This window comes from Arvicola amphibius, chromosome 5 (genome assembly GCF_903992535.2).
Source record: "Arvicola amphibius chromosome 5, mArvAmp1.2, whole genome shotgun sequence".
Taxonomy (NCBI): Eukaryota; Metazoa; Chordata; class Mammalia; order Rodentia; family Cricetidae; genus Arvicola; species Arvicola amphibius.
This window is the reverse complement of record NC_052051.1, coordinates 77760067-78048424: the sequence shown is the minus strand read 5'-3', so window position 1 is coordinate 78048424 and position 288358 is coordinate 77760067.

Below are 288358 nucleotides of genomic sequence, written 5' to 3'. Positions count from 1 at the left end.
CCCCAAAAATCACACAGAGGTCTATAAACTGATTTGCCCATTAGCTCAGGCTTCTTATTAACTCTTATAACTTATATTAGCCCATTATTTTAGTATATGTTAGGCACATGGCTGTGTACCTTTTTCAGTGGGCAGGTCACATCTTCTTTCTTTGGTGTCTGGACAGGTGTGCAGAGGAATGGGCTTCCTTCTTCCCAGAATTCTCCAGTTCTCACTGACCCACCTCCACTTCCTGCGTGGTTGTCCTGCCTATATTTCCTGCTTGGCTATTGGCCAATCAGCATTCATTTAACACATAATTGACAGAATATAGAAAATTGTCCAGCACCACTTCTCCTCTTCTTTTTTTTTAAACAAAGGAAAATATCCATAGTCCATTTTTGGGAATGTGGGTGTAGTTTTCCAGGCTACTTCATGCTGATTGGTGGTGCTGACAATCTTATGGTGACCTAAAGAAAATTTAGAATTATGATGAGGTACTGACTGGAGTATCCTGTGAGGCTTGGTCATCTCAGGCTACATTCTTGAATCTGTTCTGGAGGTAGAACTCAGACATCAGGGCCATCTGTTCCTACCAGAGATTTTTCAGGTTATCTTCCTTGATCAAACCTGATTTTTCTTAACTCAGAATGAATCCATAGCCTCTCGCTTTCTGTGGAAACAAAAGCAAATCCTCTTCTACAAAGTAACATACTTTTTGACTTCAATTTTGAAGTCAAGGCATTTTCAAAATACCTATCTTGTATTAATTCAGCAGCATTTATAAGCAAATATCTTTTAGCAGCTGTTTCTCCTTCCTCAGCATTCAAACATTTCAAAGAGAGCATAATTACATACAGTGTCCAGATTCTCTGTGTATATCCCATCTTTATGTGACTTTACTTTAACCTCTATTTCTTTTATTTTTACTTTTACTTTTTGAGACAGGTTCTCTGTATATCTTTGGCTGTCCTGGAACTCCCTCTGTAGATCAGGCTGTCTTTGAACTCACAGAGATCCACCTGCCTCTGCCTCCCAGGCATTGAGATTAAAGGCATGTAGCACCATGCTTTGAGCTCACAGAGGTCGGCTTGCCTCTGTCTTCCAAGTTTGGGGATTAAAGGTGTGTACCACCACACCCAACTACTTTCTTTTTTATTTTAAGGACTTTAACCTTTAGCCTGCATTTATTTTTAACCCACTGTAAATCATTTAGATGTTTTCTTTATCTTTGAATCTCTCTTTACTGTATGTCTCTCTTTTTCTGACCATGTGAGTTTTAATTTGTTAAGCAATATGGAGAGGATTAAAGCTGTGGCTTTGGTGGCTAGATCCAGCCTATTCCTTAGCTTTTTGAGATTACAGGCTCATGGCAAAGGTAACAGCTAGAACCATGTTTATTGCCACAACTCTATGGCATTTTAAGTTTCCTGCCAGCAAGGAAGCTGCAGCAGTGTGCTCACAAACCACAATCAAATTCTCTGTAATCAGATTGCCTGCCTGAAAGAGTCCGAATATGCCCTGGCAGGACAGCCCAGAAAGCTGGCATTTTAGAACAGCACAGCTTTTTTCCTGCTACAGACATGATATTCAGTTCAAGATAAATTTGTTTTACATAAATCATTTCCTTGAGACAATAACATTGAAGAAATTTTCTTTTCTTAGCACACAAGACATGCCTCTTATCCAAAATTTCTCTATTGTTGATTCCTCACAAGAACTTCTCTTTCCAATCTAACTGTATCTAAGTAATAGTTTCTTTGATTAGAGTTTAATTATACAGTCCCTCATTTCCCTAGTAAATTTATTCCTATAATTTTGTGTATTCATTTATATTGTAGGTATTATAATTATTATCAAATTTTATTTCCTTTTCAGTAATTTTGTTTTGGGTATATAAAAGTTTCTACATATTTTTCTATGGTGCTTTTGTATTCTGAGACTCTGGTGAATTTACTAAGTCTAACAGTTTATATGGAATATTTATTATTTTCTACACATAAATTAATTTTTAATGGTACATTCTTTTGCTTCATCTTTATTTCTTTTTCTTGCTTGATATATTTGATTAAGATTTCTAATACTATGTTGGATTAAGTTGTCTAAAAATACATTCTTGTCATTTTTAAAATTTTAGAGGTTAAAAAATATGTATTGATCTCAGACTTCAAAATTTACCATGATTTCAATGATAAAATCTGACATTTGGCCTCCAAAACATGAGGTCTTCAATTAGAACACTCTACTGGGTAGGGGTGTAATAGGAAGATTCATTAATTTTTGTTTGTTTTCCTGGCTTTGTGTTAAACTCTGAAAAAAAAAACTAACTTGGGAATAACAAGATTTATTTGTCTTATACAGGATTTATTTGTCTTATACATCTATATCGCAGCCTATAATTGAGATATATTGGTCAAGAACTCAAGCAAGAACATGAAAACTTGAACTGAAACAGAAACCACAGACGAGTAGTGCTTCCTGCATGTTACTGTGGGTTGCTCAGATTACATTTTTATAAAACTTAGGGACACCTGCCCAGGGATGACACTCTCTATAGTATGATGGGCCCTTTCCCATCAAATTTTAATCAATACAATGACCCACAGACTTGCCTACAGCCCAGTCTCATGAAGGCACTTCAATTTATATACCCTTTTCCCAGATATCTCTGCCTTGTATCATGTTGATAAAAAATTAATCAGCACAAATAATACAAATATGTATAAAAGTAGATGGCTATGAATAGGGGAGGGGCAGAAATATGGGAGGGGAGATCAAGAAAAACTAATTAACATAACTTTATATGTTAATTTTAAAATAAAAAAAATAAAAATATGCTACATGTTAAAAAAAATAGAAGATTCTGTGGTTTAGTTAAATCCTTTTTTCATCTGTCATTTTTTACTTGCTTGATGGATTGCCAGTAGACTTATTTACTCATTTGGAAAATGTGTTATAATTTCTGTGTTCTGATTCTACAAAGCACACAGTTAGAATGAGTATGTATAAAGACAGGAAAAGGTAATTCAAAGCATCAAACCACATTAAGTGTGAGAAATGATTAAAATATAGTCTGAATGTTACCCTTGTAAAAGTCAGCGTAAGAGTACCAAAGTCAAGATTAATCCAAATAAGTTAACTCTTTTAGAATGTCAAGTATAGAATATCTACCAGGTATATAACAAGTGAGCATTATGTCTGAATTTTCATATTCATTTAGAAGACTTAACACGAACTTAATGGTGTTTATCATCTTGGAATATTAGGGTATTTTTCAAGATTATTCACTTGCCTTATTTAACATATAAGCAACTAAAGAGCAGGGAGGCATTAAAAACTCAATTTCAGAATTATTATTTTTATATCTTCTGTGTTTATATCTTAAGTTTAAATTTTTGTTTTGGTCATTCTACTATCAATTCTGCAGTGTCTGTTCCTGAACCAAAAAACTCATTAGAATTTTGATATGAATATTAATGGTTTATATGAGCAAACATAAAAATGGGAATTCAGAGAAGAACCATATTGAAGGGAAAGAAAACCTATAAAGGGAACATAATTATGCCTTCTTCAATATGACAGTTGACCAGCAACACAAGATTCTAGGGCAGAGAAAATTCATTTCCTTTTGTTTTGTTGAATAAAATTTAATTCATAAAATTAATCAGTTAAAACTCTAAAGCATTGGATAGTCTTGCCTTTTACATAACAGATTTTCCACAGTGTTAGTTGCTTGTGTCCAACTTGGTTCTAAAATATTAAATTGAAAGTTATACAAGAAATAATTCCTGAAACTTAAGTGGCATGCCATAGCCTACCAGCATAATGATACCTGCTCTGAAGTTCAGTTTTGTTGCAGCCGGGCATCATCTCTTCCTCCAACATGTCCATAGTATGTAGGCTGCTCTCTTAGTTTTCAGATCAAATTTTTTTCAGTATCATAGTGCTGGCATTTAAATATTTTTTTACTTAGTAATGGCTCCAAGAGAAAGTTCAGTGATTTTGGACCTTTGACAATGCCACAGAGAAACTTTTTTTTCTTTTAAGTGAAATAGGGAAAGTTTTTAAATTCCTGAGAAAGGAAATGGTATCGTGTGCTGAGTATGCTCTCAAGTGTGTGCAAGAATGAATCATCTACATCCTAAATCACAAGGAAAATGTAAATTCATAAGTTTTGTCTGTGCAAGTATTTTAAAAAGTTACAGTCCCAGTGCATGCCATTAAAAAGAAATAAAACACAAAAAGCCATTAACTTAAGAATTTAGTGTCCTTACCACTGAGTAATACTCCATTGTATTCATGCAGTATATTTATTTTATACACTCTTTGATAGAGGGGCATCTTGACTTTGAAGGCAAATGGATGGAACTAGAAAAAAAGCAATCCCGAGTAATGTTTCCAGGCCCAGAAAAATAAACATGGTATGAACTTACTCATAAGTATATATTAGACATTAGCAAAAGGTTAACCAGGTTACAATTCACAACTCTTGAGAAGATAGGTAGCAAAGAGGACCCTAAGAGAGACATGCATGGATGCTCCCGGGGAAGGAGAAATGGATAAGATCCTCTGTGTAAATTGGGAGGGGGAGGAGAAGGAAGAATCAATAGGAGAGGGGAGGAGAACATGAGGGATTTGGATGGATGATATGGGGAGGGAGAGAAAAGAAGAACAAGGAAAGCTATTACTTGATAAAGGGAGTCATTATGGGGTTAGGAAGAAATTTGCTGCAGGAATCTTCCAGGAATACAGACTCCTAGCGTAAGTGCAGAGAGTGCCTGAACTGGTCTTTTCCTGTAATCAGATTGATGACCACCCTAATTGTCATCATATAATCTTTATCTAGTAACTGATGCAAGCAGATGCAGAGATCCACAGCTAAGCACTGGGTTTAGCTCTCTTGAGTCCAGTTGCAGAGAGGGAGGAGGGATTATATGAACAAACAGCTCAAGACCATGATGAGAAACCCACAGAGATAGCTGGCCTGAGCTAATGAAAGCTCACTGATGGTGGACTGATAGCTGAAGAACCTGTATAGGGCTGAACTAGGCCCTCTAAATGTGGGTGACAGTTGTGTGTCTTGGGCAGTCTGTGGGGTCACTGGCTGTGGGACCAGATTTTATTACTGGTACATGAGCTGGCTTTTTGTAGCCCATTGTCTATGAAGGGGTGCCTTGTTTAGTCTAGATACAGGGAGGGGGACTTGGTCCTGCCTCAATTTTATATGGCAGACTTTGTTGACTCCCCAAAAGAAGCCTTACCCTTTCTGAGGAGTGGATGGGCAGGTTGGGTGGGGAAAAATGGGGAGGAGTGGAAGGAGGAAGGAACTGTGTTTGATACGTAAAATGAAAAAGAAAACTTTTAAATAAAAATTAAAAATAAGAATTTAGTATCAATTTAATTCAGGACAGTTAATGGGGATTATGAAAGTGTACCAAGGACATGGAGCACTAACCACAAATTCTTGAACAATATTTTTTTCAAATTCCAGCTACATATATATTAAGGTTGTCATAGATATTTTTCTATTTCCACCAAAATTTTAGATGTTTCTCAACACAGATCATTTTGTATGAAAAATCTCGTGGTGGTAGTTACATTACAAATGCATCAAGGTCGGCGTCAGTGAGCCCCTGCCCATATTGCATTATGTGTCTCACTGATCAGTTGTAACACATTGCAAATAGCACTAGCTGTCTAAGAAACTGGACTGAGAAATGCTAAAGGTTTTGTTCAGATTGATGAATGGCAATTGACGTTCATCTACAAATTTGTCTATATTTCCTGCTTTTCTACTTATGCAAATAGTATTGTCAGTCTGGCAATAGGCAGGACACTGAAGAATTCTTTCTTAGCATATGTGTTTTGCATAGATACTTTATTTCTCTTTCTTAAGAAAGATCTTTATAAAACTGACTTTAAAGTGTGTACATACAAATGGTCTGTAGATACATACAGTTATTTTTGCATCCAAAATATAGATAAAATATTCTGAGGTAGGGCATATTTGAGTTGTATTCTGGGTAAACCACTATGTTGAAAGAGAGAAAGGATAGCTTTCAGAAGGATGGTAGATAATTAATGGTTAAACAATAAAATTTGCTTCAGCGCCATTATTTAATTATCTGAATAATATTATTTAATAATGCAAATTAATTTAGAGTGAATAAGCCTGTTGATCTCTTTCTGTATAATTTCCACATCGGGTTCCTTGACACCTGTAACTTATTAATTTTATAGGCATGTCATATTATTATTCAATTACATTTCTAGGTGTGTTGTGGAGATAAGAGGGGAATATGATAATTAGGTTTAAAATATGACCATTGCTTTGTCATTTTCAAATAGACAGAATGTCTCTTTAATTTACTCAACTAGCAGTTTTGCATAATAGACATGTAAGAATAATGAGCGTTTAAATGCTGAAGTATCAGCCTCAATGTCCAAATAATTTATCAATCTACCTGATGAAATCTGAGCACCAGGTATGCAGCACCAGCAATTCCGCAGCCTTAAAGTTCTTACAACCCATTTCTTTTTCATATATTGCCAGTTTTTCCTCTCACAATATTTTGCTCACTTAATCCCTGATACTTAATCTGCCATTTGATTCTATCTCCATGATAACATTATGGTATTCTACACTAACTACTGAAAGGTAATAATTTTTTTTTAAATAGGGAAATATGCATAAGCTTGCATAGCTTTCAAAAACTGGGAGGACCTTGGTCTTAGCATAGAGCGGGGAACCCTGATGGCTCCTTGGCCTTGAGAGGGAGGGAGGGGAGGTATGGGTGGAGGGGAGGGGAGGGAAGGGGGAGAAGGAGGGGAGAGAAAGGGGAGAAGGAGGGGAGAGAAAGGGGAGAAGGAGGGGAGGGAGGGGGGAGGAGGAGGGAAGGAGATGGAAATTTTTAAATATAAAAAAAAATAAACCATGAGAAAAAAAAAAAAAAACTGCGCATCGAGACCTTGTATTTCTAATCACTTATTCTCCATGCTTCCAAAATATGAAGTTGATTTTTTTCCTAAGTTGATCCATATTTCATAAGCTCTATAAATCATTTGTTTTACACCTTGTTGTTACATTTCCAGATAAAATGTCATGACTATTTCTTATCAAGATGCACCCAAAATTTATTATAGACCCTATCCTCTCTTACAGGGAATGGAATGGGGGAAAATAAATATTCATCTTGTTTGTGTTCCTGGTTATTTAAAGCCATGGATGATGATATCACTACCAAGAAAAGCACAATCAGGGTGCTTAAAAATGTTATTTAAGGCATAATGAGTTATCAAAGTTTTGTCCTTCTTTGATATTATAATCACCACATCAAGTTTAGTGAGCGATGATAGTAGAAAAGTTGTTTTGATTAGAACAAATATGATTCAAGAAATATTCACTGAAGCCACACATAGGAAGGGAGGAATGTTATGTTTGGAAAAGTGTTATTGCCCTCAGGAATCCTTTTGTTTATTGTTGGTTTTCTCATTTTGTGCAGGGCATTTCTCCTGAGTGTGAGATTCTTTGACAGTGCTGAAATGCATGTACTCGCATTTAAATGTAGCTTCTCTATGTTCATTACAGAGTGTTGTGGTGAAATGTAAAAGAAAACCCAACCCACAGGTGGGGATCTATGGATCTATATTTTGCTTTTAGGCGACAATATAAGACTTGAACCTTCACCTTACTTTCCTCATCGCTCCACAAATCGTCTTCTATAGTGGATATAACAAAAAAGTATAAACTTCCCGATTAAAGTATAGAAATGCATTGTCCAAAGGAACAGGAGCTGCAAGATATGAAATGATTAAAATGTGTCATCATTGATACCTTCTGAGGCATATGTTCACCATCTTTTGTGTTGTTCCAATCCATTCCTTCTATGTGTCTGTCCCTGTATCCAAATTTCTGTTTTTAGCAATAATGCTGGTCAGGTTGGACTTTATTTTAAAAAATTCAACTTTTAAAAAAATCCTATTTTACCTTTATCATATCCATAAATATTTTCCAAAGATCACAATCAGAGTGCTGGACATCAGCACTCCAATATGCCATTTATTTTAAAGAGGCAATTCAAGCCATGGAGGTTCTCACAATTTTTTCTAGGATTTGTTCTTCAAAATATGCCTCTATGGCAACTTCATCAAATGCATCCTCCTTCTCAGATGCATTTATGTTCCCTGCCTACATTTCCTGTTCTAATTTGGTCAATAACACTTAATTACCACTGGCAGATGTTTTATTCCACTGACTCTGCTCTGTACTGTCAAGCTTATTCTAGAATAAAACCCTCATGGGAGTAAGACTTTTGTCCTTCTTGTTTCTGTGCTTCATATCTAGTAACTATGATGCTAACTATGTGATAGGTTCTCCACGAATGTTTGCTAAATGGTACCTAAGATTCTGTCAGATATGCCCTTGCCTCTGTGGAAAACATAAAGTAGGGGATAAGTGACCATCTGTTCTGATAGGAGTTTCATATCATTGTACCCTCTTCGCATCTCAGAATCTTTTACATGCTTGTGAAAGTTCAACTGAACACTTTTCAGAAAATGACATCCACTGCCCTATATCATACTTAAGCTCACTGTATTACCCACATACAATTCTCAGTGTGAAATGAACTGCAGTAAGGAGTTCCAAGTGTATAGAGCATTTTAGTCTTTTAAAAATACTACAGAGCCGGGCGGTGGTGGCGCACGCCTTTAATCCCAGCACTCGGGAGGCAGAGGCAGGTGGATCTCTGTGAGTTCGAGGCCAGCCTGGTCTACAAGAGCTAGTTCCAGGACAGGCTCTAAAAAAGCTGCAGAGAAACCCTGTCTCGAAAAACAAAAAAAAAAAAAAAACAAAAAACAAAAAAAAACAAAAATACTACAGGGCCTCTACTACAGGAAAAATACATTAAGGTAGCAACAAAGACAAGAAAAAAATAAAATGTAGGGTTCCAGATTCCAGATGGTGGTGAAATAATACAGGGTATTTCCCTGCTTTACTGTATTCATTTGGAGAACTGGAGAGGCTCTCTGCTTAGTTGTAACTAAGCCTTAAACACCATGTTGGGTTCACTTAGCAATCGAACTCATTAAAATAATTATGTTTCTCTACCCAGAATTTGGCTTCCAGATCACTTTCAGTACTTTAAATGTTCTCTACCATGATTTTAGTGAGAAATGAAAAGCAGGCTTTTTTTCCAGCTCTTCCCTAGCAAATGAACTTCATAAAGGTGCCAGTGACAAAATAAATCAGTTATCGGGTGCTCTGTGCTGAATTTAGCTGCTGTTATTGTTGGCTGATATGCTTCTAGGAAAGAGACATTTCAAAATGGACTAAATCCACACATATCTGCTGTAATAAAACAACATTTAGCCAAAAGAAAATCAACTTTAGAAAGACTATGTAAAGTTGAGAGCTAATTTACCAAGAAGGCTGTGGAAGATCCATTAATTCAAGGCCATCTATCTGTAACAGACTCTAATACTGCCAGGTCTATGTGTTCATTCAAAGTGTTGCCATTTTCTAATGCAATCTTTATGGCATGCTGCTGAAAAGAGATTGAATTTGTAAGTATAATCACTGTAGTTCAGCTATTCACTAACTCCCTGATGTTAGTCATGTCTTTGCCTTCCTAAATCTTCCTTTTCCATATTCGAATATAGCTGATAATATCCTCCCAAGATATACATGTGAAATTTAAATTACACTGAGAGTGCACATAGTCAGTTCCATTTCAGCTATGTTGGTTATAGATGTTATACATCTGCCACCAATTGAGACCCATCATTTGGACTCTTTTTGCAGTTTCAGCACAAATGCATTACAGCTTTTGTTTCTGTAGGTTGGGTGATTTTGAACATACTGTTTAAGTTCTCTGTCAGGTTTCTCATCTACCTAATAAGAGACTAATGACAGCGATGATAACATTTAACAACCTTGAAGGTATAGTAGCTCCATGGATAAGGCACAATATGAAGTTCCTCACCACCATGTGAAACAGAAAGATCACCAGGATCCTTGTTCTTACACCACTCATACTTTTTCTACCTCTGTGAGAGCTCTTAAAATACAGGAACTGTGTAACAAGTGTGTTGCACATTATTATCAGCTAAAATACTACATAGATACTCAAAGCAAAAGGAAAAGAGAAGGGGAGGAAAGAAGAGATGGAGAAAATGCATGGAAAAAACATACAATGTTCTTCTAGCCATCTGCTATCCTCTTTCAAACCTGCTAACAATTTCTGAGAACTGATAATGTGGAGTGTGCCAATCCTCTTAACAATTATAGCTCCTGTTGGTAATGCGCCATTCTTTCTCAGTGTACCTGTACAGATGAATGTAATGCAGGACAAGTTTCACAGTTTTTAAAATGATTGGCAAAATTCCCAGGTTCACAGAACTGTACAGCAAGTGCTTGAATAAACCCTGAAATCTTTTAGTATAATTAGGATAGCCAATAACCTCTACATAGAAATCCTAAACTTGTGTTTACAGGAGCTTAGACTTTGTTAGCAGGCAATAAAAATGGCTTTCATTGGGAGGTGAGAGTGCAGGCAGAACCACGGTTTTCAGGCATATTCATGCTTTCCTTTAATATGTTTCCTTGACTGCTGTCAATGTTATCATGGGAGTTATCCTTCTGGGAGCATCCTAAACAAATAAGCAAAGATATATTCATGTTTTCTTTCAAGAAAAAAAATCTGTGTTCTCCTAACCCATACTGTTGCTAAAGCTTTCAATTTTATTGCTCTTTCTCCTCCTACTGCCTGCTGTTGAATATAGGAAATGAGTCAGCTTCATTAAATTATAATGCAAATTCAATAAAAATTCAATTCTAGTATAAAGAGATAAGCTTAAAAATAGTGGAGGAACTGTTTTATTTTTCTTTTGATTTTTGTTTTTGTCACAAATTTCCAGTCTACTTTAAATCACACGTCACTTGCTTACTCAGTCAAGAATTGTGTTTAAGTGACTGGTAGTTTATCTGAAGATCAAGAGACCAGATATACAGTAAGTACCTCATTAGAAAATGTGAATATCACTACACTACTACAGGAGGAACACCACTAGAGGGATATGGAAATAGAACACAGAGGTTGTCTTTCTCATACAAGCTAGTAGATTCTATGGAGAGAAAAAGCATTTGAATTTGGCACTTGGAGACCAAAAGGAAATTAAAAATGCAAAAGGTGGTAACATTCATTGCAGAGACAAGGAAATGAAATATCTCTCAGTACAATGAGTATCCAGATAGTGAGACACACACACACACACACACACACACACACACACACACACACATATACAAGATCAGTGAATGAGACTAGAATGAATTGATAAAGATTTGATAGGTTTTAGATTTTGACAATATACTAACATTTCAAAAAAAAAGTACGAGATCGGAAGGGAAGAACGGATAAACTGAATTTACCACTGAATTAAAGCACAGTCATGTGTATATAAACCATCACTTTTAGTACTCTGGCTTGGCCATAGTTTAACAGAAAACAAATATCCTACCAACTAAATGATGGACTTACTTTTGCTGTTCTATTATACTGGAATTGCAGCATCAATTGAGCTTACATCACTGTTATGACAGGGAAGAATTTGTTTACTTAGTGAAAAAAATGACAAGTTTACTAATGGTTGCCTAGTTTTCTGAAAGATAATTATGCATATGTTGGCTGGATGTACATGTTTGTGGGGAATTTTTGCTTTTGGTACCCATGGAGCTTTATGATCAGTGAGTACATGCATAGAATTTGTAAGAAAAATGTTTTTGGTCAGTAGTTTTCTAGAATGTGGTATGTAGTATGAACAGATGGGCTATTATCACCAAAATCCCTCAAAATTTCACCATTATTAAGATAAACTTCTGAGTGCTGAACAGTTACTTTTTAAATAATTGGTAGCTAAATTTGACAACTAATAATTGTGTTTCTGTGTGGCATTTTCACATACACATATCATTAAATATTATTTTTGTTAGATTGCCCAATTTTCCATTTCCCATCTCCATTTGTAAGTCTATTTTTACATTCTTTTCTCCAAATCATCTCTCTTTTGGCTTTTGAGTCATGTTTAGTCCACTGCCATCTCTTTCTCTCTTTCTTTTCATATAGACCCATTCTTTACTTCTTATAGCGACTATCTAATTTCATGTCATAAGTATATAAAGCCAAAACTAGATATATTTAAATCTAGATTTTATATATGAGAGAAAATATGTTATATTTGTTATCCAGTGTTGATTTACTTTGTTTAATACAATTATCTCCAGACCTATTCATTTCCAGCAAATATTATAATTTCATTCTTATTTACAGTGAGATAAAATTTCATTAACCCTACAAGTTTAGATTGTGATGGATGTAGACCACTTGTAAATAAAAGAAACAGAGAAGCATCTCTAGAAGTACAGTTGTTTCTTTAATCAGAATAACTGAAGGACTACAGTGTCTCTGTAGAATTGGAAACTGTGTGCAATGTGGTGTAGGGGTCTTAAGGTTTTATAAGACCGAAATGGGGAATTTGTGGGATGGAAGATTCCATCTTTATGTCTGTTCCCCTAGAGTCTTGAAGTGCTAAATATCAATGAGTTTTATATTATCTCCTGGTCAGAAACTTCCAGATTTCTTATCAGGCAAATCAACTTACACATTTAGAGTTTAATTAATTCTGAGGCATTTGGGTTGATAACCATTCAGCATATATCTCATTTTCTTTATCCATTCATCTATCTTTGGGTATCTTTACTCATTTTATATTTTGGTTATTGAGAATGTTTTTTGCAAAAATCATAGACGTGAAATGATATTTCTGGTCTGCTGATTTAGAATCGAGTATATGCCCTCAGACACAGGCACTCATGCCTACATCTACCTGCACAGATGTATGTTCCTACCAACCCATACACATACCCTAACAATCTTGTTCTCTCTTAGTCACGGTTTGAGGTTCATGCATGTTCAGTATCAGGCTTCCTTTTCAGAAAACTATCCCCTATCATCTTCTTTAAGGCTAGCTAAATATTTCAAACTTACAAGTCTCTCAATTCCATGAATGTTTTCGAGGATCTTTCTGTCTGTCTGTCTGTCTGTCTGTCTGTCTCTCTCTCTCTCTCTCTCTCTCTCTCTCTCTCTCTCTCTCTCTCTCTCTCTTTCTCTCTCTCTTCCTTGACTTGACAGCACAAACATTTTAAGTAAGTGGTTTTTGAGGTGAGCACGTTTTGGTGACTGCTGAACTGTTCTACTGAAATCATAGAGAAGAGTCAGATTTAGGTGCTATTTAGCACAGGATATCAGGAACCAGATTCCAAAGACCATATGCTTTGGCCTTTGCAGTGTGATTTCAATGGATTTTTGTTTTAACTTCCAAAATGACTTTTTGTAGTCTTTCAATCTGTTTTGCTTTGGTATAACAGACTACCTCAAATTAAAGAATTTTAATTAAGCAATGCATTTATTGTCTCTTATTTCCAGAAACTGGGAAATTCAGGACCAAAGAACTATCAGCTGGTAATCTCAAGGTGGGATGGGGAAAATAGAATCACAAAAATACAGTCAGATATCCAGGAAGAGACAAAGAGAGTAGAACCTGTTCTGTTATACAGAAACCACACCTTGAAGATAATGTTACATGCAGCAACAATCAACCAATCCAATCACAAAGGCATAGTACCTATGAGTACAATACTACTTATTATCCTCACCTGAAAGTAGTGTTGCTATGAGAATAAAACATCAGCATATGAACACTGAAAGAACCTAGTAGTGCAGACTCTTGGCTTTGACAAAAACTGAGAGCTGTAAGCCATTACCTTGACTATCCTGGAAGATGCTTGCTACTGGAATGAATACTGGATAGTTTGTTTTTTAAAAGGTATAGCATATATGCTAAAAGTTAATACAAATTAAAATATGCAAGAAATGAAGCTACTAATTTAAATATTTATATTTAGATGTATATACATGAAAGTTAGAAAGTGATAGTAAGTTATGACAATAAAAAATGGCATGCCTTTGTATTACACCTTGGGGGACAGTAAAAGATTTAAAAGTTGTGTGGGGTCTGGAATCTAGACAGGGTTTAGATGGATTAAAACTAGTCTTAACTTCACTTGTAAAATTAGACTCTCGGAAGAATTAATAAAAATAATCTTTCTCACTGGCCCAATGGGGAAAGGTTATAAATTAGAGAAAGGCAAGGAGTGAGAAAGGGAGAAGAAATGGAGAAGAGAAAGAGGAATTGACTGATTCTCCTGTGAACATAACACTTTGTTTAGAGAAAGATTTTCAAACCAAGAAATTATATTTAAAAAATGGTCTCACTTATAATTAGGTCTGTTGAATACATAGTAGAAGTTGCAATCTAGCCCTGTAGAAATTAAGCATTTTCAGGTACACTGAACATATAAACATATAAATCAGAGCCAGAAAGAATACCTTCAAACACATGGGGTAGCATAAGAACAGCTTGCAGAATTATTTCTAGTAGAAGATTTGAAGAGGGACTGAAAAATACAATTCCAAAGAGGGTGTGTTGCTTCTAGAGACCAATCAAACTCACAAACAGAATTGTAATAATGACCTCATCTTTGTACTGAAGCAGGCAGCATGGGAAACAAAGAGGTTGCTCATAACCATTCCTTTTCTAAAGAGTACATTGCAATGGTGTCACAGTTTTCGTATGAAAATAAGGGTGCAGAAACTAAAGGATTTATTCACAACTATACAATTTCATTCAAATATAAGAATAGGTTGAATTTAAATATATTACTTGAACAACACTCTTGCCCATGTATAAAGAAATGTAGCAAGAAATAAAGAAGAATGAAAAGTGGAGTTAATGTTTGGTGATTCTTCAGATCTAACAAGAAAAGGAACCACATAAAAATGGGTAAGAGATTTAAATTTGTGACAGCTGGTGCATTGTTCACCATAGAATGGAAATAATGGCAGGGAAAACTGCAGTGCTGGCCTTCCTATCCACAACATCCCTGCGTCTCATCTGCTCAACTGGTTTTATTAAAAAGGTATCATATGCGAAACTTCAACCCTAGGCAGTGGTAGAGCATAGTTTTATTGAAGTGACATTGGCTGCCACAGACAAGCAGTGTGAAGCTTAGGAAAGGGGTTAGGTCAAAAGGTGGGCAACGTTCAGTAAGTCAGTAGAGATTGTGTCACAGTGACCCCAATGCCATGTTGAGAGCTATCCTCTTATCTCAAAGAAATAGCGCTGTGATGAAGACAGAATTCGTACCCAGGCCAGTACGAATTGATGGGAGCACCATCAATTTGTTAAAAGATAACATATATGACCATGTTTCTGAAATTAAGCTGGTTCATCTTTCCTAATCTGATATTACAGAAAGCTTGATACTTCCCCCTTTTATTAAGAAGACCATATTCTAAAAACAAATTGAAAAATACCAACTTACTAGCTAATGTAGGATTTTAAATTACTGGCATTCTATAAATTGATAATTATTGTCTCTCTAAAAGTTTTTCTGTGTATAATGTCTAAAACAGAGGTGAAAGTCTTTTTTTCTCATTTTTTTTTATTAAAGATTTCCATCTCCTCCCTTCCTCCTCCCCCTTCCCTCCCCTCCCTTCCACCCATGCCCCCACTCCACCCCTCTCCAAGACAAAGTGCCATCAGGGTTCCCTTCACTATGTTAAGTCCAAGGTCCTCCCAGCTCCCTCTAAGTCCAGGAAGGTGAGCAACCAAAGGCTCACAGTGAGCCCGTCCATGCTGTAGAGTTCATGTTCATTGCCGTTGTCCTTGGTTTCTCAGTCCTCCTCCACCGTCAGCCACATTCAGAGAGTCCACTTTGGTCCCCTGTTCCATCAGTCCCATTCCAACTGGACTTGGTGGTCTCCCGTTAGATCTGTCCCACCGTCTCAGTGGGTAAACGCACTCCTCACGGTCCTGACTTCCTTGCTCATGATCTCCCTCCTTTTGCTCCTCATCGGGACCTTGGGAGCTCAGTCCGGTGCTCCTATGTGGGGCTCTGTCATTTTCTCCATCCAATGCCAGGTGAAGGTTCTATGGTGATATGCAAGATATTCATGAGTTTCTCCATTAAATCTTGCCATAAGCTTTTTGAATTCTCTTTCTACCTATAAGCACTTTGAAAGGACATTAATATTAGTGAAAATGCTAATCAAAATCTTTCCACTAAAAAGATTATAAGTGTTGGTAACAATAAATGTTATCAGGTTGTATTTGACATGTACATGTACTTGTGTGCATATGTACTTTTGTAAGAGATTGTGGGCTATGCTATGGAATACAAACATTTATGAAATAGAATACTCTGAGGGAAAAATAACAACTCACTATGAAACTCTTTGAACATGTCTCTTGGGAACTCTGAGTGAGGGACTCTTGGGTAGTGAATGAACAAAAAGCAGAGGAAAACTCTAAATACTGGGTGTAATTTTCTTCCAAATGTGGAGGCTTGAAATTGCCAAACTGAATATAGACAGGGTTTTCTTTCCTAACCCAAATTTCAGAACCCTTGGTTGGGGGTGCCAGTGCAGCAGGGCCACTGGTCAGCTTTTATCCCCATTCTGATTTTGCTAGAATTTATGAAATATTTGGTCAGTGTATACAATACCCCTTACAAAGAAGAAAGCTCACAGAGTCTTTTTGAAACAGAATACCAGACTGTTAGGTTTGGAAAATAAGAAGCAAGAGGTGAGGTTGACAGGTTACTCAGGGAGGAAGCAGACAGAGCTGACAGTTTATTTTTAAGTGTTTCAGACTTCAGTGGATCAATTTTCTGAAGGGCTTACCTTCTGATTGTTCTTTTGAAAGTGAGAACTGCCAGGGCTACAAGAGAAAGATGACATCTATTCATTTCAGCACTTAGGAAAAAAAAGCTAAGAAGAAAAAGAAAGACTCAATTCTTTTTCTTTCTATTTATTGTGGTGTTCAAAGCAATGAATAGTGAAGTTGATGCTAAGAGAGTTTTCTATAATCTCTCCTGTGATGTCTCAATGAACCTCAATGAGCACACAAGAGTCAGGCAGGAAAACTTTTCTCTGCTTCAAGTGTTTGTAACACAGGAATGGATGGTGACAGGGCTTGGTGCCTACACTGCTGCCAAGCCAAAGAATTTGAGTTGATCTGCAGGACCCACAGAGTAGACAGAGAGAAACAACTTCTACAATCTATCATGTGAACTTTACGCAATCCTGTTGCACTTGCACGACCACACACATTTGTGCAAACACACACAGAACACACACAAATAAATGTAATAATTTACTTTTAATTCAAAAAGAGAAAAACAAAATAGAATTTGAAGTATACACGCAAAGGACACTGAACTGATTTATTTGATTTAGGCCTAAACTTACTTTAATAATATGCTTTTAGGTTCTTTTTATGTAGAAATATTGTTACTAAATTCTTTGCTTCGTTTCTTGAAGTAGATTTTATACTTGCTATCTCATGTTATAGCTATACAAACCTAAAGGCATTTCTAACCACCAGGATGAATTATTCTGCTTTCAAACTTCTTTGTTCATTCAAATTAAGTATGTAGGTACTGTGGAGATGGCTCAGTGCTTTCTGTAGACACATAATAACCAGAGTTCAGATCGCCAGCACCTATGCGAAAGCCAGGCACACAGATCTTAGAGTCGCACTGGTTGTTCAGTGTAAGCAAACTAGCAAGTTACAGGTGGAGCAACAATCCATGCTTCAAGAAAATAAGGCCGGGGCATGATGAGATGACACAGAGAGTAAAGGTACCTGTTGCCAAGCCTAAACACCTAAGTTTGATCTCTGAAACCTTCTGCTGGAAAGGGAGAAGTACCTACTATGAGGTGCCTTTTGACTCTTCACACACACACACACACACACACACACACACACACACACACACATGCGCGCACACACTATACTTGTAAAAACATTTTTAAAGTAAAAATAAAATGGAGATTGCTTGAGGAAGACACCTGATGTCAACCACTAACAAATACAGTAAAGGCTTACCTTCCCACATATATATACATACAGAAATGCATGTGCATAAGGAAAAAATAAATCATACATATGGAATAGTATATTAATATATAGGCAGGGAAGTTTTTTAAAAAAATGTAAGGAAAGAAAGAGTTTCAATCTTACTGAGTAACAGATACAGAAAAGAGGTTATGCTAGGCCTTGATGAAACAGACTCATGAGGAAGTGTATGTCCCTCAGAATTCCAGCAGACAGAGAATGATGTATCAATACCTGAAACAATAAGAGAAAAAATAAACCGTAAGATAAGACAGCAAGTGAGAGAAATCCTTGGTCTTTGTGGTCTGCAAGTAGACTCTAAGAAGACAGAGTAAACAAATTTTGGCAATGATATGCTGCTGAAAGTTTTCGTCAATTTGTTTAGCATTGGGAGCATCCTGTTCCTCACTCAATATGATCCTGGAAAACAAATAACTAATCTAATTCAGAAAGAAAAACCTTATTCTTCTTGTGGAAGGATGAAATAACTACATTAAGTGGACTCAGTGGTTAAAAGTACTTGCTGCTCTTGAAGAGAACCTGGGTTCAATTCCCAGCTGTAACTCCAGTCCCAGAGTAGCTCATCTGTTCTCAGAGGGCGTAAGACATGCATACATGTATATACACACAGTACGTACAGTCAAACACTGATATACATAAAGTAAAATGAATCACTCACAACTATGTCTATTACTGCTTGAAGGTATTCCCAGAGTCACGAGAGTGGTCATCTTAAATATGACTGCACAGTGGAGAGTATTCAACACATTCTCATCTCCGTCTCTAGTGAATAAAAAGGCTCTGAGGACTGTGCTTAGATTTTCATAACCTTCCCTTGTGAAGCCAATGAGAAGACAAGTGGGAGAACCGGTGTGGTGTTTAAGTGTGTGTGTACATGTACCTGTGTGTGTGTGTGTGTGTGTGTGTGTGTCTGTGTGTGTGCATGCGTGCATGTGTGTGTGTGTGCATGTGCATGTGGATGACAGAGGGCAAGGTGAAGTATTTTACTCTACCACTTTTAGCATTATTTTTAATTATTTCTGTATGTTTTCCCTGCATGTAATGCGTAAGTGCAAGCTTATTGCCCATGGAGGCCGGAAGAGTACTTTAGATCCTTCTGGAACTGGAGTTACATCCTCACAACTGTGCTCCATGTAATAGAACTTAGTCCTTTGGAAGAGCAGCCAGTACTTAAAACAGTTGCACCCTATTCTTTTTGAGACAGAATCTAGCTTCCTGAAATTGAAACCTGCCACTTCAGCTAGAATGCAGCCATCAACTCACAGGGATTCCTCTACCTCTGATATCATCGCCAACTCTGGAGCTGGAGTCATCTGTCACTTTAATGAATATTACTGTGGGTTCTTGGAGTCCTAACTATAGTCCCATGCTTGCACACTCTTCCTGGCATTTTCTCCACCTTCAGAGCTGCTTAAAAATCTCCAGGCGATGAGGACTACTGCTATAATTTAGATTATTTTCAGGGAGTATTGGGTGTTGATTGAGATTACATTTTTTTCAGACAGTAACATAGAATAGGTTTTGCAGTAGTGGAGTTGATGACAGACAGTAGTTCAAAAAGTTCTTATTATCCCATTCACAAACCATTGAAGTGAAGGTGGGGGAACCACCTATCAAACATATGACAGCTTTTCATTGTTGTTTCTGAGAGAGAGAGCTCATCTACATAACATGGAGTTTGGGGGCTTGGCATTAGAAGCTAATGAACCTGATCATGGGTTATTTGAAATAACTTGAGAGATGTTCTTTCATTTCCCCTCTCTCTAATTCTCCTCCCTTTTCTCCCTGACTCTCTTTTGGAAGATGGGGAGACCAAGCCAAGTTAAGAACAAGTAATTAGTTAAAACAAAACCAAAATGCAAATTATTTTCTGCTAGTTTTATGGCCATCTTCTAAAGATATTCAATGGGCCGGGCAGGGGTGGCACATGCCTTTAGTCCCAGCACTAAGGAGGAAGAGGCAGGCAAAACTCTGTGAGTTTGAGACCAATTGGGTCTACAAGATCTAGTTCCAGAACAGTCTTCAAAGCTACAGAGAAACTCTGTCACAAACAAACAAACAAACAAACAAAAAACTAAAATAAAGACATTCAATGAATTCCTTTCTTCACCCCTCAAAGATTACCTTGCCATGATACAGCTGAATCCTATTATTGTTATCAGTTTGAAATAATTTAGTGTAGCAATCGTTCAGAAAGGGATGTTGTCTTATAAACAAGAAGACTAACTATGTAAGATAAAAGTGGTATCATCAGTGTTTTCTTTTGCTCATTGTGAGATGCTTACCCTCCACAGAAATTCTATGGAGTCTACTCTGCACAGCTTTGCTGAAAACAAGCTTTGTAATGGTTCATATAAATAATTTGGCTCAGGGAGTCAAACTACCCTCTGTTTTGGATATCTCTGATGGAATGCATTCCATTTCTCCCTGTTTCTGTCCAGGGATATTTCACTGGGTTATGGATTGCATATCCTATGATTTCCTCACTGTACTTTTTATTGATTCCTTTGGTTTCGTGGAAGACCCTCTTTGTACTGACAAACTTTTGGACACTGTAACCAGTACACTGGATAAATCAACTTAGCAGAGAAAGGTTTTGAGGTCTTGGCTATGGAGGCTTTTGGGATGATCCACTAACCACTTCCTTTGGACCTGTAGTAAAGCACAGTATTATGGGGAGAACATGTCAGCGAGAAAACTGCTAATTCCATGGTAGCCAGGGATAAGTGAGGAAGAGAAGGAGTGGGACAGTCAGGGTTCAAAGATCCCCTTCGTGAGTGTGCTTTCAATGCCCTAACTTGCCCCCTTCTGGAATCAACCTCTCATAAGTACTCTGTTTATTCTGTGAAACAAGAAAGTGATACACTGGGCTTTGGGAGGCTTGATCAGATTCAATGAATAATAGCATTTTCTACGTCTGTTCCCTTCTTTTTGCAAGTTGTTTGTATTAAAATGATTCCTTTGAAAATGAGGTCTCTAGAGAAGATGATTATCAGTCCAAACAGAAAAATTAGTTCTGAAGTAGACTGACACCCACGCACCGAATCTCCTCAACTCCCTGGGGCATATTTTTTTTTCTGTAGTATTTGTCATTTTCCTTGGTTTTCAGAAATCCTTCACACTTACTGATCTAATAATTTCTACAGACACCAAACACAGACAGTGAGAGCATGGGTCACTCTGACATTAGAGAAAACACTTTTAGTCTGAGCATGCTGTCTCTGTTTTATTTTTGCTACTAAGAAGTCTTGTGTGATGATATTTAACTGTAACCAAAGACCATTCCCCGGGTAGCTCAGCAACACCATCTTCCTTAGCTTTCTGAAATTCAAATAGCAACTGACAGTTTCCCCTTAAATCAAAGAGGATATCATACAAGGTAACATTTATTGACAGCCTACTGGGTTCAGGCACAGAGTATCCAACATTGTTGCATTTTATCCCTACAAGACCCCTGAGTTATGTACTTAGAATGGATAATGTGTACATGCCTGACTTCATGCTCTTATCTTCTGTGTATTCACTTAATTCTGTAATAATAATAATTTACCAAGAAAGAGCAAAAACAGTGTGTCAACACTAATATTTTAAAAGAATAAAATTATTATTTTAAATTTATATGTATTTACACATATATATTATTTTAATCCAAGAGATTAATAAAATACAGAAAAACATGACATAGTTAAGTAACATTATCTTGATAGTTAAAGCAATATGGACAAATACAAGCAATATTTATTGAGCATATCATATATACATATATATATATATATATATATATCAGCTGTGGTGACCATCATGCCATCTCATTGCTTTAATCATTCTAGTATATACAACAAATGAGGACATTGAGGCTTACCACATCACTCTTTACTTCATTTGTCTAATAAAGAGTTGATCCATTGTTTCCATTTAATCACATCTCATAACCTGCCTGTTCATATTATCATCACACATTGGTCAAAGATTTGTGGCAAAGTAATGTGTTGTTGGACCGTGAAGAGTACTCCACAAATACATACCCATTTGTTGATTGTGGCAAATTTTGGAAAAGATAGGCTTATCATCTTCATTTTGAGTTAAGATATCTCAGCAGTATCCCTCTGCATACATGGACAAGTGTCCAAACATAACGGTCCAGTACACATTCAAACTCCTATCCCTCCAATCATATGTCTTCCCACAGGGAATTACTGAAAAACTACTTCCAATGCTTAGGTTTGGAGTATCTTGTGGTGTATTCCAGATTATCACACACAATTAATATTGAAAGTTTTTGTTACTGAGACCCTCAATGTGTAGTGTGAGCCTTATACCATTGTGTGAGTTTTTTCTAAAGAGCACTATAAATCCCAGGCAGATCTGCCTCCTGATGATGCAAAGGCTATAGGGCAAGACAGAGGAGGGAAGGAAGGTAACATTGTAGGCTTCCTGGGAGGGTGCTAATGAATTAACACTATAGGCGACTTCTCTTGCAGTCAGAGTTCAGTCTGGAAAGAGAACCATGGAGTTAGGTTGAGTTGGAAGGGAAGACACCAAGGAAGATACTTACTCTTATAGTTATTTTTCTGCTGCTGAAAGATCATTATGAATTCAACTTGATGGAAACTTCTGAAAACTAGCAAATGAATTTACCTAAATCCTCAAGATCAATACATGTAGCATACTCCTGCTGCATTTGCAAGTCAAGCTGGGGGTTTCCTGCCTATTAAATGTTAAAAATAAATTCCAAAAATGTTTTAGTCTTAATAGTCATAGTACAGAAACAAACTACTATTTATTCTCCATTTGAATCATCTGAGAAATTGTCCTAAAGTGACCAGAATGGTTCCACACCTATGTATTTTCTTTTGCGTACCCTTTTTCTCTGCTATGTATTTTAGCTCTTTTAGTGAAGTCAACCAGAACTGAAACTTCCAAGCAAAATGTAGTACCAGTTTTTCCATCTTTAAACACTATTTTAATGGGTCTCAGAAATCTGTTACAGACTTTTGTTCAAATTATTTTCATTCAAAAGTACTGATTTCATACACTAAGCTCTTGAAAGGGTCACATCTATGCTCCTTATGTAGTATCTTTGAGTTGCTTTCTTCCTTAATGTTTACCAATCCTCAGTCTCCAATCTTTCCTTCTCAGCCGCACCAGCAGTTGTCATGAACCTAGCCTTTCTACCCACAGAATGTGCTCTCAAATAACTATTCCTGGTGCATATGTGGCATAAGAACTACTGCTTCAGTGTAAAATTTAAAAACGAAATTGAATTGGAATATTCGTAGAAGTTAATATCCCTTGAATGTAGACAGAATCTTCCACAGTCCCTATTTTTGGTATTTTATAGCTAATCACTTTCTCTCATTTTTACTACACATGTGACTCCTATGAATGTTACACATTTTCTCATTCCATTCCATATAGCATGATAATTAGCACACATTTTAAGGATTTAATATTAAAATCGAAAGACCAGTTACTATTGTTCTGATAAACACTGAGACATCTGGACAACCCTGTGAGCTCTCAAACATTCTGGTTCTTTATCTACAAAACGATAGTGGCAGCAGCCAGCTCATGGACTTGTGGATAACTAAGCACCTTAGATGCACAGAGGAAGTCAGTGTGGTTCAGGCACCTGATAGCTCCACTATAAATACTGTCTATTCCCTGCAGTCAGCACACAAATGCGAATCGCATAGTTTAATCCTTTTGATCAAAGCAAAGCTTAACCCTAGTATTTAGACTCTTTATGAACTAACGACTTTTGTAACTTCTTTTCACCCACTATCTTCCTTTTTCTTACCATATTCTAAAGCCAAACCAATGTGAGTTATACATAAGGAGTTCCTTTGATCAAGACAACTGAGCTGTTAATTGTTCAAGTGTCTTTCCCTATCATTGCTTTATCTCAATACAACCTATCTTCCTGTTCCACAGATAGTTTATATGCCAACTTGAGTTAATTGTTTTCACTGATTGCTACTATTAAAAAATAATTATTATTTTTCAGACAGTAAGAAACAATATTTGATTGAAGTGGAGTTCCCGCACGAGAACTGTATCTCAAATCTAAACAATCGGGAGATTTTTCTGCCTTGTCTTCATTTCACATCTGCTTAATTCCAATTTCTCTTTGATTTTTTAATCTAAAACATAAAAAGACAGACAAGATAGTCTGCCTACAGCTCCCAGGTCTAGAAAACACAGTCCTTTTGCATTTAAGATGGAGTCAGTGCTTTTTCTCAGTCAATATTACTCAATTTGATTATTTCCATTATACTCATCCCAGCTCAGGCAAGGGTAGTGGTAGAGGTGAGGCAGGTGGATCATTCTCTATTTTAAAATCAATGTACAATGAAACAGCATATGCTAATATCTGAGTACAGCTATCAGAGTAGGTGTATATCGTACAATTTTATTGTGAAGCAAAGACTCATCTAAAATTTAAAGTACAGTATATGCAAAATGAAATGAATAAATAAATGTAAGAAATAAAATACAGTCAAGTAAAAGAAGAACAAGAGATACTTACTAACAAAAAAATCATGTTATGTCGAAAACCCAAACAGCTTTCCAGGAATAGATTTACAGAAAGTTTTCTTCTACATGTAATATTCAAGATTATTTTTAAATACTTTAATAGCTCAACTCATGTGTCCACTGTATTCTGCTAGATCACTGTATTGTGAATGGGAAAACTAAATTACAGAAAATGAAACAGCTTGCACAGCATCACACAATTAAAGAAGAGTGGTCTCTGAAACTCAGTGAACTTTCTTCCATTAGCCTGCATTCAGACACTGCACAGATTCCTTGAGTTGCCAGAGTCCAAGGCTTCTAGAATGCAGCAATTTCTTTACTGTTATGTCTCATGATTTTTGTACTAAAGCACTTTCTACTGTTTATGCTTTTTATTATTTGTGATTATGTTTTCCCCAGAGCCAGCTGTGGGGAGTTGGGATTTTCATGCTCTGTAGAAACAAGCTTTACATTTCTACATCAAGACAGAGCATGCTTTGCTTTCCTGGTATACTCTCTCTGGTGGCAACAATGATGATAAGTATTATAGGTAATTCTGTGCTTTCCTGGTATTCTTTCTTTGTTGGTACAATGATGATAAGTATTATTCTCAGCTTGGGGACACACACTGTTCACATTACTTATAAGAACTCATACACTGTTTTTCACTCTTTATTCAATTTGATTTATTATTATTATTATTATTATCATTATTAATTATTGTTTTTTCAAGACAAGGTTTCTTTCTCTGTAGCTTTAGAGCCTATCCTGGAACTATCTCTTGTAGCCCAGGCTGGCCTCGAACCTGGATTTCACTCTTAATGAGAAGCATCCCACAAAAAAGAATTCTTATTTTTAATGAGAGAATCTAGGTTTTGTTTGTAGCACTTAGTGTGTAAGATGGTTATTGTGTGACTCTTCTTGGGGAAACATGAACAAATACCTATTTAGTCCAGATAAGAATCTAAAGATAGACAAGGAAGTGGTCCCATCAAAAGCTATATCATGGAACCACCATAGAGTATTTTTACATAGATAATGATGTAGAGTTGAGTGTAGGCACCAGACTATGAAGGGTAGGCATAGAAAAGCGTTCCACAATCACCTGGAACGGAGTATAACAAAAGTTTATTTATCTAGAAATAAACTCACAGGAAGAGTAGCAATCCATAGTCCTCTGTGAGCACTTGGAACTAGAACCAAATACAGCTACCAATGCTTTTTGTCTGCATTTATAAACCACACCAAAAGTGGGCTGGTATCTGAAAGGTTATTGGCTGAATGAGTTCCCATAACTCCCCTTTTTGTCTAAATAAGAGTCATCTAAGCCTAATGCAAAATTATACACAATAAAAACAAATATTAAGTGTTGCCCATGGAAAGAAAAGGCAAAATATACATAAAAATTAGAATTACAGCAAGAATAAACAACATCAAACAAGAAACATATCCTATATGTTTCAATAGATATCCTATCCTAAGGAGTCTAAGTCTTATACTAAAAATAGCTTGGCTAAGTCATGACTATGACTATGACTATCTAGACTTCAATCCCATTAAAGACATGAGAAGAAAAATAATATTAATTGAGTGAACAGAAAATACAATCAAGCAACTTCCAAAGCTACAAGTAGTGACAGAGACAACTGACTACCTGGGTGATCACCCAAACTCATTTGCAATGTTGAGGTAACCTACTTTGGCTAAGGCCTAGAGTATCTGACAGATCATTTTCAGAGGCAGAAAATTTTGAAAAACAGTCTTACCCTGTCTTGACAAGGTTTGACAATCTTTTTGCTTATATCCTGCTTTTCCAGTCTGGACACTGTGCATTTTGCCAGTGGTTGAAGAGGAGCAGTTCATTGCCGAAGGGCCAGTTTTTCCAAAAAGAAAACAGGCTCCAAGTAGAGTGTTGTCAGTGCCCAGAATTCTCTGTAAAATATATTGGTGCTGCCAGAAGCAATTATGTCTCATATCAACAGAGACCTAAGTTATTTAAATGCCATATTCTATAGTTCTTTGAAATGTTTGAAGGTTACCTATCTTTGCAGAATACAGTCTCTATGCAGCTAAAGAATCTGATTAGTCTAGCTATAAGTATAACAAACATGGATGACTATTAACCTATAATTCTTAATACCTATATAGCTTAAAGACTAAGGCTTCATATTAAAATATTAAGCAATCTTTAAACAAATATGCAGCAAATGAGGCCACTGATCCCAAATGTAAACAATATATAAGTATCTTTATCACAGGTATAAATGTATAGTACAATATGATAAATATATCCTAAAATTTCATCAACATACAAAATATCTTAAACAGAGGTAGAAACAGTAATACATACAATATGACATAAGTACACAAATATTGTAAACAGAAATAGGAGCATATTCAATATAACAAATATAATTTGAATTTGTGTCAATATACAAGATTCTATGCCAAATTAAGTTGTCTATAAATAATAGCTCACAAATGATTATTTAATCTATCTATTATCCCATCCCATCCATTCTACCCCCTTTTTAAAAAAGAGATCCCCGAGCTTACTTCATTTCAAACTTCAACCCTATACCACTCATACTCATAACCAACCCTTAATACATGCCCCTTACCCTGAGAACAAACTTTGTTGGAAGAGGGAACATTGCTTGCTAGAATTACTTCCTGCTGTTATTGGGGTGATGTTATTTCTATGGGATCCTGGGAGAACTAAAATGATGGTTAAGCTTCAAGATTATTGTCTGGTATAATTGCAAATAGCCTCTGAATTGTTGGTAGAGTTTTTCTGAAGTACTTTTAAGTTTTAGCCAGGACACTGTAAGAAGGTGCATCATGTCAGTTAGCCAAGTTGGAATCATCTTGAGCATTTGTAACCCAAAACTGATCTTAAAGTGGTGTTATCAGCATAATGACATCATATTAGCCAGGTGGAATCATTGTTGTAGGGCCCCATCTTCTTCCTGGAAACTTCAAAGATTACTGCGGGAAAATTTATTGTTCATGTGGAAAACTTAAACATTATTTACATAGACATATATTCAATGAATGGTACCTTAAAGACAGAAATAGGTATGGGAATGATTAAAAGTTTTTGAAAGCAGAATTTTAACAATAGTAGTCCCTAAATTTTATCTTCTTTCTGTCCCATATAGAGTGGCTCCTGATATGAGAGAGAAACTCTGAATTTTTCTTTTAACAATATGCTTGGGTTTAGAGAGGTTAGCCACTGTCAAAATCCAAAGCCAGCTTATATATTAATAATTGATGACTATTATATGTATGTTTAAGGAATTGATATCTTGCCCTGCAGAAAATATTGTTGACATAAGTTAAATTTCTCTTTGCTTGATGATTCTTTCTAGATAGCTATCTTTTCTTCTTTAGGCATCTGGATGTCCAAGATCTCTTGACTTTTTGAAGATGAGCAAAGACAGAGCAGAAACCTGCCCCACCCTTATGAGGTTTCCTTGCCACTAGTAGGATTATCACCTCTGTGGGTGAGCTCTCATTTCTCTTCATCAAGAATTTTCTCTTCTTCAAACCAAATCTTTATGAATTTTGAAGGTTTCCATAGCTTTACTCTCCTGTGAAAGCAAGAGTAAAACACCTTTCCAAATGTAACACATCTCTTGGTTTCCATTGTGAGGTCAACACATCCTTAAAATATACCGATTGATTAAATTCAGAAGTTTATTCTATTATCAAATGTCTCTCTGCTGCTGTTGTTCCTTTCTCATTACCATTAAGAAAATTCAAGGTTAATAAAACATTATACAATCTATTTCTGGGGGTACTTTTCATCCCTTCCTGTTTGTTTAACATATACTTCACAGTTTGTTTTTGATCTTTCTATAACTGCTTGACCTATAGGATTGTGTGGCATATCTGTAATATGCTTTATAATATAATAAGCAAAAGACTTTCATTTTCTTAGAAACATATGCTGGACCATTGTCTGTTTTTATTTGTGCAGGTATACCCATGATGGCCATAACGTCCAATAAATATATGATTACTTATTCAACCTTTTCTGAACTCAAAGCAGTTGCACATTTAAAACCTGAATACTGTCAATGGTGTGGTTTATGTATTTTAATTTTCCAAATTCTACTAAGTGGAACATATTTGTCTGGAAGATTTTATTCATTTGACTATCCTTTTGGCTACTTCTTGCAGGTAGTGGTGTTTGGTTATATAAGGAACAAGTAGAGTATCTCCTTATAATATCCTTAGCTTGTTTCCTTGTAATAGAATATTCTTTTTTAATCCTTTGCTATTGATATGATGTTTTTATGAAATTCTGAGGCCTTCTATACATTTTCAATCAATAATCAATCAATTTTCAAAATATCTTGTGCTAGAAGACCTCGCAGACCAGTATAGAATTGGATGTGTGTTATATGTAATGGGAAAAAGCCCATTCCTGATTATATCTTAAACCTGAATAAATAATGAAGTCAATTCTGTATCATCTGGTGTAAATCCAGCTGTTTCAATATGCAAAACAACTTTCTGCATATTGCAAATCAGTAACTATATTGAGAGGTTCTTTAAATTCCCTTAGTACCATGATAATAGCATATAATTCTGACTTTTGGAAAGGATTTTAAAAGCTTTGTTTCATTTTCCTTAAACATTCTGATTTGTATTCTGCCTTTTCTGATTTGTTTGCATCAGTATACAGTGTAGGGCCTCCAGTTATTGGTGTGTCATGTACAATGCAAAGAAAGATCCAAATAGTTCTCTTTACTAGATTAATTCTTTCACTTTTGGAATAGTTGCTATTAATCTCTACAAAAAAAATAACTACAAGCTTTTTGCCAGGGTTTATTGTCTTCCCATAATGTTTTAATTTCCTCATTAGTAGAAGGTACTATAATCTCTGCTGGGTCTGTTCCTACTGATTGATTAAGTCTAAATTTTTCTTGTTATAATTAATACAGAGACCTTTTCCATGTAAGATTTTAATTTTTTACTCGGTTTATGTGGTAAAAAGATACATTCTAAGATAATTTCTTCCCTCTACATTAAAATTCCTGTAGGGGAATAATTAAGATTCAGATCTACATGATCCACATGTGCTTTCTGTAATTTATCTTCAATCAAAGACACTTCTTTCTCAGCTTCAGCTGTTAATTCTGTAGGATTATTTGAGTCTTTGTCACCATCCAAGCTTTTGTTTAAATAAATTACTACATCAGGTATTATCCCAGAAGTAGGCTGTCAATTGGAAGAGTTTCTTACCAAACTTTGAAAGTCATTAAGAGTTCCCAATCAATCTCTCCTAATTTGTGACTTTTGTATTTTAATTTTCTGTAAACGTGTTTTATAACCTAGATAATTGAGAGAATATCTTCTTCATAATTTTTTCAGAAGCAATTTGTAACTCTCAACTAGGCAAAACTTTCTTTACTTCTTCAGACATTTTAAAAAAGTATCTACATTTGAATCAGATAACAAAATGTCATCCATATAATAGTAAACTATAGATTTAGGAAATTGCTTATGTATTATTTACAATAGTTGGTTTATAAAATAATGGCCCAGAGTGAGACTATTGAACATTCCCTATGGGAGGACACTCCATTGAAATCTCTTAATAGGCTAAGAATTTTTATAAGTTTGCACTGTGAAGGCAATTTTTTCTCTGTCTCTTTCTTGTAAAGGTATAGTAAAGAAACAATATTTTAGATCAAAAGAATTCCATAATTTTTAGAGGGTCCATTGATTGAATAACTTTATTAACAGCCCTTATCCCTGTTACTATTCTCCATTTTCTGGATTTCTTTTTAACAGCAACACAGGAGAATTCCAAGGACTGGTTGATTCTTCATTATGCTGAACATCTAGTTGTTCCTGTGCCAACTGTTCTAAAGCCTGCAGTTTCTCTATTGCTAAAGGCCCATATTGGTTCCATAGTTAGCCATTTTAAAAGTAGGGCCATTGGGACCTCTGATTTTGTACAGCCTGAATAACTGGTGACTTTTTTTAATAGTACCTTATACTATCCTTCCCAGAAACATGAGTTGATTTATGTTCCATTTCTGAAACTTCAGAAATGTTAATTTTTGTATTCCATTGCTGCAAGAGATCACAACCCCATAGATTAACTGCTGTATTAGCCAAGTATGGGTTCAGCCTTCCTTTTTGTTCTTCTGGCTCTATGTATTTAAACCTTTTCCTGTTTTGTTTTACTTTAGATAGTGTTCCAATTCCTAGGAATTAAACATCTACCTCCTGAGGGGGCTAAGTCTGATGCCAAGATCTGGAGTAATAATAGTGACATACAAGCCCGTATCCAGTAATCCTTCAATTACAATGTTATTCATTTGTACTTTCAGCTTTGATCTTTGGCCATTTATAGAAGTCTGCCAAAATATAGGTTTCCTATTTTCTATTGGAATTTTTGATTCATCCTTCATGTTTACTCTATCATCCAGAGTGGTATGGCTTTTTACAGCAGGCAATGGATTTTTTTAATTTTCCTGGGGAGATGCATCCTCCACAGTGACTTGGAATGGCTGAATCACATTGGACTTGGGGGCCTGTGGGAGGCCTTCCCAAAAATTTTCTCAATGGCTACATGTTGCATTGTTTGTCTCTTGTTGATCTTGTTGGTCCAATATTGGTTTTTGATGCATCTTTTACATAATTCAGAATCTTGAAACTATCTATTTTTGTCAATACTAGAGGAAACATTATTTCTAGGAATGCTTTGTCTACAATCCCTTCTTAGATGTCCTATTCTACCAAAATTAAAACATTTGGTATTTTGATGTTCCTTCATACCTTTGGAAATTGCTTCTCCTCCCCAAACATCAGTATTATAGTCAAATGCCTCAACATTCATTGTAAGCAGGATTCATTCATCCATTGGTGCTGAACTGACCTTTAAAAGCCCAAGTACCTTTATGCATTCTAAGCTGACATTTTCAAAAGCTAGAGATTCAATAATTACTCCTCTAGTTTCTGGATCTGTTAACCCTATTTATGCAGATTTAGAGTAAAACTTTGTAAAAAAAATCACTAAGGGTTCTCTTAGGATTTTTTGTTTTTACTTTTTTTTTTTTATTTTTGAGGGGAGACAATGTTTTGTCATGTAGTTTTGGTGCCTGTCCTGGAATTAACTTTTGTAGACCAGGCTGGCCTCAAACTCACAGAGGTCCACCTGCCTCTGCCTTCCAAGTGTTGGGATTAAAGGTATGTGTCACCACTGCCCAGAAAAGGGTTTGTTTGGAGCTTATATGGCCCTAGTATATGATTCAATTCTTATTCCCAGTTCTTGAATCCTGTACCAAGCATTCAAGGCTTCTATATGACAGAGGGGCAAGATGTGATCATTGTAAATATTTTGGCTCTGTGGAACAGCATAATGACTTTCATCAAATACTTTGACTCTACCTTGCTTTAGCCTCTTCAATAGCACGTCCACTGTCATTGTGGCCCATATTCTCACACCACTCAGATTAATTGAAGCCAATCATGTGGAGTAACCCTATCGCTTGAAGCCCATATATTTAGCATCTCCCTAACAAATGGTGAATGCATGCCATAAAATATTACTTATTGCTTAATTTCTTCTACATCTTTTATGCCCATAGGTTTCCATTTACATTTTTGTATCCATTTGGGTATTGAATATTTGTTGGCTTTTCGGAAGTAATAACAAGAGAAGTAGCTAAAACTCTTGGTAAATCATCTTTGATCCTGAGAGGTACTGGCAACACTAAATCCTTTGCCTGTACCTCCCTTTATCAGTTCTGACAAGTTTCTCTACTGAGTCAAATCTTTTTTTATCATTGTCCTTTGTAAAGCCTGATCTCTTGACCTGTGACATCAAATCAATTAAATTCTGGTTCTCATTCTGTAATGTGATTCCAAGGTTTTAATTTTTTTTCAACTAACGATATTACTTGGATGGCATGTAGATTGCCTTCCTGGAGATATGTTATTTTTTGAGAGATGTTCTTTCTGCTAGTTTATCATTACTTTTTAACAGATTTTGATTGTCAATTTCAACAGAATGAATCCTTTAAGATAATCTCTCAGTACCCTTTTATAAGATTTTATAGCCTATTTCATGGATTGAATTTTGCCTGTCAAATTAAAATTATCATTTTCAATATTATGAATCCTTTCAACTAAAGACTATATTCTTCCTAAAAGATACTCATTCTTGACTCTGTTATCAAGTCATTTCTTTAAGGATATAATATGAAGAACAAAGCTAATAACTGCCATGATCACAGAAACATATTTCCAAGGTAGCTCATATAGCTCTTGTAGAATTCCACCCATAGTAGAAGAAAAAGTTTGTTAAATACCTGGATGATGGTATTGCCTGCAATTATATTGAGGTGGTTTACAATTTTCAGGTGTATTTTTTATTAATCAAAATAACTTACTTCTGTTATCATTTCTGGGGAATTGTGGTAGGTGTAATAATCCTTACTGACCAGCATGTGTTGCAGTTGCAGCAGTAAGGTAGGTCTTAGATCAGTACCTGAATTACCAGAAACTTAATTACTAACAAATTTAGTTAATTACTGAAGAACAGCACATCTGTATACGGAAAATGTTTGAGCTGGGCAGAATATGAAGAAACCCAGAGCTTGTAGGCAGTCGTGAGCTGTACGCAAGGTTACTGGCCAGAGCTTTTACCGGGCATTCAGGGATCCAAACTGGGAATGCAAGACTGAGCAGCCACTGCTCCCCAGCAGGCCTGGCAGAAGCCAGAGAAGTAATGGAGAAGTTTCAGCAAAAATACGCAGGCGGCAGTAAATCAGCAGCTTAGCAAGCAGGACCAAGCCACACAGGGGCATGGGCACTGGGAAATTATCAAGTCACCTCTGTGTGGTGGTCCAGCCAAATTATGTACAGCTGTAGGCCAGAGAGAGGGTTAGTTCAGCTGCAGAAAGGGTAGTTTAGCTGCGTGGGTTGGGAGAAGGCCACAGATGGGGGTCTGGGAAAGTCCGGGCAATGGTGTGGACTCTGGCCATGTGGGCACCAATTTATAGGCATACAAAAGAATTGCACGATCGTCTGAATGTATAACAAATGTTTATTTATCTAGGGATAAACTCACAGAAAGAGTAGCCATCCACAATCCTCTCTGAGAGCAAATCCAGCAGCAAAGAGACCCTCACTTTCTTTTTTTCTCATCTATATTTATAATGCATGAGACTATGCCCAGTGGGCCAATATATTTTTTAATTTATTAGATTTTTAAAAATTTCCAATCCAAGTTTCTACTTCTTCTCTTCCTCCCACTTCCTTCACACACCTTCTCATCCCACTCCCTTCCAATCCTCAGAAAGAATTGCTTTGTGGAAGGTCCAAAGCCCTCCCTACTATATCTAGGCAGAGCAAGGTATACATCCAAAGAGAATAGGTTCCCCCAAAGTCAGTACATGCAGTAGGGATAAATCCTAGTGCCACTGCCAGTGCCCCCTCATTCTGCCCCAGCCATGCAATTGTCAACCATATTCAGAGGGACTAGTTTAGTCCTATGCTTCTTCCTTCCCAGTCCTCCTGTAGTTGGTGAGCTCTCATTAGCTCAAACAGAATGTTTCAGTGGGTTAACCCACCCTGTTCTTGACCTCTTTGGTCATATTCTCATTCTTCCCACTCTTCAACTGGACTTTGGCAACTCCCTCCAGTGCTCCGATGCCAGTATTCCCTCCGTTTTCTATCAGTTGCTGGATGAAGGTTCTATGGTGATATTTAAGATGTTCATCAGTCTGACTACAGGGCAAACCAAGACCAGGCTCCCTCTTCTCTATTGCTTAGGGTCTTAGCAGGAGTCAGCCTTGTGGATCCCTAGAAGCTTCTTTAGACCCAGGTTTCTGCTAACTCTATAATGGATCCTCGATCAAAATATCTCTCTCCTTGCTCTTATCTCTGTCCTTTCTCCTTCTCAACTATCACATTCCCTCAAGTTATCCTCAACTTCCCCCTTCTTCCCTCCTCTTCTTCTTCCACCCTCCCTTCACCCCCACCCCCATGCTCTTAATTTTGTCAAGCAATCTTCTCTGTTTCCAATTTCTAGGTGGATCTATATATGTTTTTCTGTGAGTTCACCTTATTATTTACCTTATCTAGGATCATGAACTACGTCCTTTGTTTATAGCTAGTATCCACTTATGAGTGAGTACATACCATATTCATTTTTTTTTTTGAGTCTGGGTTACTTCACTCAGGATAGTGTTTTCTAATTACATCAATTTGCATGCAAAATTAAAGATGTCATTTTTTATTGATTTTAATTGAGCTTTACATTTTCCTCTGCTCCCCTCCCTGTCAAGCCTCTTCCAAGGTGCCCATGCTCCTAATTTACTCAGGAGATCTTTTTCTACTTCCCATGTAGATTAGGTATATCTATGTCTATCCTAGGGTCCTCATTGTTGTCTAGGTTCTCTGGGATTGTGATTTGTAGGTTGGTTTTCTTTGCTTTATGTTTAAAAACCACTTATGAGTGAGTACATTGATTTTTACCACTGAGTAGCAATATAATGTGAAAATGTGCCATATTTTCTTTATCCATTCTTTGCTTGATGGGTATCTAGGATGTTTCCATGTTCTGGCAGACCTTGAAAGAACAATAATCAACTTCATATGGAAAAACAAAAACCCAGGATAGCCAAAACAATTCTGTACATAAAGGAACTTCCAGACGCATCACCATCACTGATATCAAGCTCTATTACAGAGCTACAGTAATGAAAACAGCTTAGTATTGGCATAAAAGCAGAGAGGTTGACCAATGAAATGGAATCAAAGACCTGGATATTAATCCACATACCTATGAATACATGGTTTTTGACAAAGAAGCTAAAATTATACAATGGAATACAGAAAGCTTCTTCAACAAATGGGTCTGGCATAACTGGATGTCAATATGTAGAAGAATGAAAATAGACCCATATCTATCGCCATGTACAAACTTAAGTCTAAATGGATTAAAGACCTCAATATAAATCCGACAACACTGAACATGATAGAAGAGAAAGTGGGAAGTAGTTTTCAATGCATGAGCACAGGAAAACAGTAGCACAGACACTGAGAGAAGCAATAAATAAATGGTACCTCCTGAAACTGAGAAGCTTCTGTAAAGCAAAAGACACAGTAAATAAGACAAAAAGGCAGCCTACTGAATGGGAAAAGATTTTCAACAACCTCACAAGAGACAAAGGACTGATCTCCAAAATATATAAAGAACTAAAGAAATTAGACATTAAAATTCTAAATAACCCAATTTTAAAATGGGGCACTAAATTAAACAGAGAATTCTAAACAGAAGTATCTTAAATAGCCAAAAGATACTTAAGGAAATGTTCAGTATCTTTAGCTGTCAGGGAAATGAAAATCAAAACAACTTTGAGATACCATCTTACACATGTCAGAATGGCTAAAATCAAAAACACCAATGATAACCTATGCTGGAAAGGATGTGGAGTAAGGGGAACACTCATTCATTCTTGGTGGGAATGCAAACTTGTGCAATCACTTTGGAAATCAATGTGGCAGTTTCTCAGGAAACTGGGAGTCAACATACCTCAGGATCCCGCAATTCCACTCTTGAGCATATACCCCAAAAATACTCAATCATACTACAAAGGCATTTCTTCAACTATGTTCATAGCAGCATTATTTGTGAGCCAGTATATTAAAGGCTATTAGCTGAATGAGTTCCCACATGCAACGATGTTGACTTCTAGATTAAATAATCTTCAATAACTCTGGCTCTTCACCAACTAACGGCTCCTCATTCCTTTTCTCCTTGGATTCTCCTGTGCTCCATTTTCCTCTCCACTTCTCTGAGTCTATTCTGGGCACCTCCCCCAGGAGGAATGTTTCAGAGTTTGTTTTGCATTGACTGGTATTGATTTGTTTCACTTCACTGTATAGTGAAGTTTGTCACTATCTGTTTAAAGATTTTAAACATTTTCATTTTAAGATTAATATTATGTCAAAATATAATGCATTTTCTTTTTTCCAACAGATAGTTTCTATCACTTGTCTATTGTGTGTTTGATGCAATGAACATGGAGTATATCTCTTCATAATCCTCATTTCATTTCATTATCTTTAGAGATATATCCAAAATTGAATTGCTAGTTAATAGGATAGCAGTACATATAACACACATACATACGCACACAATTTTTGAGAGACTTTTATTCTATTTTCCATGGCTCTTGCATTATTTTGCCTTTCCACCAACAGTGTGAAAAGATTCTGTCTTAGTCATACTCTTAGCAAGCTTTTCTTTTCCTTTTTATTTCTCTCTACCTTTTGTTGTTGTTTAGTAGTAGACATCTATAAAGGTAGGCAGTTTATCACACTGTTGCTTGTGAGCTGCATTTTCGGCATCAGTGATGTTAGTTATTGTGCTGACTAATTTTATGTCAACCTGACACAAGCTACTGTCATCAGAGAAAAGGGAACCTCAATTGAGAATATGTGTCCATAAGACTGGGCTGTAAGCAAACACATGGTACATTTTCTTAATTAGTGATTAATAGAAGAGGTCTTAGCCCATTGTGGATGGTGCCATCAATGGGCTGATGATCCTGGTTTCTATAAGAAAGCAGGCAGAGGCAACCACGAGGAAAAATTACATAAACACCTTCCTGTGGTTTCTTCAATAGCTCCTGCCTTCATATTCCTGCTCTGACTTTCTCCAATGAAGAACCATGATGTGAAAGTGTAAACCAAATAAATGTTGTCCTCCCCAGTTTACTTTTGGTCATGCTGTTTGATTGTATAATAGTCACCTTGTCTAGGACAGCTATCTAGCCTGTTGGAGGTTTAAATAGCTTTTAAAAAGATATATCTGTTCACGTTCTTTGCCTTTTTTGTTTACTACAGGTTTAATGTGCATTTTAATATTTAACTGAAAAATATTATGCATGCTATTGTATAAAATATATATTTTTAAAATATGTATATGTGATATAATGGCTGTATTTAAATAATTAATAGGGATATTACCTCACACTTATTATTTTTATTTAAGGAGACACTTAAAACACAGTTTCTCATGGGAGCTAGAAATGTCTTACTTGTTTAAAGCACCCATGGTTATTGCACAAGAGCCAAGTTCTACTTGAACTCACTCAAGCTCCAGGAAATCTGAGCCACTCTTTTGGACTCTGTTGGTTCCTGCTCAAGTGCACATGCCTAAGCATAGACAGACACAAGCACACAAGCAGACAAGCACAAACACAAATACAGACACACACACACACACACACACACACACACACACACACAATTCAACATGCTAAAATATATGTTTGATCTCCATGATTTCCAAGAGCCCAGGGCATTATCATGCACGAGACTGTCATTTTAATTCTATGCTACTTGTTATTTTTTATTAACTTGTTAGAATCTTTACCGTATTTTGAACACCAATCTCTTTTCAGATATACAGTTTGTAAATATGTTCTCTGATGCAGAGTTTCCTTTACATTTGTTAACTCTATGCTCAGTTGTACGAAAGCTCTTTACTTAAATAAATCCTCCCCTGTCTCTCTTCGTTCTGCTGCATATGAATCTTATGGTTTATGCAAGAAATGAGTCTTCTCTCTACCTTTTTGCATTCTCCACATGAAGTTTCACTTATCTCTATAGACAGATATTTTATGAATTTGTATTTCTAGTCTGAATTTGATATTTATGTTGAAGACATATATTAATCTAGTTATTACTAATAGGTAACAATAATATTCAACATTTAGCTTTTTCAAATAGAAATACATAATTCCTTCCAGGAAACTTGCAATCAAAAAAGTTTGGTGCTACCTGAAACCAGAAATATCACTTCTACCATATGTGAAAATATCTGTGTGTGTGTGTTTATGAAATGATCACCACACTTATGTTCCACTCACCTATTTGTCTATTACTGTTTCAACAATATACACTGCTGTAATAAGCAGTCGCTTACTGAATTCTGTCATTTTCACAAATACTTACTTAAAATCATGGTTATCATTAGTGGAGATTTCAGTTGTTTATTGACTTTATCCATTTGAATAATGTTTCTGTGATTATACTTACACATGTCTATGGATACCCTTTTAGTACTAATTTATAGGATTTATACCTAGTAAACATCCATATTTTCAGCTTATAGATATTTCACACTTATTCCATCATTTTGTATAAGTTCCAGTGCTCCAATCCTTTATAATTTCTTCCTTCTTTCATTGGCTTTGTAAAATGTTGCCTTGAGTTTTAATTAGTACTTAGGAATGGAGTTTAGGGTCTTCTGTCTAATTATAGACCCCCTGTGTGGCTATCTCTTCTTAAACTGTTACCTGTCTGATGTTGATGGTATTCCATGACTAGTAACTTCAAATGAATTGTCAGGAAGGTGTTTGTGTATACACATGTGATTAATGTGTAACAGTTTGAAACCCTTTATTTAAACTATCTATAACAAACAACATTAGTCCATTTGCACTTTTCATCTTTGATCTGCTCTTGGTGTATTTAGATGAACACACGTTTGTTTTAACATTTATCTTTATATTTATTTAGTGTGTATGCTCAGGAGTATGTATGTACCACAACATGCTTGTGGAGGACATAGGGCAAAAGTTCTTCCTGTATTAGGATGTGGTCCTGGAAACTGAACTAATGTCATCAGACTTTATAACAATCATCCTTATCTGCTAAACTCTCTTTCTAAACCAAGTCTATTTTTTTAATATAAGCTGATTTATAAGTTTTTGTTATTGGATTTTTTGTTTATTTGGTTATTTTTTTGTTTTTTTCTCCTTTGGGAAACATTTGGCTATCCAAAATAGAGCAAGATATATGTTCTTCTAAGGTTTGTATTGTTTTCCTTTTAAAAAAAATATATTTAGATACATTAGAAATCGACTTTATGAAAGGTATATATAAGATACAATTAATGTTTCCACAGGAAGGCCAGGTGAAATATAACCATTTTAAGAAGACTTTGCTTTGTTTTTAGTAGTGAGATTTATGGTATGCTTGACTCTGTTTTGGATTCATCTCTTTCATTGGTCTATTGGTTTATACTTCTACTTACAGCAGGAGGTTCTGCTGAAGAAAATCATAAAGAGTGACACTAAACATTTGCTGTGGCAAGAATTTCCTATATCACCTGACTTTGAAGTTGAAATTAAATGAGTAAAGAATTACAACAAAGGCATCAGCAACAATGAGACACGGATAATGAGGAAGTAGAGGAGAAAGCCCTACTTCAGTGCTACTTGCTGGGCTTTTGAGAGTGATAATTAATCACATCTCTTTCCCATCTGGATTCTGAATCAAGCAAGAAACCAAAAGTGTCATCAGTTAGGGATCAAAATATCAACTTTAATGCCATTAAAGCTAAGTGCAGAGCTATTGTTTTGTATGTGATAAAAAATGAATTCTCTTAAAACTTTCCCAAGACTAGACCCATACAAAGATAAAATATTAATATTGGGAACTCTGTTTCATCCAACTTAAGAGTCACTGAATGTAGAAACAGAGCAAGGATTTAAGTCCATAAGGCTTGTAAATTATTCATTCCAAACAAGTAATGGGAGTTTGTTTGTCACAACCTCATCAATCAGATATTCAGTGCTTTTTCCAAGGGGAGAAATAAAACAGGATAGAAAGGAGACCCAGATGTTGTCATGCTAACTCATGGAAGGTTCACATTTGCAATAAAGTGTGTGGTTTTTTCTACAAACCCAATTGTAGCTATACAGCAATTTAGAATATATTCATAATTTTTTGGCAGTTTTTAGCTATCAATGTATTTCACATCTATTTGGAGGAAGGACAGTCAATTATTTTCAGTCATGTGGTCTCTCACAGGTTGTTTTGCTGCAGTGGATGACTCTTCACCCATACAATATACTGGCAACACTCTTTGGAATTTGTAGGTTATAAATGAGCATACAGGAAATTAGAAAGATTATATGGTGACATGGTTTTAATGGGATATAGAGGAAAGAAACAGAATTGGAAATTTGATTGATCAAAACTCATGTATAAAATTCTCAAAGAATTAATAAAAATATTTTTAAAATACTGATAAGATCATTAAATGAGAGAGGAATTTGAAAGTTATGCATCTGATAAGACATTGACATCTATCATATATAAAGAGTTTCTACCATTCAACAGTGAAATATAAATAATAAATCATCCTGATTTAAAAATAAGCAAATGATTTTAATAGATATTTCTACAAGGAAAATATACCACTAAAAACAAGAATGTGAAAGGTATTTTTAACATCACAGGTCATTTATTTAAAAAATTAAAAAAATAAAGTGAGACATCATTTTACTTTATTAATATGATTGTTGCCAAACAGCAAAAACAAGTAGATAATTAAAAAATGTAGATCATGATATAAAGAACATTTCTCACTTGACGTTTAGTTTGTAAAATAATTTAACCCATGTGTAAAACAATATGGTGGATTCTCAAACGTTACATGTACCATTAATATTAAATCCACAAGTCTCACTTTAGGATCACAATCTAAAATAATCAAACATATGTTTTGAAGATGTTCTGCAGTCATGATTTAAAGGAAGTAGAAGTAACATATGTGTGAACATATGAAGAGACAAATTGTAGTAGACAATACCATTTTAAATATTATTCAATATTTAAAATTAAGGAAAATTTAGAAAGTGCTATACCAAGATGAAGGTGAGATGACAAATACCAGCTCTATTAGTATCTTGTAAATTATTCTTATATGAGGATCTTAGAGCAGTCACATTGATAGAGATATGAAGTATGTGTCTTTCTCTGGGGTCTTTCAACATAAAGTTTGGGAAATTTATGTTCAGTGAGTGGACTTCCAAATAGACAAGATGAAAACATACTGCAGATGGGTACATGGTGTAACTGCTTATACAATGTGAGTCTAGGTAATGCTGCTCAACAGTATAGTTCAGAATGATCTTATAAAAATAAGGATTATATTTCCCCAAAATAAATAGTAGACAGGGTTGGCAATTGCCAATCCTTACATGCACTTAAGATTTTGAAATCTAGTTGTTAAGAAAACTGGCATTCTTTATAATTTAACTATGAATGTAAAATAATGTCACTGTCATTTTTCTGATGATACTAAGGTATACTTATTCATTTGCATATACTGACAATATTCGTGTGAGTGTCAAGAATCCGCAAGAATATAAAATATGATTTAAGTTAACTTATGTATATTATTATTACTACAGTAAGCACCTGTAATAGACCTCTATGGAGTACTGTCTTGGTTGCTTTTCCTGTTCCAACAGATATTTATGGAATGGCTCCTTATACATTGGGAACTCTGTTCGGATTGGGCGATAAAGTGCTAAATAAAGTGATTTTAGAGATATTTGCCAAGCCAGGCAGTGGCACATGTCTTTAATACCAGGCCGAGGCAGACAGATCTATGTGAGTTCAAGGCCAGTCTGGTCTACAGAGGGAGTTTCAGGACAGCTGGGGCTTGTTAAACCCTGTCTCAAAAAAACAAAAAAGAATAAACAAATAGAAAAGAGATATCTGCCTTAAGCTTTTTTTTTCCTGAGGAAGACATGCAAGAACAAAGACAGCAGAAATATAAGCTACTGTTTTATACAATTATAACAAAATGATGGTAACAGTTACAGAGATCTAGACCCAGAGAGGGAAATCTACTTCAGATAGGGTGGTCAAGGAAGTAAGTAGGTAAGTTTTAATTCCAAAAGAATAGAAAATGCCTAATGCATAGACATAACCTGTGTGTAAGACTCCAGTTGGAAAGATTTTGGCAAGACCAGAACACTGAAGAGGTCTGTAAGAAAGGCATTATGTATGTAATAGTAGGTGAGAAGGGCAATGACTAAAGCCCTTTCCAAAAGGATTTACCATTCTTTGGCGGGCAGACACAAGTCACGCAGAAGCACTAAATGCATCAGTTAATTCTGCCTTCACTGTGGCAACACACCTGACAGAAGCACCTGGAAGAGGGTGGTATTTATGTGAGCTTATGGTTTGAAGGTATAGCCTATCATACTGGGAAGTTGTGTCTGGAAACACAGGCCGCTGGTTATATTGTGTCTTCAATCAGAAGGCAGAGACATTTATGTCAAACACTCAGCTCATTTGCGTTTTCATCCCATGGAATGGTGCTGCCTACGTCCAGAGTTAGTATTCCTACTGGAGTTAAGCTTTGTTGGAAATATCTTCACAGTCACCCCCCCCCCCCAGTTGTGCTTCCATTGTAATTCTTTTTTTTTTCACACATTGCTTTTATTACAGTAAATGGTGTGAGATGAACTAATGTTTTGTTAATAACTGCCTTGTTTTAAAATCATTTGTTAAATAAAACAGTGTTTGGAAGATTATATATGGTGATTTGATCAGGAAGAGTGATTTTTTTTAATAGGTGATTCTAAATACAATAAGTTTGACAGTGAAGATTTTAATCACCCCCAGCCAAGTGGAAGGGGTCTTTTATAATACTGACCATGTGTGCTAGCAAAGTACCTTGAGTATATGTCAGTCTTGTTTATTCTGTCATACTTTTGATGCCTATGATTACCATTATTTATATCATGATGAAATATATCATCGTGAATAATTATGAAAGGGCTGAAACCATTACGATAGAAAAATGAATATTGAGCAGTTTATCATCTTCATGTCATGCCCCCATAAGACAGCCTAAGAATTTTCTCTTTTTCGGGAACACTTTTGATGAGGAACATACACCTTTTAAAAAATAACTATTCAAAAGAATGATTATTAATTTATCAGAACATTGAAATAGGTACAGAAAAGATTGGAAGAGGAGATTTCTGTTTCGATATTTGCTTTGAAACCACCAAGAGAGGAATTAAGATCACATTGTAAAATAGATTAATAAGATAATACAGAAACACACTTTGTCTTTCTGTGACTACAGAGTTAATTCAACCACAGTAATGTTATAAATCCAGTGTATTACCTCAGACAATATTTTAAGTGCTTGAAGAACATAACATCATTCAACCATCTAAACAAACCCTCAAAATTCAAACTGACAGTTTTAAAAAGATAAATACACCACAGCTCAAGAATTACAGATCTCATAAATGAAAAAATGAATTCAATCCAATTTTTTTCTTTTAATCTGGTAATTTCTTTTTCCAGTAATTTGCAACTTGTGTTGTTGCCAGCATGTATAGTGACTTCTGGGTTTATTATGAGTTTTCTCTTATGCTAGGCAGATATTTTTGCCTGTGTCTAATTAATTATGTTTATGAATAACTCTATGAGTCAAATTAAGAACTGTACTGGCATTCTGACCATTTATTAATAGATATACTCTAAAAATTTAGACAATTTTTAAAGCACTTAATTTTTTGAGATTACAATATAACCACTGCCTAAATATGAACTGAATGACAAAAATGTTTCAAACACTAACGTATATTCAAAGTGTAATGATATCTACAAGCAGCATTCTAAGACACACATACACACACACACACACACACACACACACACACACACACAAGCAAACACACGCTGCCTCACCATCTTCTGTTTCTTGGGCATGTCAAGGGCTTCCTCTCTCCTTTCCCAGCACTCTGTCACACTTACTTCTGTTTTACCACCTCATGCGTTTATCTAGTGCAGCTCTTATTGCTACCAGTGTTAATTCACACTAGATGGCATCCCCCCTCCCACTAGATAGAATCTAACATCACTGTCTCACATATCTTGCTGCCATGTATCCTTAGGTACCAATGCAGATAAACCCTTTATAAAGAACACTCTTTGTATCTTCAGCCTAAATCCTTCCATTCCTCACTGTAAATCGCTTATTTTATTTTCTATAAAAAGGTTACTATGATTTAAAACTGTCACATTACTGTACTTGTTGACTTATTTATTGTCTTATTTTATACTGTATATTTTTAACTCTGAAGCCATACATGTGCTTACCTTGTCTGGATGCATAGCTGAAGGTTCCTCTCACAGTCAGTAAGTGGTGAATGAACAAACAATGAATCTAATGCATATGATGAATGTTAGAATGAGCACGCTTGAATAGTCACTATTTCTAGCACTATAATATTCAAGTTAGCTTTTTGTTTCAACATTTTTAACACTTGACTTTTATTAAAAATATAAAATGAGTCATCATTTCACTATTATATAACAACATTTCTCATCTTATTTATCTTACTACTGAAATTGAACTATATCTGAAGTGCATGTCATATAAATATTTTATCAATTTTTCTTTCTTGTGTTATTATTTTGGCTGATAGAGAGCTAAAACAATTAGTTTTATACATTGACTTTTCCATTAGTCCTAAACTGAACTAAAGTTACATTATTCTCTAGTAGCAAAAATTTATTTTACATTCCACAAATGATTGAAGATTTTAACATTTCCTAGTCATTTGTGTATTTTCTCATTATCAATATAAGTCTTTATATAAACAGTGGGTTTGCTTTGAGTATTTTTATATTAAACAATAAAATACTTCAATTACAATGAATATTATATATATATTTACTTTTCTTTCCTTTTTTATTTTTATTTATTTATTTATTTATTTATTTTTTTTTTGGTTTTTCAAGACAGGGTTTCTCTGTGGCTTTGGAGCCTGTCCTGGAACTAGCTCTTGTAGACCAGGCTGGTCTCGAACTCACAGAGATCCGCCTGCCTCTGCCTCCAAAGAAATATTTTTAAAACAATTTTACATACCATTCCCAGTTCCCCTTCCTTCCTTTCTTCCTGCCCCCACCACCCTCCACTCACCATTCACTCCTCAGAGAGTGAGGTCTCCCATGAGGAGTCAGCAAAGTTTGTCACATCACATGAGGCACAACAAAAGAATATTTTATTTTTAATTTTTAAAATACTTTTAGAATTTCATATAATATATTTTGGCCACATTTACCCTACCTCCTCGATCTACTCCGAAATCCTTATGTTTCAAATGCCATTTCATATTTTTAAAGTTTATATAACTTATTAGCACCATTCATATAGTTCTGGGTGTCATACCATTTATTGGAGAGTGACCATACTTCCCTGAGGGACACCCTTAAAGAAACTTACTCTCCTTTCCTCTAAAAGTCACTAACTGTCCATAGTTTTTGAGACGTAGATTCTCATGAACCCTCTTCACTCCATGCTGCAGTTCTGACTGATTGACCTTGGGAAGGTCTATATTTTAACATGCATATATTATTTATGTATAAAAGAAAAGAAAAGCTCCATAGCATGTGTTACAATCTAGTAAAGTCAATACTAGATGAATATAGAAAAATTACTACTATTATTTTTACTTTATGAATTACAGTTCATTCTACTAATGACACATTTTAAAATAATCACTATGTCATGTATAATTATATTTCACTGATGTAACCCAAAAAGAATGCAGCATGCTTAGAATCCCAGCATTGGGACGCTGAGTTAGGATTGCCAGTTTGAGACTAGTGTAGATTACATAGTAAGCTCCAAGACAAGCTGAGACCCTGTCTCAAAAACAAAAACAAAAAACCGGAAGAACACACCCACCCCCAATAATGTGAATACCTAGGAATTATACGTTAATAAAAGTCAATTCAAGACTTAGCTTCAGTATGACTTTCTAGCCCCATGAATTTCTGTTACCAGTTTCTCTTGCAGATAAAACCTATATATTCATATTGTTAAAACCTCATCATCCATTAATGGTCTTGAGTCATTGTGGTCTCATTTAATTTTTTTATTAAAAATTTCTGCCTCCTCCACGCCTCCCATTTACCCCCTCCCCCCTCCCCTCCTCCTCCTTCTCATGTCCAAAGAGCAGTGAGGGTTCCCTGCCCTGTGGGAAGTCCAAGTTCTTCCCCCCCTCCCTCCAGGTCCAGGAAGGTGAGCATCCAAACAGGCTAGGCCCCCCAAAAAGCCACTATGCGTAGTAGGATCCAAATCCAGTGTCATTGTCCTTGGCTTCTCAGCAGCCCTCATTGTCCGCCATGTTCAGGAAGTCCGGTTTTATCCCATGCTTTTTCAGTCCCAGTCCAGCTGGGCTTGGTAAACTCCGAATAGATCAGCCCACCATCTCAGTGGATGGGAGCACCCCTCTCAGTCCAGACTTCCTTGCTCATGTTCTCCCTCCTTCTGCTCCTCATCAGGACCTTGGGAGCTCAGTCCGGTGCTCCAATGTGGGTCTCTTTCTCTATCTCCATCCATCGCCAGGTGAAGGTTCTATGGTGATATGCAAGATATTCATGAGTATGGCTCTAGGATCTGGCCTTTTCTGGCTCCCTCTCCTCAGCTGCCCACAGCTGGGGGCATCTCCCTGGATACCTGGGAACCCCTCTAGAGGCAAGTCTCTTAACAATCCTAAGATGGCTCCCTTAATTAGGATATATGCTTCCCTGCTCCCATATCCTCCCTTCCTATATCCCAAGCATCATCCCCCTAAGCTCTCCCCATCCTCCCCTTCACACTTTTCTCTCCCCATCTCTCCTTGCCCCATCCCACCCCACCCCCAAGTTCCCAATTTTTGCCCTGCAATCTTGTCTACTTCCAATATCCAGGAGGATAACTGTCAGAGCATACAGTTGCAGTGATGCTGGGAAAACACATTGTCCTCTGATGCCCCAAGCTTTACATAACCATGTGATATGGTCACTTTTTTCTAAATACTACAAATTTGACAGCATCTTTGTTCCTACCTGACAGTCAGATGCAATAATATCATAATATCGATCACTAGATATTTCACAGACACAATAGAATATTGTGTTTTCTCATTGTCAGTTATTCAAACCATTGCCTCTTTTGACTGTACTTTTAGATATGCATGCCAACTGGTGCAGAAGCAACCCATCCTTTCAATGAGATTGAGATGTTCATCTTTTGCACACTCTGAGCAGTCACTGACTTTTGTATAGCAATGTTCCCTACCCTAATTAATGTGTAGCAATTAACTATATTTCTATTCTGTCTTTTTTCATGGAATTTTCCAGCTTTGAGAGGTATATGCTCTCCACAAGTAGTGTAGAGTAGCTGCCTAGAACCTTTCAACAAATCCACTTTTAAGGAACAGGTTGTAGATCAACTCCTGTGAAGTTTTACATGAGAAATAGGTTTCAGCATTTGCAGAATACAATTTGTGCAAGAATCAAATTGGATTGACTTCCCAGAGTTGCTTGAATCTTTATCTGCATATCTTTTCTTTTCCTCTGCATTTATTTTCCTCAGTGAGATTTTTTGATTTGATACAAAGTTATTTGGAAAATGTAAAGAAAAAAAATCCAGTCATATGTATAGTTTTCTTTGAATTTTGTAACTTTTTTTTCAGAATTTGGCCATGCTTTTCTTTACAGCTTAGGATAAACATACATATATATTTGGCCCATCAGTCTGTCTCAGCCATGCAACTGTCAACCACATTCAGAGGGACTCATTTGGACCTATGCTTGTTTCTTCCCTGCATGGCTAAAGTTGATTAGCTCCCATTTGCTCAGGTAGACTGTTTCAGTGGGTGTACCCATCATGGTCTTGACCTCTTTGCTCATATTCTCACTCCTCCCACTCTTCAGCTGAACTTAGGGAGCTCAGTCCAATGCTCCAATAAAGATCTCTGTCTCTATTTCCATCAGTTGCTGGATGAAGGTTCTATGGTGATATTTAAGATATTCATCAGTCTCACTACAGGGCAAGGGCAGTTTGGGCACCCTCTCCTCTGTTGTTTAGCGTCTTAGCTGGGGTCAATCTTTTTGATTCCTGAGAATTTCTCTAGAGCCAGGTTTCTTATTAACCCTTATAATGGTTTTCTCAATCAAGATATCTCTTTCCTTGATCTTATCTCAAAAAACTCAGTAATCCTCTTACATACAAATGATAAGCTGAGAAAGAAATCAAAGAAACATCACATTTCATAATAGCCACAAATAGCATAAACTATCTTGGGGTAACACTAACCAAAGAAGTGAAAGACCTACTTGACAAAAACTTTTAAGTTTTTGGAGAAAGGTATTGAAGAAGTTACCAGAAAACCAAAAGATCTCCCATGTTCTTGGATATGTGTAGTCTTCTAAATACCCCCCCCCCAAACACTAAGACAGAGGTTCATTGTCTAAGGGGGAGGAGGAAGGGAGAGAAGGGGGAAGAGGAGGGGAGGAGATGGAAATTTTTAAATACAAAAAAATAAACCATGAAAAAAAAATACAATTCTGTTCTTAAGTATATTAGCAATCTTAGAGAGTGTGTCCTATAGTTGGAAAGTACTGTACTTGAAAATTATCTAGAAAAAAAGTTCTTTCTGTATTCAATACAATGATGTTGCATAAAATATGTAACCCTTAAAATTGGTAAATATTTTAACTCCTTTTTAACTTGTAAACTAAATTTAATTATATATACTTCACAAGGTAAAATGCAATTATATAAATAAAACATGAGCATTTTCATACTAGGGACAGAAGTCAATATTATTATAAATATTATAATTCAAGTAAACGCTTGTGTACTTCTGGTATTAATTTGGTTTCTCAAATATTTCTAAAAGGAAATCATTCCTCTAACAAGGATTTCTCCACACATAGCCATGAATATAATATCAATTCACTTTTCAACACCATCATTCCTCATTTAGATTAAAAAAATAGTAAGGTTTTTGTCCCATGCACACTGCATAAATAATCTGAATTTTGTTCACAGGAACAGAGCTGCAAAATTTAACATTGTATTTAGTCACAATATGCATCATTTAAATATTACATATGTTAAAATCTTGTTTTCAATTAGTCATGTAGTTAATAAATACATTCTGCATTTGACTAATAATATTTGGGATAGCTAGAATCAATGCATAGCAATAATAGAAATGTTTAAAATCATGTACAAATATGAATTGCTTTATTCTGATAAAACACAGTAGACAAAGCATTTTGTATTTTAACCTATAAAGTTTATTATATACATAATTATGCAATATGTATAGTATACATTACAACTAATTGTTATTAGAATTCTGCTCTTGAGTAGAACAAGCAAGATTATGTCATTAAGTTAAATATGCAAAATAATAGTTAAATCTGCATGTTCCTGAAGATATAAACATGTAAGAGAAACACAACAGTATTGTGTCATTTCAGACCCAAGCTAATAAGATTTCATGGCTCACTCTTTGACAATACAATTACATTTGAAGATTGAATGGAAAGTCATCATTTCCTGACTGTGTATTTAAAATATGCTAATCATTTCCTCAGAGATTTTACCAATTTTACCACTAAACTAAAGTCCTTTGAGGTTTCCTTCTGGCAACTGGGTATAGAACAGATGTGTTTCCATAACTAAGGAAAAATATGCTTAGCATTGCAAAGTGTCTCATCTATTTGCAATGTGGGGGAAAGGTGAAGGAAAGCATGAGATTTATTCTTACATCTTAATTAAATTTCACATGACAGTTTTATTCACCAAAGGACTTAGACTCTGAACCAAAATAAGACAGAGAAATGAAAGATATTAGTTTAGAATATAAAATAGTGAACCACTCTAGAGTCAAGTCTCTGCCAACCCTAGAATGGCTCCCTTAAGTAAGATATATAATTCCTTGTTCCCATATCCACCCTTCCTATATCCCAACCACCCTATTCCCCCAAGCTCTTCCCATCCTCCACTTCACACTTTTCTCTCCCCATCCTCCCCTCCCCCCATCCCACCCCACCCGCATGTTCCCAGGTGTCCAGGAAGACGCCCCCAGCTAGGTCCTTGGGCAGCTGAGGAGAGGGTGCCAGAAATGTACAGATCCTATTGCCATACTCATGAATATCTTGCATATCACCATAGAACCTTCACCTGGCGATGGATGGAGAAAATGACAGAGCCCCACATAGGAGCACCGGACTGAGCTCCCAAGGTCCCGATGAGGAGCAAAAGGAGGGAGATCATGAGCAAGGAAGTCAGGACCTTGAGGAGTGCGTTTACCCATTGAGACGGTGGGACAGATCTAACGGGAGACCACCAAGTCCAGTTGGAATGGGACTGATGGAATGGGGTTTGGAACAGTACCAAACCGTACTCTCTGAATGTGGCTGACGGTGGAGGAGGACTGAGAAACCAAGGACAACGGCAATGAACATGAACTCTACATCATGGATGGGCTCACTGTGAGCCTTGTCAGTTTGGTTGCTCACCTTCCTGGACTTAGGGGGAGCTGGGAGGACCTTGGACTTAACATAGTGAAGGGAACCCTGATAGCTCTTTGTCTTGGAGAGGGGTGGAGTGGGGGTATGGGTGGAAGGGAGGGGAGGGAAGGGGGAGGAGGAGGGAAGGAGATGGAAATCTTTAATAAAAAAATGAGGAAAAAATAGTGAAATATGAAATAAGAGTGAATTTAAACATATTTTCAATGCCATAAAATTTGACAAATATCTACTTCATAGGTGATAAGTATTCCTCAGGCTATTGATGGAGCTATGAATGTTGTCATACTATTTGTATGTCCACGTTAGAGATACACAGTAAAAATTTACATAATTATAGACTTGTAAAGTTTAAAATTAGCTTTATAGTATTTTCTGTCAATGTTTCTGTGTTACAGCAAGTTATGAATGATTCACTTTCTTAATTAAAAGTAATTGGCTTGTCTATATAGTTTCTTTTTGTTTGTAAAGTAAATTTGAGAGAAAAAGATTGGAAGAGAGAGAGGTAGAGAGTGAGAAGATATGAGGGGCAATGGATGAGGAAGACAGGGAGGGAGAAAGAAGACAGGCTTTAGAGCATATAAAGGGAACTGATTGTAGTTACAAGAAGACAGCTAATGATGATATACACTATAGAATAATCCTACACTAGATCAGGATTGAGTATAATAAAGAGTTACTTTTTCAGGGGTAGATTCACAAATCATAGTGCTCTCCATGAACGGGGAACAGAAACTGAATCCAGAAGCCAAGAGAGAAGACAAGCACTGGCTTTATGTCAGCATTTGTAGTATAAGAAGACATGCCTAAGTGGGCTGATACCTTAAAGGCTACAGACTGAAAAAGCTACCAAAGAACCTTTCCATTTTATTTAAATAAAAGAGTTCTAAACCTAATATAAAACTGTATACAAGAAGAAAAATATCAAGTATAAAAATTAGAATTACAACCAATATAAGCAATATCAAACAAGAAACATATGCTCAATGTTTCAATAATTATCCTATCTTAAGGAACCTATATCTTGTATTAGAAATAGCTTGGCTAAGTCATGAGAAGAAAGTAACTACAACTATCTAGTCTTCAACCCCATCAAGGACCTGAAAAGAGAAATAATAATACTTGAGTATATAGGAAGTGCAATCAAGCAACTTGTAAAATGTTCAATAAGTGATATAGACAACTGGCTACTTGCACAATCACCCAAAGTCTCATTTGCAATGTTGAAGCAACCAACTTTGGCTAAGGCCTAGAGTAACTGACAGACCATTTTCAGAGGCAGGCAAATTTTTCAGAAATATTTTACCCTGTCTTGGCAAGGATTGGCAGTCTTTTTTCTTGTATCCTGCTTGTCCCGTCCAGACACCATGCATTTTGTCAGTGGTTCAAGCATGGTCAGTTCCTTACCTAAAGACCACTTTTGCCAAGAAGAAAACAGGCTCCAAGTGGAGTGTCCTCTAAGCTCAAGATTATCTCAGGAATAGATTGGTACTGCCAGGAGTAACTGTGTCTCACGTCAACAGAACCCTAAGATACTTAAATGCAATGTTCTACAGTTCTTTGATGTGGTTGAAGATTACAAATCTATGTAGAATACACTCTCTGTGTATCTAAAGAACCTGATTAGTTCTATAAGTATGACAAACCTGAATTATTATAGACTTATAACACATAATTCCATATATATATATATATATATATATATATATATATATATAAGCTTAAAGACTAAGACTTCATATTATATTAAAGAATCTTTAAACCATTTTGAAGCAAATGAGGACAATTATTTTAAAATGTAAAGAATGTATAAGTGTTTTAATCAGAGGTAGAAATGTATAGTATAATATGATAAATATATCTTAAAATTGTATCAATATACAAAATGTCTTAAGGAGAGGTTGAAACATGCTTGCATACTGTACAACAAAATAGCTTTGCCTAGGCATACAAAAATTATAGGCAGAAATAGGAGCACATTCAATATAATTTAAAGTTTATCAATATATAAGAATCTATACCAATGTAAATTTTCTTTTTTTTATTAAAAATTTCCAACACCTCCCCTCCTCCTTCCCCTTCCCTCCCCTCCTCTCCACCCATACCCCCACTCCCTCCCTCTCCAGGCCAAGGAGCCATCAGGGTTCCCTTCCCTATGTTAAGTCCAAGGTCCTCCCAACTCCCCCCAGGTCCAGGAAGGTGAGCATCCAAACTGACAAGGCCCACACAGAGCCCGTCCACGCCGTAGAGTTCAAGCTCATCGCCATTGTCCTTGGCTTCTCAGTCAGCCTCCACCCTCGGCCACATTCAGAGAGTCCGGTTTGGTTGCATGTTCCATCAATCCCATTCCAACTGGAGTTGGTGATCTCCCGTTAGTTCTGTCCCAAAATCTCCATGGATGAACATACCCCTCACGGTCCTGACTTTCTTTCTTATGATCTCCCTCCTTCTGCTCCTCATCAGGACCTTGGGAGCTCAGTCCGGTGCTCCATTGTGGGGCTCTGTCATTTTCTCCATCCATCACCAGGTGGAGGTTCTATGGTGATATGCAAGAAATTCATCAGTATGGCTATAGGATCTGGCCTTTTCCGGCTCCCTCTCCTCAGCTGCAACAGGAACTAGCTGGGGGCATCTCCCTGGAAACTCGGGAACCCCTCTAGAGTCAAGTCTCTTGACAACCCTCAGGTGTCTCCCTTAATTAAGATATACGCTTCCCTGCTCCCATATCCACATAGCCAGATCCTGGAAACAACCTAGATGCCCTTCAGTGGAAGAATGGATGAAGAAACTCTGGAATATATACATGTTAGAATACTACTCAGCGGTAAAAAACAATGACATCTTGAATTTTGCATGCAAATGGATGGAAATAGAAAACACTATTCTGAGTGAGGTAACCCAGACCCAAAAAGATGAACATAGGATGTACTCACTCATAATCGATTTCTAGCCATAATTAAAGGACATCGGGCCTATAATTCGGGATCCTTGAGAAGATAATAAGAAGGTGAACCCAAAGAAAAACATAGTATTCCTCCTGGATATTGGAAGTAGACAAGATCGCCAGCCAAAAATTGGGAACATGGGGGTGGGGTGGGATGGGGCCAAGGGGAGATGGGGAGAGAAAACCAATGTAAATTTTCTATAAATAATAGCTCAAAAGTATTCATTCTATTATTCACTGTTATTATTAATGCATAATCTCACACTAATCTACCTATTATCCCATTCAAGTTCCTTTTTTTTTAAAAAAGATCTCTTAGTATACATAATTACTACTCCAACTGAAACCCTACAGTAGTTATAATCAACCCCTAATTGATATACCTAACCTTGAGGACAAACTCAGGGAGAGGGGATGTGTTCTTCTAGAATTACTTTCAGCTGTCATGGGGGCAATGTTCTCTTTATGGAATCCTGTAAAAGTGATGGTTAAGTTTGAAGATTACTATCTTGTATAATTGCAAATAGTCTCTGAGTACTCAGTAAGGTTTTTCTAAAGTTCTTATTTGAAGTTCTGGCCAGAATGTTGTAATAAGGTGCACCATTTCAGCTAAGCAATTTTGAGCAGCTGGTATCCCAAACTGGTCTTCAGTAAGGCTATCAGCATCATGAAGTCATATCAACCAGATGGTGTCTTTGTGGTGGGGTCTCATCTTCTTCCTGGAAACTTCAAAATTACTGCAGGAAAACCTATTGTTTGTTGTGCAAAACTTAAACATTATCCATATAGACATATTTATTCAATGAAAAATATGTTATAGACCAAGTAGGTAGGAGGAAATTAAAATTTTTCCTAAGATCTTTTTTCTTTCTGTCCCTTAGTAGAAAATATTCAATGAAGGACAAAATTTATATAAATTTGAGGCTAATAATTTTGGTAATTCTGACAATTACCATTTATTAAGTAATTGTTATATTCTAGTTACTCTCTTAAGTATGTGTTACATGGTTTTGTCAAGTAATCCTCATAAAAATAGCATAACATGACTTGTTTGTGTGAATTTTACAAATAACCACCAAAAGTGATGCTTCAAACATAGCAAATAACTTGCTGAAGGCCATACATCTAATAAATAGCAGTGCTGGGAATTGAGCCAGGATTGATTTAGCTCCAAATTACCTTCCTTAACCAACAGGGTGAATTGCACCAGGCTAAGCCTTTCCATGTATCTTCTCATTGACTTATTGAAACACTTTAGTCATGAGTTCTTAACCTCTGTATTTTATTAAATAAAATTCAGTAAGGTCCATGGATTATGTCAGCTCACCAATAAGTGCAAGGGTCTGAACCTCTATCAACTGTCACTCTCCATCAATGAAGAGTTCAGTTTGGATAAATAAGCTGACAGAGGTGTTCAGGTTTTAAATTTCAGTATTACAGAAATAAAAGTAAAAGTAAGAGTTTGCTGTGAACTTCATTGGATATTACCAAAAGATCCATAGTAGAAATGATGGTTTGAAAGGTCTTGAGAATTTAAAGGAAGGCAAGTGGTCTGCTTGCCTTGTAAGCTCTTTGAAATATTCTTTACATGACAAGATTGTTTTGGGCCATCTCTTCCAAAAGTTGTCTGAGTTCCAGAATCTCTTATATCTAAACAAGAAAAATAAATCACAGCAATAAAATGATTGATTAGAAAAGAAATGTAAGAAATTCTGTGAGAGTCTGTTCATGATTAGTTCAGTACTCCTAAGAGTCTGGAGAGAGAAGTATAGTCTCTCATGAAAGAGGTGATCTCTGTAAACTGCCTCTACTCTATTTCCATCTGCATCCAGAAGAATCTTTGAAAAATCTCAATCAATGTAGTGTAAATCTATTGTTGATAAAATAAAACAAGACCCTGTATATCTAGCATGCTGCCTCAACCTGCCATCCCACTCTGCACTGTTTTCAATAACTGGTAAATGCTGTTGCTTTATCTATGTGTGCATTACCTGCTTGCTCTAGTGTGTATCTCATCCCTAGTCTCATACAGACTATTCCTTTCAGTGTATTCATGTATTACTTACAGATGTATGTGAGTATGATGTGCATGCATGTATTTATATGCATGCATGTATGTACGTCATAGTAAGGTCTTCTCCTGCTTTGAAGAGACACCATGATGATGGCAACTCTTATAAAGAAAAACATTTTATTGAGGTGTTGGCTTAGATTTCAGAGGTTTATTCCATTACCATCATGTCTGTGAGTATGGAGACAGATATGGTGGTGTCTACATCTTCATCAGAAGGCAACAGGAAGTAGACTAAGAATCAAACTCAGGTAGCATAAACCCCACCTCCACTGTGAATCCAATGAGACTAAACCTAGTCCCAAAAGCCACATCTTCTAACAGCGCCAGTTCCCATGAGTTTATGGGAGCCAATTACATTCAAACCATTACATTCTACTCTCTGACCACCATAAGCTTTTGACAACATAACCATATAAAATACATTTATTCTAATTTCAGAAGTTCCTATAGTCTATCATAGTCTTAACAATGTTTAAAAGTCGAAGTGCAAAGTTTCTTCTGTGATACATCCAATTTCTTAATTGTAATCCCCTATAAAAATCCAAACAAAAAGCCACATCACATACTTCTAACATATAATGGCATAGAATATACATTACCATTCCAAAACATAAGGAAGGGAGCATAGTAAGATACTAGATCAAAGTAAGACCAAAAACCAGCTGGGCAAACTCAAAAGTCCTCATCTTCATGTCTTATATCAGAATGCCTTCAGATGTCCAACTCTGTTCAGGTTTGTTGACTGCAATACCCTTCTTTCTTTTGGTGTGGTTCCACTCCTTGATACCTGCTCTCCTTGATAGGTTTTCCACAACTCTGCTCTCTAACCTCTTGGGGTCTTCAATGCAATCCAGGCTTCAACTTCACAGCTTCTCATAATGACCTCTCTAGACCTCCGTTTAGAGACACCCATGACACATGCCTGGCCTTGTTAGTGGCTTTCTTTAATCTGGAGCAAATTTCACAGCTCATTTCTTCTGTCTTTAATTCCAGAACAACGTGGCTGAAGCTGTCAAGTTCTGTTGCTTACTGGGACTGGGATATGGTCCCTTGTTTGATTACCAGCTTTCTGTCCTTCATTTTCTATGCTTGGCTGTCCTGAAATTGGGTCTCTAGACCAGTCTGGCTTCAAACTCAGAGATCCAATATCCTCTGCCTTCCAAGTGTAGGTATCAAAGGTGTGTACCAGTAAACCCGACTCTAAGCTTTTCTTTTCTTAATTATTTTTTTTAAATTTTATTTTACATTCTAACCTCAGCTCTCCACACCATCCCTCTTACAGCCCCCATTCCCACACACCCCTAACTCACCCCATTATCAACTCTTCCCATTGGGTAAGGGCTCCCATGGGAAGCCAACAAAGCCTGATACATTAAGTTAGGACAGGACAAAGACACTCCCCACCACACACACACCTTAAGCCTGAGAATGGCATCCCACTATAGGGAATGAGCTCCAATAAGATAGCTCATGCACCCGGGATAAATCCTGGCCCTACTTCAAGGTGATTCACAGGTAATCCAAGCTACACCACTGTGTCCCACATATGGAGGGCCTAGTTTAGTCCCAGGGAGCTCACACAGCTGTTGGCCTAAGCTTTTCTCTAGTTTTCTTTCCCAAATGTGAAACTTTGTGTGGGACCTTTCCTGAGGTCACCAACCTCTTTACTCCATTTCTTGATGCATTTATCTCCTTGAACATTGAACACAGGATTTAGCTCCATTCCACTTTCTGGTACCCCTTTCCTCATCCTTTACATTTTCATTTTTTTACTGGCTCAGCTTGCCCATTTTAATTATAAATCTTCATTAGAGTTAACACTAACATCGACACAACTGATTCCATATTAGACTGTTTTGAAATTCTGCCAATAGAATTAATCCAAAACTCTTCACTTTAGTCTCAGGCAGACTCTTTCGACAATGGCAACAAACAGTCACATTCTTCACCAAAATATCTCAAGAATGATTTCTAGACAACATACTAACATTCTTCTTTGATAGCTCTTGAGTGAACTCCCCCACAGTTCAAATAACTCTTACCATCACTGTCTTCCATGATGTTACTAGGATTAAGTAGCACTGAAAGCATTTGATTGCTTTCCTAAACAAAAGTACCAAAGTCCAAATTCTTAAGAATAGGAACATGGTCAGACATACCACAGCAATATCCCAGTCCACTGATACCAACTTCTGTCTTAATTAGGGCTTCTATATCTGTAAAGAGACTTCATGACCATGACAACTCTTATATAGCAAAACATTTAATGGAGAGGGCTTGCTCTACTGGTTCACTCAATTTTCATCATGGCAGGGAGCTTAGCAGAATATAGATAAGCACTGTTTTGGCTACATCTTGATTAGAAGGCCGCATGAAGTAGACTGAGGGAAGCTTGAACAAAAGAGATCTCAAAGCCCACCCTCATAATGACACACTTCCAACAATGAGATTTTACCTACTCCAACAATGCCATACTTTCTAATAGTGCCACTCCCTGAGATTATGGTGCTCAATTTTATTCAAACCACTACAATGTATTTATGTGTGTTAATTTACTTTTGGGAGGTGATTCATTCATTTTGAGGCCAATGGTTCATATCAGATGTCTTACTAGCTCATTCCTTTTATTTTCAAAGGCAGAGTTTCTCAATGACTAGATCTCTCCAGTTGTGGTATTCTAATTACATAGCTTGACCTTGGTATCCCTTGTCACAAATTCTTGCATGCTATCATACAAATTTATCTTTTGATATGAGTTATGTGTTTGTGTGCAGGTTAATTTTATGTCAACTTGACATAAGCTAGAGTTATCTGAAAAGAGGGAACCTCAGTTGAGAAAATGCTTCCCTAAGATCTAGTTCTAGGGCATTGTAATAATTAATGATTGATGGTGGAGAATCCAAACTATTGTGGGTGATGTCATTCATGTTTAGTGGTCCTGGCTTCTATAAGAAAGCAAGCTGAGCAAGATATAATGAGCAAACCACTAAACAGCACTCCTCCATGACCTTTTTATCAGTTTCTTCCTTCGAGTTCCTGACCTGTTCTCATTGCTTTTGATAATGAACTTTTATACAAAACTGTGAGTGAAATAAACCCTTTCTTTCCTAATTTGTTTTGATCATGGAGGTTTCATTATTGCAAAAGTATTGATAATGAAGACATTATGGAAACACCGGACCTCAGACTTGCTCAGCAAGCTCTTTATCCATTCACACCAGCCCTTCCTATATATTATTCTTCTCCATCTTTTGACAAACAACTGATTGGAATGCTTTTGCTCTATTTGGAAACTTCACTTAGACAAGAAGTCTCTCTTTTAGGGTTGATAACATTATGCCTGCTGCACTTGAGTCACATATTCTGTGCTGAGGTATGAAAGAAAATTATATCTTTCATGGTGCAACCTAGAATCACTTAACAGTCACGAGTTCATACCAATTTTGGCTCCTTGATTAGAATACTGGCATGCCCTCATGGTCAATCTTCTGAAGCCCATGGTTCATGAGTGCTTTGCCTCATTCTCTGGGTCATCCTTCCCTCTCTATAATATTTATTCCAATTTTGTACATGAATGGTTTTTACAGCACTTGCTGTTCATGGTAATTTTAGCATTCAAAACTTCTTTTTATCTTGTACTACTTCTTTTTGTTTCATACTCAGTAGGAATTAACATTATTTCAATACAAGCTATGTGGACTTTCTGTGAATCACGGTCTACCTTTTTACTGGACATAGTATAGTATATTGTACCTCTGACATATTGTTATTGTAAAATGTCCTTTAATATCTTAGAACTTTTAATATTTAAGAGATATTGCCTAAGAGGCATATCCAAAGATATTAATATAATGCAATAGAACAATTTACACCCTCTGCCATATATTATTTTATTTATATATTTACCATGAAGCCATATTTTAATTTGGGACTGTTTGTCTAGAAAATACTTATGTCTTTTCTTTTTCTCCTAAATTATTTAGATAATAGCTTCATAAACATTATTGAAAAATAGTTTCTATACCTTTAGTTTATCTTCTCTTAAATATTGAAGGGTCTAAATCCTGAAGGGTCATCACAGGCCAGGTGCCTGCATTGCTCTCTATATTTCCCTGTGTCTCTAGAACCTCCAAGTTCCCTGTCAAATTTTACTCTTCTGAGTCTATAATTATTGGGTTTTCCCTCTAATCCCATATGAGAATTTGATTCTGCTACTGAGAGAAACTTCATATTAAGAATAAGAAAAAAGATGGCCGCTATTGCTTTCTTTTCATTATAGTTGACACATTATAACAAACATAGCCCAGTTAGACCTAAAAGCATCCTCATTTGAAATTGTGTGAGTAATTACAGGTAATGCTATTAATATTCACTTTGATATAATATAAAAATCTCCTGTGTAGTAAATGTTGACCTAAATAGTTCTTATCATATACTCCCTATTTGTTGTGCTCATATATACAGGTGCTTATTAGGAGTCTATGAGACACAGGCCACTGGTTTCATGAATACTGTGGTTTTTGAATGAAAATAGTTTCATAGCCTCAGAGGGACGGGAGCAATTGGGAGATGTGGTCTCTACTGGAGGAAGCATAGCTTTGTTGGAGCAGCTGTGTGCCTGGGGTCAGACTTTGGTATCACAAAAGCTGAAGCCAGGCCTCAGTGTCTCTTCCTTATGACTGTGTATCCAGACGTAGATCTCTTAGATTGTTCTCCAGCACCATGTCTGCCTGCATGCCACCAGTCTTCCCATCATGATGATAATGGACTAAAACTCTGAACCTGTAAGCCATCCTCAATTAAATGTTTTCCTTTATAGGAGCTGTCATGGTCCTGGTGTCGCTTCACAATAGAAACCCTAATTAAGAAAAATGTGGTCAGATTATTTTATTTATCTCCCTAATGTTATTTTATTTTTAAGGCATGAACAATAGTTTTTTTTGGATAAACATAAATTGTCTGAAGGTCAGAGATATTTCAGGATTTTTATTTCATTGTTTATTTCTGGATTCTATGCCTGACATTTTCATTCTCTATTATCTAACCTGAGGATTAGTCATATTTAACAGCTACAATTTTTAGAACTCATAGTGATTATTTGTGTAGATGCTTTTATACCTTAAGCTAACAGTTGAACAATACTATTCACCTCAAATACACACTCTGACAGCATTTTCACATTTATTATTTCATACAAATCCTTAGTAACCATGGAAGAGAAACAGTGGAGCTAGTTATTTTTAAAGTATGTCACATTATATAACAATTAGTATTCACAAACATTCTTCCAGTGTCAAATTTAAAGTGGATTTCTTTATTACTCAGGACTGCCTTGCCATCTCAGAGTTAATATTTAGAAGAGAGGGATTTGTTCCCTAAAGCTAATCTTTTTTGAATAATACTTAAAAGGTATTATTTTATTATAACCAGATGAGGCATAAACTGACCATACAGTATGTTTATTTTCAGGCTAAGCCTTCTGGCCAGATTTACGTAATTTCAATTATGTAGCATTTTGTAGTGTTATATTATGAATTCTGTATGCTCTTTAAATAGAAGCATTTTTGTACACCTGTTTTTTTATATTGCATGTAATTACTGTATTTGCAATGCATTTTCCTTGAAAAATACAATTAATTCATGGGCATGCTTAAAAAACCAGTGAACTAATTTTGTTTTTCTTCTTTTAGCTGTGTCTCCAAACTAAGACTTCCGTGACAGTATGGTGTTAGTCTTTTGGCATTTTCTAGTTACATATATGTTGCACTATTTAAAAGGTGCTATACTTAACACTTTGAAAAATATCTTGTTCATTTGTGAGCCTTCAATGTTCCTTATTGCTTGAGAGAATATTCCACAGCAATGGTGTAATACTGTCAACCAGGTGTTTTACTGATGCATTTCGCCACTATATTTCCTGCCAGAAAAAAATCAGCATCCATTGATACCTTGTGTCAATTTAAACAAAAGGAACAAATTTAATCGAAGGACACATACATTAATAACATTGATATTTACTAATGTATTGCTGTAAAAATTATGTCCAACTCATTTGTCCATAGATGATCACTATGTCTATCTCACTTTTATTCTTTTATTGATAATAGAATTTCTTCACATAACATATCCTGATTATAGTTACCCTCCTTCTAGTTCTACCAGTTTCTTCCTACCTTTCTTTCTACCCAGATCTGCTGCCTTTCTGTTCTCATTAGAAAGCAAACTGAATTTCAAGGGATAATAATGTATTATAATTAATATAATATAAAATATAGGATAAAATAAGAATTAACACTCTGGAATTCATAAGAACAAAGTGAAGGAAAATAGCTCAGAAGTAGACACAAGAACTAAAGACCCACTTCTTCTCACACTTAGGAATCCCAGAGAACACACTGCAATGGAAACCACCTGGTATAGACCTGTGCAGGCTCTGTACATAATGCCTCAGTCTCTGGGAGTTCTTATAAGCTTTGATCATGTTGATTTATAGAGCCATCTTTTCTTCAGGTCCTCCACCCAGTCTAGCTTTTACATTCTTTCTGTCTCCTTTTCTGGCAGGTGTCTTGAAACCTGATGAAAGGAATGTGGTTCAACCTTTGCTCTTAGCAACACTAAATGTGGTAATTTTTAAATACTTGCTCATCTTCAGGTTTTAAAATCTCTATGTAATTTGTTCTTAATAGCACACAGTTCTCATCTTTGTATGTACTTAAAACTATGAGCTTTATTTTCAGTAAATTGGATTTCCCCAAATGTTTCCTGATATCCTATTGGAGTTGCAAACTCTTGTTGAGTATCTTAAAAGTTACGCAAAACTCAATTATGTGTTGTGCATGTCTCTGAGTTATTATTATATTTAATGTGCAGGAATCCTCAATCTCTGCCTAATGATTGATTATGGGTCTCTACATCTATTCCCATCAGTTGCTGGGTGAAGCCTCCCTGGTGAGAGTTGGGTTAAGCTTCAACATATATGTTTACATTTGTGCACATAGCAAATTTATGCCTACTTCTTCTGGCATTATTTACTTAACAGTAAATAACTCTTTAAATTTTTAGTTGTTGTAATGGTGCTTCATTATACACTTTACTTTAAAATGTGTTTATTATAAGCTCTATTCTTGTATTTATGACTAGAGGAATGAAATTATGTTGACTTCCTCTCCATCCTCATGACCACACTCATGTTGTTTTTCAAACAAACAGAAATGTTCTGCTTCCAAAATGAAAAAGGCAGCAGGGAAATTAAAATGTTTTAAATTAAATCTTGGGATGACAGAGGAAGAGAGCAACACTGTTTCCTTTGGCCAAATGCCCATTGGCTGCTGAAGTAGATAAATAGTTTAAATTTTCAGCAACTTGCTTTTGCTAATTGTTTATAGTTTTATTCGTTTGTATCTCTTTCACTGATCAGAGGGAATGGGCCTGTAATGAATAAGCTAATTCGGTTTACTGGGATTCTGCGAAGGGAGTGAAAAGACAGATTTTTCATTTGTTACTTTTAAGGTTTGCTGACACACAAAAAAGAAAGCTGCACAGCTGCTATGGTTTCCTAGAGTTGGAATTCTCAGTGAAACCAAGAATCAATAATAATAATGATAATAATAATAATAATAATAATAATAATAATAAAAATAATAGTTATATTAGTCTACAAAAAGATTAGAGCCACAGAGCATAGTGCTCACTATTCTATCTCATGAATGGGAGCTTAATTCACGTGAATTTGCTGAAGTAACTTGTATCACTAAATACAAGCTTTTCTTTTAAAATTATAGCACTAAATTCAAGCAAAACCCAGAAAAACATTAAGTAATGAAATGCTAACTGTACTAAACAGAATATTGCTTCTTTATGTACAGATTAAAGCCCAAAATTATAATGAAAATATGTAGTATTAAACATTTACTAATATGTCAAGAATGTTTTGCAGAGCATAGTGTTCCAATCCTGTAATATCAGCTTTTGGGAAGATGAGCCAGGAAGTTGCAAAGCTTAGAAACAGGCAACATTAAAGAGTTATAAGATCTGTTTCAGTAAACCAATGTTATATTGAAGAAGGAGGAGAAGAAACAGAAGAGGAAAGAAGAGGAAAAAGAAAAGGAAGAGAAAAATAAGTTTGCAGAATATCTCCAACATAATATAAATTCAAAATTGCAAAGCACAAATTTGGCATGCAGTTTGCAGTGCACTTTTCTGTATATGAACCACTGCATGAAGCACCACATGTGCCACACCAAATCGGTACATCACCTTATCCAACTTCCTCACAAAATACCAGGAATATCCCCTGACCCATTCATAGCCCATCAAGCTATTTTCCATTTTGTTAAAATCTTCAAGTCATTTGAGTGGAACTCACAGCATTGAACTAGTGGTTAGGAAGTAGAGGGAGAGGTGAGATAGGAAAGAGAAACACACATCTGCTCCTCTACATGCTACTACACACCTCTGAGCTCAATGCTGCTTGCCATGCAAAAAAGACTAGAGAAGCAGTCTCAGTTACACAAATATAAACATGAGGTTTGGACGAATGTGTTGCAGAAAACAAATGCCATAGGGTTGTTGTAATTTAGGAGGAAACCAATAGATTTCTGAATCTTGCTGAGATTTGTGCAAGAAAAGGTACATTTTTCTGCCTCCAAATAAAAAGTAAAATTGTGAATAATGTCAAACATTCTATGCAGTTTTATAAAAAGGTAGGGAATTTTAAAAGTCTAAAGTGCTAATTTGATGTTATTGATTAAGAACTAAATAGTGAGTTTCTTACACAATGGAACTGAAATAGCCTATATTCTTAGAAACTGCCTTCCTCCTCCACACTTATATTATCTGTTCAGTCTTAAGCTAACCTTATGTTCCTTTTCTGTTTAATAAAATTTTGGGTAGAAGATTATAGGCCTAAATTTGTAATAGTATGATTTACTGTAGTATGAAAAGATACTGAGATTGATGATGGTCAACTCCAAAATGAAATATAGGTAGAGAAAGGAGTAGAAAAAACGTACTTAGGAATTGGTCAACAAGAAAGATGGTAATTAAAATATATTTTAACTGAAAATTTTAGGAAAAGAAATCTTATATTGAGACCTACAATCCTTAGATGAGGTACATCTGAATCCCCTGGATTCAGCCTGTGTCTGAGGGAACTGAGGGAGGATAATGATGACTCTCTCCAGCTATAATTTTCTTTTAAACATCAAACTTAACACCCACTACCCAATTCTTTCATAGCACATTCCTGTTGGTATCATTACTTTTAATTTCTTCAGATATACAGAGGTAATCTGCTATTCAGCTATTCATTTATTCATTCATTAGCCATTTATTGTATATCACTTTAATATTTGTAGGGTTTTGTATTTTTTTGGACAATAAAACAAACAAAAAGTAAGGGACAAAAGTTATTACTTATTCATGGTTTTTCTTGCTGTGAAGATATACCCTGATCTCAGAAGCACTCACAAAGAAAACAGTTAATTGTGGTGGCATGCTTACAGTTTCAAGGTTCAGTCCATTATCATGGTGGCAAGCATGGAGGCAAGCAGGCAGACATGGTGCTGGAACTGAGCATGCTGCATCTTGCAGGCAAGAGGAAGTCAACTGATACACTGGGTGGCATCCTGAGCATAGGAAACCCCAAAGCCCACCTCACAGTGGCACACTTCCTCCAACAAAGCCACACCTCTTAAAAATTCCACTCCATTTAGAGGTCATTTTCCTTCAAACCACCACGTTATGGAGGGGTGACAATTGGGTCGTGGGGATCACTATTGGAATGACCAAAAAATAATATATATTTTTCACATATCTTCAATAGTATGTATATAGACTGGGAATTGGATTAATGATGCCCAATTCTATGGAGAAGGAATTTAAGCACTATGCATGTCTTTCTTCCGTCTGCTAAACATCAGAGTTACAGCATAAAACTGTCAGAAATAAAGATTGATAGTATGCTAGGCAGAGTGTGCCACACTATGTGGTAGTTCAGAAATGCTTGTATGTTGACAAAACTTTCAAATAGATATCATGGGGAAAAGCAAATGTAGCCATTGTGTTCAAGTTGCACTGTTCCAATAACATAAAACCTACGAAAATTGGTTCTCTGTAACCTTCCCTTCAAGTGGACAAAATGAAAAATGTTAGATTGTATCTGAATATGTAAAGTTTTTTTCTTACAACACAGACTGTGTACATTATAATGAAAAGGATATGTAGATGGTTAAGGAACTACATATGAAAATGGCTTTTGGACTGTGGAGTTTCAAAGCAAAGAAGGGCATCATATAGAAAGAAACAGGGAGCAGAGGTAAGGGCATAACTTTTCTAAGCTTTCACCATCTTTTAAACAGGACCTGAGATTCAATCACAAGACCTCCACATAGATGAACACATGAAAATCTAATAAACTTTCAAAAATCACACCCTTTAAGAAGTAGTTAGATTAAATGTCCTCAAAATGACAAGACCATTTCAACCCTGAGATTTTAGGGCACACACTCAACTAGTATAAAAGCCATAGCAGTGGTAAATTAGAGAGCCCAGGGAAGAGTGTAGAAACAGCTCACACAATGGCATTTTAATGTTTTTCTCTTATATATTGCTCCCTCTCCTCCTAGTCCCTTTCCTTACCTTTCCTATCCCCCAGATCCACTGTTCGCAGAGATATCAATAAAACATGGCATATCAAGCTATAATAAGACTAGACACCTCATCTCGTCTTAAGACCGGATGAGGCAACTTAGTAGGAGGAAATAGTCCCAAAAGCAGATAACAGAGTCAGAGAAAACACCTTCTGTCATTGTTAGGTGTTCCACAAGAACACCAAACTATACATAAGGTTTCTTCAGAGGGCATAGGTTAAACCCATGCGGGCTCCCTGATTGTTGGTTCAGTCTCAGTGAGCCCCTATCTTACCTGAATTTCTTGTTGGGTGCTAGACCTCCCCATCCAGCTCCTGCAATCCAACTCCTGTTCTTATAAAGAATTCCCAGAACTCTGCCTAATGGTTGGCTGTGGTCTCTGCATTGCTCTCCTCAGTTTCTGGGTGAAGCCTTTCGGATGATGATCATGCTAGGTTCCAGTCTATGTATATAACAGAATATTACTAGGACTAATTTCACTGACTTTTCTTCAGGTCCCAATTGGTTCTCTCCTATGCCTCTGGGCTCCTCAGACCATGGTTCTTGGCTCTCCAGACAGTGTTTTGATTGGGCTCCCTCTCGTGGCATGGGTCTCAAGTTGGACCGGTTATTGGTTAGCCACTCCCAGAGGTTCTTTATTTCTTTCTATCTTAGAAGTCTAAATCATTCCCAGGAGTAAAAACAGAGGTTCAAATTAAATGAAGGATCAAAGTTTTATATAAGATCGCATTGGGATTTTAAATTTCTAAGAACAGAATAAGCAGTAAAATTCTTTCAGAACTTCACAGCAGCTTGTTCAGATTTCTGAAAATTGGTTATGCAATATTTTAAAGGAGCTCGGTGTCTACAAAAATAAAGGTTGTATATAAATCATTAAAATACAGTTTGTTTATTCTACAAATACTTACTGAACTTTAATATATGATAGGGATTACTCCAGGTACTAGGAATATGGCCACAAAAATCATCTTTTATGTGTTTGTATAGGTTTTTATTTTTATTTAAAAAACTATCTTTTTTCATTATATATTCAAATCCAAGTTCCCCACACCCTCCTCTCCCATTCCATCCATTTACCCCACTCCCACCCCACTGTCCATCCACTCCATAGAGAGGGTAAGGCACATTGCTTTGGGGGGGTGTCCAAGGCCCTCCTTACTATATCTATGCCGAGTCAGGATCCATCGAAAGAGAATAGGTTCCCAAAAAGCCAGTACTAGCACTACGAATAAATCCTGGTGCCACTGTCAGTGGCCCCTCAGTCTTTCCCAGCTATGCAACTGTCAGTCATTCAGAGAGACTAGTTTGGTCCTATGCTTGTTCCTTCCCAATCTGGCAGGTGTTGGTGAGCTCCCATTAGTTTAGGTAGACTGTTTTGATTGGTGTACCCATTATGGTCTTGACTTCTTTGCTCATATTCTCACTCCTCCCACTCTTCAACTGCATGTTGGAAATTAAACCCAGTGCTCTGAAATGGGTCTCTATCTCTGTTTCCATCAGTTGCTGGATGAAGACTCTATGGTGATATTTAAGATATTCATCAATCTAACTACAGGGCAAGGCCAGTTCAGGCATCCTCTCCTCTATTGCGTAGAGTCTTAGATGGGGTCATCCTTGTGGATTCCTGGGAATTTATCTAGAGCCAGATTTCTTGCTAGTCCCATAATGGCACCCTCAATGAAGATATCTCTTTTCTTGCTCTCTTCTCTGTCGTTCCTCCATCTTGTATATCACATTACCCCATGTTCTCGCTCCTTCCGTTCTCTCTGCCTCTTCCCCTTCCAACCTCCCTTCTCTTCCAACCCCTTTGTTCCCAATTTTGTCAGACTATCTTGTCTTTTTTGACTTTCCAGGTGGATCTATATATGTTTTTCTTTCACTGTATTGCTTAGCTTCTCTAGGATCATGAACTATAGGCTGCATATCATTTGTTTATAGCTAGTATCCACTTATGAGTGAGGACATAGCATATTTATCTTTTGGTGTCTGGGTTACCTCACTCAGGATGGTATATTCTAGTTCCAGCCATTTGAATGCAAATTTCAAGATGTCATTCTTTTTATTTACTAATGAGTAGTACTCTAATGTGTAAATGTATCACATTTTCTTTATTCATTCTTTGTTTGAGGAGCATCTAGGCTGTTTCCAGGTTCTGGCTATTACAAATAATGCTGCTATAAACATAGTTGAAAACATTTCTTTGTGGTACGATTGAGCATTACTTGGGTATGTGCCCAACAGTGGTATTACTGGATCCTGAGGTAGGTTCATTTACAATTTTCTGACAAACAGCCATACTGATTTCCAAAGTGGTTATAAAAGTTTGTATTCCCACCAGCATTGGATGAGTGTTCCACATCCTGTTCAGAATAAGCTATCATTGGTGATTTTTTTTTAATCGTCTTTTCCTCCATTTCTTTTAGGGAGTCTTTTCTTTCCTCTTTAAAGGTCTCCATCATTTTCAAAAAGTAATGTTGATAATATTTTTGTTCTGCTTCTTCTGGGTTAGTATGACCACTGGGTTCTGGTGTTACCATGTTGCTTTTTAGGTTGTTGGATGAATTCTTACATTGGCGCCTACCCATGTTTTCCTTCAGATCATGCTGGCCATGTCTTTGTGTCTTGGTCCAATCCTTGCAGTTGCTGTCTGAGTCTTTGGAAATTGTTCTTGGTCTGCTCTGTACTGTCAATGTCTGTGTCTCAAGGAGTCACTGAGGTCTCTTTTAGCCTACTCTCTTGGTCTGCTTTCCTGGTTCACTCTCTTGGTCCAATCTGTGTAGTCACAGCTTGTGCTGTAGAGTTCTTCTTGGTCCTCTCTACAGAAAACTCTCCTGCTAGCTGGCTAGATAAGCTGATGCATGTGGGTGAAAGGCCCAGGGTTCTGCTCCACTATGGAGGGCCTAGAGAATGGTCCTGCCAGGTGGTTGATCACTCCGCTCTTGGTCCTCTTTGTATTGTAGGAAGCTTTCTTTCAGAGTTCTACCGAGGTTGCAGGAGAATAGGTGAGTTTGGGAGTTAGATGGAGCTTGTAGCTTGCATGGTCTGGTGGATGGAGGTGGGTATTAGGGCAACGTACCTGCAGGAAACTCTCCTGCTGGCTGGCTAGAGAAGCCAAGGCAGATGGGGAAGGGGCCTAGGATTTTTCCCCACTTTGTAGGGACTAGAGAGTGGCTTGTCCTGCCAGGCGACTGGTCACTCACCTCTTTGTTATTTCAGTATTGTAAAAAGCTGTGTTCCAGAGTTCCAAAGAAGATGCAGGAGGATAGGTGAGTTTGGGGGTGGGATGTGGCTTGTATCTTGCAGGGTCCAGGGGATGGAGGTAGGTACTGGGGAAGCCTGCCTGCAGTGCAATTGTTTAGTCTTAAGAAAATGTACTTGGAAATTAAGAGGCAATTAGTTCCATCCTTGGGGTCAGAGGAAGGCTTTATGGAGGTAACTGTTTTGTACCTTGACAGAACCAGAAGATACCCAAGTTAGAGAATGTGAGGCCACAGAAGCAGTATGTGCAGGAGGAAAATGTGGGGAGAGGGAACTGAAACTGTGAAGTGGCTATGTGTTGTGTAGCAACATGATGTCAGGATAAAAAGAGATATTAAAGTGATGTTAATTGATATATAAGATGTTAACTGATCTAAATTTATATGTTATGTTGGCAGAGGAACAGGTGATGATTGTTTTAGCTTGTGTGTGTACATTTCCACACCTCTTAAATTCCTCCTGTGTAGTCAAGTTTATGAGTAAGACATATTTTACCTGGTGTTAGGCTGCTGCCTCCTTAATTATAGGGTCACTGCTGTCATACTTTAAAATGTTTCTGAATGTGACAAAGTGATAGGTGGTGTTCTGTGTTTTTAATCATCATACTGTTCAGTTTGTAAGAGAAAACGACTACAGCAACACTAGCACTTAGTAGACTGTTTGTCACTAGGTATTGTCAGGTTTCCATCCATAAGTAGGAATTAATTGCAAATAACTTGATGAAGGAAGTTCTTATTTAAGAAGAAAAATAACTCAAGTAATAATTAAGTAATGAAATATGTCACAGGTAGTATACATACTGTTGTCATAAACCAGAGCTACAGGATTTTAAGATTAGTGTATGCATAGAAACCATCATATATATTTTTATTGAATGTAACATATTGTAAATTTAAGACAAGAGGATATATAATTCATATGCTTTCATATATTGTACATCTTAAAAAATGTTTAGAATTCAAATGGATTATGTATATTGCCCACAGAAACCAAATACGTCACTCACCAGTACTCTGATTCTCAAATCTATAATGTTATTTATTGCCGAACACTGCTCATTATTTGACTACTTCTTTGCTGTCATAAATTTTAGAATAGAACTCTCATCTGGTGAAAAGTGTTTTAGAGTCAGTGAGCAACCAGGGGCTGACAGTGGAACATTCAGTGCCTCTTCTCTAGATCTTGCTCCTTGTGTCTGGTATGTATCTCATTAAGTTGCCTCAGTTTTCTCTCATGAAGTTGAATCTGTTCTTAACCTGGTCCTTTCTTAGAAGTTTCAAGGGATAATTATGTAAATTTTTAGTGTATCTAAGAATTAAATATGTAGATCCAATTTTTTTAGCATCATTAACCATCAGAATTGGAAACTTTATATCCATCATTGTCACTATTATAAGAATAGGTGCTGAGACCATATTTTGTAGATATATTTTTTTAATCAGAAGGAGAGATCATGTGAACATAAATCATTTAAGAAGCAAGGCTATGGTCTCTTGCTTGATTGTGGACTGTGCAGAATCTGTTCATTTCAATAATCACCTAGAGATGTTTTACTCCAGAGGTCACATGTGGGTTTGCTCTTCACATGACATATGCCACACAGAGTTCTTGATGATGCTGATGCATTTTTCAGCTGTCAGTCTGCTGATATTTTTGCATCTTTGTTTTCCTAGTGGACATGTGGAGTTTGTGCATTCCCAGGCTCAAGGTTTGAAAGGGCATTTCAGTGGATGGTAGAAGTAGGACATGCTGTTCACTTAAGTGCTGTCAGTTCTGGTACCAATGTGCAAAGCTTCTGTTAAGATTGACATACCATTTTTTACACTACAGCAAGGAAGTTCAACTGCCAAGACCACTTAAAATAGCACCTTTGGCCATATCTAGTACTTGTTAACTCTTTTGAGGTAGGCAACATTTGCTTAGTCTTCAGTTATAATGACTCTATCATAATAAATACTGTGGAAACCTACTGAAAAACAGAAAATTCTACTGAAACCATATGTAGACAGGAAGAAGAACATAAATTTCATATTATCACAAACTATAAGCATCTTTTTCAGTATATTCTATGTGGTGCTTGGCCTTATCCATAATAGTTGGGGTAATTTAATGTGAATTTTCATGTATATCTCATTTTGATGTTTTTTTTTTTTTTTTTTTGGTTTTTCGAGACAGGGTTTCTCTGTGGCTTTGGAGCCTGTCCTGGAACTAGCTCTTGTAGACCAGGCTGGTCTCGAACTCACAGAGATCCACCTGCCTCTGCCTCCCGAGTGCTGGGAATAAAGGCGTGTGCCACCAACGCCCGGCTTTGATGAAGTTCTTAACAGATACATGTGCATGCACACACATACACACAAGAATAATATTATTTACATCTCATATATATATATATATATATATATATATATATATATATATATGGAATCATCATCACTTTTAATACCATTATCATTTTGGAGCACCTGTTCAGTTGAGATTATTTTGCATTTTTTCTGGATCATATTTCATCACAATATGGCTAAGGCATTATCATGACCATTTTACTAATGAGAAAACAAGAACCAAATAATTTGACTATCTTCTGTTACTATAAATATTTTCATTGTATAATGTTCATTGTTTTAAAATTCGAAGAGTGGAGGAGTCACCCAGGACAGGGTTTAAAGTCAAGGTGTTTTTTTTTTTTTTTCTCATGGTTTATTTTTTTTTTATATTTAAAAATTTTCATCTCCTTCCCTCCTCCTCCCCCCTCCCTCCGCTCCTCCTCCCCCTTCCCTCCCCTCCTTCTCCCCCTTCCCTCCACCCATACCTCCCCTCCCTCCCTCTCAAGGCCAAGGAGCCATCAGGGTTCCCCACTCTATGCTAAGTCCAAGGTCCTCCCAACTCCCCCCAGGTCCAGGAAGGTGATCGACAAGCTGAGAAGGCTCCCACAGAGCCCGTCCATGCAGAAGAATCAGAGCCCAGCGCCATTGTCCTTTGCTTCTCAGTCAGCCCCCCCCCCCCCGCTGTTGGCCACATTCCTATAGCCATACTGATGAATTTCTTGCATATCACCATAGAACCTCCACCTGACGATAGATGAAGAAAATGACAGAGCCCCACATTGGAGCACCGGACTGAGCTCCCAAGGTTCTGATGAGGAGCAGAAGGAGAGAGAACATGAGAAAGAAAGTCAGGACTGTGAGGGAACCTCCAGCTGGCGACAGATGGGGAAGGTGACTGAGCCCCACATTGGAGCACTGGACTGAGCTCCCAAGGTCCTGATGAGGAGTAGAAGGAGCGAGAACATGAGGGAGAAAGTCAGGAACGTGAGGGGTGCGTTCACTCATGGAGACGGTGGGACAGAACTAAAGGGAGATCACCAACTCCAGTTGGAATGGGACTGATGGATCATGCGACCAAACCCGTCTCTCTGAATGTGGTCAAGGTGTTTTTATACAGTTACTTTGTGCCATGAGTCAGAATGACTGACTTCTAGTTTCACAGTGGCTACTTAAATAAGATGTGGGATCCTTCAAGAATGTTAACCTCTTTCTAATACATCAGAAACATAAAGTCTAATGAAATGGAACTAAAAGACCAACCACTTAGCCATATTGTGGTGAAATAGGATTCAGAAAAAAAATGCAAAATAATCTCAACTGAACAGGTGTTCCAAAATGACAGTGGTGTTAAAAGTGATGATGATTCCATAATTTAATTAATTTCTATATTAAACTAAAAGCTGTAAATTTATATTTTTTCAATAAATAAAGTTATGAGCTCAAAAACCCAACTTTTTTCTTTTATCCGTATATGGTAAGTAGGTGTATATGGCAGTTTTGGCAAAGTGATCTTTATTTTGTATGCTGCATTTGGAAGGTGCCCTAGAATTCTTCTAGTTCAATTATATTATGGTATACGTTCATGATGTATTAGAAAAAAAGTTAACATTCTTGAAGTATCCTAGGTCTTATTTAAGTAGCCACTGTGGAACTAGAAGTCAGAAATTCTGACTCATAGCACAAAGTAACAGTGCAAAACACCTTGACTTTAAACCCTGTGCTGGGTAATCAACCACTCTTAAAATTTTAAGACAATAGGTAATTTTTTATCTGTTTTATTACTTTTTTTATTAAAAATTTACATCTCCTCCCCTCCTCCTCCCCCATCCCTCCCCTCCCCTCCACCCATACCCCCACTCCCTCCTTCTCCAGGCCAAGGAGACATCAGGGTTCCCTACTCTATGTTAAGTCCAAGGTACTCCCAACTCCCCCCAGGTCCAGAAAGGTGATCAACCAAGTTGACAAGGCCCACACAGAGCCTGTCCACGCTGTAGAGTCCAAGCCCATCGCCATTGTCCTTGGCTTCTCAGTCAGCCTCACCGTCGGCCACATTCAGAGAGTCCGGTTTGGTCGCATGTTCCATCAGTCCCATTCCAACTGGAGTTGGTGATCTCCCGTTAGTTCTGTCCCACCATCTCCATGGGTGAAGACACCCCTCACGGTCCTGACTTTCTTTCTCATGTTCTCCCTCCTTCTGCTCCTCATCAGGACCTTGGGAGCTCAGTCCGGTGCTCGAATGTGGGGCTCTGTAATTTTCTCCATCCATCGCCAGGTGAAGGTTCTATGGTGATATGCAAGAAATTCATCAGTATGGCTATAGGATCTGGCCTTTTCCGGCTCCCTCTCCTCAGCTGCCCCAGGAACTAGCTGGGGGCATCTCCCTGGGAACCCGGGAAACCCTCTAGAGTCAAGTCTCTTGACAACCCTCAGATGGATCCCTTAATTAAGATATATGCTTCCGCCTGGCGGTGGTAGCACACGCCTTTAATCCCAGCACTCGGGAGACAGAGGCAGGCAGATCTCTGTGAGTTCGAGGCCAGCCTGGTCTAAAAGAGCTAGTTCCAGGACAGGCTCAAAAAAAAAAAAAAAAAAAGGAAAAAAGGAGAAAAAAAAGGAAAAAAGATATATGCTTCCTTGCTCCCATAATATCCACCCTTCCAATATACCAAGCATCCCATTCCCCTGAGCTCTCTCCATTCTCCCCTTCACGCTTTTCTTTCCTCATCTCCCCTTGGCCCAGTCCCATTCCACCCCCAAGTTGCCAAGTTTTGCCCAGCGATCTTGTCTACTTCCAATATCCAGGAGGATTACTATATGTTTTTCTTTGGGTTCACCTTCTTATTATCTTTTCAAGGATCCCGAATTATAGGCTCGATGTCCTTTAATTATGGCTAGAAACCGATTATGAGTGAGTACATCCCATGTTCATCTTTTTGGGTCTGGGTTACCTCACTCAGAATAGTGTTTTCTATTTCTGTCCATTTGCATGCAAAATTCAAGATGTCATTGTTTTTTACCGCTGAGTAGTATTCTAACATGTATATATCCCACAGTTTCTCCATCCATTCTTCCACTGAAGGGCATCTAGGTTGTTTCCAGCATCTGGCTATTACAAATAATGCTGCTATGAACATAGTTGAGCAGATCTTTTGTAGTATGATTGGGCGTCTCTTGGGTAAATTCCCAAGAGTGGTATTGCTGGGTCCTGGGGTAGGTTGATCCCGAATTTCCTGAGAAACCGCCACACTGCTTTCCAAAGTGGTTGCACAAGTGTGCATTCCCACCAGCAATGGATGAGAGTACCCCTTACCCCACAACCTCTCCAGCAAAGGTTATCATTGGTGTTTTTGATTTTAGCCAATCTGTCAGGTGTAAGATGGTATCTCAAAGCTGTTTTGATTTGTATTTCCCTGATAGTTAAGGAGGGTGAGCATGACCTTAAGTGTCTTTTGGCCATTTGAACTTCTTCTGTTGAGAATTCTCTGTTCAGTTCAGCGCCCCATTTTTTAATTGGGTTAATTAGCATTTTAAAGTCTAGTCTCTTGAGTTCCTTATATATTTTAGAGATCAGACCTTTGTCAGTTGCAGGGTTGGTGAAGATCTTTTCCCAGTCAGTAGGCTACCTTTGTGTCTTAGTGACAGTGTCCTTTGCTTTACAGAAGCTGCTCAGCTTCAGGAGGTCCCATTTATTCAATATTGCCCTTAATGTATGTGCTGCTGGGGTTATACGTTGGAAATGGTCTCCTGTGCCCATTTGTTGTAGAGTACTTCCCACTTTCTCCTCTATCAAGATCAGTGTGTTCAGATTAATATTGAGGTCTTTAATCCATTTGGACTTGAGTTTTGTGCATGGTGATAGATATGGATCTATTTTCATTCTTCTACAGGTTGACATCCAGTTATGCCAGCACCATTTGTTGAAGATGCCCTCTTTTTTCCATTGTGTACTTTTGGCTCCTTTATGAAAAATCAGGTGTTCATAGGTTTGTGGGTTAAGATCCAGGTCTTCTATACAATTCCATTGGTCGACTTCTCTGTTTTTATGACAATACCAAGCTGTTTTTAATACTATAGCTCTGCAATAGAGTTTGAAGTCAGGGATGGTAATGCCTCCAGAAGTACCTTTATTGTATAAGATTGTTTGGGCTATCCTGGGTTTCTTGTTTTTCCATATAAAGTTGATTATTGTCCTGTGAAGAATTTTGATGGGACCTTGATGTTGATTGCATTGAATCTATAGATTGCTTTTGGTAGAATTGCCATTTTTACTATGTTGATCTTCCCAGTCCACGAGCAAGGTAGATCCTTCCATTTTCTGTTATCCTCATCAATTTCTTTCTTCAAAGACTTAAAGTTCTTGTCAAATAAATCTTTCACTTCCTTGGTTAGAGTTACTCCAAGATATTTTATGCTATTTGTGGCTATTGTGAAAGGTGATACTTCTCTGATTTCCCTCTCTGCTTCCTTATCCTTTGTGTATAGGAGGGCAACTGATTTTTTGGAGTTGATCTTGTATCTTGCCATGTTACTGAAGGAGTTTATCAGCTGTAGGAGTTCTTTGGTGGAGTTTTTTGGTCGCTTATGTACATTATCATATCATCTGCAAATAACGAAATTTTAACTTCTTCCTTTCCAATTCAAATCCCCTTGATTCCCTTATGTTGTCTTATTGCTATTGCTAGAACTTCAAGCACTATATTGAAGAGATAAGGAGAGATGTATATATGCCAAAGAGATTAAAAATAGTCATCATTTTCTTTCTTTTTGACATCCCATGTTTAGAATCATTTAAACTGTATTTTATTGGGAATCTTAATTCAAGGGATATGCCAATGTCCCTCTTTTGCAATGTAATATGATTTCCACTACAAGGTATTAAATTCCTTTCTGGCAGTAAGTCTAAGAGATTTTGTTGCTCAACATAAATCTTGTGCTAGGTAACAACAGGAAGATGACAAGCAGGAATCCCCTGGCTGGGTGTGGTCCTGTGTTGTGCTGCTGATATTGACCTGTCTGCATTCTCATAGTATCTTGTTTATCCTAGGTCTTCTCCAGCCATGTTTTCACCAGATTGGAGCACCCTCTTATAGAAAGATTTTAACATGTATTTATCACACCACACAGGGAATTTGCTTTGACCCTCACTATTACTCCATTGTATTTTATCAGGTGAATTATGTACAATGCTTGAGATAGTGGCATAATATTATTCTAATTTAAATGTTATTAGTTGGGATATGAATTTAGTCTTGGAGGTTTCTATGATCTGCAGAGAAACTTAAGTATATATTTTTTAATCTTCCCAGATATCCTACTAAGATGGAGTTATTATTTTTGTAATATGTAGATGGTGTACAGGAAGCTTACCAGTTTGGATAATGTCCAAGCAATAGATTCAAATGGAGGGTAGGTTTGAAAATACCCTGCACATGTTACTGCCATTGAAAGGCTATATGCAGAATGTTTCTGGGAAGTGGGTTGTGTAATACCTGCTCAGTAATTCTTCACACCCACCCACTGAGATGGTGGGGTTGATCTAATGGGAGCTCACCAAGGCCAGCTGGACTGGGACTGAAAAAGCATGGGATAAAACCATCCCTGAACATGAACATGGCGGACAATGAGAGCGGGTGAGAAGCCAAGAACAATGGCATGTACTGGCTTTGGGGTGCCTAGCCTGTTTGGATGCTCACCTTTCTAGACCTGGATGGAGCAGGGAGGACCTTGGACTTCCCACAGGGCAGGGAACCCTTGCTGCTCTTTGAACTGGAGAGGGAGAGTAAAGGGAATGGAGGGAGTGGTAGGGAAATGGGAGGCAGGGAGGAGGCATAAATTTTTAATAAAAAAAATAATAAAAATACAAATTAAAAAAATAAAAGCATCACACAGAAAAAAATAAAATAAAATGAAAACAAACAATACACTTTTTCTAGAGGAAGCAGAGATTCCTACTCATGTATTATAAATTTGTCTTCTTTATTGATGTATATAATTTACCAGCTGATTATATTTATGTGGTTCAATCTTAGATTACTACTGTTTGTTCAGTGTATAACAAAGTCTGGTTTATGTCACCAGTAAAATAGTGGAAAAGAAAATTACCTTTGCATAAATGAGATAATTTATACAAAGCCCCCAAGGGGATACAAAGCAAGTATATATCAATATGCATGAATTTCTTTCCTTTGGATTCCAGCGCTCTTCTGTTTGGATTTACAAGTTTCTCAAATATTCGTAAAGCACTTTCTAAAAACACGTTATGAAAATTATTTGCTGCTTTTTGATTTTCAGGAAAATATATGCATTTTGTAGAAAATATGAAAATTATAAGGTAGAAAGACTCAAAAATAACTTGTGATATCAATTTTCTTGTTGTCAGAAAACAGATGTCATAGTCAATTAAAGTGATTTAGTAAGGTTTAGAGCAATTCAGAAGGTTCTTAGAGGCCCTATTTTGGAAAGAAGAAACTTATTTATCCATGGGCCTGGAAGAAGTACAAGAAACAATAGCTAGAATCCAGACAGAGTTTGTTTATGAGAATACTGCCCAGCACAAGTCTTCACCTTCACTAGCAAAAAAAAAAAAAAAAAAAACAACTAAGCTGTAATTTCTCAGCCGGGGTGGTAGGGACTGATATCCTGATCTCATCCAAATACACCTTCTTGAAATTCCTTCTAATAGTTCCATGGACAGTACTCTAAAAGACATCAGAGACTGAAAACTCAGATATAGAAAAACGTTGAATGCCAGCCTTCCAGGACCTAGAGTGAGGTAGACAAAAGTAAAAAGTAGATTTATGGAGGTTAATAGAAGATAGTTTAGTATTTATAATTTATTCTTTCTAACTGGGACTGCAACATTCCAGGTAATTGCACTTGGAAATTCAGCTTTGATTACTGAAGATCAGTCTCAAATTTAGTGTGTTATTATCTTCTAGCACATTAGAAAAATTTTAAATAACTACTTAACATATGTAACTATTACTGTTGTGGAGGATTTAATAAAAATTGCCCCAATCAGCTCATAAGTTTTTTTCTCATTTTTTATTAAAAATTTCCATCTCCTCCCCTTCTCCTCGCCCTTCCCTCCCCTCCCTTCAACCCATACCCCCACTCCCTCCCTCTCCAGGTCAAAGAGCCATCAGGGTTCCCTTCACTATGTTAAGTCCAAGGTCCTCCCAAATCCCCCTAAGTCCAGGAAGGTAAGCAACCAAGCTGACAAGGTCAGGACCGTGAGGGGTGTGTTCACCCAGCTCATAAGTTTTAATGGTGTTTCTGCAGTTGGTAGAATTGTGGGAAGGATTAGGTGTCACCTCGGGTAAAGGAGATGTCACTTGCGGTTGGGCTTTGAGGTTTCAAAAGCACAGATCATTCCTTGCTCTCTCTGTCTCACTCTCTCTCTGTTTCTCTCTGTGTCTCTCTCTCTCTCTCTCTCTCTCTCTCTCTCTCTCTCTCTCTCTCTCTCTTCTTCCCTCCTTCTCTCCTTCGCTCCATTCCCCCCTTTCTCCCTCCCTGCCTCTGTCTCTATCTTTCTTTCTATCTCTCTCTGTGTCTTTCTATCTCTCTCTGTTTCTCTGTCATCTCTCTACCTTCCTCTTTTTCTCTGAGTTGTTCTTGAGGATCAGATGTAAGCTCTAGGCTACTTCGTTAGAACCACTCATTTGCTGCCATGTTCTCTGCCATGACGGTCATGAACACTAATCTTCTGGAACCATGAGCCCCCAAATTAAATGTTTTCTTTTGTAAGTTGCTTTAGTCACAGAAATAGAAAAGATACAAAGATAGAAATTGGGACATGGAGTAAGATACTATAGTAACAGGACTTTCTTTCCTTCCTTCTTTCCTTCCTTCCTTCCTTCCTTCCTTCTTTCTTTCTTCTTTTTCTTTTTTTTTTGGGTTTTTGGTTTTTCGAGACAGGGTTTCTCTGCGGCTTTGGAGCCTGTCCTGGAACTAGCTCTTGTAGACCAGGCTGGTCTCGAACTCACAGAGATCCGCCTGCCTCTGCCTCCCGAGTGATGGGATTAAAGGCGTGCGCCACCACCGCCCGGCTTCTTTTTCTTTTTTTGTTTGGAGAAACTTTGAACTAAACAGTCACTGAAAGATGTAAATGGGGCTTAATCACATCCTAGTTGAAGACAGTTATACTGAGAGTAATGTGGATCTTAAAGCCCAGCTCAGGATGTTTTATTGGGAAAGACGATTAGCAACTGTGTTAGAGACCATTCTTAATGATATTTTGGCAAAGAGTGTCTCCGTTTTCTGCCTTTGGTCTAGAAATCTGCTTGAGTCTAAATTGGAAAACGTTGTTGAGAGAGATTTTAAAACAATCTAGTATTGACCCTGTCCTTTGGTTATTAGTGACCACTCATATGTAGATCCACAATGAAAAAAAAAAACAAACAGGGCATAAAAATATTAAATATATAGTTTGAGGAGAAAATGATCACCAGGAAATTGTCAATTGAATACAGGAACTACAGTTTGTGCTGAAAAGAGATAAGGAGGAATGGAATAAAGTCAGTGGTACCCTTGGGCCAAAACCCCACTCTACTAATTCTATACCTTGTGAAAATAAATATCAGGCCTAAGGAATTATCTGTTACTCAAGAGAAATAGCAAATCAAAGATTATGCAAATGCAATGAAAGGAGGGCCCAGATTCCATCCCAAGTTGATTACTGAGCTTGACAGCATTGGATATGTGGATCTGGTTTTAGAATTATAAAGAATACAAAAGCAAAGATGTTGTGGTTAAGTGAAGGCAATGTGGCAAAGCCTGTGGCAAGTGATCCCAGTCATGGAGTCCTGGAGAGGCCTGGAGAGGTCATTGTATGAAATGGTGAAGGTCAAGTAGGGATTGCATTGGATACCCAAAGGTGTTGGTGTTGCCAATTTCTGTGGGATGTCTGCTACAGGGAACAAACAGAGTCTAGCTCTACTGACTCCCTACCAAGGTTCAGTTGTTTCAGCGTAGCCAAAGGGAAAGGGCTTAAGAAAATTTTGATCTAAGAAGTAACAAACAAGTTAACACGCTGCTGTTCAAATCATGTTCTTTATTATTCTTACATGCTGCAAGGTTTCCAGTTTCTATATTCACACACAAACAAAGGCAATTCACTGGTAATTGCAAGTATCAGAGCTCAAATTTCTCAGGGTCATAAAGCAGATAAGGGCTGCCTGAAGTGACATTGTCAGGTCTTTATGACCCCAGGGAGCTACAAAGATGCCCAGTCAGTACTAAGAGGCAAAAAAGCTTATTTAGAAGGCTTTACATCCTAAGAAGGGAGAAGAAAAGTTCTTGCAGAATACTACATTTCTAAGTTAAAAGCTAGAATCCCCTTCAAGACAGAAATGGAAGCAGATTCAGAGATCCTCAAGTTACCTCTGGCCTGAGCTCCTGAAGTACAGTCTAAAAGAGGGAGGAGCAAAGGGCTAAAGACCATTATGGGAAAACCCACAGAATCAGCTGATCCAAGCTAGTAGGATCTCACTGTTCCTATGGGGAACCCGCATAGGATGAACTAGGCCCCCTGAATGCAGGTGATAATGGTGTGGCTCGGGCAGTATGGGACAAAGATCTAACCCTAATGCATAATGTATATTATGGAAAGATACCTTGCTCAACCTAGGCATGACAGAGAGGGCCTTAGTCCTGCATCAAAATGTGATGGGACAGACTTAGTTAACTTCCCAGGAGAGATCTTATGGGGCAAATGGATGGAGAATAGAATGGGAAGAAGGTGCAGAGAGGAGAAAGAGGAGGGAGGGGGAATTAGGATTGGTATGTAAAAAATAAATAAATAAATCTACATGAATAAAGCAAAGTGAAGGTAGGTGTAGGGAATTAATAGCTTTTTTAGGGTTAGTACAGGGGTCAACTGAGGTAACACATTCCCAAGTTGACTGCTGGTGAATTTGGGACACCCAGTCTCCATTTCAGAAAAGACGATGAATCAAACAAGCTGGGACATGGTACACTCCACCTTTGAAGGTCCTGAATGTGATCTACATGAAGGACTTCTCTATTAACCAAATGTCTTTTAAAAAGAAGATAATTGCATGGAGCTGGCTTCTAAGTTTATCTCAGGGAATGAAGGGGAGAATAGAAAAAGAGAACTAAAGTTTTTGACTCTTTGACTAAATTCCCTCACAAGGGGTTCAACAGAGTGGGGGGAAGTCACCCAATAACCAAAAGAACAAGGCAGGCTTCTAAGTGTCCATAGTTCTTGTGGAACAAATAAATCCAGTTGTAAAGCTTGTTCCAGTATATTTTATATATTAAAATTATATGGTCAAATGAAAACAATCATTCTGATCATCCACAGATATGTGTCCATAAGATTAAGATGCAATCATGTGATTACATATACACATCACATGAGATTGTACACTATGATGTAGGTACTGGGGAGACACCAAGCTGCTTTAGCAAAAGGGAGCAATGGTTTTCAGAGTCGAAGGTCCTGAAGACCTTGTCTGGACAGGATTAGCCTCCGTCAGATAATCATTCACATGGTAGTTTGACAGCCGAACACTAGTTGTCACCTGCTTTAGCTCTCATGGCTCCTGACAGGTTGCCAAGGGCAGATTTGTACAGTGAGTGGGAACCAGCTCAAGAGATAGAAGTGTATGGCTGTCAGCAAAGATGAAAGGAAACTATAACCAAAGCCCGTTGATATCAGAGTTGGTATTACAGGGTTTGTAGTTGGCTCTGATGGATTTCAATCATGCTTTGCTCCAGTATTTCCTCATTTTATTTTATCTCCTTACCTCCCGTTAGAATGGTAATGTATATTCTGTGACATTGTGTGTTGGAAGCAAATAATTTGCTTTTTATTTTACAGAGGGTTACAATTGAAATGTTGCTTTGAGTTTCAGAAGAGACATGATTTGGGGCTTCTAAATTCCTGTCTAACAGTATTTACCTATCTACCCATTAGTTTATCTCAAAATTTATAGTTTGAACACATTTTACAAAAGTATACATATGAACATTTGTACTTTGTCACTCTTTGCATCATTTACACATTAACAAAATCTCAGGGTGGTCACCAAAATCATCAGTATTGTATGAAAAATGAAAACAGAAAGTTTTTCTTTGTGTACTTTAAACAAGAGAATACTCAAATTTGAATTCTCCACTAATTTCACTATGTTCATTGCCTCTCTACAGCCTATGGTTGTTTGCATGTCTGTAATTATCTGCTGTGTGTCTGTCTGAGGTTTTGTACCCATGTCCTGTGCTCACGGAGGGCTTTGCTTGTATTTCCACGATAGCACATAAAATGTGATATAGGATTATTTAACTCTAGACGTCTTTACAAGTGAAGAGGTTACTTTACTGACCCCAACTAACTAAGAATGGTACTTAAAACCAAACAGAGATGTTGCTCCCCTTTACATACATGTAGCATCTAACATTTATTGGATATTTGTCTTGTTTAAGGCTTCTTTCTATTTGTTGTCTGCTTTCAGCAAATGACTACCACAACATGCACACAAACATTTCAGGTCCTGGATGTGAAAAAGGGTATAACTTAAAATTAAAGCTATGCATTTATCCTAAGTTGCAAATCTGATTACATAAGAAATACAAGACATAGCAAAATTGGTTGAATTGTTCACTTAAATGTTAAACTTAAGCTGCTTAAGTACAAGAAATGAAAGCAAATAAAGTTCATTGTCTTCTGTGAACTCAAGGTATATTATTTAACACTTGGTTCTCACCTTGCTGACCATGCCATTATTTACTCTAGACGTTGTAGGGAGAGTGGGCTCTTTGTCCCAGCCACCCTGCTAGTTTATACCTGAAATAATCACACAGAAATTGCATTAATTAAACACTGCTTAGCCCATTAGTTCTAGACTTCTTATTGGCTAACTCTCACGTCTTGCTTCAACCCATTTCTAATAATCTGTATGTCATCACGAGGTCATGGCTTACCAGGAAAGATTCAGCATGTCTGACCTGGCAGCTCCAAGTCGGCTCCCTCTCTGCCCTTCTTCCCAGCATTCAGTTCTGTCTACTCTGCCTACCTAAGTGCTGCCCTATCAAAAGCCCAAGGCAGTTTCTTTATTCAGCCAATGAAAGCAACACATAGAGAGAAAAACCTCCTACACCAGAACATAAGCCAAAATAAACTTTTTTTTCCTCATAAACTGGTATAGTCATGATTCTTTTTCTTTTTTTCCAGGTTGTCATCTTTTTATTTTTTTTATTAAAAATTTCCATCTCCTCCCCTCCTCCTTCCCCTTCCCTCCCCTCCCTTCCACCCATACCCCCACTCCCTCCCTCTCCAGGCAAGACAGCCATCGGGGTTCCCTTCACTATGTTAAGTCCAAGGTTCTCCCAACTCCCCCCAGGTCCAGGAAGGTGAGCAACCAAACTGACAAGGCTCACACAGAGCCCTTCCATGCCGTAGAGTCCAAGCCCATCGCCATTGTCCTTGGTTTCTCAGTCCTCCTCCACTGTCAGTCACATTCAGAGTCCGGTTTGGTCGCATGTTCTATCAGTCCCATTCCAACTGGACTTGGTGATCTCCCGTTAGTTCTGTCCCACCGTCTCAAAGGGTGAACGCACCCCTCATGGTCCTGACTTCTTTGCTCATGATCTCCCTCCTTTTGCTCCTCATCAGGACCTTGGGAGCTCAGTCCGGTGCTCCAATGTGGGACTCTGTCTCTATCTCCATCCATCGCCAGGTGAAGGTTCTATGGTGATATGCAAGATATTCATGAATATGGCAATAGGATCTGGCCATTTCTGGCTCCCTCAGCTGCCCAAGGAACTAGCTGGGGGCATCTTCCTGGACACCTGGGAACCCCTCTACAGTCAAGTATCTGCCAACCCTAGAATGGCTCCCTTAATTAAGATATATGATTCTTTTTCTTAACAACAGGTTAGTAACTAATCCGTCTAATGTTGGGTAGTAATGGAAGAAAGAATGTGTTTCATGCAACCTTTTGTTTGCAGCCATCACTGTTGAATTATATCAGTTTATGAAATAATCAGGCCTGCTAAAAGATAAAACAATTATATTTTTATTTATTATAAGGGGTAAATTCACAAAACAGCAGCGAAGTCCAAGCTCAGCTGTGCTGCAAGGGAACCGCATGGCCACGTGCCATTTTTCTTCAGGTCCCAGAAAACCACATCCTAACTTGGTCCCACCTCTTAAAGATAATTGGTTGACAAATATTCCCCATCATGTCAACTTGACTACACTTGGCTATAGTCTTGCAAACCCTGAGCAGAGGATGTAGGTAAACTCTTCAGGTTCTGAGAATTGTGACCTGTGTTTATAGTGATGCAAATACACACACACACACACACACACACACACACACACACGTGCACACACACACACATATACATACACACACATACACACACACATATACACACACATATATACACACACACACATATATAACACATATAACCATATATAATTGTTTCATATTTTTATATCAGACAGTAATTTTTCCAGATGTAATTTTTTTCTAATCCTCAAGGTGCTTTGAATTCAGAAAAGCAGTGCAGTAACTCAAGAGTGATTTATGTGTCAAAATGAAAATGACATTATTCATGAGCTGTGTCTAGGAAAACAAACATTCTGCTTTTAAGATAGTTTTGCATTTTATAATCAGACCTTTGAAAACCAATCTCTAGAAGTCATTGCATTACAAATAGTATTTCCAGATTAACCCTGAGTAAGATGTTTTAAATAAAGTCATTTATTTAATTTGCATCCTGGCTCCTTTTTCCCTTCCTTTCCCTCCTCCCACTCCCTCCCCTCATACCTCCACTCCCAATATACTCTTCTGCTTCTGTTTAGGAAATGACAGGCCTCCCATTAGTATCAAATAAACATGGCATATCAAGTTGTAGTAAGACTAAGCACCTCCCCATGTATTAAAACTGGGCAAGGTGACAGTTTGAAGAGTAACATCCCAAGAACCAGTAGAAGAGTTAGAGATAACCTCTGTTCCCATTGTTGAGAGTCCCACAGAGGACCAAGCTACACAACTATAACATTTAGGCAGAGTGGTTAGGTTAGCTCAATGGTTGGTTCATAACCCTTATGAGCACAGGTTAGTTGATTCTGTGGATTTTCTTGTGGTGTCATTGATTGCTCTGGCTGACACAATCCTTTCTAGACCTCTTTAGCAGGATTCCCCCAAGCCCACCTAACTTTTTGCTGTGGGTCTGCATCTGTCTTCATCAGTTCCTGGATGAAGCCTCTCTGATGACAATTTGGCTAGGCACCAATCTGGTACCAGGAGAATGCCAGTCCAGGCAACATATTCCCTATTGCTAGGAGTTTTAGCTGAGGCTATCCTTGTAGATTCCTGGGAGATTTCCTGTGCAAAATTTTCCCCTGACCCTGAAATGTACCCCCATTCCCATTGGTTTCTTTCAGTACTTCCATCTCTGCCATCACCACAATTTGATCTCTCATGTTCTCATCCCTACCCTCCCTCAGTCCACTCAATTTTTTTTCTATTTCCTCTTCCCAGGTAGATCCATGCATACCTCCACGAACCATTTTTTTTAACCTACTTTCTCTGGGTCTGTAGATTGTAACATAGTTATCCATTATTTTACAATTAATATCCACATATGAGTGAGTACATACCATATTTGTCTTTCTTTGTCTGGGTTACTTCACTCAGGATTGTTTTTCCTAGTTCCGATTATTTGCCTTCAAATTTCCTGGTGTCCTTGTTTTTAAAAACTGAGTAATACTCCACTGTGTAAGTATACCACATTTTCCTTATCCATTCCTAGTGGAGGGACATTTAGGTTGTGTCCAAGTTCTGGCTATTACAAATAAAGTTACTATGAACATAGTTGAGGCAATGTCCTTGTGTTATGATTGAGTATCCTTTGGGTATATACTCAAGAGTGGTATAGCTGAGTCTTGTGGTAGATTCCTAGTTTTTTTTTTTGAGGAATTGCCACACTGACTTCCAAAGCACTCCCATGAGCAATGGAGGAGTGTTTCTCTTGTTCTAAATCCTCTCCAGCATGAAGCTGTAACTTGTGTTTTTGATCTTAGTCATTCTGACAGGTGTAATAAAGAATCTTAGAATCATTTGATTTGCATTTCAGTGATGGCTAAGAATTTTGAATATCTCCTTAATTGTTTTTCAGCCATTTGAGATTCTTCTGTTAAGAATTCTATCCCATTTTTTATTTTTTAAAAAGAAAACAAACTATCTTTTTTCATTTTTCATACCAATCCCAGTTCCCACTCCCTCCCATCCTTCTGTTATCTCCACCTTCACCCCATCCCACCCCCATCCACTCCTCAGAGAGGGTAATTGCTTTGAGGAAGGGCCAAGGCCCTCTCTACTATATCTAGGCTGTGCAAGGTATCCATTCAAAGATAGTGGGTTCCCCCCCCCCCAAAAAAAAGCCAGTACAAGCAGTAGGGATAAATCCTGGCATCACTGCCAGTGGCCCCACCGTCTGCCCCAGCCATACAAATGCCACCCACATTCAGAAGATCTAGTTTGGTCTTATCCTGATTTTTTCACAGTTTAACTGGATTTGGTGAGCTCCCATTAGCTCTGGTAAACTATTTCAGTGGGTGTCCCCCACTTTGCTCATGGTCTCACTTCTCACACTCTTTGACTGGACTTTGGGAGCTCAGCCCACTGCTCTTCTGCAGATCTCTGCCTCTGTTTCCAACAGTTGCTGGATAAAGGTTCTGTGGTGACATTTAAGACATTCATCAATTTGACTACAGTTCGGACACCCTGTCCTTTATTGCATAGTGTCTTACCTGGGGTCATCCTTGTGGATTCCTGGGAATTTCTCTAGTGTCAGGTTTCTTGCTAGTCTCATAATGGTTCCCTCAAACATAATACCTCTTTCCTTTCTCTCATCCCTGTCTTTCCTCCATCTGGATTATCCCATTCCCCCAAGTTCTCCCCTCCTTTTCCTTTCTCCCCACCTCCCCCCTCCTGCCCTCCCTTCTATCCCCACTCCCACAGCCACCAGCAAATTAAATGGAGAGAACCTCCAAGCCTGTACTGCATTTTTATTTAGATTATTTGGCTTACTGATATCTAGTTTCTTGAGTTATTTCTATATTTTGTAAATAAACCCTCTGTTGAATTTAGGATTTGTTAATATCTATATCTTTTTTCATTCTATAGGCTGCTGTTTTGTCTTATATTTGGTGTTATTGTTATATCTAAACACAATTTCACTCATGCACATTGATGTAAAAAAATCCTCAATAAAATACTGGCAAACCAAATCCAAGAACACATCAAAAAGATCATCTACCATGATGAAGTCAGCATCATCCCAGAGATGCAGGGATGGTTAAACACTGTAAAATCTGTCAATGTAATCCATCATATGAACAAAATGAAAGAAAAACACCACACAATCATCTTGTTTAATAGTGATAATGCCTTTGACAAAATCCAACACCCTTTCAAGATAAAAATCTTCAAGAAATCAGGAACACAAAGGAATTATGTAAATGTAATAAAACGATATACAGCCATTAGATTGCCAACATCATATTAAATGGTGAGAAACTAAGGGAAATCCCACTATGATCAGGAATAAAACAAATTTGTCCATTCTCTTTATACATATTCAATATAGTGCTTGAAGTTCTAGAAAGGACAATAAGATAATTAAAGGAAATAAAGGGGATCCAAACTGAAAAGGAAGTCAAAGTATCATCATTCACAGATGATATTGTAGCATACATAAGTACCTCCCAAAACTCTCCCAAAAAGCTCCAACATGTTTGATCAAGTGGCTAGATACAAGATTAACTCAAAAAAAAAAAAAACAGTAGCTTTCTTATATACAAATGATAAATGAGCTTAGAAAGAATCACAGAAAAAGCACTCTTTACAATAGTCTTAAATAATATAGAATATCTTGCTGTAACTCCAATCAAGCAAATGAAAATCATGTATGACAATAACTTCAAGTCTTTGAAAAACTAAAATGAAGAAGATATCAGAAGATCCAATGATATCCTATGCTCATGGACTGGTAGGACTGACTTAGAAAAATGACCATCTTACCAAAAGCAATCTACAGATTCAATGCAACCCTCATTAAAATCTTAACACAATTCTTTACATACCTTTAAAGAATAATAATCAACTTGATATGGAAAAACAAACAACCCAGGATAGCTAAAACAATCCTGTACAATTAAAAAAACCCTCTGTTGTTACCACTGTAGCATGATTAATAAAAACCCAGAGACAGATATTGGGGTTCCACCTAAACATCAGAAAAGCAAAACAGCCACTAGCTCTTATTTCAGTCTAAAGTGGTTATCCAGCCTCCAGGAATTGCAGAATGAGGCAGCATCTGAGAGCTGTCTCCCCTTATTTTATACTCCTCCCTAGGACTGGGATGAAAAGCATGCACCACTACTGCCAAGTTTCTATGGCAATTAGTGTGACTATTGGGATTAAAGGTGTGTATTACCACTGCCTGGTTTGTAAGACAAATGGAAAACTAAGACATTAATCCACACTCCTATGGATACCAGATTTTCAACAAAGAAGCCAAAATTATATAATAGAAAAAGCAAACTTCTTCAACAAATGACATTTCTCAAACTGGATGCTGGCATGTGGAAGAATACAAATAGATCCGTGTATATTACCCTGCACTAAACTCAAGTCCAGGTCCATCAAAGACCTCAACCTAAATCCAGATATACGGAATCTACAAAAAAAGGAAAACAAGAAATAATCTCAAATTCATTGGCATGGATGACAAGTTCCTGAACAAAGCCCAATAGTGCAGGCACTGCTTCTGAAAATAAATGGTCCCTCATAAAATTGAAAAGATTTTGTAAGGCAAACACAAGGTGGGGGTTTCTCAGAAGATTCATTCTTAGGTTACTCCTTAGGGTATCTGCACTGGGGAAAAGCTGAAATGTTTTTATTGCATGGAATATCTTAAGAGCGCAAGAACAGTAGAGTTGGGGAACATAGGGACAGAAAATGAAGGAGTTTGGCACTTGCCTTTCTTTAAAAATATCCTTTTTAAAAATACATTAAGTCCTCTCAGTGGTGTTTATGCATACATGGGTACAGGACCATCTATGAGAGAGAGAAATAGAGGTGCAAACATATGAAGTAGGAAAAATGGAGGGGTATAGGGGAAAATTTGCAGAGCAAGGATTGGGAATGGATTTCGTTAAGGTACATTAATTATATTCATTATGAAATTCTCAATAAAATTAATAGTTAGACCTATTCACAAATTCAGAAAACAGTGTAACTAGTAAAGGTATTGTTTTTTATTTTATAAATTTCTTTCTTTTAATAATCAGATATGTAAATGAGGATATTAAAAAAAATATTGGGAACATGCATGCATCCCCGGAATTATCAGACTAGAGGTTGTCCCATAGAGACCCAGAATTTTGTTAGGAAAGCCAGACTTCATATTGTGTTACATCAAATGTTTGCTAATATAAGGTGATGCCTTCAGAAGCAGGAGTTTTGAAAAAAGTGAATATTTAATAATGACCCACAGATCAATGTAATTTTGGCCAAGTACTCTTGGAAGGAACAAACAAAAATTAAGTTAAAAAGCACAATAATGTAGATAAGCTTCAATTTTGAAATTAAATAATTGTTGCAAAAATTAAATTTTAATTATATTTATTTATACATTTGATCTATTCAACCTATACTTATTGGAAACATTACAGGACTTTTTTGGTATATTTGTGTTTGTAATAGGTGTGTGTGTATGTGTGTGTGTGTGTGTGTGTGTGTGTGTGTGTGTTTTAATGTTTGTGGGTGTTTATGTAGGTGTGTATGTCTGGGACTGGGGAATTATCAAGCTAACATTTGACAGCATCTGTTAACTCCTCTATACCTTATTCATTGAGGCAGGATCCCTCACGTGAACCTACAACTTATCTGGTTAGATAATCTAGGTAATAAGTTTCCTTCTGAGATCCTGTCTCTACTTTGTAAGTACTGGGAATATAAATGGGATGCTACAGGTTTACATAGTTTTTGAAAACCCAAACTGCAGACTTCACGCTTGCTCAGTGAATAAACACTGTCCGTTAAGCTGTTTCCCCTATAATGTAAGAAAATTTTGACACAAGAGTAAGATAAGAATAAGGAAGAGTAAATACTTTCTGTATAGTTTTAACGCATAAGTTTCAATGTGTATTTTTTTAATCTAATTGTGGCTCTTTGTCAGAGATCCTACACTGTGTATGTGTGCTTTTTAAGCATTCATTAGATATATTCAATTTACACACTTTATATTGAAACAGAAACAAAAAATCTAGTTCCTGCCATTTGGTAGTGGCATATGCCTTTATGCCCAGCACTTGGGAGGCAGAGGCAGGTGAATCTCTATGAGTTAGAGACAAGATTTGAAGCTACGCATAGAAACCTTGTCTCAAAAAAAAAAAAAAAAAAGAAAAAGAAAAAAAGTGTATTCAAGTGTATTCAAGCATCCTTGTTTAAAATGCATGTTCAAGGGTCTAGCAAAAAAGCTCAGCTTACTAAATTTCTCACTGCTAATCATGGCAATCTGAGTTTGAACCCCAAACCTAGGTTGTTGAAGCATAGGAAAGTTTCCTATGAGTTGCTCTCTGCGTTTCACATGCAGTGTAATAGGCACCTGAACACGTGTGCAAGTACACTCACACATAATAAATATATACATGTAAATAAATTGGAAAAGTTACATACTCAAAAGTATTTGAACACTTGGAGCTACAAGTCAGCAAAGAGAAAATGATGGAATCAAGTGGTTGTTACTGAAGGGTGTTAAAAAATACCCTTTGTTGGGATTAAAGGCGTGCGCCACCACCGCCCGGCACTCGGGAGGCAGAGGCAGGCGGATCTCTGTGAGTTCGAGACCAGCCTGGTCTACAAGAGCTAGTTCCAGGACAGGCTCCAAAGCCACAGAGAAACCCTGTCTCGAAAAACAAAAACAAAAAAAAATACCCTTTGTTGTAATTTCTTTTTTCTTTTTTTTAATAATTTTTTTTATTTTACATACCAATCCCAGTTCCCCCTCCATCCATTCTCCTGCTCCCCCTATATTTTCATCACCTAACCCCCATCTACTTCAGAGAGAGAGAGAGAGAGAGAGAGAGAGAGAGAGAGAGAGAGAGAGAGAGAGAGAGAGAGAGAGAGAGAGAGAGAGAGAGCGAGAGAGAGAGCCAGAGCGCTTTGACGGGGAGTCAACAAACTCTGTCACATCACTTGAAGCAGGACCAAGGCCCTCCCTCCTGTATCTAGGCTGAGCAAGGTATCCCCCCATAGGGAATGAGCTCCAAAAACTAGTTTATGCACTAGTGATAAATTCTGTCCCACTGTCAGTGGTACCACAAACTTCCCAAAGTATAAAGCTGTCATCCACATTCAGAGGGCCTAGTTCAGTCCCATGCAGGTTCCCCTGCTTTCAGTCGAGAGTCAGTGAAGTTCTACTAGCTGCAGTCAGCTGTTTCTATGACTATCTCTTGAGATATCTGTTTTAAATTTGACCCTTGTTTTAGGGGTTTAATTTGTATGTTTCAGGTATAGTGTTATGAAATGGAGTAAAGGAGATTAATAAAACCCCATCTTCACAGATTTTTCAAATATGAAATAGCTTAGCATGGAAATTATAAAGTGTAACTCACTATTAAATATTTTAGAATTATTTTGGATCTTATTGTCATCATCTAGAGGACTTGATCACATTCATTTTCTATGCTAATTAAGGAATTATAAGGTTGGAAAAAATCTCTCCTCTTCTACTCAATTTTTGCTTCAAATGACTTGAGATAGAGCAGAAGGAGTGAAATTACTTTTCTCAAGTGTTTAAACATATGGCAATTCTATTTGTTATTTTCTACATTTTGTATTTTTTTCCTACCTCTAGGGTTTTCTTTCAGCTCCTCAGCAGTAGAATGTGTAGGTTTTGAAATCCAAAAAAAAAAAAAAAAAAAAATTCTATTGAAGGACCAATTTTTTAGTTACTCTGACTTTGGATAGCAACTTAAAACCTGAAATGGACTGTCCACATCTCTAATGTGGGTGCTGATAATACTATATACATTTTACAGCATCATGACTCAGAGATAATGAAATATGTGAAAGTGTTAAGCAAAATATAAACAACCAAGGGAATATATATAAGTTTGCAGTCAAAGTCCAATGCAGTTTTTAACATAAACAAATCAAACTGAAACAAAGCATGTAATTTTACTCTCATAAACAATGTTAAAGATAAATTGATATTCCAATATGTTATTCTTGTGATTTTATTGGGTTTGTCACTATGTTTTCTTTCCTAATGAAATCCAATCCCTCTCAATGAAGGAGGAAGATTTTGTAAAGAAGCATTAGTTGATAAACATTCCAAAATTCTCTTTATGGCTATAAAATGCAATTTTTGACAACTTAAAAGAGTTGTGTTCTCTGATTCGTCATATGTATCAGATTCTAGAAAATCCTTTTCTTAACTTGGCACATAATATGTTTCTATCTATGATAGAAAGTATTAAAATCTATTCTTAAGAAAGTATTCAAAATGCCCATATTTCATCATTTTGTAGAACTTGGTAGAATGTGAGGAGAAATTTGCCATGTATTAAGACTACATTGCAGCTAATTGTCTGCTTAATGCTATATGCATGCCAAAGAGTTATACAAATGTCTAGAATTTATAATAATGCTATGGAGACTAGAGCCTAAGGTCATTTCCTCACTTCCAGTGATGGCATATACTATGGTTGAAAACTTTGTCAGCAAACAGCTGGTTGGGAGAATGTGCACTGAGAACTGTATATGAGGAGCAGATATGAGAAGACATGGCTAACAGTTATGGTCGAGATGCCTTAATGATAGTCCTGAAACTAAATCAAAATTTGCAAGTGTAGAAAAGAGTGTGTAAAGGAGAGGAATTTTGATACGGGTGAGTAGGACAGAGGAAAAGGTACAAATGAGAATGAGTGGAATACACTGTATATATGTATGGAATTATTAAAGAAGAATTTAATTAATAGAAGAAAAAGGCATAGTGTCAGGTGTTTCTAAAATGGGCTCCATCATTCTGTGATCCTGGGTTGCTGAACTGTTAGACCATTGGACCATTGTCTTTGCCATCACTGAATAAAGAACTCTTTACATTACCAGTTATCCACATTATTAGAGACTTGAAAGCAATTTTCAGCATGGAGTAACCTAACAGTGTTGACTATTCTAACTTTTGTATGTTCGCACACACGCACTAAAAACCCTCTCTAGTTTGGCTTGAGAGCGTAATGCTTGATTAATCAACATTTGAACTGCTGAGCATGAAGCACCCTAATTCTCTTGGGATGCTTTAAATGTGAAACAAATACAAAGCGAAGATTGCTGTTAGTCTTAATTTTCTTTTACATGTGCAAATAAATATCTTGTGGCTGCTGAAACACATGTGCACACATGTGCACACAAACAATCTTACCCAAAAGACAACAAAAATGCCTTATTATAAACTTATTATATATTTATTATTATAAAATATCAGAAATGAACAGAAATGTGTCTAATAATAACCTGTTGTCTTTCAGGTTGCCAAAAATCAAATTACCACTTGGAAGGAGTCTACTCTAGGTCTGAATCAGTATCCTGTCCAGTAGCTACGGCATTCTTTTATTAGTGGAGCATCTCTTCACTTGTATCTCTATAGTCAAAATGACCATTGATACCCTAATTGCTCTTTCTCTTAAAATACACAGAACTGTAGCAAATCAAGGATAGCCCAGGCTAAAATCTCATTTCAATGTCCTTGGCTTTACTGCATCAGAAACATTCTTTTTTCCCTGAGAAGTTATTAGTCACATACCTGGTGGGGCACAGATGTTATTTGAGGGATATTTCCACATCATGAGTTACAAAGTGTATAGGTTCTCTCCTTTGCACACAAGACTACAAAACACCATGCCTTGTTTGGTTGCAATCTATCAAGAGTCACATATGTCATGTTCTACCAGTATTTGGGGTTGTAAGCTTGACTATTTTGTTAAGGCAAGCTCTGTCACATTGGAAAGGTCTGAATGTTGAATTTCTAGTAATAGGGGATAGTTATTAACAATGGCTTTAGCAGCCATTCCTTTCTGAAACTATGAGTTCATATGGGGACTTGAAATAGTATTGTTGTATAATATTGTTTCCATATATAGGCTGAGTTACTCATGAAAGAGGACTTATACCACACAACCTAAGCATAAAAATGCATTCCTAAAATGAGAAGCAGAGGAGTATGGTGAGAAGACTTTATTGCCTTATTCATACTAATTTTTATCATAAACGCTTGTTGAAACAGCCCACTGGTGGCACATATGTGGGTGTGTTTGTGTTTCTCTCTTTTGTTTTAATTATCACCCCTATTTATTCCATTTCTTGAAAATCAAATGTAGACTTTTGCTTTTCATTTTTATGCTAAGTTATATCAAACTTAGCCAGGAAATACCCTTTCAAGCTGGATTTTGCATCTTATAGAAATATTTCCTACAGTTCTAGGAGTTTGAACTGTTTTTCCAGAAGGCTTACATGTTCCAGCTTTGGCTTTTCATACTTGTTCAAAGGTGGATTTGGGGAAAATATAGGATCATAAAGGCTGTGGTTTGTCAGTACATTATCTTTATAGGGATTCACAAATTCCTGGAATCATTGAAAGATAGAAAAAATTGGGAGGGACATGAGAATAGGAAGTAGGTCATTGGTGGCCTGTTTTTGAACAACATACTTTGACCCTGGTCCCTTCCTTTTGTTCTCCTTGCTGTCTTTCTTTACAAATGCTCCTGCCATCATCGTGCATGGCCTTATGCATAACAGAGGGTGCTGCTGTCCATGGAACGAAACCTCTGAAACCTCAAGTTTAAGTAAAACTTTCCTCCTTCTAAATTATATACAGCAGTCATTGTCATGACTACAAAATGCTGATCGCCACAGCTCCTGAGTAGGATTGAGTCCTTCCTGATTTCAGACACAATTCTTTTCTCCTCCAAATCTTCCCAGGTCCCTTTCTAATTCCTTGTCTACTCAGCTTCATGTTCTTTCTCTTTCTTTAAAACCAAACAAAATACACACATACCCACAGCACCACATCCACAGCACCTCCCCTCCACACACACACACACACACACACACACACACACCAAGCAAACCAGCATGGAGCTAGATGTGTTTGGGGAAAATACTCCTGCGCTTAGCTTAGCGGCTCTTTGGGGTGCGGTTGATACACCCAATGTTACTCCCTTGAAGAAAATTAACTCCCATCCCCTCTCCCAACTGATAGCTATTGCAAATATTGCTGGCTAAGGCTGAGATTTTATGCCCACTTCTCATCGTTCATGCCTGATTTTATCTAGCTTGAGCTTGTGAAGGTCTTGTGAATGTTGTCACAGTCTCTGTATGTACATTAGCCTTGCTATACCTTAAAAATATTCTTTCCCAGACTAGTTTGCCTTTTTCATTTCTTTTGAAAACACCCCAAAAGAATAGACTGAAAAATGACTTGTTTGTTCACTTAATGTATTTTAAGTTTAAGATGCAAAAATATAGAATTGCTATCATGCCCATATTGATGGATATTAGATTTTTTTTTTATAATCCTACAAACCACATACAGAGAGACGGGTTTGGTCGCATGATCCATCAGTCCCATTCCAACTGGAGTTGGTGATCGCCCATTAGTTCTGTCCCACCGTCTCCATGAGAGAACGCACCCCTCTCGTTCCTGACTTTCTCCCTCATGTTCTCGCTCCTTCTACTCCTCATCAGGACCTTGGGAGCTCAGTCCAGTGCTCCAATGTGGGGCTCAGTCACCTTCCCCATCTGTCGCCTGATGGAGGTTCCCTCACGGTCCTGACTTTCTTTCTCATGTTCTCTCTCCTTCTGCTCCTCATCAGGACCTTGGGAGCTCAGTCCGGTGCTCCAATGTGGGGCTCTGTCATTTTCTTCATCTATCGTCAGGTGGAGGTTCTATGGTGATATGCAAGAAATTCATCAGTATGGCTATAGGAACTGGCCTTTTCAGGCTCCCATTCCTCAGCTGCCCAAGGAACTAACTGGGGGCGTCTCCCTGGAAACCTGGGAACCCCTCTAGGGTCAAGTCTCTTGACAACCCTCAGGTAGCTCCTTAAATTAAGATATATGCTTCCCTGCTCCCATATCCACCCTTCCTATATCCCAAGCACCCCATTCCTCCAAGCTCCCCCCGTTCTCCCCTTCACACTTTTCTCTCTCCATCTTCCCTTGGCCCAGTCTTGCCCAACCCTCAAGTTCCCAATTTTGCCTGGCGATCGAGAACATGAGGGAGAAAGTCAGGAAGGAGAGGGGTGCGTTCTCTCATGGAGACGGTGGGACAGAACTAATGGGAGATCACCAACTCCAGTTGGAATGGGACTGATGGATCATGCGACCAAACCCGTCTCTCTGTATGTGGCCAACAGCGGGGGCTGACTGAGAAGCAAAGGACAATGGCTCTGGGCTCTGATTTTTCTGCATGGACGGGCTCTGTGGGAGCCTTCTCAGCTTGGTCGATCACCTTCCTGGACCTGGGGGGAGCTGGGAGGACCTTGGTCTTAGCATAGAGTGGGGAACCCTGATGGCTCCTTGGCCTGGAGAGGGAGGGAGGGGAGGTATGGGTGGAGGGGAGGGGAGGGAAGGGGGAGAAGGAAGGGAGGGAAGGGGGAGGAGGAGGAGAGGGAGGGGGGAGGAGGAGGGAAGGAGATGTAAATTTTTAAATATAAAAAAAATAAACCATGAGAAAAAAAATAAAAAGAAAAAAAAAATCCTACAAACCCACGTTGGACAAAATCCCAGAATGGAGCAGGTAGATTAGAATAAAGTCTCTCTCCTAATTGAGAAGATGTTGGCCATTAATAGCTGAACTAGAGTTTATTTTCCTTAGCAGTATGTCTGATAATATGTCTAGCATATCTTAATAAATGATGATACAACTAAGAGTCTTGTGCCACTACAACTGGACTTCATGTTTGTTTTTGTTTTTTGTCTCTTTAAAATGTACAGAAAGTTAGTAGGATATGAAATTAGGGTGATTCTGGGAGAAGTTAGAGAGGGAGGGAATGAATGGATATGGCCAACATATGTTGTATAAAATTTTCAAAGATATTTGATACACACATTTTATATATATATATATATATATATATATGTATATATATATATACTGTATAGCATATGTTAATTTTGCAATAAATATTTAGGTATGTATGCCATTTATATTTTTGATGATATCCCTTGAAGGTAGAGCCATAAAAGTTGCTCTATGGACTCAAAGAGCATTAAGATATTGGAGGTTTCTGTTTGTTTTCAATGTTGAATTTTACTATATTATATTTTATTTTCTTAAAACATTTTAGTTAGAACATATCAATTATATATAATCACAGGTTTCATGAGCATATTTTCATAAATTTACATAATAGATTTCAATCAGTTTATGGACTACAATGGCTGTTTCTTCCTAACATTCACAATAGATCATGGTCAAACAAAAGTTTTAACAAATTTATAAATGTGGTATATGACTTTTATCTTAATTTGCATATTATTTATGCAATTGAACCACCTTTCTTAGGTCATTTAAAACTAATTACTCTTTCATCAATAATCAATTTTGTTTGTGGAAATTTCAGTTTTTTTAAACAGCTAGTCCTATAAAATGTGTTATTTTAGTTTCTAAGAAATAATGTTGTTTAAATTTGAGATTTATTATTCATCATATTCATTAAACTACCTTTAAAGTAATTTTAGCTAATTGTTTCTCAAATATGTCATTGTCTGGAATGTACTTTCTCTTTGTGATTGACTGGTATGACTTCTTTTTTGCACATCTGCATTAGAGTTATTCATTTCTATTTGCAAGTTTTATTTGAATTGGTTCTCCAAGATACAGGTTATATTTCAGACTGACTGGTGAAACTTTGATAGTAATTTGACTGATCCATCAGGATTCCAAACCTAGTCAGAGCTTACTGTCACTTCGTTTCTTGTACACCAACCCTGTCATTCCACCCAGTCCTAACCCCACTTACCTTCAACCCACCTCACTTTCAACATGATACTGGGTATTTGGAATGCTTAGAAATTCTCTTCTTAGCCGGGCGGTGGTGGCGCACGCCTTTAATCCCAGCACTTGGGAGGCAGGGGCAGGCCGATCTCTGAGTTCGAGGCCAGCCTGGTCTACAAGAGCTAGTTCCAGGACAGGCTCTAGAAACTACAGGGAAACCCTGTCTCGAAAAAAAAAAAACAAACAAAAAAAAAAAAGAAATTGTCTTCTTTATACTACCCATTTCATTCCTCACTCAACACTTTCCTTGTTGAAACTTTTTCCAGCCTAACTGCTGTCTTACAGGAAATAATACCTTTAGATCACCAAGATTTCCCACCAGATAGACACGGCCTCTTTACCTAAACCCAGCCCTAGGTGTACAGCTCTCCTGTGCACATAAAAGACTGGCACCCCTAGCACCTTTCACCCCTGCACACAATTCGTACTTGTCACCACTCTGCACTCATTGAAGGGCCAGTGGAATAATTTGTGCATGAGTGGAGATTCTTTCTTTGAATGTGCACTTGACCTGACACATCAGCATGCCAACTGCACTGACCCTACAATTTTTTGAAAGCTTGATTAACTTCCTATGCCCCCTTGTCTGTGCTAATCTATTAGGAATGAAAGATGAAATGGTCTTTCTTTCTTTTTTTTTGTTTTTTGTTTTTTGTTGTTGTTGTTTGTTTCTTTTTCGAGACAGGGTTTCCCTGTAGTTTCTAGAGCCTGTCCTGGAACTAGCTCTTGTAGACCAGGCTGGCCTCGAACTCAGAGATCCGCCTGTCTCTGCCTCCCGAGTGCTGGGATTAAAGGTGTGTGCCACTACCGTCCGGCTTGAAATGGTCTTTCTCATCCCTTTACAGAATTGTTTATTTAATTTCTCCATAGCATGATTTTTCTAATGTATCTTAATCATTTGCCCTCTATTGTCCTTTTCCAATTGTTAGAAGAAAAAAAAAACTATCCTTTTTAACTTCTACTTAATTTGAAAGGTCAAAGAATTTATTTTAGAGGACCACCTCTACCAGTGATACAAAATTTGCCTAAAAATATTCATGCATTTTTCTAATGTTTTAATTGGATTACTGGCCTATGATCTCTAGCCAATCTGGTTTGAGTGAAAGGTGCTGTTTTTTGTTATAAAGAATTCATGTGAACTTACCTGAATATACTCCTCTGGCAATACAATAAGAGTTTTCAGTAACAGAAGACCATACCTAAGTCAAAACTCATGTTCAAATTGTACACACCTTTAATTTTAGCACCTGGGAGACAAAGACAGGCTGTTTTCTGTGAGTTTGAGGTCATCCAATGTTACACTGCAGGATATTCTCCAAAACAAAACATATAATTATCACCCAACTACCAAGTGAAATCTACTTCTGTAATAAAACATTAGAGAGTGTTCTAATGAGAAACCTTGCATCATTATCCACCCCAGGTGCAAGATAGATGGGCAACAATAAGCATTCTTCCTAATTTATGAGCATTTTCATGAATACTATTTAACTGTCCTTCCACAGCATCCCTACCAGGTAGAGGTAGTAAACCTTATTTCACAAACAGATACAGGCAGAAACACTCGCCAAGTCACATAGTCACCTATTAGCTACCTCTTTTGTGTATTTAATATTCAAGGTCTCATCTTCATTCTTACTTTTGATTCATCTGATATTTAAATCTTTTATAATAAGGAAATCAGAAAACATTCTACAAACAAATAAGTATCATGCCAAAAGTGTCACAGTTCTGCTTTTTATAAATGAAACTGTTGAATGAAGTAATAGTTTATAAAGCCTATAAAAAGTAATCCCTATGTAAAATGGATTATTCATATTCAGCAAAATGATAAGGTGTTTACTTCCTGGGCTCTTTGGTGCATTCATTAAAATTATCCTAGTGGTGGCCGTTTCTAAACTGGGAGTTAGATATTCATGCACCTGATACTCAAGAGTCTATAAAAGTAAAAAGAGTGCAATTTAATATGCAGTATATGCTTTAGCCAGTAAGATAACATTATGTTTGCTTATTCTCTGGAAAGTCATCAAAATATTTGCTCATATTCCTGGTCATTAACCACACAAGATGCAATATTAAATGTCAGATTACTATGGAACTACATACAAATTAGCACTTAGCGGAATGCCTAACAAAGGAGAGAATAGCTAGCTTTTAACATGATAGTGTGCAAAAGTTTTAACTTACGGTAACTAGACAGACTAGTACAGTAAAATCTATCTCCATATCAATACGACTCAGTAACTACCTCCAAATTCATTTGCTGAGGAGCTACTTTGTATAGGACATATTCAAAACACCATCTCATGTATTTCTAAACTATTCCAAAGACATAAAGGGGGAAATGAGACTCCAGAAGCTTTACAAAACAAAGACAGAAAATCTTGCAGACACTCGGTAAGTTACAGTCTCTGGATTTTGACTCAATTATATCTGATATAGAACATCAATCTCTACACAAGAATGATTTGTTTCATATCAACTTGACACAAGCTAGAGTTATCTGAACCGGGGAAACATCAATTGAAAAAAAAAAGTATCTCCATGAGTTCTAGATGTAGGGTATTTTCTTAATTATTGATTGATGGAGGAGGATTCAACCCTTGTGGGAGGTGACATCCCAGGCCTGGTGATCAACAGTTCTATAAGAAAGCAGGATTAGTATACTATAGGTCAGTGTCTAACCCAATCATCATCAGAGAGGGTCCCACTGGTGGGTGATGGGAGATAGTACAGAGGCCCACAGTGGAACATTAGGTGGGGAAAAAGATAAATTGGAAATCTCCTTTTTTCTCACTTGGTAGCTCTCAGGTACAACAGAGAGAAAGAAAAAATCATAGGAGGCAGAGGGGTCAAGGATATCAGGAGAATATGGCCCACAGAATCAACTAAAGGGTTCATAGGGTCTCATAGAGATTGAAGCAACATCACAGAATCTACATGTATTTTAGCTAGGTCTTCTGAATATATGTTAGCTTAGTGTTTCTGTGGAGTCCTGACAATGGAGTGTGTGTGTGGGGTGCGTCTCTGACTCTTTTGCCTACTCTTGGGACCCTTTTCCTTCTACTGGGTTGCCTCATCTAGCCTTGATATGAAGTCTTGTGTCTACACTTATTGTAGCTTGTTTTGTGTTGGATTGATAACCCTGGGAGGTCTGTTCTTTCTGAAGAGAAATAGAAGAATGAATCTTGAGTAGAAGGGAAGAAGAGGTAGGCAAGAACTGGAAGGAGTGGTGAGAGGAGAAGCTGCAATCTTCCAGATGGAACAAAGAAATAAATAAGTTAATTCAAATTAAAAAAGCAGGCTTCACAAGTCATGATGGGCAAACCAGTAAGTAGCACACCTTCCTCATCTCTGCCTTGCTGCTGCCTTGCTGGAACTCCTGTCCTCTTTTATCTGGTGATAAACTGTAATGCATAAGCAAAAGCTGATTAACCTTTTCTTCCGCAAGTTGCTTCAGTCGCGACTACTTACATATTTCAGGACTGAAAAGTTTCATATGGATATTTTATTTCAAACCCTTCATTGATTATTTCTGCTACTTCTGCACTAAATCATCAAAAATATACCAAACTTTGGATTTCCTTTCTTGACAAAGAAAATGGCTATTCACTTCAATTATATGTGCTGAAGGGAAAATAAAAACAATCCTGAGAACAAACTGAATGTGGCCATACCTCCTTCCTCTTGTTCTTACAAACAAACCAATAAAAACAAGGTACTTGAGACTGAAAGTAACTGCTTAATAGAGAAGCAAGTAGCCTGTCTTGGTTCTTCAATGTCATCTCTAATCTCAATAGTACAAATTCTATTCTGAAAACAGGGCTTTATTCCTGTGTAAATTACACACACACACCACACACATACACACACATACACAATCATAGATTATGACATATAACATATTATAATATATATTATATAATTTATGATATTTGCCAATTCTGGGATCAGAACTAATAAAGTCTTGAGTGATAGCAATTTAAATTCTTCCTTCCATAGATAAATCATAGAAAATTAATGGAAAAAGATGGAGAATAATGTGTGAGTGGAATGGGCTGTTCATCTTTGACTTGGACAAATCAGACTGCTAAGAACCTGAACCAAACTGAATTATTACTGGACTTTAACAGAACTGTTTTATTTTAAAGAAAGCATGATTACATACTTTTTGTACTGTATATGCCTTGGTGCCAAGGATTACTAAAGCTCTTATATGCATATTAATTAGGTCATCTCCTACAGAATACATTAGAAAACATTTTAGAGCGTGCCTGTAACAGGAAAGGTATTTAAACAAATTATAGAATTTATGGATTCTTTTGCCCACTTCAAGTAAGTTCTTATAATCTTTATCATTTTACTGATTTGTGGAGTTGGTTGCCTAACATTGGACTATTAAACTAATTCTATAAAAGATTATAGGTCAGAAAGAACAGATTTGAAACAGGTTATTTACTTTTTTTCAAATTTACGTTCTTGAATTTAACCTTCCATTATTGGGCTATAACTTAAGAATCTATATTACTTTGCAAAACGTGATGTTTTACAGAAATTGAGTTGGGAGTGTGCTTGAAAACATTTCCCTACTATTTTACACATCTTCCGTTTTTTTTTTTTTTTTTTTTCTGAATATCCATCCCACTTCAGCTCCAGAAGTATTTAGACATAGAGGGCAAGCAGTTGTCTTAGGACACAGTTTGTTCTGGCATAAAACAGTATGTTCCTTCTTTTAATGTTTAACTTAGTCTTAGTTTGGGAGTTAGTAGTAATGTAACAATCTTTTTCAGCAGATAAAATAGGACCAAGGAGATTGCATAGTTGTTAAATGTCTTGCCTAGCAAGCAAGAGGCTCTGATACCAATATCCTGAGCCCGAGTAAATTCGGTATGTGATTATAATCCCAGTGCTTCAGAGGCAGAACAAATAGATCTGTGGTGATATCTAGCCAGATAGTCTAGGTACTTGAGTAACTCCAGGCCAACACAGACTGTTTCAAAAATAAGTAAATAATTGCTTTACAAATTGTACTGAAAACACACACACACACACACACCTGTGTGTGCACAGAGGTATACATTGGCTATTGTCTGCTTGGATGTTGATTTTGTGATTTAATTTGAAAACAGTTTAATGCCTACTTGCACTTATTTGGTAAAATGGCAGCTAAGACATTGCTGTGAAGGTATCTTTTTATAAATCAACGATAAAGAAATAAAAAGGCATGAGTAAGTATAGATGAAACAAGATTGAACAAACAAATAATCTTACAGGTGCATATTCTATGAAAATATGAGAACTGATAAATACTTTCATCAAATAGCTAGATATAAAATCAAACTACTAGATGTATTAACATTTCTTTTAAAAGCACAATAAATATGTTGAAAAAATATATATGGAAATAATTCCCATTCACAATAACTTCAAATATATTTTGTAATTTACTGAACCCCGTTTGATAGATCTACAAAGCATAAATATAAAAATAATGAGAGAAGAAATATAAAAGATTCTAAGACATTGAAAGTCCTCCTGTAATGACAAATTGGAAGAAATAAATAATAGAAAAATAGTAAAATTACTCAAAACTTTCTATAGACTTGATAACACCCTCATCAAAATTCCAATGACATTCACCACAACAGTAGTAAAAGTACTACTCTAAAGTTCATTTGGAAGCATGGGAGACTGTGAATAAATAAAGCAACCTGAGCAAATAGAACAGCACCACAAACATCACCACATCTGACTTTAAGATATTTCAGAGAGCTGTTATAAAAAAACAGGATTTCATTGTAACAAAACGAATATTGGAACACACACACACACACACACACACACACACATCTACTTAGATCTACCATCACCTCACTTTGTCAAAGATGGAAAAAACACGTGTTAAAATATTATTTTAGAAACAGTAGGCACTTCCTCTTCTATTAAGGCTAAATGAAGCAATCCAGTAGGAATAAAGGTTCCTAAAAGCAGGCAACAGAATCAGAGACATGCCCTGCTCCCATTGTTGGGAGTCGTACAAGAAGACCAAGTTACACAGCTGTAGCATATATCCAGAGGGCATAGGTCAGTTCCATGCAGACTCCATGGTACTCACTTCAGTCTCTGTGAGCCCCTATTTTCCCAGGTTAGTTGGTTCTGTGGGTTTTCTCATGCTGCCCTTGACTCTTATAATCTTCCTCCCCTTGTCACGCAGGATAGGATTTCCCGAGCTGTGCCTGATGTCTGACTAGTTCCATCAGATATTCATGGAATGCCCACCCTTTTTTTGAAAAGAAACAGGAGTGAATGACATAAAAGGAAAGACTGGGAGGAAGGGGGCAAGGGGAATCTTTGGTTGGTATGTAAAAACAAACAAAATAAATGAATAAACAAAAATAGTATTTCAGAAAATGGTATTGAGAAAACTAGATATGCTTATTTCAAAGATGAGAAAAGAGCCTTATTACTCTGTCTGTTAAAAACCCAGCTCTGTGTTGATCAATGACCATATTGTGAGACCTAAAAGTCTGAGACTGTTACAGGGAAATGTAGGAAAAACATTTCAAATTACACGCATTACTTTCTGAAAATGATTCCTGTAGCACAAGAAATACAACCAAGAACTGACAAATGAACTCGTGTGAAATTAAAAAGCTTTTTAACATCGAAGAAAGTGATGATGTGAAGAAACAACCCATGGAATGGGAAAGGTAATCACTAAATTACAACTTGCAAAATGTAGACTATAGAGAGAATTTTTTAAAATAAATAGCAAAAACACACATCCAATTAATAAATATTTAAATAATAGGTCAAACAGTTTTCAAAGGATGAGGCAAACTGCCCAGTAAATACAAGACATGATAAGATCCCACTACCAGGAAATACAAATTCCATTGACATTTCTTCTCACTACAATCAGACTGGTTATTTTAAGAAAAAAAGAATATTAGCAACAAATGTTTTTGAAATAGAAAGGGAGACTTAAATAGTGCTTGGGCCAAGAGAAATTAAGATACTATGGAAATAAGACTCTTCTCCAAAACACTAAAATTAGAACTAGCATATGATTGAAAGTTTTCTATCCCTGGGCATACATATACCTGAAGGATGTTAAATCAACATCTCAAAGTGATATATACACATCTGTGTTACTGTAACAGTATCCTCAGCATCCAGGTTGTCAGTTCAGCCTACATGTCTATTGCAGGGTACATGGACAAATATAATGTGACATACACACAATATAGAGTTTTATTTAACTATAAGGAAGAATGAAACTGTGGCCTTTGTAAGAAAATGGATGCAACTGTAGATTATTATATTAAACAAAATAATTATGATTGAGAAAGATAAATATCACATGATTAGTGTCATTTGTGGATCTTGATATTAAATAGAAACAGAAAATTATATATAGGGTGTTAAAATAGAAGCAAGAGTGGAAGAGTTGGCTTACCAGATAAGAACACTGTTCTAAGAGAGGACTAGAATTTGGTTGCATGCCCCGACATTCAGTGGCTTACAATTGCCTGTTAACTCTGGTTCCAAATGATCTGATGCCCTCTTTTGAACTCCCCACACACTCCCACACATGTTACACACAAACACATACACCTTTTCAAGTAGAAATTAGAAACACAATTATTCGAGGGAATGAGTGAGAACCAGGCGAGGTGGAAAAGTACAAAGGGAGAGTTAGGTATGAATTTGATCAAAGGACATGATGTACTTATTCAAAATATTCCTATATAAACAGAAATATGTTTGATGGATGTATACTAATAAAAATGTAAATTAATGAACAGAATATACAACCTAGTGCTCAGCCTTGAAAATGACCAATTTGATCAAGCTATTTTTCCTCTTCATATATTGTTTCTCATGTATATTTTGATGCACACAGCCTTAACTTATTTAGCCCAATAAAAAACAATTAGCACAATTTTTTATATTTTTATTTTTTTTCATTCTTTTTTTTTAATTTTTTTCTTCTCATTTTTTTTTATTAAAGATTTCCATCTCCTCCCCTTCCCTCCCCTCCCTTCCACCCATACCCCCACTCCATCCCTCTCCAAGACAAAGAGCCATCAGGGTTCCCTTAACTATGTTAAGTCCAAGGTCCTCCCAGCTCCTCCTAAGTCCTGGAAGGTGAGCAACCAAACTGACAAGGTTCACAGTGAGCAAAAGGAGGGAGACCATGAGCAAGGAAGTCAGGACCGTGAGGAGTGTGTTTACCCATTGAGACGGTGGGACAGATCTAACGGGAGACCACCAAGTCCAGTTGGAATGGGACTGATGGAACAGGGGACCAAAGCGGACTCTCTGAATGTGGCTGATGGTGGAGGAGGCCTGAGAAACCAAGGACAACGGCAATGAACATGAACTCTACAGCATGGACAGGCTCACTGTGAACCTTAGCACAATTTTTTAATATACAGGAGCAAATTTTATTCCCTTCCAATTGCACTGTCAAATATACCCAGGCTCCAGACTGAAAAGATAAGCAAACCCTCCCTGTTTATTACACATACAGTTAAATGCCTGTCAACAGCACCTGTTCACAGCCTGGTCATGCACAAGTAGATTCCCTCTAGAAATTTTTAAATATACATGTATTGCCATGCCATTATCCACTTATACTTACTGTGCCCTAACAATCTATTTGATTCTGTGTCAAGGCATGTTATCAAATACTTACTCTCTTTACTCTTGATATTAAATGAGCTCTAATATGACCCTGTTCCCCTCTGTGGAGTGAAACGCAGTTACTATCAGGCTGCTGTGCCTCAGTTGTAGTTGAAAGCCTGTTTCCTTTCTTGCCTCACATCAAAAGTATTTATTAATATGGTGTAAGCCTCTACTTCATAATGACATTTTACTAGTACAGGTGAAATGGTCATGGACAGTTTTCAGACGAAGAACATTCCTTTAGTAATTGGTATTGCAGTTTGGTCTACTTCAGAATAATAATAATGACAATGAAAAGGAAGCAAATTCCAAAGAACACAAAAATTGCTAAAGAATGGAAGGACAGAGTCAAAAAGTGGTAAGACCTTAAAGAAAAAATAAATTTGGGGGGATTGCTTGGGAATTTTCACTTCTTAAGCAAGCACACCACTTCATTCTACTCCACCCCAATCTTTTATCAGTGGTCACAATCAGTAACAAAGAAAACATTTGAAAAGACTCAAGAATTTCTCAATCACTATCCCAATACCATGTAGATATTTTTTTCATCAGTAATGGCTCTGTGACTGCATCTTTTTCTTTGAAGAAAATTGAAGCTTATACAAATCAATTCAAGCATTCATGCCTCATCAAGCAAAAAGACAGTTTATGAAAATAAAAATGATCTTATATTCATTTGGTAATTAAACACAGTACATCCAGACCAGGGCTTCAAAGTATTGTGATTTAAACTAAAATGAACAAAACTTGATTTGGAGAGAAGGGAAGAATTAAAGAATCATATACATGATAGAAATTACTTAGACTCTTTAGAAGAAGTCATGATTACAATATATTTTCTTTGAGTTTGTGCATTAGTTTTATAATCAACTGATAGGCTATCATTGAATATCAGAGACTGTCTTGTCTCAAGCAATGCATTAGGATCATAATCATCTTCTATAATTTAATGTAACCTCTGTTTAAGTCATATTTCTGTGACTTTGTAATATGCAAAGTAAAAGTGATAAGATAAATGTACAAAATTAGTTCAAAATGAGATGAAAAACATGACTTACAGCATTACTGTTTGTAATATAGTAGGCATTCAGTAATTATTAGATGTCTGTGTTTATTTATCAGCAAAATGTTTTGTGAATTCTTTTTCTTGTTAATACTCTACGGCAAAGATTATAGAACTCAGTAGAGTGCCTGGAACACTTCTGTAGAGTGCTACAGATACTTTTTAAATGGATTATGTGGTCAAATAAGTTTAGCGATGGTGGATTAAGCCCATTTCTTCACCATAAGGATATTGAAAGCTTTTAATAGGCTAATTTCCAAAGTGAATTTCCAAAAGAGAACATTGAATATAGTGGTTCTAATGCATTTCCTCAAGTAGCACTCTGTCTAATGTACTGAAGGTCTATGTTGCTTCATATATGTTAGGAAGATTTGCAGCTGCCCTTGAAATGAATGCCAGAGTGTTAAAATGTACTGTGCTTCTGATTTATTTTCAACCCATTTCTGATAATCATGCACAAGTTCAAGCAAGTCATTTTAAAACTCTCCTTAACTATCAGAAGTTATGAAAAGGAAGACTATTTTATTTTGGCGGGCCCAGTTTAAAGTTATGCCCAGTATCTGAAATGCATCTCTTTTGTTGTCATGCTAACTTTAATGAGGCACTTCAAGTTCTTTCTCTCTCTCTCTCTCTCTCTCTCTCTCTCTCTCTCTCTCTCTCTCTCTCTCTCTCTCACACACACACACACACACACACACACACACTCATGCAAACATGCACACTTGCACACAGCCACAAAGAGAGACACATATCTGTACCTCTCAATCATCTTCACACATTCTAAATTGAATATGCACACTACCATCATAATGGAGACAGCTGGGAAGACATTTTGTACACCCTACCTGGAAGCATGAATCTACATAATTAATAATCTAGAGAGCTGGGAAAACTCACAGTCAGATCCAGAACTGGCTCAGAGTATTTTATCCCTTGGATTATAGCTCATTGATTAGCAATGGCGCCAAGAGACAATTAAGACAATAAGAGAATACATCATATTAGTAACTACTATATGAGGCAATTTATTTACCATATGGTTTTGCATAAAAATTATGTGAGCCTTGCTAGAAGTCCTATGCCCTTTCCTTTTATTATTTTTTTTAAATGTCAAAGGAGTTTTCATGTATAACTGAATGGAGTTCTGGAGCTCAGAATATTGTAATAAAAAAGTAGTTAGTACTAGTAATTGTTGTCATTTGATGACTCCTGGACCAGATTATCTCTATGTCTAGGTTTTGTTAAAGCACGAGCCTGTAATTCTTTTGGCTCATATCCTGTTTAACTCTTCTGATTATTACTAAAATATATTCTTCTACCTGAAATGATTTTATTACTATAAAATACTTTTGTGTATACCTTTATTTGTGTTTTCTATTCTCTTGCCTAACTTTTTTAAGAGTCCCAATTCTGTTATGCTTCTTATTTCAAGCTGGCTCACTCTTAGAATTGTAAAATATTTTATAGAATTTAATTTGCTAATAATCTTCAGTTTACACTTTATTAGAGATCTATGTTACTTTCAGCACTAAATAGTATATACTGAATATGATGATGGTTCGTGGCTATCATATTAGCAACCAGGATGGCTGAAGGAGGAGAGTTAGGTACAAGTTAAAGGTCATTCTGGAAACAGTAATTTCTAGGCTAGCCTTGGTCACGCTGTGGGACCTTGCTTCAAATTCATGTGTGAAACAGAGAGTCCCCACACTATGACAGGGAAGTGGACACACTCTCTATCCCTTAACCAAGAAGCTATCTGCAATTGATACCTGCTGGGGAAAAGATTAGTTTTCTCCAATGGTGTCCAACTGGATACATCAGCTGCCTTTCAGGACAGACCTATGCCACAGAGTTCTAGCTGACACTGAACGAACTCAGCATTACTTTTACACACATTTGGCTTGGTCTCATTTTTCTTTGTTTTAAATTTTTTGTCTTCTTCTTAATTTTGCTTTTAGATTTTACTTTCTACTTTTGTGGGGTTTTTAGAATGTGTGTGTGTGTGTGTGTGTGTGTGTGTGTGTGTGTGTGTGTGTGTGTGTATGCTCTTTAGCCTTTGTTCTTTGCTTGTTTTTGCTAGACTTTGTATTTTAAACAGAGAAAATAAGCATAGAATTGAGCGGAAGTGGAAACAGGGATTATGAGAAAGAGTTAGAGAAGGAAAAGGGAAAATGTGATCAGAATATAACACATAAAATTGTGTAATTTCTATTTTTAATTAAAAACTAAAGTAAAGAAGATGCCCCAAAACAATAGAGTCTAAATCATACACTAAAGTAGTCACCTTCTGATAATGTGGACTTTGGGATGTCTACAGAATTTAGAAGCAAGTCAGTATTTTCAGTTTTCCCAAGAAACAAAGACAAATAAAAAGTGCTTCATCTCATGCCTTCAGGTTTTTGCCTTATTTTATATCGATGTTTTTACACAAAAATTTTAATACAATCTCAAGTTATTGCTACAAAAGTTGTACTTCATCCTCCATTGATGTTAAGCATATTTTATCATTATAATTCATGTGATCACTCCCTCGATAAAATGCAATACTAAGTGTAATTAATTCAGGGCCCTTTACTAACACACTACATAAAAAAATCAAACTCCTTATTAAGGTGATATTACGAACATAGACTCTGGTGGGAGGTTGCCCATTTCTACCTACTCACTTCTTTTCTCTCACTTCTTGCTTATTTATTATTTTTTCTTGTATTATTTTCACTTATGACTCTTATTTTATTTTGTAGATCCTTTTCCAGTTGATGGAGTTTTGTTAAATAATCTAAAGGAATATGTACACATAAACAGTCTGAAAAATTCTAAGCAGAGAAATGCAGAAGCATTTTTTAATACTAGAATTAAAAGTTAAAAATTGGAGCAAGTAAGTTTTCTAGCTACTGAGTTAACAGGTTAAAAAGGTTACTTCATTTGTTTACCCAAGAATGTTAAAAAAAATCCCACACCTTTAGTTATATATTGAACCCTTACTACTTGACACATGTTGTACTAATTCATTTTATCATCATAGTAGTTTGTTGAAATAATCACAATTATTATCTCCATTTTATGAATTAACCAAGAAGGCATTTGAGAAGTAGCATTTTCTGTTCAGTCTTGCACAGCCCCTGAACAGAGCTAGAAACTCTGGCAAAAGACTGTGCTAGAATCCATGCTGCTACTGTATGGTAGAGTCATCTTTCAGTCCTGCAGAGATCTGAGCTTGAAACTATGTTTCTTCTAGAACCTTCCACCAAGCTCAGAAACTCAGAGGCTCTGATACTTTTTTACCTTTACAGGGTAAAGCAAACTTCCTGCTGTGTCCTGGATGAGATTCAAGCTCTGCTGGCACACTACATAACACCAAACACCTACACACACACACACACACACACACACATACACACACACACAATCCAGAAGTGATGGTGTGCAGATAATGTTGCTGTGCACTTTGTGCATCAATGAGAAGGCCCCTTAGAGAGATGGCACTATGTCAACATACATTGCTTTGCACAGCAAAATGTTTCCCAAGTTCAGATTCCCAAAGAGATTCAAGAGTCATTTTCTTTTCTTTCTTGACATTTCAACTTTCTTGCTAATATTTCTCCTCCAGCTGGAAGAATGGAGAAAGGCTGCTTTTCTGGCTGACTGGATTATCTGTATAATGAAATCATTAAATGTCTTAAAAACTGAGTTTGAATTTGAATATGTTAGAAAATTCACAGGAGGCCATTTTTGTGTGATTTTAAAATTATTTTCAATTATAGATTGGAGCACATCAGCGTGTGTAATATAATTTAATGAGGCATAATGCTTCCCTTTGTCATGTCGCACTTAAATTGAGATGGGCACCCTTAAGAGGGCTGACAAATTCTTGAGTGCTTAACAATCAGTGATCCAGTAGACACACTATATCCATGCCACAAATGACTACCAATGAATGAAATAGATTTTTTCAAAGTAAACTGTGCAAGCCTTCTAAATTGAATGTAATTGGAATGTATTCATCATATCTTGAAATTAAACCCATCAAGAATAGTAAGTTAGTATTGAAACACAAACTTAGAGAATAGTTATAAGACCGGGATTATTGATTATGTATGCTCATAAGGAGAGGAAAAGGTCACTAAAATATTGAGAAACTGGTTTTATCAGATCTAGAGATAATTTACATTAGAGAACACAATAAATTTATCTTTTATCTATTATCTGTTTGTATACATGTTCATCAAGAAGTAAATACAAACACATAAATAAGCAGATATACACACAAAAACATGCTTATATATACTTTTTTCAATACACATCTTTAAAATTTCATATTACTGATTGACTACATTCAATCCCAAAAAAGAAACTGCTGTAGATTCTACAAACACCTCTCATTCATAATTCTTTTAAGATGCATAAAGGGGAGCATATTGTGATGCAATGTTTGTTCACAGATTGCAGTATTCTCAGAGTGATTCAAAAATCTAGAATTTCTATTATTTTGGTAGATAGCTAAAGTCAGTGCCTACACAACAAAATAATTTACATGGAACATTTATTTCTTACCCATAGTATGGTAAGCTAATAATAATGAGACAAACAAAGTCTGAAAGAACAAGATGGCAGAGGAGATGACAGGAGTCCTAAAAGTTAAGAGTCAACAGAGAAGAAATTTTGAATGGTTACAGAGACAAGAATATATAGATGTAACATAAGTAATATTAGAAGTATAGGTTCCAATGATTAGGAATAACAGTGGCCGTTGAACCATCTGAGTGTTAATCAGTGTATTATTAGCTTGTGTTAACATTTAGTCCACAATTAGACTACTTTATATGTGATAGCAGGTTCATTTTCTACACACAAACATAAGCCATTCATGACTAGTATTGAGTGTTCAATCATTATAAAGACCTCATGCAGTTGTTCAAAGTAAGAATTGGGTATTGTTTTGTGTAGCAGCTTAGCAGTTTCCATTACAAGGTGGCATTTCCCTTCTTGGACCCTAGAAAAGGAAAAAGGAAGAAAAGATGTCTCTGGCCTTTAATACTTCTCCTGGGAATTATATGGACCCCCCTCATTTGTGTTCTTTCATGAAGAACATGGATGGCTACAAGTATTTGCACAAAGGAAAAGCGAAGATCATTTGTATCCAATTCAAGCACATTGGTAATATGGTAATATGTATTATATTGATACCATAAAAATGGTTAGAGATCATGCGATCCAATCTTCATATGAAAGAGGCATCTAGTGGCAGATCCATCAGGAAAAAAGAATTCTGGTAAAGATGCCATGGGAACAGTCTTTTGGTGGATCATTTGTGCCTATGCTAAGGCTATCAAACAGAACACTTTCTGCACAGTACATTCATTGAAGAGGTTCAGCTAACTATATTTGATAATTCTTTGGTAACAGAATATGAATAAACTAATTTTCAAATGACTTTCCAGTTTTGATGATATATAGTTTTTAAACTGCTACCATTTTCTTGTGTTTGGTTGTGCCCATTTCAGGGACCAGCTTTGACAAAAATACCTCTTGCTAGGGTAGGAGCATTGGGATCAGAAAAATAGTAAAGAGGATGAAGACAGGAGTAAAAATAATAAAACTGAAACATAGGATAGTACGAGGAAAGAATTTCAGTAAATACTGAAATCATTCACGTTTAATTTTCTATAAACTTTTATACCACAATACAAAAGCAGAAAGAGGGCAACAAAAGACTTCTTTAACATAATACAAGGACAACTTGAACTTTGATACTTTGAGACATCAAGTCATTAGCATTCTGTTGTTTAAACAGTGAAGCTACCCTAGACCAAGTATCCTGAAGGCAGCCACTCCACAGGTTAAACCTCCATTATAAAAGAAGGAGCAGAAGTATGCTTGCATATCCTTATCATCTGTTAGGATGGAGTGGCTCTACCTGTATGTGCCATCTTAACGTCAAAAGGATCAAGTAACCACATCCTGGGTCAAGATGTGTAGCCCTGATTATTGTCAACAATTCTAAACAAGCCAAAATTTCTCTGACCTTCATACATGGTGGAAATAGACTCTCAGTTTTTGGACTCCACATACCCACTTTCAAATATCACTGTGCTGGACTTAATGATTGTTGAGGTTTCTTTATGCAACCTCTGAGGGAAGTGACACCTTCTCTGGAATGTTTAACCACTCTTCCCAGTTTCTTTAGTTCTGCCTTAATTGGAACTGACTTCAGGGAGAATAAGAAGTTTAGAGGCTAGACAGGACTAAGAAGGAGGGCTCTATCTATGTATCTATGAAGTCATGAAGAAGTCTTTACCTTACCTGAATTCAGTCTTTCAGTGTGGATTCTTTGAGGCCACTTATGACCATGCCCATTACCCCTCACCTGTAGCCTGACTTTCTTCAGAATGATGACATAGAAACTCTTATTAATTATGAATGCTTGACTTAGGTTATGCTTGTTCTCAACAAGCTCTTATAACGTAAATCAAACTACATTCTGCCACATAGTTTGTTACCTCTCTTCAGTACTGTAGGTTCTAGACATTTTCTGTGTTCACTGGAGAATTCCCTGCCCTGAGAATAACAGGTTATTACCCCTGTTAGGAATTTTTCCTAACACTCAAAAATACCAATCATGCCAAATCACAAACCAAATTAAGAAATAGCTAGGTTTAATGAGATTCCTGCACTCTCGGGTGGCCCCTAGGGAGAACTGGGAGGAGGAAGGAAAAGAGACCACCCATTTCTCCTCTAGGAGCTCACTTAAATACCCTGTGGGAGTGGTCCTCAATTCCTCCCCACCCCCACCCCAGGGAGGGGTCAGGACCTGGCATGCTGGGATTTGGAGTCCAGACCATAGCAATTCCCAGGTCAGGGAGTCTGGGACGATGCCAGGGCCTGGGGGCTACACTCCCAACTTAACACCCTCAATTTCCATCTCTGCCCAGAAGTTCTACCTATTCTCTCCTGCCCAGCTATTGGCCATTAGCTATTTATTAAACCAATCAGAAGGTGCCTTGTCAGTGACAGATGCATCTTCAGGGTATACATAAAGATCATCCAATCACACTCACCCATTTCTCTGTTAGTTAAGATGAATACACCATTACATCACCAGGGCAAACTAGGGTAGAGATTTTCCTGGCTGTCATTGTGATAAGCATTGCTTATGTATCCTGATGGAGGGGATGTAAAAGCCAAATTTCATCAATGATAAATTAAACTAAGAAATGACAATGTAAGGATGGAGCGATGGCTCAGAGGTTAAGAGCACTGATTGTTCTTCCAGAGGTCCTGAGTTCAGTTCCCAGCCAACCATCTGTAATGAAATTTGGTGCCCTCTTCTGGACTATAGGCATACATGCAGACAGAACACTGTAAACAAAATAAATAAATAAATCTTTTAAAAAATGACAATGTATCACATGAAAACAGAATATTTAGATAAACATAATGTATATAAGTGCTCTGCCCTTAAGGACTTGATAGATCTTGTATTTGAATATTAGAGATTTATCTCTTTAGTAGAAATATACATCTGAATTAAAGTGTTAAGTTTTCAGCTCTCAATTTTATTACTGATGGAACAGATGATTTTTCTTAAATAATCAATTGTTCTTTAATTGTTTTACAAATTATTTACTTAATATTTACCAACATACAATTGATTTTACTTACTGACACTTGCTTTTATATATTTTATATAATATACCCCATGTAATATGGCTTGCAAAAAAATAAAGGAAATCTAAATATTCTAAATCAAAGACTTTGGAAATTGACTAGACATTGAAAGGCTTGATGTAAATTGTAATTTCAACTTTCAAGAAAGTGTTCACACTTGTATGTCTCACATATAGTACTTTAAGTGATTTTTTAAGATAATGGGATTTCTCGCTTCATTTCTCCATTCGTCCCTTCCTTTCACAGGGGCCATAAAAACTTACTTCATCCACAGACCTTTTCCTAAAACTTTCAAAATTATTTCTTCAAAAGTCAAATCTGCACATGTGCCTGGGAACACATATGCCTTGCTTATAGACAGCGGTGAGAGTATTTTCATAGGAACTCATCTATAATTTCATCTGTCATCTGTTCTCTTCTTGTGAAACTCTACTCAGATAACTATTTCTTAGGGTGTGCATGAGTGTAATGGATATGCAGGTGTGTATGTGTGGGTATGGGTGTATATTTCCATGTGTGTGGGCAAATGTGTACACATGTGTGCATGTGCATCTGCATGGAGAGTACCAGGTAAATGCCAGGTGTCTTTTTACATTTATCTCTATCTTATAAAATGGGTCTCTTACTTAATCCAGAGCTTACTTGTCCCCTAGTTTGACTAGCCAGTTTGCTCTGAGGATTCTCTTTATGCATTCTCAGTGCTCTGAGATGGTAAGTTACTACCATGCCTGCATTTACTTGTGTTCTATGGGTCCAAAATCTAGTCCGTGTGGTTGTTCTGCAAGGACTGGAGTAATTCTGTACTTTACGCACATCCAGTTCCAATTAGATGTCTTCAGATGTTCCTAGACCTATACTCTTCCAAGTTAAAAACTCCATTTTTTCATCCATTTTAGTTTTTGTTTTGTATTTTAAATTTCCTCAGTTTATTTGTAGGGCTTCATTTTTAATAATCTTATTTTACATACCAATTCCAGTACCGTCTCTCTCCCAAACTTCCACTCCCTCAACCTTTCCCCCATTACATCCCCATCCACTCCTCAGAGAGAGTGGGACCTCTTATAGGGAGTCAACAAATTCAGTCATATCACTTGTGGCAGGACAAAGTTCCCCCACCCTGTATCTAGGCTGAGCAAGTTATCTTTCCATAGGAAATTGGCTCCAAAGAGTCAGTTCATACACTAGAGATAAATCCTGGTTCCACTGATAGTGGCTTCACAAATCACCTATACCACACAACTGTCACCCACAATCAGAGGGCCTAGTTCGGTCTTCTGTAGGTTGCCCAGTTGTTAGTCCAGAGTTAATGAGCTCCCACTTGCTCAGGTCAGCTGTTTCTGTGGGTTCCCTTATCACGGTCTTGGTCCCATTACTCAGAATATTGCTCTTTCCTTTCTATGACTTGACTCCAGGAGTTTTGTCCAGTGCTTAGTTGTGGATCTCTGCATCTGTTTCCAACAGTTAAGGGATGATGACAATTAAGGAAGTAGTCAATCTGATTACAGGTAAAGGGCAGTTAAGGTACCATCTCCTCTATTGCTTAGAGTCTGAGCTGGGGTCGTCCTTGTCCTGGGAATTTCCCTAGTGCCCGGTTTCTCACTAATCCAATAAAAGCTCCCTCGTTAAAAAAAAAAAAAAAAGAAGCTCCCTAGAAGCTCCCTCGTTAAAGGTATCTTTTCCTCTCTCTCTCTCTCTCTCTCTCTCTCCTCTCTCTCTCTCTCTCTCTCTCTCTCTCTCTCTCTCTCTCTCTCTCTCTCTCTCTCTCTCTCTCTCTCTCTCTCTCTCTCTCTGTCCTTCACCCAGTTCTACCTTCCTGATCCCTCATATCAAAGGTAGTAGGTATACTACTCAAATGGCACTCTCTATCACTGGGGAAAGAAGACTGGGAGTCTCATAGTTCTCCAGTGACTCAGTTAAGTGAGACTTTAGTCCAAGAATTTGTTAAGTAGTATCAAAACAATCCTTTACTAATTTGGTTCTACTTTATGTAGTGCTTTGTGGGAACCTATTCTGTTTGGATCCTCACCTTCCTAGTCCTGGATGGATGGGGGAGGAACTTGGACTTCTTACAGGGCAGGGAACCCTGACTGCTCCTTGGACTGGAGAGGCAGGGGGAGGGGGATGAGGGGAGGGGAAGGGAAATGGGAGAAGGGGAGGAGGTGAAAATTTGTAAAATTATATAATTTAATAAAAAAATTAAATTAAAAAATTTAGATTGCCTATCTTTTCCTAGATTTCCTAGGTTAACTTGAATCCATTAATTGGGGATTTTTAAAATAAAGCCTTTTATAGATGGCAACTTCATTCTATGAACTGTTTATTTCACATTTCATAAACTTTGGTATATGAGGGTTTCAATTTCCTGTACCTTAAGATTTTGTCCAGATTGTTTATAATTTTTCTTTGGTTCATCTGTTATTTGTAGTTTAGTACTTCACTCCCAAAATATTTGTAAATATCTTAAATTTCATTCTACTAAGTTCACATTTTTCATTGAATGTAGAGATCAGGCTACAGACAATCCTAATTCTTTAAACATAATTATGCTGTGTGTACCCTTGTGTGCATTATGCTGGAATACCAAACAGGTCATGAACATGTTATAGAAATCCTGTACCATTGATCTCCAACCCCAGACTGGAGCATGATTTAACTCAGTCTTATACTTCCCTGAAATGTTGATTGTGTACGTCTTTCATACAACCTGTTTATCTAGGATTAGAGGACAGTCACAGCACTAAAGACTATAGTTATATCCACATGTGTATAAACAGAATATTTTATTTCTTAAATTAGTTTTAAAACTTATTTATAAAAGTAACATAAAAGTACTAGGCTTTTGTTTCTTAAATATATTTATTTTTATTTTCAGCTGTTGTGGTGGTTGAAAACAAATGGCCTAAATAGGCTCATATATTTGAATGTTTGTCCTTTTAGGAGGTTTGGCTTGTTGTAGTAGGGGTGGTCTTTTTGGAATAAGTATTTTCACTGGGGATGGGATTTGGTGTTTCAAAAGCTCAATCCAGGCCTAGTGTTGCCCACAGATCTGAGAATAATGGACTGAACTTCTAAAACTGTAGACAAGCCTGAGTTAAATACATTCTTTTATAAATGTTGCCATGGTAATGATATTTCTTCACAGCAATAGAACACTAAGACAGATTATAGATAATATAATAATGACAAATTCATAGCTGTAGAATACCTAGTAGATAACAATATAACACAGATAATATGAGTATATATGAATATCCATACATAACACAAACATACATACACATACTCACACTACAGTTCTATTTTGTATTTTATAAAAACCAGATATTTTATTTAACCACCATCAATACTCTAATGAAGAAAGAGAAAATCCAAGGCTCTTGAATTTTTTTATAATCTATAGTTTATACATTATCATTCCTGTATAATAAAAATAGATATAAATCAACCAAGTGTAGTTGTAGATAAGAAATGGGTCAGGAAGGACATAGCTAAGGCAATGGTTTTCCTCATATGCTTTGTCTCACATCTGCACATACAATAAAGAATGATTGCATAATTATCAGATATTGTTGGCCATTACTTTACTCATCATGATAAATACAACTAGGGATGCACATAAAAATGCTGCCCTATATAAAAAGAATATGCTTTAAAAGATAATTAGCTAGTTATTTTATTGGGTATCCAAGTTAATTACCAAAGTGGAAATTAAACTAGGATTTCATCCTCTCTGTCAAGAGTACCAGAGAATCCCTCTAATATTGAAATACATTTCTCCAGATATAAAGTTTATACCAAACTTTGTTGTCTTCTTTCTCATATAAAGACCTGCTACTATATTTATTTCAAACATGTAATATCAAGATATTGCTACTCTCTTTTCTTCTTGGATAGCGTCATAAAAATGATAAAATAGTGAGGGTCATCCCCATTTCCACTAGTGTGGAGTATTGTTTCATGAAAGCAGTGATATAATTATGTTATAGTTAGGTTAATTGTCAAGAATTTATTGTGCTGGAAAATATTCAAGTGACCTTGGACAATTTATTTAATTTGGGAAGGTTTAAATTTTCCACACTTTTAAATAAAATGCTTGGAATAAAAAAATTGCTAAAATATCTTTAAGAATTATTTTAACTTACTAGTGTAAATGCAATATACATGGAGAAACTTTATTCTTGTTTATTTATTCTGCTTGGAAAGACATACGCCTTCCCACAAACCAAAGGTCTAAGATCATTTTCACTATTTTCTTTTTTCCCATTTAAAATATCTTTATTAATTCTTTAAAAATTTGATATATTATATTTTAAATACTGTTTACTTCACATCTCTGAGATCCTTCCCCAATTCCATTTCCACCATTCTAGTCAGTGTTCTATTGCTGTGAAGATATTATGACCAGAGCTACCTTTATAAAAGAAAAAAAATATTGTGTTTTCCTTACAGTTTTAGAAATTTTAGACTATTCTCATCATGATAGAGCACATGACAGCATGCAGGCAGACATGGTGCTGGAGATGTAGCTGAGATTTCTACATCTAGATCTAAAGACAGCATAAAGAGAAGAAAACTGGGCCTGGCTTTGTCTTTTAAAAATCTTAAAACCTGAGAAGGGAGAAGGGGAAGGGAGAGGAAGGGATAGGGAGCAGAAAGAAATGTATATTGCTCAATTAAATCAATAAAAAATAACAATAAAATAAAATCTCCAAACCAACATTTAAGTTATATACGTCCTACAACAAGGCCACACCTACTCCAACAAAACCACACCTTCTAATTTTTCTCAAATAATGCCAATCCCTGATGTGTAAACTTTAAAATGAGTGATACTATAGGGGCCATTTTTATGCAAATAACCATACTTTCCAACTGTAAGACCTATCTTTAAAAATTTTGAACTCATTAAATCTTATTAATATTGCTATATATTGTTACGTGAGTAACCAACCACTGGAGTATGTCAGGCCTATTAGGAGTCATATCCTTAAACAAAGTAAATTCTCCCAAAAGCTACCAATTACCAATAGTTCTTCCACTAAGGGTCGGAATTCCTGCTCACCCCCTCGCTCAATGCTTAGATTTTGTCTGGATACAGCTTTTGCAGGTATTAGGAATGCTGCCGCAACTGCTGTGAGCTCATCTGTGTAACTGCCCTGTTGTCTTTGAAAAACACTGTTTCTTTGAAGTCATGTTAAAAGTCCATCTATTTTTCTGTTTCCTCTGTAGTGATCATTGACATTTGAGAGGAACAGAGTATGGTATAGATGTCTCATTTAGCTCTGAGCACTCCATAGTCACTTATTCTCTGCATTTGTGGCCATGATCTTTCTGTTAATCCCCATTGTGAATAGCAAAACTTCAAAAAAAGTTTCAATATTTTGCATAAGTAGAGTAAAATGCTTCACATAGAACTTAAAACTTTCCCAGGACTGAATAAACCGTCTCATGAATAACCAGAAGCCTTAAAGACTATTAAGCGAGGCGTTTTGAAAATGTGATTCATGTAGCTTGGCAAGAGCATCTAGAATGCACTTGATGTTTGTGCATATCATTGGCAGTCAGACTCAGACACTGCTGTTATTGAGATGAATCCAGCTTCTCCACATTTGTTCAGGTAAATATCTGGACAGGAATTTTCATGTAGAGCCAAAAGATTTTCTTATGAGGAAAAATTTTCAGATTTATAGTTTTTACTTAGTTTCTAGACAGCAAGATTCAGGTTTGTGTTACTAGAATGGAATATCCAGGCAAGAGAGTGCTGAAAATAAAAAAAAAAAATCTTAGTTTGCAGTTATAAAGGCTGAAAGAATACAATTGGGTCATCCTACTGATATAGTCTCTGACAAGGGTTCCAGGGTGGGGCAGCTGGAGGAGCAGCAAGGGGATAAAGAGACTATTACTTGAAACTGGAAGCCTAAGAGGAACTCAAGTGTCATACTGACAATTACAGTTCACACTCACGGAAAGTAACCTAAAACCCTTTCAAAACCTCTCAGTCTTTGCAAAGGCAGCACCTTCACTGAGTTGACTCTAGACTCCACCTCTCATGGTTACCATGATTACTGCAAGAACAGTGCTTCCAACCTATAAAACTCTTGAAGAAAGCTGCCACTAAATTATAGCACTGTGTGACATCCTTCTTCACACCTCAATTGAAAATAGCAATATGAAAAATAGAAGCTCAATTTATTAAGAAAATCAGATCGTATAAAATTTAATGAATGTTATTGATGGTTCTTTGAACTCAGACCATTTAATTCAGGTAAAAATTTAACTATAAGTAAGGAAACTACTTGCAAATAAGTAAACATTTAGGCAATAAGGAGGAATATGGAGTTCTTTTGGTAATTATATTGTTCATTTATAACATTACAAGTCTAAGAGGAACATTAATTCAGCTAAATTCTGAACACGTTAGTCAGAATGTACTAGTGAGAAAGCAGCAGTTAAGACAAGGTTGTTATTCTAATACTAAAAGTATTAGACACAAGTAACTAAATTGGAAAGTTGGAGTTAAAAGAGGCCCTGCTAAAAACTTACTTGTGTGGCAATGTGGGCTCTCATATTCATTACTGTGCCCTGTGAGAAATAATGTACCTCATACAAAAGAGATTATCTAATTTAGAATACCATAAAAGTATCTGGTCCACTGAATAAACTTCAGATGTTAGTCATTTTATATCTCATAGTCCCTTCCTGGTTGACAATACCAAATAGAAGTTTTAGCAGAATTTGTTGTTTTAGCAGAATTTGTTGTTCTAACTCCTGAGCAGTTATCCACAATTTGTCTACTTTGAGTTTTAAATAAATACATAGATATTAAATATTTCTTAGTGAAGAGTCCAACAAACTTAGCTAACTGAAAGAATAAAATTGGAAGTGTAGTTTGACTCCACATTCAGTTCTTTCTCTGTTCTAATGATAATGTATTTAAATATTTGAACTCTTCAGAAAGAAGAATCCTAAAATGCATCTGTGTCTGCATCAGACAAAGCTTTTTAGGTGGGAAATGCCAATCAATGCACTGTTATTGAACTACAAAAAAGTAGGCTAGAGAAATGACATCTAGAACACTTACTTGCAGCAGTTTAAGATAGATGTCCAGTAACCTTTCTTTTATTTTCCTATACTTTGCATCTACCCCCTCATTAATTCGGCTTCAACGTCAAAAACTAAACCACAGCTCACATTTGCAAAATGACTATGAATAGCGGCAATTACCATCATTTTTATAATTCAAAAATGCAATAGAACAAAGACTTAAGGCTTATGAATCTATGGCCCAACTTAGATTATGTATTCAAGACTGACTTGTCTGTGGTTATGAGTAGAATCTGGATTTATAGGAACAGGATGAGCGAGTGGTTCCTAAAAAGCATTTGAATGATAAGGGAAAGGGGAAAGCACTTATGCGAACCAACCAGCAAACACAATGTGTTTTATCCAGGAGAACCAAGGGTAGAGATCAGCTTATTGATTCCACTGTGGCATCACTGTAGAAGTTTATCAAACGAGATTTCTATTATTTTTTTTTACCTACTTTGGATAGGGAATTCAAAGCAATAAGTGTTTAGAAATAATGAATGTAAATGTAGTGTTCAAACAAGAAATCTCAAAGAGAAAAAAGAGAACCTGTCATCAATTTGTTTCACTAATGAAGAGTTTTTAAAACCCATTCATTAAAAAGGACATCTCTACTGCCAGGAGATTGCAGCTGTGCACAAGAGGATTCAATTCCTTTTAGCCTGGTGCATCCTCAGAAGAACTTCAGGCTGAGTTGCGGAGGATCCATTACTTTTAGGAATAAAGTGGAGAAAACATAGCTGTATTCTAGGATCATACAGGAACTATCATATGATTCTCCTTTATTAATATCTTTATGACTCTTCATGAACATGTAATGTTCATAAATAGATAAATCCTTCTATCACTTAAAAAGTGAGGTGAGACAATAAGGACATCATCAATATGCGTTTAGCATGGAAACTTCTGCCAGTCTTTCATTTCACTTTTCACAAGATAAAAAAATTTAAAAGCACGGGAGAGTCTAATCATTTCATCAGAACATGATCTAGGGCTTTAGCAATCATGGTCAAAGTTGATTTTGAAGATGGACCATCTATACACATTCTCAAATTGAAGTGTTTAGAGATCCTGAATTTCTTCACTCCATCACTCCATGCTTGGATTTCTGTTTAAGGAAATCCTTAGAACACAAAATTGGAACATAATAAAAAACATGTACATGAAATTAAAGACTTGTAATAAAGATACTTGTCATTTAGAGAAACTAAATTGAAAGTCATTGATTTATTAAGGCATAGTTTTCTCAGTACCCACTCTATTCTATGCAATCTTCCTAATTACAACTTTAGAAAACATAAAACCCAAGGGTCTTCATTCATACAACTTCCACCCTAATAGATGACTAATTGAACATTTTCTTTAAAAAAGCTACATAGAAAATAATTTTGGTTTTGATATCAGATTATCTCTGCTATACAAATTCAGATTTGTCACTGTGCCACTGTAAGAAATGGATTATGTATAAGCACTTGCATAAGGGTGCAGGAAAAGTTTCAAGCAATAATGGAGTAGGTAATGTGGGGTCCAATAGCGATAACTTTCTGATTGACTTAACAGGCTGCTGCTTGAGGTTCTGTCCAAATACTTGTAGGACACAGTTCAAGTTGCAGATCCTTTGTGCTTGCTTCTATGTGTTTACAGCCATTGCTTCTAAAGAGTCTCAAGAAAACAAATGGAATAGATAACATAATAGCCCTAATTTTAATGGAGAAAACTAAGAAATATCACTTAATTCTTAGCTTATTTTCTTTATTTTACAAATGAGAAAACAAGTCAACTTGGAAACCATAGCTTCTTCACTCATTTGTTGTTTCTGGTTCTCTAATTCCTTATGTTCCACCAACACAGAGTTAATTAAAGAAAATAATAACCTGGTAGATTTTAAGAGTTAAGGTCACTGTGATCCCAAATTGATTTCCCCCTTTGTAAGAATATATATAAATATGTGTTTGCTTAGAATACTGGAAGAGCCTTGAAAAAATGTTACATTATTTTGTCAGATAAGCTGTATGTAGACAGAACAAGCATTTATTGATACAGTATTACTGCCATATGCTGATAGGCACCTCATCTGATGCCATAACATAACTACTTGATAATGCATGATGAGCATGCGTATACAGGGATTATGTAGTGAGTGTTTCCTTTGACTACCAAGAATGAGAGAACTGAACCACATTATATCTCTACTTGTAAGCTTTTGAAGAACTTCCATACTTATTTCCAAAAGAGTTGTACTAATTTTTTAAGATTCTTTATGATTTTCCACCACACATTCTTGCTTAGCTAGTGATGATAATGTTATAGGTAGAAGACACAATACTTTTGGTAGTTTCCTTGATGGTAGTTATTCTATATGGGCAAAAAAGGAATCTCAATATATTTTTGATTTGCATTGCCCTTTTGACTAAAGACACTGAACATGTTTTATATATATTTATTGGCCATTAGTATTTCTTTATTTGAAATATGTCTGCTTAGTTTATTTGCATGTATTTGATCTATTTCTCTATTCTGTTTTGTTTGGTCCTTCCAGTTCTTCCTGTTGCATATGTAGACAATGAAGCATTATTTACCCCATAATCCCATAGGGAGTGACACTATTAGTAAATATGACTTTGCTGGACTGGGTATGACCTTGCTGGAAGAAGTGTGTCACTGTGGGTGCTGGCTTTGAGGTTTCTAATGCTCAGGTTACTGCCCATTGTCACAGTCAACTTCTTATTGCCTGCAAGATACAACATTCTCAGCTCTAGCACATAGCCTGCATACCATCATGCTTTCTGTCATGATGATAAAGGACTGAACCTCTGAAACTATAAGGGAGCCATCCCAGTTAAATGGTTTCTTTATATGAGTTGACAAAGTCATGGTGTCTCTTTACAGCAATAAAAACCCTAACCAGGAGAGATGGGAAGAATAAGAAACCATCAATGGCCTTGGTGAGTTCCCATTAGATCAGCCCCACCATCTCAGTGGGTGGGTGCACCCCTCGGGGTCCTGACTTCCTTGCTCATGTTCTCCCTCCTTCTGCTCCTCATTTGGACCTTGGGAGCTCAGTCCGGTGCTCCAGTGTGGGGCTCTGTCTCTATCTCCATCCATCGCCAGATGAAGGTGCTATGGTGATATGCAAGATATTCATCAGTATGGCTATAGGATCAGGCCATTTCAGGATCCCTTTCCTTAGCTGCCCAAGGAACTAGCTGGGGATATCTCCCTGGACACCTGGGAACCCCTCTAGAGTCAAGTCTCGTGCCAACCCTAAAATGACTCCCTTAATTAAGATATATACTTCCCTGCTCCCATACCACCCTTCCTTTATCCCAACCATCCCATTCCCCCAAACTCTCCCCATCCTCCCCTTCACACTTTTCTCTCCCCATCTCCCCTTAGCCCTACCCCACCCCACCCCCAAGTTCCCAATTTTTGCCCGGCAATCTTGTCTCCTTCCAATATCCAGGAGGATAACTATATGTTTTTCTTTGGGTTCACCTTCTTATTTAGCTTCTCTAGGATCACGAATTATAGGCCCAATGTCCTTTATTTATGGCTAGAAACCAATTATGAGTGACTGAAAAAGCATGGGATAAAACCGGACTCCCTGAGCATGGTGGACAATGAGGGCTGCTGAGAAGCCAAGGACAATGGCACTGGGTTTTGATCCTACTGCATGTACTGGCTTTGGGGGTGGGGGTGGGGAGGTTGGCCTGTTTGGATGCTCACCTTCCTAGACCTGGATGGATGGGGGAGGCCCATGGACTTCCCACAGGGCAGGGAACCCTTACTGCTCTTCGGACTGGAGAGGGAGGGGAAAGAGAATGGGGGGACAGGGAAGGAAATGGGAGGCTGGGAGGAGGCAGGGAGGAGACAGAAATTTTTAATAAAAAATAATAATAATAAATAAATAAATAATAAAAGAAACCATCAGTGTCGTGATAATATAACATAAACAAACAAATAGTAAGAACAATGAAAGGCAGGTTTGTCTGACTGTCAGTAATAGAGGTCAGCACAGAAGGTAAGAAATAATACATAAAGCAGGTCTAACCATGGATCTCTAGGAGCTTCCCATGCCCATCTTTTCATTTGTCTGATGTGAACCAGAAGGCACTTCAGTTAATTGTGGTAATTTTGGCTAGTGTTTTCAATGTTCTTGCATAAAAGTTTATTATAGTTGTGTATATATTTATTCTTGTTATGATTGCCATCACAGATGTTTTTTTTTTCCACTGATGTCTATGGTGTTCTTTATGAACTTTATGACAGACCCTATATCCTTTACCAAGAACTCTTTAATCATTTTAAGTTACATTTGAAATACAAGTTAAGTTCCCCATTATGCCCTCACCATAAAGAAAGCATTGTCTTTTGGAATTATGGGACAGTCAAAGGGAAAGAATTCCTAAGAAACCAATGCAAATGGAGGAACAGTCACAATCCTGCATCTCTTCTTTTCTAACTTTTTCTTTGAGCTTTTCTACAAGGCATCTACAGCATTATAGATTTTATCTGTTTTATCTATGTGTGAAGCACATAAACACAGGATATGTGAGCCTGACCTAATACTTGGTACTGTAATTGCTTGGGTGCTCTGCACAATAGCTGGGATATCTGCTGTGCACTGCTTCTAAAAATGCAAACTAGGCAGCCACAGTTTGAGCAGCATATGCTGTTCATTGGCTGCCTGGTTACCCTGACTAAGTTCATTAATATAAAGCATAAACAAAGCCTAGATGACGAGAGCTGGCCATTTTGTTGCAACATATGATGGTGCTGTCCCAGATATTTTTTATCCTACTCCCACCCAGATGTTTAGTCTCCTGATACTCAGTTTTAGCTGGCAGACAAGGTATTAGAGAATACCCTTGTGATTTAGGGAGAAATATGGTAGATTTTTTCCAGTAACTTGCAAAAATAGGTGATGGTAAATTAATAAGACACCTAATGCTTTCTTTAAAAATTTTTTTTTTCTCATGGTTTATTTTTTTTTTATATTTAAAAATTTCCATCTCCTTCCCTCCTCCTCCCCCCTCCCTCCCCTCCTTCTCCCCTTTCTCTCCCCTCCTTCTCCCCCTTCCCTCCTCTCCCCTCCACCCATACCTCCCCTCCCTCCCTCTCAAGGCCAAGGAGCCATCAGGGTTCCCCACTCTATGCTAAGACCAAGGTCCTCCCAACTCCCCCCAGGTCCAGGAAGGTGATCGACCAAGCTGAGAAGGCTCCCACAGAGCCCGTCCATGAAGAACAATCAGAGCCCAGAGCCATTGTCCTTTGCTTCTCAGTCAGCCCCCGCTGTTGGCCACACTCAGAGAGACGGGTTTGGTCGCATGATCCATCAGTCCCATTCCAACTGGAGTTGGTGATCTCCCATTAGTTCTGTCCCACCGTCTCCATGAGTGAACGCACCCCTCTCGTTCCTGACTTTCTCCCTCATGTTCTCGCTCCTTCTGCTCCTCATCGGGACCTTGGGAGCTCAGTCCAGTGCTCCAATGTGGGGCTCAGTCACCTTCCCCATCTGTCGCCAGCTGGAGGTTCCCTCACGGTCCTGACTTTCTTTCTCATGTTCTCTCTCCTTCTGCTCCTCATCAGGACCTTGGGAGCTCAGTCCGGTGCTCCAATGTGGGGCTCTGTCATTTTCTTCATCTATCGTCAGGTGGAGGTTCTTCTTATTATCTTCTCAAGGATCCCAAACTTATAGGCTCGATGTCCTTTAATCATGGCTAGAAACCGAATATGAGTGAGTACATCCCATGTTCATCTTTATGGGTCTGGGTTACCTCACTCAGAATAGTGTTTTCTATTTCCATCCATTTGCCTGCAAAATTCAAGATGTCATTGTTTTTTACCGCTGAGTAGTATTCTAGCATGTATATATTCCACAGTTTCTTCATCCATTCTTCCAAAATCTCTATTAATTTATTGTTGTTCCTCTTCACACTCCCTTGAAATTCTTAAATATCAAGCAAAGTGAAATGTGCCTTCTTTTTCCTCAAAAAGATATATTTATACCAAATAAAATATTTCAGCTAATATGATTTGCTGCTCAAATGATTTACTTAGTTTTCTCTTTAGCTATACACAATTGAATACAGAGCTCTGCTATAATCAAGGAGTGCCAATCTCAAAGAAAGCCAACATGAAGACTTTAAGAATAGCACAATTAATAAGTGTGTTGCTGGAATTCTTTCATCAATGGAGCGGCTTTGTAGACCTATATTAGAGATTGTGGATTCTCATTGCTTCTACAATTTCCTCGTAATTTTTGTTTCACTGTTGGTTTTTGTGAAATACTGTGTAATCCTCTCCTTTCCTCAGTACTGAGCAGTCATGTTTCTTGGCATTCCTTAAATTCTCCATGGATATGAAAATATGTCCTAGATTTGGCTATTTTTGCCTCATTGCAAGGTTAAAGTTATCACATTCTACCAAACAGCAGGAAGACAGAGTGTGCCCTCCATGTAGCCCCAATCAAAGCACTAGGGTAGCTGAGAAATCTGCAGTTATTTAATAGGAAAAGAAACAGTGCTGAGTATAATAGTAATATGCCCTATCCATGTGGAGCTTTTCATCCTAAGAGGCTGAGACACTTTGCCAATAGCCCTGGCACTAATCCTGAGTGGCATGGATTATTATGAACATTTTGTAGGTGGAGAACCAGGAGAGTGCTGGGCAAGTCACAGTCCAAACAAATAAGGTCATAGATGAGTGACATGTTGAATTTTCAACTGTATGGTCAGATGAAGAAATGAGAAAAGAAGTTATTTAAACTTCTGCTTTCATACATTTTGAACACGCTTATTCTTTCTATTTCAGATTGTAACCTTTAGAAGTACTCATTCATTCATTCATTCATTAAAGTTCTCAAAATTTTATTAATCATATATTTACTCTGTAACTCACAAAGGTGGCTTTTCCTTCCTCTTTGAAAATATTTCATTTCCAAGATATCATATGGTCCTATTGTTTTCTAACTTGGTTCTTAGGATCTTTATTTACTCAGTCTTTATGTACTTGGAATAGTATTTTGAAAATATCTTTGTCAAATGTATTGGATGTATATGCTGTAAAACTGAACACAGACATCCCTCCAGGTTCAATCATGTATGTCAATTACTTTTCTTTTTTGTGAGTTGTCAATTATTGAGAGATAGCCGTGGGCAGTAAGTGCATCTCTGTGAATTCACCTCTAAAGGTAAAAGTTATCTCAATCTTCATCACTCAGTAATTTTTGGCTGTCCTTCCCGTACTCATCTGATGTTGATGTATGAACTTTCACATATTTTACCCGAATGTTGCTTGAGGCTCTGAAAGATTCCTTCTGACAACTTTATTGTCTTTTGAACAATCTCTGCATTCTAATCTCATATAGGATGTGACTCATTCATGTTTAAAACACATTTTTCTTCTCAATCAGAACAGGAATAGCTATGCAAAGTTATACATTGTTTTTATTTATAATACACAAAGTAATAAATAATCCATGGCATTAATCACAAATAATTTAAAGCATTTAAAAGTAGAATGACATCAAACTAGGTATTATATATGTATCTATCACAATGTTTAAAGGGTTTGCAGAATTACAAGCTGTGTGATATAAGTGCTAGCTACATAGGATGTGACAAGTAAAAGCTAAAACCTAAACACAGTGTATGAGTTTTGGTGTCTGTTGTAGATGATTCTGTGCTTTGTAGATATTTGGAGTATACTGTTTCAATACTTACCTCTTATTTGTATGCTTATCGTTGTTCACAATTATTTACACTCATCAATACAGAGATTTACTAATTTATTTACTTGTTTGGACAAAATCACATTGAGAGAATTTTAATTCTTTGAATGGCTCTATCAGCCTACTAAACCAAATTCAGGTGATAAATGAGATTAAGGAATTCAGACTGATGTGGGATTTCATGCTGTATGCTATGAATATCATTGGTTAATATGGAAACTTCTTTGGGCTTATAACAGATCTATGGGGGAACAGAGCTAGGCAGTGGGGGGGACTAAACAGAATGAGGCTGAGTCAGGGAGAAGCCATGGAGGCTCCACCGGAGACAGATGTGCTGAAACTTTGAAACTTTGCTGGTTGGCCACGACCTAGTGGTGATGCACAGATTAATCAAGACGGGTTAAATTAAGATATAAGAGCTAGCCAATAAGAATTTAGAACTAATGGTCTATGCAGTGATTTAAATAATATAGTTTCTGTGTGATTATTTTGGGGCTAAGCATCTAGGAACTAAATAGCAGACAGAAAGAAAACACAGAGATATTGAACATTGTTTTGGAAATGGCCAATTTGTCCCAAATGCCCTACAACCTTTTTCTTTTAAGGTTTTAGGACTTGAACATCTCTGTTCACTTTTTTGTAAGTCCTGCATTTTCTCTAATTTTTTTGCTATTGCTGTTAAATTTACACATATGTACACTCTTCATACTGATTATTTCTACTTTCTTCCTCCCTGATATTCCTGTTTTCTTTCCACTGTCTAGCCCGGTGGTAGTGGCACACACTTTTAATCCCAGCACTCAGGAACAGGAAGTAGACAGATCTACAGAGATAGTTCCAGGACAACTCAGACTACACAGAGAAATCCTGTCTTGGAAAACCAAAAGCTCTAGTAGCTTCATGGCTATTCTTTTTGTTTTGTGACCCACCAAAATTAAATAGAAACGTGGGCCCACAGTTAAAGATGATGATTCCTACTGTCTACTGATATCCTACTGATAGCCTATAATTCAGAAATGTAAAGTTCAATGAGCCCTTTCTCTTTCCTTGACTGATTGTTGATATTGATTATGTTGTGTGGACCAGCTCAGGTAACTACAGATGATCTAGTGATTTAGAAATATTATGATTCAAGTATTATTTTTCATAAGAAAAAATGAATTACTCATTTATTTTAAACTCATGCACATATTCAAGGTGAACACTTTCCCATCACACAGAGGGAGAAGTGTACACAGCTCTCATCCATAAGTAAGAATCTCTTCCAATTGAGAATCACTGCAAAGGAAAAATTAGTTTTCTCCAATGGAATCTCATTGGGTATACTAACCACAAATAAGAAAGGGCCCCCATATGTAAGCCAATACAAAATGCATTCAATTATGCTTTTATACTATTTTTCTCATATTACTTTGTTTAAGCTTTTCTATGGAGAAGTGTTGGTATTTTGGTTGTATATTATGTGTTCCAATTTTGTGTTTTGGCCAAGCAGTGATTTAATTAATACAGTTTCTGTGTGGTTAATTAATAGTTTCTGTGGACAGCTTCGAATGAACAAGTGACATCTGACAACAATAACGGGGCATGGCATGAATTCATCTCACCATGTTATTTTCTTATCGCCCACTGTGCCTATTGAACAAGCTAGGGCTACTTGAAATATTTAGATTTTTATAAGTCACCCCACTCTGCTTCAAACTATACTGCATTACTGCTAGAAAAGTTTCTTCTGGGACAATGATAACCTTTGCCAACACAATCTCCTTTTCATTTCCACCTGCATCTTCTGAGATTCCTTATCAGTGGCAGCCTGCAGCCGAATGATTTTTGGACTATCCACTCTGACATGAAAACTGAGAAAAAACTTTTCAGACTCTTATTGATGCTTTCTTGTTTGTAAAGCACAACAAAAGTAACCCCAGAATTGGAGATGCCAAGCTTTGTTTGCAGTTTCAAATTTGAAGAGGAGGGAAACAAGCTTTGGTTGGTATTAGGCATGCAAACAAAGCCAAAATGAATCAGGGTGCTATTTGTCAAAACACTCTGGAGCTATATGACACTTGGAAAGTAATGCTAATAAGTACATAGATTAATAGCTTAGGTCATACATATTTCATGCCTTATACTTAACACTTGAGGAAAAATCAAAAGTAGAAGCTGACATAGCTTTTAAACTTTTACACATCTTACCAATCTTGAGTCATGTTTTAACATTCCTACAAAAACGCAAAAAAGCTAGCTAAAATCACTTAAAATGTGCTCATCTCTTCTATATATTTTGTCAACATTGTATAAAATTTGGGCTAAATTACTATATTTTCAATAATCAGGTACAAAGAAAATTATAATACTATTCTTAAGGGAACAAGGTCATGGAGCATCTTAATCCTTACTTTTGGAAATTCTCATCTTATGCACTGTTTTGCACATGATGCTAAGGTGATCTGACATCTATATTGAATCCTTAGCCCAATAAACATAGTGTGAGAGGTCTTCTGTAAAACAAATAAATATCAAAGGAACTTAAATATTAGTGAAAACATGAACACCTACCTCTAAAAATAGGTGTGAATAACTGACAAAAAAGTAAACCAATAGTTAATAGTTTGTCCCACTTACTAATATGAATAGATAATACTGTATGCTGTTGTTATCACAGCAATTTGAACAACAAAAAACTGCAATTTCATGAAATGAAATTATCTTATTTAAGAGTTTCACTAAGAGAGCTTGTAAGTTCATTATTTTATTAATTTACAAATCAATTTTTCTGCATAAATAAATTATATTTTGTATTTGTTTTTACAATGAAAATTTAGAAAGTATTAATTAATCATAATACAAACAGCTTTTTTGTATTGTTTCGCTTAATTTTTGAGAGATATTTCTCTGTGTAGCTTTGGAGCCTGTCCTGGAACTCACTCTGGAGACTAGGCTGACCTCAAACTCATAGAGATCCACGTGTCTCTGCTTCCTGAGTGCTGGGATTAAGGTCATGCACTACCACTGCCCATCTCCAAACAGCCTTCAGGTTTAGATATATGTTCATTAAAAATTAGTGAACATGTGTGTGGTTCCATGTCTGGATGTGACTCTTGTACTTTGACTATTTTCTCTTCTGTTTGTTTAGTCTTTTCTGTTTGTTTTCTTTTTTACTTTTTGGTTTTCTTTATTATTATTTTCTTACATGATTTCAGAGAAATAGGAAGAAAAAGTGTGGGTTTGGGTAGGTGAGCAAATGTAGAAAAAATGGTAGGATTTGGAGGAGGGGAAACTGTGATCAGAGTATAGTCTATGAAAGAAAAAAATATTTTAAATAAAAAATAATTTTAAAGCATCTTTAACAATATTTAAGAAACTAATTTATTGCATGTTTTTATTCATTTATAGGGAGATGCTTGTGAGTGCATGGAGATCAAAGACAATTTTTTTCTCAGTTATGAGGGTCCTGGTGATTGAATTCAGGTTTCAGGCTTTGTAGCACATATTGTTATCTGCTAAGCCATTTTGCAAGCATGAGGAATACTTTATATAATCAAAAAAGAAACAATTAATTAATACAGATAGTTTCAGTCATCCAATCAAGGAATGGAGATATTAGGTTTTGAGATAAAATTCCATCTTAATGAATGCCCAAATCATAAACTTAAAATGTTATGAAAAACATTTAGGACTCCATTGTGCATTTCTTAAAAAGATTTTAATTTTGTTTATTTGCTCAACTAAACTTATTGATAGATTGATCAGCCAATTGATCTGTGTCTATGTGTGTGTGTTATGTGTGTGTTGTGGGTGAATATGCCATGATACACATGTTGAAGCAAGAGGAAAATATTGTAGAGTTGGTTCCCTCCTTCGTTCTTATGAGTATTCTGTGGTTTGAACTCTTATTTCCAGGTTCATGAAGGAGGCACATTTACCTGAAGAGACATGTTGGTTTCCCTTGAACATGAATCTTATAAATAGAGATGTTATAACACAATGTCAAAAGTTTGTACACATCTTCTACAGGATTCTTGTTGAAATATTATTTTTTGCATAGTTATATAGCTAGGGGAAGGATAATTGCTTAGCAAGTTCAAGACCCTGGGTTTAACTTTGACTACATAGTAAAATTAAAATTAAGACTTTAAAGACTGGATCTTTTGTCCTGTATATCTAATATCCACTTAGGAGTGAAAAAATGTAGTATTTGTCTTTCTGGGTCAGGTTTACCTCACTTAGAATTTTATTATGCACACAAAATTCAAGATGTCAATGTACAAAAGGACAGCTCTGGAAGCTGGAGCCACAATAGGACAGTGCAGCCCTGGAGGACAGGTGTGCTGACTATCTGGAAGTCAGGCTACCTGAAGCTGGGGTGCGGTGCGGATGATCTCCCCTCCAGGAGATAGTGATTCTGATCTTCTCTAGGAAAGCCACTGCAGCTGAGCTCTGCTCTGTTCCCTTAAAGGACTATCCTAGTGGAGCTATCTGCTTCTTCTCAGGCCCAAGATGCTTCTTCTGCTAACACTCTGTTAAAGCAGAAGCCCTTGCAGAAATGTAGCAGTCTCCTCTGGCTCTGGCAAAAAGTTGTTAGTTTTTTCTGCCTGGCCTTGCTCAGGTGGCTTCAGGACCATGGTAGCTATTACCATCCATTTGCATGCAAAATTTAAGATGTCATTGCTTTTTACTGCTGAGTAGTACTCTAAAGTGTGTATGTGCCACACCTTCTTTATCAATTCTTCTATTGAGGGGCATCTAGGTTGTTTCTAGGTTCTGGCTATTACAAATAGTGCTGCTATAAGCATAGTTGAACAAATACTTTTGTAGTATGATTGGGCATCTCTTGGGTATATTCCCAAGAGTGGAATTGCTGGGTCCTGTGGTGGTTGCACAAGTTTGCATTCCCAACAATAATGGATGAGTGTTCCCCTTACTCCACATCCTCTCCAGCATAGGCTGTCATTGGTGTTTTTGATTTTAGCCATTCTGACAGGTGTAAGATAGTATCTTAGAGTTGTTTTGATTTGTATTTCCCTAATCGCTAAGGAGGCTGAGCATGACCTTAAGTGTCTTTTGGCCATTCGAACTTCTGTTGAGAATTCTCTGTTCAGTTCAATGCCCCCCTTTTTTTTTTCTCATTTTTTTATTAAAGATTTCCATCTCCTTCCCTCCTCCTTCCCCTTCCCTCCCCTCCCTTCCACCCATACCCCCTCTCCATCCCTCTCCCAGACAAAGAGCCATCAGGGTTCCCTTCACTATGTTAAGTCCAAGGTCCTCCCAGGAAGACGCCCCCAGCTAGGTCCTTGGGCAGCTGAGGAGAGGGTGCCAGAAATGTACAGATCCTATTGCCATACTCATGAATATCTTGCATATCAATGCCCCCCTTTTTAATTGGGTTAATTAGCATTTAAAGTCTAGTTTCTTGAGTTCTTTATATATTTTGGAGATCAGACCTTTATCTGATGTGGGGTTGGTAAAGATCTTCTCCCAGTTAGTAGGTTGCCTTTTTGTCTTAATGACAGTGTCCTTTGCTTTACAGAAGTTTCTCAGTTTCAGGAGGTCCCATTTGTTCATTGTTGCTTTTATTGTCTGTGCTACTGGGGTTCTACGTAGTAAGTGGTCTCTTGTGCCCATGTGTTGTAGACTACTTCCCACTTTCTCTTCTATCAGATTCAGTGTGGGTAGATTAATACTGAGATCTTTAATCCATTTGGACTTGAGTTTTGTGCATGGTGATAGAAATGGATCTATAACACCATCCTGAGTGAGGTAACCCAGACCCAAAAAGAGGAATATGGTATGTACTCACTCATAAGTGGATTCTAGCCATAAATAAAGGACATAGAGCTTAGAATTTGTGATCCTAGAGAAGCTAAATAAGAAGATGAACTCAAAGAAAAACATATTTTTATCTTCCTGGATATTGGAAATTGACAAAATTGCCAGGCAGGGGTTGGGAACACGGGGATGGGTGTGAGGTGGTGATAAGGGGAGATGGGGGAGAGAAGGGAGAAGAAAAGGATGGGGAGAGCTTGAGGGAATAAGATGGTTGGGATGGAGGGGGGATATGGGAGCAGTAAAGTATATATCTTAATTACGGGAGCCATTTTAGGGTTGTCAAGAGACTTGACTCAAGAGGGGTTCCCAAGTGTCCAAGGGAGATGTCCCGAGCTTGTTCCTTGGGCAGCAGAGGAAAGGGTGCCTGAACTGGCCTTGTCCTACAGCCACACTGATGATTATCTTGCATATTACCACAGAACCTTCATCTGGTGATGAATGTAGATAGAGACAGAGACCCACATTGGAGCACTGGACTGAGGTCCCAAGGTCCTAATGAGGAGTAGAAGGAGGGAGAACATGAGCAAGGAAGTCAGGACCTCGAGGGGTGCGTTCACCCACTGAGATGGTGGGACAGATCTAATGGGAGATCACCAAGGCCAGCTGGAATGGGACTGATGGAACATGTGATCAAAGCGAAGTCTTTGAATGTGGCTGATAGTGGAGGCTGACAGAGAAGCCAAGGACAATGGTGCTGGGCTTTTATTCTACTGCATGGACAAGCTCTTTGGGAGCCTTGTCATTTTGGATGCTCACCTCCTGGACCTGGGGGGAATTGGGAGGACCTTGGACTTCCCATAGTGTAGGGAACCCTGACTTCTCTTTGGCCTGGAGAGGGAGGGAATGGGGGTCTGGGTGGAGGAGAGGTGAGGGAAGAGTGAGGAGGGGAGGAGATGGAAATTTTTAATTTTAAAGTAAAAAAAAGGAGCATGGTAGCAAGGTTCTTCAGTTCTGTTTCTCCTTGCTCAGGTCCCCTAAGGAAGTGTCTCAGCAAGGTTTTTCAGCTCAGTCCCCTAAAGTACATCCTAACCAAGTTCTTGTAATCTGCATCTGAGAATGAAGGTCATCACCCAAGACTCATTTAAGAAAGAGATTTATTTGGGAAGGAGGAGTCCAGGAGAGTGGCTGCCTCTGCTTGGGAGGGATAAATGGTAGTCTTTAATTGAGAGGGCAGAGAGGCTTATATAGAGCTTCTTAGGGGTGGAGATTTCTCCCTCTTATGGAGAAGAGGGATTTGTTAGATTTCCCCTGAACAGGATTTGGTTAATTTAGTTGGACACTGGCAGAGATGGCTTTGACTTTATGGCCAAACTAGTGAATGCTCAAAAATGTGATTGTTGGAAATCAAGAAATTGGTCATCAAAAGAACAAATAATCCAATAAAAACTGGAATACAGAACTCTCAACAGAGGAATCTAAAATGGCTGAAAGACACTTAAGGAAAAGTGCAAATTAAAACACCTGTCATTCCATCTTACACCTGTAAGAATGGTCAAGAAAAAAACACTGATGACAACTTATACTGGAGAGTTTGTGAGGTAAAGGGAACACTCCTGCATTTCTGGTGGGAGTGCAAGCTGGTACAACCCCTTTGGATGTCAGTATGGCAATTTATTAGAAAATTAGGAAACAACCTTCCTCAAGACCCAGTAATACTACTTTTGGGTATATATCCAAAGGATGCTCTATGATGCTACAAGCCCATATGCTCAACTATGTTCATAGCAGCATTGTTTGTCATAAGCCAGACCCTGGAAACAACCTAAATGCCCCTCGACCAAAGAATGGATAAGGAAAATGTGGTACATTTACACAATGGAGTACTACACAGCAGAAAAGAATAACATTTTAAACTTTGCAGGTAAATAGATGAAGCCAGAAAACAACATTTTGAGTGAGGTAACCCAGACAAAGAAAGACAATTTTCACATGTATTCACTCATAAGTAGTTTTTAAACATAAAGCAAAGAAAAACAGCCAACAAATCACAATCCCAGAGAACCTAGACAACAATGAGGACACAAAGACAGACTTGCATAGATCTAATCTACATGGAAAGTAGAAAAAGACAAAATCTCCTGAGTAAATTGGGAACATGTTGACCTTGAAAGAGGTTGGAAGGGGAAGGTAGAGGCAGGGAAAGGAGCAGAGAAAAATGTGGAGCTCAATAAAAATCAATAAAAATGTGATTGTCGAGTTATAGACTCTTGGAGTCACATATTACTACAGTTCTGTTCTCTGCCTCTTCTCTCTGCTATTGATTTTTCAATATCTCTATTGGCAATTAGAGACATAATCATAAAAACACAGATAAAGAGTGAAAATTATCTTCAGCATTATTGCTGCCTTGGAGGAGAACATATCAGGGTTTTCCTCATATCTTTTTTTTCAAAAGATACCATACTTCACAGTCTTATTTCCTATTATATAATAGAATTCCACAGAGTCCTTTATGCAGCTTGGCTTAGAATGTTTCCTGATGTAATTCCTGGTAAATAAATACATCATTTACTTACATTAAACTATTCCTGTATCCCATGCAATAACATTTCATTTTGATATGGTATTTCCTGAGTATACTACTTCACTGGTTTCTTTGTCTCTTCCTGCCCAAACTGGTTCACTTGTGTTCTATGAATGGTGGTGACCACTGGGTTGCAATTTTCAATTATTCATGATGCAGAGCAAAGAGACTTGAGATGAAATGGTGCCTAGGACAGGATGGTTCTTTGGGTTCTCAGAACGTTTTCTGAGTGAACAAAATCCATAGTGACACACTGGAGAAAGGGGGAGCTAACTGACTCAAAGTTACTCTAATCATAGTGTGTGACAGCAAGAACAGGCTCTTTAAGGTCATTTCATCTTAACTCTGTTCTAACCATTCTTATTTTTGTAGTGGTTCAGATAGATAAATGTTATTGTCCAAGGTCAACTTGGCTGTAATGCAACAGATTTCCTCTCGAGGTGTCATGCTTTGAGACAAAGAGTTGTACATAAAACAGATCTTGCCTTAGCTCTCAGCATTATAAGTCTCTGGTATCAGCAACTAGGAAGCCAGTGGAGGCACATTCACCACCTGATGAGAACTTTCACCTTTATTTCCAAGCGGAAACCTCCTGCGAGGGGTGTGAAAGTGCCTTCATAATTGCACTAGTTTGGCCTGCAGCACTCCTATTCTAGGGACCTTCTAAAATCCTTCATTAAAGCAATCTTTTATACTCATTAGAGATTTATTAACTACGGAGAGCAGCTTGTCCACAGGACGTCTACGCCTTGCTGCAAACTCCTCATATTATATAGGTAGAGAAGCTCTTCGCCTTGACTTGCATTTAACTTTTTTTTCTCCCTCTCTCACTTTTATTTTCTTTCCTTATTTAAGTTTTTGATGTCCTCTCACTGCACTTAATCAACTGGAAGAAAAAAGAAAAATATATTCATAAAACCATATATAGTACTGAGCTGAATGAAAAATAAGGTTCCTAGTCCTTGCTGTTATTCCATAGAGTTATTTTAAGCAAGGGACTTGTTTGTGGAGGAAAGGGAGTTCTGTGCTCCTGCTGCCAGAGTTACACAAGTGTATGTTTCTTGAGTCTCCAGGGTGGAAAGATTGTTAGAGCCAGAGGATCAGAGATTTTACTGTGAAATTTTGTAACACAGTTCTGCCTAAATGTGAGCTGAGCAAGGAATGTTAATAGACATGCCAAAGTAGATGGAGGAAAGTCCACCAGGCTTCATCCCTACACAAAAACCTACAGGCAACTAAGTTAATACTGAAAGCGGCATAAATAGTCCTCTTCAAGAGAGAGAACACCTGTTGGCTATCCAATACCAAATGTCAAATTGATATCAAATTAAGCCTGAACACATATATACAAGAAATATTATATAAATTTAGCAGATTATATTTAGGTATATAAATGGATACCCATATATCATACAACGCCAGTTACTGAAAATAGAGTACACGAATTTGAAAGAAAATAAAAGCAGTTTATGATAGAGTTTGGAGGAAGAAAAGATTAGGGAGAAATGATGAAATTATATGATCTCAAAAATAAAAGAAAAAAGACCAAAAAGAAATATGAACAAATTTTCCACGAAATGTTTATATGAACAACAACTGAATTGCACATAGGATTTTTCTTCTTTGGGGTGAAGAATACTAGTGTCCCCCAGTGATTACTTTCTTAGATATTAAATAAGACTTTAGAAAAATTTTGAGATCAGTTGTTTTAAATTAATGCCTTTTAACATATAAAAACTAAGGCTCACTGAAGGCAATTACTGTGAGGAGAAGCCAGCAAAGACCATTCTGGGTAATAAGGTTCGGTGACATACCTTAGATATTTTAACTACTTATATTATTAGCTTTTATATTAGTTGGATGATCTTTTTAAATAAAATGTTATATTTTGTTTATTTTCTTGTTTTTACATCCTCACAAAAGCTTCCCTTTCCCTTCCCTCTTCCAAGTCCCTCTCTTCATTTTCTCCCACCCCTCTTCCATTGCTTCTTTTCAGAAACAGGCAGGCATCCAATGATATAAGCCAGCTATGGTTTATCTAGCTGCAGTGAGACGAGGCACCCCTTCCCCCACCAAGGTTGGATGAGGAAATTCAGCAGGAAGAATGGGTCCCAAAAGCTGGCAACAGAGTCAGAGGTAGCTCCTGTTCTCACAGTTAGGAGTTCCATAAAAAGACTAAATTGCATACCTTTAGCATATATGAGGAGGGCATAGTTCAGTCCCATACAGGCTCCCTGGTTGTCCATTCAGCCAGGTTAGTTAGTTTTGCAGGTTTACTTGCGGTGCCCTCGACCCCACTTGATTCTACAATTCTTCCTCTCCCCATTCCACAGCATCTCCAAATATCTTTCTAATGTTTGATTATGGGTCTCTACATCTGTTTCTGTTAGTTGCTGGGTGAAAACTGTCTGATGACAGTTGGGCTAGGCACCGATTTATGAGAATAGCAGAATATCATTAGGAATCATTTCATTGACTTTTTTTGCTGGTAAAGTTTCGTTCTATCCTAAATCTTCAGGGTTATCCCACCTCTGGGTTATGGCACTCAGGGATGACTTCTCTAATGGGGTATAGGTCTCTAGCTGTGCCAGTCATCAATTGGTCACACTCTCACAATGTCTGTTCCCTCTTTTCCCCAGCACATCCTGTAGACATGACAAATTATATGTCGAAGGGTTTGTGGCTGGGATGTTGTCCCAGACCCATCATTGAAGTCTTGCCTTGTTACAGGAGATGCCTAGTTCAGGTTCTGTATCCCCTACTACTAACTCTTAGTTGGGATCATACTCATATTTTCCCAAGAGTTTCCATTGTTTCTAGGTTATCCCAGAGATGCCTCCGAATTCCAGTTATCTCTCCCAGTACTCTTTCCCTCCACCCTCTCTCAACCTGATCCCTTTAACTGGATAATATTTAAGAGGTGAGATTTTAACATACAAGCTTAAAGCAAGTCATTTGTCTAAGAAATTATGGTTCAACTTCTCTTTAATACATTTATATTTTTCTTACCCTACTTAAAATACAACTTTAATTATTTCATGAAGCAGACTTGGAAGATGAAGTTACATTTATGATAGTTAAAATGAATTGTTTTTTTCATTTTTTTCTGAGATAGAAGAGAGATGAGACAAGCATTTAATTCTAGCACTGTATATTAGGACAAAGATATTTAGTGTCATGATGTTTAATCTGATTAAGTAATTTTTGCATGTCTGATTTTTCTCTTGCCTTTTCTTCCTTTCCATCCAACTATTTTTTTCTTCACTTTATTTCCTATCTCTCTTCCACTTCTTCTTTTACCTAGTGGTTGTATGAACTTACAGAACTAATCATGTTTGTAAGGTGTCATCCAGAGTTAAGGAATTTCAGATAAAGAGCAGTAAAATTCCAAGATAGAGCTTCCATCATGAGAGACAGGAAGATCTACACTGTATTATGTTGAACTGATAGCAAATGAATATCCAGAACACTTTGAAAAGTCTTGTCTCCTAGTGTGTCCCTGAACAAGAAGCAAATCCCTCTTTGCGTGAAACTCACGTGCCGGTGAAACTTTTCATGGTTCTTGATTTATCTGTTATGGAACTTCAGTTACAAATGTTTCATCGTTAGGAAGGGAAAATGCTTGAATGCTTAATCCTCACTGGAGATTTAATTTCTGAGATGATTGAACTTCCTCCACTGAGTCTAAGCCCTCTGCCCCCATAGGAAAGTGAAATGTCATGATTTATCTTCAGAAGGTAGTGTTGGCAAAGAGCAGCAGCTTTTGTATATCTTAGTATTGACCTGATGACACTTTAGAAATGAATGCCTTCTATGTTTAGGAAGCAGAACCCCAAACCTTCTTGCAATACTTATTTAGAAAGATGAGTTTTGACATCTATAACTTTTCAAACAGCTTTTGTGCATTGGAAAAAATCAACACAGTATAAAAGATGAAAGCAAAATATAAAGTCCCTCAAATTAAATAACTTGAAAAATTTCAGCATCAATAATTGGAAGTGAATTCTCAAAAACAAGTCCATGGTGAATCAAATGGGATTCTCTTGCAGTTTTTAAAACTAGGCATTCAAATCTTGCAGATGTGGTTGACATCATTAGATGCCACTCCCCAGAGATTGGCTGTTACATAAAATAGCTTAGGTGGCCTTTTATATATTCTTTCTGTTTTATTATTGCAAATGGTACAAAAATTTTCTGTGTTTACATTGTTCTGCATCACTTATATTTCCTTTCAAACTAGCAATACCTACATTTGCTAGAAAAGAAGGAAAATACTCTTTATTTCATCTGGAAAAAAATTAAATGCTAATTGGAAGGCAGAAAGCTGTTAATTACATTTTTCATCTGGTATAATAGACAGATTATAGTAGGTTAAGGGCATTTTCGGTGACTTAACATGCAAAAAATGTCAAAAATAATTCCTGATCCATTGACACTCTTTTACATGCCAAACTCTATCAGGGGATCTTTATTAGTCCATGCTCCACCCAAGCACTAGTCTTAAAAGAGATGTGAAATGCAGTTATAGGTTGTTCTGCTCCAGTTTCTGTGAGGTCCACTTAAGTTTCAGGGATCTACATAAAGGTTAACTAAGGTGATTTCTCTTCCTCTCTATGATGCACTTACCTTCCTGGGTTGTAAGAACCTCTATAATCTGATGTTAGCATAGTAGCTAATTTTATCTGGTGGTTTGCTGACAAATGGCTGACAATTATGTTTAAGAACCAAAATAAAATATATACAAAAGCAATTATATGTGTTTATAATAAATTTTAGGGTTAAAAACAATATAAAAATATCATATAAAGAGTATATACTTACCTGAATATTCATTTTCTAAAACAATAACTACATGTTATAACATGTACAGAACATGATTTTAACAAACAAATTTATTTTCATTAAATATTATTATTACATCTTTTCTCAAATTCTTACTAATTTTTGACACACATTTGGAAATTGGAAGCCTATGCTATTATATTAATTGATAGCACAAATGTCTGATTCCATTGTTTAATACAATAACAGTTGAAAGATATTTTTTGATTTGGTATACCATTTACAGTGTGATGCCAAGCTGTAACTCACTTTGACGTATAATCTATAACAATATTTTCTTCATCACTGCTTTTAATATACACATGAATTAATTAATATGTGGCCCATGAGCTTAGCATTTGGTGATATTAATAGCACAGTAGATTTCAAGTCACCAAAGTGACCTTACTACATACAGAGTTTAGTAAGACCAACTGTTTTAGTGAGATCAAATGTTTCTTCCAAATACAGTCAGATAAAACTAGTAATAGCAAAAGTATTGAAATGATTAGGAGATGTAAGTTTTAACATGCCTGCATTTTCTTACCTATATAGCTAATTTAAATTCTATAAATTTATTTTCAATCATGGTTATATCTAAAACTGACATATGAAATGCTTGAAAATTTAAATTGATCTTGCAAAAGCAGCAACTACTCATTATTGATATATAGTTCATCATTCTAAAATACTTGCTAAGAAACATCACTCAGTGCTCCTTGGGTTTGGTTTCAAACTTGTCTGAGGCTCGAATCATGTGCATACCTATGGATTAGGGTTACACTTTGGTAAGATGGTTCTGATTGGTTGAAATGTTTAGTTGCTCTGTTCAAATAACAGAAGAGGCTGACCTACTTTTAGTAAATCTTGGAATACATGCAAAACCCTATTAACCAACTTCTTCTTTTTAGGAAAATGATTCTAATATCATGCATAAAAAGCTGTGCTGTCTATGCCTGTTAATAAGACATTGATGCTGAACCTGATGCCTGCAGAAAATAAATGTATTTTTTTTAAATTTTAATCCCAAGTTTAGAGAGAAGGAATCAACTCCACCTTGCTATTAAAACATCCTGAAATAAATCACTAAAGGTCATTTTGGAGTGTCAATCACATCTCAGTAAATGCTCCTTAACTTGTGTCTCCTGTTTGGTACACCAGGCAGTGACAAGGCACATCTTTTGGCCTCAGTGTCCTTGGAACAATCCATTTCCTAGTGATGTTTATTAGAATGTACTTATAATAACTTTTTCTTTTACTTCTCATTTCTTTTCTAGTGAATGTCATACTTATCTTCAACTCTAACTTCTTGAACTAATCTATGTGCTTGGGCTGAATATCCAACTGAAATCAAATTAGATGAGCTAGGCAGAAGTCACCTTGCTAGTGACTGGGGAGGGTTTCCAGTGCACAGCCAGGGCCTCCATGAAGCAGTGTGCTTGCTTTGGTGTGGCTCAGTTTCACCTCCACAGGAAAATGACTTTGCAGTTTCTCCACAGCATTTTGCCTTTTATGTTTTCATTTAATGGTGTGACATCCTATGACAATTATCATTATTTTGGGTCCAATTTTCCCTCTGAAGCAGCTTTGACACAGATCAATGCTTCTCAGTGCCGTTTTTTTTTTTATGGTGCAGCAACATCGGAATCTGACAGCTGGAAATCTTAATTGGTCCAGTGACAGAAAATATAATGACTGCTCACGGTGACTTATTTTATCTGACCTTGTGTTTAATTCAAAGGTAAATTTTCATCTTGCTATGGGAAATGGGACGGTTACGGGGCGATAAGTGGGGGAGATGGACCAGAGAAAGGCCCTTCATTTGTAAGAAAATTACTACTGGTTTTAGAGCTGTTATTAAATTAGGGTTTAAGTGCTGGCTTTGAATGATGGACACCAAGGGTCTCTGTGCCTATTTGAATGACCACCCTTTCTGCTGTGGCTGTCATTACAAATCATAGCAGACACCGAATGAAGCATGGGATGCTGCTGACGAGTGAGTGACCAGAGGCCTTATCACAAAGGCCACCAGACAGCTGTCAGGCAAGCTGGCATTTGATCATTATTGTCTTGGTCCTGAGCCCGGTGACACTGAACCAGAGGCAAATGTTGTCTATAACACCTCCAGGTTCCCCCATCTTCCTGGTGCTATGGAGAAAACTATTTCTAAAATAGGAATACCATGTTTGCTCCTCTGATCCATGTATTAATACAAAATTTCAAATGTCCTATTGGGAGCTTTAAGTCTTTAGCACATTCAGTTCATTTGGGGCAATATCATACCATGAGAAGATGGTGGTGTGACAAGCTGATCAACACTATGCTTAGGTGTACAAGTCAGCTGTGAGCTTCACCAACAGGATTTGTCAAATTATCTGGGTATCCTGAGAACTAAATAGCAGAGCATGTGTTTAAATGCTTGGATAACTTCTTGATGATTAGAAAGATGATGATCAAAATAATGGGGTAATGGTGGCTAGTTAAAGGTTGTATTCTACACCACATTGTTAATGTATGCTTAGTACACAAAAACTTACTAAGGACAGTATTAGCAAATGATATATTTAAAAGCACTGATGTAAGCTTTTACACAAATACAGTAAGGACAACTCATAGGCTTAAAATTTTGGTTTCAACACTCTTGAATTAGCAAGCCATATTTCCTTCATTAAGAAACAATTTCAAAGTAAATATGAGATTTATACATAATGGAATGCAAATCCCTCTGTATAAAGAAGATATTTATCTTTTACAGCATACATGGTTTAAAGAGTATTTTCTAAGTGAAATAAGCCAATGACAGAAGGTAAAATAAAATATGTTGTCATTAGTATATTGAACTCAGAGCAATGGGACTCATAGAGTCAAGAAACAGAGTGGTGTGACCAGAAGCTGGCATATGGGGAAATGAGAAGGTGATGTACAAAGAATAGAATTGGTGCTTAGTCCTTACAGGAAGAAATTATTTCCAAGGATAATGCCTATAACTAATAAATATGTAGTATACATGTCATTATTACTAACTAAATTGGTGATGTGTTCATCATAAAATTAATATGTACTTGAGATACTAGGTTGCTGATTAGTTTCATTGAATCACATTATATTATGCATAAAACCACTACTTGCAACAGCATGAAGGCCTGAGTTCAGACTCCAGCATTTCTTGTAATATAAATATATACTCATATAATATTTGACACATAATAAATATAAATAAATAACAGAGAAAACACCTACAACATAGTTTAGTTGAAATGATTGAAATGAGGAATGAGAATTATTTAACACAGAATTCAATATATTTCAGCATGTCTGTGATGCTTTCAAGTAAAATAATTTTGATAACATGTATCTTACAGAAGTTCAGGTACTAGACAATTGATCTCAACATGGGAACATTTAAGGGAGAGAAGTTAGTCCCTTCAGACCACCCTGAATAGTGACTAATGTTGGATTCTTGGAATCCATCATGTTTGGTAGTAGAAAAAGTTTCTAGAAAATGTTCTATGGAAAAGAAAAGCCTTATTCCTACAGTCTCTTTCTCCTTCGCTCTGTTACACACACACACACACACACACACACACACACACACACCACACCACTCATTACTTTCCTATGCAGCAGTCCCTTTCTTCTTGTGTTTTCATATGACAAGAGTCTCTCTCCGGGGCATTGTTGTAGTGCTATTTGGACATTCTAGACACCAAAATTATGACGTTTTTTAAGGGAACTATGAAAAGACTACTGTAAATTTGCTAGGCAATGTTGGCTGTCAAAGAGTATCTTGTCCTTAAGAGACTGGATAGCAGCAACTTGAGGGGACATGTGATATTTTTTATCAGCTGTATCCTCTAACACATTAAGTTATTTTATGCTAGAGGTTTGTGATGCATGTTTCAGTGTGTTGCCTTTAGAAAAAGTGCCTGTTTTTCAATAGTATTTATTTCACTTAATCATTTATATCAAAAAGAAATTTATTCATTATAAGTGAAAGACAGCTCCAGGTTCTAGCTTGTGTTTCCTGTTTATTGATTTGCATTACTCTGATGATTTCTATGTTCCTCAAACAGTTAATAAGTCAAATTCATTTCATTTATTTGCTTCTCTTCTCCATTTATACTGCTAATTAGAAACTTCACAAATATTTGGCCCTTAGGGCTCCTTTTTTCATCCTTTGAGACACTTACCTCATCTATAGAATATTAGCTACACCAACCATGGTCCTTTGCTCTTCCACCCCTCAAGGCACCCATCTTGTAAGAATGCTGGCTATACCATAGAAAAAGACAAGTACTACTATGGAGGTACCATATTTGTCTAGTTTCCATAGACACTGCCTTTTTCCCACACACAAAGGTCAACTCACTCAGCAGAGCCTATCAGTATTCTTGTCTTGTTCTTCTTGACCACACGTGCACCTGTGCCTCAAGACTTGTTTGTAGCAGTGAAAGGAATAGATCTTACGCTGTGTAGGAAGTTTTCCAGAATCTGTCTTGGTTCTTTCCACCAAGACAAGGTCAAAATAAGGAAAGTCACCAAATGAGTCTGAGGTCAAGATACATTTAAAGGGTGACAGCATTACTGGTCCATATGGCAGAACCTGTGGCACAGATACATACATGCGTCCTGTTTCCACGTGTCAGCAGAGTAGCTGTATACCATTTCTGATTAGCAGAAAACCCCTAAGTTATGTTTCATGCGCTCAAGGTCTTCCTATTTCTCAAAATGGAGATCATATCATTATTTTAACAAGAGACCTCTGGCAGCCTCTAGTGCACCTCTCAGGAAAGAGTATCATAGAATGAATAAATGAACAAGTTTATCTGAAGAATTTGAGGCTTAAAAACAGTATTCAACAGGCTTCATGTTTCTTCTCCTCTACAAAGGAGATATTTTGTGACTTGAGCTCATTTATTGCTGAGTGAAATTGCAATTGGTGGTAACTGGAGGGAAGGTACCTGAGCGAAGATAGAGGGAGAAAATGGAAGATGAAAGAGTTGTGATTCTATTTTCATTTAAAAGTATAAAATTTTAAATAAACATTCAAGCAAAGGGAAAAAACTCAATCAAAATATATTGGTAAAAACAACAGAGTCTGTGTCTTCTGTTTTGCTTATAATTTTTAATTAAACATATATTACTTCACTCTTTTCTGTAGACTGTCATTTGTTTTTTATTTCTGTTGGTGGTGATGGTTTGGGTCGTTCTCCCTCAGTTGGAGGGAAGTAGACTCTCATTATGTATCCAAAGATGCCTTTGATATATAAGATCCCTTATAGCCCCAGCTCTTTGGTAAGTTCTCCTCCCTCTTCCCCACACTCCCCCCACCCAACTCCAGTCTCTGGAATGCTGGAATTATTGGTAAGAACACAACTTTTTAATATTTTTTATAGTTAATTAAAAAAATATACAAATATACAATTTATGCAGAAACCTCATCAGAACACTCGGTAGCTCATTTAAAATCAGGAGGACACAATATATTTGTAAATTAAGACTCACCCAAGTCATGCATTCAGCTAATACTAAGACTGTCATGTGGCCCTTGTGAGAACAGTGCACTGCCTAGAAAGAAGGTCCCCTTTCCCCCATTCCTGAGGCTTACCCTCTAATTTTAAACATGAAGAGGGATCCTATTATAACTACCATAAGCAGACTGTATGTATAACCATTGGCAAATCCCTTAATCTCATATATCTTAGTTTAAGTGAGAAAGTCAATTGATCCCATTTTGTTTTCCTAAAGGATAATCAAAAAGTTTGTCAGTAAGACTTCTGAAAATAGCCAGTGATATAACAACATGAAACTTAGTGGCTTTTGCTGTTGTTGCTCCCAACTATTCCAGCTACCTTTATTTCAGCTCTGTCATTTTCCCACTTCCAAGTGATGGAATGGAATGCAAATGTTCTTCATCATCTGTGCAAATTACACCTGCTTACAAAATAGCAGTGGTGCTATCTTTGTGTTTCTTGAGCATTCCTACCTCTTTCTCTAAGACCTTTATGTCTTAACCTCTGCCTAGATTATTTCTTTCTTTCAACCTCCACCTTTATTCTTTTCTCCTTTCTAAATACCCAGGCCTTGAGAGGTTGTCGGTTCACCTGCTTTCCTTGTCACTGATGTAACACATCTTCTACATTTTTATATCTCATTAAACTAGCACTCTACTAATTGATATCTATGCATCAGCCTGTGGCAGTTAGAACTAGAGGAGTCCTCGTGAGTAGAACTAGATTCCAAGCCCCGGGAATGAGGTGAAGGGTACCTTCTTTCTGGGCAGTGTTGTGATCTTCTCACAGAGACCACATGACAGGCTCTCATTACTAGCTGATTGTCTGATGTGGGTGAGTCTTAGCTAATGGATATGTATACTGCATACAAATGGGACAGCAATAAATGGAGATTATCACATGATTTCTTCAACTACCACATATGTCTTATTACATCATTTTAGACCACACACAAAACATAATTCACATAGAAAGTTATTCAGATTATCAAAATCTCAGAGTGAAGAACAAACTAAGCCCTAGGCCTTCATTCAGAGAGGACCTTAGGTGAATCCAGATTCCCTTCACCTATGAAGCTCATGCTCCTGGTTATACTTTGACCTTTTCTAGTACAGTCCTTTAGGAAACGTACACTTCCTATTTATCTACCTCCAGTATATGTTTTTGGTCATATGAATAAACAGAATACATGAGTGGATGCAATATTTAATAATGAGCTTTAATTTAACACAATATAGAATAACTTAGGAGACATATCCCAGGGCACATTTGTATGGGTTAGAATCTGGCAATGTCTGTGAAGGATTGTCTTAATTAACTTTCATGGCATGGAAAGACTTTCCTAAAAGGCGATGGTATCATCCCATGGGTTTAAAATTTGGATTAACTGAAAGGAGTAAGGCAGCCGAGTGCACTATGTATCACTGCTTCTGCAGAGAAGATGCAATTTGACCAGTTGCATAAAGAGCTGCTATCGCAAGACTTCCCTTCTTCCATGATGGACTGGAACCACACAACATAGACCAAAATAACTTCAATAAGTTTCTTTTATTGGCTAATTTGTCATTGCAAGAAGAATAGTAAAGTCTGAAGTTTTCATGACCAAAGTGTTAAGGAGTGACTTGAAATTATAGACAGGAGCTAATATTTATGCACAGGATTATTATCTGTAAGTATTTCAATATTCCTCACTGAGAATGTATTTTATCTGCTAAAAAAAGCTTTGTGTTCTGCTTGAAAGAACCTAGTTGCAAAAAGAACCAATGATTCTGACACTCATTCTAAAAGAAATGTCTCTTCCTTCACCCAAACCCTTCTTTCTTGCCCTCCATCCTCTGTTTCTCTTTATCTCAACACACAGGCCATATGCATGAAAAAGAAATTTCCCCCTTTTACTAATAATAGATTTTTCACATCCCCTATGTTCAATAAGGGAAGTATATTTTTGTTTTCTCAAGTCTTATTCTGTTAGTTACACAAAGAGAAATATCACTTCATTTAAGTATATCAAAACCATTGAAAATTTGTTGCTATTTTCTTCTGTTCCTGTAATTGTTAATGCACTTTATTTCTACCCCACTGTTGGTAAGCTTACCGATGCAATCAATGTTGCCCTATAATAAGTGTATTTCATTTATTTGTAGTAAGTCCAGACTTTAAGATGACTTATCATTATCACTATAGGCTACTGTGAAGGATTCCCTCCCTGTACTGCTATGTACTGCAGCACAGGAACTAGTAAAACTTCTGTGATCTTCACATCTAAATACAATATTGTGGTGATATGAAAGAAAATAACCCATAAGGAGTAACATTATTGGGAGGTGTGGCCTTGTTGGAGAAGGTTTGGTCTTGTTGGTTGAAGAGTGTCACTGTGGAGGCAGGCTTTGAGGTCTCAGATAATCTTAAAACATTGCCCAGTGTCTCACATCACTTTCTGTTCCCTTCTGATCAAGAAATAGTCAGTACCAGATCTACCTGAATGATGCCATGTCCCTCTATGATGGTCATGGACTAAATCTACGAATCTGTAAACTGACATCTTAGTTAAATGTTTTCCTTTTTAAAAGCTTCCATTGTCATGGTATCCCTTTACAGAAGTCCAAAACCTAAGACAGATCTGAACACATTTAAAAATCTCATATCACTTTTGGAAGATTCTACTCATTTAACTATCAGTACCCTAGTCCAGGGTGACCACATACTGTTTTTTTTAGTAATATGCTAACATAAACTAACACCCATGTAGAGTTCTAACTTCCTTGAGCTTTAAATAGGAAAAAAAAAACATTTAGAAGCAAAGATGCCATCATTAACCATTGGTCCTAAGAGTACAACAGTTGTCATGTTTAAATATTGGCACACTATCTTCCATATCCACTGAGGTGAGCAGTCAAGTTGAGATTTGATCATACATAGTAATAATATACAATAATTGGTAGTGTATTTATTTCAACTATTATTAAATTTGTCATTTAAAAGAGATGATAATGGGCTTGAGATTGTTAAAATAACATTTTGTATAATTTTCTGTCACTGATATGGGTTATTCATTATTTAAAGCCTTTTTGACACTAATCAGGCTTAAGGAATGAGAGAAAACTAGCATTTCTGTCTTCTAGGAGTCCACAGACTAAGCTTATATCAAGTGATAGCTAAATTTCTATTAATAGATATTTTTTGGCCTTCAATCCAGCACTCATTTGAAAACATACCTTTAGCATGTATGTTAGAGATTGTCTATGTGTTAAATGGGCACAAATATCGTTATACAGATTCTAATTTTACGAAGATCATATTCTCTTTAAATACACATATATATCAAACCTTGTTTGAAGACACAAAGGGAACACTCCTGCATTGCTGGTGGGAGGGCAAACTTGTACAGCTGCTTTGAATATCAGTATGGCTACTTCTCAGAAATTTAGAAAACAACCTACCTCAACACCTAGCAATACCACTTTTTTGTATATACCCAAAGCATGTTCAATCAGTAATTTTTGTATATTTGTTATCTCAAAAAAGTTACACAACTCAGAAAATCTATTTCCTTACCTGTAAAATTTGAAAGCTACACTCATGGTGTTATTGGAAAGATTAAATGTGGTATCTAAAATGTTTTATGAGTTTAGTCCTCAAGATACTCCCCAAATTCTAGTTGCTGTTGTTTCATTATTACTGCCAGTTTTAATTTTACCAATTTTATCTTTGCCTCACTGGAGAAATAATCATATGAGTAGTGAGTGCTCATTACAGGGTAATTCATAAGCTGTGTTTTATAGCCACAGTCAGAGGGAACTTAATTTATTCCTTTAGTAAACCTATAGTAGTTACAAACGCTTTATCTTAGGTTTCATGTTGGGGAAATATTGGAACTAAATTTTATGCTTGTTTAATATTCAGTATTTATAATCCACACTATCCATTTGGCCCTCTGGATTTGAAGCAGAAATAGTAATGAAAGAACTATTAGAAATGGGATAATAAAGAGGCTGGAAGGATAGATCAGAAGGGGAGGATGATGCTAAATACTTTGAGGAATTGGGTTCTACTCCCAGGATCCTCAGAGTTTAAGGATATAAAGGAATTCAGTAAATTTTTCTTTGACCTATACATGCATATCATGAGTACAGCCCCATGTGCAAACACACACACACACACACACACACACACAAATAAATGCCTTAGAACACAAGATAATATTGTATTGAAAAAGGAGAGTCATCCACGGAGTGGTGCATTTTCAACAGGTTAGAATATCTGAGCCCATGGAAATGAAGTGGTGTCGTTGAAAACACAAATGACAATTTTTAAAATGGCAGACATTTCTTGATGTGATTAAGTCCATCTTGAAATCTGGGAACAATTTTGCTACATTCAAACATTACCATGCAGTTAACAAAAGCTCTAAAATCACAGCCTGTGAATTCAAGTCCACAAAACATCAACATCAGCGACTTTGTAATCTCCAGTAACAATTTTTTGCTTCATATTTTATTATGTCTTAATGTTCAAGATGATCAACGATAAATTATTTAAATTAACTATGTAATAAAATAATATAAGCTTAAGTAAATATGATCAATATTTTTCATCCCTACAAAATGGGGATAGTGACTTATTTTTATTAAACCAGAAAAATACAGTCCTGTTTGTCAGCCTTAATGTTGCTTTAATTGTAACTTCTGAACCACAGGACACAAATAAGAAAGCAAGGGGAAATTCTTGCATGAATCAGGTGCACTCATATGCTTCAACTGCAGCACTTTCAAAAAGACATAGAGGTGATATTTTCTCATGGGTATAATAAGAGTCAACTGTGAAATGTGGTTGCCATGATAGCTAATTAGAGTTAGACTAAATTAACAATAAAATTATCTCTAACACCAAAGAGATGACATTTGTCCTTGATCTGAAATGGAAAGACAAAACCTAGACTGCTGAATTTAGCTCAGAATTGGGAACCGTAGGCTTCCACTTTCATGATTTTTCTACCAGTTCCATGAATTACTACCATACTAACACGGTCAATTATTTATGTTCTCTGGTTATCCATGATCCCCCCCCCCCAATAAACAATCAGATATATGGTCATTAAATACTTCCCTTTTCATGTTGTCCTTACATAGCATTGACTGTGTAATTACTTTTCCATTAGTTTCTTAGTGGAGTCCTACTTGCCTCTTTCCCCCTTGGCACCTCAGCATTTTAGAGGCCTTAGCTAACAATTAATTACTGCCAAAAACAATCTTCTAGAGTTGGGTATTGTGCCAGAGAACCGGCCTTTTAATACTCATACATGCAAGGATCTAGTTATCCCAAAATCATTTCTTTAAGAGAATATTTATTGTGCTCATATATTATGTTCTTGGTGCCATTGTCAAGTCACATTTGCTAAACTTATTTTTAGAACATTCTTTTCATCTCTACTCTTAAAGATGTCAGTTTTTATCCTTGTATTGCATTATTTCATTTGCTGTAGATTGGTGGAATAGATTAGAGTTAGTAACAAAATGCTTCTGCTTTGTTCTTCAAGTGTGTAATATTGTTCTAATTGATCAAGTACTTTCTAATTCTATGAAGTTTTAGGATTATTTTGCTCTATTTCTGTTCAAAATATCACTGAAACGTTGATATGGAATACACTGAATCTGTAGACACACTGTAGTGGGATAAGACAGCAATAGGCTGTGACTAAACCTATTAAGCTTCCTGATTCTGAACATATGAAAATGTAGGGTATATTTCAATCCACCAGGTTTTTTATCTTTTCATTTTGTAGTCACACTAACTTTGGAATGCTTCTCACAACATGTTAAAATGCCCTGTTTAACAAATATTATTACAAAACTTTTTTGAGTTTTATTTTTCTTATTCATTTTCATGCAAAACACAGTCCCCCTTCTTTCCTCCTCCTCCCACTCTCCTTCCCTTCCCTCGACTCCCATCCACACTTGAGAAAGGGTAAGGCCTCCCTCCCATGGGGAGTCCAGTTGAAGAGGGATTATAAGAGCAAGGGAGCTCAATATCATGATGGAGAAACCCAAAGACACAGATGATCTAAACTTGTGGAAGCTCAGGGAAACTAAACTGACAGCTGGGAAGCTGCATTGGATCGAAGTAGGACCTCTGCATTTTTTGAGTTTTAATAACACACTTAATGTTACGAATGACTGCAGATTATTATAAAAGGAGGTGGGGTTTTTTTACCTGGTTGCGAATAATCATACAAAATCTTTTATTAATTACAAAATGTTCAACCTATAGCTCAGGCTTATTACTAAGTAGTTCTTGCAACTTAAATTAACCCATGGCTATTAATCTACATTTTGCCATATGGCTCATGGCTTTACATGTTCTCTAGCATGTCTTGCTCCTCTGATAGATCGTATCTCTTCCTCTGAACCTGGCCTTATTACTCTCTGTATTTTCAGTTTGGCTTTCCCACATAGCCTTATTCTGCCTTTCTATACATGTTCACAGCATATGGAAGGATTATCCCACAGCATTTAATCCTTTCTGTCTAATTAAAAGGAAGGTTTTAACATTCATATAGTAAAATTATATACCAAAAATAATTATTAAGTGAGATCTGCATTTATAATTACTAATTGTTTGTATTTGACAAAATTAGAGAAAATATTTAATTATCTATCACATCTTGGTGAGTTTAAAGGTTTATGCCTAATTTATCTTATATTATAACTAAGAAAAGCTATAACTATAATTATCTAGTCTTTAACTTCATCAAAGACCTGAGAAGAAAATAATATAACCTAAGTAAGCAGGAAGTTCAGGCAAGCAACTTCCAAAAATTTGAGAAATGACAGAAACAACTGGCTACCTGGACAGTCTCCTAATATTATTCTGTAATATTGGGGCATCTATCTTTAGTCTAATGACTCATTAGGAATTAATTAAAAGAATAACAGATTGCTTTCACATTCTAAGCATATGTTTTATTCTGTATTGCTATATTTTAACTCTGTTTTAGCTGAATTGTGAACACAATCTCAACACAATATCTCTGATAACTGTTTCAGACTTCTCTCTTGGAGATAGATTATTCTGGTTAACACTAAAACTTCACTTAGGACTTTGGTAATAGATTGACTCTATTTCTTCCTGCACTTGGTGTATAGTCACGATTGGGCTCCCAAAATAATTGATGTTATGAAAAATAGATTGGCACATATTTTCTCATGGTTGCCAACATACCAATAAAATCATCTGACATCTATCTAAGCACAATATCACTTGATACCAATGACTAGACTGTAAATTTCATAAATACTTCTCCAAAGTTATCCTTCCCCTTTTAATGGGCCTTTGTTCTCTTCAGTTATTTTATAGCTATAAAATGCTAGCTACAATTATTTTCCTCTCTATAATTAATTGTCTAAATCACTATTGGATTTTTTATGCAGATTAAATCTGATTTCTGTGTTTGTTTAAACTTTCCAACCATATTTGAAGGCTAAATGCCAAAGTATGTCAAGCTATTAATCTGTGCTATTGTTGTTTGAATTATGTAGGTAGTTGAAGGTACATCAGAAGATTAAATTAATTTCTGCTGCTCCATAGCCCAGCTTTCTCTATGTTTAATGCATTTGTGATATTTGTCCTCATTCCAAGAGAAGATGAGGAAAACTCATCAGAGTGAGTGACTGACTCGTCCTTATTAAACTGATTACTTCCAGGGAGACTTCCTTGATATCCATGCACTGAAACATTATAATCTGGAGAAATGAGTTCTGCAGTGAGAAATCCACAACTGAATACATAAACTTCCATGAATCAAAACAAGCTAACTATTTCAAGGACAAAAGGAGACAACTGGAAATTCTCTTTGTCCTCTTACAGGGAAATAATATATCTAGGCTCATGTGTGCTCTGCCTATGTAGAACAAGTTCCTGCAATAGATTCTGCACTTTCTCAAATCCACATGGTCTATGCATTGATTGTCTTGCTGTGAAAGCTAAAAAAAAATTTTAGAATACAAAAATCAAATTCTATGTGCTTTGGGACAAGACGATAGTTTCCCTGAAATCCCTCCATAAGGTAAAATTTTAGTTGCAAAACAGCCAAAGTCCTTAAAGCATTTAAAATAACGTAGGTGACTAATGGAATATTGAAGCTACAGTAAATAATTCCCAAGGGAATATATACAGCCCATATCCATGACACACCATTCTTAAGTGTAAATTATCTTCTAGAGAGATAGTAGGAGAGCATTTGATTTTATTGATCTGGGGGTAAACTTCAGAACTACATTTATAATATTTCATAATTCCTTTCTAATAGCCTAGGCACATAATTGCCATAACTAGTATTTTTATTTGATTCAATATTCTTACTTATAAATCAGCCAAATTATAAATAAACTTTTGTGCTTAAAATATATTTTGGATAAAAGCATTTTTATTTTAGGTTTTGTGACTATAAATTAATATATACTCTATAGACCATAAAAATTGAAACAAGCAAAATAAAAAACTGCAACTCATGTAACTATTGAATTCTTATATCAAACTATCATTGAGAAGGGCAATATTGAGTTTCAGTGATGCTATTTTATTCATAGAGTTTATCATTTACTTTAAAAGACAAACTAATGTAAAATAGCATGTTGTATGAGTTGACCAAATGAGTGAGAACATAACAGCTGCTTTTTAGAGGGCCATTCTCCAAGGTGCGATGGAGAGCAGGGCAAGATTTACAGGAGTAGTATTACCACAGCTTGCACCTTAGATGGAGTAACATATAGTCAGACAGTGAAGATGAAGAGTCAGGTAAAGCAGGGATCACGATAACTCAGGTGGACATTCTAGGGAGTAATTTGAAGTTTTTGACAACTTTTGAAATCACACATAAAATGCATAGTACTTTCATAACTAGAGTAGAAAGTGTACACTGATTTATAGGAAAAAAAGAATACTAGTTAGTCTTGACCAGTGTAATTCAAAATGTGTCCATATATATTAAAAGGAAGGAAATTAAAGCAGAGAGTGTTAGCATAGAAATATAGTCCCAGCATTGAGAATCTGTGTATAAGAGATCCGTACATTTCAGGCTAGCTTAATCTTCATGCTAAGGTTGTCTATCAAGATAACAGCAACAACAAAGACACACAAAATATAAAATCTGAGGTTTTTTTCTCCCATTTGAGTATACACAGAAAGGTGAGTGATCCCCTGCAAGAAGGCAATACTATTCTATTAGACCATCTATTCACCAACCTCCTTCTCTCTTATGGTTCAGACTTTTCAGAGTGTGGAGTTACATGGTCACTTGATCAAGTTAAGTCACCTCTATTAACAGGTGACAAACTGGACAATACCGTTTTATTTTGAGAAGCTAACAAGAATTTATATAAAATTTAAATCACTTAATCATATGACCACTTTGGATAACATCTCAGCAGGGTCATCAAATGCCTTTATAAAGTCTATAGAAGGGATTATGCACTAAAAGGAAAATAAGATAACATTTGCCTCACTGTGATCTAAAGCATGAGTTTTATGAAAAGATAATGAAATGCCATTAAGCATTTTAAAATAAGCAACAAATCAAACAGTATTAGAAGATATAACTGTAGGACATAACAAAGGCTATGTAGTTGAGGGTGAATTACTATAATCTAGCAGGGAAAGGAATGATACTATCTCATAGAAGTTGGTATAAAAATTAAGGCGAGAGGCCAAGATACCCTAGACTAATATAGAGGCAGAGTTATTATGAGATGAGTAGTTAATTTACAAAGAGAAATTATTCACCTGTATGGAGGGATTGCATTACTAGGAAGGGACTTTGATATTGAAGGTGATAAGAAAAGATTTTAAGAGTTAAGATGGATGACTAGTTTTGGTTTTTTTCATCGTTTTGGATTTTTTATTGGTTTTATTAACCTCTACATTTTTCTCTGCTCCTTTTCCTTCCTCTACCCTCTCCTTCAACACTCTCCCATGGTCCCTATGTTCTCAATTTACTCAGGAGTTCTTGTCCTTTTTTACTTTGATGGATGACTAGTTTAACACCTGGGTAGATGGTTTATTCTACCAATAGTACCCATAGTTTAGACACTGTATTAGAGAATACCATAAAAGCTATGAGCTTAGAACAGCAAATCTTTATTCAGGTTTTGGTTATCCAAATTGTAAGGACAAGATTTGGCTGGGTTCTTTCTACCTTGCTGGTTGTTGTTATACTATCTATCCATCTTGGTCCATCTGTGCCTAGCTTGCTAAACTTTCCATGTAAAAGACCACCACGAACAAAACCTCCTTTCAGTAAATAGGTTATTTGGATCTTATTAACATGGAAGATTATAAGATCACATGGAATATTCTAAGAGCAGAAAGAGGATCACTATCCCTATACACAAACAACTACAATCTCTGCTTCTGTCCTTCCTACGTTGGTATTATTCAGCATCCTAAACAACTTATGAAGCATATGGTTATACTTAGTTATGCATAAAAGAGAGCCATAAAGATCCTGAAAAGCATAGTTAAAAGACACTGTTGCATTCCTACAGGAAACAATCTACAACTCACAAAAGAAATTTCCCAATTGAATTTTTTTAGAGAGAAAAGTTAGAATTTCTTTCTAGAGGCTAAAATTTGGAACATAACTTTACTTCCTCGAACTTGATTTCCTGCATCCATAGAGAATAAACCATATAAGATCTGATGTTCTTTTTCCCTTAAGATTTTTTAATTTGAACCTATTAGTTTTTTGTTTCTAGCGGTATGGACAAAAGTCATATTGAATCACTGTAAATTTGTATATATGTATGTGTCTGTGATAAGTATGTGTCTGTGTATTGTGCTTTTGTGCTTGCATATCTGTGAATGCATATGCATGTATGTCATGGCAACTATGTGGAAGTCAGAAGGCAAACTCAGACATTGTCTTAGCCTTGCACTTCATTTGAAATATTGCCTCTGGTTTGGCGCTCCTTGTATGCCATGTATGTATGTAGGCCTCTGAGCTTCAGAGGATGCTTGTCTAACACCCTTCTACCTTGTCATATTAGCTCCTAAATTTCATAAATGTAGTACCATGACTGGCTTTATATGGGTACTCTAGTTTGTGTAGTAAACACCTTACAGATGAGTAGTCTCACCATTGAAAAAATACCTCACAATTTGCACATCAATCATAAATTGATTCTCTCTAAGCAAGATGGTGATGGGAAGCATAACAATGGAAGTAGATAGTCTTTATTGGTTGAAATGTTTCTGTCTTATTGACCTGTGATTCCATCATCTAGTACCAGTTGTCCTGTTGTATATGGTCCTCATAGTGTCTTCATCAATGCTTGCTTGAAGAAACAAGGGATGTTTTCAATAAAAAAAAGACTGGAAAAGTGCACTGTTTAGACATATGTTCCTTACTTGTTCAACAGGACCTAGGAAACATACAACACATGTTTTGTTTCAATACCAAATAAAAGGAACTTTTCCTACTTCCAATGATTTTGATGCAAATTAGCATTTAGAAAACACCTTGTTTTAAAGTCAGGCTCTAAATGCTTCTCTAAGGATACTGGTGATTTCTTTCCATATGCTGAAATAATTCTTTGAAGGCATGTTCTGAGGAGGAAAGAGAGAAATCAAGAATTGATGGGGACTTTATGTTCCCAATTTGACAATTGTCCAAATGAAACTGCAGAACATCTCTGTGAATCTAGTGGGAAAATTAATGCTCACTGTTAGGACTTGCATTCTAGCTACAAATTTCAGTTTCTGTTCATAGAATGAGAGTAGTAAGAGGATCAAAGAACTTTCTTTTTAAAACATCCTTGCCACTCCTTTTGCTGTGTTTTTGAGCACTGGAGATGGTGATGAGTGTCCTGTTTACTGCATGATGAAGAAGAGGACTCTGGCATTTGCAAAAGTGACTTATGCCTATGGCAATATATATATATATATATATATATATATATATATATATATATATATTACATTAGCAAATGGAGAAAAGTCTATAAGGAATGAGCTTACCACTAAAATCCTGAAAGGTAATATGTTCTTATTTTAGATGTGTATTCAATATGTTCAGTGTACTTTTCTCAATTTTTGGCTAAAGTTTCAAAGAAAAACACGGAAACACTGACAACTATTGTTTAAATGATTCCATTTCATTCTGCTTCAATATCCAACCTATTTTTCACATTTTCTGAAGCTCATCACCTTCTCTGAGTGCCACAAAGATGTAGCTATTTATTTTTTCACACACAGCCTGCCATGATAACAAGACAAACCCCAAAGAGAAATACCTGAGTAAACACACATAGCAAATGCTCTAATTTTTGTCTGTTGTCTTATGGAATTATCATCCTGTGAACATGCACACAGTAGCCTTATATACTATGGTTGCCACAAAATCTTTTGATTTTACTATTTTTCCACTTGCTACCAAATATTTTTCAGACAGTATGCTATGTAGGGCAAAGAACACAATGTGGAACATCCTCCATTAGAAAATAATGCTCTGTCCATCTTGCTTTAAATTTGATGTGTTACCAATTCGTGAAAGTTTCATTTCAATTTCATTACTGGGCAAGCAGAATGAATTGACAGAGAAAGCAATCAACACATGATTCACCCTCTGGAGCTTTAATACAGAATGGTAGCTATTTCTGTCAACACAGCCAGTTACTGAAGGTACTCACCCAGAAAGTGAATGATAGCCTGGATAAGTCACATGGTTCCAGGAAGCACATCCTGCATGCCCATTAGTGAATCTATAGTTGACAAAACTTTGTCATTGTCATGTTCCAGGTGAATTCCCTGCCTGCATTGTGTTCTCAAGAAAGATACAAATGTTTGTGTTAAGATAATAGCTTAGTAGTTTTGGTGGTGATGGTAGTGGTGGTGGTGGTGGTGGTGGTGGTGGTGGTGGTGGTGGTGGTGGTGGTGGTGGTGGTGCTGCTGCTGCTGCTGCTGCTGATGATGATGATGATGGAGGTGGTGGTGTTTGTTGTTGTTGTTGTGGTGGTGGTGGTGTGTGTGTGTGTTTGTGTGTCTGTGTGTGTGTGTTTGAAAGTTAGGAACACAGAGATGGAGAGACATGGAAAATTCCATAGAGGAAAAGACTCGTTGATTTTACAATAATTCCAGCCTACAAAAAACACATCAGGAAAACTTTTCCTTTTTCCAGACTAATTTAATCTAATCTTTCCTACCATATGGATTGCATGCTGTGTTAGAGAATGAGTACTAAAAAGACAAACCCGACACAGACTGCTAGGAGACCATGGATCCACACCCTGAAAATTGCATCCACTCAGTCACTCTTCTAACAAATATTTATTGCTAATGGTAGGTTCTCTTTCCTAAGTAACAGGCTATAAAATGAAATTTATATTCGTGATATTTGTTCTCATGGAATGAATATATAGTTTTGTAAAACATGAATCAAACTGAGAAGCACCAAGTGCTGTAGTATAAAAGAAAGAGAGCGTAGGATGTCAGAGTTCCTTCCAGAATAGGAAGCAGTGAAGATTTTAGAAATCAGTGACCATTCAACCAAGTCTCAAGATATAGGTACTAGTTAGCTAGAGAAACTGGACAATAATGTTTTCCTCTCATACCTAAGCTAATGGAGAATAGTCAATGGCTTTCTATGTTTCAGACACTTAGAATTTCTGTATGTTTGTCAGTATTATGTAGTGAGTGTTGGGCATACTAAAGTAAATTTTTTTTGTGTTGAACATGAAAAGGGACACATGGTACAACATGTCTTTGGTACAGCAGTGAACTTTTTTCCCTGTGAGTGCTGACAGAATAATGAAGATTGATACATGGTAATTACTCCTTAGATGAGGTACAATAAATTTAAGTAAAAGTTATTGTGAGCAGATTAATATTATGGATGATATAGGTAAACAAACATAGACTCTGAATATATTATAGTCTTATGGTTTCAAAGAGGAGCATAAAGACAGATTTAAAAGGCTAGTTAAAGCTCTTGATGAAATATTTATAAAATGCAAATGTAATTTTGATCTACATCTTCCAGAAAGAGAGTTGCCCTCTGTGTTGGGCGCTTAGTGATACTGCAGACAAAACCACAGCTATATCCCTGCATTGGGGAAATCTCTGCTCATTCTCTGGATGGTTAATGTGGGTTTACAACATACTAGTATTCTGCTTGACATATTTTCCTGCTCCTGATACAGTCTACGGGCCTCAATCAGATTCATGTTCTCTGTGTGACAAGCAATAGTGGTGAAATCTCAAACAACCCACAGAGGTGCAGAAAGAATGAGCAGTTGAAGAAAGGAATTTATTGAGGATAAGGAAACACATACATGCAATAGGCACATGGAGAAAAAGACCCTCTGCAAAGCTGACAGAGGATTTAGAGACCCAAAATGCTTCATCTTCTTTGGTGAGCTGAGGTTTTCCTTCCCTAAATTAGTGTTAATCCATTGGAAGAATGTTTTATTGGCCCACAATTGTGAGGCATGTCCTGAGTAAGGCCTGAACTTATTGAGCTTGTCCACCAGCAGGGTGCACTACTGGTTGGCAAGAAATGCTTACCAAACCTTTGTTTTATGCTGTCTGTCTTTTTTTCTCCTGTCAATGGGGTGAGGAAGAAGCTTGAAATGGAAATTTGCCACTTTTATTAAATACCCTTCGACCCTGTCCCTGTCTGTCTGCCTACAGAGGAATGTGCATAACTCCTGGTCTCTTAAAAGCATGAAATAATTTGAGTGAGGACAAAAATTACTTGGCCTTTATGATAACTGGATGTCGTCTCAAAGAGTGAAAGTTGGGACATGGCTTTGATCTGCAAAAGGAATCAAATTAGATGTCAGTGGCTTGCACAGCTATAAAATGCTCATTTATATCAATATTGAAGAAAGCAGATTTGAAATAAAAAAGTAATTGTCAGCCGGGCGGTGGTGGCACACGCCTTTAATCCCAGCATTCGGGAGGCAGAGGCAGGCGGATCTCTGTGAGTTTGAGGCCAGCCTGGTCTACAAGAGCTAGTTCCAGGACAGGCTCTAAAAAAGCTGCAGAGAAACCCTGTCTCAAAAAAAAAAAAAACCAAAAAAAAAAAAAAGTAATTGTCAGAATGCCAGCCAATGCATTTTCATTTTTAGATACACAGATAAGGTTATTTATTTGTCTAAAAGTGATCTATTAAAAAATTTACATCAAAGCAGCAACAATATCAACGATAAATTTTCATTAAGGCCTTGATATGTGCCACATTAGTGTAAAGTGGTTATCTAGGCAAACAAGGGACAGACATCATGGGGCTTTCACTTGGGTAACTAAAATTGATAATTCAACATATAATATTTTTTCAGTTACTTGTATGTACCAAAAATATAACAAAATAATATTTTACAGGATACCTCATACTTGTCTGAGCAATCCTTAAGCAGAGTATTTGTATATTTTCTTGTAATTAAGTTTTTAGCATAGTCTTCATATCAGCAAGCCATCATCAATCTCATCTCTCTTTCCCAATAGAGACATCTTTCTGAGAAGAAGCTTCTACAAACATATTATCATCTATCCATAATCTATAATTTTATCATTGTTTCCAGAAGAATTGTTTTTTAAAAAAATCATGTGCTATCTATTGTGCTGGCTTGTTTTATGCCAACCTGACACATACTAGAGTTATTAGAGAAAGAGTCTTAGCTGAGAAAGTATCAACATAATGTTGACTATAAACAAGCCTGTAGGACATTTTTTAATTAGTTATAAAAAGGGGAGGGCCTACCTCATTTGGGGTGGTTCCATCCCCAGGCTAATGATCCTGGTTACTATAAGAAAACAGGCTGAGCAAATCATGAGGAGCAAGCCAATAAGCAGCACCCATCCATGACTTCTGCATTAGCTCCTGTTTCTAGGTCCCTACCCTTTTTAAGAGCCTGTTCTGATTTTCTTCAAAGATAGACTATGATGGGAAAGTATAAGACTAAGAAGTCCTTTCCTCCCCAACTTGCTTTTGGTCATGGTGTTTAGTCATAGCACTAGTAACCCTAACTAAGACAGCTATTTTTTTGCATATGAGTATCCTCATAACAAGTATCATTCTAGTAAAATCTATATACATATCTTATTTGTTATAAGAGGTTAGTTTCCAAAGAAAAATATTGTTATGAGTATCTGTAGATATATAATTGAAATTATATTCAATAAAATTATTTTTTGTTGGAATTATATGGAAGTGCTTACTCCCAAGAACTGGTGTGTGTGAGTGTGTGTGTGTGTGTGTGTGTGTGTGTGTGTGTGTGTGTGTGTGTTTCTGGACACATGCCACAAGAACCTGGAGGTCAGATGGTAACTAGCAGGAAGCAATTCTCTTTTTTCACGCAGTGGTTCTAAGGTATTTAACACATTTCCAAAGACTTGGTGACAAGCCACAGAACAGGCTGAACAATCTCAACAGCCTTATATTCTAAGTGTAATTCTAAAAATTTTGTGTGACTTGCCTGACATCTTCTACTTTGCTGCACCCTTTACTGTTGGACTCATGTTTGTTGCTTAGAGCCTTCTGTGAGAAATCTTCTGAACGTTGGTGATGCCAGAAGCAACTACTTCACTGATATGGGAGCAGTGTCTGTGATTGGAGCTCCCGTGTGCAAGGCATTCTGTGTAACACCAACGACACTCTCACATTAACTTCCAACTTTTCAACTTCTTTCTTCCATACACAGGCACAAAACACTCATCCTATATCAGCTATTGTTTAGCCACCATGGGGTGAAGGTGGCCATGTACAATGCTTCTGTCACCCAAATATATAAATTTCAGTCGCTAAGTTCTTATAAAACTTCTTAAAGCAGCAGAAGACTTTCAGTTTCTTTCCTTAACTTCCAAATTGATATCTAGGATGACTGCCAATGATATTATATCATCCCATATGTTTTGCTTAATTATACTATTTTCTGAATTCAGCTTTTGAAGTTAAAATTCTTCTCCACCTCGTCATCAAAACATTATGAACACTCTTTGTCACACTGAAACTAGAAGTTAAAACATCTTTTAAAATTATATCTATTTGAAATCTTTCCAGAACCTTGGGAAGAGAATGATTCAACACCCTGATCATTTAAATCCATGTTGCAAATCATAAAATATCAGAATCTTATGGTACATAGAACTGAGTTAATCTAATAAGAAACTCCCCCATAAAAAATAGCAAGGCTTAGCTATTTATACAATTTGAAGTATATTTTCAATTTACACTATGTTACAACTCAAGTTATTTTCTCTAATAAACTGGTCTTACCTCTATGCATGGGTCATGTATCAATATAAGAATAACATCTGCATTATATTAGTATCTATATTATACAGAACATTAAGATGCATCATAAATTATACAGTACACTCTCTAGGGAACCCTATAATTCTTTTTTTATTTTCTACCTTCAGCAAATTGCAAATGATCTTGAGGTCACTAGAGTGTGTTCTCCTACATATCTCTAAAATCATTTTCTAGATGGTAATTGAAAGATTTGCTAAAAAAATATCATGTCACATTTTCATCCTTCAGTTTAACTCTCCTGTCTTTTTCTCTTTTAAGTCTGTAAAATAAAAACCGCTAACATTTCCAAGATACAATTTTCAGAATGTCATTTTATTTTATTAGTATGTTCCTTCTTTAAATGTCTTATATTTTCTCTAGTATTTTGGTATAAGCCCTAATTCCCTGTTTAGAATATTCCTCTAATTTTTCTCCATCATTCTATCTATCTCATCCACTCTAGTCTGTCTATTTGCAACATTCTAGAACCACCTTAGAAAGTAGAGTAGGGATAGTTTCAGCAATGTAAACAAATTTTAACTTCAGTATTGGAATATGGATTTAGGATATACTGGAGGACCAATGATAATGAAACTTTTTGCAGTAAGTTTGCAGTAAGTGAAAAGAAAGGAAAGTAAGAGAAATAGTAAATAAATCTAAGATTAAACAAATTACTAGACAATTTCAAGGCTAAAGATTCTGGCAAGAAATGTCTTCATCAATGGGGGAAGATGAGTTCAGCACTAGTCACAGTTCTTATTCTATAATAAAACCAGTTCCCGAATGGCTCAGCATGTTGAAAGTGAGAGAACCCTTAAACACTGTTTTATTGAAAACTGCTTCTAATATAACTTGACATAAGACACTTTTCTCTGTGTGCTAAAAGCAAGGAGACAAAATATCTCGGTGCAAGTCCAAGGGAATCCACAATTTCATAAACATTTCAGAGAAATATTAACCATTGAATCTCACAAACAAAACTCTAGTCTACAATTTTCAGATCACGTAACCTCAAAAAAGTTATGTGACTTCTTAATGGATATAAACTTCTGTGATCTGTCTAAGTCCCATAGTGGATCATCGATGCTGAACCAGTGGATGATTCTCTTCCTTTCCCTTTTCTTTTTTCTTCTTCTTCTTGTCCTCATCTTCTTCCTCTTCCTGCTACTATTATTTTTTTGTTTTGTTTTTGGTTTTTAAAGACAGGGTTTCTCTGTGTAACAGTGCTGACTATCCTGGAACTAGCTCTTGTAGACCAGGCTATCCTCGAACTCACAGAGATCCAGCTACCTCTGCCTCTGAGTGCTGGAATTAAAGCCGTGCACCACTACTTCCCTGCCTCCGATACTATTCTTAATCCTTCTCTTCCACCTCTGTAGTGAGGAGCAGCAGGCTGCCTTCCACCACCCAGCTCCTGGCCGCCTGGCTAGCTTATGCCCTAAAATAATTACACGGAAACTGTATTCATTTAAACACTGCCTGACCCATTAGTTTCAATCTCTCATTAGCTAATTCTCACATATCTTGCTTTAACCCATATCTAATAATCTATGTTGAACCACAAGGTGGTGGCTTCCCGGGAAGATTCTAGCGTACGTCCATCTTGGGCCAGAGCTTCATTGCATCTGTCCCAGAGAGGAGAGGCATGGCGATTGCCTGAGGCATCTTGCCTTACTCCCAGCATCCTGTTCTGTCTACTCCACCCACCTATGTTCTGACCTATCAGGCCAAGCAGTTTCTTTATTAATTAGCCAATGAAATCATCAGATAGATAGAAGACACACCTACATTACACCTCTTCTTGAGGCAGAAATTTTTGTAGTACAAATTGGTTTTCTGATCCTCCTGCCTCTATCTCCTAAGCCCCAGTCAAACTTTTGTTAATTCTATGACTATACAGTCATGATTTCTTGGATTTTATATATATAAATCCACTTCTTCTAATTGTTGTGATTATAAGAGTTATCAGTGTGAAAGAAAGCATCTGGTAGAGAATCTGTTACCAAGAAGACACTGTGAAACTACTAAGGAAAACCAAGTGCCTTAGGCAGTCTCTGCACCAGGGAAACTTATAGTTTCATACTTTAATATCACAGTTTCTACCACTAATTATAAACAAGCAATGTCGAAAGTTGTGCACAGGAAGTATTATGCACAGGAAGGATGATGTGCAGAGTTAGGTATTTGAATTGCACACAGACAGAAGTCCCATCTAGATGCAAGAAGTTTAGTATGTTTCAGTGATTAAAAAAAGTGTGCTGAGCTGTTACTCTTTGAATTCATGTATGATTAATTCATTTATCATATAGTATTTTATACTTGCAATAATTAAAAGAAATAAACAGATATCAGTCTTCTTTATGTAGGGGCTGAATAATTGGTAATGTCTCAAAGTTACCATGGAGGAAATCAAGGCTGATAAGGGAATATATTGGTAAAAATTCATCATGGAATTACAAGTCCCCTGATCACAACTTCATAGACATTTGCTGATCTGAATTCTGGTTAATAGTGAAGAACGTTTGAGAAGATGAAATATGTCCAAAGCCTAATACATCATTCCTTCCCTCCTCTTCTCTCATGCTTTCTTTCCACAGCTTTCTTCTGTTTCATGTCATTTCCGTTGCTGTATGTAACTCATTCATAAATCAAGGGGCTTGTCTATGAACCACAGAGCATCTTTCCCAGTGTTGAATTTGGCAGTCAGGTCCAGATTTAGGATAGACCAAGGAGGTCAGTGTAGGAGTTAGTTGGACTAACTTCTATTTTATCTGAAGCTATCCAAGAAAGACTTGGTAGGAATCTGAAGTCTGCTTTGGAATGACTGCTTAAGAAAGTCTCTGTGACAGAGAGAAATGAAGAAGTGCCTCGCAAAAGGAGGATTTATCTCTTAATTCACCGAGTCTTCAACTAAAAGCCATCTCATTTGTCTTGGCTCCTTGAAAATAGTTCTTCAGTGAAGGTCAGTTGCTTGCCCCATTCCCTTAGGAATAAAAAGGTAATTTTTTTCCAGGAAGATTCATTATCTGTACAAAAAACAAGAGGACATGTTAGCCATGTAACCAACTAGGATGTGAAAATGCACTCAGTTTTCTAAGCCCTTTTTTTCTCCCATAAATTTCCTATTTCACAACTCCACAAATCCTATATTAATGATGTCTAGAATCATCTCTCTGCTCTTGGAACACTTTCTTACATGGGAATTTTTAGCCCTCCCCTTGCTGACTCCTTCTTCATGCTTTGTTATTTTTGTTCTTATTCATGCTCTTTTCAATCTGCTCTATGTCTATCGTCTTCCAACTCCTGACTTGCCTACTTCTGAACATTTTAAGGACAAAAAAATGGGTCACTGATTCAATCTTTCTTAAAGCCATGTGTGAATCTCATTCATACTGCTGTGTGTCTGTACAGAAACACAATTCCTTTGAGATTCCCTAAGACACCTGAAGAGCATGCAATCAAATCCTGAGAAGGCCATTTTTTTTTAAAAAAAATATTACTTTCTAAATAATACCAATCAAAATTTCCACTTCCTCTCCCACTCCCACTCCCCCATACACCCTCCCTCAACCCCTCCAGTCCTAAGAGAGGGCAAGGCACCCTGCCCTCTGAAAAGTACAAGGACCTCCCAACTACATCCAGGCTTAGGAAGGTATGCATCCAAAGAGAATAGGATCCCAAAAAGCCAGTACATGCAGTAGACACAAATCCCAGTGCCATTGTATTGCCCCCTCAGTCTGCCCCAATTGTCAGCCACGTTCAGAGGGTCCAGTATGATCCCATGCTCATTCAGTCCCAGTCCAGCTGGACTTGGTGAGCTCCCATTAGATCAGGCACACTGTCTCAGTGGGTGGACCCCTCATGGTCCTGACTTCCTTTCTCATATTCTCCCTCCTTCTGTTCTTCAACTGGACCTTGGGAGTCAGTCCAGTGCTCCAATGTGGGTCTCTGTCTCTATCTCCATCCATTGCCAGATGAAAGTTATATGCTGATATTTAAGATAGTCATCAGTCTAACTACAGGACAAGGCCAGTTCAAGCACCCTCTCCTCCACTGCCCAGGGTCCTAGCTGGGGTTATTCCTATGGACTCCAGGGAACCCCTTAATAGACAAGTCTCTTGCCAACCCCAAAATGGCTCCCTCAATTAATATATTTCCTTCCCTGCTCCCATATTCATCCTTTCTCCATCTCAACCATCCCACCCCCAAGCTCTCACCAACCCTCCCCTTCTCCACTCTCTGTCCTCCTCACCCCTTTCCCCCACTACCCTAACCCCATGCTACCAACTTTGGACTGGCAATCTTGTCTGCTTCCAATTTCCAAGGGAATCTATATATGTTTTTCTTATTAGTTAGCTTCTCTAGGATCACGAACTATAAGCTCAATGTCCTTTGTTTATGGCTAAAATCCACTGAGTGAGTACATACCATATTCATCTTTTTGGGTCTGGAATATCTCACTCAGGATAGTGTTTTCTATTTCCATCCATTAGCATGCAAAATTCAAGATGTCACTTTTTTTCTGCTGAGTAGTACTCTAATATGTAGATGTGCCGTGTTTTTTTTTTTCCATTCTTCCATTGAGAGGCCTCTAGGTTGTTTCCAGGTCCTGGCTATTACAAATAATGCTGCTATAAACATAGTTGAACAAATGCTTTTGTAGTATGATTGGGCATCTTTGGGGTATATTCCCAAAAGTGATATTTCTGGATCCTGAAGTAGGCTGACTCCCAATTTTCTGAGAAACAACCACACTGGTTTCCAAAGTTGTTGCACAAGATTGCATTTCCACCAGCAAAGGATGAGTGTTCTTCTTACTCCACATCCTCTCCAGCATAGGATATCATTGGTGTTTTTGACTTTAGCCATTCTGACAGATATAAGATGGTATCTCCAACTTGTTTTGATTTGCATTTCCCTGCTAGCTAAAGAAGTTGAATATGTTTTTAAGTATATTTTGGCCATTTGAACTTCTTCTGTTGAGAATTCTCTGTTAAGTTTAGTACCCCATTTTTTAATTGGGTTATTTAGAATTTTATTGTCTAGTTTCTCGAGTTCTTTATATATTTTGGAGATCAGACCTTTGTCTAATATGGGGTTGGTGAAGATCTTCTCCCATTCAGTAGATTGCTTGTTTGTCTTAATGACAGTGTCCTTTGCTTTACAGAAGCTTCTCAGTTTCAGGAGGTCCCATTTATTCATCATTGCTGGTAATGTCTGTGTTACTAGGTTATACATAGGAAGTGGTCTCCTGTGCCCATGCATTACAGGCTACCTCCCACTTTCTCTATTAGGTTCAGTGTGGTTCGATTTATATTGGGGTCTTTAATCCACTTGGACTTGAGTTTTATGCATGGTGATAGATATGGATCTATTTTCATTCTTCTACAGGTTGACATCCAGTTATGCCAGCACCATTTGTTAAAGATGCTTTCTTTCTTCCACTGAATAGTTTTAGTTTCTTTGTCAAACCTCAAGTGTTCATAGGTTTATGGATTAATATCCTGGTCTTCAATTAGATTCCATTCATCAACGTCTCTGTTTTTATGCCAATACCAAGCTGTTTTCATTAATGTAGCTCTGTAATAGAGTTTGATGTCAGCAATGGTGATGCCTCCTGAGGTTCCTTTATTGTATAGGATTGTTTTGGCTATCCTGAGTTTTTTGTTTCTTCATATAAAGTTGATTATTGTTCTCTCAAAGTCTGTGAAGAATTTTGTTGGGATTTTGATGGGGATTGCATTGAATCTATAGATTACCTTTGGTAGGATTGCCATTTTTACTATGTTGATCCTGCCAATCCAAGAGCATGGGAGATCTTTCTATTTTCTGGTATCCTCCAATTTCTTTCTTCAAAGACTTAAAGTTCTTGTCAAATAGATCTTTCAGTTCCTTAGTTAATGTTACCCCAAGATATTTTATGCTATTTGTGGCTATTGTGAAAGGTGATGTTTCTCTGATTTTCCTCTCAGCTTCTTTATCCTTTCTGTATAGGAGGGCTACTGATTTTTTTGAGTTGATCTTGTATCCTGCCACATCACTGAAGGTATTTATCAACTGTAAAAGTTCTCTGGTAGAGTTTTGGGGATCACTTATGTATACTATTATATTATCTGCAAATAAAGAAAGTTTGAATTCTTCCTTACCAATTCGAATTCCCTTGATATCCTTATCTTGTCTTATGGGTATTACTAGAATTTCAAGCACTATGTTGAAGAGGTAAAGAGAGAGTGGACAGCCTTGTTTTGTTCCTGATTTTAGTGGAATCACTTTGAGTTTTTCTCCATTTAATTTGATGCTAGCTGTCGGCTTGCTGTATATTGCTTTTATTATATTTAGATATGATCTTTGTATCCCTAATATCTCCAATACCTTTATCATAAAGGGGTGTTGAATTTTGTCAAATGCTTTTCTGCACCTAATAAAATGATCATATTTTTTTCTTTCAGTACACACACACACACACACACACACACATATATATACACATATGTATATATATATATATGTATATATATATATATGATGGATTACATTGATAGATTTTCATATTTCATATGTTGGACCAGCCCTGCATCTGCTGGCTCTCCTGTCCCCCTCAGCCCTGATGCAGGATGTGTTGGGAATTCTAAGGACCTTGCAGATGAAAACGAGAAGGCCAATTTTAAAGACAATTTAATCAAAGAGACAGAAAGCACTGTTCAGGTCTTACTTAATTCTGATTTTTTGTAACAGGTACAGTGTAGAATTTATTAAATGGTCATTGCTCCCTGCCACTTTAGTCAACTTTGCAATCCCATTTACACTAGGGTTGTAATTTTACTCCTCAAGCTTTAGTTTCTACTCTGGAAGTTCAAAGTTCATGTCCACATATTTTGAAATTAAATGTTTTGTTTTTCTGTATGGCCACTTACTATCTTTCTTTTATCCCACTGACTACAATGTGGGTGTTTTCTGTCTTTTCCCTAGCTCACCTACTGTCTATTAAATCATCCATTTCAAAAAGAAGTAGAGCTGAAAGATTTGTAGTAGAATCAAAATAGAGCACATTCTTAACATGTCGATATTCATTTCCAGTCCCTTATAAATCTTCAAGTTCCCTTAAGAAATCTATTTTTCTTACCTGGATATTTGAAAGAAAACTGCCATCAAATGAAGTACCTAAATCTTACCTAAACTGATTTGTAATGGAATTATTTAGTTCCAAACAAGCATCAAACATAGCATATTATCTGACAGGGAACAAGACATCCATCTTCTTTATAAACTGAGGCTTTCACTTATCCCTAGGATAGTCCCATCCCTACTGAAGCAACTGTGTATGGCAGCAGCAATGTATGAGGGCTGTGGAGTCTAAGAGAGGAATCTAAAGGGATTTTTGTGTTATTTTGGTTTTCATGACTTGTCTCTCTCATAAAGCTTTGTGTTTTTTAATGGCATGTTTTTTCTCCTGTATTATTGACTCACATGCACACACACACACACACACACACACACATACACACACACACACACACACACAAACACACAAATGCATATATTTAATCAAGTAGTTAATAATTAGTAGTGGGTGCCTTATTAGTACCTTATTATCTCATTTCTCTTTTTGATGGTTTCATTCTCCAGAACTAAGCATTGTTTCTTTATTCATCATGGAACTTAGTATGATATTTTATGGGCACTTGGCAAATACATTTAGACTTAGAATTGGCTTTGGAGATAGTCACCATTTGAGTAAAGCGTGGCACACTGTAGGTAGTAAATAAATAGTAGCTTCTGTCAAGTTCATTTTTGTCTTCAGTGTAATTTTTTACAGAACATTAAATTTACTCTTTTTTTCTTTTTCTTCATTAGCATTTTAAAATGTTCTAAATTCAACTAACTCTTGAAAGTACAGTGAAAACTGTTAGATATTGTTTATTTAATATTTTAATGTAATTTTAATTGAAATAAAATTGTTTTGCTTTAGCCCATCACTTTCCTTCTTCCAGACATTCTCAGTTTCCCTCTCTGGAACCCCTCCAATGCTTTCCCCCAATCTCCAGTTGATACTCTCATTGTCTTTGTCTTTCTCTGTCTTTATTGCTGTTATATACACACATGTACACATATGTATGCACAAACATATAGATACATCATGCTGAAACTATTTTATATTTTTGTTTAGTTTTTGTATTTTAGACTTTTTTTCATATGTGTGTGAGTGTCGTGGGGTGTGGCTTTAGGACTGATCACTCATCATTGGACAACCAATAATGGGGCTCAACCATGGAAAAGGCTAATTCTTCTAATAATAGTCATCAGTTGCCTGTGGTTCTTTATCTAGGCATGAGGCTTAATTAAATTTTCTTCTTTCTCATTAATTTTTCCATTGATATTGTCATTGTTCTAGTATTGCTTATGCCACAATTTTTATGAGAGACTAGTTCACAGCAGACTTCCTGGTATTCTGGTTCTTTAAATAATTTTGCCCCCATTTCAATGATGTTCCCCAAGGAATGCATGAAAAGCTATGATGTAGTGGTATCTTGGTGTTGGGATTCCCCATCATCTGTGTTTCTGTGCATTGTCTGTTGTTTTGTTTTTCCCTGATAGTTTTCATTCACAGCAAAGAGAGGCTATCTTGATGAAGGATGGTAACAACACGTATCTGTGGGTATAAGAAAAAGATTCAGAATATAATAAGATATTACGCTGTTCTAGTAAAGTGGCAGTAATAGGTTCTAAGGTCTATGACTTTACTAGCCCAGGGAAGCTAGGTATGTTTCTAATAACAACATGATTTCCCTCCTGTTGGGTAGGTCTTAAGTCAAACTAGGCAAATGATGCTTACCATGAGTATGTGAGTGTCACACCTTGCAGCTTTATGTATATATTGCTATTCTGGTAGTTTTGGTTCATAGAGGTTGTAACTGGGTTAGAGCGCTTAACTTCTTCTATCCCTTGGCTACTTGCATGGTGTTTTCTGGATACATGAAAGCTAGACTGCAGGGAAGAGGCTTCTAGGTCCTGTGCCCTAGACGCAGACTGTTTTCAACAAAAGGGAACTCCCCTCAATCCAGAGGGACAAACAAGGGCTACATTGATAATGTATATTGTTTGGGGACTCATTTGGATTACCCTGAACAACCATGAAAGATTTCTCAGGTTTGACATTGGGGTTTTTGTTAACTTATAACTCCTGTGAAAAGCATTGCCAATTTAATATTCTTAACTTCTTTTAATATATGTATATATATCATATGATTTTAGGTAAATATAAAATAATAAAGTATTCTTCAAAACTTTATCATTTCATGTAACCTGGATCCTTCTAATTCCTTCTAAGGAATAAGATATCCCTGTGGTTCCTTTATAATTTTCTGGGTTCTCTTGTCATTCTTTGTTGTACACTTACACCTGAGGATTTGGAGCTAGAAAACACAGATGAGAGAGAACAGGTGTTGTTTCTCTTTCTGAGTCTGGATTACCTCACACAGTATAATATTTTCTAGGTCAATCATTGACCTGCATATTTAACTTTATAGCTGAATAATATTCCATTTTGTATATGAAATATATTTTCATTATCCATGCATCTTTTGAAAATTATTTAGGGTGATTCTTTTTCCTGGCTATTGTGACTACACTAGCAATGAATTGAACAAGTATCTGTGGAGTTCAGAAGGACGCCAAGGAGTAGTATAGCTGGGCCATATAGTAGATTTAGTTTTATGTTTTTGAGGATTCTCCATATTTGTTCCCAGAATTGCTGCAGCAATTTGCATTCCCTCCAACAGTGAATAAGGGTTCCTCTTTCCTCACAACCTCAACAGCATTTATTGGCAATTGTTTTTGCTAATTATAGCCATTCTGATTTCGATGAAAAATCTTAAAATTATTTTTGCTTATATTTTTCTTAATTACTAAAGAGGATGAACTTTTTAGAGGTATTTATTAGGAATTTCTTTATTTATATTGAGAACTATCTATTTAGATTCACAGCCCATTCCTTTGACAAAATTTGGCATTTTTTTCATATAAACTGTAGAAAGATAGGGAGTGAATGGAACATATATCAACATAATGAGGACCATATATAGAGCAAACTTACTGCCAACATTATAATACATGAAGGAAAGTCTAAACACTCCTGTAGTGATATTTCATTTGAATTTAATAAATAAAGCTTGTCGGGAGTTCAGAGAGTAAAACAGCTGCACTGGTCAGCCTTATGGATCAGGCAACAGTGTTACACACCTTTAAACCCAGTAGCCACACTAGTTTGCCATAAAAACCAGAGGTGGTGCTTTCTATGAAGTAGAGTGGGTGGTTTCCCAGAAGCAGAGGGAATATAAAACTGGAGGAGACAGCTCTCACTCAGTCTCATTCTGAGATTCCTGGAGGCAGGACCACCATTTCAGACTGAGGTAGAGGTAAAAGCCAGTGGCTGGTTATTTTGCTTTTTTGACCTTCAGGTTGAACCCCAATATCTTTCTCTGGCATTTTTTAAGTGTACTGCACAAACCCATGGAAAAAAGGACCAAGACAGGGTGGCCTACTACATTTCTCATTTTCCATGTAGTACTGGAAGAACTATGTGAAGCAAAATATCAGGAGAAAGAAATTTTATTACATATAAGTAAGAAAAGAATTCAAATTATCTGTATTTGGTATGATATACAAAAGTAAGTCATTGAGAACATTTCACCAAGAAACTTCTAGTAGCAATAATTTAATAAAAGTGGTGAGATACACAATTACTTTACAAAAACCAGTAGCCTTTCTCTGTGCCAACAACAAATACATTGAGAAAGATATTGTGATCTTGCTCCCATTTACACTGTATCAAAGATCATCAATGATCTTATAATACACCTCATGGTGCTGCTTATATTCAATCTGTATTTTAATAAAAAACTTGATCACCTAACAAATTTTGGCAAGTTTAAATAAAACTATTATAAGTAGTCATAAACAGGTTTGAAATCACCATTGAATTTTACTCACCTGAGTAATTTTTTCATTGATAATTATTTTAGGTTTTTTTGCTTTTGTTTTATTTTTTTAAGTCTATTTAACTGTATTTCATGTCTATTGGTGTGACGGTATGAGGTCCCTGGAACTGAAGTTACAGACAGTTGTGAGCTGCCATGTGGGAATTGAACTCGGGTTTTCTAAGATATATTAAGTGGTGATAAATTTTGAAACTTCAAAGAGAGCTTACCCACTAGTTTAGCACCTCACCTCATAGTCCTAGAAATTTTTCTTTGTCTCAAATCTCTAACCTCCTCTCCAAGTAAAAATTACAATAGTATATTAGTAAAGAAAAAAGAAATAAAACATGTAACGTACATTAAGCAATGGTTAATAAAATGATGCCTTATTATAAGGATCACTGTGTGCTGTGAATCTTTCTATATCAAACTGTACATACAGGGGAGGCTAATTGTGTCACCCTGGTGAGCTTCCATAACAAGCTGAGTTTTCTCAACAGCTATTTATGGTTTGTTAATATGATGTAGTTAAACTTAATAGGAATGATTGAAAACAATATCCAGATGTGATAAAGGATATTATTCCCATGCGGCTCAAAGTTCAGCGATTGCTTGAGGTTACTTACAAACTGACATTTGTCTTATGGGGAAAAGTTCTACCATCATGCACATAGGTTAGATTAGGATCCCCATCTCCAACTCTCTCTCAAAACTCAATTCATTTTGTAAACTGTATAAGAACATCTATATGCTAAAGGGGTAAAGGGTTTATTACCAAAATTAACAGAAAGTATCCAGTCAGTGCTAAATAAGGGTTGGCAATTTTCTATTAGCTCCATGATATTCATGAAGTGGTGTGAACTGGTTTTATGTTATGAGCACTGATGTCTCAGATTTCCTGCTTGTGTAGATTTTTGCTTTAGAGAGGTAAACTTAGGATACATTGAATAACTTTTGAGCTGGGAATCAACAGATCAGAAGTCTAGATTTAATTTGTTAATTCATTTTAACACTCAAGATTTAGCTGAACTTCTCTTATTTAAGGAGATATGTTTGATGCTTTCTAACTGTCTTGTATAGCTAAACACTGACAGAAGCGTGATGTCTAAATTAATGCAAGCCACACTAATCAAAGGTTATTTGCTTAACTGTTTAAACAGAGATTATTCATGGCAGGAGCTGATGTGTTTTGATTTTTCAATGTGTCAGCTATAAGATCAGAACAGATATTTTAGCCTTGTTATGATTCCCTATAAATAGAGACATAAAATCTTAAATGCTCATTGATGCAGTTATAAATTGTAATTTGGGATAAGTTGATCCAGGCAAAATGACCTAGAGCTAATATTACCCTAGGGGTGACTTCTATTTTCATTCTGGCGACTTCTAATTACAAACATGGAATTCCTGGTTTGGAGATGAACTTATGTTTTTCTTGGTAACTCGCTGTAAGAAGTGGCTCAATCTCCTCCCAGGGGCATCTAAGCCAACCTTTCTACCAAGGTTCTACTTGAGAGCAAGGAAGTATGAAGGTGTAAGTCACAAAACAATCCCACACCAGTTCAGAATTATGGATAATAAAAGGGTTATTCATTTAAAGGGAAAACTTACAGATCACTGTCCTAGACAACAGTCCTCTGAGCAAACAGGAACAGAGTCTAGCAGCCAGAAGTAGGAACCAGATGCAAGAGAGAGAGGGCACAGCCTTTTCAGCTGCTTTTACAGTATGAGAAACCACACCCCAGTGTGCTGGTATCTTAAAGGCTATTGGCTGAAGGAGCAGAATGTGCTTCCACAGTAGAATTAGACATTAACAAGACCTCAGTGAAACACAGCTAGCTGTAAGGCTCAAAGTGAGAGCTTCTATCAGAAGGCTTTTCATTCTAGTCCCTTGACATCTAGGCTAGGGAGAGTAGAACTATGAGTTTCTCATGATTTGTTAACAACTTCCTGAGCCGAGAGAAAGATCTTACTCCTCCAGAATTAAAAACCATCTCTGCTAATCACAAAGTAAAAGTTAGCAGAAAACAAAAAGAGAAAAATCAAACATTGTCTATTTTAAAAATTACAAATGTACTTTCTAAATATTTAAAATGAAGATCACGGTGGTACAAATATTTCTGAGACATACCTGAGACAATGTATAAGCATCCAGTAAATAGAATAGGAGACCTTGTTTCACAGGCTACTTCCTTTTGAATACTTGATGGCAAACTCTAGCCGGTAGATAAAGCTATGGTGTCTGTCTGGGTATGAAGTTAAAAATGTCCTCTCTTTTCTCAAGGGGACAGAAGACTTACAATATGACCAATGATACTCCTATTAGTTTGATTTGGGTGATTCTCATGATATTTATGTGTGGATTTTCATGAGTTATTTAAAACAATCTTTCAAAAACAACTGTTCATATGTCATATTCCAGCTCCTTCCTTTTCAAAGTAGATTCAACTCTATCAGATTTGGGAAAAAAAAACTACTAATTCAAAAGTCTCTGGATTTGTAAGAATTTCTTTAAAATTGATTTCATACTGGAAACAATCAGCAATTAGGACAAAATATTTTCAGACCGTTTTCATCAATAAAAATAAACAATTTTTATTTCATTTAACCTCCAACTTTTGCAGTTTAGAGATAGAATTGTGTGTTTATGTGTTAAGATTCTAGCATTGTCAAATAGGCTGAAGGGTATTCGGTGTTCCAAACGAAGATCTGTACACAAAACTAAAATATTAACTGGAGAATCAACAACAAAGAATGAAAATATTTAACATTTATTTACTGTTTATTCTGAGTGCATACTCAGATGATCTTAATATTAAGACACTTGACAGGTCTTTGCTCTTTCACTTGTATTACAGTTACCTAATGAATGTTTTACCTCTACATTATGAGAAGCACAACATGAGTGTATTAGTAATCTGCTATCTTTTTCCATGTGGATTTACTTGATTGGGTATAGGATCATTTATTCAAAAGAAATAATTATACCCTGTCTATCATTTTTGACTAAAAATTTACAGACCCATTCTCTCTTCTTACTTCCTCAACATCTAATACTATGTACTCCAAACACCTCATGGAAAAGATGAAAAGAGAAACAAAGGGCGGGGGATAGGAAGTAAGAAAAGAGGGAAGAAAAAGAAATAAAAGGAAAGGAACAGCTCTTTTCATTTCTGGTACCCAAAGACATCAAAAAATAGTATAATAGAAGCAAAATAAATCAACACAAATAAATCAAAGTAAAAAAGCTATTACAGAATCCTTGGTCCTTTAACATATGGAGTCAGGCAGAAATAGACACTTTGCAGTAATTTAAGCTTTCAAAATATTCCTCAATACCTATCAAGCTGACCAAAAGATAAAAGCACACAAATAAGATGTAAAAGGGTCTCATATTGATTCAGCATGCACATTGAATTAATTTGGCTAACTTGTACAATTCCAAAAGATCAATCTAGGGTTACTTCTAGACTAGTTAAGCAGATACTTTTAGTGAAATGCAAACAGCATATATGACACTTCAATGTTGTTTGATGTCCTTTGAATGTAGAATGGTATTGTCTCATCTAACCATAAAACTGACAAAAATTTATTATTTCCCACTGATTGTTTTCTTATGCAACATGTTCAACACCCTATGTGGTTCAGAATGAGAGCCTGTATGGTTTGCAAAAAATTACAAAAAATAAATGTTATGGAATTTTTCATCATTCTGAGTATTATCAAAATGCTCAGGATTTTAGCCTGGGCAATAATAGCTTTTGCAGCTGGCTCTATCAACATATCAACATTTATAGGATGCTTAGTGATGCTGTGAGCTCAGTAAAGCCAGGACAATGGAAGTTGACTGAATTTGTTCTTCAAAGGAAATGGAACATTCTGGAAAGCCCCACAAAATTACCAATGGGTCCAGAGACAAGCAATCTGAAGATACATGTTACTTCAACTTCTTCCACATCTTGTAAAAGACTATAGTATGTCTAATCCAGAAAACAGTCCCTTTTATCAGACAAAGGTTGAGGAAGTCAACCATAATTAGATAGAAGCCGATCGTCTGTAGGCTGCTTTTCTCAATGCACATTTTACTATATATATATAAAATCAGATGAAAGGTTTGGAAGGTTTATTGGGGATAAAACACCTTTATGACATGCCATATTTTACCCTTGAGTCAATCATGCTATAATGAGCATCAAGCACAGGAGGTAAAATGAGATGGAATGTTTGAGGCAAAAGGAAATCTCTGTGGAAATTAGCCTGGCATCCAAAGAACCTTTGAAAAACAAAATACTGGCATCAGAATGACAGTTTGACTGCAGACTTGAAGGTCAGAATTCAAAAGGACAACAAATGCAAATATTAGAGAAATCATGTACAGAGTTACTGGTGTACAGGGAGAAACTGCACAGATTCAACTCAGTGTGTCTTTGCTATTACCAGTAGAAATCACTAATTTGTTTTCCCAGCCCTTCTCTGACATATGTGCATTATGGCTTTTTAATCCAAATAAGATCTACGCTATGAGGAAATTGTCAATTTCACGGAAATAACTGACCCCTGGTTTGATTCTGTGTCTACTGCAATTATCACAACTTGACCTCCTGTTACAGTAAATGGGAGAGAGATGTAAACAGAAACAACATAAAGGAAAGATAATGAGCCATTTACAAACTCTTATTATTTGCTCTTGAAGTGTTAGTCAGGTGTCTTGCAAATACAGAGTAAAAACAGGTCAGTATGTATCCATTTTTCAGTTACTGTTTCATCATTTTGGGGGGGGGGGAATCCGAAAAGAAAGTTTAGAGTGTCCCTAGAATTCAGTGGCTGTATCAGTTCCAGGAAAGTGGGCTGACTATTTGGGAGTCAGGAACCATTCAAACCTGGATTATAAAACTTATTTTTCTCTAAGTACTATTCAGAGGTTTTATGGTATGTGCCCTCTCAATCAGTACATACAAACAGATATAAAACTAAAATGAACAAAATTATGGGAAAGAATAAGAATAAAAGTGGCTAATTTTAGATTGCTCTTATTCCTGCAGTTTCCCATTTTATCTTATAACCACTTTCAGAATTATATTTTGAACGCATGTTCCATCAGTCCCGTTCCAAGTGGACTTGGTGGTCTCCCATTAGTTCTGTCCTGCCGTCTCAGTGGGTGAACGCATCCCTCATGGTTCTGACTTTCTTTCTCATGATCTCTCTCCTTCTGCTCCTTATCAGAACTTTGGGAGTTCAGTCCGGTGCTCCAATGTGGGGCTCTGTCTCTATCTCCATCCATCGCCAGGTGAAGGTTAAGGCTCACAGTGAGCCCGTCCATGCTGTAGAGTTCACATTCATTGCCGTTGTCCTTGGTTTCTCAGTCCTCCTCCACCGTCAGCCACATTCAGAGAGCCCGGTTTGGTCCCCTGTTCCATCAGTTCCATTCCAACTGGACTTGGTGGTCTCCCGTTAGATCTGTCCCACCGTCTCAATGGGTAAACGCACTCCTCACGGTCCTGACTTCCTTGCTCATGATCTCCCTCCTTTTGCTCCTCATCGGATGGAACATGCGACCAAATCGGACTCTCTGAGGGTGGCTGATGGTGGAGGCTGACCGAGGAGCCAAGGACAATGGCGATGGGCTTGGTCTCTACCACATGGACGGGCTCTGTGTGAGCCTTGTCAGTTTGGTTGCTCACCTTCCTGGACCTGGGGGGAGTTGGGAGGACCTTGGACTCAACATAGTGTAGAGAACCCTGATGGCTGTTTGGCCTCAAGAGGGAGGGAGTGGGGGGTGTGGGTGGAGGGGAGGGGAGGGAGGGGGAGGAAGAGGGGAGGAGATGGCAATTTTTAATAAAAAATAAATAAACTGGAAAAAAAGAATTATACTTTGAAAGAAATGAATATCACCAAACAACAACCTCAACATGTTTTTGCTACTGATAAAGTTTGTGAGTATTGGTTACACACAGAATCAAACTGTTGGGTCAATAGACACAATCTAACCATTAGGTCAATATATGCGTGTATGCATAAATATATGTAAGTATATATTTTATATGTATATATAAAACATAATAAAGTAGAAATGTTTAATTTGCCCCAGTAGAACTTAAGGGCTTTCTGAAATGAGTAACCTATGGAAGTATCATACATTAAAATTATGGATGTGGCCTTTCCAATTAAAGAAAAGCTGAAAAGCCCCATCTGGTAAGAGACAGTTTGCTATTATTACCACATATTTGTTTATTACATTTATAGAGAATTTTTACTCCAAAGAGCTTAGAGTGTTGTGTCAAGTATCTGGCACATCTGAGATCATAAAAAATAAAAGTGAGTAAAACTGGGGAGAAAGAATGAGAATTTAGAAAGGATTAAATGTTTGAAACAGCAGGAATGGCAAGCACTGCTTATTCAAATTTCTTTTCAGTCAGAATAGCCTCTTGCATTTTAGCAGACTGCTAGAACTTCTGGAAGAGTGGTTAACCTGATTAGCCAGCACCACTAGATAGTTTGATAGTTCTTTTCTTTAATATTAAATATACTCCTCCAAGATAGATATTTTGCATACATATTATAGATAATACACACCTTGGGAACCATTAGTGAAATCAATCAAACCCCTATAAGCACCTACTTGATAGGAAGCTTGAAAACTGACCCAAGGTTGACCTAGTTCTTTACATTAAGGTAGCTCTACTTCATTTTCATATACCCCCCAAAACTAGAAACCTTTAAGATTTTGTAAAGCATATGATCCAAATTATAAGAAATAATTGTACATATTTATTTGTGGCCTATAGCATTTATGAAAGTTTCTCTTTTCATAAATGTTATAGATTTTAATAAACATAATAGATATATAGAATAATCAGAGTTAGGTAAATAGAATTGAAAGCTATTTCCCTGCAAGCTGAGAAAGAAAGTTTCCTTGCTTTAGTGAGCATTTGTTTAATGCAGTGATCCTCAGAGTGATCTTATTTTTACCTAGTGAGAAGAATGAATCATTGATCTCTTAGATTTCGTTCTGTGTCAGAAAGCAGGCTTCAGACATCAAATCCAAGTATCTAGTGTACAAATCTATTGTGTGTATGAGAACAAAATAGTCACATGCAAGCCGGGCGGCGGTGGCGCACGCCTTTAATCCCAGCACTCGGGAGGCAGAGGCAGGAGGATCTCTGAGTTCGAGGCCAGCCTGGTCTACAAGAGCTAGTTCCAGGACAGGCTCTAGAAACTACAGGGAAACCCTGTCTCGAAAAACCAAAAAAAAAAAAATAGTCACATGCTTCAGTGAAGTCCATCTCTACCTCTGAGGACAGCTTCAAGTATGGTGTTAAAATGTTTCTATTGACATATCAATGGATAGTCTAAATTATCCACAAAGTTATCATTTGAAAAATATGACAAATAGAGAGAAGTGGATTTCCAAGTTTAATGAAAAATCTTTTGTGATGATAAAAAGGAAAGAATGATTGGAAATGTTACAACTTACAGGTTTTATATCCAGAGAAAGAAAACATAAAATTGAAGGATGAGAATCAAGAATTAAGAAGTCTATTTCTTCAAAGGACTTAAGAGAGTTAGTCTACAAGATTCTAAGTATACTTACTAGATGGTTCTCTAATGACTTAATGTAATGACAAAAATTTCAATTTTGAACCTACCAACCATGATCTTCAATCCTAGTTTTGTTATGTTAGGTATATAATTTTCAAAAGCTAGTGATCTAAATTTATTTATGCACTTACCCAATAGGGTTAATAATAGTGATAGCTCAATGATACCTCAAAGGTCAAGATTGAAGTACAGCACGTATACAGAAGTTAGTACAATTTTTAGTGGTTACCAAGAGTTTTACTATATTTATAATATTCTTGCAAACAGGATAAGTTCAGTGTTCTTTGTACTTCCATACCTCCTTTAAGTCAACTTTAATCTAATTTTTCTTCATTTTAATTCTAATCCCTGCATTCTTACCCTATGAGAAACCAAAGTCATCTTTAAGAAATTCTCTTGTAATAAAATATTATTTAAGAAAAAACATTCGATAAACTGATTTCATAGACATGTTAACAAAAAGACAAGTCTTAAAAAGAAAATAATATATAGCTGGGATGACATAATCACACAAAAATTAAAACAGTTAGAGAAACAAAACAAATGAATGGTGCCCAGAAAGATGGCTCATCTCTTTTTTTTGTTTTGTTTTGTTTTGTTTTGTTTTGTTTTTTTGTTTGTTTGTTTGTTTTTCGAGACAGGGTTTCCCTGTAGTTTCTAGAGCCTGTCCTGGAACTAGCTCTTGTAGACCAGGCTGGCCTCGAACTCAGAGATCTGCCTGCCTCTGCCTCCCGAGTGCTAGGATTAAAGGCGTGCGCCACCACCGCCCGGCTAATGGCTCATCTCTTAAGAGAACTCAGCATTCACTCAGCATTCTTGCAGAGGTTCTGGGTTCATTTCTCACCACCCACATGGCAATATACGTCCATATGTAACTTCAAGGATCCAATGCCCTCTTCTGGCCCCTGTTTCACAAGGCTGGCAAACAGTGCACATACACAATAGCAAAACAGTGATATACATTTAAAAAATGTGAAAATATATCTTTTTTAAAAATTCAAGAGAAAACCTAACCCCCAGAAAAGGGTGAAATATCTGAGAATCGCATATCTTACATGGTTAATATCAAAAATATATAAGGACCTCATTCATTACAAGTGCAAAATAATTGGATTATAAGTAATCCAAGGGATTGACGAGTCAGTCAAGAAAACACACACACACACACACACACACACACACACACATATATATATATATATATATATATATATATATATAGTGAAGGATTCCCATCATAATTAATCAAAATGAAATGGAAATTACAACAAAATAAAATATTACATTGCACTTTAGGATTAATATACATTACAAAAATAAGTCTTGACAAGAATTTGGAGAAAAGGGAGCACATGTATAGTTGGTAGAAATATAAATCAGTAAAGCTTGTGAAAAACTATATACATTTTCCTCACATAATCAGAAATAATGACTGGAGATAGCTCCTAGAAGTAAACAGTATGGATTCAAACCTTGCACCACAGTAGAAAAAAAATACAGATAGTATGAGCTCTGCTAAGACCACTTCCGAGTTCTGATTCAAGGGAATTTAAATCACAAACTTAAAATATATATTGCAACTTGATCACAATTGTTGAGACTTGGAATAAAGCTGTGGTTGAATGAATAGATTTTAGACTATGGTGTAGACATGGTTAATTGATAAAGTGCTTGCCATACAAATATGAACATGTGAGTAAGAGCTCCAAAACCCACATGACAATTTGGGTTCTGGCAGCTTATGCCTGTGTTCCCAGTACTGGGAGGAGTAGATAGGAGCATCCCAGAGCACAGTGGCCAACCTGTCTACCCCACTTGTGAGTACCAATTCAGAGACAGACAGTACCCCAACATATGTAAATAAATAAATGAATAGGAAAGATCTACAAGAAGACATCTGATGTGGACACTTGAACTTCATACATATGCGCAAAAGCAAGAGCATTTACATATATCACATGTACAGAAATATTACTAATGTTTCAAAATTTAGGAAATTTATTTGCAAGAGAATAAATGAAATAAATGAAACTAAAAGATTTTGTGTCAAATGAAATAAACTGTTTACTATATAAGGACAAACAGTATTCTAATTTTATAAAGAATCTAATAGAATCAAACTTATAGAAGCAGAAAGAATTAGAGTTATTCAGGTACTAAGGGGAAAAGAAAAGGAAAATTTTGGTTAAATTACATAACGTTTCAATTTTGCAAAATAAACTGTAGAATTATCAGTACCCGACAGTGTTTATGGTAAACATTAATAGTCATATTATATGCATATGTAATAAATTGTTAATGGGATGAATTTTATATTTCTGTATTTATCATATAATGGTAGTGATTATAGTTCTACTAATAAGTAGAGTGTGGGAGGAACTTGAAGGTGGTAGATAGTTTATACCACAGACTACAGTGATGGCTTCCAAAGCATACAGCTTATCTCTGTGCTCATCAAGTTGCATATATTAAGTGTACACAACTTTTTAAAATGGTCATTGTTCTTAAGTGAGATAGTTCTAAAAATAATTAAAATTTTTGAATACAAAAAACATGTAAAGAAAAAATAAAGAATTTAAAATCCCAGTATCTGTGAATCATTTCTGCTCTCATTTTATATATTATAATAATTGGGGAATGCTTATCAGTTATTTATTCCCTAAAATCTAAAGGTAAAACTCTGAAGGTGACATAAAGAATGATTCAAGGTGTTGTATTTTCAAGACAGTGAAACTCTTATAGAAGCAGAGAAATTCAGTGTGAAAACTACAGGGAACATTAATAAAAACAGCATCAAAGGAGAGCCATAATCAGCACAGAATTGGCTTTCTTGTTAGCTCAGTTGGACTCAGACATAACGGTACCCCACATGTGGTAAGTTTATATGACTTTCCAGTTGATCACTTAGCGCTCCTAAAAACTGGCATCTACTTGCCTTCAAAATCTGCGCTTTTGAAAAAGATGTTATGATATGAAGTTGCAAAGCCAGTGTTTTTATAACCAGTCACACTGTATTTGACAATAATCACGAAGACTGACAATGGTACTAGCCTTCAGTACCTCTCTTTACTTGTGTTCAATATGTCAACACACATCGATTAAATGACACTTTAACTATAGCTGTCCTAGGATAAGATTATGAAGAATAACCTTAAAAGAACACTTTATTAGTTAGTTGAAAGGTTTGATTTGTCTACTCAGGATTTTTTTTTTATGTCAGATTGACAACACTGTTGTTGTCAACTCCCTTAGTCACGTGTTAACTGTCCCAAATCTTCACTGCATGGTTAGTGTTTGTATTTTGTAGAGAGCACCTATTCATAATTACGTTAATCTTTTGACTGAGGCCTGTGCATGCACATTCTTTTAATTGTGAGATTGCACATGCAGTCATCCTCACACAGGAGATACATGAATCGCACTTCTGGAGGTGTCAGGGTAATATGTTGAGTACCTAATGAGTGGCCTTATTGAGCTAAGGAAATGTTCACACACACATTCATACCCACAAAAAAATAGCTGCCCCTCAGTTCAACTGTGTCATGCAGAGAGAAGGTCCATATTCTTTTCTTCTCCAAAGACATTAGTAATCATAAATGATATGTGTACCTGAACACATTTAAATTGTATTAAATTCATAACATGCATTCCATTAACAACAACAATTATAAAGATAATTTATACTTTAATGAAATTGTTCACCATAATTTTGATTGATTTTAATACATTTTTCAGGAAGTATATGGCAGGTATTACAAGAGAAAATACTTTCTGAGGACAATCTCAACAAAGAAGCTTACATCAGATTCAAGATAACAGAAAGGATGACCAATAGTCACATACAACATTTTGTTTTATCTTTATAACTAGCACAATAAGTCACAAAAATAAATCATTTTGATCATGGGTACAAAACTATTTATTGCATCCATGTATGGAAAACTAACCACGCAAGAAACAAATATTTTCCAAGTCTTTTCTCTAGCACACACCTTTAACTTAAATACTATATGATTTTTGAAAGTACCTTACCTCCCTGGTCTTTTCTTCTCTCTTTTTCATTTTTTTCTCTTTCTATTTGGATGTACATCAAATGTAATAGGAGATGTTTCAGTCCGGAGTCGACTGAGTCCATTCTTTTGGGCCAGACAGAAGAGTTAGAAGAAGGCAGAAAGGGACTGAAGTCATGGCAGCCAGGAAGCAGAGGAAATAGATGAGAAAGGCCTGCTGAAAAGAAAATCAAAAGCAAAGCCCTCTGACAAACCTCATCCTGCTCCACACTGCCCCCAGTGCCTATTTGGCTACTAATCCATCAATGAATTAATTCAACATTCCTAAACTGTGGATTGTGACCCTTTGGGGCTCAAATGACTCTTTCACAGGGGTTGCATATCAGATATACTGCTTATCAGATATTTACATTAAGATTTGCAGCAATTGCAAAATTACAGTCATAAAGTAGAAGTGAAATAGTTTTATGATTGGGAGGATATCACCATAACATGAGGAACCATATTAAAGGGTTGCAGCACAGGAAGTCTGAAATCCAATAGATTATCCTACCCAATCCCTCTCAATAGTGTTTGGACTATCCAGCTAGGGACACATTCCAGAAAGTACACCATCAGTGGATCCTTTTCTGGTACTATCCCTATCAGCTATTTAAGTCTGGTCCCACAGATTTGCCACCTGTGCTTTCTTGTTCTGTCTCTTGCCTTCTTCCGGTGAGAACCACTAGGGAGTTCTTTGCTTTGCATTACCCTGTTCATTAAATCTGAATTTATTAATTTGGTTTGATTTGGCTTATTGCATTGGCAGCAGAGGATTGCAGTAACCAGGGCTCTAATACCTAACAAATAGCACCACTCTCTGGGGAAGAAACCTTCAGTGTTCGAGCCTGCTGAGAATATTTTAAACTAAAATACAACTGATTTAAGATAAATGGGAGTGCAAACTGGTACAGCCACTTTGGTAATCAGTATGGCAATTCCTCAGAAAATTAGGAAATAATCTAACTCAAGACCCAGCAATATGGTATTGGGTATATGTCCAAAGGATGCTCAATCATACCACAAGGACATGTACTCAACTATGTTCATAGCAACATTGTTTGGCATAGCCAGAACCTGGAAACAACCTAGATGCTCCTCAACTGAAGAATGGAAAATAAAATGTTGTACATTAACACAATGAAGTAAATGGAGTAACACAGTGGTATAATAATAATAATAATAATAATAATAATAATAATAATAATAATAACATCTTGATATTTGCAAGCAAATGGATAGATCTAGGAAAAAACATGTTGAGTGAGGTAACCCAGTCCCAGAAAGACAAATATAATATGTACTCACTCTTAAATGGGTCTTAGACATAACGCAAAGAAAAACCAGCCATAACTCCAGAGAACGTAGTCAACAAACAGGACCCTAAGAGAGACATACATGGATCTACACAGGAAAAAAAAAAGACATCTTCCAAGTACCTTCTCATGGGAGAAGGTAAAGGTAGAGGGGAGAAAGAAAGGAAAACAGAAAAAGGTCAAAAGCTCAAAAAAATAAAAAGAACACTACAACAGTATTGCTTATTAGAGCCAATGTTCTAATCTTACCGTATTTTACTTTTCGTTCGAATACAAATTAAGTTTGTTTGTGATTTCTTCAGAAAATGAGGTCCTTTTTCTCCTTGTATGAATTTTGTGTCTGGAACGTGACCTTAATGGAAAGCAAATGCTTTTACAGCCATTTTAATAAGTTTCAAACCCTATTAAGAGTGTTGTAATCTTTGAACTACTACATCACAGTAATGCTAATTCTCCAGACATAATCAACCATAAACCTCCATTTAAAAAGTAGACAGCTGGGTCCTGTGTCTGAAGATTCTGAAATGTCAGGTCTGGAGTCCAGAGATTTTCATTGAGTCCTCAGTTGAGGTTAATACTTGGACCCTGAAACACAATTAAAGAACTACTTGTTGTCAGCACACTAATACACACACACCCACAACAACATGCACACTCTCTCCTACACACACACACACACATACACACACACACACATACACACACACACTGCACTTTAGTCTGAACTCTATCCCTTAGAAAAAAATGTTGCTTCAGTTACATGGATGATGAAGCAGTTACCACAGATTATGACCCTTATTTTCACGAACAAAGATAAAGGGGAAACAGAAGTTATGGGAATTCCTTCAGATATTTCTTTCCTTTTGGTTCTGCGGAAAAGTTCACAACTGAGTGTAGGAAGTTGAAAAAGAGATTTTTCAGCTTAGAACTAAAAATAACGTCAAATGTCTGTGCCGTCTGCCCTGAGTCTTCAGGTGTCTTGACTTATGTAAAAGCAGGAATGTGGGCTGTCGTTCAGGTCAACTGTAAGGCATTGGCTAGAATGTCTGAGGCCCTTGATGAGAACCTCAGCAGTTCATAAGTGTTAATGATGAGAAGGATAATACAAATCTAGTATCTATTGAGAATATTTTGGTAGGAATAGATAGCAACACATAAAAAGAAGAGAATGTTATAGAAACATGAAATTAAAAATAGTTTTGTGGCATTATTAGTTAGCTAATTAATATTCTTTAAAAGGTGATTTTTATCTTCTGAAGTATAGTGAGATTGATATTGCCAGTTTAAGTGGATAAAGTAATTTGTTGATTAGATTATATTTAGAGCCTATAGCAACTACCCTCCTTGAATTTTTTGAAAAGTTTTCCCACAGTTTTAATTAATACTTACCGCAACATATCTTTAAGTTATTTGACTGTCCATTAAAAAAAAAAAAAAAACTCTTCTGGGCGAATGGTTTTAATTTTTACCTATGTTTACTTAATTATGGGGTGGAACATTCCACAGTGAGAATGTGGGGGTCAGAAAAAACCATGCAGGAGCCAGTTGTCGCCTTTCCTCATGGGTCCCACAGCTCAACCTCAAACTGTCAGACTTGCCCATAAGTGCCTTTATCTGATGAGACATTTAACTACCTATGTCCAGATGGGTTTTAAATAGGATGCTGTTGGTACTGATTTTACTTTAATATGACTTTATTTTGTATGACTTACTTAATATCAAGTTGACTTTTGATTACCAGTCTGTAATAATTTAATAAATGAATGATTGATATACCTATCAGATTCCTATCTGTAAAGAGATAGGAAAAACATTATTTACACTTACTTCCAACACACATATATGAATGTATATGATTATGCATGCATATTTGATATGAGCATCAAGCACACTTGCTTTGACTTCCACTATGAAAGTGTGACAAGGAATAGAAAGAACATATACCTGTTTTATGTGTCTTCTCTTTGTTTAGTTCTGGAGCCTTTCACAATGAAGAGCATACAATCAGAATGCTTAAGTCCATCTTTGAAGGGGCATTGTCGGCTTTGTAGGTGAAATCTAATATTTAGGGATAAGCTTCCAGTACAGTCACTGTTCAGAATGTGTACTAACACACAGTCTATGCCAGACTATCCATTCAGTCATAACTTCATTCTAGAAATGTATTTCTAAATGTCTGAAGTGTGTTTCAGTGTTAATGTTAGTTCTTCTTCACAAAAAAATATCAGGTATATAACAAGCACTGTCTTTATAAAAACCAAAATTTGTCAATCATTTCTGAGTGATTTCAAGCAAGACATCACACATGTTTATTGGCAGCAAGTCATAGCTTAATTAATTGAGGTCATGATAATTTTTGATAATACATCAAATTTTTATGATAATTTCTGTGGCTTTCACAGAACTTTTCTGTTATCATCTTCTTGCCAAAGAAACAAAGTATTCAAATTTGTGATGTTAAATAAGTCAATTACATGGTTATAGAAAACAATCTAAGTCATTTTCCTTACCTAGTCTGTATTAGTTCATTTAGAAATATATGATTTTGCAATATGGTACTTTTATTTAAAATCTGAAATCCTACTAAGTGAAGACAAAATCTGGTGTTCAAGAACCTCACAGGTCCAGTTTGGTAAAATGGTAGTCACTGCACTTTCTGAGAGCTTTATGTCATACAAATGAGTGGCAATCCCATAACTTTTCACTATACAGAAGTTTTCAACACCTATTAGTTGCATATTACTAAATATTTTTTAGATAAACTATCTTGTGTTTTATGGCCCATCTTGAACTATAACTGCTCATATACCCAATTGTTAATTTTATTATTTAAGTGATAGCAACTAAAACTGTCCCCAGACAGTTTTGATTTTTGCTAAAGAGGTCATGTTACTCCTGTAAGATGACAAGCTCTTTAAGAGTGATCTCCTCTTCTAGTTCATTTCCCTTGAGATATTTCCGCATTGTTTTATATTATTCCATCTTCTCAAGAACCTTTAAAACAATTGTCCCAGAATTTCTTATAGGAAAAAGAATAAGGGGAAGAGAGGAATCAAGGAATCAAAGAAGGAAGGAACAAGGAAAGACTTCAATCTGTACAATGGTCTATTACATGAAATAACAGAAAGGTAGATTAAATTGAACAAGATAAAATCCAAGAATTTTAAAAATGATCAAACTTGATATACCCATCAAAATTAAGGAAAAAAAAGCCCAAGGGCTAAGAAATTTCCTCAGTAGTTAGGAGTGTTTCCTGTAGGAAACAATAACATTAACTCCTGAGTTCAAATCTCCAGAACCCACCCATAAAGTCAGGTGTGGCTATAATTGCTTATAGCTCTGGTGCTAGGGAGGAAAGGAACACGATCTGTAGGATTTACAAGCCACCAACCTAATTCAATTTTTAGTGAGAGACTCTGCCCGCAGGAAGAAGGCAGACAATGAAAAATAAGGCCTCATCCTTGTGTGGTCATGGGAGCATGCATCTACACACTCAATTGTGTATGTGTCACACACACATGTAAAACATGAATAAGCATGCAGAAAAATAAAATGGACAAATATTTAAAATATCAGGAAAAAAATAAACATTATATATCCTTGCATATCCTTGGCTGTCCTAGAACCAGGCTGGCCTTGAATTCACAAAGATCTGCCTGCCTCTGCCACCAAAGTGCTGGGATTAAATCATGAACCACCACTGCCAGCTAGGAAGACAATTTTTACTTAAAATTCAAAAACTAGGGGATGGAGAAATTTCTTAATATTTAATAGCAAACCATACTCTTGTGGAGAACATGAGTTCTATTCTTAGCAATCATATTGGGTAGTTTACAACTGCCTTTAATTTCAGCTCCAAGAGATCAAATGCACTATTTTTCCTCCTTGAACATCTGCACTCATGCAAACCCACATGTACAAACATATACACAAGTATGATAATTAAAATAAAATAACATAATAACAAATTAGTAATATCCAATAGTAATTTTCTTTATAGTGGTGTATATAATGTGAGAGCTATCTATCATTCTTTTCATTGTTATTAAAGCCATGGCATTTTTCTCACCATTGAGAAATACCACATGATAGTGAGATTATAAGCAATCTTGTGTCAAATTTGTGTAGAATTTCCAAATAAATAATTCATTGTTGACCCAAAAAAATCAACATCTCTACTCCTAGACCTTGATGTGAATGAACTAGCCTCTTTCATTTTCCTCTCATCCTTCCATTCTCTTTGATTTATCTCATGTGTCACCATTTGTGAAACATTAGACACATAGTAAAGATTTGTAAACAATATGGAAACAAAATGTTGTATATAATTTTACACTGTATATAATTATACACTGGATATAGGCACACCTTCAGAGAAAATAATCATAAATGATCTAAACTGAAAAGTGAAATAGGAAATTTGAATCTAGGTTTCCTAAGTGTGTACTTATTCTGTTGCTTAGGGATTTTTCTGATATTCTCCTGTTGCTACTTTCTTAGCTAGAAGTTCTGTTTTATGGGCTCATATAAAAAATAACATTGTTGTTGTTGTTTATTTGTGGTGCTAGTCACCAGAAATCCTCAACACACACACACACACACACACACACACACACACACACGCGCACTGAAATGCTCACTCTGTCCCTGTTGTGTCTGTTGGTCCTAAGAAATAGTTGCAAACTCCTGTGCTCACTTTAAACTTGCTAACTTCATCAAGGCCTTGCATGCCAGCACCAGGATACAGCATCTGGCTGCAAAGTTATTTAATCTGCTTGGGAGTTTATTGGTTTAAATCCATGACTAGCAATCATATAAAAATATGGAAAACCCAGATGTCTTTAAATTCCTTTAATTTTTTTTCTTTTGAAGCTGGAATACATTTCTCAACATTTCCCACACTCTAAAGAAATTCATATATTTCTTCCTTGCTTCCTTTTTCTCTTTCTTTATGAGGGCACTAGGGAATCAAATCTACACTATACCAAGATAGCTACTCAATTTTCTGACCTGAAAAACTTTTTTAAAGTTACTGTGCTCTAGGCTCTTAGCTGTAGAAACATTTCAATCATAGACAGGCTGACAAGACAGGCTCTTACAAGCAGATGCTGCATTATTTTAGACTTGTGTCTTTAATTTGAATCTATATTTGTGAAAACATAAGAAAATAAAATATGCCAAAATATATTCTTAATTGCCTTTGTCATATTATCAATAATTACTTAATGCTCAGTTCTCCAAAGATATATTAAGTTTAACATTACCAAATAGATTATATTTAACATGAAAAGGTTTTATACTTCAAATAGTTCAAATGTAAATGACACTGTAGGATTGTCACTTAGCTTGGTTTCATTTTAAATATAACAGAGATACTTAGAGATTAGGTGACTTGACAACCATTCATTACTAGGAAAAATGTCTGAGATTTGAAACCAGGATAACTGTATATAGAACTTAAACACATGATGCTCATAGTAATTGTTCTACTTTCTAATAGTTGGAAACTATGTTGTGGACAGTGACTGTGTCTACCTATGTATATTATTGTGCAGAATTAGTGACAAACCTTATAAAAACTACAAAAGTTTGACATGTCCACACAAAAATGTTACGTATTTAAATACTGAAATTCCATTACAATCCGGGACATTGGGAGGCTTGACCATTCATATCCAGCTGGCAGTAGTTTGGTGGTCCATCCTAAAATATTGTTATCTTTGCAAAATAAATAAAAAAAAAACTATTGCATCTTACCAAAAGTAGATCACTTCTAAACTAACTTCTTTCCTTCTCATGCTTCCAAGTACCAGGGAAGGTATTTGATGTGTTGTTGTCATCATTTCTTTCCAGCTGTTAAAATAGTGCTTCTTTTCTACATCAGATAGGTCTCACAAATACCCAAGACCTGCTCTGTTTGGAATGTGCTGCCTGTATTTCATCTGTAGGATGCTCTTCGTGCTTTAATTACTGCTGCTGAGAAAATGATATTGGAGTGTCTTTGCCAATGTTATTTTCCTCTCTAAGATGATATGTTGGCAATAAAATGGAAAATGTATTTCTATGTATGACTGCAGTGTGTCCTAGTTAATATTTAATAACTCTGCTAGCTACACAGCTTAGAAACTAATCTGTTTTCTTGATTCCTTTACCAGAAAATTCTGTTCCACTGAAAATCTAGAGATTCACAGGGACATATTGTACCCATTTCTAAAAAAGTAACAATGAAAGTGAAATGGAAGATGTAATCTTGTGTCAACTGGGTGATTCAGAATGTTCCCTTGGTCTCCATGTAGCCCAGGCCTCCTCCTTTGTGAAACAAGAGGACTAAGGAGGGGATCTCAAATCTTGTAGTCCCCCTAGCATTGAAATTCAAAGGATTTTGGGATTCACTCTCTGGTGATAAACACAGTAGTTAAAGGGATAAGTACAGTTTGTTGATTGCTAATATGAGTGTTTTTTATACAGATGGGAGTCTTTGCTCAGAAAGCATTAACAAATTCTCTTCCTTCTGATTCTCCTGCTCTCTGCTATGCTTGCTGGGTATGAAATGAACTTTTGTGGAAGATTTTCCACAATTTGAGTAGAATAAAAGACCAAACTTTGAAATAACACAATGAGAATTCTTATACCATTTTTCTTCAGAACGCTTTATTCTTGGCACATGATTGGTACTCCAAAGTTATGTGTGTGAATATGTATAATACTAGCTAATATACAGAAGACTGAGGTAAAGGGGATGAGTTTTGAGTTGTAGACTTCATTAACTATTAAGCAATTCTATGCAGCTAGTGTGACTATTTTCATTCATCTCTGTATCCTCCTAGACTAATCCAGTGTCTGATATAAAGCAGAAAGTTAATGGTTGCATATAGAGTTGATGAAAGAGACTACTATCGCTATGAGCATCAGGAATGAAATAATTCAACAGCCTTCAGTCACCTCAACAAAAACTTTCCTTTCCTTCAACAAACTTTATTCTGTTTTGTTTGAGGTGTTTTGCTTTGTTCTGTTTTTGTTGTTGTTATTTTCTAATGAGACAGAGAAAGAAAGGATGTGGACTTATGTGAGTAGGGAGCACGTGGAAGGAACTGTGGGAGATAAGACAGTTTTCAGAGTATATATGAAAAATCTATATCCAATAAAAATGATTCTGTTCTATTTTAAAACAAACAAACAAAAAAAAAAAAAAACAAGTGTTGTTAGGGTTTTCTGTCCTGCCTGGTTCCCACAATCACTAAGTCCAAAAGAAATCACACAGAGGTCTACATTAGTTATAAAGTGATTGACCTTGTTGCTCAGACTTCTTATTAAACCTTATAACTTATATTACCCATTATTCTTGTCTATGTTAACCACATGGTCCGGTACCATATTCAGAAGGGCAGTCCCATCTTGCTTCTTCTGTGGGTGGGTCAGGACTGTGGACCATGCTTTCCTCATCCCAGAATTATCCTGTTCTCATTGACCCACTTCTATTTCCTGTCTGGTCGTCCCACCTATACTTCCTGCCTGGCTGCTGGCCAATCAGCGTTTATTTAAAATATAATTGACAGAATACAGACCATTGTCCCACACCAACCAAGAATATATGTGGGGAAATTTGAAGAAGCCTCATTCATAAAGAATTTCAATGCTAATACAGCCTACCTGCCACAACCAGATTAAGCTTACTGTACTTTAAAGACAAACCCAAATTATCTAATTTGAGAATAATCTACAGTTGGGCTGCATGGAATTTGAGCTGGACTTAATCAGTGTAGGCCCAAATATACAACCTCATTGCATGATCAGGACAGAAATGTTGATGAACATGCCAAATGACCAAACTGTCTATTTTTCTGATCACTAAATTTTCAGCTCACTGTACATCTTTCTAGGAACTCAGACTCCAACTCCACAATAGAGAGCATCCAAAATCCCCATGCAAGTATGCTCTCACATACACAGTCTGGGAATAGTGGTATCAGTTGAATGCACATCTCTGTCTTCCAAATATGTTTCTACCTTACTGTCTTGAACTTGTGGACAAACTACATGAAGTGGCAAAAGGTATCTTTCAGATGAAGTAAAATTGCATACCTTAAAAGTAAAAGTGGCCTGCTGTGTTAACAATGTATTGAAAAATATTAACCACATAAGTTCCCAAAAGTAACGAAATGTTCAGATCCAGACTGTGACATCAGCTCTGAGTCATCCAGTAAGCTTTTCTGGCCTCTGCACTTGCACAATATATATACCTGCACATACAGGCTTACATAAACATATGTAAACACATACAAAAACACACATACACAAATAAGTAAATCTTTAAAATTTCTTCCAGAAAATTCTATATCATCCTCCATGACTATGCCCTCTGTTAGAATCATAAATTCTCCTTGTATTCTAACAGTCACATTACTACACAAACATACACATTTTGGGTCCAGACAAACAGTACCCTAAAAAGTATAATAATATTAGAAATCTATTTAATATTGTGAACCCAAGTCACACCATTCTGGTATTGGTTTTTGGTTGTTTAGATTGTGCCTCTTAACTGTTCAGCAATGCTTTGGAAATGCACAGCTACATTTTTCTGTTTCCCTTCTTCCTAGTTCTATACTTTCCTCCCTACCTAAGAATGATTTCTATAAATGTATCAAGAATAAACAAACAAAAAAACACTGTTTTTTTATACTACACTGATCATCGGAACCCCGGGATTCAATCCCACTTCATTCTGATGTGTTTGTATCCAATACTGTCTCAAGATTTTACATGCACACCTACTATGACACTATTTACAGCTTTACATGTCTCTGGAAATTTCTGAGTTCAGCAAAACAAAAGTGTTTTTCTGATTTCTTATATATTCACCTTCTAGCACAAAATCTGGCACAGAGTTGCTGGCTTCATGGATTTATTAAGCCCAAGATTGAATCTGAAGTGATAAAGTGTCCAAGTGCTTATTAAACTAACAGTGTCCTCTTGGGGAAATACAAAGGAGTACAGAATAGTCTATTATCATTCAAAGTTTGAGGAGAGATTTAGACAGTTGTGAGCTTCTAACAAATGAGTAAATGGATAGATCATTCAACTGGTATATAGCTATGTGAGTCAAAGCTGCAAAGTCCAAATCTCAAAATTCTTGGACTCAGAATTATCAGAAACCTACAAAATATATTGATGAATTTTTCTTTGAAAATGAATGTCATTATTTCAGAGAAGATAAGTCAAAATTATAAAACTGTGTATTAACCCAGAAAAGTATTTAGATTTTTAAAAGTTCTAAGCTTATAGTACTGATTAGGTTTGAACTCACGAAGTGCAGGTTGATCCCAAACATATGACAGTCCTCTTACATGCTCCCATGTGTTCGGAGTGCAAGGCTGAACCATCAGACTGGTTTGGAAACGTTGAGAACAAGTAACCTGCAGCTTATAATGTTGGTGAATCAGTTGTAATTTTAAAAATCAACAAATCCAGATGCAATCGTCTATGGAATTTTTAAATTAGAATGTGAGCAGCATAAAAACTAATGGTGCCATGCTTCAGCGTTTGGGGAAACATGCCTATAATATAAGTGCTTTCAAAAGTGTTTTCATCCGTGTTTTTGTGAGCTGGCAAGCAGCACTTCAGATGCAAAAGTGAGTCTTTCTTTCTGAGGATTGTATTTAGACAGGATTCTTCAAAAAGTCAATGTACAGTGGCAATTAAATATGACTCATTCCATGTTAAAACTTCAGAATGCATTTGCTGAAGTGAGCTTGCAAATAATTCATTTGCAAAAGCGAGCCTATAAAAATGCTCTGACACTCTGGTACCTCAAAAGAATATTTTATGATCATTACTGTTAATTATTAATTACTATTATTATTATTTGCATGCATGATAATAATTTTATTTTATTTTTGAATATATCTACCTCTCTGAAAATAAGATTTTGATAAGTAACATGCAAACATTCTTATATTGTTAAACCTTATGCTAATGTATGAAAATATTTTTGCTATGATCTCTGTCAGCTTTGTTTTATCTCATATTGAAAGTAGAGACTGTCCTCATAGAAACCAGCTCACTATGTTCCTTGGATGATGTGTCCTTGAGTGTATGAGTCACATCTTGATGAGCCTGTACACTGATAGGCTTGCCTGAGGTCTTCATTGACCTTCCTTTCCAAACAATGATGGGGTTCTTTACAGTGTGTGAAAAACAAACACACTTTGTTGATACTTTCATTTTGTATTTGGCCCTTCTGTCTTGCTGGTCTACCTGCTGAAACCTGGCTTATGTTTGTATAAAACTTGCTCTGATTAATACTTTCCCTTATTGTCTGTTCTAATGAGGTCAATAAAAACGTATGCACTATCTGGTTACACAAATTCCTGTTTCACGCTGTGTCTAGGTCTCAATATAGCATTCCATTTTGTTCACTGTGGTAAGTGTGAGTTTCCTGCTTGCCTGCGCTATCATTGCTGGGAGAACCCTATATTACCTATCAGTTCTGTGTTCACAAGCACTGACTTCAGCTGCCTCCAAGGCTTCATTTTACCTCAACAAGCCTACAAGACTCTCCGTATCCTTATTCATATATAAGAATTCTAACGGAAATCTCTTGTGACTGCCTTTTGCAAATGTCAGTATTCTTGGGATATACAAACGGCAATCACTTTATTTTAACATAATTTCTTCTGCTTCTCTATACAAAAAATATAAATGAAATAGAAACTTGATCTATATGAAAAGCCCACAAAATATTCCATAAGTCTCTCATATTTTTCTTTTTTTAATTTGATATGTATTATCTTGCTTTGGATAAATTTTAGATATAATATATACATTTACTTTCACTGTTTACAAAGATATCTATGTAAAATTAATAAGTCTTTTCTCCAAAAACTAGGAGATAAATATGAGGGATAAAACATCTGCTAATTATCTCAATATAGCCACATGATGATATATACATATTTTTAATAAAACATTGTGTATGGTACATACATATAACTTGATTTTTATTTTCAAACATTAATTCCAAAACTAAGATCACAATTGCAAAGAAAATACTGGGTAAAAACGAGGCTTAGCCCTCTAAGTAGAAGGGAAATGACAGAAATTTCATTGTGAGAGTCAGTGCTGATCCACTCCGATTTTTCAGTGACTTTTTTTTTTTAAAAAGGAGCTTCTTTTTAGCATGGTGACCTGTCATGTCATGTCTAATGTTGTACCTACTGTGTGCGTAGATATGTATATAATACTGGCTATATAATACATGTTCATTAAATGTCTATTGAATGAACTCAGTAAACCCAAATCTCACTGTCTATCTTTTTTTTAAATTTATTTATTTATTATGTTTACAAAGTTCTGTCTGCATGTATGCCTGCCCACCAGAAGAGGGCACCAGATCTCATAGATGGTTGTGAGCTACTATGTGGTTGCTGGGAATTGAACTCAGGACCTCTGGCAGAGCAGGCAGGGCTCTTAACCTCTGAGCCATCTCTCTAGCCCCTCACTGTCTTTATCTTTACTATACTAAGATAATTAGTCATCATCGTTTTAACTGTTAATGATTTTGTGACACTCATATATTTGTTATGGCAGTGTAAATACAGCACTTACAAAACTTAATTATCATAAGATTTCTCTTAAAGTGGGCATTATCATGATATTATTGATTAGAAACATATATCTCAGAGTGTTTTAAAGAATTATTTAAGATGGCACAACAATAAAATGCCAGAAATGAATTGAAAATCTGGATTTCTACATACAAAACCCACAACACCATAATTCAAGTTGCACAAGCACTGCTAGACACAACTCTGTCTTTAGAGAATAAAACATGTTCTTTTCCAAAAGACATTTAGTGTGTGTGTGTGTGTGTGTGTGTGTGTGTGTGTTTGATGTTCATGAGTATTTGTATGCTTGTATTTATGTGTTTCCATGTTCTTAGAGCCAGCAGAAAACAGAAGAAGGTATCAAAACTCCCTGAACTGGATATAGAACTAGTTGTCAGCTTTTGGGAATCAAACCCAAGTTCTCCACAAGAGATATAAGTGATCTTCACCACTGAGCCAGTCTCTAGCCCCAAAAGGACACTTGGTGTATGTAGTATGACTTGCTTGAATTACCCATGTAGAACATGCAAAACCAGAACTCACAGATATTCTCCTGCCTCTGCCTTCTGGCACAAATCTTCACTTTAAAGAATGCATATACAGTCCAAAAGGTAAGTCAGGTAAACTAGTAAACACAAACAAGTGAACCAACAAGAATTATACTGTAAAATACAGAGATAATTTTATGCTGATCACTAGAAGGATGGTAGACATTGGTGACCGAATTATAGTTGCAGAGGAGGAATTAGTTCTTAAGTTTCGCAACATAAGGTAATTATCTTGTACAAAAATTTATCATGCATTTAAAAATAATTATAAGAGAATCATTAAAAGGATCCCAACACATAGAAACATGTGAGAGGCTATAAATGCTAATTACTCTAATTTTTTCATTACATAGAAATACATAGCTATACTTAGATAATTGAATGAATATATCCAATTATCATGCTCTATTTCATAAATATATTCAAATATGGTGATGACTGAAAATTTAGAAAAAATGTGGAGTTACAACCTAAATTCTTTGCAAAGACCTTCAATTATGCTACAAATAAGACTACTAATAAGAACCAATAGATTGATTAAGTTATATATATAATAATAAATAACTTTTTAAGTACATGACTATAAAAGTGAAAAAGAGAAATTTTTCAAAAAATATTTATAAGACTAATTAGTAGAGCCCAGAACTGCATTCTATTTATACTTAATGAGAACACTGGTAGCAAAATAACCAGTAATTACGCAAATATGTTCACTTGTCCTCATATAAATAATATGTGAAATTCAAAATATCATTAAAAATGATTCAACTTTACATGAAGGTTCCACATGTTCATATCTGAACATAACAGTGGGATTAATTACAATTAAATAAGACATCCTGTCTAGGTTTTCGATCTATTTTTAACATTTTTAATGTACTTTACATACTGACCACAGTTTCTCCTCCGCCATCTCCTCCATTCCCTCCCCCACCACTCTTCTATGCCCTCCTCCACTTCTTTTCCAATTCTATTCAGAAAGGCACAGGCCTTCCATGGGAGTTAAGAAAGCCAGCCACATTAGGTTGTGGCAGGACCAAGCTCCTCCTCCTGCATCAAGATTGGGTTAGGCAGGGAGGGAAGGGAAGGGGGAGGAGGAGGGGAGGAGATGGAAATTTTTAATAAATAAAAAAAGAAAAAAAACTTTAGACTCACAAAGATAGTATGGATGATAGAATATTTTCTTTAATTTTGCCAATACAAATAGACAAAATATTATAACTGTAATTATTGCTTGATACCTGTTCTGTTATATGTAATTTTATGATGTTGAAATTAAAACGTTCCTTTTTAATAAGACAAAAAAATTTCTATCATCTCTTGACTCGCTGAATGTTGTTTGTAGATCAAGGTGTGATCGCTCTGCTTCTGCACCTGTCTCCTTGTCTTCTTTTGATTTCATACTACTTGGCCAGGATATACTCTTGACTTCTGAAACCATAAAACAAAATAAACCTTTGCTTCTTTAAAAAAAAAAAAAGATTGGGTTAGGCAACCCAGAATAGGGAATAGGTCCCCAAAAGCCACCTCAAGTGACAAGGACAGGTCCTGATCCCACTGCGAGCAACTCCACTAACAGACCAAGTCACACAACTGCCTCACACACACATGCAGAGGCTGTTTGATGGCCCCATTCCATACAGGCTCACTAGCTGTCAATCCAGTCAGTGAGCTCCTACATGGTTAGGTCAGCTGTCTGTGGATTCCCCTGTCATGACCTTGACCCCTCTGGCTTGTACAATTCTTCCTCTCGCTCTTCAGCAGGACTCATGGAGTTCAGCCCAGTGTTGGCTATGGGTCTCTGCTTATGTTTCCAACAGTTACTAGATGAATTTTCTCTAATGGCAATTAGGATAGTCACTAATCAGGATTACAGAAAGGCCAAATCAGGCATCCTCTCCACTATTGCTAAAAGTCTTAGCAGGGGTCATCCTGCGGATTCCTGGAAGCTTCCCTGGTACCAGGTTTCTCCCTACACACCAAATGCTCCCCCTCAAGATATCTTCTTCATTATTTGTTCCTTCTGTCATATCCCCCCCAAAATTATTCATCATGTTCTATACCTCACTGACACTCCCTAGTTTACCCCATAGATATCTTCTATTTTCCCTTTCCAAGAAAATTCATGCATCTCTCTTCTTGCCTCTGCAGGGTCATGGACTGTAGCCTGGTTATCCTTTACTTTACAGGCAATATCCACTTATGAGTGAATATATACCATGTTTGTCTTTCTGGGTCTGGGTTGCCTCACTTGGATGATGGCTTTCTAGTTTCATCTATTTGCCTGCAAATTTCATTAGATCATTGTTTTTTACAGTTTAGAAATACTCTATTTTGTAAATGCACCATATTTTTCTTATACATTCTTCATTGAGGGACATCTGGGTTGTTTCTGGCTATTACTAATAATGCTGCTATGAACAGAAATGAGCAAGTGCCCTTGTGGTATGATTGAGCATCCTTTGAGTATATATACCCAAGACTGGTATAGCTAGGCCTTGAGGTAAATCAACCCCCATTTTTTTTAGAAATAACCACAATGATTTTCAAAGCGGCTATACAAGTTTTCACTTTCACCAGCAGTGGATAAATGTTCCCCTAACTCCAAATCCTCTCCAAGACAGACTGTCATTAACATTTCTGATCGTAGCCATTTTGACAGGAGTAAAATGGTATCTCAGAACCATTTTGATTTGCATTTCCCTGATGGCACAAGATGTTGAATAATTCTTTAAGTGTATCTCAGCCATTTGAGATTCTTCTATTGAGAATTCTCTGTTTAAATCTGTACCCCAATTTTTAATTGGATTCTTCAGTGGTTTGATGTCTAGTTTTTTGAATCCTTTATATATTTAGAGATCAGACCTCTGTCAGATGTGGAATTGATGAAGATCTTTTCCCATTCTGTAAGCTGCACCTTTATCTTATTGACAGTTTTCTTTGCCTTAAGGAATATTTTCAGTTTCATGAGGTTCCATTATTTTAAATTGTCATTTTCAGTGTCTAGACTGCTGGTGTTCTATTCAGGAAGCTGTTTCCTGCGCCAATGTGTTCAATACTACTTCCCACCTTCTCTTCTATCAGATCCAATGTCACTTGATATATTTTGAAGTCTTTTATCTGCTTGGACATGAGTTTTATACAGGGCAATAGAAAGGTATCTATTTGCATTTTTCCACAGTGAAACATCCAATTATGTCAGCACCATTTGTTGAAGATGCTTTCTTTTTTCTATTGCACAATTTTGGCTTCTTGATCAAAAATCAGGTCTTCATATATGCGTAGATTTATGTCAGGATCTTCTATTTAATTCCATTGTCCATCTGTCTTTTTCTGTCAAAACCATGCTGTTATTATTACTATAGTTCTTGCATAGAGCTTGAAGTCAAGTGTGGTGATAACTCCAGAAGTTCCTTTATTAACAAGATCATTTTAGCTATTCTGGGTTTTTTGTTTTTCCATCTGAAGTTGAGTAATGTTGTTTCAAGATCTGTGAAGAATTGGGTTGGAATTTTGATGGGGATTACATTATATCAATAGATTGCTTTTGCTAAGATTGCTATTTTTACTAGGTAGATCCTACTGGTCTGTAAGCATGGGAGATCTTGCCATTTTGGACCTCTTCTCCAATTTCTTTCTTCAAAGACTTGATGTTCTTATCATATAGATCTTTTGCTTGTTTGGTAGAGTTAGGCCACAATACTTTATTTTAGCTGTGGGTAATGTAAAGAATGTTGTTTCTTTGATCTCTTTCTCAGCTCATTTATCATTTTTTTTATGTTTTTTTTTCTCATGGTTTATTTTTTTTTATATTTAAAAATTTCCATCTCCTTCCCTCCTCCTCCCCCCTCCCTCCCCTCCTTCTCCCCCTTCTCTCCCCTCCTTCTCCCCCTTCCCTCTCCTCCCCTCCACCCATACCTCCCCTCCCTCCCTCTCAAGGCCAAGGAGCCATCAGGGTTCCCTACTCTATGCTAAGACCAAGGTCCTCCCAACTCCCCCCAGGTCCAGGAAGGTGATTGACCAAGCTGAGAAGGCTCCCACAGAGCCTGTCCATGCAGAAGAAATAGAGCCCAGCACCATTGTCCTTTGCTTCTCAGTCAGCCCCCACTTTTGTCCACATTCAGAGAGACAGGTTTGGTTGCATGATCCATCAGTCCCATTCCAACTGGAGTTGGTGATCTCCCATTAGTTCTGTCCCACCGTCTCCATGAGTGAATGCACCCCTCACGTTCCTGACTTTCTTTCTCATGTTCTCTCTCCTTCTGCTCCTCATCAGGACCTTGGGAGCTCAGTCCAGTGAGCTTTTCTTTGTTGTTGTTGTTGTTAATCTTGTATCCAGCCACATTCCTGAAAGCGATTATCTGCAGAAGGAAATTCCTGGTTGAATTTTTGTGCCCACTTTTTATACTATCATATTGTCTGCAAATAGTGAAAGTTTGACTTCTTCCTTTCCAATTTGTTTCCCCTTGAACTCCTTTTGTTCTTATGGCTATAGCTATGAGTACTATATTCTATATTGAATAGATATGGAGAGAACAGACAGCCTTGTCTTCTTTCTGATTTTAGTGGCATTCCTTTGAGTTTTTCTCCATTTAAGTTGATGTTGGCTGTCAGCTTGCTGCATATTGCTTTTATTATATTTAAGTATGTTCCTTGTATCCCTGATCTGTCCAAGACCTTTATCATGAAGGGGTTTTGGATTTTGTTAAAAGGCTTTTACAGCATCGAATTAGATGATCATGTGGGCTTTTGTCCTTCAGTTTGTTTATATAGTGGGTTTCACTGACAGATTTCATATGTTGATCCATCCCTGTATCTCTGGGATGAAGGTTATTTGATGATGGTGGATGGTTTTATTTATGTTCTTGGATTCAGTTTGCTAGTATTGTATTGAGTATTTTTACATCAATGTTCATGAGAAAAATTGGTCTGTAATTCTCTTTTTATGCTACATCTTGGAGGGGTTTGAACATAAGGATAACTATAGTTTCATAAGAGTTTGTTACTGGTCCTTCTGTTTCTATTGTGTAGAACAATTTGAGGAGTATTGGAATTACCTCTTCTTTGAAATTCTGGTAGAATTCTGTGCTGAAACCATCTGGCCCAGGTCCTTTGTTTGTTTGTTTGTTTCTTTCTTTCTTTCTTTCTTCCTTCCTTCCTTTCTTTCTTTCTTTCTTTCTTTCTTTCTTTTTTTCCTATGGTGATATGCAAGATACTCATGAGTATGGCAATAGGATCTGGACATTTCTGGCACCCTCTCCTCAGCTGCCCAAGGACCTAGCTGGGGGCGTCCTCTGGACACCTGGGAACCCCTCTAGAGTCACTTGGGGGAATAGGATGGTTGGGATATAGGAAGGGTGGATATGGGAACAAGGAATTATATATCTTACTTAAGGGAGCCATTCTAGGGTTGGCAGAGTATTTTTTTTTTGGTTGGGTAACTTTTAATGACTTTTTCCCTGTCCTTAGGGATTATAAGTCTATTTATACTGTTTCTGTAGTCTTGGTTTAATTTTGGTATGTGGTACCTAGACAGAAATATATCAGTTTGTTTCAGATTTTTCAATTTTGTTGAATACAGGTTTTTGAAATAAGGCCTAATGATTCTTTAGATTTCCTCAGTGTCAATTGTTATGTCCTTCTTTTATTTCTGATTTTGTTAATTTGGATATTCTTATTTACTGTTTTTACTGAGTTAAATATTTTTCCCACTCACCTTCCTTCCTCCCTTCCCACCTCCTCTGTGTCCCCCTAGGCTCCCAATTCTCTGCAGCCGTGGACTGTAGTCTGGTTATCCTTTGCTTTGTTTTATGTCTTATATCCACTTCTGAGTGAGTATATACTGTGTTTGTCTTTCTGAATCTGGGTTGCCCCACTCAGTATAGCTTTTTTTTTTCTAGTTCCATCAATTTGCCTGAAAATTTCTACCTTTTGCTTAGTTTGGATAAGAATTTGTCTATCTTATTGATTTTGAAAGAAATAACCCTTTGCTTTATTGATTCTTTATATCATTCTCCTTATTTCTATTTTATTGATTTCAACCCTGAGTTTGGAGTTTGATTTTTTTCCTGACATCTACTTCTTCTGGATAAGTGTGCTTCCTTTTGTTCTAGAACTTTCAGGTGTGTTATTAAGTAACTAGTGTGAGATTTCTCCTATTTTTTATATAGGTTCTTAGTGCTGTGAGCTTTCCTTTTAGCACTGCTTTCATAGTATTCCATTCGTTTGGGTATGATGTGGATTCATTTTCATCATCATTTACTTTATTTCTTCCTTGACCCAGTGGTAGTTCAGTTAAGAACTGTTCAGCTTTCAAGTGTTTTATGGTTTTCTGTAGTTAGTTTTATTGTTGAATTCTAACGTTACCCCATGGTGATCTGATAAGATACAGAGGGTTATTACAAATTTTATATCTGTTGAGATTTTCTTTGTGTCCCAGTATGTGGTCAATTTTAGAGAAGGTTCTATGCGGTGTTGTGAAATGTTCTGTAGATGTCTATTAAGTCCATCTGAGTTATAGCATATTTCTGTTAAGTTTGTCTGGCAGAACTGTCCATTGGTGAGAGTATGGTGTTAAATTTTCCCACCACTAATTGTGGGGTTTGATGTGTGATTTAAGCTTTAGTAATATTTCTTTTACAAATTTTGGTGATCTTGTATTCGGGGCATAGATAGTCAGAATTGAGACTTCATCATGATGGATATTAACTGTGATGAATGTCCTCCATTTCTCTTGATTAATTTTAGTTTAAAGTCTATTTTTGTAGATAATAGTATAGCTACACAGGTTGAAATATGTTTCTTGTATGCAGCACAAGAATGGATCCTGGTTTTGTATTCTATATGTCAACCTGTGCCTTTTTATTGGAAAATTGAGTCATTGACCTCTAGAGATATTAATGACCAATGATTGTTATTTCCTGTTATTTTGGGGGTTTAGTGGTAGTAGTAGTTGTTGTTGTTGTAGTAGTAGCAGCAGCAGCAGCAGCAGCAGTAGCAGTAGTAGTTGTGTTTCCTTTCTTTGTGTTTTGCTGATGTGCAATTATCTATTACCTGTGGTTTTGTGGATATAGCTAACTTCTTTGGATTGGAGTTTTCCTTCTAGTACTTTATTTAGGGCTGAAGCTGTGCAAAGGTATTGTTTAAATCTGGTTTCGTCATGAAATATCTTGGTTTGTCTGTCTATAGTAATTGAAAGTTTTTCTGGGTATAGTGGTCTGTGCTGGCATCCATGGTCTCTTAGTGTCTGTAAAACGTCTATCTGGGACCTTCTGGATTTTGGAGTCTCCATTGAGAGGTCAGGGCTAATTCTTACAGGTCTGCCTTTATATGTTACTTGGACTTTTTCTTTGCAGATTTTGATATTCTTTATTTATTCTGTATTTTCAGTGCTTTGATTATTATATGGTTTTTATAATATTGCTTCTTTTTGTTTCAGCCTGTTTGCTGTTCTTTGAGCTTCTGGTACTTTCATAGGCATGCCCTTTATTGGTTGGGAAAGTTTTCTCCTATGATTTTGTTGAATATGTTTTCTATATTTTTGAGATGGAATTCATTTCCTTCTATCCTTATTTTTCTTATATCTGGTCTTTTCTTGGTATCTTAGATTTTCTAGATGTTTTGTGTTAGGAATTTATTGGATTTAGCATTTTCTTTGATCATTTTCTTTGATCAAACACCCGAGATTGCTCTTCCATCTCTTGTATTTTTTTGGTGATACTTGCATCTGTAGTGCATGTTCACTTACCTGATATTTCCATTTCCAGAATTCTCTAAGTATGTGTTTCCTTCTTGTTTCAATTTCAATTTTTAAGTCTTGAACTATTTTCTTCAACTGTAAGATTGTTTTTTCTTGACTTTTTCAAAAAGGGATTTATTGATTTCTTTCATTTTTTGTCTTTTCCTCGATTTCTTTAAGAAAATTTTTCATCTCCTCTTTAAAGGCTTCTATCATCTTCATAAAGTTATTGCTAAGGTCACTTTCTTGTGCATCAGCTGCATTAGAATGTTCAGGTCTTACTGATGTAGGTACACTGGGTTCTTGGAATTCCAAATTGCCCTTTCTATTGTTGAATGTATTCTTACACTGGCATTCACTCAATTGCTTTTTCCAACTTGTATATGTTATACCTTTGATTATGTAGTCTTCTGTGGTTGTTGGGCAGGGTTGGCCATGGGGAAGTTGGCTATGGGGTTGGAAAGTGGAGTCTTGGAGAAACAGAATCCAGTGGTTTTTGGTGATTGAGGTATTCCATGGGAGCAGATTTCTCACCTGCTTTCCAGTTGTTGGTGACTGCTGGTTTTCTTCCTTTCAAATATTCCAAACAAGTTACTCAGTCTAAAAGATCATCTCAAAAATCCCCAAAGAAATGTAAAAACCACCATAATTTTCTCATTCCTTCTACTTTGATCTCATCCATCATTAGCAAAATGTAGTTATTCCTATATGTTGATGATAGAAAATGCTGCTTTCTGTGCTCTGTATTTAATATGATTGCCTATATAAACCTTAAAAGTGTATCTACATTGATGAAGTCTAGTGTATGAACAGCAAGTGTTACAAACACAAAAAGCAAAATGAAACTGAGTCATGGTTGCCAAAGTGATCAAGGTGTGTGGAGATTAACGAAGACAGCATAATGAGTATTATCAAATCTGTATTTTTGTTGTTGAACGCATTTAGTGAAAGACTAGAGATTCATGTACTTAAAACAAACAAACAGCAATAGCAAAACCTCTTCCTTTATAAAGTTTTTAATCTGAGCACAGCCATCAGAAAATGGTCAAAAATCTGTGTGGCAAACAATATCCTAGAAAATATGGCCTGTAGAGAAAGGGGAAACAGTAAAGGCAAATAGTAATTTGTCATTTTAAATAGGAGGTTTATGAAAGGTTAATTTGAAACTATGACATTTCACCCACGGCTTAAAGCAGGAGAGAACAAGAAACATATACAGTCTTGTATTTCAAGAAATGGGAAGTTCATGGCTTCGAAGACACTCAACTGGCATTTTGGCTACTACCATCTCATCTTCTTATGTTTTTCCTTATAGTTAACATCGCTTTCCTTCTCTTATTTTTCTATTTTGCCAATAAGGCCACCACACATTGAACTAAAAAATTAGGAAGAGCATCTAGGCATGAACTGGCATCTAGGAACACATTCTATTTGGAGGAATACCTTGCTCAGCTGAGATATATGGGAGAGGGCCTTGGTCTTGCCTCGAAGTGAAGTGAAATGTCAGTTTTGTTGACTTTCCATGGGAAGTCTTACACTTTCTTAGGAGTAGATGGGGAATAAGGTGGGGGAAAAATGGGGCAGGAGGAGGAGAGGGAGTGGGAATAGGGATAGCTATGTAAAATGAGAAAAGATCATACTAAAAAAAGTTCTTAGGAAAAAAGAACAACTATAAAATTTCTCAAGATATAGCACTATCTTCAAATGTTACAAATTATGTATTTCATGATGATATACAGCATATTTATGAGTACTGAGAATGGAAAGTATTAGACAAGGTAGAAAAATGAATTATTTGTATGCATCTCAGTTGCTCTGTTTCAGTAGAATAAAATCAATAGTTTTTTTTTTTTTTTAAAAAAAATGGTACTAGTTACTTTGTGTTCTTTCATGCATTTATCCATTTGTCATATAAATAAGAATTTAAATTAATGCTTGAACTGTGCTTAACTCTATGCTAAGCATTTGAAATACCTATCAAATAACAGAGATGTAATTACAATATAAGGGAAGGGAAAGCCAGTAGGAAGAATGTGAGAGTTCCATACAGTCACAGCACCCATTTCATACCGTTGCCTTTTAGATTCTCCATCTGAACTGATCTGTGCCTCTGTCTCAGGAACAACTAGAAGTGCAGTGGCAGCAACTCCTTGCCAGTATGCAATAATTCAACTCATTCTCATTCAGATTCACTGAGGGTCTTAAAAACCCATTCATAGTTATGGATAACAAATCTGACAATATAAGAAGCTTGCCAAGGATCACACAGTTACTATATCTGTATTTGAAATAAGAACATATGAGTGCTATTTGTACCATATCACACACTTCTATTTATGTTACTTTTCTTTCTATTCATTAAAATGGCTTAAGGGAAAATAGTGTGGATGTGTTTAATTTTAATTTTTCTCAGTATGGAAAATTCACATGTATAGTAAATAGACATCATAATATTTTATTTATAAAACACACATGGGGCTGGAAAGACGGCTCAGATGGTATAGAGATAGTCTTACAAGCATAGGTCATGGGTATGACCCCTAAAATTCACATGAAGAAAAACATCCTGGTAGTGTAGCATATTCTGGGAAGGCAGACAGGTAGATCCTTTCAGCTCACTGGACAAAAGAGCTGCCCTGGGTACCTCTTCAAATGCATCAACATACATGCACACTGACACACATGTGCACCCACAGGAACACCTATGTGTATACATATACACACATAATGCATATATGCTATATACACACAAAGAGAAACATAATTTAGATAAGACTCGGGTATTTATATAATGTTATTGTACATGTTTTATCAGGAATCTTACTGTCTCCCCTATACGTGTGCTGCATTCTCAGTTGATTGTATTCATCCCATTATTTTGATCTTGAATCTCAACTTCTCCAATGAATCAAAAACTAAAATCTGGACTGACAAAGATTATTCAGAAATTTGAGCCTATTCTAATTACTTCAATTATCACCATGTCTTTTACATAATAAGTGTTTGGCAATTAATTCTGTGTCAATATATTATATACTATGGCAATGTACCATACTACTCAACATAAATAGAACACATATGTTAACTGGTTTATTTTTTACAATGTTATTAGTATAGTCTTGTGTACATAGACACATGTAGGAGTATATAACAACTAGAAATGGTCTTTAAATAATCCTTTTCAAAATCATCATATTGTTTAAGGTAAAAAAAATTAAAGTGAGTCTTTTAGTTTATAATTGAGATATATTACACGGTTATGTTGAAATTAGGACTTTGTTCTCATTTTTTATTCCTATATTGGATCCTTCTATTCATATTCAATAAGTATTTATTGAACGGAACTGAATTCTACATATGTACATGAAGTATATATAAAGTGTATTTTCATATACTGAGAAAAACTTAAAATAGCATTGGTGGTATGCATTGCCTTGCAAAGCCAGAATATAATAAGCAAAAGCAGAAAGGTCTACACCTTGTACAACCTACTCAGGAACTTTAAATAGAATAAATATTTGAAAAAAATTCATGAGTGACAATGGAGTCAATTGTTCTCACCATGTCAAGATTGACATTTATATTCTGCATCATGAATATGTGACAATCATTTGCTTGAGTCACCATCCATGACATTTAATTCTTTCCTTAACACACTATCGTTAAAAAAAAATTGAAGATCATCTCTCACCTCTCCTTTGAGTAATACATCTCCATCCCCTCTGATTAAGAGCCTCCTTGATGGACTCCCCCTCATCCCCAATCTTTCTTCGTTTTCCCAAAGAACAACGTGACAAGAGTTTGTCAGGAAATGGAGTTAAGGTTTATGTGTCAAAGCTCAGTGTCTCTCTTGACGTGGGAGAGCCAGAGGTTCACTCTGTGGGAGCTGCTTCATTATGAACACAGAGCTACAAATAGCACTGGGCCTCTGACCTCTTGGTTCACTGCAGACTTCCATCTAAAGGTGAAGTCAAGGGGAAGTGGGGAAATGGCTGTATGACAGTTGAAATCTATTTTTTGCATTTTGAGAATGTCCTACATGATTAATAAATTTATATCATTTTCATTGCACTCTTTCTCTCCTCCAACTCCTTCCATGTGTTCTTCCTACTCTTTCTTAAACTCGTTACCTTCTCTTCTTTTATTATTAATGTTGGTGCTGCTGCTGCGTGTATGTGTGTGCCTGTGTGTGTGTGTGTGTGTGTGTGTGTGTGTGTGTAAGTTCAGCCTACAGAGCCCATTTAGTGTTGTTCATGTGTATACATGCTTATCCATGAACACTTGGGATTGAATAATCTTGCTTGTCTCTGAAGAAGACTAATTCTTTCCCTCTAGCAGCTAATAATTGCCTGTAGATCCTCATCTAGAGGAGAAGCTTTAAGACTTTCCTAGTCTACATTGGTTTGTCAATTTGTGTTGATCCTTAAAAGGCTCAGAGAACATTGTTAGAGCAAGAGACAGAAGGAATATGAATATTTTGAAATATAAATATATATGTATTTTACAGACCATAATGCTTTCAAAAAGTCAACTAAATTTACAAGCTCTATAAGGATAGCGTTTTGTTTCCCTGCTTATTTACAATTCCCTAAACATTTTATTTCCTTGGATAGACGCTGATTCTTTTTTTCCTAAAGTGCTTTTTCTTAACCTTTCTCTTAGTGCCCATCTCTCAATGATGAGTACTCTCACATCTTATATTTGTGAAAATGATATACTTTCATACTCATTTTGGAAAAATATTTTTGCTGGTCAGAGGGTTTAAGTTAACAGTTTCTTTAAAGGTTTTTTTTGCATTGTTTTATCTTGTTTTGTCAGTAGAATACCTTATGAATAATGGTTCTTGTTCCTCTTTCCTGTATTTTTATCCCTTAGAATTTCTTCTGCCTTTAATCTTTGTGTCTCTAGAAGAGGTGGATCAGTTTTGGCTGTATATGCAATGCACCATTACTTTTCAGCAATAACATCATGTATCTCTTCTCTACTGAATATTTCTTGAATCTTAGTGACTTACTTACATTGGTGTTTTTATGTAAGAGTTTTTATTATGCTTGAAAAGTTTTTTCAGCAATTTTTCTATCAGTATATTTTCTGTACATTCTATACCTGTAACAAATGTATAGTTTTATCTATCACAAAGCTAATGTATTCCTTGTTTATATGCATTTTTGGTCTTTTCATCTGTATTTCTCTGGGACAGTTTTTATGTTTTTTAGTCATACTGACTCCTATGAGGTCTATTATATTTTTAATGGGATTGACTATTTTTTATTTGATTTAATATAATTCCATTACTAAGAAATTTAATTTAGTATATTTTACCATCCATATCTTTTAGCACATTTATGCTTTTCCTTTAAATTTATTGAATATACACACTTCACGAATGTATTTATACACACTGCTCAAGGTTTTTATCTATGAGTTCTTTTATCCAGGTCTACGGTACTGCTACAGTAGTTTATCTGTGGCAATACAAATGGAGAACGTAATGCCCCACTCCGCAACAAGTTACAATTGCTACAGTCACTCTGAGAGGTAAGCGGTCTCATGGGACCCTCCCTCATCCACAAGGGAATGTTGATAGGCCCAATCTTGTACAAGTCTTGTGAAGATAAGGATGGCTACAATGAGCTCATGGGTGTGGTGATCATCATTTCAAAAATATATTGTTTTGTGGTATGCCTTCCCATCCAGTGCTCTTGCTCTCTTTTCCCCCTTCTTTTGAGATATTACCTGTGCCTTGGAGGAGGTGTTAATTACATTTATCTCAGCTAGATTCCAACTCTCCACCATCACTTATTCCCAGCACTTCATCCAGTAACAGATTACAGCATTGGCAACTGTCTACTGTAGTAAGAAGCACTGAATACATTTCCACCTATGCTTAGGACAATTAGTACTGATTAAACTCAGTAACGACACACCCCCAAAAAGTATATATACTTGTATTCTTCCATAAGAGTTAGAACTTGCCTGTTATTAACTAGCCTCATTAATGTGTGTGTGTGTGTGTGTGTGTATGTGTGTGTGACATGTGTACATGAAGAAGCTGATGTCCACATTTTGTGTCTATCTCAAATGCTCTTCATTTGTATTTTGTTTGCTTTTTTCAGACAAACTCTCTTACTGAATTTGAAACTATAACTTTTTCTTGATCCTGTTTGGCCAACAAGTTTGCCACCTGCCCCGCTTCATGTCAGTTCCTTTTACAGACTAAGTAACGTCTTCAACCTCCTGTGCTGATCAGTTCACATCAAAAGACCTGGTGGTAAATCTCAGCAAAGCTATAGCTTCTTTGTCCTGTGCTTCCTTCTCTGGTTCTCCAAATCTCAAATTATAATTTGTTTAACTCTTCAAATTTTGATCACTGTCTACTCTATTGAGGAAGCAAGTTCTCTTTGGTTTCTTCTTTCTGCACTGCAGCCACAAATTTTCTTATGAAAGGACAGTCAAACGAATTTATACCATTTGCTCACATGAATGCAGAAGGCTTCCAACAATGTAACAGTGTCTAAAAATTGTTTCAAATATTTTCTTTGTTTTCATATATTTGCTAAACTTGGTAAATATTTTACAAACACAAAGATTGCACATTTTGCTTGCTTTTCTTTATTCTGGAGAATTTATGTACAAATACATACCCCCAATATGACACTATAGCCAGTTAGTGCTGTCCATATGTTCATGGTATGGGGCCATCCATATCAAAGCATTGGAGTCACATAAGTGGGTACATCTTCATCAAAGAATAGTTCTATATACTGTCAAGAGCTCCTCAGAAAGGGGTGGGACATTTTTTTGTCATGTGTCATGGAGGTCCTGCTGTTTTGCAACTGTAGATTTGCCCTTTCACATGCTCCAACATATGAAGTTGGGGTGGGCCAACTCAGAGCCCTGTTTCTAGACCTGGGAAGTAGCTGGGTTGGTCAGCTCCTGTTGGAAGGAGGCTGCTTGTTCTTCTTAGCTACTTGGCTAGCTTACACAGAAACTGTATTAATTTAATCACTTCTTGGCCCATTAGCTCTAGCTTTTTATTGGCTAACTCATATTATTTAACCCATTTCTATTAATCTGTATATTCCCACGTGGCAGTGACTTACTGGGTAACATTTCTAGCATCTGTCTCAGGCAGCTCCATGGCTTCTCTGTGACTCTGCCCTTCTTTCTCCCAGCATTCAGCCAAAGCTTTCCCTCCCTACCTAAGTTCTAAGCTTGCTATAGGTCCAAAGCCATTTCCTTATTCATTAATGGTAATCACAGCACACAGATGGGACTCCCACATCAAGCTCATTAGCTTTCCCCCGTTGTCACTACCCAGATAAGCTTTCCAGCACTGCTTAAACTAGCTGACCCAATGAAACCTGCATCAAAAAGCAGGGCCAGTTCTGTTCTCAGGCCTCCAGATCCAGGTCCCCCTCACTTACATAACCAGGGACTGTTCTATTATTTTACCCAAGGAAGGTGAGAACCCTCCCTCCTGATTGCAGTAGGGAGATACATAGAAGGAGAGCAACAGCTATCTTGCTCTCATGCCCTCAGGACTGACTCACCTACTTCCCTACAACAGAGTCATCTCTAGTGTGCTGCCCAGGCCAGATGCAGAGCCTATTCTCCTCTGTGCTGCTTTGTTTGTTTGTTTGCTTAGTTTTGTTTGTTTGGATGGTTCAGCTTTCCAATTTTTCTTTTTGAATTTGATTGGAACGGGTTTGAAAGGACAGAGGACAGTTGCCAAGAGATGGGCAGATACATAGTATTGTACTGAATGAAGTGAAATCTACAATCATTTTGTTCAATGAGTCATCTAACCAACCCCTGCTTTAATGTTTTAAATATACCTTACTCTGTGAGGTTTCTAAAAGGCTCTTTCATATGTATGAAGTGTGAAATTCACTTTATTTTCTTTTCCACATATCTTTTAGACATAGCACTAGCTTGGGAGACACTAGCTAATGTGTCGATCACTCTTACTATTTTTCACAAGATGAATGTTAGACATTTTAGAGTAAACAGAAATGGAATAAGGCTGATCTGGACAGACTGCCTCAGACTGTAGCTGTTTTAAATGGAACATTAGGAAACACCAAGTATGTCCTAGAGTTAGTGAGAATCTCAGAAAATTAGGAGGAGTTAGATGTTTCTCTCATAAGTGTATGCAGGAGAGTTGCTCTACCCATGGAACAAACATAACTAGGAAGATACGGACCATGCTGCTTAGAGAGCAGAACTTATTACAGACACAACAAAAGGAAATACCACTGTGATGATTTGCCAATCTCAACTAAATGAAGACATGACTTCATTTGACAAACAGTGAAATTAGCAGAGTTCACAATGGAAGTAATGATTGTCACTGGGGAAAAAAAAATTCTTGAGGAAGGAGGATTCATACCACTGGAAGGTCCAAACTTATATGACAGCTTATTTCCTAGGAAACTAGGATGTGACATGTATTCCAGGCATCTGGAGAAGCTATCTACAAAAAAAGACTTCCTGCCTCTGACACAGAAGACAGAACATCCCTTTGCATAGTCTACCAGCTTGGGATTCTAATTAAGGCTGTGTTGATATCACCTAGCTATGGAGATGAGCATGGATCTCTCATCTCAATGATAATTGTCTCTCGTTCACTTTTCCTAACTTACTGACACTTTGCCAAGGAAAATACAGAAGCTTTGCTTCCTCTCTTTCGTATCACAAATAGATTGTTGAGGAAGGGTAATTTTATTATTTATTCTTGACAACTACACACACACGCACATGCACACATACACATATGATTGAACTAGGCATTCTGGGCCACATTTATAATCTGAACACACACATCCAGATACAGGAAGAGTGTCAGGCCAATCTGAACTATATAGAGACACTATCTAAAAAGCAAACAAAAGAAATTAAAATCAAAGAAAAACAGAAACAATCATAAAATAGTTTATTAATATAATGAATCTTTCTTGCCCCACCAGCTAACTCCCAAATTATGACATGGAGACTTATTTTTTATTGATCTTCATGTTTACCATGTAGTTTTTACCTCTCTTTAATGTTGTACTTCTTGCTTTCTCTCTGAGTCTGTATGGCTTCTCTGCTTCCCTTCCCTAAGTCATCTTTGTGTCTGGAAGTCCCACCTATACAACCTGACTTGCCATTGCCCACTTAGCTTGATATTAAGCCAATCAGAAGACTCCTTGGCAAATATACCTCTACACAGTGCATAAAAAGATTAGTTCACAACACATTAAGCTGTTTTTTAATGACAATTGTAAAAATCTACTCTTTTAGCCATTGCAGGGTCCATGGTGCCTTACTATTAACTGTGGCTGCTAGGTGAGGCAGTAGTTCTGAACACTGGCTCCACCTGACTCATAAACTGATTTGATCATCAACTCATAATTTACTGTTTCTTGCTTTCTCTTCGTCCTAGGTGACCTCTCTTCATTTTCTTTCTATGAAGTAAACTTCTTTCTCTTCTGTGAAGTAAACTAGTTTTGTTAAATGGAAGAAAATTTATTAAAATGATGAAAATCATTAACCAATGAACTCTTCAAAGTTGTGTGGAAAGAAGTCCAAACAGGCAAAAGGGGTAGAAAAACAATAGCCGCCATCAATCCAAATGTAGAAGTTTCTCTTAGACAATAATCAAATCAATTCCAGGCTGATTTTCTAAGATTGTATCTCCAGGATACTCCCTATCAAAATCTGTGTTTCAAAACATTTTTATAAATCAGAAAGAGTGATATTTATATGTACAAGCAAAGATGCCTATTTGTGTGCACGTTCCCATTCTTTTGGGGCAATGTTTGGCAAAGAAGCAAGCCAAAAGATCAGGAGGAGGGACTATGAGAGTAACCAATAGTAAGCACAAAAGACAAATAACACTGGAGTGGACAGGCTGGATCAATGTGCCAAAGAGAATCCTAAGTGCCTTTGCGACTTGTACTTAATGTTTAGGCCTCTTCATAACTCACTTCCTCCACCTTTAAAATGAGCATGCATTTAATTTGACTAAATATCACTTCTACATCTCATTTAGCTTGATTCTTTATTTCATGCAGAAATCCTTATGACATTAACATACACAAGGAGGAACTTCATAGAACTTGGGTTGCTCTGTGTAATACACTATAAAAGTGACTCTCAATATGGCAAAAGAGGGGAGAGAGAGAGAGAAGAAAAAGCTGGGATGGGGCAAAGAGATCTTCTACTTTGATAAGATGCAAATTTGTAAAAGATACTCTTCCTTCTTCTTGGGTAATGGGGTTTTGCAGAAAACAAATGATTTGTATCTATTAAAGAAGCAAGAGCAACAACTGCACATTTTTGAGAGCCTCATTAAATGTGTTCTGTTTCCCGCACTGTCTCTGCTCATTTGGGTGAGCACTGAAGTGCACAATAAAAGGCTGAATTAAGTGAAGGGCTAAATGAAGCAATTAATTCTCTCTTCTTCTTTCCAATACAATGAAGGTGTAAAGCAGAATGTAGAGTAGCCTGAAGTTGACTCTTGCTTGTCTGCTACCCTGCGTCCTCTGGCAGGTACAGAAAGTGTGCCCTTGTTTTTCTCCAGTCTCAGAGATTGAAAAGGAAAAAGGCTTTATCAACATAAGAAACAAGTGTATCTTTACAGAATGTCAATCATACTGAATATGTTTCTGATCCACTTGGGTCAGTAAATTTTACCTCCTCTGTCAAATAAGTTTCAGTTTGGTCTTTTCATTTCTCAATAATGTTAAAACTACTAAAGCACAATTTTGTGCAGAATTAAAAGAAAACCTTTCCCAATAAAATTTGCTTGTAGACACTGAATTCAAGCAGAAGTGGGTTTTATTAGTACGTGTACATGTTCTTGTGTAAGTGGACCAACATGGATGTACCCTTGAAGATACTGAAGGTCAACAAATATTCATTTGTGTTATCCTCAGGGATGCTGTTCAGTGTTAATACAGAATTTCTCAGTGGTTTGGAGCTAGAAAGTTAATCTACCTTGGCTGATCAGTGAATTCATATATGCTCCTATCCCCCCAACTCATGCACTGGAATTACAAATATGACACTATATTTGCCTCTGTATATAAATCTTAGCTTTCAAACTCAGATACTCATGTTTGGAGGGTAAGCACGTTGCCAACTATACTATCTATAGCCATACAAGAATAGCTTCCTTTCGAGGAGTCATATAACAGCTCGAAGCATTAAAGTGTGCTTCATCTTTATTATGGAACAATTAGTACTTCGTTCCCCAGAAGTTTGCTATTATATGACAACCTTCGTCAAGTAAACCATATAATGTCAGGCACATTCTAAACACTTTGGAATGATTACTGCCATTCCTTTCTGCTCCATTCATGTAACTTTACAATTTTAAGATTTATTTAGGTATAATATAATAAATTACTTGTCTCCTAGAATAAAGACATATCTTGAGCACCATGTGACTATATGTAACTACTATGATAATTTCATTGTTGATGGTATCTCCAGCATTATCCATTCTTCCAGCCCTGTTGTCCAGAAGCCACATTATTTTATGGAGATAATAAGATGTGACCCTGTGAGAATCAAAACAAGATTTCATACAATACTACATCTTATATAGATCTCATATTTACCTGCAGCTTTCAGATGCTAAAGACACTTTTTCTTCTTTATTAACTTCTCAGAAAGAAAAACTATCATTGGATAATGATGGGGAATATGTGAGTTAATATAACAACACTTTAACTAAGTGACATTACAGGTACCCTGCTACATGACTAAGATACAATTTATTTAATCTTTTTCATTGTATGATTATACTGTTTTCTAACCTACCAGGATGTTGTCAACTATCAACTTATTCAAAAATATGTAATAATGCATAAAAATAAAATTTTAACAAGAATTAATTTGTGAACTGTTTCTTTGACTATTACTAGCTTGTAAAAAATGAGTAGGAATGATTTACACTAGTAAAGCAGACAGACATTACTACAGCACTGTACATTTTAAAATAGGTGGTACATTTCATCAACACTAAAATATAAATGAAGCACTAAAATTTACTTAATTAATGCTGGATCTGAGGGTTAACATCATTCTGCCAATCTTCCATGGCTCAATACAACAGCTCTACACCATGATGCTGAATGTTAATAATAAGCTACCTAGTAAATGCTCAGTAAATGTTAGCCACAGTTTTAGATAGGATTCTCTACTGCTGTGAAGAGACACCATGACTATGATATGACAAGTCTTACAAAGAAAACATTTAATTAGGATGACTCACTTGTAGTTTCAGAGAATCAGTCCGTTATCATCAAGACAGGGAGCATCGTGGCCTACAGGCAGATGTGGTGCTGGAGTAGAGAGGAAGGAAGCCAAATGACTGTCACGTTGAGGGAAGCTTGAGAAAAAGAGACCTCAATGCCCACCCCCACAGGGACACACTTCCTCCAACAAGGTCAAACCTCCTAATAGTGCCACTCCCTTTAGGGGCCATTTTCTTTCAAACCACCAGAGCAGCCATTAACTTTGGAAAGGACACTAATTCACTAAATATCTGTTTCTTCTTTTTTGCTGCTCTCTCCTCTCTGATAAAATCAGTTCTTTACCCATGTATGGATGTAAAGACAACTATTATTGACAGAATAATCATTGCTATTACTGTTCCTATCATATCTTGCAACCATTAAAAGTGGCTACATAATTAGAACACCTTCTAGTGTGCAAACGTTTTGGGTAGCAGTGTAGTAGAATATTTGTACTAGTGAGTACAGGTTAGAGCATAATTGCTTGGAGAATATTCTCGTCCTCACTCCATTGTAAAGAAATCTATTCAAAGTAGAGCAACAGATGTGATGCAACAAGGTATAGTTATTTGCCCCTCAGTTTTACACTATTTAGCAGTGATGATGTGGTAAAATGGCCTGAGAACCAAGTCCAACTGTACCACTTGCTCGGGGAAGTAATCACATTTGCTCACGTTTATGTAAGAGTCAAATGCCAGTTAGCCAATATTTACATTTCTGGCTTAAAGTGATACTCAAAGTAGACAATGAAGTGTTAGCATCATAAACTGGAAAGTAGTACCTGAATAATGCACTTGCTGTTAGCAGAGCTTGTGGCTGCCACGCACTTTTGAAGTATGCACTCTCCTACTGAAGTCAAGGATCCTGTATTCAAGACAGAGCAAGGAACTAAGGACATTGGGGTTATCTTTACAAAGCACTTACTTACAAAGTACTCAGAAAACATAAAGTTAAATAGTCTCGAGTAGATAATCCTAATAAATACTGACACAATACAACCTATGAGGAGTATAAGTCTTCTCTAGAGTGCTAATGATGGAGTTGATACATCAGTGTTTAGCCGAATAGATAGTGTTAAACTTCTAGATTGTGAGCCTGGTTAAACAGGACTCCAGAGATTTTGAAGAGCCTATCCCATTTAGGAAAACGATCTTGTTTGAGTGAATTTCCAGTTTGTAGCTAAGATAAAAATTAAGACCTTTTGGCTTTCTGCCCCCATATCCCATCTATTATCTTTTATTAAAAAATATTTGATGTGCATATGGAGGTAAGAGGTTGGTTTGGTGTAGTTGGTTTTCTCTCTCTACCTTGCATGGGTTCTGAGTTTGAGCATAGGTCCATAGGCTTATTTAGCAAGTGTCTTTACCTGCAGAACTGTCTCACCAACTGTTAACATTTACTTTCTAAACACTCTTTCCTTATTAGTGATGTTCTAATTCTATAACATGGCTGCGTGAATATATGCAAGATCTACTAAAATTCAGAATTCCAAAAAATGGAATCCTCCCCATTAATTTTTTTCTAAATCAAAAGTTCTATTAGAATTGTTATATACTCACTGTTAAGAAATTTACATCTACACACTTAAATAAGGTATAAAAAGTCTTCCTTTTAGGTAAAATTTATTTTCTAAAATTAATGATGATATGTAGTGGACATTTATTGCCAGTGCTTGTATGCTCTATCAAATGCTCGTATGCTACAGAGAAGACAGTCGCCATGATAATCTTACCTTACTTTTCTTTACTCTTTTTCCCAGCGAGTGTTTCTGTAGTAATGTTGTAAATTGTTTGTTAAAATATTATATCATATCATATCATGCCTTCCTTTTCCTCTTTCCAGTTCTTTTTATATTCTTTCTTTCTACACCGTTCCACACTCTCTTTATCCATATCTAGTCGATGACAAACACATACATGCACACAAATACAATCTACTGAATCTGATTAATAATGTTTGTTTGTATATAATTTTAAGGTTGAGCACTAGGTACTGGATAACCAATTACTATGCTCAGTCCTAGGCGAGACTCTTACACAAAGAACTTCAGAAATTGACAGATTGTCTGTATTCCTTTGTCTACAATGTTCTGTCCTGAAAAAAATTCCCCCTGTATGATAGATAGCCTAACTCTGGGTTGTACTTGTTCATGCATTGTTTAGGCAGTCATATTTTGAGGAATCATGAGTTACATAATGTAGTCTGCCTATAACTTCTAGGAGAAACAATCTCACAGCTGATTTCCTGTTGCTCTGACTGTTACAATCTTTCTGTCCCCTCTTCTATGATGTTCTTTGCCATTCAGTGCATGAGCTGTGTTGTAGATGTATTTGTTCAGGCTGGCATCCCCATGATCACTTCATTGTTACATTACGGCCAGTTGTGATTTTCTGTTGTAATCTGTTTGCAGCAAAGAGAATCTTCTTTGATGTGAGGTGAAAGCTACTCTCACCTGTGACTATAAGGGTGTATTTTAGAATGTGGTCTGACACTCTGTTGATCTATTAAATTACCAATAATAGTTTTTCCTCTGTGATCTACAACCTCACTAACAACAAACAGTTGGCTGGGTTTCTTTTACCAGACATGATTTATTTCCCATTGAGTGGGCTTGTCTAATTATATGTTTGTTACCACCAAGGTATGAGTTCCACTTTAGGAATATCTTGTCACTCCAGTCATTGTTGTGGTTCATAGGTGTCCCAACTAGATAGGACTTTGTTGGTGTCTCTTCAGTGGCAGTGTGTATAACTCCTTCAGGCACTAGAAGAGATAAAATATAGGAAGGAGGTTCTCAGGTTAGATTCAGTTTGCATCATCTGATCACTATGTACAAAGTATTCAGTGTCTTTAGCAATAGGGACTTACCTTCAACCAAGGTAACAATGATAGACTATAATGTTTGGGGAGTCACTTGAACACACCGTACCAACAACCAAATAGAGGTTTTTAATACTAGAAACTGGAGGTTTTGTTATAAGATCTATGACACTTGTGGGGAACATTGTCATCCAAAAAGGCCTAACTTCATTTAATAGATGCATGTACATATGCATATGTATATAATAATGGGTAAATATAAAATAATTCCTTGATGTTTTATCAAACATTCTTAATATTACAAATAACTCCATTTCTCTATATTGACTTCCTTCCCACTCCACAATTAAAGTATTTCTCAATGTTTACATCTTCATATCACCAGTATCTTTCTATTATCATACATGTATATTTCTATACATACATACATGTATATATATATATAATATAAACTGCATATAGACTATTACATTAGTAAGCAAATGGGACATATAGTTCTTAGGTATCAGTCTATATAAATGACTATATTTTTTTCTTTTCTTTAACTTTATGAATGTAACCATTTTGACATAAATTCTGTTTCAAGGGAAAAAGAGATATAGCCAATATACAGGCTCAGTTTAATGGTATGAAAGATATAGATTTTTTTCACATATGTTTTTTCTCATTTTTTTATTAAAAATTTACAATCCTCCCCTCCTCCTCCCCCTTCCCTCCCCTCCCTTCCACCCATACCCCCACTCCCTCCCTCTCCAAGCCAAAGAGCCATCAGGGTTCCCTTCACTATGTTAAGTCCAAGGTCCTCCCAACTCCCCCTAAGTCCAGGAAGGTGAGCAACCAAACTGACAAGGCTCACAGTGAGCCCGTCCATGCTGTAGAGTTCAAGCTCATCGCCGTTGTCCTTGGTTTCTCAGTCCTCCACCGTCAGCCACATTTAGAGAGTCCGGTTTGGTCCCCTGTTCCATCAGTCCCACTCCACCTGGACTTGGTGGTCTCCCGTTAGATGTGTCCCACCATCTCAATGGGTGAACGCACCCCTCACGGTCCTGACTTCCTTGCTTATAATCTCCCTCCTTTTGCTCTTCATCAGGACCTTGGGAGCTCAGTCCGGTGCTCCTATGTGGGGCTCTGTCATTTTCTCCATCCAATGCCAGGTGAAGGTTCTATGGTGATATGCAAGATATTCATGAGTATGGCAATAGGATCTGGACATTTCTGGCACCCTCTCCTCAGCTGCCCAAGGAACTAGCTGGGGGCGTCTTCCTGGACACCTGGGAACCCCTCTAGAGTCAAGTCTCTGCCAACCCTAGAATGGCTCCCGTAATTAAGATATATAATTTCTTGTTCCCATATCTACCCTTCCTATATCCCAACCATCCTATTCCCCCAAGCTCTTCCCATCCTCCACTTCACACTTTTCTCTCCCCATCCCCTCATCCCCCCATCCCACCCTACCCCCAAGTTCCCATTTTTTGTCTGGCAATCTTGTCTACTTCCAATATCCAGGAGGATAAGTATATGTTTTTCTTTGGATTCACCTTCTCATTTAGGATTTTTTACGAATTATAGGCTCGATGTCCTTTATTTATGGCTAGAAACCAATTATGAGTGAGTATATCCCATGTTCATCTTTTTGGGCCTGGGTTACCTCACTCAGGATGGTGTTTTCTATTTCCATCCAGTTGCATGCAAATTTTAATAGAAAATCTAAGAGGGGGAGCTGGGAGGACCTTGGACTTAACATAGTGAAGGGAACCCTGATGGCTCTTTGTCTTGGAGAGGGGTGGAGTGGGGGTATGGGTGGAGGGAGGGGAGGGAAGGGGGAGGATCTTTAATAAAAAAAATGAGAAGAAAAAAAAATCTAAGAAACAATTGGCTACTCCTTTTGAAACCTAGAGGCGGTATACACTTGTGTTAAGTAGTACAAACTATAATGCATTTCTTCAGCCTTCTATACATTACATTTTTGTTTCAAGTATAATGATATCTTTTCTTTGTGGAAGCCAAGCAGATATTTTTTTTATTTTTATTGAGCTCTATATTTTTCTCTGCTCCCCTGCCCACCTCACTCCTCCCCTTCAACCCTCTAACAAGGTCCCCATGCTCCCGATTTACTCAGGAGATCTTGTCTTTTTCTACTTTCCATGTAGATTAGGTCTATATATGTTTTCTTAGGTTCCTCGTTGTTGTCTATGTTCTCTGGGATTGTGATTTGTGGATTGGTTTTCTTGGCTTTATGTTTACAAACTACTTATGAGTGAGTACATGTGATAATTGTCTTTCTGTTCCTGGGTTACCTCACTCAAAATGATGTTTTCTAGCTCTATCCAATTGCCTGCAAAATTCAAGATGTCATTTTTTTTCTGCTGTGTAGTACTCCATTGTGTAAATGTACTACATTTTCCTTATCATTCTTCATTCGAAGGGCATTTAGGTTGTTGACAGGTTCTAGCTATGACAAACAATGTTACTATGAACAGAATTGAGCACATGTCTTGGTGGCACAATTGAGCATCCTTTGGAAATATGCACAAAAGTGGGATTACTGGGTCTTGAGGAAGGTTGTTTTCTAATTTTCTGAGAAATTACCACATTTTCATCCAAAGGTGCTGTATCAGCTTGCATTTCCACCAGCAATGCAGGAGTGTTCCCTTTACCCCTCAACCTCTCCAGCATAGGTTGTCATCAGTGTTTTTGATCTTGCCCATTCTTAAAAGCCTAAGATAGAATCTCAGAGTTGTTTTGATTTGCATTTCTATATTAACTAAGGATGTTGAACATTTGCTTAAGTGTCTTTTAGCCAGTTTAGATTCCTCTGTTGAGAGTTCTCTGTTTAGGTCTGTACTCCATTTTTATTGGATTATTTGTTCTTTTGATAACCGATTTCTTGAGTTCTTTGTATATTTTGGCGATCAGACTTCTTTCTGATGTGGGGTTTGTGAAGATCTTTTCCCATTCTGTATGCTGTCATTTTGTTTTGTTGACTGTGTCCTTTGCTTTACAGAGGTTTTCAGTTTCAAGAGATCTCATTTATGTATTGTTTCTCTCAGTGTCTGTGCTGCAGGGGTTAAATTAAGGAAGTGGTCTCCTGTGCCAATGTGTTCAAGTGTGCTTCTCACTTTCTTTTCTATAAGGTTCACTATGGCTGGTTTTATTTTGAGGTCTTTGTGTTCTAGTCAGCCAAGGATAAGCAACAGAGGAAATGTACAGTTAATAGAATACACGATGAAGCAATAAACAAATATGACAATATTCAAAGATAGAGAGATATGTCAATAAGAGTCTTAAATAGTTCAATGTGTAGCATGCAGATTGAGTTATAACATAGTAACTGGGCAAAGAAGAGACTCTATACACTTGGTGCCTCTGAAATGTGCTTTGAACTAGAAGTTTAATACTTTTTTGCAAAATAAAATCTCAGCATTGATAGATGAAATCAATGCCCATTACTATTTGTGTACAATTTGATTCACAATTTCTCATAACTTTTTGTGACTTTACTTTATTAAATACTTAAATTTATTAAAATTTAAATTTGCTCCAAACGTTTGCATTAATACACTTGGAGAAATGAAAAATGATTAATTTTGCATAATAGTACTCTTTTATATTATAACCATATGGTTTCTATACAGACAGTCTTTGCTACACTTTATTTAGATGATTTAATTGTCTTGATTTTTAGAAAGTGCCAGTAACAAAATCTCTTCCAAGCTCTAAAGTACAGCAAGAGACTTTCAACTACAAATAAAGCAATGGTAAAAAGTTAAATAATTAGACTAACTCATGGTTGAATGTTTTCTTGCTTCTCTTGTTCTTCATTCATGTGAAATGTCCATGCATATTTCATTGTACAACTGAATTCCAACCTCACCTTTTCAAGCAAGATGAAGTGTGTGTTATCAAGTATGATATCCACCTATGTAAGACACATCAGAAATGCCTCCGTTTTAGAGTTTTTGATATTTGCTCTTCTTGCAACAGCCTTTGATATTGTGACAGCAGAGGATAATGTGCAATGGAGCCTTGGAAACTCAAGTTTTGCTTAACTTGTGGTAGCCCGAAATCTTATTGGTCTTAATAAATAAAACCCAGAGTCAGATACTAGGGGGTGAAAGGCAAAGGATCAGAGAAGCAGTGAGACCAGCCACTAGAAAGACCTTTTACCTCTGCCAATATTCAGAACAAAGGTGCAGTCCTGTCCTCAGACTCTCTCCTTAGACTGCCTGGAGTTCTTGTCTCCTCCAACCTCACATTCCTCTCTCTATTCAGCCATATCACTCCTGTCTTTACCTCCGAAATTTTGGAGATAAACGTGTGGGATCTCAAGTGCTGGGATGACCTTTGTGTGAGCTGTTTCTCTTTTAGTCTGATTCAATCTCTTGTACCCCAAGGTGGCCTTGAACTAATTAATAGATATCCTTCTGCCTCTGTCTCCCTAGTCCTGGTATTAAAGGTATGCCACCACTCCCTGGCCTCTAGAGGGTATCTCTGCACTCTGACTTTCAAGAAAGATTTATTTGTTAACACTTACAGAGATATAATATACATGGGAAGTAGAAAGTAGAAAAAGACAAGGTCTCTAGTAAATTGGGAGCATGGGAACCTTGTGGGGGGGGCGGAGATTGAAGGGGGGAAGGGAGAGGCAGGGAGTGGAGCAGAGAAAAATGTAGAGCTCAATAAATATCAATAAAAGATGTATAAAAACAAACAAACAAACAGAAAAAAAGATTTATTTATTAAAACACAAGAAAATAACACTGCAGTTTATTTTGTGATGCATTTGCCACTATATTTTATTTAGCATGAATATCTAGAATATGAGGTTATTCATAAAGGCAAATTCTAACCTTCAAATTTTCCTCCCACTGTTGATATCAGCACATAGAGTTCATTTTTTGCCACTGAAAGATAAAATTGGATTTCTTTTCTGTTTTTCTGTATTTATGAAAGATAAATAACATTTTGAACATGGTTTAAAAAAGCAGGATGAATAGATGTGAGGTTTACCCACAGTTCTATAAATACTATCACTATATTGCACAACTTAATCAAATCTACCATTTATTTTCTTTTGTAAAGTCAAGATAAGCTTTCTTTATCATATCCCAGCAAGTAAAACAAAAGGAAAGTGTGCTTGTCAAAGCATCTGAATAGAATAAGCAGATAATGAGTTCATTTTCACTCTGCTGGTGATTCTGAAATTTATATTTCATTTATTATAATACAGGTATGTAAAAAATGTATATTTCTCTAAACTATTCTCTCTATCTTTTTGTGACTCTGCCACCAAGATATGCTTCAATCACACTGCAGATATAGGAGAGGAATTTCCAATAGTTTATTCAGTAAAGCAATGTGGTGACCTCTTCAGCCAAACCTTATTTATTTCTGTAGTTCTACTTCCTACAGAAAGGGAAAGCAAACAAGAGTAAACAGCACTTCAGTGAGCCTTCTTTTCTGCCACGATAAAAATAACAGAAGATAAGGTTTCTATATGCGTTTGTTTTGTTTTGCTCTTCTTTGTTTTTCTTTTAGCAATTAGTTCACATGGAAAATAAAATATTAGTAAAACACAAAATAGAATATGAAGAAAAAATAACTATGTGCTTTGGCAGAATATGGGACAGAACTAAGTATCCAGTTACTTAGCAAATTAGCCCTAACTAGAGTAACACAAAATACAATTTGTATGAAATTGTTTCTCAATCATAATTTTCTGTCATTCATTTAAAAACACAAGGAGACAGTAAAAATAAACAAGACTTCCATATCCTAAAAAAATGTATTGTAAAATTTTCAATGTTATTTTGGTTTTTAAATGTCCTTTTCTTTATGATGACAAAGCATTAAAATAATTTTTAGATTTATAATTGTCCAAAAGGCTATCAAACTGCATTGCTTTTTAAAGACATTCACTACACGGAGATATGGATATTATTTGTATTGCTGCAGGTTTTATAAGCATCAAGCTACTTACCAGAAATAATCACATACTATAACGGCAACTTCATGTGAAAAAAGAAAGAATTAGAGAGATAGAGAGGAGAGAGAGAGAGAGAGAGAGAGAGAGAGAGAGAGAACACAAAAGTTGGAGGGAATTTTATTGAGAATAAGGGTTTCAGCAGAAGATAAAGGGGAGTAGGAGAATTGATTGGCAATAAAAATTATGAAAAAAAATTATATAAACATACGAAACTACAATATAAATGTTAAAATTCTTTTGAATCCACACATTATTGCTTGTGACTGTTTTCATTGGAGATTATGACTAAATAACCTTTACTATTATATATTCAGTTAGAACAATTAACAGTGAGTTGATGCCTGCTTTAAATAACTTCCTATTGGGCATTGATGTCAGAATGGGAAAGTTTGGATTCACAGTTTAAAATGGTTCTATATTGGAATCAAATTAATTATTAGAGTAAACTCAAGAAATACAATGGTTGTTATTTCTATTATTTACCCATCTCAAAGATAAACTAACAGTCCAATAACCAAGAAGCACATTTAATAAATGAAGACAGTAGAGTTTGAGGAGTGTTTTAGTGGAAAGTTATATTCATTCTATCATGAAAAGTAAAAACGTGATTATTTCATGGATAACTGATGCCCAAAGCAAATACAACATACTCAACTGCAACTTCTTTTTTTGGGTACAAAGAGATTGCTTATGGCAAAGTGGCATCCATCAACCCCAAAACAATCTAAAGACTTCAGCTCCTCCGGAATCCACTAATGTGTTCCTTGGGAAAAACCAGGGTTCCCAACACTGCCTGTCATTCTTGTACTTGGTAAGTCTATGTTGATAAGGAGAAGGAAATGTGTGAAAATGCCCTCTGGTCTTCTTTACCTGATAGCTCATGCTGAAATAGGAATAGGAGAAAGGTGAACACATAGCACCACAACAACATTCTCTTGGCACCCCAGAGACCCCCTTAGGTGACAGTGTGTCATTGTGCCATGTTTCCAGTCTATACTGACAGCAGCATCTTTCTGCCTCCATAGTCTTATTAGTCAGAAATAGATCCTGGCTCTATTCTTAATGTCAGCCTTCCTTAAATTTTATTATTAGCAAAGAGAATTCTAATTACATAATATATGTGTGAATTCTGATTACATCTCTGGATAAAATCAGTCAATACTCACCAGTTGGCTTGTTATATTTACACATTGACAATCACATTCTGGAAGACTCCTTCATAAGATGTCACCATATTTTTAAAACACCAGTACAGTGATTTCTTCTTTATATTATGATTATACCATTCCCTCTTTCTCCTTACCCCCTAACGATCTATATTTCCATATTCCCTTCCTGGTTCTCCTTCAAAATCATGGCCTCTTTTATCAGTAGTAGTTGTTATATAATAAATGTATATGTAATTTTTGTGCATGAACATTGAAGTTTGTATAACATGCAGACACATAGGTATTTCTTTTATTGAGGTCTGTAATTACAAAGGTTGCTGTTTTAAGTTATATATGATTATATAATATTTAGAAGTGCTTTCCTGAGGAAATAATATACAAAGAATCAGCAGGAAATTCATCTTGAAGTGGTTTATAAAGAAAAAGTCAGTTCTAGTGGTCCTCCTGTCTGTTTTTATGCCAATACCAGTCTGTTTTCAGTACTGTAGCTCTAATAGAAGACACGGATATTAATCCACACACCGTTGAACACCTGATTTTTGACAAAGAAGCAAAAAAAATATCAAATGAAAAAAAATAAAGCATATTTAACAAATGGTGCTGGAACAACTGGATATCAACATGCAGAAGAATGAAAATAAACCCATATCTATCACCATGCACAAAACTCAGGTCCAAATGGATCAAAGACCTCAACATAAAGCCAGTCACACTGAACCTTATAGAAGAGAAAATGGGAAGTACACTTGAAAACATTGGCACAGGAGACCACTTCCTAAATATAACCCCAGTAGCACAGACACTGAGAGAAACAATAAATAAATGGGACCTCTTGAAACTGAAAACCTCCTGTAAAGCAAAGGACATGATCAACAAGACAAAATGATAGCCTACAAAATGGGAAAAGATCTTCACTAACCCCACATCAGACAAAGGTCTGATCTCCAAAATATACAAAGAATTCAAGAAATTGATCATCAAAAGAACACATAATCCAATAAAAATAAAATTGGAGGACAGACCTAAACAGAGAACTCTCAACAGAGGAATCTAAACTGGCTGAAAGACACTGTTCAACATTCTTAGTCATCAGAGAAATGCAAATCAAAAGAACTCTGAGATTCTATCTTAGGCTTTTAAGAATGGGCAAGATCAAAAACACTGATGACAACTTATGCTGGAGAGGTTGAGAAGTAAAAGGGAACACTTCTACATTGCTGGTGGAAAGGCAAACTAAGCTGGTTCAGCCCCTTTGGATGTCAGTGTGGCGATTTCTCAGAAAATTAGGAAACAGCCTTCTTCAATACCACTTTTGAGTGTATATCTAAAGGATGCTCTGAAGGGGAAGCCTAGCCAAAAACCTTGTTTTGTAAGGCGTGTCCCCCTTGGTCTAAAGGAGTGTCCCCCTTGGTCTAAAGGCGTGACCCTCTTAGGCGTGTCCCTCTTAGGTGTGTCCCCCTTAGGCTAATATTGACTTATAAAATCTTGCGGGCCTGTGGCCCGCCTGCTCTTTGTTTTCCTGCCCTCCTCGCTGGAACCTTGGATTTGTAAGTTCCCTTTCCTTTCCTTTATTAAAACTGAATTATATATATTAAAGCTTGTCTGGTGAATCATAACTGCCGACCAACCACGCACCTTCAATGCTCAATCATACCACAAGGACATGTGCTCAATTATGTTCATAGCAGCTTTGTTTGTCATAGCCAGAACCTGTAAACAACCTAAATGCCCCTTGATCAAAGAACAGATAAGGAAATGTACATTTACACAATGGAGTACTACACAGCAGAAAAAATAACGACATCTTGAATTTTGCAGGCAAATGGATAGAGCTAGAAAACATCATTTTGAGTGAGATAACCCAGACACAGAAAGACAATTATCAAATGTACTTACTCATAGGTGATCTGTAAACATAAAGCCAAGAAAACCAATCTGCCAATCACAAGCCCAGAGAACCTAGACAAAATAAGGACCCTAAGAGAGACATACATAGATCTAATCTACATGGGCAGTAGAAAAAGACAAGATCTCCTGAGTAAATTGGGAACATGGGGACCTTGGTGGAGGGTTGAAGGGGAAGAGAGAGGCAGGGAGGGGAGCATAGAAAAATGTAGAGCTCAATAAAAATCAAAAAAAAATAAAAAAGAAAAGAAAAAGGCAGGGTGGGGACTTTCATAGTCCATTAATTTTAATAAATTTACCAAATATCATATCACCTCCTGGAGAGTCATAGTAAAAAAAGTATGCAACATTCTCTGAGCTACCCTGGAGGCATGTGATCTGATTATTTACTTCAATGATTCCAAAATATACTTGGTTACAGTTCACTTTTTCATGTCAATCTTATTTACTCCCTTTATGGGCATGTCCTTTGGAGGTCAGAACTCAATTATAATGATAAAAAGAAGTTAAGCTAAGTTTCCAAGCATCCACATCTTTAGATGTAAAATAGAGTCAATATTAGGTTACACTAGCTTGGTTTCATGAGAAGAAAGATTTAAAAGGAATTTTAAGAAGTATCAATTGTTAAAATTAAAAATAGATGTGACAGGATTTAAGAGTGGAAAGTCTGAGAAGATTTCCACAGTTTGATGAATTATGCAAGAGCACAATGTCGAGCTTTAGGAAAGTGGAAGTTATAAAGCATGGCTTAGTCTGGCTGAATTCAGTAACAATGACATCAAACTCCAGTGCTTCTGAAACAGGCACAAACATGCTTGTGGATAACATGTATGGTTTGGTAAATATGAATAAAAAAGTTCTATCTAGCAAAACATTGACATGCAAAAGTATCGTATAGATTTCCCCTTTATTTTCACAACTAGTGCCATGGCTTTACAAGGGATATCACAGTTTGCATTCATCCCTAGCCAGGAGTTCCAGGGGCTGTACTAAGATGCAAATTTCACTGTACCATTTTGTTGTTGTTGTTACAAAGTCTTCCAACTAAAATTCACAGTCTTTTCTGTGTTCTTTGGAAGATTTGGGGACCCATTCTCTCATTGCCTCTGAATTCATTTCCTTCTCAGATGAAGTCAAGACTTCTTTCTTCATTCATGCTAAAGAATCCAAGCACACTACATGGAGGTGGGGGCCTATCTGCTCTTGGTTCCCCTTTCTTGGAGTTTGTTCTCTTTCTGTGCTTGTGAAGATGCTTTTATACTTCAAGTGTTCGGGTCTTCGTCATTAGTGAAAGCCATTCTTTGTAGCCTACTCCTTTTCTTTGTTCATCATCCACCAGATAATTCATAACTAGCTCATATTATATATACTTTTGGTCATTTTCTTCCTCTTTTTATATTAATGGAGTATCTTAAATGCCATGAAAGACAAGTCTTGAGATTTGAGCAAAAAAATGTTAAAGGAGATTTTTCCAATTTGGAACATTGGTGGTATGAGGGATTGAGGCTGGGCATTGTTCCTGTATATAGGTCTTTAACAATCAAGACTAATGTCCTTAATTGGTGGCTTTTGAGCTAATCCTGTCATCTTTATATTGCCAATGGGCAAATAAGGAAACAAAAGAGGACAGGTGGGAAATACTGATAGAGATAGAACTAAAAATATTAATTGGGGTGGCTTGCTTGTATTTTCAGAAGTCAGTCCATCATGTTGGGGAGCATGGTAGCATGCTAGTAAAGGAGCTGAGAGTCCTACATCTTGCAGGGAATAGGAAACCAACTGAGACACAGATCAAAGCTTAAGGAAAAGCGCCCCGAAGACCTCAAAGCTCGCCCTCACATGACACATTTTCTCCAGCATGACCATACAAACCTCACCAGTGTCACACCTCCAAAATAGTACCACTCCCTTTGAGAGGGTCATTTTCTTCCAAACCACCACATTCCACTCCCTGACTCCCAAATCCTTATTGCCATATCATAATGCAAAAATGCATTCAGTCCAACTTTGAAAGTCCTCATAGTCTGTAACCATCTCCAATTTATTTCAAAGGTTAAAGTCCAAAGTCTCTTCGGAGACTCATGGCTATCTCTTAACTGTAAATCCCTGTAAAATCAAAATCCAAAAGCAGCTTAAAACCTCCAACATATCATAGCGCAGGATATACAATATCATCCCAAAATGTGTGTAAGGGAGCACAATGAGGCAATACTGGGCCAAAGCAAGACTCAAAACCAGCTGGGCAAACTCCAGAGTCTAGATTTCCATGTCTGATTTCAAAGTGCTGGCTGGTCCGCAACACCCTTCTTTCTCTTGGGCTAGTTACACACCATACTAGCAGCATTTCTTGGCAGGTGTTCCATGACTCTGGCATTTCATAGATGTTGGGGGGCTCCATGGCAATCCATGCTTCAACTTCACAGCTTCACAAAGTGGCGTCTGTAGGCCTCCATTCAGGGACACCCCTGACATATCCCTGGCCTCAGCAGCTTTCCTTAGGTGAGGAGGTAAATTCCATAAATTGTTTTTCTACTGTTGACATTAAAGTCAGAAGCACATAGCTGATGCTGCCAAGTTCTGCTGCTTACCAGGGTTAGAATATGACTCCTTCATTCATTTATGTCTTCATTAACTTTATGTCTTTTCCTACCTAAATTTGGCTGCCCTGAAAACCAGTCTGGCCTCAACCTCAGAGATCTGTCCTTCTCTGCTTTTCTAGTGCTAGACTTAAAGACATTTACTACCTCACTGGGCTCTAAGCTTTTCTGTCGTTCCTTTGTACAAGTTGGAAACTTGGATAGGAACTTGAAGAAATAGGTTTTTTGCAGGAGGTGAATGGGGGAGGGAGGACAGGGGGAAGATAGAGAAGGAGAAGAACAAAGAAATATCTTGATGGGGGGCACATTTCAGGGTTAGGAAGAAACTTGTGAAAGGGAAATTCCCAGGAATCCACAAGGATGACCACAGCTAATACTCCTAGTAATAGTGGAGAGCATGCCTGAATTGATTATCTACTGTAATCAAATTGATGACTACCTTGTCATTCCAGAACTTTTATCCAGTAACTGATGAAAACTGATGCAAAGATGTACAGTCAATAACTGGGTCAAGTTCTTAGAGACCCCCTGAAGTAAGGGAGGAGGGACTGTATTGTATGATGGGGCATGTCAAGGTCATGATAGAGAAACCCATGGACCCAGATATACTGAGGTTTTGGGAGCACATGGACTCTGGACCAACAGTAAGGGAGTCTGCATGAGACCAATCTAGGCTTTCTGCTTGTGTGTGACAATTGTGTACCTTGGTCTGTTTATAAGGCTCCTAGCAGTGAGACCAGGACTTGTCTCTGGTATTTAGCTGGTTTTTGCAAACCTTTTCCTTCTGTTGGATTACCTACCTGCCCCAGACTTTCTTTAGGGGGAAGGGCTCAATCTTACCTCAACCTGCTGTGCCATGCTTTGTTCAAGTGCATGGGAGGCCTGCCCCTTTCTGAATGGAGAGAGAGGAGAAGTGAATGGGGAGGAGTTGCATGGGAGTGTGAGAGTGAGATTGGAGGGAGGAACATAAAACAAATGGGGGGAAATAAAAACAAGTTCAAAATGTAGCTGGGTGGGATCTTCCCCCTGTCACCACTCCCTTTATTTTGTTTCTTAATCTGTTTATCTCCATAAACAAAGGACTTAGTTCCATTTCACTTTTTGGTGTTCCTTTTCTTCTTAAATTCTACATTTTGTAATTGATCATGCTCAGCTTGCTCCTTTTCATTACATGTCTTCATTCGAGTTACCGCTAATACCACTCAACAGAGTCTATACTAGTTTGTTTTGAGATTTTCTCTGCCATGGATTAATTAATCCAAAACTCTTCAGTTTTGCCTCAGGCAGACTATTCGGACAAGGAAAAGCAGCAGCCACATTCTTCACCAAAATATCACAAGAATGATCTCGAGGCCAAATATTATTATTCTCCACTTCTTGAGCAAGACCATCACATTTCCTCAAACCACATTCAGCACCAATGCCATTCATGCTCGTGCTAGTATGGTCCATTAAGCAGCATTTAAAGTGTTCAACTGTTCTTCTGATCCACAGTCCCAAGGTCCATATTCCTTCAAACAAATGCCTGACCAGGCCTATCACTGTAATTTCCCACTCCTGGTACCAATTTCTGTATTAGAGTTTTTATTACTGTGAAGAGACACTATGACCACAGAAATTCCTATAGGAAAAATATTTAATTAGGGTGACTTACTTACAGTTTCAGATCTTCAGCCCATTATCATCTTGTTGGGGAGCACAATAGCATGAAGGCAGAGTAGCTGAGTAGCTGAGAAATTGACTGTGATCTACTAATAGTGCTACTCCCTTTGGGAGCCATTTTCTTTCAAACCATCACACACATTTTTTTCCAAAGCCTTTTGGTCAAAATGCAGTTATTATAGAAAAGCCCTACTTCATCTATATGTTGAGAAGAACATACTGGGATGAACTTCATTGCGGCAATGATTACCAGGCACGTACTAGGATCTGAGAGTAATTTTGGGCAGTTGAAGGAACAGTAGGGATAGGAAAAAATAGGGAAGTAGGAGGAGAGAAAAGAAAAAGAAAAGGAAGTGGCAAAAGAAAGAAGCAGGAGACAGAAAAATAGAAGTATTTGGTACAGACCTGTCTAGATTCTCTCAAGGCACTATAATACAGAGTAAAGATAAATTTCTTTTTCTTTTGTTTTGTTTTTGCATGTGTGTATGTGTGTTTTACTTTTAAAAAGTTGCGTTTTCATTTTAAATACCAACCCCAGTTCATTCTCATTCTCCTTCTATCGCATCCCCCATCCACTACTCAGAATGGGTAAGGCCTCTTTTGGGAGTCAGCAAAGTCTGGCATGTCATGTTGAGGCAGTATCAAGCCCCTCCTTCTGTATCAAGGTTGAGCAACGTTTCCCACCATAGGGAATGAATCCAAAAATGCAGTTCATGCATCTGGAATAAGTCCTATTTTTACTGCCAAGGGCCTGCCACACATATCAAGCCACATAACTATCATGCAATTCAGCAGGCCTACTTTGGACCTATGCAGGTTTCCCAACTAACAGTCTAGAGCTCCTACTACCTCAGGTCAGTTGTCTCTGTGGAATTCCCCACCAAAATCTTGACGCCCATGTCCTCCCTCCCCACTCCTGATTTGATTATATGAACCCTTTTCATTCTCTTCAACTAAAGTCCAGGAGCTCAGGCGAGTGCTTGCCTGCAGTTGACTACATTTGCTTCCATCAGTTACTCAAATGATGCTTAATCATACCACAGGGTCATTTGCTCAACTACATTCATAGCAGCATTATTCCTAATAATCAGAACCTAGAAACAACCTAGGTGTCTCTCAACCAAATAATGGATAAGAAAATGTGATACATTTACACAATGGAGTATTACTCAATGTTGAAAAACAGTGGCACCATTAAATTTGTAGACAAATGGATGGAACAAGCAAATATCATTCTGAGTGAGGTAACCAAGACCCAGAAAGACAAAACCAGAATGTAGTCACTCATAAATGGACATTGGACACAAAACAGAGGAAAACCAGGCTACAGTCCACAACCCCAGAGAAGCTAGGTAATAGGAGGACCCTAAAGGGGACTAGCATGGAGGACTCCAGGAAGGAGAAAGAGTTAAGATCTCTTGGGTAAACTGAGAGGGGGAATAGAAAGAAAGGGATGGGGGATGAGAACATGAGGACTGGAGGGAGGGATGAAGAGGGAGAGCAATGGAAGAGATATTTTGATAGAGGGAGCAATTTTGGGGTTATAGAGAAACCTGACACTAGGGAAATTCTAAGGAATTCACAAAGATGACCCCAGCTAAGACTCCTAGCCATAGTGGAAAGGGAACCTAAACGGGCCTTCCCTTATAATCAGATTAGTGACCACCCTAATTGTTATCAAGATAAATTTTACAGTGGCAATTTTTTTTGGAGGAAATGCTATTGTATCTCCTCACCTACAACAATGTCTAGCATATAAAATTCTAGCATATGTTTGTGTGCACATGTGTTATATTCATATGGGAAGGTATATATATGTGCAAATATGTTTTACGTATATATGCATAGAGATAGATGATAGAAAGATAGATAGATAGATAGATAGATAGATAGATAGATAGATAGATAGATAGCACATACTTAAATGCATTATATATTTGGATATAGTACATTTACCATGATGCCTGAATGTAAGTATCTGTGTGTGTCTTTGTGTGTATGCATGTGTGTCTGAAAATAAATATAAAAGCCCCATAATCATTTGAGTCGTAATTAAATGAGTCAGGCAGTCGTCTATACTCAAAACGAAACAGGTACAGAATGGCTATATGTAATTAGTGCCTCTAATATTGACTTTATATAGATGAGATCAGTGGAGCATTAAGATGAACAACATTCCCGAGTTCTCAGGGTTGGGGAGAAAAGAGAAAAGATTTCAATCACATGCCTCATGTCCTTCATGGCGTCACATAGTGCCATGATAGACATATCTTGCAAAGTAACTGTGTCATTTAGACATTTAGAAAGTGAGTCAGCCCACTAACTATACAACTCCCTCCTGGTAAAATGCATCCTTCCTACAGGTGTCTGATCAAACACAAAACAGAATCCTACAAAGACAATGGCAATAAATCCCTCCAGCGAAGACTCAATTGTTGCCTATCTCACAATCATTCTGACTACAATTATATAATGTATTGCTTTTGTGTATGTTTTCATCCTACAGCTCAGTAAATATAAAGGTCCATTTAATGTCATATTAAAATTTTTGATTTTTATTTTCTGTTGTTTGAGTTAGTACATCCAGAATGATGCTTTCAGTGCACTTTAATAAGCATTTGTACCTCCGTTTCTACATCCTAATAAAATAGGACTTATCTGTAGGGATTGCAGACTGAAGAAGAAATGCTAAGACTAAATTCTAACTCAGACATCTATTTGCGTTATGCACCTCAAATGTCATCCACGAAACCCGCCTCCTTCTCAGTATATTAAAATGTGTGAGAATGACACCTACAGTACAGACTCACAGAGCACAAGTTACATACTGACCAGTGTCTGCCCTCTTTGTTAATAATTTCCCCATACAACACAGCAAGCAAATGTAACTATAACGTAGGAAAGTTTGCAAAACTTCTCATCTTAGAAAGACCCTGGATGTTTAATTTGCATTTTTGTTTTTGTTTTTTTTGAGATAGGGTTTCTCTCTGTAGCCTGGCTATCCTGGAACCAGCTGAAACAGATATCTGCCTGCCTTTGCTTCCCAAGTGCTGGGATTAAAGGTGTTCATCATCACTGCCCTTGATTTGTCTTTTTTAAAAATAAAGTGAAAGATATTTTTGTAATAGAAAAAAATACAGATTTGCATCATTAGATTTAAATTATAACTAACACTTCATATTTCCACTCAAAAATAAATAAAACAGGTATATATTTTCTAAAGTTTCATGAATCACTCAGATTCTAACTAACGTAACAGCTGAAGATCATTAGTTTCCAATGACCAAATTACTACCATTCGCTAAAGATTCTTGTTTTATTTCTTTTGCTTTGTTTTGCCTTGTTTTGCAAGTTGACCTAGAATCTCTCTAATGCTGAACAAATGGGCAATTTGTCATTAAACTGAACCCCTAGTCATCCCGTCTATCTGTCTGTCTGTTTCTGGAATATAGGGATTTGGAAACTAAAACTGCTTTGATCTACAAAATATATATCTATAATATAGATATTTTTGAACATTTTATATCTAAAAAGAAGTCCAATTATTTCAAAGTATAGAAAATAAAAACAAAGAATGCAATAGATGCAGAAATTAACCATTAAGATTATGTTGTTTTGTTAATACAGAGTCATGACAAAGAAATGAAGGGAGGGAAGACAGATGTGAGGAACTCTTGGGAGGAAAACACTGGGGTAGAACATTCCAGTTATCATAACTCACTGTTCTCCCATTTGCTAATGATGTCATACATTTATCTGATACTTAAGGATTCTATTTGATTAATTATTCATTAATACACTTATGATTACTAGCTATCCATTACAAAATAATTATGAGTACACACCCAATAATAGCTTAATAGCCATTCATCCTTGATGGTGTGTTACCATAGCATATAAATAGTTCTTAGAATGTTATACGATTCCCTACCTTGTTTTCCTGAATTGCAAGCTTCTGTCCTCAACACTAATAGTACACAGAGTTTGCTTTCTTTCTTAGTGTACTTTGAAACCATTATCAAATGTTTCACAAAATTTCTATAGCTATATCCTTGGCAACAAGCAAATGTTGCTATAGCCATGGCCTTAACTTTGAGAAACTACATAACAGTGAGAACTAAAGATCTTTAGAAGTATGATTGGTGCCTCTAAGTATAAGGGGGAACAGGGTCTTCAGTGCTCCTGCCCACACTAAAACCAGGAAGCATAAATAGCAGGCTAAACCCTTTCACCCTAATCACCAAACAATTTCACAAGCTAAAAAAAGTTTTTCTTAGTTTATTTTCTAATTATATATTCTCATGTTTAGAGATGCATATGTAATTAAATATGTTTGGAAAGATAATGTTCACTCATTAAAGTAACTGTATTTATAAGGTTAAACTAAATGAGTAACCCTTTATTAGGGCTTTATTATAGACAGAGTCTATAAGCAGCTTTTCTTAGTTTTTACTTTTTAAATTTTATTTATTTATTTTTTTGCTTTTGTTTTTGCTTTTTTCTGAGACATGGTTTCACTGCAGTTTTAGAGCCTGTCCTGGAGCTAGCTCTTGTAGACCAGGCTGGTCTCGAACTCACAGAGATCTGCCTGCCTCTGCCTCCCGAGTGTTGTGATTAAAGGCATGTGCCACCACCGCCTGGCTTTGCACTCAGCAGTTTTTAACTGTCTATAGTTCTTTGTATGGAATTGAGGCCTTTGGCATGTTTACTGTTATTGGACTTATTTAGCCCATTTATAGACAGTTGGTATACTTAATTGGTATAGCCTGTGAGATTCCTAAGAGACACAATCTCACACTGAATTCTATTTTTTTTTAAGATTCATCACTCCTTATACATTTGGGTCCCCTTTGACATTAGTATGGGTCATCAGACCATTTTTTATCATCCAGTAATCCATAGATGATTAATGTTAAATCATAAGTGTCATAAATAATCATGTGTGGTAAATGTCATTCTCACTTAATATTGAACTAAAAGTTATTTTTAAATTGGGATGATATTGTATTAATAAATTACACCTCTTGGTATATGTGCAAAGTCATTTGCAAAGGCAATTATATAATAAGAGCATTGATTTAATGAACTCTTTGATCTGTTGATAGATTTGGTATCTGAATATATTATTCAGACTTAAAGAAACTATGTTATATGAAGCCAGGTTAGAGAGAATGTGATCTCTAAGAGCATTTTCTTATATGTATATTTTTCTGTGGTCTTTACTCTGGCAGCATCATCCTGTCTCATGTCACAATGTCCCAAGTCCTTCTGAACACATGTTGAAATGAAATCTCTCAAACTAAGCAAAATAATTATTTTCTCCCTTAAAATGTTTCTGGAGGTACATGATCAATGAGATAAATACCATACCTCAGTTAAAACTGACTGAGAGCAAGCAAGATCCCTTCATTTGCTCTTTGTTAGAGCAAATAAGACTTGTTCATACCACGCCCACAGGATGATGCCTATTGTCATTAGTAAGTTCATATTTTCTCTATCTAATGAACCCACATCAATACTAATGTCCTCCCAAAATAACCTCACAAATACTTTTTGAAATAGTTTTCACAATTCTAGCGTTACCCCTTAACTGAGATGACAGGTAAAATGAGACATCATTTGATTTCCAACTTTACTGTATTACCAGTTACAGTTTGTATATGTCTATATCGCGCTGTCTCTATATGTATGTATATATATGTATTTTTTTCCATTAAGTCTAATCAAGAAGCCATAATTTATTGGCTCCTGAAACACTGTACTAAGATAGAAAGTATCTATCAAGTTTCTGTGAAGCCTATATTTTAATCCCTCAGTGATAATAAACACGCTACGTTCAAGTGCAGTCTGTTCTATCCTTGGATAGTTTTGAGGGCTAGAAATGTTTTTGTGCAGTACTATAATTGCATTTCCTATCATTGCTTTCTTTGGTGCTTATTCTGTGCCTTAAAGCACTTAAAAGAATTTTAATTACCCTTGATTCCTGTCCAGGGCCACAAATCTGTTCTCTCTAAATCCGACACCTCGGATCTTTGCAGTGTGGTGGGTGTGACATGGCTGCAGTGCACAGTCCTGCCAAGTTTTGCTCTTCTCAACCCGGTTGCCTTAGCCATATGCACTGGCATTTCAGTTGCATGTCTTTTTGCTTTTAGTCACAACGTGTTGGGCTCTGTTCTCCCATGACATCACCACATGACTAGTTTGTCCAAGTAACACAAGGTTTAATTAAATCTTAATGTTGTGCCCACTCTTTACAGAGCTAACTGTTATTTTCACTTCCCCATGCCATTAGCAGAATACATAATTAGAGTGTAGAGAGCACAGAGTCAGCCCCGGGTACAAAGAATATCATTTTGTCACTCACTCACGCTCTCCCACTGAGCATACTTTTGGGCTCATGAAAATGTCTCACCCCAACATATCCTGGACAAGTAGACTGCCTTTGTGGGAGTGTTTTTTCTTCTTTTTAAGATATGACAGCAAAATCATGAAGATTAAGATTAAAACATGAAATGTTTAAGATTAAGAAAGAGAATCTGAGTTCAATCTCAAGAAGTCACTGAAAAGAAAACATCCCAGTGGGGAAGCTTGCACATTATCATCCCACTGATGGGAAAGCAGAGATGTCCTGATCAATGGGACTTGCTTGAGAGCCACTCTTGTCAAATCAGAGAATTCCAGGCTGACTGAGAGACTGTCTCAAAAATTAAAATGAAGTGTCAATGAAAGAGATTTCTGGTCTCTGTATGTGCACAAACCACAGATGTACATGCATCCATACCCACAATCACATACAAAAGGGGAAAAACTAAAATATGTGAAAATATGAAATGGGAAAACTGTATTTAGTCTACAAGGTTTGTGGATTTTCTACTGAAAAGTGTTATCCAGTTGCTTCTTCTATATCAACAAATTGTCCAAATGAAAATCTTTGTTCTTCTGTATAAATAGGCTATAAAATATTCACTATTTAGACTGACGTAATTTCTATTTTACTTTTGGTTATTACTCTGTTGCAAAACAACTATCAACAACAAAAGTACAGAATTATACCCCACAAGTAACCCAGAGGTAACTAACTTTCCAATATGGTCATAAATCATCAAAAACTATTCTGTGCTTCACTTTTGAAATAATTAGTCCATAAAAGCTATTCAAAGTACTGCTTACTGTTTCCTTACAGAAATACATTATAATTTATGAAACCATCAGTTGCCATATACATGAAGTTTGTTAACAAACCCTGTGATCTCCAGCAACTGAAGACAAATGTAAAAGATGGTAATTTGCAATGTATGGGTTTAGAACCTTAGCTCAATGAACAGGCAACAAAGAATGCTGTCTTCTGCTTTCTTAATTTTTACTTTAGATGTCAATATTGGATGTTGTGTTATTTTGACATACACTGAGAAGGCTCTAGGTATACCAGGCTCCTCATTTTCCTGTCATGTAAGAATTGTTGCGAGTGACTATATAGTCCTCACTCCACTGTAGATAAAAACAATCCCAGGTACAGACTGTGTCCATTCAAAACTACATAGTCCATGATAAGGTAAAACATAGTGTTTGTCTTCAAAAGTCACTATTTCAGTTTTCCTCTACTAGATAAATTGTTTTTTAAATTTGTTTGGAAAGAGTTAAGTCTGTGTAGTGTTTATCATACTAGGAAGTTTTCCATACCTATTAGTATGTGAAAAGATTGTGACATCATTTTGCATAATGATTAGTTCTGTTCCTTTTTTCTAAAATAAAGAATCTCAAGTTCAACCCCAATTAGAATTTGAAAATATAGAATTAAAAAGGCTTTTAAAAATGTTTTACAGAAGAAGCAAATTCTTGATACATCAAACATGAAAGTTATTGACTTATTTTCTTCATCTTTAGTGAATCAGTTCCAGATTTTATGGATAGTGTAGGAGTATTTTCCACTTGCTATTGAATAGATTAAATAATTAGGGAATGCACAGATAAAGGTTATAGGAGATTCACCACTAAAACCTGGCCCAGTGCACAGCTGATTCTTAACATATCTTACTGAAGAAATGGCTGCTTGGAAGACTAACTGAACAAAAACCTCTGAATTCTAAGCCAAGGACTGTGGCATTCTTTATCTTTTAATATTTATTGTAATTTCTATGATTCAAAATGATAAAAGCCCATTTCCTAGTCTTTGGTTTTCTAGGATAGAACTAAAAATCTCAATAAATTGAAAGTAAATTTAAGATGCTGAGATCTCCCATTTGGATCTTCTCATTTATTCATGGAAAAGGACCTCTGTATGTAATCCAGTCACTTGACATGATCCCAAGAACAATAGTTGTAGCATGGTCACGAGCTGTTGGAAGTGCTTTTGACACAGAAACTTTCTGAATGTCTCTGCAGAGAAGTCAAAGGAAGACAAACATTACTTCCTCTGCTTGGAGACACAGGTCCCTCTATTCTACACGCTCAGACCTGAGCTTTCTGCACAGCTCACTCCTGTCTAGATCCTTTCTTATTGAAGCCCTCACTTTCAATTCTCGAGCAATTCTTTTGGTATTTCTTCCAGAAAATATCTCCAAACATCCCTGTATTTCTCAATGTCTTTCTTATTACTATGGGAGGAGCCTTTGCCATTCTTACTTAAACTTCTGCAATATTTTAGCTTTCCATCATGCACACAGTCTTAACTCCTGCAATCCATTATCTATGCACTGATTATTATACTCTTGAAGAAATGAAGAAAAATGATCAGTAACATTTCATATTTATACCTTTGAAAATTTATATTATAAAGATAATAAAACTCAACAATGTTATCTAGAGTGTCAAGCCCCCTCATTTTTTGGCTCCTGCCTGCATCTCCAAGTTCAATTTCTAGTAGTATTTCCCTTACACTACAAATGCAATGCTTTCCTAACACCACTTGGATATTTAATTATTGTAGATGAATAAAAGTTGTTTGTCCGTGTACCACATATTGGCAGGTAAGACATATTTGCTTAAAAAGAGCTGGAAGTAATGAGCCTCACCAGTTTATCATAAAACTGTGCCACTGAACTAATCTTGCAAAATACTAAGTTATTCTTAGACAGCTATGCCTGAGAATTTATAAAAGTACAAAATATTTCTATAGTATACTCTGAAAATTCAAGAAAATTCCACGAAATTTGTTGAGCCAGAATGAATTCTTAGAGTTGTTTCTTGTAATTATGATTTTTCTCCCATAGATGACTATAGAATGATTATATAATACTTCATGTATCACTTCTAACATACTAGTGCTCACTTCTGACCTCTTAAGCCCTTAAGTTGTATCACTGTGAGCAGTGCCCCAATATTACCAAGATCTGTTTACTTATGCTGAATACTGTTAATGTCCCCAATGAAGGCTCATTCCTGTCACTAGTAATGCCAAGTATTGATATATAGCTAATAAAAATATTCCATGTATGATCTTAATGATGATCATTAGCTAAGTGACTAGGAATTATCAAATAAATAAAAGAAGACATTTTAGTAAATATTTTCAAATTTGACTTTTCCAATGGCCTAGTAAGTATTGATTTAAACCCTAATTTGACACCTGTCCCTTCTTTACTGAGGACAAGCTTAGAAACTGGAATTCTTATACTACAATTTTTACATTAAAGAAGCTTCAAGGTAAATATATATATATATATATATATATATATATATATATATATATATATATATATATACATATATATGTATATGTGTGTGTGTCAGTTCTGGAATGCTGTACTGATGTTCCCTCTATCTAGAAAATAGTGTACACATCTTAAAATTCTTTCCATGTCTGACTAGTTTTATTCCTTAGGCCTAATTCTAAAATTAATGTTCAAAGCAGCCTCCCACAACCAAGATACCCATTGGCTATAACAGAAGTACTGTGAAAATGGCAACCACAGCTGTAGTGATTGTGAGAATTTCTATGTGCCAAGTAACAGGTTAATTGCTGTGCATCCATTAATTACTTTAGTCTTCACAACAAGTATGTTAAGTAGGATGTCAGTCTTCATTTTACAGACAAGGGAACTGAGCTGCAGGCTCTTGCCAATGAATCACAATAGGAGGATGCCAAGATTCATTCTCTTCAGGGTTATGCAAAGATGTCCAGACACAACCTGTTTAGTGGCACATTACCCCATTTGTTTCCAAATATTTTTACCTACTTTTCTTGAAAGCTTTTGCTTGCTTAGTATTTCCTCCAGATTCATTTGGGAAAAAGGAATGGTGGCAGGGGAGGGGAAGAAGGGGGAGGAGAACATGAGGGAACAGGAACAGGATGGAATGGTCTAGATGTGGGAAGCACAGAGAAGGACAGCAAGGAAAGAGATATCTTGATTGAAGGAGCCATTATGGGGTTAGCAAGAAACATGGTACTAGGAAAATTCCCAGGAATTCACAAGGGTGACCCCAGCTAAGACCCTAAGCAATAGAGAAGAGGGTGCACTGTAGTCAGATTGATAAATATCTTAAATGTCACCATAGAATCTTCATCCGGCAACTGATGTGAGAAGACGCAGAAGTCCACAGCAAAGCACTTGGCCGAGCACCCAAAGACTAGTTAAAGAGAGTAAGGAGCAATAAGATGAGCAAAGGGGTCAAGACTATGGTGGGCAATTGCACAGAAATAGCTTACCCGAGCTAGTGGGAGCTCACTGACTCCATACTAACAGTGGGGGAACCTGCATAAGACCAAACTCTGCTCTCTGAATATGGGTGACAGTTGTATGTCTCGGGCAGTTTGTGGGGCCACTGGCAATGGGACCAGCATTTATCCCTAGAGCATGAACTGGTTTTTTGGAGCCCATTCTACATGGAGGGATATCTTGCTCAGCCTAGATTCAGAGGGAAGAACCTCGGTTCTGCCTCAGAGTGATATGCCAGATTTTGTTGACTTCCTGGGGGAGGCCTTACACTCTTTGAGGAGTGGGAAAGGAGGGAGGTGGGGGGATTTCGAAGAGGGGATGAATGAGAACTGGGATTGGTATGTAAAACTAAAAAAATGGCCTTAGAAATGAAAAAAATTAGACTCCCCGTAGGTGTTTCATCTCTCTTTTGGTTCATACTATCATAGTATCTGGTACTCTTTTTGAACAATTTTACATGTCATTTGTGCTATTGAAATACATTATATTTATACACAGTAAAATATATCAATATTGTCAGTATATATATTATTTAACTTATACTCATCATTATAAATTACAGGTTCATTGAAAAGATGGTATATTCTCTCAGACGATTTCTACTCATTTATAAGATCTGCCTTCTCTTATTTGACCGATGCTTAATTTGTGTTTAAAGCAGCACCCACTGTGACATCTTTAGTCATAAACTCTTTCATATGATTCGGATTGTGTGTGCGAGAATATACAATAGAGAACGTGTTCCTAGAAGAAGGGTGTGTGAAGATTTAAAGAAGTCTGCAGAGCTGAGTAGTGTCTCCAGAAATAGCCAATGAATAACTTTAATGAAGAAGTTATATGCTAGGCCCTAACAAATTTCTATTCCTGGCAATTACCTATGGAAAAATGCTTTTCAGGCAAGGTGGGAACAATGGTTAGGCACATTTCACATCCTTTGTAGTTAAGAACTAATTCTTTCACCCGCAATATTAATATGGCACTCTCACTAGCTTGAAAATCCTCTGGGAACAGAAATACATGAATACTGGAGGCTGTGACAAGACTAGAAGGTGAGTCAACAGAATACGTTCCAAGTTGGCAAGGACAGAACCCAAGCATCCAAAGTTCCTAAATCAAGTTAAGCTTCTAATTAATCTAAATGTTAATGTAAACTCAAAATATGTCACATTGATTTAGAACTGTTTTTTATGAATATTGCATAACGGAGCTACCTAGAAGCAGAATCCAATTGGACATCCTTCCACATCAAATTCTTTCAATCAAATGAAAACTTCACCTTTTTCTTTTTTCCTCTTGTTGACTTTTGTGTTTTGTTTTGTCTTAAAAAATCATTTGCTTTATTTAAAAGGAATATAACAATATGGTTCCTAACACAAAACCGTCACAATCACAACACATGTGGACATGCCAATGTGAACAGGGAAAAATCTTATAAGACCCTGCCCTTTGTGAAGATCATAGAGCAGTTATTGCCTACTGAGAGAGGAGATAGGAGGCCCCAATAATTTATCCAGCTGAAAGTCATCAGTCTTAAACACATGTATAGATAGACAAGAACAAGAAGACTCATGTGGGTGAGTGTGCATGTATGTATATGTATGAATGTAACAATAAGTAAAGAAGAAGTCATAAACTTGAGAGGAAATGGAGGAGAATAAGAAGCGCTGTTGGGAAAAAGGAAGGAGCGATAGTGATGTCAACCTAGTACTCATGCATGAAATGCTCAAAGACAAAAGATGTCAGAGTCTCTGCAAATGAGAACAGTAACTTCGGACACTTCTGAGGATGACATCACTTTCTTAACCTATTCTCTGAGAGCACTGAATACTACATTTCAGTGATATGGAGAAATGAGATTTTTCCTTATTTCCTGGAGAGAAAATAATAAAGATGTTAAGATTGATTACTTGATCAGATTTATATTGAGGTCTTTAATCCATTTGGACTTGAGTTTTGTGCATGGCGACAGATATGGATCCATTTTCATTCTTCTACAGATTGACATCAAGTCACCAGCACCATTTGTTGAAGATGCGTTCTTTTTTCCATTGTATCTTTTTTGCTTCTTTGTCAAAAATAAGGTGTTCATAGGTGTGTAAATTAATATCCGGGTCTTCAATTCTATTGGTCAATGTCTCTATTTTTTATGCCAATACCAAGCTGTTTTCATTACTGTAGCTCTGTAATAGAGTTTGATGTCAGCGATGGCAATGCCTCTGGCAGTCCCTTGTTGTACAGGATTGTTTTGGCTATCCTGTGTTTCTTATTTTTCCATATGAAGTTGATTATCATTCTTTCAAGGTCTGTGAAGAATTGTATTGGGATTTTGATGGGGATTGCACTGAATATATAGATTGCCTTTGGTAAGATTGCCATTTTTACTATGCTGATCCTTTCTATACAAGAGCATGGTGATAGCTTATGCGAGAGAGGTTGTGGAGCAAGTGGAACACTCATCCATTGCTGGTGGGAATACAAACTTGTGCAATCACTTTGGAAATCAGTGTGGCGGTATCTCAGAAAACTGGGAATCAACCTACCTCAAGATCCAGCAATTCCACTCTTGGGAATATACCCAAAAGATGCTCAATCATACTACAAAAGCATTTGTTGAACTATGTTCATAGCAGCATTATTTGTAATAGCCAGAACCTGGAAACAACCTAGATACCCCTCAACTGAAGAATGAATTAAAAAAAAGTGTGGCACATCTACACATTAGAGTATTACTCAGCAAGAAAAAAGTGCAATCTTGAATTTTGCATGCAAATGGATGGAATTATAAAATATTATCCTGAGTGAGGTAACTCAGGCCCCCAAAAATGAATATACTATGTACTCATCATAAGTGGATACTAGCCATAAACAAAGGGCAATGAGCCTATACTTCAGGATCCTAGAGAAACTAAGTAATAAGATGAACCCATAGAAAAGCATATATAGACCCACCTAGAGATTAGAATCAGACAAATATTTGGGAGCAGGGGAGCAGGAGGTAGAAGGAAGGGAGAAGGGGGGTTAAGGAGAAATTGAGGGAATGGGATATTCGAGATGGAGGAAGGACAGAAATGAGAGCAATGAAAGAAATATTTTGATTGAGGGAGCCATTATGGAGTTAGCAAGAAACCTGGCTCTAGAAAAATGCCCAAGAACCCACAGGGATGACCCCAGCTAAGGCCCTAAGCAATAGAGGAGAAGGTGTCTGAACTGATCTTACCCTGTCGTCAAACTGATGATTATCTTAAATATCACCATAGAACCTTCATCCAACAATAGATTGGAACAGAGGCAATGACCCACATTGGAGCACTGGACTGAGCTACTAAGAATTGAAGAATGGAAGGAAAGTACGAGCAAGGAATTCAAGACCATGAGGGGGGGTCTTCCACTGAGATACTTTGCATAAGCTAATGAGAGCTCACCAACTCCAACTGGACTAGGAGTGAACAAGCATGGGACCAATCAAGCCCTTATGGAGGGGGTTGACAGCTGGGGCAGACTAAGGGGCCACTGATAGTGACAATGGGATGCATCGCTACTGCATATACCAGTTTCATGGGATCCTATTCTCTTTGGATGCTCAAACTAAATGTAGTAGGGAAGGCCTTGAACTTTCTACAAGGCAGGGTGTATGGCACTCCCTTAGGGTTGGAGGGGTGAGGGTGAGGGTCTGTGGAGGGAGAGGGAGGGGACTGGGAAGAGGGGAGGGAGTGGGAATTTGGATTGGTATTTTTTTAAGTAATGATAAAAAAGAAAGAAAGAAAAAGATTAATTACTTGAATGCTTTGTGATTGTTAGAAACTGAAAATTAATTTTCTTTTGTTGGGTTATGTTTATATATATATATATATATATATATATATATATATATATATATATATATATATATAAAACCTAACATACATATATGTATATATATGCACACACATACATAAATGTCATTAATTGAAAATGAAATTTGCAAAAGACATTTTATTATATTAAGTCAACTTAAAATGAATTGTAATTATGATAATGGTGAAAACAATAATGTAAACATTTCTTCACTTTTCCATACACTAAATCATTCAATGAACTTTATAAAATCTTTATAGTTCAATCCCTAAAGCAGCTGCAGAGGGGAACAGGACTCTGTAACATAAGTTAAGATACAGAGGTAAAAATATTCTAAAAACCTCTCCACGTTCTGAAGCAACCATTGTTGAACCCAATGAAATACAAGTGGGTCCAAATTGATGACACTAGAATGTAATTCAGCAAGTGTGGTCAGGTGGAGTCACGAAACATGAGAATTTCAGGATGCAATAAAATATGATGCAGGAAGGCACGTGGCTGTGCAATCAGTCACATCTGTCAGCTCTGATGCTTTTCTTTGGCTTAGATATTATCTCACATTTATATGCCTCAGTTTCTTTATCAATAAGCAAACAATTTGGTTTTAATCAGAGTTGTTATGATGCTGCTCTTTAAAATGATATAGATGGTGTAGTTCAGAATCAGCGGTATAACATGTTTAAATTGCTCTTCATTTCATCAGCAGCAGGAAACAAATCTGACCAGTCAGGATAACAATTCCCCTTGGAAATAATGATTCATCAAACATTTAGACCTTACATTTAGGAATCTATTCCATAGACTCAAAGACAAAGATATGAAATACAAATTAGATTCTTATCTTTGTTTTTAATTACTTTAAAAATAATACCAATCAAAATTCCCACTTCTTCCCTTCCTCCCACTTCTCTCTTGCTCCCCCCCCCACTCCCCCTCACTCCCCCTCCAGTCCTAAAAGAGGGCAAGGCACCCTGCCCTGTGGGAAGTCCAAGGCCCTCCCTGCTACATCCAGGCTGAGCAAGGTATGCATCCAAAGAGAATAGGATCCCAAAAAGCCACTATATACAGTAGAGAGAAATCCCAATGTCATTGTCATTGGCCCCTCATTCTGCCCCAACTATCAACCACATTCAGAGGGACCAGTTTGATCCCATGCTTGTTAAATCCTAGTCCAGCTGGAGTTGTTGATCTCCCATTAGCTCAGGCACATTGTCTCAGTGGGTGAACCCCTCATGATCCTGACTTCCTTTCTCATATTTTCCCTCCTTCTCTTCTTCAACTGGACCTTGAGAGCTCCGTCCAGGGCTCCGATGTGAGTCTCTGTCTCCATCTGTCTCCAGACAAAGGTTATGATGATATTCAAGATAGTCATCAATCTGACTATGGGACAAGGCCAGTTCAGGCACCCTCTCATCCACTGCCCAGGGTTTTAGCTGGGGTCATCCCCATGGACTCCTGGGAATCCCTCCAGAGACAAGCCTCTTGCCAATGCCAAAATGGCTCCCTCAATTAAGATATCTCCTTCCCTGCTCCCATAACCATCTTTCTTCCATCTCAACCATCATACTCCCACAAGCTCTTCCCAACCCTCCCCTTCTCCACTCTCCTTCCTCTTCTCCCCTTCCTTCTGTCCCTGCACCCTCATGCTCCCAACATTTGCCAGGCAATCTTGTCTGATTCCAACTTCCAGGTAGCTCTATATATGTTTTTATTTTTTCTTTTTATTATTATTATTATTATTATTATTATTACAAATTTACACCTCCTCCCATTTCCCACCCCCTCCCCCATTCCCCTTTCCTCTCCCTCTCCAGTCCAAAAAGCAGTCAGGGTTCTCTGCCCTGTGGGAAGTCCAAGGTCCTCCCCTCTCCATCCAGGTCTAGGAAGGTGAGCATCCAAACAGACTAGGCTAGCACAAAGCCAGTATATGCAGTAGGATGAAAACCCAGTGTCATTGTCCTTGACTTCTCAGTCAGCCCTCATTGAGCTCCACATTCAGAGAGTCCGGTTTGATCACATGCTCCATCAGTCCCAGTCCAGCTGGCCTTGGTGAGCTTCCATTAGATCAGTCACACCAACTCAGTGGGTGGATGCACCCCTCACAGTCTTGACTTCCCTGCTCATGTTCTCCCTCCTTCTGCTCCTCATTTGGACCTTGGAAGCTCAGTCCAGTGCTCCAATGTGGGTCTCTGTCTCTATCTCCATCTATCGCCAGATGAAGGTTCTATCGTGATATGCAAGATATTCATCAGTATGGCTATAGGATAGGGCCATTTCAGGCTTCCTCTCCTCAGCTGCCCAAGGAACTATCTGGGGACATCTCCTTGAATATATATGTTTTTCTTTGGGTTCACCTTGTTACTTAGCTTCTCTAGGTACATAAACTATAGGATCAATGTCCTTTGTTTATGGCTAGAATCCACTAATGAGTAAGTACATACCATATTCATATTTTTGGGTTTAGGAAGATCTTACCACCACCACATCATACAAAGGACTGATCTCCAAAATATATAAAGATCTCAAGAAACTAGACATTAAAATTCTAAATAACCCAATTCAAAAATGGGGTACTGAATTAAACAGAGAATTATCAACAGAAGAATTTCAAATGGCCAAAACATACTTAAGGACATGTTCAACTTCCTTAGCTATCCAGCAAATGAAAATCAAAATAACTTTGAGACACCATCTTATACCTGTCAGAATGGCTAAAATCAAAACAAATGATAACTTATGGTGGAGAGGATGTGGAGTAAGAGGAACACTCATCCATTGCTGGTAGGAATACAAACCTGTGCAACCACTTTGGAAATCAGTGTGGCAGTTTCTCAGAAAATTGGGAGTAAACTTACCTCAGGATCCAGCAATTCCACTCTTGAGAATATACCCAAAAGATGCCCAGTCATACTACAGGAGCATATGTTCATATGTTCAACTATGTTCATAGCAGCATTATTTGTAATAGCTAAAACCTGGGAACAACCTAGATGCTCCTCAACAGAATGGAAAAAGAAAGTGTGGCACATCTATACATTAGATTACTACTCAGTGGTAAAAAGACAATGAAATCTTGAATTTTGCATGCAAATGAATAGAAGTAGAAAACATTATCCTGAGTGAGATTCTCATCTTTGATCGGAACTATTTTTTTCTAGGAAGACTGTAGGAGCAAGTTAAAATATCATGTCAACTCTGTAAGCTACTTTGTGAGGTTTCTGATGTTTTTCCAATTTCTTCAGCATTCTAGTCTTTGTCCCTCAGAAGTAGTATTTGACAATTGAACTATTAATTACCAGTTGACACAAAATTTAATTTTCTAAATAAGAAAAAAAATCAAACTTTGTCAAATTTCAACCAGTTGACAAAAAGTGATTTTTTTTTTTTTTTTTGGCTGATTGGTATTACCCTCATGCCAATTAATTGTAACTATCTTGGTATTATTTGTCCATAATTTATTTCATATGATGAAGGAAGCCAATAGTTGCAAGTCTGTAGTTTATAAAAATTTTGTTCATATAGGCATAAGGGTTCTGCATCAAAATTACTCCTAACCACTATATCTAGAGTAACAAATCATGTTCTTAGAAAGAAAATGAGAGAATTTGAAAGAAGACTTTGGCTTAGTGAATCTGTTGTTTGTTTGTTTTTTTCTGAGACAACATTTTATGCATGACAAACTGACTTCCAACTTTTGATCTTCCTGTTTCCATCCACTGAGTATTGAGACTAGATGTATACGCTATGTCACCTAGTTTGTACAGTACTAGGAATCAAACCTAATGCTTTATGCATGATTGGAAACATTATACCAACTGAGATACATATTCAGATATTTAGAAGCATTTTTAAATTTTTAAATATATATAATTGCATCAGTTCTCTCTTCTCTTTCTTCCATCCAACTACTCCCATGTCTGATGTCCCCTCCCTCCAATTCATAGTCTCCTCTTCTTTAGCCATAATTTTTATAGGTACTTTTAAATAAATCAACATATAACTTTAACCTGCTCAATCTGTACAGTGTAGTGATATTTTATTTGTATTTTAATAAATAAAGCTTGCCTGAAAATCAGAAAAACAAAAGGTCAGAAATGGCAATCCTGCCTCCAGGAATCTCAGAGTGAGACTTGTCTGTGAGATGTCTCCTTCCATCTTCTATTCCTCTCTAGTGCTGGGACTAAATGTGTGTACCATGAGATTAAAAGGATGCACTGACCAGTTTGTATGACAAACTAGTATGGCTACTGGGATTAAAGGTGGATGTTAACCACTGTCTGGTCTATAAAGCTGACTAGAGGGACTGTTTTATTCTCTGTTCTTCACTCAAACTTTATTTATTAAAATAAAAATAAAATATCACTATAGTACAGTGTTGCTTGGATGTATCTATTTCTAAGGCTGAATACTTCAGGCAGTTTTAGATAATGAATGAGGAGGCTCACCAATAGCAAAGACTAATTCTCTCTCTTTCAACAACAATTCCTTGTCTGTAGCTCATCAGCTAGAGTTGTTTCTGCATAGGATTTCTCGCATCTGCTTTTGGATTTCAGTTATTGTTGGAATTTTTCAGGACTTGTTTAGGCAGTCACACTATTGAAATATAATGGGTATGACTTCCCTGTCATAGCTAGAAGGCATCATCATCTCAGAGCAGATTTCCTATTCCTCTGTTTTTTAAATACTCCAACCCTCTCTTCTGAGATGTTCCCTCAGTCTCAACTAGAGGTATTGTGTTGCAAATGTATTCATAGGCTCCCTTTTTCTGTTTTTCTTTCCACTTTGTTCAATTGTGGTTTTCTCTAGTGGTTTTCTCCTGCTGTAAGGTAGAAGAATCTTTGATGAATGGTCAAATCTATGCTTAATTGCAGTAAAAGGATTATTATCTGTAGTAACATGATAAGTCTCACTGCTTGAGGAAAGTATAGGTGGTGGGTTCTCCTCTAAAATTCATGCCTTAGCAGCAATTTTGAACAATGTTCTTCCTGCTAAAAATAGAGAGCCTTTGAATTCAATGAGATTTGGATCCTCCTTCCAAGTTGTTTGGCTAATTATTGTAGAGGTAAAATTGAATCCAGTCATGTTTACTTCAGTGTTACTGCTTGTTCCTATATCAGACAGACAAATGACAGTTGTAGTGCAGTATCCTAATAGTTATTTACTTACTTGTGTATTTGCATATGCAAGAGTACTGGGAATTGAACCTGAGCCTTCGTGTGTGAGCCAAGCACTCTATCATCAAACTACATTCTCATCACTGATTTTCTAGTATTTTTAGGTCTGTTCAGCTATTACAGCTAAAGCAAATAGTTATTAGAGCAAAAGTCGAGAGAAAAGAAAATAAAATCTCTCCTATTTTTTGTTATTTATACAAGTTTTCTCAATAACATCCATATGGCATATTTCCAACAGAAAACTCACTTAACATTGACAAAGAAATAAAAAATTAATAACTGCAGAAATGAGAAAAGTAGAACAAAAATGCATGAATAAATAAATACATGTTTCAGGATAAATAATGATGTGGAGCTATAAACAGATTTGCCTTATTTTACCCATATGTATATTTTGTAGTCACACACCAAAAAAACATGGCTGTTCTGTCATTTCCAATTGCAAAATTCTACTGAGAATATTTAATAAGGCATATCTAACCATAAATATATCCTCATGCATATATTGTGATTTAAAAGTATGATCTTTGTATTGTCTCCTACAGGTGTGAAGACATATCATAATAGGGATCCAGACCATGTGCTCACCTCCTTGGATTCTCTCAGGAAGATTAGAGCCTGCTAGACACACTTTAATGTAAGTTCCAATCACATCTCATCCCTCTTCTTAAGAATAAAATGAGGTTGAATAATTTGAAAGAACACACAGAGAATTGGTAAGAATTTGTTACAAAAACAGACTTTCTAACGTTTATCACCAACCTCAAGTAAACTTGCTTACTAGGTTCCCGAAAGTGGAGGGCTATTGCAGGCTCCCACACCATAGCAACTTTGAAACCCTACTGTAGGATACCAGAATCCCGTGTATCTCCCTGTGATCAAACAAGTGTAAAGGTCAAGAGAAAGAGAGTGAATTAAAAAATAATTGACGAAATCCTATCCCAGCTATCAAAAAGTCTAAGGTGAATTTATGTTAACCAAGAGAAGAGAGAAAGAAGGAAGGAAGGAAGGAAGGAAGGAAGGAAGGAAGGAAGGAAGGAAAAAGGAAGGAAGGAAAGAAGGAAGGAAGGAAGGATGGAAGGACGGAGGAGGAGGGAGGAAGGAAGGAAGGAAGGAAGGAAGGAAGGAAGGAAGGAAGGAAGGAAGGAAAATGTCAGTAGTATCACCTCCTTTTGGGAAAAAAAGAAATAATTACTTTTCTCAAGAGAGTTACTTCCACAAGGAAAAATTTAAAATAAGGCATAAATATTACTCTTTGTCATTAATGAAGATTGGAAAAGACCTGGCTCAGAATGGAAGGGCTCTTTCAGGATAACACATGGCTTTCATCACTACTATATTAAGAGAATCTCTTGAATTATAGAGACGGCAAGATACTGACATGCCTCTACTTTAGAAAGCAAGCCACATCTTTGCCCAGATTTTACACCATTTCTGCTAGATTTGATGCTATTTCAGTACTAGGAAAAGCTCTCTCTGTTACAGTGCAGATGAAGGTTTCACAGTATGCCACAACCATTCGTGATTTTAACCATATTTTAAAAGTCAAAAATCCATTAGAATATTTTTTTAATTTTGTAATATGCTACTAAATTATTATTCAAACAATTTGTGGAGGATATTGTTTATAAAGATATTAAGCAACCATACCGGTTTCAATGGGAATTTGAAGACCTAACTTAATGAGTCATTCATGAGCCTGGATTTTGTTTGTAAGCAAAAATGAATCCAAGACAAAGTATGTATTAAATTGAGAAAATGACTAATTACCTTGAAACAAAACAAAATAACAGCATGTATTTAGGACTATAGACCAATAAGAAGAGCTAGAAAATGGTCCAGGACTCACTGAACACTTACCTGACTCTGATTCTTGGGAAATAGTTCTTAGCCATCCCAATGCTATGTCCCTTTAATACAGTTCCTCATGTTATAGTGATGCCCAACCATAAAATTATTTCCGTGCTACTTCATAACTGTAGTCTTGTTTTTGTTATGAACTGTAATATAAATATCTGATACACATGATATCTGATGTCTGAACACCAAGGGTCACAGACCCACAGACTGAGAACCACTGCTCTAGTAGGAAAATGACTTATTTATTTCATATTTGTGTTTCTTTATCTAATGCTCAAAATTATTCAAGAAAAATTTTAACTTTTGGTCAATAGATTGAGTTAAATTTTAGTTTATAGTCTTTGGAGAACTAAAATATCAGAAGACAAAAATCTAGACCACTTGACATTTCATTATAGAAGTGTAAATACATAATTTACTGCTCCACTGTAGATATATATCATGAGTAATAACTAATTGTAAGAAACAGATAAGCCTACTTTCAGGATGTGGGATCTGTCTTTAATATCATTTTTTTCTTCACAGTGTAACCTGCATAGTTATTATATGCAAACAAGTGTATAAAGTATGTATTTAGCATATTATACATAAGTTGTCTGCCAAAAGTGTGGTTAAAGGACTTTTAAAAGTTGATTTCTTGCAAAGTTTTCCTGTGTATACTTTTAAAAGGTATCAAGTGGCTCCTAAACTGATTAGAACTTTATATTTGACACTCAAAACACATAAATGTATAAATGATACATATAATTATGGCTATAAACATCCTGTCCTATTTGTTTGTCACTTTCTACAAAGATGTGGCCACTCATGTCTGAGGCTTCTGCTCCTTAATAGAATAGAAACTTTTGACATTTAAAGTAGAAACTTGCTTTTCTCATCCCCAGCCAATTCAAGTATAAAGTGTAAATAATTTCTATTTAAAAAATGCTTTGCCACATTTAACAACAACAACAACAAAAAGCATCAATTTGCAGTCATGTTCCTTAGTTACTATTCTATTGCTGTGAAGAGACACCATGACCAACACAGGTTATCAAACAAAACATTCAATTAGAGGCTTGCTTACAGTTTCAGGTTAGTTCCCGATCACTATGGTGAAAAATATAGTGGAAGGCAACCAAGCATGTTGCTGGAGCATGAGCTTACATCTTGTCTATACACAGTGGACAAAGAAAATAAGATAAGACTAGGCATGGAACTTTGAAACTCCAAAGTCCATTCCTAGAGTCGTACCTCCTCCAACATAGCTACTTCTTCTAACCCTCCCTAAACAATACACCAACTAGGAACCCAACATTCAAATAGGAGCTTATAGGGGTCATTTCAAACTACCACATGCCACTTCCTGTCCCTTATATACTTGCAGACCTATCCCCAAATGCATTCAGTACATCAAAAGTCCACATATTTCTTCAAAGTCACAAGGCTATGTAAAAGTCTAAAATCCATAGTCTCTTCTGAGACTCAAGGCAATCTCTTAAATATAAACAACTGTAAAAAAAAGAAAAAAACAAATTATATACTTCCACCGTATAATGGAACAGAACTCTCGAACTTAGCCTCATACAGAAATTTTGGAAAAGGGAAGAAGGCAGTCACATTGTTTAGCAAAAATATAACAAAAAATGGTCTCTAGGCTAACTGTTAATATTCCTTCTATCTGAAACCTCTTCATCTGGGTCTCCATAGTCCACATCATTCATAGAATTACTCTCTTCCAAGTATCTGCTAAAATGGATCTAAAACCCCAATGACAGCACTCAGCCTGTTTTCTAACCCAAAGCCCCAAAGTCTTCTGTGAGCAAGAGCACTGAAAAATCAGCAAATTATACCACTCCACAGACAGAAAGAAAGGTTTTCTGGGATTCAGATGTCCAAGGTCATCTCTCAAGGGGGCAAAGAGAGGGCAAAATAAATGGCAGAAAAGTAAGCAGATTATCAGCATGGTGAGGTCATTGAACAAATAAAGACTCTTCAGACTGAGCTATAACTGGGTGCGCTTGCCCAAGGTTTTGTCTTTGGGGGGCAGAATAAGGGGGGATTCTGGTAATCAGAAACCTACCTTAGCATATCTGCTTTTCTGGCAAACTGAAACCTACCTTAAGATCCACTTTTATTTAATTTTTTTAAACATAGAACTACCTTTTTGTTTCTGTCAATTCAACCAAAGTTTAGGGTTAAGGCATTGTCACTATTTTGGGGACTGCTGCTTTGAAGCTAACATCTTTTTTTTTTTTTCTCCAAAGAACGGTATGTTCAGGTCTATCACAGCAATACCTCAGTTCTTCATACCAATATTTGCCTTAGTTTCTGTTCTGTTACTGTGAACACAGCAACACAAAAGAAAAAATTAATTGGGGTCTTGTTTAATTCTCCAGAGTCTAGTCCACTATCATCATGACAGGAAGCATGCTGATAGGCAGGCAGGTTTGACACTGGAGTGGTAGCTTAGAGCTTACTTATGATCTGCAAGTTGTAGGCAGAGAAAAAGCAAGACTTGGCCTTGCATGGACTGTTGAAACAATCCCCCCTCAATTACACATGATCAACAAGGCAACATCTTCTAATCCTTAAACAATCCACCAATTGGAAACCAAACATTCAAATATATGAGTCTATGTGGACAAGACACATTCAAACAAGCACGGCAAGTTAACAATTAGAAAAATCTTGCTTGGACTAAAGAAAGCATATAATCAGAAAGATAAATACAATTTTTGAGAAGATGATCCTAGGAAAAAACATGTAAAGTGGACCAAAGAAAATTTGGTGTCTACATACATAATATAGAACTGTTCCTGTGTCCGGATTTAAGGACCCAAGATGACAAAATTTTTGCAGCATCCACTATTGTTCCACGAATAATGTGGGGGAAATGGGACACATATGTCATTTTTCTGTCAGTTATATATTTTTGATCCAAGGTTCTGATCACAATGTCTAGATAACTGGGCACAGTTGAATCATGGAAAAGTACAACACATCAAGTAAAAAATCTTTTGGCCCCAGCAGTGAAAGTCATATTGTTGAAAGAAATATGAGAAATAGTAAGGAAGTACAGAAGAACTAAGATTTCCCTGGGGGGCCTAACAATCAATCATAAAGAAGCATGTGAGGAGCAGTAAAGGTATTCTCCTCTGATATACAAACATTTTTCTACATGTAGGACTGTGATCTTAAGATCCAAGTGTTTCTCCAAAGTATGTAAAGCAGAAGTGTTCTAATTGTTAAAATTTAGTAACCATACCTACCATTTAATTGTATTAATGGATAATTATTGATGTATATACTCATCAATAATTCAAAGTGAATCTGTTTTCTCTTTAACCCTTATAGTACGAGAGTCTTTTGTTTTCATGTTTTTATATATGTTTATATTAGTCAATGTGGGTGCACGCACATGTATGTGCATGTATGTGGAGGCTAGAAGTCCAAATAGTTTGCCTTCCTTAATCACATGTCATTTTCATTTTTAGAACCTTGTTCTAATGATTGAGTTAGACTGGCTAGTCTAGAGATCCATTTTGTTTTTATTCCTGGATGCTAAGAAATGAGCTTAGGTACACTAGCAGTTAACAAAGTGCCTTCTCCCCAGTTCCTATTTGATAGCCATTACACTATCATTCCTTCGGCACACTATAAAATAAAATATAACTTAATGCCTAGAAACTTAAAATGTTACTAAATTTATTCCTGGTAAATCTATCTACCAGTTTTGCAGTAAGTTCAAAGGTAATCAATTTCTAAACACCAATAAATCACAACAGAATAAAATCATATAATGAGGGGGAACATTAAACTTCTATTTTGCCTTAAGAAATATATATATATATCTTATCAAATTCAAAAATATTTAGTGAATTAATTACAAAATTAATTACTTTTTCTATAGGAATGTCTGAATATTTACATAAATTTTCAAGAATCTTTTGAAAATCTTATTAAAATCCAAAGGATATTAATAAAATATAGCCACATAGTTGAGCAAGGGCCATAGTTCTTTTTGTCTGCTATCTACAACATAAACCTGCAGTTTGTTATGCATTTGAATTTCTGTCTAGTAGGAATAGGGCCTCTCAACACTGACATTTATTCTGCTTCCTAATAGAAGGACTGAGGATTACTGTGTTCTGAAATGCTATTAAGTGGACAGAGCAACAGATTGAAACTTGTTATGTTCCAAATAGCCATGTCAGGCTCCTAGTTCCCATACATTAAGCCGACATGTGCAAGGGTAAATTGCAGTGCCTGTTAACTTTATGATTAACACTTTTATTCAGAGATAAATAGAATTCTACTTACTTTTGTGAGCATATCTATATATTAGATTCCCCAGTGTTTAAAATGGAATAGGTAGGTGCAAGTAAAACAATAGTATAATCCAAGCCAGAAAGAACAAAAAAGATATTTGCCATTATCACATTCATGTGAATTTTTATTTTTTGATAAAAATGTATAGTTTCTTTGCCTGGTCTGGGTTGTCTCTGAAATATGACTGTACTGTTAGGGGCTGTGCTGCTTTTAGAACTGATTTATAGAGTTCTTGGTAATAGGACAAACATGCTCACACTAAGACTCGGACGCTAGTTAACAAATCTTTCACCATATCTCATAAGGCACTACTTGGGGAGTTTTCCAGTTTTGTGGGGCTTCTCCTCTTTTCTTTTTAAATTAAACACTGAATTCAAACACCCAACAATGACGAGAGCATGGAGAAAGAACACTTCCATAAACTATGGTTGAGAGAATATTTGGCATAACCCTACTGGAGACAATATGTGTGCGTGCCTATGACCTAATATTTCCTGCTGAAAGATGTATCTTAAAAATACCAAAAAACAAGCCCGGCGGTGGTGGCGCACGCCTTTAATCCCAGCACTCGGGAGGCAGAGGCAGGCGGATCTCTGTGAGTTCGAGACCAGCCTGGTCTACAAGAGCTAGTTCCAGGACGGGCTCCAAAGCCACAGAGAAACCCTGTCTAGAAAAACCAAAAAAAAAAAAAAAAAAATTACCAAAAAACAGAACTATAGTGGTCCACATACCTAAGCATGTCCAAGGGCCCGGATAACATTCTCAGGAAAAAAAAGAGTCTGCACACAAAAGTGAAAAAGGCTCTTTTGATTGGATTTTAGGTCTTTCCTACTGAAGCACATTCATTCTTAGTATTTCACATGTGACCTTTTGGCTGGAAAAGCCATAAGCCCTAGAGAGAAGATATGCTCACTTATTTTTAATGCATATTATTTCCACCACAGAAAGACTGACCCTGTGAACCTACTATATTTTTCTGGGTAAGATTTAATTCACGATTCCCTAAGGAATCTACTACTATCATAACTTCTGCTTGTTTCTATAAATTACATAACTGTGTGCTTTAACAGCTATGCAAACACACTAGTTAACTAATCAAATTAAAGCCTTTGGATAAATTGCTGATTATAGTGATCAGAAAAGAAGGTGTCAGCCAAGTGATAGTGGCAAATACCTTTAAACCCAACATTCATGAGGTAGAAGCAGGTGGATCTCTGAGTTCAAGGACAGTTGGGACTACATAGACAAACCCTGTCTCAAAAAGACCAAAAACAGTTTTTTAAATGTGCCATGTAAGCCGGGCGGTGGTGTTGCACGCCTTTAATCCCAGCACTCGGGAGGCAGAGGCAGGCAGATCTCTGAGTTCAAGGCCAGCCTGGTCTACAAGAGCTAGTTCCAGGACAGGCTCTAGAAACTACAGGAAAACCCTGTCTCGAAAAACCAAAAAAAATGTGCCATGTAATACTCAGGGCTAGGACTGAAATGGACCTCTCAAGATGAGAGAAAAGAAAGGGATAATCTATGTATTTTTCATCAAGCATGGTGACATTTCTGGAGTGGTCGGCACTAAGTCTCAGTGAAACTAGTAAATGAATAACAGTAAGTAGCTATAATAATAGGATTTCAGTTATGCAAGGCTGTGGCATACAAAAGGGAGGGCACCTGGTCAGTCAAGTTGTCATGGTGTTGGGGGGAATCTTGAGCCTTCTTTTATTATAATCAAAAAAGTGAAAACAATTCATTTCTCAGATAAATACCTTTAACCTGTCATTGAATACAGATATTGACACTCTACCTTTCTCAAGGACAGAGAAAATGCCATCACTCTCCAATAATGAGGCAGCTAGCACTCTTACGGTGTTGATGGAGTCCTTTGGCAAGTGAGTGGAAGAAGGGAAGGAGCTCTAATTCTCAGTTCCCTAACACTCAGTTGCATTTTACAGTTTTGTGTAGATTGAAGCAAATGTCGTGAAAATGTAATAATTCCCTTTTGAAAACTTGAATGAATTTTTCTGTTAGTGAAGTTGACTTAATCTAGGCACTTGTAATTCATTGCCCTTATATGGAAATAATGGCATATAATATCAAGAAGGAGGTCCTTCCTGTGTATATGACTAAAATTTGTCCTCTTTAAATGACTTCTGTCACTAAACCACAGTTCCCTTTTCACCTAAATTTCAATTGCCTTGAGGGATGGCAATTAATAAACTTAGTTTTACAAGATCATTTAAATAGAAGGTAAATATATGATTAAGATTTGTGCAAAACAACTAAAATTCTCTGAATCTTCCATGGCTACTTTGACTTATATAGAAAAGATCAATTTGCATTTTGTTTTACAGCAAGTGTTTATATTTTATATTTAGAACAAATGTTCATTGCTTTCCTTTTACTGTTTTATTATGTTTTTATTTATTTTGTTTATTGTGACTAATATAGCCCAGACTAATCTTAGACTCATACTGTAGCTGATGATGACCTTGAACTCTTGATCCACCATCATCTACAACTGAAATGATGGAATTGAAGGTGTTTGCCATGCCCTGGCTCATAAAAGATTAATATAGCAGTAATATTTCAAAAAGCTCATGTTATGTGTAGTCAAGCAAATATCTCAGATGACTCTTTTCAGTATTTTTATAACCGAAGAGGGAAGTTGAGAAATTAGTGTCCCCTTTTTCAGTTTTCTTCTTTTGCCTATAACCCAAGATATATTCATGGTGAAGAAGAGATAAATGAATCCAATGACTTTGAAAGGGAAAGTCATACAAGAAAGTAGCATTATTTTGTGGGAAAAAAACACTTTACATGTGCTGTGTTTGGAAATGTAGCCATTTGGAAAACAGAGGTGAAGTGAAAATCACCTGCTACAGCTCAGTCATCCCTCAGCAGGCTTCGGCTGAGAGTTCTTAAAAATAATACACTTGGGAAAGCAAGATATTTGCAGTTATATTTGTCATGCTCTTATTTTCTGTGTGTGAGGGAAGATTTCCCTTCAAAGCTGTCACTGTCCTCATTAAGCACCCACTCAATCATTCCATGTATGTTTACTGAACATCAGACCATAGCTAAAGACACAGGGGTAACCAGGTAAGTAAATACGCTTTCCTGTGGAGTGAAGCAAGAACAGACCCCGGGTGTTTAATATCTTAATGGGAGGTGGTAGATTCGAGAGGAGCAGATGCACATTACCATAAAGATATATACGCTTGCCCACATATACGCATATGCTATCTTGCCACACTGAAGGAGAGAAATATCAATCACACTGAAGATATTAACAGAATGTCTGGGTGGCTTCCGTCTTGATCGCAGAAGGTTTTATGGATGAGTTACGCTTTGGAAACTTTGGGGGGAAAATGACAGGATAAAATATGGCAGTGTAGAATATAGAGACATTTCCTATTCTTTGTTGCAAGAAACCAACTACTGGTCTGCACAAGCATCTCCAGGCATACAATACACCACATATATGCACACATATGTATTACACATACAGTAATATTAGAAAACAATAATTTACAGAAATAAGAAATTTGGTAAATATGCTCTGAGATCAAAGACTGTTAAATGTGATTTTTGTTTGCTATTATTTATTACAAGTAAGTCTAATTATTATTACATATTAAGCCTTAGAGAAGGAATCGGACTGCACGTGCAGTTCTTTTATTGAGATTTCTTTTAGAAATATTCTGATGAGCATAGACTTTAATTCTGATTTGACCATCCACTGAATGCTTTACCTGAGCTAATTCCTGAATCAAATGATAATCCTCCAAACAATGAGACACCAGAGTTTCCGATCACTTTTTGGCTTGTGATATGAGCTGAGAGATACCCTCTCAGGTTGTCAGGGAACAGTTATGATCTCACAGTCTATCACAATCTAATACATATCCATATTTTCAACAAAGTTCACACACAATTGGAAGTCAAGGAATCCCACAAAGTAACACCTCATTACAAACCTCACACCAGAGAATTATTGGGAGTGATGTAAGCAGGAGGATGACTGTGAATGCTAGGAAAAGAAGTAAGAGAGACATGAAGAAAAGGCAGGATATTTGTAGAGTTTCTTTGGAAGCTGGGGGCCTTTTCCGGGTGCAAATTTCCAGTGTACATGTTGATTGGATCTCTAACCCCGTGCTCTTGCCTTTTACTCAGTTATTCAGAGGCTAGGATGGAGGCTAGGTGCTGCCTTAAATACACAGATTGTTCTGTGGGTGGAATGTGGAAGTTGGAGGTCCTTAGGGGATGGAGCCTGGCCACTAGTGAACCTTTAGTGATCTACAGATTTTAATACATTTTTTAGCCATGACAGAGATTGATATATGAGCTGCTTTTTTTTCTAAGGGGCAGCTGCCCAACTTATTCTTCCTGATATCTTCTAAAATCATCCTGCTATTCTGGTCTCTGCCCAAGGAGTTAAAGTCTTCCTCCCAATGTTAATTTTTTAAGTTTTGAGATTAAAATATGATTGTTAATTTCCCCTTTGCTTTGTCATCTACAATAACTTCCATTTGCCTCTGCTTGTTCACACTCTGAATAAAATTTTACCAATATAAAACTGGGAGCTTGGGGACCATGGGAGAGGTTTGAAGAGGAGGGGAGAGGCAGGGATGGTAGCAGAGCAAACTGTATAACTCAATAAAATCAATAAAAAAGAACTTAAAACATATCTTAGTAAATAAAGAAATGCAACTACTTTTTAAAAAAATTACCAATATGATTGTGAAAACATGATTATGATTGTCTAATTAAGAGCTTAAAATATGACAATAGATGTTTCTAAATATATATGGGAAACCATATCAGGCCTCCACTCTACATAAAGATCTAGAATAATCTCAATGCTTCTGAGAGTGAAATAAATAATTTTCCCAATCCAGAAAGCTATATGCTACTCAATATAATTCTTTTTTGTTGTTCACAAAAAGTAGTATTGCACTAAAAAGGATCCATATATGGCAACATAACCATGTGTATTACTTGTTCTTTCATGATTTCCTTTATTAATAATCATTGTTACAGACCTAATGTATGTATATGAGAAAATATATTCCTTCATAATAAACATTACTTTCCTGGTTTAAAAAAACTCGTCTTAGAAATCACTCTAACCACCTTTAATCCCAGAACTTGGAAGGCAGAGGCAGGCGGATCTCTGTGAGTTCGAGGACAGGCTGATCTACAAGAGATAGTTCCATGATAGTCTTCAAAGCTACGGAGAAACCTTGACTTGATAAACAAAACAACAAAAACAAAACAAACAAAAAAACCAAAAACTCTATCACATTAAACTACTGTGAGATATTGTTACCCTTTAAAAATGTCCCCAGTTCAGCTGGGCAGTGGTGGTGTATCTCATTAATACCAGCACACAGGAAGTAAAGGCAAATGGATCGCTGTTAGTTAAAGTTCAGCCTGATTTAGAATGCAAGTCCCCCCATTTGCTCCTCAGAGAGGATAAGGCCTCCCCTGGGAAATCAACTAGGTCTTCCCATCACCTCCTTGAAGCAGAACCAAACCCCCTCCCACACACCCATGCCTAGGCTAAGTGAGGTGTCTCTCCAATAGAGAATGGATTTCAAAAGTCAGTTCATGCTTTAGGGTTAGATCCTGGTCTCACTGCTAGTGGCCCAATATACTGCCCAGGCCAAATCTTTGTCTTCCATATTCAGGGGTCCTTCTTCGGTTCTATGCAGGTTCCCCCTTTGTCAGTCTGGAATCAGTGAGCTCCCACTAGCTTGGGTCAGTTGATTCTGTAGGTGTCCTCATCATGGTCTTGCCCTTTTTGTTCATGTGATCACTCCTCCCACTGTTCAATAATACTCCAGGAACTCGACCCAAAGCAAGTTCTAAGATAGTCAGAGCTGATAAAAGAGAAACCCTGTCTCAAAACCAAAACAAAAACAAGAAATTAAAACAACAATTAAACAATTAAAAAAATTAAACAATTAAAAAAACAACAAAAATTGCCCAGTTAATAAAATATTTTGCAAGTAATGAAACATGAACCTGACAGTGGACTTACTGGGGTAAGGATGGGAGTGGAGAGGATGAATGAAGGATCTTAATATTTCCACTATTTAATGTTTCTATTATTTCCAAAATAATTCAAACAATATTTACATTTTCCCAGTTTTATTTCCTTGAAATTCTCATTCAATGAATTTGTATCTTACTTACTACCACACCCAATTCCTCCTACATCTTATCTTTTTTTTTTCCTGACCATTCAACTATGAGTCTTTTCATTTAGCCCATCAAATAGAATTTATGTTGCCCATTTACCTTCAGATGTGTGGGCTTCCACTGGAGCATGATAGACCAACCAGGAGCCACACCCTTAATGAAAACTATTGTTTGTCCTCCTAGAAGTTATTCTTTTCCAGCACTTCCCTGTCTAGATATGGGACTTTATACCCATCTTCTCACCTTCCCTCTCTCTGTTGACATGTTTCTGCCTTGAGCAGGTCCTGTAAGTGTTATCACAATTGCTATGAGTTCATATGTGCATTCTCCCTGCTGTCTGAAGAAAACATCCACTGCCTCAAGCTCTTTCTCCCGCATCTTCTACAGTACTCCCGAGCCTTTGTAGAAGGAGGTGTGATATAGATTTCTCATTTAGGACGGAGCATTACACAGTCTCTTATTCTCTGCAGATGGACAACTCACCGATCTCTGAGTTCGTAGCCATCTGCAGGAAAAAGAAATTTCTCTGATGAAAGTTGAGAGTTGCCTTAATCTGTGTTATAAAGAAAAGACATTAGGAGTCAATTTAACATTATGCCATTTAGCAGAAGAACAGTAGGTCATAGGCCCTAGAGGAGAACCAATATTCTTTCTTTAATAGGGTTACCTTTCTGCAGTCAAATACACCCCTTTGCTCTTCCTGGGTATGTAAGCATCATTAGTGTCGCACATTTGTTACTTCTTTAACCATTCATGTCAATGAAAAGTATTATATATCACACTAATCATTTTGTAATAAAATATGGCACATCTATCAATGCAATATTTGTTGACAGAAAGGTAATAATGTTTTGATACATACTGTAACATACATAGACTTAGATAAAATTATGGATAGTGAAAGAAACAAGGTACAAAAGACCATGAATGATATAATTCCTTCCATGTGAAATGTTGAATATGATATGAAGATATAGTTATGTAATTTTAAATTTAGATTAAGAGAATATATACAATCATAAAACAAATTAGTTCTGGCTGAGGGAAGACTTCGCAAATGCATATTAACAGGCATAGAGCTTTTCAGGGATGGAATACAAACATTCATGAATGACAGTGTGGTGACCATTGTACACTTGGAATATACTAAGCAAGGCAACAAGTTTATGTATGAGAGAGGATATTATAATGATATTGGTTTATCTCAATAAAATTGTAAGAATTTTGCATTAGCTATATCAGTTGGCATATATATTTGGTATACCAACTTTTGTATATTAATTTTAGACATGGATCTATCTCTCAAAAATGCTTTAAAATCATTTTATTTTTATTCCCTTGTTGTATTATTTGTGAAGTAACTTTAATAAAAGCATATCTTACCATGATACATTATTAGAATATAACAAGGCTAGAATCTGAACCCAGATGAGAATGATATTCCCAGTCTTGTTCTAGTTTTGTATTCTCTGTGATCCTGGTACATGGAAAAACTACTGTGCTCAGATGCCCCTCTCTTCTTTCAATATTTACTGATATCTTCATATGGTCTGTATTTTCACATTCCCTAAAAGTCATATGTTGACATTGTAACTTCCACAATAGTACTATTATTTGGAGCAAAATTTGAGGGGTTGTGATTTAGGCATGACAGGGCAGAGTCATCACAAGTTGGATGTCCAAAACACCAAGAGCATTTATTGGCTCCTTATATGGTTCATGTAAGAACAGAACCATAGGACACCATTCTAGGAGCAATAAAAAATCTTCATCATATAGTAAACCTACTGGAGTATTAATCTTAGACTTCCAATTTTGCAATAATGTGAGTAACACATTTATAAACTTTAGTTTGTAGCATTTGCATAGAATATCCCAGTACAGAGAAATAACAGTGATACCAGAAATGGGATCCTGTATCAATAAGTACACATACCCTAAATGCACCTTAAAGTGGGTTAAATATAAGACTAGAAGACTCATGATGTGAACACTAGTGAAAGTCAGTCACAGTGAAACTGACTTTATTGCTACTAGCCAAGATGGTGACCACAGCAGAAGTGGGTATAGCCCAACTGCACACACACAATGGTATTGGCTGTCTTACCTCCATTGGATGTCATTATCTCTGCTGGAATAGTGATGTTCTCTGATCAAGCTATGATACAAGATAATCCTGATTCTCTTTAGTACCTACTCCATCATTCCTCTAAACCATTTATTCTCAACCTGTGAGTCACTACCATCAGAAAACACATACATCAGATAGTCTTAGGAACCTCTAACCATACATTTATTTTTGTTACTTCACAGGAGTAATATTGCTACTGAGTGGTGTCTTGGTTCCTAATACCATTGGAAATACGTATTTTCTAATGGTCCTGACCACAGGTTGAGAACCACCATTTTAGCTTCAAATCACAACAGGTCCCAAAGTAGACAAACAAAGTATGAATCATGAGATGTGATACATTGTAAAAAAATATTCCCCCAAATTCAAAATACATGTGTAAGAATGAAAATTAAAGATAGGGAATTTTCACCACTGTTGAAGAAACATACAGAGAAACATACAGAAGGATTCGGCTAAATTTATTGATTTAGACTTGTTAAGAAAATTTTCTGTATTTGATTTTGAGAGACAGTCACCTAGCAAGCTGACTATTTGCTGGCTAAGTCATAGAGTAAATAATAATCTACAGAGAGAGACTGGAAAGCTCAGCTTTTTTTGTTTAAAATATAAGAAAGGATTCAAAGGTTTAGGAAACAGAAAATTTGGACTGAATTTGTCATTTATTATCTCTTCCCCACACTGGGATAGATTCAAAATACTTACCCCACCAGAGTACATTGAGAAATAATTCTGTGAGGGAGTCTTAGCATCTTCAAGGATCCCTGCAGTGTCCCTTTTCTAAAGACTTGAATTGATGTTTGTAATGAAAGGCATTCAGTTGGAAATCATAAGTGTAATAAGAGTCATTGATTCCTACAATGCCAGATTTGAATGATGGCGTACAACCCAGAGGGAAGGTAGGAATAGTTACTGCCATGAATGGCAGAGTCAGAGCAACAGCCTGAATAGTGTGACTCATCCACTCCTCTGATGCTGGCTTGTTCATCATAGAGTCAGCTCAAGAAGTGAAACTTAGGAAACTGCTTAAAATCTTACTTAGTTTGTTCAAGTAAGATAGTTTCTTGGAAGTAGAAGCATTGCAGTATCAAATATCTAAGACACTGAAGCAGTTTTGTAGCTGGGTATTGGGCAGAAGATGTCAGAAGTTTGAGGTGAGTTATAACATATTTATTTCTTTAACTAGATTGTCAGTGGCAGTTCTCATGAGTCTTGGAGGAAAGGAAGTCAGTCCCAGAGAAAATTTGAAACATCATAGATAATGCCTAGCTAATTATGAAGAAAATTGCTGAGGATGTAGCTCATTTTATGTGCATGTTTACCTAGAATGAAGGTTGGCCTACATTCAAGCCCCAGCATCACACAAATTGATTGTAGTACATGTGACTGTAATCCCAATACCTGGGATATAGAGTCAGGAAAATCAAAAATTCAAAGTCATCCTTGGCTCTACAGTGAGTTTGAGACTGGCCTGGCATAAGGAGGCTTTGTCTATACACACATCAGAAATTACAAAAGATTAAACTATAATTAGTAACGGCCACCATATTAAGGACTGGGTAAAAATGAAAAAGAAAACATTTGCATTGTAAGAGAAAGGAAAACTGTCTGGATCCATATTCATGTCTTAGTACTACATGGAAGATAAAACTCAAGTGAGATTAAATTAAATATTTGGTTTCAGGAAATCATTGAAGGATTTTATTCTCCTGGCAACTTCTAGTAAAATATAAGATGGATATATGAGGGTGGAATTTTTAGTTCTAAATTAAGGTAATGCTTAAAAATTTGTAACAGTCCCATATAGTTTTTATATTAAAGAGATTAAAAACCTATGTTCAGGACATAATACAATGTAATCAGGAAAATGACCACTTAGTAAGGAGAATATTCAGTCCTCTAAGTAGATGCCAAGTTCCACTGTATGAGACCATCAAAGATTATGACTTAGTGGCAACTGGAGCTTAACCCTGCATCTTAGGTACAGGGTAAAGAGGTATTAATGGTTCAGGAATGACTTCAAAGAAGGTACTACTATTTATATTATGGTCTCTACTCCTTGTCTGTAATTAAAGTGTGTTGCTGAAAGACTTGGGGCCCCTTCTGTTTTCTCTGTGATATTTGTTAAATCCAGAAAAGTGTAGTAGCTACCTCCATTGAAAATGTGCAGATATTTACCTGCAAGGGCAAGGCCTATATGGAGACTGGAATTAGGACAACACCAACTGGTGTCACAAACAAAGCTATAATCTTAGATTAGTAGGGAAGTAAGCCTGCAATTCCCTTATAGATGTGCTACAGATATATGACTGTAGTGCTAGACATCTGAATCTAATGTATGCACACCATGATAAAAGATGCACCCAGAAAGATGTGGGGAAAGGGACATCAGGAACATATGGGTTAAACTTTTGGATAAGAAAGTTGCTAAGGTCACAGTCACAAAGATTCTCTTGTCCATTTTCTTCTGGTAGTGTTGACTTTACATTTCAGAGTTAGGTGAATGGTACATTTTGAGCTAATTTTCACACATGGCACATAGTATGAACCCAAGTTCATAGTTACAAATGATTGTTCCATGTCTTAGAATGTTTTGCTGATATTCTTGCAAGTCTCCAGAGAAAAGAGGGGAAATATTCAATTCCCTTTGCGTCATTTCACAAAGGCAACTGAGTCCTTAGTCTTCTTTCTTGATTAATAAAGTAATAATGTAAGGTTATTTTGGTTTTTCTTGTTTGTTTGTTTGATTTTTACTATCCTTTATTTGATAGATTCTGTTTCTGATACAAAAATACAGGTTCCATCAGTCGGCAAACCATTTAACAGCTTCCAAATGACAACTATAATTTCTCCTCAGCTGTTCCTTCATGTGCTAAAAGATACAGAAAATCAAGGCAGTTGCGTGAATAGTTTAAACAATAAACACCCATTGGCTCAATTATCTGTTTCAACCAGCATCTCTATACAAGTTCAAGTTTTGTTGTCTAGCTCTTTTAGATTACTTTATCATTGTGGTCATTGTAGTATTATAAATAATTTATGTCTTTTGACTTAAATTTAAACTACAAATAATTCATGCCAGAAATATTTTTTAATACTCTAAAGGTTAGAAACGACAGAAAGTAAAAAAAAAAAAAAAAAAAAAAAAAAAAAAAAAAAAACTCATTCTTATTGTTTTTAGTGCTCTCAAGACATATCATATAATTAACAAATATATAGTGTATATTGTAAAATGCAGAACATATAAACCATGTCCAAGGTACACAGTTGTATATTTTTAAGTTTATAGAGGAAAAATGCTGTACAATTGGAAATAATTATGGGTAACACCCAACAGGAAAATAGCTCTGAAAAATAATGGGAATTTGTGAGGCAGAAATGGGATAGAGAATACGAAAGTAAAAGAACTACTAAAGCAAGGAAGAAAATGTTCCAGACTGGTTTGGTCATTTGGAAGTCTTCGGATTATACGATTGAGTAGGAACCATTGAAACTGCTCACAAGACTTTAGATAGCAAGAGTTGTTTTATGGCCAAAGCCTAAAAGTTTCTAATTTATTTATCTCTATACCCTACTAGTTTGTAATGTAGGTGGGGAAGATTAGTATATACTCCAATTGCCAATACAGGGGTGCATAGGTTGGGGATGGGAACCGGAGAGCAGAGTATGCTACTTACATCCAGTGTGGTAAGGTTGTTGTTTAACATCCAGCAATACACAAAGCATCTGACACAAACAAAAATGGTATCTCACTTAAAACGGCAACTGCACCACTGATAAACAATTCTATAGGGCTGACAATGTTATGTCATGGTAGAGTGTTCTCCTAGTATGCCTGAAAACCTATGACCCATACCTGTTCAACCCCTCTCTTGCAAAAAGAACTCACATGCAAACTTATGGATTACATAAACTTATGTAACCTCATACTATTACTATTTTTCCTTATTTTACAATGTTAGGAAATTGAGATCTCTTGATATTATATATCTTGAACAAAATTGCTAAGTAGTTGATAGTATTGCAAACTCAGAGTCATATAAAAGGTGGCTAAAGTGGATATAACCAGCCACCTAATTATACTCTGATGATAGGCATGAAAATCACTGAAATGGGAAATGAGTGACCATGAATGTTACTCTGCCCAGGGTCTGACACAAGGCAAGCACTTCCCAGAGATGTTCAGTGCTTTGTATGATAGCTGGTATTTTCTTCTGTGCCTCAGGGGTCAGTCATGAAGAGAACGAGTTAGAGGAGAGAGAAGGCGAGTCTATGAAACCCTGTGCACCCTGGGATAGTGTTCAGAACCCAGCAGAGTGAAACTGGAATGGAAGAAGGTAGAAGATACTCTTAGCGGGGGAAAAAATGTCCATAGGAGAACTTGAGAAATTGGCAAGGGAACGAATGTTCAAGTGGAAACAGAATACTGGGAGGGATTCAAAAGTGAAGCTGCTTTTGAGCATAACAAACTAATTTTTTTATTATTTTATTATTTTATTTTTATTGAGCTCTACATTTTTCTCTGCTCCCCCTGCCCTACCCCTCCCCTTCAACCCTCCCCCAAGGTCCCCATGCTCTCAATTTACTCAGGAGATCTTGTCTTTTTCTACTTCCCATGTAGATGAGATTTATGTATATCTCTCTTAGGGTCCTCATTGTTGTCTAAGTTCTGTGATTATGATTTGTGGGCTGGTTTTCTTTGCTTTATGTTTAAAAATCACTTATGAGTGAGTACATGTGATAATTGTCTTTCTGGGTCTGGGTTACTTGACTCAAAATGATGTTTTCTAATTCTATCCATTTGTCTGCAAAATTCAAGATGTCATTATTTTTTTCTGCTGTGTAGTACTTCATTTGTAAATGTACTGCATTTTCCGATCCATTCTTTGGTCAAGTGGCATTTAGGTTGTCTCCAGATTCTGGCTATGACAAACAAAGCTGCTATGAACATAGTTGAGCACATGTCCTTGTGGCGCGATTGATCATCCTTTGGATATATACCCAAAAGTGATATTACTGGGTCTTGAGGAAGGCTCTTTCCTAATTTTCTGAGAAATCACCACACTGACATCCAAAGGGGCTGTACCAGTTTGTACTCCCACCAGCAATGAAGGAGTGTTCCCTTTACCCCACCACCTCTCCAGCATAAGTTGTCATTAGTATTTTCGATCTTGGTCCTTAAGAAACTAATTTTTACCTCACTACCATGAAGTAAGCAGGTACCATACCTGGAGTTGTTATGATTACCTACATCAGACAAAATCAGACCAGAAAGTAAAAGCCGTTAGTTGACACTTGGAGAAAGGAAAAGTATGACCTTTCTAAAGATACAGTACCTAAATTTTTATAGGAAAGATAAGGACAAAATGACATTTTCTTTAATAGACTTCCTAAAACAGCTTTAAGGTTCATTTCTCTTCCTATTTATATTAATAAATGTAACTCTATCCTCCAGTCTGGCTGAATGAGATAGGTGGGGACTAGGATGAAGAGTTATCCTCATATGGCAAGGCAAGGTTCTCCTTTTGTTGCTCGTATTGCTGTTTTCTTAAATTGCTTTTTTGTCACACTTGCTGTTTTAACACATTGTTAAGAGAGAATCCAGGCTGGTCATGTAGCATACAAAGAAGAGAAGCCTCAGTAACTGACAACTTGGCATAGAACATTTTAATAATGAGTGTGCTCATTAGATGTCAGCAACTATGTTAACTATTCCATCTGTACTCTTTCATCTTCAGCCTTGTAGCAACCTGGACAGATGCTTCTGATTATCGCTAAAGTCTTTGAGTTTTGTACATGTTGAATAAGTCATATAGCACAGCTAGGAAATAATAAAACATATCAATCAGGGTGCTGGATTTAAGATCCAAGAATTTACCCATATTTATATAGGTAGAATTAAAATTTTCAAGATTTTAAGCCTCTAATTCTTCTATATTTTCTGATGGTTTTTATTTGAGGATATATAAATAAGGCCAGAGACATAACTACTATTAATTTAATCACATGTTCTTCTTAGACCCCTGGGTTAACCCCTTTCAGTACTCTACAATTGGCGTTCTGCTCTAGCTTTTGTTGTTGTTACTATCATCCTTACAAGAATTTTAATGCAAAATGGTCATCATGGGTTCCATTCTATGAATGACATATTAATAGGAAAGTTAAGGTTCAGGCTTCTATGGACTACATGTTCTACACAGGCAAATAAATCTAGAGGTTAAAAAAGACAATGGATAAGTGTTGTATGGAAAATATTAAACATAGTTGTGCAAGCAGAACTCAGGTGTCTACTGCAACTGCTCATAAGTGGTATGCTATCTTAGAAGATCAGAAAGACGAGTGCCACAAAAGAACAGATAGAAACATATGCAAAACTCCATTTGGGCATAGAAGGAGTCAATTCAGAAGGCAAAGTGCAGGGACAGGTGATGTGGGGGTAAAGGTTTAAAAAAAAGGCAGAGCGGAGGTTGAAACCAGCCAAAGAATAATTTGATAAGTCAATATAAGAAATTTTAATTTTACTCCTGGTACAGTGAGATATCTTTGAATGAATCCTATTCTGTTTCACAAGGAACTATTGTCCTCAAAGACAGATCTGAGTATAGTGAAGAAGTTAAAGATACCAAGAAAAACTAATTTTACTTTGACTTTATCAGTTCATATTTCATGTGAAAATGAGCAAAAGAGCTCCCAAACTCTTTCAGAAGCTTTGTTTCTATCTGAAAGGCATGCTTTTTGACACCTCTATCAATCAGTGGGTGCCATAATCTGCATATTGTGTTACAGAGAGCTGCCATCCTTCTGACTTTTCCTTTTCTTTCTTCTTTTCTTTTTTTTATTCTTCTTCTTGGGAAATTAATTCATGTCATTTCCCTTTGAAATCTGTGGCATTTGACTGCACAGGCACTTAGAGGCACCCTTCTGTGACTGGAGCTTACTTTAATTGCATGGCTTGTCAGCAACACCTGAAGGAAAAGAACCAGCTGCTGGAACCACTGTCAGGGGTATGGGGGTGGGGGTTGCTCATGGAAAGTGGTTTGAGCCAGGTTCATAGGACTGTGTTGAAGGGATCCTGAAAAGTTAGTTGGGGTAAGTGATGCTGTCACTTCGCTTCTTAGCATTTTTTCAACTTTGTATCTTGCTGTGCAAAGAGCTTTTGGACAAGTGTTTATAAGATGTCTTCAATTTCACTCTAGAATTTGGATTTTGAGAAATGCACTTAGAAACTTGGTGAGCATTTCTTAAAGTCATCGATGGAGACAACTGATAAGTTTTGTGAAAGGTTGAATAATGTCAATCACACCGTTCTGCTGTTCGACATGAAAGCCAGTCTCCAGGCAGAAATAGTCCGATGAAAGACTAAAATGTGAGCGCACAGGTCCAAGTAGCTATTAGCCAAGTGGACCCCAGACTTTAATTCCTTTTAAATCATCAAAATAAATAAATACAGAGTGCTTTAGGCTTCCTAACTTTGTATTTTGCCATATGTTAACACAAACCCAAATAAACATAAGAAAAACAATGAAAATCTAATTATAAAAATTTAGGAAAGGATTAATCATCAATTGAAGTGTTTTAATTTTTCACTTTATTTTATTTTATTTATTTTTTGTAATATTTGTTTCTGGCTAACAGAACATAGTCCCACTCTGGTGATGCCACACCTCCTATTTTGTAGACCAACAAATAGCTACTCAGAGACAAGGTTTAGAAACTGCAGACTTAATTCAAACATACCATGAAAACCCAGAAGTGACAGGTGCCCTATGCTCCAGTAACTGAAATGGCAGGAAAATTAACACTTTCTAAGATAGCAGCCATTACAGTCTAGAGAGAATTATTTGATGACTCACTTTCCTATACTGAAAGAGAGTTAGACAGTGTCCAAATAGAACACCACATGTGTCCAAACACAGATGCTCACTTAATAAATATGCAAATGAGTATTATTTTGTGAATTTTAACACTTGACAGCTCCTATACCCAACTCACTCTTTTCAATCGCAGAACTGCTAAACTGTGTAAATCTCCATATTCCTCAACCCTTTTCTCATGATTTTCCAGGGTCCAAGAGCTCCTGCTCCTTTTCAAACTCATCTGCAAATGTCCCATGCAATAACTTTAGTAAATCTCAAACTTATAGCATAACTCCTTAATTCAGTGTCCCTAAATAAAATCTCTGTACCTTCCATATAAACTCCTTCAAAAGACAAAAAAATTAAAGAGTCCTTGACCTGGCTGTATACTTTGGTCTCATCTTTTATCACAAATGTCTCTGAAGTTCCTACCCTGTAGCTGTGGTTTGTCTAATGCACAAGCAATAAACACCTGTCCAGTTCTAATTTGAGTCTCTAAAATTCCAGACTTGCTGCTCATGGCTCAAATCCATGGTTGTTTCCTAGGAACAACTTCACTCTCATTCTGAATATGGACACAAGCACCAGTCTATTCAATATGCAAGTATCTCTATGAGGAGATGTAAACTACTAATGCTTTATATAGTTATAGTATAGCACACCAATATAAGCAATGAATATTATTTAAAAAATAAATAGACTGGACTGAATTAAATGGCTAGTGTTTATGTGTAAATTTTCATTTAATATCCATTTTTATGAAGAAGGGAAGCCTAAAGTTGATGACTTTGATTTATATAAAAGAGAATTTAAAAAGAAAATATTATGGGAAAGGGAGATGAGCTTTATTCTTTATTTATTGCAATTTCATAATCTTGTTATTTGCTAAATATAGCCATAAAAGAATGAAAACATCAGTTTATATAAGAAAAAAATTGCCTTGGTATTTTTAAATTTGTCTCCTAAAATCAATAAAATATTGTATTACTTATAAAAGTTGAAGTTTATGGCATACAAGTTAGTATTTTAATGAAAACTTTATTTACTAAAATAATCTTAAAATATATTAAAAATTCATTCTGGAAGATTGCCAACTGAAGATGATAGTAAAATATCAAACATACAATCATTGAACATTCAGCTGATTTTTACTTTGTACAAAGAAACCACATGTTTGAACATATTTTTGTCCTCACATGTTATAGGAATATCTATTCAGGTTTTACAGATCTTATAAAATTAGCTCAGGTATTGATAGAATGAGAAATTCTATGAAGTCAGTCAAGGAGGTATCATGTAACATGAATGCTGTGTTGAGTAAATCATATTTCTTTGTATTCACTAGGCTTATTTTTCTGGAGTATTATTTTACTCATGCAATAAGTATTTTGATTTTCTGTGTATATATAACAGATTTTTAAAAACAAATCTGAAATACATTCAGGACATTTTTCCTCTTAAAACTGGTTTGCACAATAGGGGAGCTGAGGAGAGACCTCAGTCAGTAAATTGTCTGCTTGCTGTGTAAGCATGAGCTTTGTTCCCAAGAACCCACATTAAAACAGTGGAGCAGCAGTGCATACATGGAATCTAGGGACTGTGGAGGCCCAGACAAGAGGATCTCTGGGCTTCCTGGTTGCCATACTTAAGTTTTAGGTTCAGTGAGAGATTCTGTCTTAAGGATATAAGGCAAAGAGTCGTACAATATCCAACTCATCTTTTAACCCCTGAGTGTATGCACACAAACACACACACATACACACACCACAACTTTTAAGGATGTCGCTTCATATTTACCTCTGACCTCCACACATATAGTCTCATATATGCATACACATATGCAAACACGCACGCAAACACATACAAGTGCATAAAAGAACACAAATGTATATAAACGTTTTGCTCAATAAAAATCTGAGCATTAAAAATCTTCTGCTATTCTAACAATATAGGCTATCAAATTGGCTGATAGCCTGGAATCACAGAAGCGCCACCGAATCTTCAGTGTGAATGGAAGAGAAATGTGAAGTGCTTACCTTCCAGAAAGAACAATGGTAATGTGGCGCGGAAGATAAAGCTATCTTCCTGAATCTGCACTGCAGAGTAAATGCTGGAATACAGGGACATTCCAAAGGAGTTGTTTAGAATCAAATGCTGATTTAGCTGGATAAAATGCAGCTGTCTTCTCGAATTACACAACTGGATTCACACCATCTACTAACTCCTGGTGGGGTTTTAAAGATACCTTTATGGGCAATTTTCTTCCCAGAGCAAAGATTCCTAAATTAGATGGGATTGCTTATGCGTGCACGTGTGGACGCAGAAACGCACACACACACACACACACACACACACACACACACACACATATCACTCTTTAGTATCGACTCAAAAGGACTATTTCCCTTCGAAAATGTAGATTAAGGAAATTGTTCTTTGTAAGATCTAAGGTCACCATTTAAAAAGGTTTCCTAAGGTATAATTGAACAAAAGTAAACTTTGAACTGAAAAAATGTTATACATTTTTGAAGTCTTTCTTCTTATGAATTTAAGTAACTCCTACAATTTGTCTTGACACCCAGTGTAGGTTAAATGATAAACACTCCTCCCACTAGTGGTACCTCTTCACTAATACCCTTACTTTCCACACTTCTTTCTATGGAGGGTATTATATATACTAGTTTAATAATCTGGACTCCGGAGCTCTGCATAGCTAATGACAATTGTATGTGACAGAGAGGAAATTGAATTCAGCCAGTTTCATGGTAACTTTTCTTTCTCTTTTTAAAATAATGCTTATTATCTATCTACTGGCTGCAAAATGGACAAACTGGAGCCATCCCCTGAGTATTTGCACATAGAGGGTCTTTTACACAGCATATTTTCTCTATATAAAGCTTCTTCCGAGTTGTCCCATCTAGAGGAAACTAATGATCCCTTCTTGCCTCTGCAGCTCTTCCCACTTTCTTTTAATATTGTGATCACATTTAATAAGTATTTATGTTGTGTTTGTGTGTATGCACATGAGTGTGCATTTACATGTCTACCCATACCTAGAAAAACATAGGGAGTGTCACCATCAGCCAATCTCTGACTTCTTTAGTGAGACAGTGTATCTCATTCAACCTGGAGCTCACTAACTTGACCATAAAAACTACCAAGGAAGCTCCAGAGATACAGTTGTCTCTGCCTTCCCAATTCTGGGAATACAGCTGAGTACAGTATGCCTAGCTTTTAAGGTTGATGACAGGGAATAGAATTTAGGTCCTGGTACTTGTGCAGCATGGGATTACTAACTAAGCCATCTCTCAACTCTCCTGAATCAACATTACCTTAGTATAACTACTATCTGTTTTTCCCATCCAACCAAGTAGACAGTTCATTCATTAAATCATTCAAAATTTATTATGAGGCAAAAAGTCAGACACTGTGGTCAGCAATCTGGGTCTTGATGAATGTTAAAGCCACTAGTTTCTCTTCAAACTGACTGTACCCAGTGTGTGGTTCCTTGTTGTTGTATATGGAACAGATTTTTTTTTCCTTTATCATTCACTTCTTATGACATTCTCATTCGTTTTTGCCTTTCCCACCTAGGTCTAGACAGGGATATAACAGAAAAAAAGAAACAAACATATCAAAAGTCTATCTAAGAACTCTAGTCAGTTTTGTAAAATAAAAAAAATGATAGGAAAATAAAGGAAACATTTCGATGTTGTCAAAGAAAAGTGTGGTACAGAGGAATTAATGATGTCCTCTTAATGTCAAAAGATGTCATCAGGGAAGTGTGGTACACAGGAATTAGTGATATCTTCCACAACATCTGCCACACAGTAGGAGATTAGAATACATCTTTTGGAATGCAGCAAATGATTCTAACATGAGTATTTATCTTGCCTGGAGAGTCCAGAAATCATGAAAGAAGGCTGGTGTTTGTTAAGTGTAGAAGATGGAACAGATTACAACAATTGCTCTGATTCTTCACTCTTTTCATTTACGCAGGATCTAGTGGCTATACTTTCTAGGTGGGAAGGTAGGCTCATTCTTCTATGAAGTAATTTGCTTGGAGCCATGGAAAGTTAACAAATTTGATTCATACATGCAACTTTAAAAATATCAGAATTACTCCTTAATCTATCCCTGACAGACCTTCTGACTCATGAGGGGAAAAAACAAAAACAGATTATTACTGTTTCCAGTTAACAGGTTGTGAAGCATGTATTATGCATCACTTAATCTGAAACTCTATATTTTCTAAAAAAACCATGCTTGATGGTAGTCTTTTCTCTTTGCTTTAATATCTCAAACATTTTATTTTCTAACACTTTTCTAATAATATTAATGAAAATATTAGATAAAATGAAAATGATGAGAGTGAGAATGTAGCTCATGTGTACTTATTATTACAAAAATAATTATCTGTAGTGTTGTATGCCTACAGGCTCACCACGGGGGAAAGGTAGAAGGATCAGAAGTTTAAGGTCATCCTCAGCTGCACTGTGTGTTTGGGGTCACTTGTCTTGAAGAAAAAAAAATGAACATGTATAGATACTTACACTCTCTAATACCATAGTCTTAGATATCTACACACACAGCCAAGGGAAAATATTATAAATATAGGAAAATGCTCTTGGGCTAGCATTAGAGGGACAGGGACAAGTTATTTCTATACACAGCAAGGATTTGTTTGCAGCCTTGGTATCTGAGGGGAAGTAATTCTGCCAAACCAAGCATTTATTTAACCTAATCTCTGGATCTGGATCCCTGAAACTCGTATTACAATGATATAAATTTCATAAAGTTATTGAGATTATTGAGAGTAGGGCATGAGTAGAAATGTGTAACCTACCTAGAACCAAGCTTGGTATTTTAAGCTGCCATTAAACACTAGTTGTTAAAATAAACATGAAAATCTAAGCTATAAAAAGCAGCGAATCTCTATGGGATAAGTACTGAGGTTTGGAGTAATCATCATCAAAGGAATATATTGGAAATGAACAACTATCAACTAGATGCAAACATACTTAGACTTTAGGATCCTCATCTGTGTTAGCAAGAAGCTAAGCACATACAGTTGTTGGGATGTCTTCTAGTTCTTTGGGAAGCAGTGACTATGTTATATTCCCCACATATGCCCGCCCACAAAAAACAGGATTTAATATCAAAGTAATTTTTAAGTTAGTTTAATGGGTTTAATTCACATTACTGTGTGTGTGAATTACAGAAGCAAATTTGATACAATTATTATCTGTATATAATAGAATTGAAACTAAAATAAAGAATATTTACTTTTGGAATTTCTACCATAAAATAAAGACTGTGTGTGTGTGTGTGTGTGTGTGTGTGTGTGTGTGTGTGTGTGTGTATGCACTGACAGACTGGTCTACAATGTCTTAAATCCAATTAACAACACAATATACACAGTTTTAGTCTCTTTATTTTTAAACAAAGTTACTAAATTTATGCTATTTGTTGCTTTGTATTTCTGATTACAAGGTGCTGTCCCCTGCTGTTTGTAAAAGATTATACCAGTTTGCATCACCAGTCCAGAGAAATAATAAGACAATTTTATTTTACTCTATGTCTAAACATCAACAGAAAATAAAATGTGGAATTCTGTGTATACACAGAAGAAACTGTGGTAGGTAGCATCCCTCCCCATCTTCCCCAGCCATCTCTGTCCACTGACCTTTAATTCTAGACAGGATTTTGGTGACAAGAAGTGTTGATGAGTGGGAAGCATGAGGATGAGACGAGTTACTTACTAGGCAATTCATCCTTCTAAAAGAGAGCTTATAAAGAATCTTACCTAAGCACATTCATCTATTGGCCATAACTGACAGCTCTGCAGTATAACGATCTACACTTTTGTGTCTTAGCAACTGAATTTGCATGTGCACTTTTATGATGTTCCCCCTTGTTGATTTATTATTTCAATTCACTTTAACTAATGCCACACAACAGCTAATATGGCAGGATACAGCAATGTCATTCCCATACAGTGCTACAAACTCAACTCTGGGGATCCATAATAATCAGCGTGATCTTGACTATCTTGACAAGCTGCTCTCCATATTACTAAAACCTAGTTATTTATGTGAAACTAGGAAAAATGAAATCAGCTAGATTGGATAATATTTGGCGGTCATTTACCAAACATATCATTTGTCATTTCACTTTGTCTTCAAAATGTTTCAGACACTTGTTTGAATATTAAATAGAGTGATGTAATAAAGAAGTTGCAAACCACTATACATATATGTGATATGTATCATATTATATATTCAATTAATAATTAACTTTGAATGCAAAAATATGAATACCAACTAACCAATTCAGTGTCTTATGGAGCAAATCAGAAAATGTAGTTCTTCAGTTTGTAATGAGAAGCTAAGCAGACCTGGGAAATCTTTCTAGTTCCTGCTTCCCTACTTAGCACTCTTCCTTTTCTTTTGAGAGATTTCTTTGCTCTGAAGGGTGATAAAGATGTCTAGCAAGCATCTAGTATACTCCTCTTTGAATAAACAAATATGGTCTACTAGTGTTTGTGAAGCAAAACATGTAACATCCAAACATCCACTTAAATATAAAAGCATTAACTCCTCCACAAATTCACATTATATATGAGTTGCAACTGTGTAAAAGCTCTTGAAAACATTGGGCAGCCATAAGCAACTGCAGCTGAATGTGAAAGAAGGGTATTTTCCTTAGCAGGTCGGGACCTCTGAAACACATATTACAATTTCTTCATCTTCAAACAAGTGTATAAAAATAAACTTTTGAAGTTCAAAAAAGTAACAACATAGTGCA